The sequence below is a fragment of the Pungitius pungitius genome, chromosome 15, assembly GCF_949316345.1.
Source record: "Pungitius pungitius chromosome 15, fPunPun2.1, whole genome shotgun sequence".
NCBI lineage: Eukaryota > Metazoa > Chordata > Actinopteri > Perciformes > Gasterosteidae > Pungitius > Pungitius pungitius.
In genome coordinates this window covers 4,681,638-4,925,430 of record NC_084914.1, presented here as the reverse complement: position 1 = coordinate 4,925,430, position 243,793 = coordinate 4,681,638, and the positions used below count along the sequence as shown (strand labels likewise).

The window sequence follows — 243,793 nt, the reverse complement described above, 5'->3', positions numbered from 1 at the left end:
GAATATTCCCAAAATGTAAAGTTATTACTTTACATTTCAATAAGTGTAGCAGCCTAAAGCTGGAAGTTCACAGGATGCTGTTGTTGAGCTTCTTGCCACCAAAGGTCTCATTTATAGTCAATTAAACAACAGATTTTAACCCACTTGGGAGGAGAAAACTGTGATCACAAAAAAAAACAATCAAGAGAAATGTAATTTATTGACTAGGTGTCATGACCCGGCCTGGGCAGCCGTTACAAAATAAGGGCGACGCAGACGGTTCCCCCAAAAGAAAGTATTTTTTTAGCCCTTTGGCAAAGGGCCGTCCACACATGGGGCGACTAGGCTCCGAGTTGTGATCAGCAGACACACATGTGGCAAGAAGGCGGGGCTTTAAAAGGCGTCTCCAGTCAGCACTCTCAGGGCACCTGCCATTAAAGAGACATACACGCGAGTAATGCAGCACAGAACTAAATGTGTGAGAAGGTGAAGGATCGTCTGTCCATCACTGTTTCCTCTCTGCAGCTGTGAGCAACAACGGCTTTTGACCATAAACACAAATCAACTTTACAAGCGTTTCAATAGCAGTGCCATTTTATTGCAGATGATCAAATGAAAGCAGTGCACATGTGACGGAGCAGTGACATCACCAGGACTCAAATCCCTGGAAGTAGCTGATAAGGAGAATATCCACCGTAATCAATCAAATCACAGAACGGAGACCTCTGTCCATCTCTCTCGATGAGAGATTTCCACAAAACCGTTATGATCTGCAGACAGAAAGAAACACAGAGAAGAAGGAGTCCAGAAGAGCAGAGGACGAGCCCATCGGGGTCCTGGGAGGAGCCTTAAAGACACATTACAGAGGGGGGCTGTGCTTCTACTTACTCTGGGGGAGGAGGAGGAGAAGGGGAAGGAGGACGGACCTGTAATTAAGACATTTGAAACATTTCAGACTCATCTCTTTACTCAAAGAAATCAAAATCCCCCTTCCCCAAAAAACAATAAATTAAACTGTTTCTTTATAAAAGTATAAAGAAACAGATGGAAAGGTTTGAATTCTCAATAAATGTGGTCTTACAATGCCTCCAATCACACTATTGAATCCTGGTCTCCATCTGCGGTTGGAAGGTTTCTTCTGTTTTTTTCCAGATGTTTCCACGTTGCCCTCCTTCTCGTTCACCACATATACAAAAATGTTCATTTGTCATCTCCAAACTGAACTAAATCTTTGAATAATGCAGTCATTTAGATCACATCATGCATAGTTGGTAGTTAATATAACAGGTCTACTTACTGAGTACCTAAGGGGAAATATGTAAAGAAAGCTAAGTGAGCCTAAAGGGAAGAGAAGTTAGAGGCTGAGTTGTTAAACTACATGTTTGTTTTTACTTGACTTATAATAGAACATATACATTATTGCGCGTGATTTGGAAAACATTTATAGTTATGTCTATACCTTTATTAAGTTGATGAAATACTTCTTTAAAATGACTTTGTAATAATGTTATTGAATAAGAAGGAGGCTTCTTTTTTCTGAAGGCTAAACCTGAGACAAACTGTGATTGATCCACCTGGTGATCAAAACTTAATAAAAACTTAATTTCTCACATCATTTGACTCATTCTCATGCAGCACTTGTTTGCTTATTTGTCACGTTGCAGGAAAGTTGATCCTGAACCGTGAATGCAGTGAAATGATCAATAAGCCGAGTGTGAGAATCAAGGACCTGTTGACACACAAGAAGCTTATTGGAGTCGATGTTCTCACCTGAGCAGCAGGCTGCTGAGGATCGATCCCTGTGGAGCCTGTGACCAGCGGCACACCTTTGTCCATGGCGCGTGTGATGAAGAGCTCTGAACACGACGACCTTGAAATACTCGCTGGTGTTTGATCACTTCCACGTGAACAAAGGACGATTTGAGATCATTTCACAAGTCCAGTTTCATCATGTCAGACACACCCTGAAGTTCTTGTTTTCCTTCTGTCGTAATCTCTCTGCTGGACGTGTCACATTTTAGTCATAAAACTGTGAGCCTATTTTACAAAAAGCAGGTTTGTATTGATCCCCTGTGGTTGCATATAAACTAGGGCTGTCAAATGATTCAAAATTTTAATCAAATTAATCAGAATTTTCAGTGGATTAATCATGATTAATCACACCTGAATCCTAACCATTTTTTCTTTCTGAAATGCATACTAAAGATAAATAACAGGACACAGATACATAATTATCATTATTATCATCATTATTATTTTTTACATAAATACATGTTATTGATATTTGATTTTTTTTTTTAAATAATCAAAAAAAGAATGCACAGATTATTATCAAATAATCAAAGCAATGTTATTTGATAAGTTACAGACTGATTTCCCTGCATGGCTCTAGAAGGGTCTCGAGCCTCTGCAGTTTATCCCACTCTGCTGTGAGTTTGTGCTCCTGATGGTCCAGGGCTGCGATGACCAGACATGACCAGACATGTCAACCCTCCCAATGTTTCAAAGCCCCTCCCGAAAATCTCCCGGACCGACCTTTCTCCCGATTTCCACCCGAACAACAATGTTGCTGCACCACCCGTCACTGGGCGCGCCGTTTCAGACCGAACAATAATAAAGGTTACACCTTTAAGTCGAGCGCGGCGATTAGAACGACTGGCGCTGCAAAGAAATCCGCCAGCACCCCCCATTTCAGTGTGAAATATTCCCATACCTGGGAGGATTTAGGTCGCATTGGCTTCTCTTCCTCCGCATGTTTCAGAACAGTATTACGGGTGGTTAAAAACGTGACTTGAAATGGCATCATGTCGGCTTCTAGTAACGCGTAACGGGGGGGGCTTCTACTTACTCTGGGGGAGGAGGAGGAGGTGTAGTAGGAGGAGGTGTACTAGGAGGAGGAGGTGTAGAAGGAGGACCCTGTAATAAAGACTATGGAAACATTTCAGACTCACCTATTTGCTCAGAAATTTGGCCAATGAAAGTTTTGAAGACGAACTTCGTCCCAGAAATCTTACATGGGCTCAGAAAAAACTCCTTCCCCAAAACACATTCAACAAGGAGAAAACAATCAATGATCAAAAATCATTTGAAACATTTCAGACTCACTAATTAGCTTGAGAAAAAGAAGAAAATAATATAAAATCAGAGGAAAGGTTCAAATTCTCTTACCATGCCTGCAATCACGCTACGGGATCCTGATCTCTCTCTCCATTTGGAACGTGTCTGTTTGTGCAAAATCTTTCAGTAATGCAGTCATTTAGATCACATCATGCATAGTTATATGCATGATGTGCATTTGATATGCAGTTGATACAGGAGAAGCTCATTAGAGTCGATGTTCTCACCTGAGCAGCAGGCTGCTGAGGACCGATCCCTGTGGAGGCTCCATCAGCAGACGAGAAGGCTGTGATGAGCAGGAAGACCTGCAGAGACAACAGGACCAGCAGCACGCTCTTCTTCATGGTGAGTGAAGTGGAGAGTTGGATCCACACAGGTCTTTATAGACTCTCTGCCCACCAGCCTTCCATGAGGAGAAAGGGAAAGTCATTAAGAGAGTGTGGATACAATAACGCATCCACACAAACACAAACAATTTGAACGGGAAGTTTAGCTGATATATATCGGCTTCCTTCCCTTGGAGTCCCTCCCAGAACGTCTCCTGATTATGTCCTCAGGACAATGTGAGGAAATGTCCCTCCTGAGACGCCGTAGGTTCAGGCCCCTCCTACTTCCTTGTTTACTTATTTTTATGGGTATAAAGGCTGCGCATAACGACACTAAGGAGAATGCCGTGTCGGAGTCCAGTTGGACAACCCCTTGACCCAGTACCCCAGGGAGGCCCAAACCAGGGGTCTGTTTTAAGTAGGATGTTCAACAAACTCTGACTCAAACCCTAAACTCTGCCTTGATTTACCCTGAAAATAAATCATAAAGAAATATTGATTCAAGTGTCCGGCAAGTATGAACCGTAATTAGTAACAAAAGCAACACACTACTGCAGCAAAAGACAGAGAAACTGGGGAGAAAACGCTGCTCGGGGCAACGCTTAAGTTCCTCTATAGTGTTGTCAGTTAATATTTCATGTACACACTAGTCATAATCCATAAGTTTTACTAATTCCCAGTGGGAAAATTACATTTTTCACACTCTGTTAGAATGCACTACACACAGGCTTAAAATACACACCATGCTCATATTTATTCACAAGAATAATATTGCTAGTAAAAACTGGTACGATGGTATTGAACCTATAATGTATTTCATTCAGGTGCATCCTGTGGAACTCCTCTTCAATGGCTCTCACTGCTTTGTTCAAACGACGTTTCTCACGGCTCTGCATGCAGGAGCTTTGCAATTATTCTCCACATCACCGATGTTGTAAAGGAAACTGCCCTTTGAAAAAAAACGCTACATACAGAATGTGCTCTGATGTGAGAGCGTGTCCATGATGGGGGACGTTAGTTAGATGAGGACAGTCAGGTTATGGACATAAGACTAAACTTGCTTATTGAAACCCTTTGTTTCATTACATCCCTGGAATTGTTTTCTATGGTTGATATTTCAAGACTCTTTCAAATTCTGACTATCAAAGAGAAATGTGATGGTCTACTACCCCCAACCGGAGCCGAGCCATCCTCGGATGTAGGAACCTTGGATGCAGCCGTGGGCCCTGAACACTTGATTGGCATCAAAGGAACTGCACTCAGCTGGTTTAAATCTTATTTATCGAATCGATCCCAGTTTGTGTTTGTTAACGGTGAATCATCGAGGACCACCAATGTTGGTCACGGAGTCCCACAAGGTTCTGTGTATGTCCTTCAACTCTCATATAAAGAAGACTTCAAGGACCGCCTTTTTTCATCTACGTAATATATTGAAAATCAGGAACTTCTTGTCTCAAAGTGATGCAGAAAAACTAGTTCATGCATGTTACTTCTAGACTGGATTACTGTAATTCTTTGTTATCAGGCTGCTCTTGTAAATCGCTTAAACCTCTCCAGCTGATTCAGAATGCTGCAGCACGTGTATTAACAAGAACTAAGAAATGGGATCATATAACTCCTGTATTAACTTCTCTGCACTGGCTTCCTGTTAAATCAAGAATAGAATTTAAGGTACTTCTCCTCACCTACAAGGCACTTGCTGGTGAGGCACCGTCTTATCTTAAAGAGCTTGTTACACCGTATTGCCCTACAAGGCATCTGCGCTCCGTAGATGCTGGGCTACTTGTGGTTCCTAGAGTTTTAAAAAGTAGGATGGGGGCCAGAGCCTTCAGTTATCAAGCTCCTCTTTTGTGGAACCAGCTTCCACTTTCAGTCCGGGGGGCAGACTCGGTCAGTTCATTTAAGATAAAGCTTCCTCTTTGATATTGCTTATAGTTAGGGCTGGCTCAGGTTAGCCTGGACCAGCCCTTAGTTAAGCTGCTCTAGGCTTAGACTGCCGGGGGACTTCTTAGGACACACCGAGCCCCTCTTTCACGCTCACACTCTCAATCTCTCCTCCCATAATCATCCATGTTTTATTAATGTACATCACTAATTAAGCTTCTTCTGAATCCTTAGAATGAGAAATGCACAGGACCAAATTCATGTGCCTGTTTGTTTGTGACAATTAAAGTGTGTTTTTCCTTCTTCAATTTTGTTCTCTTTCTGTGTTACCTACCTTCCCTCCGGTCACTTCTGATTGTAATCCTCCACCTAATTATACATCATCACCAAGAGATTTAGTGACACACATTGCATCACTTTGTTTTTTTGTAAACGGAAATGTCACAAAGGTTACTTTAATGGAAAGTTTTAGGCTATAACATCTTTAGTATTCAGACGCTCCAATGAAATATTATTATATCATTATGCTGGTGTAAGGGGTAAGTAGAACGGGAGAAGGAGGCAAACCACTGTAAGAACAGCTTTCAAATAGCAATGTTACACTTTGCTCATTCAAAAACCTGATGCAGCAGTGGACATACAGCACATCAACCGGACAAAGGAATTATGGTGTGAATACATTCCTGCAAACTTGTTATAAATGTCATCAGCTGTAGTTTCAATCAACAGAATAAGTAGGGCTGGATAATGAGTCCACTAGATGGAGTCAATCAGTGTTCACTGTCTCCAGAAAAACAATGTGAAAAAATACAACTACAATCTATTTTGCTGACATATTAGGGGAAAATTTCTACTCTTTAGAGGATTTCAAAAACTTGTTACAACACTTTGTAACCCAAGTTGTCAACAAATCACATGAATTAGTAATTAGTTGGGTGGTCTATGCAACCACAGGGGATTAATACACACCTGTTTATAATGAATAGGTGCACGGTTTTATTGCTGACACGACAGATTACGACAGAAGGAAAACAAGAACTTCAGGGTGTGGCTGACGTGATGAAACTGGACTTGTGAAATCATGTGAAATGGTCCTTTGTTCACGTGGAAGTGAGTATTTAAAGGTCGTCGTCCTCAGAGCTCTTCATCTCATCCACCATGGACAAAGGCGTGCTGCTGGTCCTGTTGTGTCTGCAGGTCTTCCTGCTCATCTCAGCCTTCTCTTCTGCTGATGCAGCCGTTCTGAGGAGAGATGATCAGGAACAGCTGCTTTCTGCTCAGGTGAGAAGAACTATGCAGCAGCTGTCACACCTTTGATTCAGTTGGTTTTGGTCTAAATGCCAAACATGTTGTGAGAGAGTTCAGTTTGTTTTGGTGGTTTTGCGTCACGGCACAGATTAATATCAGTGACTCTGAGCAGCATGAGAGATGTTTCCTGCTTTTGTTGTACGTGAAGGAGGTGTTGCTGCCAAAGGGAGGAAAGGTCGGACAAAAAGGGACACCCAGCCCATCCGGCTGCTGGAGGAGGATCGGTGGATGCTCCGTGTTTCGAAAGGTAAAACAGATATATTTTTACATCTAATTTACAATGAAAAATATTCTTGAACCGGACAGAACCGTTTAGGAGACTTTTTCTCTTTGTTCAAAGGGTTCTCGACCAACCCCTCTTCCGTTTGATAAGGACGAATTAATGTAAGTGAACCAAATATAAATAGAACAGTTTTGATCCCTGTATTCAACAAACAGATTGATCAATAGATTGATGTGAACAGAAACAAAAGTTGATATGTTTTTTCAGCTTTACATCTCACTGACTTTTCTCTTTTTTTATTTCTAAGAAAGAAGATTAAAATCCAACCAGTCTTCCATCAAAACTGAAGCAGCACATGAAGAGCATGAATCTTCTCTTCAATAAAGCTGTTCTCTTTTGCTTTGCCATTTATCTATTTGGTGACAATAATCAATCATTACGTGATCAATACTCCCCCATACTTTCATGCAGAAAGAAATGGCAGCAATCCCTTTATTGTTACAGACGTTATTGAATTATTACATGTTGTCAATTGTTTTTATATAAAATACTTTTTGGGAAGTTAGATTTTTTTTAAACTAAATTACAATTCAAATTGTTATTTTGTACTTTAGTTTTGTTAAAAAATCAAGTGTTTAAAAAAAATGAATGCCTACCCTCAATCAATCAATTATATTTATACAGAGCAGGACAGAGATATTAGAGAAGAAAATTAAACTCACATTAATTGAGACTAGAAGTTTTCTTATTATTGAAAATCTGCTCAGTAAATGTTATAATTCTAGAAAATGCTTACAAATGTCTTCTGTTATTAGGATGGACAACGTGATTTTACTCTAAATGTTGTTAAGTGCATCAAATTGTTGCAAACAAAATAAAGTTCTTTAAATAAAAATTTGTATGTTTATTACTTCTTGTAAAACTGGGTAAACATTTGAACCTCTTTTGTGTCTGTGGGGGTGAAGAGGAACCTTTGCCATCACTTTATGCCGATACTGAATACAACTAAAGGCATTTCAGCTTTGTTGATTGACTGAACGACTACATTTTGTATGCTAAGCTAAACCTGTCCTGTTTGTGACTCAATGTGCAACAAACCGACTTATTATCTAACCGTCAACTAGTAAATAGAATATTCCCAAAATGTAAAGTTATTACGGTACATTTCAATAAGTGTATCAGCCTAAAGCTGAAAGTTCACAGGATACTGTTGTTAAATGTTGAGCTTATTGCCACCAAAGGTCTCATTTAGAGTGAATTAAACAGATTTCAACTCACGTGGGAGCAGAAAACTGATGACAAAAAAATACAATCAAGTTCTATAACGTTCTAGTCGGCCTTTGCTTCCTTGCAGAGACGGAGGGACCAAGCTGTTCATTTGAAACAAAGACGCTTCACAGGGAGCAACGTTTTGATCATTGTCGTCACTCAGGGACCAGCTGGGAAAACTTGTAGTGGAACAAAATGTGTGAGAAGGTGAAGGATCATCTGTCCATCACTGTTTCCTCTCTGCAGCTGTGAGCAACAACGGCTTTTGACCATAAACACAAATCAACTTTACAAGCGTTTCAATAGCAGTGCCATTTTATTACAGATGATCAAATGAAAGCAGTGCACATGTGACATCACCAGGACTCATATCCCTGGAAGTAGCTGATGAGGAGAATATCCACCGTAATCAATCAAATCACAGAACGGAGATCTCTGTCCATCTCTCTCGGTGAGGGATTTCCACAAAACCGTTATGATCTGCAGACAGAAAGAAACACAGAGAAGAAGGAGACGTGTCACCAAATGGCTTCAACCGACTAACTGAGAGAATTGTGGGACTAAACGTGACTTGAAATGGCATCTTGTCGGCTTCTAGTGACGCGTTAGTGTCCAGAAGAGCAGAGGACGAGCCCATCGGGGTCCTGGGAGGAGCCTCGAAGACACATTACAGGGGGGGGGGGGGGGGGGGGGGCGCTGTGCTTCTTCTTACTCTGGGGGAGGTCTTGTTGAAGGAGGAGGAGGTGTAGTAGAAGGAGGAGGTGTAGTAGAGGGAGGAGGTGTAGAAGAATAATCCTGTAATAAAGACAATTAAAACATTTCAGACTGACCTATTGGCTCAAAGAAATTTGGCCAATGAACGTTTTGAAGATGAACATCGTCACTCAAATTTGACATGGGTTCAGAAAAAACTCCCTCCCCAAAACACATTCAACAAGGAGAAAAGAATAAAAAAAAGATGAAAAGTTTTAAATTAATTCCGGTAGAGCAGAGGGTCTACTGGGGGGTCCTGTGATGAGCCTCAAAGACACAACGTAGAGGGGGGGGGGGGGGGGGGGGGTGTGCTTCTTCTTACCGTGTAGAAGGAGGACGAGATACGAAATAAAATGCATTTGAAACATATCAGAATCACTTATTAGCTCGAGAAAAAGAAGAAAAGAAAAAAAATCGGAGGAAAAGGTTTAAATTCTCTTACCTTCTCTCCAAGTACGCCACAGGATCCTGGTCTCCCTCTGCAGTTGGAACCTGTCTGTTTGTGAAAAAAAAGTAGTTAATATAACAGGTCTACTTACGGAGTACCTAAGGGGAAATATGTAAAGAAAGCTAAGTGAGCCTAAAGGGAAGAGGAGTTAGAGGCTGAGTTGTTAATAATTTCTAATAATTGTAAACAATTCATAATTGAACGTATCCATTATTGCAGAAGATTTTGAAAGAGCAGGTAGTAGTGTCTATAGCTTTATTAAGATGATGAAATACTTTAAATTACTTTTAAAAATAGGAATGAATAAGAAAGCTACTTTCCACCCGGTGATCAAAGCTGAATAAAAACTTAAAGCAACTTAATTTCTCACATCATTTGACTCATTCTCAGCCAAGTCACACAATGGTTGATACTGAACAGTGAAATACTAAGCAGTGAAATGATCACCGAGCAGAGACTGAGAATCGAGGACCTGTTTAAGCTCATCAGAGTCGATGTTCTCACCTCAGCAGCAGAAAGAACGATCTCTCTGGAGGCTCCATTATCAAAAAAAGGAGTCTGTAATGAAGACAATGGAAACATTTCAGACTCACCTATTTGCTCAAAGAAATTTGTTTTGAAGATGAACTTCGTCCCGCAAATTTGACATGGGCTCAGAAAAAAATCCCTCCCCAAAACACATTTAACGAGGAGGAAATAATCAAAAAAACAGAAGAAAAGTTATAAATTCACTCCAGTAGATCAGAGGGTCTACTGGAGGGTCCTGTGAGGAGCCTGGAAGACACAACATAGAGAGGGGGGGGCTGTGCTTCTTCTTACCACGGACCCCTTCAACAAAAATCATCTGAAACATTTCAAGCTCATCAGAGTCGATGTTCTCACCACAGCAGCAGGAAGATCGATCTCTACGAAGGCTGCCTCATCAAAATAATCCTGTAATGAAGACAATGGAAACATTTCAGACTCACTTATTTGCTCAAAGAAATTCGGCCAATAGACGTTTGAAGATGAACTTCGTCCCGCAAATTTTACATGGGCTCAGAAAAAACTCTCTTCCCAAAACACATTTAACAGGGGGGAAAACAATAGTAAAACAGATGAAAGGTTTTAAATTCACTCCAGTAGAGCAGAGGGTCTACTGGGGGGTCCTGTGAGGATCCTCAAAGACACAACATAGAGGGGGGGGGGGGGGGGGGGGGCTGTGCTTCTCCTTACCGGGCGCTTCTGAAACATAAAACACATTATGTTTCAGACTCACTTATTAGCTCGAGAAGAAGAAGAAAATAGAATAAAATCAGAGGAAACGTTTAAATTCTCTTACAAGGCCTGAAATTGTGCTGAGGAATCCTGGTCTCTTATTGCAGTTGGACAATGGAATCCCTTTTTTTTTCATGTTGCACTCCTTCTCGTTCACCACATATATAAAAATGTTCATTTGTCATCTCCAAACTGAACAAAATCTTTGAGTAATGCAGTCATTTAGATCACATCATGCATAGTTAGTAGTTAATATAACAGGGTACTTACTGAGTACCTAAGGGGAAATATGTAAAGAAAGCTAAGTGAGCCTAAAGGGAAGAGGAGTTAGAGGCAGAGTTGTTAATAATTTCTAATAATTGTAAATAATTCATAATTGAACGTATCCAATATTGCAGGAGATTTTGAAAAAAACAGGTAGTAGTGTCTATAGCTATATTAAGATGATGAAATACTTAAAATTACTTTTATTAATAGGAATGAATAAGAAAGCCACATCATTCTCAGCCAAGTCACACAATGGTTGATACTGAACAGTGAAAAACTAAGCAGTGAAATGATCAGCGAGCAGAGACTGAGAATCGAGGACCTGTTGATACAGGAGAAGCTCATCAGAGTCGATGTTCTCACCTCAGCAGCAGGCTGCTGAAGACCGATCCCTGTGGAGGCTCCATCAGCAGACGAGAAGGCTGTGATGAGCAGGAAGACCTGCAGAGACAACAGGACCAGCAGCACGCTCTTCTTCATGGTGAGTGAAGTGGAGAGTTGGATCCACACAGGTCTTTATAGACTCTCTGCCCACCAGAGAAAGGGAACGTCATAAAGAGGGTGTGGATACAAGAACACATCCACACCAACACAAACAATGTGAAATTATTTGGAACCTTGACATCAACTTCTGGGAAGTTTCGCTGATTTATCTGCTTCCTTCCCTTGGAGTCCTTCCCAGAACGTCTCCTGAAGGAAATGAAATGAGATTGTAGCAGATTGACTGGTCGCAGGTGGTTTCAATCACTTCATTCTCTTTGGACCAATCATGAAGTCACTGCATGCTATATAGGCGGGGGGTTTGACATCTTGACCCGTTACTCTTTGTTGCTGGAGGTACATTCCGCTCTGGGTCCTCTCGCGTTCGCGGCGCGCTCACGGTTGTGCAACAGGTAATGTAGTGTGCTTAATTGCTCTTTTACTTTGGCCTTGGTTGCGTTGGGATGACCATTAGAGTGTATTGTCCCTTTGCAGTGTCTCCCTGTCACCAACCCAGGCTTTCCTTTAATGGAATCGGGTTGAGCGGTGCCGCTGGTAGGTCGGACAAACCTTTCTCCTCTCATGTATTTTAATGAGTTGTTAAGTAATCTGCCGTTTTATTGTAGGCTGTGTGTAGCTGTATGAGGGCGGCAGGTGTACGTGTGCGACACTCCCTGACTGGTATGTATGTATACCAGTGGCGCTGTAGTGTTTATGTTTTGAAATCTAAAACAGTAAATTTGGTTTTGTGCACACCAGGGTCGTAAAATTGCTTCGCCGTGCGCTGGTATCTGCACCAACCCCTCCCTTCCCTGCCACGCTGCTGTTTTGTCTCCGTTTTATTTGATTCCAACTACAACTTGTAGTTGAAGCGCCCGGATTTGTCGCTCAAAGTGTCGGGCAGGGCTGTCTGATTGCGACCAGAATGATAGTTTGCCTTCTTTTTGGGTCGCCTGTGTTTTGCTACTATGTATATGGAGTTTGTTATGTTTATGGGTTTATTTGTTAAACTATGATTTAAGTGATTTTGGTTTATATTTCTTTTGTCTACGTTCTAATGAAAAGACTAATTTTGTTGATTATATTGTCTATTGTCATAACTGGTTGGTAGGCTCTAGGCAGCCATTTAAGACACCTTTGCTGCCTAGATTTGCCTTGAAGTAGTTTTTGTTTATTTTTTGGTTTATTGATTTACTTTCCCTCCCAATAACTGCATGCTCTCTTCCATAGTTGCTGAGTGCCGAAGGTGGTGGTGTCGGTGTCCCAGGTGGTGGTGTCTCCCTCGCGTGTGCTGTGTTTTCCCCCGTTTGGTTTAATTTGAGTTTTGCTTGCTGTAGTGTGTGTTTGTGTGTGCACGTGTGATTGGGGTGATCCTTCCCTGAGACCCCACACCCCGTTGGCCCTGTCCCTCCACCGGTAAGGCCTCAGTACCTATTTTCCATATTTAGTAGGTCGGGTATTTTAAATGGTATTTTATATTTGATGTTTTAGTAATTGTAGTAAATAAAATTATTTTTATAACGGAACTACGTCTCTGGCTTCACGCATAAATCGAACCTGTGTGCTTTCTGCATTTAAATTAATTATAGTACGATCCCATTCTCGGGGTGAAATTCCCCGGGTGGCGTTGCCGGTGTCATCGGTGTCGAGCGGGCCAAAAAGGCGCTCCACACCCACAGAGTTCCACTCGCCACAATCTGGCGTTGCTGGCAGGATATGCACTTTTGAAAGCCATAGACGTTTGTACCTGTTTTACTGTATTTGGATAGTGTAACTATTGTATTGTGGGTTACTGTGTTTAACCTTGTTTTCTTGTGTTTTATTTATTTTTGAGACAAAACAGCAGCTGGCTTCTTCCCACTTCTGTGGCTCTCGACGAATTGCTGTTAATTTCCTGTTCGGCCCCATTGTATCAGTAGGGCTTCGTTATGGGCGAGGAGTTACAGGAGTTGAGAGATTTAGTTGCACAGTTACGAGCGGATAATGAGAGGATGCGCCAGGAGCAGAATGTCAATACTCCTGGTCCCAGTTCTGCGGCCCCTACGATTCCCACAGTTAATGCCCCCGTAACTGAGCGACTGATTGTTGTACCTCGAGATAGAAAATGTCCCACGTTTCGGGGTAGATCAGGTATAGGGCTCACAGAGTGGCTTGATGAGGTGCAGGCCTGCATGAGGGCGCGCCATCTGTCTGTTGCCGATCAGGCCTTTTTCTTGTTTGACCATTTGGAGGGGGAAGCACGCGAAGAAATAAAGCATCGGCCTAGTACAGAGCGAGGTGACCCAACCAAAATTATAGAGGCATTACAGGAGTTGTATGGTTGTTATGAGTCATACGTAGCCCTCCAGGAAGCTTTCTTTTCTAGACGGCAGCAGGACGGAGAGACACTGCAAGAGTTTTCCCTTGCCCTAATGAGTCTTATGGCAGCCGTGAAACAGAGTGCCCCTAATGGCATGCCAAATTCTGAAGTATTGTTGCGCGACCAGTTTGTAGAGCACGTGTTTGAAGGTGCTCTCCGCCGTGAGCTAAAACAGTTGGTGCGCCGGAAGCCTACTATGGTTCTACTTGAGGTCAGGGGCGAGGCCATCCGGTGGGAGCGTGAGGGTTTGCCTGGGGGTGTTAGGGGCCGAAGTCATTCCGTCCCCTCCGCCTTGGGCATGCAGTTTGGAGTACAGTGTGGTCCTCAGGGTTTGAATACTTCGCAAGCGTCTGATCTGAGTGAGATGAGAGAAATGTTGAAGCTGCAGCAAGAGCAGTTAAACCAGCTTACTCAAAGCATTGCTCTCCTACAAAGCTCACAGCCACGCAATCGTCCACCTTATAAGGGCCCTGTTATATGTCGGCGTTGTCAGCAACCAGGTCACTTTGCTAGGGAGTGTGAGGGGATACGTGCCCCACCTCACACTGAGCCTGTTCTGTCTGCTCACCAACAGTCAAGTAGGCAATTGCGTCACCTTTCGGAAAACTAGCGCCCGCCGTATTGCAGAGTCACAATGCGGAGGGGGCAGCCACTGGCTCGGAGGTTATCCCAAGTGTTTTGGAGGAAGTTCCTAAATTGATTTCCTCTTGTCCACATCTGGACGTGACTATGGGAGGGGTTGATATTCCGTGCTTGGTGGACACTGGATCCATGGTGTCTACAATTACAGAGCGCTTTTTCCTCCAGCAGTTTAAGCCGTGGGGTAGAGAGAAACTCCAATCTTGCCACTGGCTACAGCTCCGAGCAGCAAATGGGCTAGCTATCCCTTATATTGGCTACCTGGAATTGGATGTTAAACTCTGTGGTAAGTCAATAGCAGGGTGTGGTGTACTGGTGGTTAAAGACCCTCCCGGTGATATGTCACTTCACGTCCCAGGTGTGTTGGGAATGAATATTATCCGTAGGTGCTACAGAGAGCTCTTCAGTCAACATGGTTTTGCCTTATTCAACCTTCCCTCTGTATCTAGGGCTCCGGAGCCTGTCGTGAAGGCATTTCAACGGTGTCACCAGGCTAGCGAGCAGTCTCCCCAGGATGTTTCAGGCAAGGTGAAGGTTCGGGGTAGGAAGTCCTGCCGCATTCCTGGTGGCACGATGAAGACCATCGCTGCAACCTGTTCAGAGCAGTATTCCGGTTGTACTGTACTGTTCGAGCCTTTGGACTCTGGTTTGCCTGCTGGACTGCTAGCTTCCCTGGCCCTGGTTCAGGTGGTCGGGGGCACTGCTTCCATACCCATTGTGAATGTTGGGGCCATCGATGTGATCCTGTACCCTCGCACTGTTGTGGGCACCCTGGATAAGGTCAATGTTGTCAGTTTGCCTGCAGGGGTCACCGAAGTGCCATCGGTGGTTGCCACGGTGAGGTCTCAAGCTGTTTCTCCTGGAGTGCATGACCAGATTGAGGCCATGGACTTGTCCTCACTGCCCGCTGAAGAGCAGAGCCAGGTTCGGTCCTTCTTACAGGACTATACCCCTGTCTTCGCCACCCATGATGGTGACCTGGGTTGTACAAACCTGATTGCTCACGACATCCCTCTTTTGGACGATGTCCCTGTTCGGCAACGCCATAGGCGCATCCCTCCTTCAGAGTATGAGCTGGTTAAGGACCACATCAACCAACTCTTGGAGGCACAGGTAATAAGGGAGAGCAGCAGCCCCTATGCCAGTCCCATTGTGTTGGTAAAGAAAAAGGATGGGAGCTTACGTATGTGTGTCGATTACAGGCAACTGAACAACAAAACGAGGAAAGATGCTTTTCCCCTTCCTCGTATTGACGAGTCCCTGGATGCCTTGACGGGTGCCCGCTGGTTTTCCACTTTGGATCTGGCCAGTGGCTATAACCAGGTCCCTGTTTCTGAGGCGGATCGATCCAAAACTGCATTTTGCACCCCATTCGGCCTCTTCGAGTGGAATCGTATGCCGTTTGGGCTTTGCAACGCCCCAGGCACCTTTCAGAGGTTGATGCAGCGTATATTTGGAGATCAGCAGTGCCAGTCATTGCTTTTGTACCTTGACGACATTGTGGTTTTCTCTTCCACAGTGGAACAGCATCTGGAGAGGTTGGGTGTAGTGCTGAAGAGGCTTCAGCAGCAAGGCCTGAAGGCAAAGCTAAGCAAATGTGCATTTTTCCAACAGGAGGTGCGCTACTTGGGTCATGTCATTTCGGACAAAGGTGTCTCCACAGATCCCAGTAAAGTGCAGGTGGTGGCAAACTGGCCCCCACCTACCACCATCCCAGAGTTGCGGTCGTTCCTTGGTTTTGCCAGTTACTATCGCCGCTTTGTGGAGGGGTTTGCCAAGTTGGCGGCCCCGCTGCATAAGCTGGTTGCAGAACTAGGAGGCACAAAGTCAAGGAAAAGAGCAGAGCTCTCTGTGAGGGGACATTGGACGGAGCAGTGCCAGTGTAATTTTGATGCACTTAAGATCAAACTTGTCACAGCACCTGTGCTTGCTTATGCAGACTTCTCTTTGCCATTCATTCTTGAGATTGATGCAAGCTATGGGGGACTTGGGGCAGTGCTCTCCCAGGAGCAATCAGGCAAGGTTAGACCAGTGGCTTATGCCAGCCGAGGTCTGAGGCCCACTGAGCGCAATATGCAAAACTACAGCTCCATGAAGCTAGAGTTTTTGGCACTCAAGTGGGCTATGACCGAGAAATTTAGGGAGTACCTACTAGGCCATAAATGTGTTGTCTTCACAGACAACAACCCGCTTAGCCACTTGTCTTCGGCAAAGCTCGGTGCCACCGAACAACGTTGGGCAGCACAGCTAGCCTCCTTCGATTTTGACATCAAATATCGATCAGGGAGGAGTAATGGAAATGCCGACGCTCTGTCCCGCCAACACCAGCCTAGCAGACGAGAACTAGAGGCCGCGGTCCCTGGTACAGTACTCCCAGATTCCTTACAGCATGCCCAAGTGAACCAAGTTGAAGCAGTTCAATCGGCCATTGCTGCCTTGCCAGAATATACACCTGCAGATCTCAGTGTTTTGCAACAGGCAGATCCCGTCATTAAAGAGGCTCTGGTCTTCTGGCGGAGAGGCAATCGCCCCAATGGTGAGGAGCGAAAGACGGTCTCACAGCCTGCCTTGGCATTGCTGCGCCAATGGGACCGGTTGATGGAAAGGGATGGGGTCTTGTACCGCCAGGCCTTCCGCCCTGATGGCCTGGAGGCAGTGTCCCAGCTAATTCTGCCAGCTTCCTTAAGGGAAGAAGTGTTGACCAAGGTTCACCAAGACCATGGTCATCAGGGTGTGGAAAGAACATCAGAGCTTTTGCGACGGCGGTGTTACTGGCCAGGTATGTCCTCTGCAGCCGCAGAATGGTGTCGGGCCTGCGAGAGGTGCCAAGTGGCTAAGGACACCCAGCCAGCTGCCCGCAGCTTCATGGGGCATTTGCTGGCTTCACGGCCAAATGAGATTGTAGCTATGGATTTTACAGTGTTAGAACAGACTCATAACGGGTTGGAAAATGTCCTCGTAATGACTGATGTATTTAGCAAGTATACGCTTGCTGTCCCCACCCGTGACCAAAGAGCTTCCACTGTGGCTCAGGTTTTGGTGACAGAATGGTTCTCAAAGTTTGGTGTTCCTGCTCGTATACACTCGGACCAGGGCCGCAACTTTGAGAGTTCTCTGATCCAGCAGCTCTGTAGGCTCTACGGCATTGAGAAGTCTCGTACCACTCCATACCATCCGAGTGGTAATGGTCAGTGTGAACGCTTTAATCGAACCTTGCACAACTTGTTGCGCACTTTTCCGGTGTCCCGGAAACGTGACTGGAGTTCCTGTTTGCCACAGGTGCTGTATTCCTATAACACCACCCCTCATCAGGCCACTGGGGAGTCCCCTTTTCTGTTGATGTTTGGGCAGGAGCCCAGGCTCCCGGTTGATTTCCTGCTAGGTAGAGTAAAAGATCCTCTGTGTGGCAGTACCCATGAGTGGATCCAGGAACACCAGACACGCTTACGGATTGCTTTTGAGGGAGCTGGGGAAAGGTTAAGGTGTGCGGCAGAGCGTCGTAAAAGGAACTATGACCAGCACGTTCGAGACCACCCTCTGGATGTAGGCCAGCTGGTGTGGTTGCGGAACCTCAGTACACGAGGTCGTCATAAGATCCAGGATCTGTATGAGCCTGTGTCATACAGAGTTCTGAGGGCACCAGCCGAGGGTGGGGCAGTGTACACCATAGCGCCTGTAGACAATCCGACTAAGTCCCGGCATGTTAATCGTGCCCTGCTGAAGGCTGCTGTCGGGCTAGACCCTTCTGGTGGCCCTGCTGCCGTCCTGTCACCCTCCTTAGATCATTCCAAATCAGAGGAGGAATACTTTGGTGACGGGGATCTGCTGGTCCTCCGGGAAGAGCCTCCCTTGGTAGAACAGACTCAAACCAACCCAGTATACCCGGTTTTGGACCTTGTCAGGGTTCCCAGCACTGCGAACGCAGCCTCCCCAACCATCCATTCAGATACCAGTGAAGTTGCAGTCCGTCGGACAGCCCGGTCAACAGCAGGCCACCATTCTAACATCAATCGCCTCCCGAGGGCCGTGGGGTTACCGGCAGGCGGTGCAGTACACCGGCCGGACCCGCTGGTTAATTCTGTCTCTGCCCTCTTTAGACCATGGGATTAGAGAATTGTTGGGTTTGCTCGATCGTCGGGGCGACGATCCAAAAGTTGGGGTAGATTGTAGCAGATTGACTGGTCGCAGGTGGTTTCAATCACTTCATTCTCTTTGGACCAATCATGAAGTCACTGCATGCTATATAGGCGGGGGGTTTGACATCTTGACCCGTTACTCTTTGTTGCTGGAGGTACATTCCGCTCTGGGTCCTCTCGCGTTCGCGGCGCGCTCACGGTTGTGCAACAGGTAATGTAGTGTGCTTAATTGCTCTTTTACTTTGGCCTTGGTTGCGTTGGGATGACCATTAGAGTGTATTGTCCCTTTGCAGTGTCTCCCTGTCACCAACCCAGGCTTTCCTTTAATGGAATCGGGTTGAGCGGTGCCGCTGGTAGGTCGGACAAACCTTTCTCCTCTCATGTATTTTAATGAGTTGTTAAGTAATCTGCCGTTTTATTGTAGGCTGTGTGTAGCTGTATGAGGGCGGCAGGTGTACGTGTGCGACACTCCCTGACTGGTATGTATGTATACCAGTGGCGCTGTAGTGTTTATGTTTTGAAATCTAAAACAGTAAATTTGGTTTTGTGCACACCAGGGTCGTAAAATTGCTTCGCCGTGCGCTGGTATCTGCACCAACCCCTCCCTTCCCTGCCACGCTGCTGTTTTGTCTCCGTTTTATTTGATTCCAACTACAACTTGTAGTTGAAGCGCCCGGATTTGTCGCTCAAAGTGTCGGGCAGGGCTGTCTGATTGCGACCAGAATGATAGTTTGCCTTCTTTTTGGGTCGCCTGTGTTTTGCTACTATGTATATGGAGTTTGTTATGTTTATGGGTTTATTTGTTAAACTATGATTTAAGTGATTTTGGTTTATATTTCTTTTGTCTACGTTCTAATGAAAAGACTAATTTTGTTGATTATATTGTCTATTGTCATAACTGGTTGGTAGGCTCTAGGCAGCCATTTAAGACACCTTTGCTGCCTAGATTTGCCTTGAAGTAGTTTTTGTTTATTTTTTGGTTTATTGATTTACTTTCCCTCCCAATAACTGCATGCTCTCTTCCATAGTTGCTGAGTGCCGAAGGTGGTGGTGTCGGTGTCCCAGGTGGTGGTGTCTCCCTCGCGTGTGCTGTGTTTTCCCCCGTTTGGTTTAATTTGAGTTTTGCTTGCTGTAGTGTGTGTTTGTGTGTGCACGTGTGATTGGGGTGATCCTTCCCTGAGACCCCACACCCCGTTGGCCCTGTCCCTCCACCGGTAAGGCCTCAGTACCTATTTTCCATATTTAGTAGGTCGGGTATTTTAAATGGTATTTTATATTTGATGTTTTAGTAATTGTAGTAAATAAAATTATTTTTATAACGGAACTACGTCTCTGGCTTCACGCATAAATCGAACCTGTGTGCTTTCTGCATTTAAATTAATTATAGTACGATCCCATTCTCGGGGTGAAATTCCCCGGGTGGCGTTGCCGGTGTCATCGGTGTCGAGCGGGCCAAAAAGGCGCTCCACACCCACAGAGTTCCACTCGCCACAAAAACAACGGAGTTTAAAGATTCCAACTGCACGTTTTGTGCAACAGCAGATGTTTTTTTTTCTTTTATTGAAAATAACGCTTTTTTCTTTATTTATCATTAAAAACAGTGACAAAATCATTTTTGTATAATTAATTAAGGATTCATGTTAAAAAGAGATCTCTCTTTTTAGTAGTATGTCAGTAGTACAACTAAAGGCATTTCGTTCTTGGTGTCTGGTGTTGAAGTTGTGCCTCTCCATTATCACGTTCGTTTCAAGGTTGCATATTTCCTTAAACTTTCTTGTCAGACACTCGGGGTCCTCTCTGGATTCTTCTGGAACAGCCACGTTGTTGCCCTTCTCCTAGTACCGCGAGCGCATACGTGAAGGACGGCTCCCTCTCTATGTCACATTTTTGTCAAAAACGAGAGGGTCCGGACGTCTGAATCCATCGGCCATTTCTAGTACGCTGTCGCTCACTGCGGTCGAGAATTCAAAGTTGACGTAGGCTACTTCCTAGAGACGAAGTCATCCGAGAGATGTCTTCTGGATGGACATACCACTTCTGACACCATGTTGCCTCGAGTAATGAAGCATCGGAATGGGAGTTGGAACCTTCTTTATTTGTGACCACAGTTCAACGCCACAAAGCTCTGAGTCGCGTTTCCGCCAAACACCTAACAATCAACACAAAGATAATCCCACGAGAACCACTTCTACTACGGCAACCCCTTAGGGTCAAACAGTACTGCTATCTACAGTAAGGGAGGCTATTTTTTTGTTTCTTTCCCAGAGGTAGTTAGCTAGGCCTTGTTTTGTTGTCTTAGTTTCTGTTTGTTTGGCACAACTGCAACTTTCCCAATCTCTCCCACTTAATAGAACCTTTGTAGTTATTGTTAACAATGGTTAAATCTAATTTATACTGTTTCTCCTACTTTGAAGATTACCAAAATCACTAAAACCTGCATTAAGGCTCCAACAGCATCTGTGGATGTCACTGAGGGCTCAACTGTGTTGCTTTAAATGTTGCTGCTGTGAATCCTTAGAATGAGATAAATGCACAGGACCAAATTCATCTGCCTGTTTGTTTGTGTTTTTCCTCCTTAAATTGTTCTCTTTCTGTGTTACATATTGTCCCTCCTGTCACTTCTGACTGTGATGCTCCACATCATTTTACATCATCACCAACAGGTTTAGTGACACACATTGCATCACATAGCGTTGTTTTGAAACAGAAATGTCACAAAGCTTACTTTTTTATCCTTTGTGGAAAGTTTTAAGGCGGACTGACGCAGAATAAACTTCTTATTTAGATGCTCCAATTATACTTTTCTGGTGTGTATAACTACATTAAAATGTTCAATTGGGCTGGTTGATTTTAAATAATCTGAACATGCAGATGTTTTGGAAGGGGTTAGTAGAACGAGAGAAGGAGGCAAACCACTGTAAGAACAGCTTTCAAATAGCAATGTTACACTTTGCTCATTCAAAAACCTGATGCAGCAGTGGACATACAGCACATCAACCGGACAAAGGAATTATGGAGTGAATACATTCCTGCAAACTTGTTATAGATGTCATCAGCTGTAGTTTCAATCAACAGAATAAGTAGGGCTGCATAATGAGTCCACTAGATGGAGTCAATCAGTGTTCACTGTCTCCAGAAATACAAAGTGGAAAAATACAACTGTGCAACTATTTTGCTGACATATGTTACTCATATAAATGTTACTACTCTTTAGAGGATTTCAAAAGCGTGTTACAACACTCTGTAACCCCAGTTGTCATCAACAGATCGCATGAATTATACCTTTGTGTAGACATGTTTTTTCCTGTCATGACTTATGTTGATTCCAATCATATCTAGGGTGGTCTATGCAACCACAGGGGATCAATACACAGCTGTTCATAATGAATAGGGGCACGGTTTTATCACTGACACGAGAGATTACGACAGAAGGAAAACAAGAACTTCAGGGTTTCTTTGACATGATGAAACTGGACTTGTGAAATCATCTCACATTCTCCTTTGTTTACGTGAACTGTAAACCAGCGAGTATTTAAAGGCTGTCTTCTTCACGGCTCTTCATCTCATCCGCCATGAACACAAATGAACATTACAAGCGTTTCACTAACAGTGCCATTTTATTACAGATGATCAAATGAAAGCCGTGCACATGTGACGGAGCAGTGACATCACCAGGACTCATATCCCTGGGCTTCTAGTGCAGCGTTCATGTCCAGTAGAGCAGAGGACGGGAGATCGGGGTCCTGTGCCTTTAAGACACAACACACATAGGGGGGGCTGTGCTTCTTCTTATTCTGGGAGAAGAGTAGGAGGAGGAGAAGGAGGTTGGACCTGTAAGAGACATTTGAAACATTTCAGACTCACCCTTTAGATCAAAGAGCGTTGGCAATTGGCCAGTTTAAGTTTTGAATATGAGCTCCGTCCTGCAACCGTCAGAGCTCAGAAAAAACTCCCTGCCCAGAAAACATTTAACAAGGAGAAAACAAATAAACCGATGGAAAGATTTAAATTCTCAATGAGTTTGATCTTACCTTCCCTGCAATCACGCTACAGGCTCCTGGTCTCCCTTTGCAGTTGGGAGGTTTATTCCCTTTGTTTCCAGATATTTTCTTGTCATCCTTCTCATTCACCACATATATAAAAATGTTCATTTGTCATCTCCAAACTGAACAAAATCTTTGAGTAATGCCGTCATTTAGATCACATTATGCATAGTTAATAGTTAATATTACAGGCCTACTTACTGAGTACCTAAGGGGAAATGTGTGTTTTCTTAAAAATTAACTGATGATCTTAATATGAGAAGCTCATCAGAGTCGATGTTCTCACCTCAGCAGCAGGAAGATCGATCTCTATGAAGGCTGCATCATCAAAATGATGATCCTGTAATAAAGAGAATGGGAACTTTTCAGACTCACCTATTTGCTCAAAGAAATTTGGCCAATGAAAGTTTTGAAGATGAACTTCGTCCCGCAAATTTTACATGGGATCAGAAAAATATCCCTCCCCAAAACACATTTAACGAGGAGAAAACCATCAAAAAACAGATGAAAGGTTTTAAATTTACTCCAGTAGATCAGAGGGTCTACTGGGGGGTCCTGTGAGGATCCTCAAAGACACAACATAGAAAGGGGGGGGCTGTGCTTCTCCTTACCGGGTGCTTCTGAAACATAAAACATTTGAAACATTTCAGACTCGCTTATTAGCTCAAGAAAAAGAAGAAGAAAAAAAATCAGATCAGTTTAAATTCTCTTACAAGGCCTGAAATCCCGCTAAGGCCTCCTGGTCTCCCTCTCCAGTTGGACAATGGAACCCGTTTCTTTTCAGTTTCTTCCACGTTGCCCTCCTTCTCGTTCACCACATGTATAAAAATGTGCAATTGTCATCTCCAAACTGAACTAAATCTTTGAGTAATGCAGTCATTTAGATCACATCATGCATAGTTAGTAGTTAATATAACAGGTCTACTTACTGAGTACCTAAGGGGAAATATGTAAAGAAAGCTAAGTGAGTCTAAAGGGAAGAGAAGTTAGAGGCTGAGTTGTTAAACTACATGTGTGTTTTTAATTAACTTATCGTATCCATTTTCGCAGGAGATATGGAAAAAAATATAGTAATGTCTACAGCTATATTAGGATGATGAAATACTATAAATAAAAATTATTTTGTAACTAAGTTATTGAATAAGAAGGCGGCTTCTTCTTGTCAAGAGACAAACTGTGATTGATCCACCTGGTGATCAAAACTTAATAAAAACTTAAATTCTCACATCATTGGACTCATTCTCATGCAGCACTTGTTTGCTTATTCGTCAAGTTACACGAAAGTTGATACTGAACCGTGAATGCAGTGAAATGATCAATAAGCCGAGTGTGAGAATCAAGGACCTGTTGACACACAAGAAGCTTATTGGAGTCGATGTTCTCACCTGAGCAGCAGGCTGCTGAGGATCGATCCCTGTGGAGCCTGTGACCAGCGGCACACCTTTGTCCATGGCGCGTGTGAAGAGCTCTGAACACGACGACCTTGAAATACTCGCTGGTGTTTGATCACTTCCACGTAAACAAAGGACGATTTGAGATGATTTCACAAGTCCAGTTTCATCATGTCAGAGACACCCGGAAGTTCTTGTTTTCCTTCTGTCGTAATCTCTCATGTCGGCCCGTCATAAAACCGTGCGCCTATCAAACAGGTTTGTATTAATCGCCTTTGGTTGCAACACCCTGGATATGATTCAAATCAACACAAGTCACAACAGGAACAATCAGGTGTACACATATTTACTCATTTTTAAAACCAGCCCAATTGAACCTCATAATGTAGTTATACAGCCCAAGAGGAAAAGTATTTCATTGCAGTGTCTGAATACTAAATGTGTTGTTTATTCTGCATAAAGTGACCTAAAAACTTTTCACTAAGGAACAAATAAAATAAGCTTTGTGACATTTCAACTTCTTTCGGTGGTAAAACCCACAATGTGATGCAATGTGTGTCACTAAACCAGTCAGTGACGATGTAAAATTACCAAGAAATAGTTACACGAGACACCCTGAAGTTCTTGTTTTCCTTCTGTCGTAATCTGTCGTGTCATAAACACAAATGAACTTTACAAGCGTTTCAATAGCAGTGCCATTTTATTACAGATGATCAAATGAAAGCAGTGCACATGTGACATCACCAGGACTCATATCCCTGGAAGTAGCTGATAAGGAGAATCATAATAAACCAAATCACAGAACGGAGATCTCTGTCCATCTCTCTCGATGAGGGATTTCCACAAAACCGTTATGATCTGCAGACAGAAAGAAACACAGAAGAAGGAGACGTGTCACCAAATGGCTTCAACCGACTAACTGAGAGAAATGTGGGACTAAACGTGACTTGAAATGGCATCTTGTCGGCTTCTAGTGACGCGTTAGTGTCCAGAAGAGCAGAGGACGAGCCCATCGGGGTCCTGGGAGGAGCCTCGAAGACACATTACAGAGGGGGGGGCTGTGCTTCTACTTACTCTGGGGGAGAAGGAGGTGTAGTTAGAGGAGGTGTACTAGGAGGAGGAGGTGTAGAAGGAGGACCCTGTAATAAAAACAATGGAAACATTTCAGACTCACCTATTTGCTCAGAAATTTGGCCAATCAAAGTTTTGAACACGAGCTTCGTCCCAGAAATCTTACATGGGCTCAGAAAAAACTCCTTCCTCAAAACACATTCAACAAGGAGAAAACAATCAAAAAACAGATGGAAAGGTTTAAGTTCTCAAAAATGTTGGTCTTACAATGCCTGAAATTGCGCTATTGCATCCTGGTCTCCCTCTGCAGTCGCAAGGTTTCTCATTTAGACTTTCCACGCCGTCCTCCTTCACGATCACATGTATAACAATGTGTTATTGTCATCTCCAAACTGAACAAAATCTTTGAGTAATGCAGTCATTTAGATCACATCATGCATAGTTAGTAGTTAATATAACAGGTCAACTTACTGAGTACCTAAGGTGAAATATGTAAAGAAAGCTAAGTGAGCCTAAAGGGAAGAGGAGTTAGAGGCTGAGTTGGGAATAATTCATAATAATTCTAAATATTTCATAATTGAACGTATCCAATATTGCAGGAGATTTTGAAAAAACAGGTAGTAGTGTCTATAGCTATATTAAGATGATGAAATACTTAAAATTACTTTTATTAATAGGAATGAATAAGAAAGCTACTTTCCACCCGGTGATCAAAGCTGAATAAAAACTTAAAGCAACTTAATTTCTCACATCATTTGACTCATTCTCAGCCAAGTCACACAATGGTTGATGCTGAACAGTGAAAAACTAAGCAGTGAAATGATCACCGAGCAGAGACTGAGAATCGAGGACCTGTTGATACAGGAGAAGCTCATCAGAGTCGATGTTCTCACCTCAGCAGCAGAAAGAACGATATCTCTGGAAGCTCCATCATCAGAAGGACGAACCTGTAATAAAGACAATTGAAACTTTTCAGACTCAACTGTTTGCTCAAAGAAATTTGGCCAATGAAAGTTTTGAAGATGAACTTCGTCCCGCAAATTTTACATGCGCTCAGAAAAAACTCCTTCCCCAAAACACATTTAACGAGGAGAAAACAATCAAAAAACAGATGTAAAGTTTTAAATTCACTCCAGTAGATCAGAGGGTCTACTGGGGGGTCCTGTGATGAGCCTCAAAGACACAAAATAGAGAGGGGGGGGGGGGGGGGGGGGGGGGGGGGGCTTTGCTTCTCCTTATTACGGACCCCTTCAAATAAATATCATTTTGAAACATTTCAGACTCACCTATAAGCTCAAGAAAAAGAATAAAATAAAATAAAATCAGAGTAAAGGTTTAAATTCTCTTACCTTCCCTGAAATCATGCTGAGGAATCCTGTTCTCACTCTGGATTTGGAACGTGTCTGTTTGTGCAAAATCTTTGAGTAATGCAGTCATTCAGATCACATCATGCATAGTTAGTAGTTAATATAACAGGTCTACTTACTGAGTACCTATGAGGAAATATGTAAATAAAGCTAAGTGAGTCTAAAGGGAAGAGGAGTTAGAGGCTGAGTTGTTAATAATTCATAATTGAACGTTTCCATTATTGCAGGAGAATTTGAAAAAACGGGTAGTAGTGTCTATAGCTATTTTAAGATGATGAAATACTTAAAATTACTTTTATTAATAGGAATGAATAAGAAAGCTACTTTCCACCCGGTGATCAAAGCTGAATAAAAACTTAAAGCATCTTAATTTCTCACATCATTTGACTCATTCTCATCCAAGTGACACAATGGTTGATACTGAACAGTGAAATACTAAGCAGTGAAATGATCACCGAGCAGAGACTGAGCATCGAGGACCTGTTGATACAGGAGAAGCTCATCAGAGTCGATGTTCTCACCTCAGCAGCAGGCTGCTGGGGACGGATCCCTGTGGAGGCTCCATCAGCAGACGAGAAGGCTGTGATGAGCAGAAGGACCTGCAGAGACAACAGGACCAGCAGCACGCTCTTCTTCATGGTGAGTAAAGTGGAGAGTTGGATCCACACAGGTCTTTATAGACTCTCTGCCCACCAGAGAAAGGGAACGTCATAAAGAGGGTGTGGATACAAGAACACATTCACACCAACACAAACAATGTGAAATTATTTGGAACCTTGACATCAACTTCTGGGAAGTTTAGCGGATTTATCTGCTTCCTTCCCTTGGAGTCCTTCCCAGAACGTCTCCTGAAGGAAATGAAATGAAAACAACGGAGCTCAAAGATTCCAACTGCACATGTTGTGCAACAGCAGATGCTTTTTTTCTTTTATTGAAAATAGTGACAAACTAATTTCTGTATAATTGAATTAAGGATTCACATTCAAAATAAATGCACAGGACCAAATTCATGTACTTGTTTGAGAAAACACAAGTTAAGCTTTTCCTCGGTACGTTTTATTCCCCTATTCTGCGTTAACGTCCCTCCTGTCGCTTCTGACTCTTCTGATGCTGCAGCTGTGCACGAGCCCATCTGCTCCTTATCCTCCAATCAGACACCCCCCATGCTGTGTGGAGCGCTACCCAAACTCACAGTTTTAGACCCCCCCCCCCCCCCCCCCCCCCCCAGCACAAAACAAGTCGTGTTTCCGCAGCAGAGGTGGACCCGGATCAGGTCTTATCCGGACTGCGCACAGAGGGCGCGTTTTGGAGACGCGCCACGCTGCTTGTGATGGATATTTCGTTTTAGGCGCGCGGACGGTTCATAACTCGGGACGAGAGGAGTGAATGATTTCCTGTCGGACCCCCCCCCCCCCTCGCTCCACGTGTCCGTGGTCAGGGTCCCTCAGCCGGAGACCCGCTGAGGCATCGGTGAGTCCTCGGGATCTTTGTGCGACTCTTTTACGCTTTGTTGTCAGCAGCTTTAATCCACACAATCCTTGTAATCACGAGGACCTTCTGTCATCGGGAACGAGGAAAAGTGGCCCTTTTATTTTCTGTCATTCATCCGTTTAATTTTATGTTTGCACAACATATCTCAAAATCCTCGAGGTGCAAAGCGCATAACTCGTGACTGCTGATCGAAACATAAAACCGTATTTTATTTTTCTGGCCCGTTCACTTGAATCTCAAACGGGTCTCGACAGCAGATCATTGATCTTCTGTCATGTCGGCGTCAGCGGTGGAAACGTTAGCCTCAACTCGTCCGACGCAGAGAGATTATCCTCCTCGGGAATGTTAATGCAGCAAATCCAACCTCCTGCTCGGTGTTAATGCCCCTGATTTACCGGGTAAGTGGCTCGTAGGACGTCAAAGGAGTTTGAAGCGCTTATGGACGCAGTTTTGTGCTCCATTATGCAAACCAGGAGGTTTTAGTATGGAATAAACGCCTGTATTGGTGCTGATGCTGCAGCAACAGAACTCCCTGTCATACGTGGACGTTCTGGACGCTTTGTAATTGGTCAGCAGGACTCTGAAAGGTCACATTACCACCACAATGGCACGAATTCAACATGGTGATCTGATCGTGTTTTTAAAATGCAAACATGATCATTTAATGTTTAATGGCTCTACGCTGTAGTAAATAGTACTTTTAAGGGTCTAAATGCATTTACCTATAGCTAAAACTAATAGTCCAATACCAAAATGATGTTTGAGTAACATAACTGCAGTCAAAAAAATCTTGTCTTTAAATATTCATTACTTTTTTCATTATATGTTTTATTATTTATCTTTATCTAAAAATAAAGTCATGTAGTAGAGTAAAGAAATTGCAAATATCCCTCTGCCTTGAAGTAGAATTGTATCAGTAAAGAAAATACTGAAAATAAGCAACTCAATGTTTAACTCACCTGCAGATCTTAAGGAGATTCTTTTCTTTCTTCCATTTCACTTCTTCAGAGGACCACACCGAGCAGAAGGATCAAAGCGGGGGGGGGGGGGTTGGGTGGAGGTTAGCTATGGGCAAGAAGTTGGATCTGTCGGGGCTGACGGCGGACGAGGCGGAGCATGTGCTGCAGGTGGTGCAGAGGGACATGAAGCTACGGGAGAAGGAGGAGCAGCGCCTCAGGTCAGTTCTGAGTAGCAACCATCACACCGACCGAGGGACGGGGCAGATGAACAAAGAGCAGAAACTCACTATGAAGGGGATTCGGGGAGAAAAGCAATCAAAGATATCACTGTAAAAGCACCATTCGTTCACATTGGGAACGTTCAGGGTGCATTGGGAAGCTTTTTAAAGCCTGTGTGCGTGCTTCCACCTTCCTGCCTTTGTGGACAGGAAGCGTCTGCCCTTTCCTCTTTGCACTCAGACTGCCTTCTTCAAACCCTCCTCCCTGCAGGGCCCGACCACAACACGTATGGACTTAAAGACAGGGTTGACAGTAACTCACCCGGGTGGGTTTGATCTGCGTCTTCGTGACCTTTGACCCAAGAGAGGCCGAGAGCGGGATGCACATCGTTGTTGAAAGTGATTGTTCACTTTTTTTTTCTTCTCATGGCTCCGTTGTTCTTTGTACTTCCTTTTGCTTACGTGATCTTGTTCCTCATCGTCAAGGCCATCAGGGAGCCAAGCAAAACAATAACAGATTGGACCGCTCATGCGAGATAAACATAATGTCATTTCCTCGAATCGCACACGGTGCAAGTTGTTGCAAGCCGACGGATTCTCTCAACAATGCTGGTAAAATGTTTTTGGCAGTGTTGTGTAGCGTTTATCTCGTGCTTGGTCTCACACTTACCAGCAGGTGGCAGTAACGGGTCAATAAAATAAAACCCGATGCAAGCCAGTAAACAATGTGCAGGATTTAACATCAACATTCGACAGCTTTGACCTGAAGCTTTTTACTGTTTCAAATAACTCTGGCTAGTTTATTATTTTATATAGTCCTCACACAAAAATACAATAAATATAAACTAAATATACATACAATAAAATGGTAATTTACAGAATCCGTGGCTCACATTTCTCCTCAAAGACACAGAGAGAAACTAAAATAACATTAAAACCTGGTTGGATTCAACTGACAAACAAAAGACACAAAATGAATGTCAGTCCACAATCATCAAAACGTTCACGTCCTTCTCACTTATCCCTTTAATAAAAAGTTCTTGTCTACACTCGAATAACAACATTTTAAAGCATTAAACATCAAAAGTCACCAGCGTCCTCGCTTCGATTGTTCAGCAGCAGCACATTAGGTGCCTTTTCTACAAAATGTAAAAAAAACGTCACAATCACACAAATGCAAGCACGCATTATTGGAGGCTTCTTCTTCTTCAGCGAGGATGGTTGCACCTGGTGGAACTAAACACTGTCCCTATTTATAAAATGATGCCTTGCGTCTTCTCCTGTTTGCTGTGTTTTCACTTGTGAGAAACACCATCGCGTTGACACGTTCTCGCCGGGAGCCGAGTTTATTCATGCCGCCCAGTGAGGGAGCTCAACGTGGTCTGAAGTTACAGAACATGATGTTCAAAAAAAAAAAAAAAAAAAAAAAGTAGCTCTCTGTAAACTGGAGTGGTAAAGAGCCGATAAATCGATTTAGTCAACAAAATGAACAATTTTGATAATGGGTCAATTGTTCCAACCACGTTTTTAAGCAGATTATGGAAAAGCTAATATACGTCACACATCTCTGACACTGCATATCATGATGCAGCATGTGTTTATGGGGATTTAATAAGAATGTTTGTGTGAATAAAATATATTTTATCAAATGTAAAATTAAAATTCAACATGTACTTATCCATATTTAATCATTTTTCTATACAGCATGCACACATTCACTTTAAGTAAGTAATAATGCATCTATGAATGATTCAGTAATGGCGGATGCTCCTGCAGTTCATGATGGGACCATGATGTCTTTTTGGTCTCAACCAAAAACACATCATCCTCCTAATCAATTCTTCTCAGCTTTTCAGAATATGAAAATCCATGTGATTTCATATTTTGTATCTTACTATACTTTTGTACCTTTTTTTAATATCACATTACTTTTCTTAAAACCTTTAAACCAGTCCTTGACATGCTCCAAAAACAAAACAAATATTTGAATGCCGTAACAACTGGGCAGTCGGTCATATTTCGTATGATGGAAAGCTTCAGCCGCTTCATGGACCATGTGGGCAGAAAAGCTGCTGCTGTGGAGAACACACTGATGTATTATTCATCGTGACTCCCGCGTTGGCCTTTACGCGAGCACAGCAGGCGAAGCTCAAATATTCAATCAAGACATTTACGAATGAGGTTAACTTTTAACAAGAGCGCTGCTTCAATTTCAACGCCCTAGAATGAACAGCGCGCATAAAGGGTTAAGCTTATTTCAATCATTATGTACCTCCAATGCTTTCTAGAACATTACTAAAATGACAGACGTTGTGAAGCCACTTTAATTTCTGCTCCATTTTCATTAAAAAAAGAGGCAAAGGATCAGTTTGACCGTCTGTTTGTGTGCTTCATGTCCTCATTTTGATAATCATCCTGTTTGTCTAAAAAAACACACACAAAAAAAACCCCCAACTAACATAATGAATATTCTGCCCCTCCCCTCCCCAGTGAGCTGAAGCAGGAGCTGGAGGAGGAGGGCAGTCGCTGCCTCCTGCTGTCACGGCGGAGTTGCTTCAACCGGCGCTGCTGCATCCGCTGCTGCTCGCCCTTCACCTTCCTGCTGAACCCCGGGAGGCGCTGCCGCGACTGCGGCTACAACGTGTGCAAGGCCTGCAGCGTCTACCACCAGCGGGACAAAGCCTGGCTCTGCTCCGCCTGCCAGAAGAGCAGGTGAGTCTCCATCAGAGTGTGTGTGTGTGTGTGTGTGTGTCTGAAATCCACGAGGCTGAGCTAAGTGATGAGCGGCTGGCGGTGACGTCACAGGTTAGTGAGGTCTTGCACTAGTAAAGGACTCTGTACATTTTTTTTATTAGTTAAAGTTGTCCTTTTCAGTGTCTCTTTGTGTAGCAGCTCAGACGTTATCGCTGTGGCGTCATGTCGGGTCGAGCCCGGTTGATCCGGTCCCGATGTGACATGAACTTCTCGTGGATGCTGGCGCGCTTCATGGCGGGGAGATGACTCTTTTTGCTCCCTCGTTGTTTGTTGCATGAACTCATTTGCAAACGTCTCGTTGGCTCATCAACATATAATTATATAATGATAATATCCCCAAAACGACAACGTCTGCAGCCCGTGACACGTGTTACACATCGATCAATAGTAATAGTGTCTCTCTGTGTGTGTGTGTGTGTCTCAGGTTGTTGAAGACACAGTCTCTGGAGTGGTTCTACACTAACGTGAAGACGCGCTTCAAGAGGTTCGGCAGCGCCAAGGTGCTGAAGACGTTGTACCGGAAGCACCTGGCGGAGCGCCGCGCGCTTCCGGAGCTCACCGGCACAGGTGAAGAGGGGGAGGAGGAGGAGGAAGAGGTAGTCATAGGGACGTCACGATGGATTAGATCTGCCGTTTCAGATCATTAGACCATAATGTCCAGCGAGAAGTAGGGTCACTTTGTCACTGCGGTTTACTGTTTTCATCCTGGTCTCACCGCATCACGCGGTTCACCATGTGACTCCGCCGTGTGGACGAGGCAAAAAGGAACCGGAATGAAATCAAGCTGACATTTGGAAAACGAGCGGCTCTGAGCGGAGGTCTTATCGCCACGTGTCAGATCGGTGACTCGTTCCCCCCCCCCGATGAGGCGCTTTGCTCGATGAGACATTCCCGTCTCTGAAATAGCAAGGTTGCACACACACTAGGACGTAGTCACATTATTTGATGCTTATTTTACATTCCGTGTATAAACTCGTACATCAAGAGAAATCTAGTAGGCTGTAATGATGCAAATCATATGAAACCATTAATACACATTATTAGGTATTCATCAAATTGTCACAGTATGGGGGTAGTTTTACATGGTCTGAACCAAATGAACTACAGTGGAACCTTCATGGTGGCTGATGGAGGAGTCTGAGGAGGTCGGAGGGGTTAAACCTCTCGGGGCCATCGATGTCCATAATGTAACACCGTTGTAAAGTTTGACGCATAATGTTCCAAAGAGGTGCATTTGGATTGTTGTACCGCTGAGATTACGTGGTACATTATTTGCTTTTGCCCCAAATATGATCCCCAAATTTGAGTCATCTTTGGGGTTGGAATTTAAATATCCAGTAGCAAGACTGACTTTTTTTTTATAAATGTATGATTCACGTTGGTATGTTTTTCAATGTGTAAACATGATACAGTGGAGCCAAAGAGCATCAGCTACCTTCAGGGTTTCTGTGACCTCGCCTGCTCACTGGAGTCTTTTTTCATGTCTGTGTGCCAAATGTGTCCCATCTCATTAGGGGATTCTACTAAGATATCTGCACCCACATGCATATATATATAGATATATATTTATATATATACACATGCCACATAAAAAAATCCAATACTTCAGCTCCTAAAATACATAATTTTGTCTTGCTTTACATGGTTCATCACCTCAGTGAACTCATGCTTTTGGTCAGAGTGGCCACCGCATCTAAGAGAAATGATCTGTAGTCTGTTTTCCTCTTAAAATGATTGGACGGGACCCCGTGTACTCGACTGCATCACCTCACCAGCGCCACAGGTCAGGTAGCCTGGTGACAGCACACGTGAGGTCGCTCTGGTGCACTTATGTAACCACGTCGTGGAAGGTCACGCAGCTCGTAGATGGAGGGAGACGCTGAAATCAAGTCAAATAAGTCTGGTTTTCATCCAAAGGGTTTGGGATGAATAACGATTTATGGTAAAACACAGCACGTGCATTGAGGAAATTCCTCACCTGTATCTACACTAACAATAAATCCAAAGCAAGTATCATTTCTTTAACAGTTTTTTTTTATATTAGTCACCACAAAAAAACAATTTATTCATCTGTTTTGCTTAATGTCCAAAATCAACAAATGTCAGTATTACAACATAATGACATGTGAATCTCCAGTATCTGTATTTTCATGTACATATTGTGTGTGTGTGTGTGTGTGTGTGTGTGTGTGTGTGTGTGTGTGTGTGTGTGTTTTCATGTGCACATGTAGAGAGCAGCGCCTACGAGGACAGTCTCTGCAACGAGGGCAGCTTCTGTGGGAGTGACTCGACCTTCTACAGACAAACTAAAGGTGCAGACATGAGTCGTAATGATTTCCCCTATCGTGCTCTTCACCTTTTCATGGAGGTCATTTCCCACGTGACCGTGTCGTTGTTTGCATTGACCGCATAGTGCGGCTGCAGAGAGAACAAGCAGCACACAGCCACAGGCTCACACAGCAGTGGTACAGCTTATACTCTTAGGTACCAGGAGCGGATTGACCCCCGTAAGGCATCCCGAGCTACACGTTTGATCACCCTCCTTTTTTGTTTGGGGGGGGGAGAGAGTTGATTATTAAAGGATCCCAACATGGAGTGCTACATTAAAGCATTGGAGTAGCTTTCCTGCCGAGGGCTGCATCACCTGAGCGACGTGCTCCTGTGCACAGTGGACACGAGGTCACCGCCGGGAGAAGATAGAAGATGGGCGGCTTAGTTTGGCATGAAGATTGGAAACAAACTGTCAGTTGGCATTAAATGATTCAGTGAACCTTTTATCTCCAGGGGTCCCGGGGCAGTTGCCCTACTTGGCAGGTCGTTAATTCAGCCTCGTAATGGCAAGAGCTTACTTCAATCTCCAAAAGAAAAGTCCCTGCAACTGACCCTCTGAGGCCACATTATCCAGTTCATAGGGGGGGGGGGGGGGGGCGTGTTTTTTTTGTGGTCATTCATTGTGATCCCCTCAGGAATCCCCAAACTCATATTTTGTTGCTGCCGTGTACATAATTCCTCATAAAAGGGGTCTTGATTATTGTTCCAATCCTTGTTCCCCGCGCTCACAGGCCAAGTGGCGTTAAAGTGGCGCCCAAAGCCCCTCATTCTTTTGTTCCTTTTTGTGTTCAGAGCACAGCGTGGCGGAGACCATCACCGTGGCCCTGCGGGTGGCGGAGGAGGCCATCGATGAGGCCATCTCAAAGGCCGAGTTTGATTCTGCCAGTCAGGTTATTTATGTTGTTCATCTGTCATTCTATCGAGGAGCCACTAGAACTGCCTTGGTGTGTAAATGATGGTGATGATGATGACGGCGGCCTGTTGCAGATGATGCTTTGGTCTGCAGTCTCTTGCACTTTGATAAGTGTCCTCTGCGGACCACCTTAATCTCAATTTTATTTTCTATTTTGGGAGATGGAGTTTAAATCAGATTATGAAGAAAAAAAAACAAAAAAACATCAAGATTATGCTGCAATCCAAAAGACAGTTTAATACTGCAGTATCCGGGTCATTGTTAGGCCAACAATAAAAATGCGGACGTGTAATGTTGCTCGTTGGTCGTAATGAACAGAAATAAGTACTGTACTTCAGGGTCACTCTTGTAACAAACTCTGCCTCTAAAATAACCCGTTAATCCATATGTAATGAATGAACGGGCCTCATGTGCACAAAGGGATCCAGAGTCTTTGTTTTAATGGGCTATTCCTCGTTAATAGTAAAAGCCCCCAAAAGGTGCATTTCATTAAGATGCAGTGAAATTAGAACTCGAGCTTTTTAAATCCAAACAGCAGATTAACTCGATTTGATGAAAACTGAAGGTGCGTATAAAATATTTGCATACTGTGCAAAAGCATTAAGTATACTATTGTAGTATATTGTAATAAAGGAATGTGTTGCTTCTCACTGACCTGCTAAAGTCACTGTGAACTGGGACCAGTAAAGATTTTGTGTTTGTTTACCAGGTGAAGCAGAATGAGGCTCACTATCTGCGGGAGCACAGAGAAGAGCTCATCGAGGAGCTGTCAAAGACCATTGTGCAAAAAGTAAGGACGCCGCATGGTGTGTGTGTGTGTGTGTGTTGATTCACTGTGTGTGATGCTTGGATGCGAGTCCGCTGTTCTGATAGTTCAATGAATATCTCCCGCTCCCTTTTGTGTCCCGTTTGTGCGCAGCACTAAAGGTTGACTCTGTCTCTCTCAGATTATCAGCAGGAGGAAGACTTTGACCGAGATGAGGGCGGAATACGACCAGGATTGGCCACTTGAAGACCACACTGACCTTCATCATCATCATCATCAGTCGGACTGTAGTCAAGCATCCGGCTCCCTTAAACATGGTCCAGATCTCTGGGTAAAATGCTCAAGAACTACACCATCATTTGAAAAAAAAGAGATGTGCTGACATCAACATGACCCAACCAACCATACGAGGGTGTCACCTCTCTTCTCTCAGAGGTCCCACAGTGCCTTCTCTCTGTTGGACAACGACCCCTCGGGTCTGATGAAGGACGCCTCACAGACGGCCGCCTGGAGGAGCGTCGAGCGGCTGGACAACACCGGTGAGGCCTGTAAATGTATTGAAACCATCCACAAAGGAAGCGGTAGTGAAATTGAGGCGATTGATGGGGATGGTCGTCCACCGTTAGTCGTTGGTTCCCCGCCTGTCTGCTTGAATGTCTGCCGCCTGTGTGCCAAGGTGCGTACGGCGGCGCGTCCTCGGTGCTGAAGAGCCCGGACGGAAACTGGATCGCCCTGCAGAGCGCCCAGCTGTCACGGCCCAGCCTGCTGAGCAAGAGGAAGAGCCTGGTCTTCAGCGCCCTGGAGAGGGAGTCCGAGGTGGTGTCCGCCTACGAGGGCATGGACTCCGACAGCGGGCCGGAAGCGCGGCGCGGCGCCCGGCCCGGGACGCCGCCCCCGCTGGAGGGCCGCGGGGGGGAGCGGTTCCTGGGCCCCGACGGGAGCTGGAGGCCTAGCAGAGCCCCGCTGGCTCGTTTTAAGAGGAAGGTGGCCCCGGAGGGCGGGCGCCCCTCACCCTCCTGCAGGACCAGCATCATCGACGTGAACTTCAACGTGGAAGGAGCCAAAGAGGAGAGGACGGGGGCCGGCAGGCCCGACGCGGGCAGAGTCCGGAGATCCCGGAAGAAGCGGAGGAGCAAAAGAGGGTCGTCTTCTTCGACGCTGGTGAGCAATAACCAAAATAAAGACTGATGAGATAAGATGAAAAGATCTCTGATGCACACAGCTGAAAATCATTTACCAAATGATATTAAATAGCAGCAGCGTAGGTCAAATGGCTCAACATTATTAATAAATGAAATGCTTGTTGACGCTTAATCGCGCAGAAATAGACTAACAATTATATACTGCTTCCAGTAAAATAACAGTAAGGTTAGATGAAGACAAATGACACCAACATTAAAGAAAGCCATACTTCACTATGCTAATTTGTTTTGGAATACTCTTAAATCTATTCTTTCTTACCTTCAAAGGAGTGCAGGGAGAAAGACGGTGATTCCCAACATTCGTCTGATGCTGCCACACCGGCCACTGTGACCTCAGGAGCTACGACCCCTGAACCTGACCTCACGGGGCGTGAAGCCAAGCAGCAGCAGCAGCCGCAGGGGGAGGAGGTCACGTTAAAGCTGCACCAGCTAGCAGGCGGAACGTCCGACTCCTCAACGGGAGGCGGAGCAGCTGCCGAAGTGGGAGACGTCGATGAAGACGGACAGGGGGGGGAAAGCGGCCAAGGACGCGAGGACAGCGGGGAAGGAGATGAGAGGCCGTGGGGGATGGAGATCGACTTGAATGAAGGAAGAGCGGCGGAAGAGGAAGTGGATGAGGAAATGAAACACCGGTTATACAGGCTCATCGAACATTCCAGACTCGCCTACCTGTCGACGGATGACGACTTGGACAGAGATGACCCGAGTGAAGGAGAGTGGGAAGGAGACGAGGAGGCAGATACGGAGGTGGAGAAGACGGGCGGACTTGCTTCTAAACTCTGCCGGCTGGAAGAAGAAGTGAGGGCAAACCTGTTCTCCTCCACAGAGGACGAGTTGGACAAGGTTGGCGTCACTGATGAAGAGAAGACTGGTCAAGAAGAAGAGGAGGAGGAGGAGGAGGCGCTAGCGTCAAAAGTGTGCCGATTAGCCAACCAAGCCAACGCCACGCAGTTTTCGTCCACGGAGGACGAGTTGGACCGAGCGGGTGGAGGTGAAGAGGAAGCGATGGAGGAGAAGCTGTGGGAGCAGGCGGAGGAACACGTCGAGGTCGATTTGGCCGGTCTCATTGGTGCTTCTCAGCTGCTCTCCTCCACTGAGGAGGAGCCGGATACAGTTGGCGAGAAGGAGGTGGACGAGGAAATGAATGAAGGAGGAAGTGAGACGGAGGAAGCAGGGGGAAAGGTTCGGGGTAGGAGAGAATCATTTGGAGACTTGGATGAAAATATGTTTTATTTAAGGGAGGAAATAAAGACCGAGAGCTGCGATGGAGTCGTCCTGCAGGATGAATCGGAGGCGGAAGAAAAGCGAGCTTGCCTGGAGGAGAGATCCCCGAACGAGGATGGAAGGATGCCAGAGGTGCAGAAATGTGATGAAGTCTTGAAAAAAGATGTGACTAAAGCGAAAGGACAAGCGACGCAGTTAGAAACGGTGGTCCAAGCCAAGAGAACCGAGGAGTCAATGTCTTCAGACGAGACAAAAGTCCCTCAAGAAAGTGGGCCAGACGAGCAAGAAGGAGAGAGACGAGAAGAAAGAACGGGTAGAGGAGGCGAAGAGGGTCCGCAAACGGAAGGAGACAGCGAGGAGGAGGATGCAGAGTTTGACCGAATAATCCGCAGTATGTTGTCGATGACGCTGGAGGACATGCAGATGGACGCGTTTAAGGATGAAGGTGCAGAAAACGGGAGCACGAGTAGAGAACCAGAAGAATCGCAGGCGAGCGAACTGGAACTCGTAGAGGTTGACAACGGCGAAAGCACAAACGCGTCAGAGGAGACAGGAAGTGGGGAGAAGTCTTCGTCGGAGTCGGCTGTGGGAGGAAGACCGGGGGGGATTGTGGGAGAGCGGATAGGAGCAGAGATCCACGAGAATAAGGACACGAAGGAAGTAGATCGAGATGCGCCAGAGAGAATGCAGGTAGAAATGCACCAGACTCTCGCGGCGAAACAGCTTGAAAGACTGGAAATGGATGACGAAGAACAGGAGGAGAGGAAAGTCAATGAGTGGAAACTGGGCAAAGAAACCAAAGAAGAGGACCCGGACGACGTGGCTCCGCGGGGCGGTTTGCTGTCGCCTGAGGAGATTCAAAATGTAAGAGCGTGGCGATTTAATCTCACTACGGACAGGGATTCATAATAAATATATCACACTAAATATATCACACTATCTTCAGATAGTCTTCAGACACAGATATATTCTCTATCATGCTCACCTTCCCCAATTAAACATACATCCTCTAACAAATTCAACTTCCTATAGCAGTAAAATGCACCATTGCATTTTAATTCAATAGATTTAGTCTAATGTCCTTTTTTATAGATTTTTAAATTGGCTCCAGCTGGATAGTTTGGGGTTTAGCGTCTCCGTGCTGCACCTTCTGTTCTTCACACAAATATAATAGAAAAAGGCATGATGTAGTATTTAATAATAAATAAGTGAAACGGCTATCACAGAATCCTACACACCTCCTTTTTAGTCCTAATGTCTTGATCATTCGATAATGGTGAGCAACAGGGCTTAATGATGGATAAGACAAAAATAAACAATTAAAAACTGCTTTTTTTAAACATAAATGTGTTCAAATGAAATGTACATTTCATCATGAACATAAATGGTGGGTGTGACGGAGGTGTTTGTCTTCCGTAGAGATACTCGGTGGTGTCTCTGCGCAGCATCACCACGGAGGTCCTGAAGGTGCTGAACGCCACTGAAGAGCTGCTGCAGGAGGGGGGGGGAGGAGACGGCCCCCGACTCCACAGTAACCTGCTGCCCCCCCACACGGATCCAAAGAAACTGGATCGACAGTTCTGTCGACTGGAGGAAAGCGTAAGTTTAACTTTCTGTTTAAATCGCAGAACGCTAAGTCAGTGTTTGATGTTTTAATTACACGATGCTGCTGCAGTACAGCAGTACTACCAGTATTCCTACTACTGGTCTGTAGTACACTCGTATTATACTACAGACCAGTTCTACATTTAAAAAAAAAAATTGTTAAAATATATATTTAGTCATAGTGTGGTATGTCAAAGAAAAGTCATTGTATAGCAGCATTGTACTGTAAAATCTTTTGAAATGTTTATGTAGTATAGCATGTTATAGAAAGTCATTGTAAAAATGTCGAACGCAGTCATGGCTTAGTCATACTATAAAACACACTTTAAATATCGCAGTATATCTTCAAATTTGCTTTAATGCAAATGTTAGATTGGGGCATAATACTATATTCACAAAAAAGTCTGTGTAAGTTCATAATTGAGTCAGTTTCCTTTTATTCAAACGTAACCAGGTCCTGGTACAGTATGTCATAAGAAAGTACAGAGAAAGTTATAATTTACTTCCCTAAATTCAAAGGTGTGACAATCTAGTGGTAACATCCGTGCAAACATCTTCTTATGCAAAGAAATATACACAGAAAACCAAGCTAGTAAATTGATTAATCAACTTTTTATACATTAAGACCCTGCAGAGAGAAAATAACCCATTACTGGGTCTGTGTAAGTGATTGTCAGGTTTCAATGTAAATGGCCGAGTACGACAGGTTGAAGTGGTGAAGTCATTCAGGTGTTGAACCCGCCCTGCTGCAGGTGTACGTGGCAGCAGGGGAGGTGTACGGTCTGGAGGCGGAGCTCGGCGACCTGGAGGAATGTGCTCGGGACATCTGCAGCGCCACGTCGGACATGGAGCTGTCCTACCTGGAGGAGCAGGTCGCGTCGGCGGCCGCTAAGGTTCAACAGTCTGAGCTGCAGGTGAGCTGAAGCTAGACGCACACGTTTAGAAAAGGGCCACGCTGCTGTATGTGAACACAAAAAACCACAGATGTGCGCCTTAAAATCCTGATCCACCTTGTGCCGCCGCTGGTTTGCGCTCTAGATCGGCGACATCTCGGCCAGAATCGCCGCTTTGAAGAGTGCGGGCCTCAATGTGGACACACAACGCTCACGCTTCACCAAGTCCAAGAACATTCCAGCTCTGGTACCTGTGTACATTGATGTCGCTTCTACCACAACCGTGTGTCTAGGAACCATGAGAATAACCTGAGTTTGACGCGTCTTCTTGCAGCCCGTCACTGTGGAGTCATCAAGGCAGTTGAGGAGGCGATTACCTGCACCACCAGTGAACGGTGAGCACATACGTGTGCAATTACATGCAACATACCATTTGTATGTACAGCATTAGACTGTTTTAGCAGAAAGTACAACCATTAACTTTTGTAAACTATACAAAAAATCCAGAATTTAACTAGTTTTTAAAGCACGTATCACCTCCTCTATGTTTGCAAATCGACTTTTTTGGTGATCTTTGGAGGTTCTCACCAATTTATGCAATTCACTCATTAAAAAGTGCTATTTGGTTCTCTTTCAGAAGACACAATATAAAGAATCAAACCAGGACCATTGAAGACTTTTCACCATGGAAGTGCCTTGACCATGAAACTCTGCACCTACAGACCAGTATTAAAATGATCCATTGGTTTGCCTGTATTAAAATCACAAACTGCCTTAAATAATACTGGACCCTTGCACCAAACCTGAATGAGTGATTCTCATGTTTTCTTGTGTGCAGTAGATAAAACTACTTTGAATCAGGTCAAATTTCTCACTTAAAAATCTGTAACATTAAGTAAAATATTAAAGATGAAGCTGGTGAAACTATTATAGTATTTTAGCTTTTATGACTTGCCTGTAGTTCATTTAACTTGAACTGTTTTTACCTTTAGATCTAAACGTGACGAAACCATATCAAACATTTTTCTAAGTTTGTAATGTCAAAAAATGTACAGCAATCCAACCATTACATTGTATGTCTGCTCATATTTAGGTTGGAAAATAAAAATCCAAGAGGTCCCAGACATTTGATTCACTGTGGACCCTGTCTGCCCTCGGATGAAGGTGGGTACGACGGTGAGGAATTTAGTTTGTATTCTTCAGATGAGGAAATGACACCCGGATACGACATTCCTGTTTGAGTGAAGGAGGTGTGGGAACAACACTGGAGCCTGGAAAATAACGGCCCTCTTTGAGAGAAAATGGTCTCAAAACAAACATCCAGCTTTCACCCTTTTGCTTTTGGGTGACCTGAAAATGTCATTACATTATTCCTCAACTAAAGTAAATATATATCCAGCAGTTGTGTTTCCTCCCAACGGTTTGGTGTTTTTACTCTGAATGGTAAAATAAAGTCCCCCTGGAACAGAGATCCAATTGTGTCCCCGAACCTCCTGGAATTTTGGTCATCTCTCCGAGACGAGGAAGCTCTCCCTCTGATCAAGAACTATGAATCCTTCGTTCTGTTCGCTCTCTCTTCTGTCCGACATGACAAAAGCCTGTTTGGGGTCGATGACGGCCATGGCGTCCTGACTCGGAGCCTCCACCTCGGTGTAAGAAGGCCGACCGGAGCCTCGCCTGAACTTCACGATTGGCCAGCGAGTCGGCCGCCGCTGAAGGAAGCACGACAGGAAATGATCACAAGGACAATTTGTGTTCTGCGGAATATGCTTGTTACCTTGCACAGGGTGAATTGTACTGGTTATAAAATGGGCAGAATAAAGTGGCACTCACCGAAAGCATTAAAATCCTTTAAATAAACATGATTACAAGGACAAACAGAACAAAAGTGTTGGAAGAAATTGGAAATGATTGCTTTGAAAAAGGGGGCTCTCAAGCGGATGGACTGATGATTCACTGACCTCCATGAAGAAGAGGCTAGCGCTGGAGGTGGGGTGTTTGTACATGTAGACGGACGTCAGGACGGCTGCGCCCACGATGACCATCGCCATGACGATGCCTGCGAGTAGACCAGTCTGCGGCCAATCGGCGCTCACTGCCGCCGGCTTCTCGTTTCCTGCTGAAGAGAGTCGGGATGAGTGATGCCACTTGAAGCCACAGTGAGGAATGTGCTTCTCTTTCTCGGATACAGCTATAGAATTAAAAACAGCACGTGCATGGAGACGTTGGCACTTGAACGATGTAGTGGATACGTTTTTTTGGCATCCAGCGTGGAGGGTTCAGATGCTTCATTTATGTGCAAAGAGATCTTTGTCATCTAGGAAGCGAAAGACTGACATGATAGCAAATTCAGTAAGGTGGTTTGAATTTTTGAGAATTGGTTGTCCAAGGAATTTTAATAAAACTACGGACCAGTACGGACCGTCCGGGTTGAAGTTCTAACCCATTAAAAAAAAAAAAAAAAAAACATGGCGTAGTCAGGGTGGAGGACTAGGTATTTATGTAGATACAAACCTCTCAATCTAAAAGGCACTGACAACTAAGTAGTAGCCATAAATAATATATTACTTTACTGGTACTCCCCCTAAATCCTATGCAAGGATGTCATTTCATGTCTTTATGCACATTAGACTTTTGTGCATTCGTAATGAAGGGATTAAAATACATCCTTTGTGGACAATGAGATTAAGCATTGTGTAATTTAATCCGGGGCAGTATTTCTGTGATTGTCAAATGAATCTCAAACATTTTGAGACTAGCAAAAAAACTAAAATGATTTTATTGAAACTAACATAACAATATCCATAACAGCCTTTCTGACACAGAGTGCATTGAGTCGTCATCCTCCAGCAAATGAGGATACTATGTAGTATTTAACATGGCGCTGGATACACTCAGCTAGGAGCTAACGGAAGGCTGGGAAATAGCTGACCTCTTGACCCTGTCACACTTAACAAAACACACTGGGCGTGGAAACAATGCAACAAGTATTAATTCATGAGATGGTAATGACGCCCTCCCAGTGATCCTCCAAAAACAGATATTGAGTGACATGAAGCTTTCAAAGAAGATGATTCTATTGCTGAGAAGTCAACCCTTAATCTGGATGAATCAACATCCAACCCAAAAGTAATAAATATCTTATGATGATACAATAACTCTGGAATTGAACTGTGTGACAGGCGCTCCGCCATGGGGGAACGGTTCCACCGCTAACGAGTTAATTAAATGTCCCCAAACTAAAAACCACGTTGGTTTGTGTTACTCCAGACAACCTGAAAGCCTCTAGTCAGCTCACCGTCTGCAGGTTTGCCGGTTGGAGGCGGTGGAGAGGACCCTCCTCTGCTGCTGTGGGGGGGGGAGGGTTTGTTGACGGAGGACGTTTTGCGGGGGGGTTTGGAGGTCATGCTGGAGGACCTGTGCTGCTTTGTGGTCATTGGGACCAGGGTGGTCGTCTGTGCGGGGTGGCGAGATGTGCCGGTCGTTCCGAGACACCCGAGATCTCTTCTCTGGGGAGACAAACATCGGTAAACTCTCTTTTGTGAAGACCGACAAAAGTTCTAACACGGCTCAACTTTCTATAATTGACTTAAATGCCCAAATGGTGACAACCTCCTCCGGGCAGCCGAAGTCGACCCAATCTTGCCGGTTACGATCAAAGCCACTGGAGCATCTAAGAAAAGGACGGAAATACTTTTCATTTTTACCCTCACGAACATTAGAGATACTATATTGACAAAATGTTTGAAGGGTAGGTCGACAATGCGGCTTTTCCACAACTAAATGGTATTAAAGACTTTTGCAAGAAGTTGGCGATTTGTATGGTTTCCTCGGTGGTTTAAATACTTATGCATGAAGTCACGTAGAATGTAGTACTAACACTGAGTACTTCAGGGCAGCATGTGGAAAAGTAACAGGGATAATAGGGCTTAAAAGTGTTTTTTACCATCTCGACACAATCCCTATACCATAATGAAAATCCATTCAGCCAAATTAAAATGAGGTTTTAGAAATATCCACTCAATATACAGAACAAAAACATTTTGCAACAAGACTTTTTGCAGCAAGACTCACATTCATCTAGGATCTAACATTCGTATTCTTTAATGCCGCCCTGGGTTTAGATTAGGATTGAATAACATTATTTTTGTTTTTTAAAGTAATAAAACGGGTCGGCATGTGCTGCGAGTGCTCCCCGGTTTACCTTCGCAACCGGCTGCACCAGCTGCAGTTAAAGCCGATCTGAGAGGTGACGCAGGGACCACAGCTGGAGAACTGCAGACATGCTGAGAAGAAAGAAACATGAAACAGTGAGGCGGAAGAGAAGGCCTTGGCTTCTGTGAATTCAACCGAAAAGCATTTGGACAGGCCGCACTGCAGCGTAGAGCCAACGTGATACATACTTGGGAGAGGCAGCATCTCCACGGCTGTACAATTTGCAATTTTGGACTTGAGGATGTCGACTTTGTGATACTCATAAATGGTTCTCCTCCGAACATCTGGAGTACATCAGGAAAGATATAATGTTGTTAATTACTAGTGCGATCCAATGTATTGCTTTGCTTAAGGAAAATGATATATAAGAAAATACATTTTATTAAATACACCAAATGTGTCACTCACTGGGGATCTGCTGTATCTCATGAAGAACCACAAAAGCATCCGACAAGCCCACCTTAACGGGGTGATTGTGTGTGCTGATGTCGTTGATGTCTAAAGGAATCTATCAAATAAAATACAAATGAAGTATCATTTCACAGGTTGTGCATTGACAGAAGACCCAAGACAAAACGAGAGGTCACCTCTTTGTATGCAAAGACGATACGTCCATCGCTGTGCAGAACGGCCTGGAAGGTGAAACTACCGAGACTCGTGTTGTCCTGGAGGTAAACCCGGTTCCACTGAACCACCAGTGCGGTGCCTACATAAAAACAACCATCACAGACATGTTGTATGAATACTACACAGGAGACCCAACAGACAAAAGATAGATTGGCCTCTCTTACCGTTGTCAAAGTAAAACACAGTAGAGTTACTGGACAGGCTCGGGTCAAGATTGGCCATCAGAGGAGCGATGTACTGAGTCGCTGTGAGCATTCTGTGAAGCACATCTCCAGTGTAAATGAAACCTGTTGAGAGCCAAACATTCTGGAGTTACTGCAGTCATTCATGTGGGACGAGAAACCAGACAAAGGGCCCCTCCCTCCAACAGTAAGAACCCAATAAAAGAAACTGCATGTAGTCCGTTTTTGAAGTGATCCACGCTACTGAAATAACACCATTGACAATTCGAATTTAACTGAACATCAGAAGGAAACCTGAAGCAGGTTACAGGTTATACGTTATTTTAAAGACTTACCTCCAGTTGCCACTGTGATTTCTTTTAGTAAATGTCCATAGAAAGGGAAGTTGAAGGACAGATTCACTCTCTGGATAAGACAAAGGGATTATAAACTGTGTTTAAGATGTACATATACACTGAGAAGTAGAGATGCACTAGCTGTAGCTGAACTGTGTGCATGTCGTTTGTGTCTCTGTAGGAGTTGTGCAAAGTCTGAATTGTGAACACAAAAAAACCCTTTGATTTAATGATGTAAAATAGATTATAAAACCTGTTACTGCGACTAAGAGAGGGTTGATTGTGTTTGTGGTAATACAGTGTGATGCACTCATCAACAATTCATTGATACAATGAAATAAATTATTTGGAATTCAAGATCTTAAAAAATGTTCACATTTTCATTTGGGAAACGCAAAATAAATAAATGAATTATTTTCAATGAGAATTTACATTTAAACTGTGATGTCTTACCTCAGCTTGTCGATAGGTGCTGGAGAGAAAGCCACAGACTTTCCACTCATCCTTTTCCATCTCATTGATGTTCACCCACAGCGCTTTACTGGCTGCGTCTCCAGAACCGTAGATTTTAGATGTATAGTAAGCATGATCAATGTCCTGTCCAAAGTGTAGGGATTGAAATCACTGTTAAGTGTCATGTTAGGTAAAATTTTCCAAAGGAACAAAAAGGCTTCAAAACATCTGGTCTCTGTGAAAACAAATCCTTTATAGTGTGAAATTTATAGTGGAGAACTTCTTCATAAATCTCACCCAATTGTTACCTAAATGTCCCAAACTAGCATCCCATATCCAAAAAAAACTAAATACACCAACTACCACAAACATCGTTGGGATATTATTTTCAGATATAACAGTAGTTCTCCACAATTTTCTTCATTTGCAAAATATCTTAACGGAAAATAACTTTACCACAATCTGTGTGGAATTGTTGTGGCCCTCGGCCAACAGCAGGTGTGGATCGGACTCCTGTGGCCTGTGTTGGTCTCTGTAGTGGCCCCTCTTATCTGCAGCCCAGCCCGGGGCCCCAGACCTCCGCTCCCCGGGCTTATTGTTCCCTGCGACGACATATGGCCGTACGTCTGGGGGAGACGGCCCCTCTGTGTCCGTACGGTAGACTCCTGACGGATCAAATAGATGGAAGTCGTTATTTTTAGCTTTATATGATTATCTTTTGCATTTTTTTTACTTTACATCCCTTTATCAGCTAAATTGCTGACTAGGGCTGCAATTTTACGATGGTTCTCACAAATCAACGAGAGCGATTCCCTCATTAGAGTGCTCATCTTCATCAGGTGTGTCAGAAAGACTACAGCTGGACCATGTGGCCTATAACTACATTAGACGGAACCCCATTATTAACCATTATAAGCGGCGACGAGTGCATGCTATCAGGTCGAAGTCGTTGTCTAAGACATGTTATAGCATTTTCCCGGAAACTACATTTAACTCACCAAGCTCCTGAAGCTCAGAGGAAATTGAACGTTGCCGTGACAACCGCGTGTGAACTGGCAACGTCATTTCCGTTAGCTGTTAGCCAAACATACTATCTATTCCGCTAGCTGTTAACCAAACATACTAACTTAGCGTTACATGTTTCGTTTGCCGAAACATAATCTATTCCGATAGATGTTAGCCAAACATACTAATTTAACGTTACATGTTTCGTTTGCCGAAACATAATCTATTCCGCTAGCTGTTAGCCAAACATACCGCAAAATGCTATCCAGTGGGGGAGTGGGCTGTGTTGTCAACAGTGGCCCCTACTGGCAGCAGAATGCTAACGCACGAGCAATGGACAAACAAATGTTTATCATGTATGCTTCCAAGAAAAGAAACATTTTTTAAGTTGCCTTAATTCCAACACACCGAACTTAAATTTAAAGGGATGATTCAACGTTTTAATGTTTCCAAAGATACTAAATATTTCAGGCTGAATTGTTTAGAATTTTTATAGAATTCACATGGTACCTAGAATATTTTTGGTTCGAATATTTCACCAGAAAATCCCAGTGGCGCACAACATTGAGGCTACGATACTGAAACAATAAGGGAACCTCCCTGTAATGGGAATGTCATAAGTGCACACTGCATCTCTGGTTCAGCATCTTCTCACATGCGACAGGACATAAACAACCCCCCCAGCGTCATCCCGTCATTCGACCCCTTCCAGTGAATAACTGTGCGTCCGACTTTTTCTTTTCACATCGGAGGGCGAAAGCATGCTTCACATTCTTCACACCAGCAGGTCCAGGAGCAGGCATGTGAGGGGCAGCGTGTTGATGCTCCCTGTGCTACTATATCAACCAACGCCCGGGTATTGGCATAGATCAGAGTATAAAATCAATAATAACATGCGTGAGTGTTATATTTTCATTACACTGAAACCCTATCGTGATATGTGTACGCACATTTACATTTTATGGTTAGCTTTAACAATAGGTTCAGGTCAAAATAATATTTTACTTCTATGAGGCATTGCAGCACTTACTGTATTGGGACAGCTTTAACTGTACAGGGCAAACTGACCTTCTGTTAACCCTCCACCGCATTTGAGCAGAATCAAGAATAGACACATTTTGTAAACTTACCATAAGCGGATTTAAACTTCGTGAAGCTTATTTGCAACTGAAAAACGAAAACCAGTGCAGTGATGAGGTTAGCGGTGTTCGTCAGGGTCGTCGGCATCCTTCCTCTCGGCTCGCTACGCATCGTCAAGCGCAACGTAAAAATGTTAAATAACGTATGAATAATAATAATAATAATAATTAAAAAAAAGTAACCCACTTGTCTAATTAGGAAAACAAAAAAACAGAGACGAGACAAACGTAACGTTTCTCATCATGTTGATGGTCTTTTTAAAACTTTCAGATTGTAGGTCCGTGCATCATTTCGACACCTCTACAGGTATAGAACTTTCTTCTTTGAGTTTAGTCCCAATGCTGCCTTCACGTACCGTCGTAATTGCTATTAACATGAGCGCAGGGATAGTGGTGCAGGAAGTAGAACCGATCACTTATATAAGCGCTGCATTAGAGGTGAATAGTATTATAACTACTCGTTAGGCAGAAAAGTGGATTCTGTAACTGTTACTTTTTGCTCTCAGAAATGTCATTTTTAATTCTTATCTTTAAATAATAATTTACTGATATACTTTACACTTAACAGTGTTATATAAGACTGCAACTACTGATTATTTGTTTTATGGATTAATGTGCTGATAGTTTTCTCAATTAATTGAAAGTGAAGCGTTAGAATTACAAAGAGCAAGTGAAGGCACCATTTGTTCGTCCCTAACGTTGTAATACAATGACGTCCCCACTAGGTGGTCCCAATCAAAACAAAACACACGTGAAGGCCCTGTGTTACTGTACTGAATCAAATTTAAATGGGTTATTAAGAAACTACGGAACCAGATATATACGTTATACGGTACTCTTCACACGTTTGAACCCCACATTTACTTAAGTATAACTACTCATAGTTACAAAACACATTTAAAAATGTATGTTCATTATGTTGGAAATGTATCAAGTCCTGTTCATATGTCTACATTTAGTTTTACTTTTTAGTAGTATCTTTGATGCATTACTTTTTCTTAACAGTATCTCTAGGTACTTCTTCGTCTTGCGAGAGGCATGAAGTACGGTATTTTGATTCTGATTTACCTGCTAGCTGACATTTTTTTATTATCAAACTGGTGAAACTTGTTTGCAACAATGAAACACAAACACTACACACAGCAAAATCCAGTTCTAAACTAATATGGTTTTTGTAAGAACATTTCTGAAGCCTTACATCACAATCCTTCCCAGGCAAATAATTAAAGGTGTATTCTGGGTAACAATACAGCATAAAAACTCTAAATGTATCCACATTTAAACTAAAGGGAAATTAATCTGAACCAAAGGCAGGAAAGACAGGTTTGGTTATTGTAAATATATCTAGAATTGAATTCTCCCGAGCATGATTTGTATCAAAAGCAATTACTTGCCAGAGTTGAACTAAACAAGGGTTTATCAGAACTACTCGTTAATGGTATAAATCATGTGAATGTCAATAAATGCCACGTTTATATTGTATATTTGATGATTTTAATGCAGTGTGCACTGAAAAGACCCCTTGTAAATTACACTTCAGAGATAAAACATTACCAAGAATTATAATATGCATGACAACAAGACACCTGAGGCCTTTAACTTGTTATGGCAAAACGACAAGAATAAAGGTATGCCAATATTCAAAATCGAATGCGACAAAAGGCAATGTTGTAGGGATGGAAAAAGCTGTTTATGTCTTCAAGCAATATTTTACATTGCATTAAAGTTCCAAGTCATCAACTCAATACATCAGTTGAAGGGACACGTGAATGTATGAAAAACAAACAAGCTCTTCATTAAAAAGGCGCAGTTCCAAAATATAATCACTACCTCACTTTTCCTGGGATGCTGGAATAAATAGTTGTGAACAAATTATGTTCAAATTTTAAGTACATTTTTTAGACTAGGTGGGCATTCGGTTAACAAAAGCACAACACTCTAATTATTCCATAATTTAAATCAGGCGAATGTAGAAATGGAGGCCACGTGAATACAGGGGAAAATTTAGTTTAATGATCTCGGTGACAATAACATTAGCACCGGCATGTGTCAAATTTGTCGCAATCATTCCACGGTATCAAAATTCTTTCTACAATTTATTCATGTGTACAAATGCTAGTGACGGCACCTTGAAATAAACAGATATTTGTGTCAAGAGATGTTGATGGCATGAGAAATTGTGAAGGGCAACCTTCAACTTCAAGAAAAACCCAGCAGCTCCACTTCAAAGATGAGAGTGGAATTTCCTGGAATGACGGGTGGGTATCCTGCAGCGCCGTACGCATAGTCCGGCGAGCAGGTCAACCTGGCCACCTCGCCAATGCTCATCTGTGGAGGTGAAGAGCAACATACATAAAAAGGCTATACTGGTTCAATATCAATTCAGGAATCAGGAAACATTTATTACCAAAATATGTCAAGACATACAAGGAATTTGGCGGTTGCCGCATAACAGCAGAAAATTACCATACAATAATAGAAGACGGCACCCCAGCTTTGGTTGCATATGCAAATAATTAGCTGTTCAAATGTCTTTCGCCTGAGGAGCTACGAAAATGTTATGGCACTTCACAAACGTTCACGGCAGGTATTTCAGAGGGAATTAATATGAATTGAAATCAACCAGATGTGCAAATGTAATCCCTAAACCAAAAAGCTGCAGGAGTAGCAAAATGCTCAGGATCTACATAATCTTTAGTGGTTAGGCTTACCTTCGCCACACCCTCATCCCACGCACGAATGACTTGCCCCTGTCCAATGTTGAATTTGAAGGCCTGTCCTCGATCCCTGGAGGAGTCAAACTTATTTCCATTTGTCAGCGTGCCTGTCCAACAACCAACAAGGAAAATACATTTTAAACATGTATACACCACGTTGAGACAAATTGTCTGGATTATGTTGAATTAACAGTCACGACTTCAGGAAAGACCTATTGCTCAGTGGCTTTTCTTACCGCGTTACCGTGGCGCTTTGACCACAAGCCGAGTGCCAAATAATCCCATTATATTCGAGAAAAGACGACATATTTATGGTCCGCCTTTACATATTCCAAACTAGACAAAAGTCCGTGCACCAAACGCGTAGTAACTCGCAGTGTACAACACATTTAACGTTAGCTTAGCACATACATGGGAAACAAGTGAGGGCGGCTAACGTTAGCAGAGCAAAATATTACGCTGTATAAGATGGCGAGCCTTTGGGAGCTGGGACGCATGTTCTGATGAACTGGTACGGAGATAGCCTGGTCGTAGCTCCCGTTCCCAGCACTTGTGCTAAGCTAAGCTAACGTCACCGTAAACATTAGTGTAGCATCGATTCCCTCATCTAACGTTACCTTTCGACCAAAGGTTAATTCAATTAAATATGTGTTTAGTCGAGTGGGTAGCAATTTCTATTTAAAATTGAAATAAATGGAGCAATGAAACCACGTTAGCTAACGTTAGATATTACCAACGTAGTGCACGGAAACCTTCTGTCCCTTCTTCGGGTAAGACCGTCCTGCAATGAAAAAAAACGTAGATTGAGAACCGGCAATGTATATAAAAAGGAAATATACGTCAGGCATAGCGTGTTAGGAATAAACTGTATATATTTTTACCGTCTCCTGGTCTAATGGTTTCGACTTCTACGCCCATTGTTCTTTCCGTGTAGTCTTCCCTGCCTTTAAATGCAGATTATACTCGCTGTAGAAGTGAAGCATGCGCGAGGAGAGCGCGTCAGAACGTGACGTAGGGACGGACGCCTGCGGCGCGGAACCCCCGCACCTCTTCCGGAAGAGTTCACGTAAAAAAAACATTTTGGGATTCATTTATATAAAGTCCATTGAAGTTATTAATACCTTAGAAACGGAATGTCTTAACACTTTTCATTTGAGTAATGGTTTGGCATTACATGGAATAGTATGATTGATGTTTAACCTTGGTTCTCGTTGTAAAGCTTCTCTACCGTAATACAAAGGCAATACAGTACAGTACAGTAGACACATGAGTTCACAAATATTTACATCAGATATTTGCATGCATATTCACGGGTTACACTTGTTTTTGATTCTTTACATTTTGTTTGTTCATGCTCGAAGTATAAATCGGGCCGTAAACGTAGCTTCACACTTCCCGCTCAATGACGTCACCCTGTTCAGTGACATGCGACGTGATTGGTTGATTCAGTTGAGCCGTTGGACCGTACCATGTCAGTCTCACGAGAGAACAGGTTGAGTCTCATTTTGCACGTCTATGGGTTAAAAGGCGATGCGAGTTTAAAGTGTTTTGTTTCTGTTCGTGTGGGTGCTGGTCTGGACGAGAAACATGTACTTTTAAAAAACAGTCTACTTGCGCACAGGAGTATAGCAAAACTAAAGTCGCCAGGATGGGATATTGCAGTATGGGTTAAACAATGTATTTATTATATACACGTGGTTTGGTCCACTCCTTGTAGGCAGAACTGTTTTTTTCTTACTGCTCACTTCAATCTGTATTAGTTTTATGAATCATAAAATCAGACTAGTCCCTAAATACAGTCAAATGTACTTTTAAGTCTATAAACTACTCATTCTGCAGAAAAATGCGTCCTGTCACTGGTAACTTTCATTGATGATTAGATTTAAAATATTAATGTATAGATTAAGGAGCAGTTTATTATCATAATTGGTTAAGTGGAGCTGGTTGTAACCAGTTTTTATAGTTAATCAAAGGGAATAGTAAATATGTATAACTTGCCAGTTCCCTTTTAATAGAGATGTGTATTTTGTTTATCCCAAATATTTCTGTGAACGAGAGAAATGTAAATAAAAGGAAAAAGAACAATCCAACGATGAAAAAAAAGGATAAAGGACAGGAAGCTTCATCTGTACATTTTCATTATTGCAAATTAAATAATGCGGTAAATAAAAAGAACATTATCAAACATTTATTAATAAATTGTTTCGTATCAGAAAGCCAAACAGAAAGACCAACATCGTTGTCATTTATGCATACTAAACAAAAACATAAACAAGCTACACCAGGTGTATGTATAATTCTATCTAAAAATGAGTTAACATTTTCAGCATTTGCAAATACTCAAGGTAGGTAAGTAATACATCTGCTCATGTAATCCAGTTGTTATTATTCAAACTAATGAGTCACTAATACTTTCTCATCCTGTGATCCAATCTTGTCCCAGCAAAATTCCCCAGTAAAATCAATATTTAATATTCTAAACAACATTTACAATTGGCATCAAATATCGCCGAGAGCACAGGATAAATTCACAAATTGTTAAATGTATTATTTGTTTTTAATCAGAGTTATTAATCTTCACTAGGCATCAGTTGAAGCTACCGCGGTGTCAGTCACGGGTGGAGAAGGATTATACAGACGGTTGAAGAAGGAGAAGTGTGATTCTGCTCCACGTTGAGGTACCTGGGAGGAAACAAATATTTTCTTTATCATCGACCTTCTGTGGACCAAATGCATGTCCATAACTCCGGCTCACTTACATCTGTCCCGCCGTCAACGAGGTCAAACGCAGAGTTGTCTTCACCCGCGTCGTTGGTTATAATTGTCGTCTGTTCCCTGAGACACAACAAGCAGCGTGAACGTGAACTACCGTTCCTCTGTGTTCTCCTCCACATCATGTGTGTGTGTGTGTGTGTGTGTGTGTGTGTGCGTTCATGAACGAGAGTGTACATTTTACTGAACTTCCTGTTCAGCATGAAGAGGAAGATGGAGATGATGAGTCCAGCCAGCAGAGTCAGACCAACAGCCAGACCCACGGACAACGTGTCTGCAGACACACAAAAAACACTTTGTGCATCACATTATTTCATTGGGATGTTCTTATTTTAACTTTTTTTTTTAATAAGGCTGGTCATATTCTATATATTTTACTTACTGTCAACATAAAAAGACACAATGAACAATTCATTTATCCCAATTAGGAAGTGTAGCTTGATGCAGCCTATTATTCTACACATCGTTGTTAATAACTAAAGCGCATATTACTCCACAGCTGAAAGCAGCGCCTTACTAATATTTTGTCCTCTTTGATTAATGTTTGCTACAAACTGCAGTGATCAGAAAATTGCAGAATTTTTTATAATACATTTTTGAATTTGTGACTATGATAAAGTGTCTTGTTCAACCATTATCAGTGTAAAATGCTTCATACAAGTGGTTGTTCAAACTACTGTTTGGACCTGGGTCAACGATGTCTGGATATTTTGTGTTCTTTCAAATCCACTGACAATCAATTCATAAGAAGGAAAAAAAAATAATGCATCACAACCGTCTCCTCGGTTGAAGAAGCTGAAGAAGGTCTCAATTTACCGTTACTGTCGTCAGGTGGGCCGATGGGGGGCTCGGAGTAGCAGCCTCCTGGGAGGACAGTGATGTCGTCAAGAGAAACATCCCCACCTGTATTGATCCCCCGCTGATAAACAAACACAAACTGCAACAAAAACAAGAGTTCAAAGTCAAATACAGCAATCCGAAAAATTCAGAAAACACATTAGGAAAACACTGCTCTTATTGTAGTGTGTGATGATGAAAGTCATCCCCATAAAAGTTACACTGAATTTACTGGACACTTATATTTAAGTTGTATTTAGTTTTTTTTATCACTTTATATTCAGCCAGCTTGTTTAATCCAGTTTTTCCTTCTCAGATGAAACAAATCAAGGTGAATGAAAGATGAATGGGCTATTACCCAGAATGCTTCTCTGTGTTTAACAGTCACACTGGCTTCCTGCCACTTGTCCCCTTTGTTTCCCGTCTCAATCCACTTTAGGATCCCTTCTTCGTTGTCACCAGCGTGGGTTTTTCTACCAGACAGTGAAGCACAAACTGTTATCGCCGTACACTTTGCGTTTGCAGCTCACTCCGCGTCGAACGTCTGGTTCACCTGTCGTTCATGTAAACCCTGAGAGTCCCGACGTGGCTGCCGTACATGTGGTACCAGAAGGTCAGACAGTGACCTCTGGCGGACGGCTGGAACACCTCGCTGACCAGGAAGGTCAAGTCCCCCCACTCGCCCACGGAGCTGTCCACATACAGATAGAACCCTGGTGGGAAGATGGGATGGTACCTCAAAAATAACAAAAATAACATTAATACAAAAATAATTAAAAAGTATGTTGTTGTTTTTTTACCGCGTGTGGAGTTGGTGGTGTGGTCGACACTGGCCCCCGTGTTGGGGTTCGGGGAGGCTCCCCGACCACGCAGCCAGTCCCCCTGGTCCACCCCGGCCCCCAGGTTGCTCCAGCTGCACCAGTTGCTCTCAAAGTCACAGCGCCCCGGGGGGGGGCATTGAGCGTCTGTGAGCTGCACGTCGTCGAAAGCCATGTCCCCCTCCTGGGTCGGGCCGGCCTTCACGCCTTCAACCAGGATCTGGGGCACGGAGCGTTTAACGGTGCAGACTGAGCGACATCGCTAGGCTTGTTTTAAGAAATACTCTCCGTGGATTCTTGTGAGATTCTCGTAAGATTCGCTAATGAATAAGGAGCCGTTGATCTTTATTATCAGATCATTCAGATTATTATCGGAAAAAAGCATCAAAGTTGAAGTTTTCCTCTGAAATATAGTGTAGTTAAAGTGAAAAAAAGAACCACCGTGGTCCATGCATAACGCTTCTCATGGACAAGGGTATCGAGCAGGGCCCAGTGACTCACCCTGTAAGGCCCAACCCGGGGCAGAAGCGACGCCTGAGCGGACCTCCACAGCCGACCCTGGTCTCCTGTCTGAGAGAAGATCAGAGCGGGCTTCCCTCCTTCACTCTGCTGGTAGACGTTCAGCAGCCCCGTTCCTTTGCCGTACATGTGGTACCAAAGCTGCAAACAAGCTCCTTTGCCTGAGAGGCCCGAAGAATGGAAAAGCGGAAAAATCACCTTTTACTCAATATGTCCAGATATCTGTTCTAATGCAATACATCTAGCAGTGATAGTGGACATATTGCACTCTGTCCACTACATTTGGTAGAGACCATTTTGAGTCATTATATATTATTCAAAAATGCATTGACCTTGACTTAACCTGATTAAGCCAATCTCTATAACTTTTATTGAACTATGCTGTTGTAAAAAAAGATAAAATAAGGTAATTATTGACCAGAAGGTAAAAATGCAAATAAATTGTTTCCACCTATAGTTAGTGAGGACATTGAAGGGCTTCGATGAACTGTATCTGAAATTATTAGCTAAATAAACAATTAAACAATTTTAATGCACCAATGACTCTTTTCTTTTCTTTTCTTTGTCTTGGGCCGCAAGACATCTCTCAGTATTTTCTGAAGTTGTACAAACCCAAGAATAAATTGGTTTTAGGGGAAAACATCAACATCTGAATCCATAATTAAATAATCTTAAATTGCAGCCTCATATACAATAATGGAAAATACTACTTCAACATGTGTAACAATTATCATGGCATTGAGGTATTTAGCAAATAATCCTCGTCATTATACATTATTGATATTAATACTAAAAGGCACGTTGACCCAGGGTCCAATTCTCCATCTAAATGTCTCAAATCATCTGCGTCATCGTGACTATCGTGACATTCCACTAAATGTTTGGTTCTGCCTGGAACTGGTGGGGGGGGGGGTCACAGAGCGTCACACATCAGTCACGACTGACTAACAGCCTGCGGAGGAGCGTCGGCATAAAAAACCCCAAAAAACAAGGCCTCACCCGGCGGGTACAGCGGAGACGACATTCTGGCCGTCTGTCCCGCGCCGTCCTCAGCGGAGGAGGGCAGGTAGTAGTAGTGGCCCGCGGGGGTGTTGGTGGTGTGGTCGCTCTCCGGCCCCGTGTTGGGGTTGTGGGTGGCGCCCGACCACCTGACCCAGTCGAGGTCATCGGCGGTCTCCTGCTGCCAGCCGCAGCTCCCCTCCTCAAAGTCACACTCGTCTGCAGGGGGGGGGGGGGGGGGACGTTTGGGAGGCGCTGGGTAACGTAACTCAAAGCTTACTGCTGTTCCACTGTGTGTGGCTATCTGTCTATCACCCGAGATACCATCACACAAATGTGCTGACAATGACTACATCAACGAGAGATAAGGCGCCTTCATTATCGCCTTTTATTTTGAGGGGAGAATTAAAGCCTTAACTGCACCACAACGTTAAACGTTTTGTTACCAGAGGGAGGACATGGTCCACTGAGGAGGGAGATATCATCCATTGCAATGTCTCCCGCTTCTCCCCCAACAGTAGCTTCCAGAATCACTTGGTGGACATTCTGCAAGGTCACATGGCTCTGCACTCGCAGCCACTCGTCCCCTTGGTTTCCTGAGTTTTGCCACACCTACAGGAAAGACAGGAAGGAGGCTGATTCACTCGTCACAATGAGGATGTGAGGAGATATTTTGCAACATCTCGATATGGGCTGAAACTGTGCAGCTTGCACCCCGTAATACGATGCATTCATGCTGTTTCGCAACGAGCATTTCACAACTACATGAAAAGTATAATAACAGAGACAAAACCCGGTGGGGGGGGGGGGTCACAAATATTTCTCAATTGACTGTTTTTTTTTACGACGTAGTAAAAGGAAGTGAAGTGATTGTGCAAAGTGAACTTATCTGCACTGTGTTGTCTCTCTGCTTGTTGAAAAATACAAAAAAATGAAGAGAAAACCACGCATTTGGCGGATCTTTTTTTACCAATGTTTTCTTCCAGGGTTCGGCCGTTAGGAGAAGCATCCTCAAGGAGCCCGCAGTGGCTCCGAACATGTGGTACCAAAATGTAAAGCAGTACCCTTGCTCCCCAGCAGGCGGCAGCAGCGTGGACTTCAGCTGGGCCACACTTCCCTTCACGCTCGGTCGGGAACTTTTGATGTAAATGTATTTACCTGTGAAAGAATCTGAGTCATTAATACTAAACCTTTCACGGGCTTTTGGGCCTTAGCACAAAGATCCTCGTCCTAAGTTGTGCAAATCTGTGATGAAAGAAATATTCAGAAAAAAACCCAACTTCTTTCTGACTTGGGTAATCATCTTTACAATCAACTCATTGTCATCACTTTCAATCCTGATTGTTACCAGAAGTCGTGATGTCATCTTTCTCCTTTAAACAAAAACATGAATTTGCACAAAATAGTATTGACTCACTGACTTTTTCTTTCTTAATGACTCTTCTTTTTTTGGTGACTAGCTGTGCAAAGACGTCAATGTTGTTTTTGCATCGCATAAGCGCAAAAACACTACTAATTACGTTACTTCAATAATGTTTTAGAACACTAACATCTGGAAAGTTAGTGTGGAGTAAAAGTGACCTTTGCCGGTGGTGTGGTCTCCTGCAGGCCCGGTGTTGGGCGTTTCTGTCGGTCCGGAATTGCTGAGCCAGTCCAGCTCATCTTCGGCCCCCTGGACCCAAACACACAGCCCGTCTTCGAAGGTGCAGTCACAGGCCGACAGGGCTGAGGAGGGGAGCGCCGTTTAAATGGGGGGCCACTCGATTGAATCCACTAGACACCCGCGCGCCACTTACCCGGCGGCCGGTAGGATGTTTCGCAGTTGACAAAAGAGACGTCGTCCACGGCAACGGCGCTGCGTGCGCTGAACCGAACCTGGCGATGGAAAATAGTCACATCCACGCTGAGTGAAAGATCAGTGTCCCCCCCCCAACGGCAAACTAAACCCACATCAGAGTATGGGATGTGAGGAGTGAGCCAGTAATATATTAAAACGATTGTAAATGTCTATACACAGCATTTCCAATCATGTTATATATTGTATGTATTCATTTTCACAAACCACCAGAACAGTCAAACATCTTCCTTTAGTTATTCAAAGGGGATTATAACTTATAATTATGTAACCTTTGCACTTCTCAGCAGTTGCACGAGCCCCCCCCCCCCCCCCCCACCTGATACGGCTGCTGGTGGCGCCCTACGGGCAAATGCTCCGGGGTCCAATCGGAGCCAGTGTTGTGACTGCGTGTCCAGAGGGTTGCTTCACTCCCGTCAGCTTGCTGCATAAGCACTCTGAGTGACCCAGAACTCGCTTCGCTTACGTGGAAGTGAAACCTGCGTTTTTTTTTTTTTTTTGGAAAGAAGGAAGGAAGAAGTGGAGCGTTGGATTGGGGAGAGAATTGCGAGGTAGAAAGTAGAGGCTGGTGCCGGCGGAGCGTTGTGCAATTCATGCTTCCAAAGTCCAAGCGTGGATTAAAACAAATATTTCACTCATTAGGGGTGATGGTGATAGAAATGTGGCCTTTAATGTCAAATCGCTTACAGAATCTGGCAGTAGAGGGACGAAGGGGCGAGTGGGGGACTCTGCAGTCGGGCCTCAGTCTGTGTGGACTCCTGACTCAGATTCACTCTCATGTAGTAGCCTGAGAAGGAAAAAAAGATTTGACCCTTCAACATGCTGGTAGTGGAGTGAAGTTGTGCTTATTTGCACGTCATCGGACACGTTGTCCTATCATGAGTGAATAGGCCTCAAGTCACCGGTGTGCGTGGTGTGATCAGTGGGAGGCTCGGTGTCATTGCTGGCTCTCTGTCTCTGCCACCGGCCGGGTCCATCACTGGTGTTCGTCCAACTACACTGGTCCTTCTCAAACGTGCACCCACCTGGAGGTTTGAGACAAGCCGTGAGAAAGGTCGCTGGGAAAAAAAAGGAATCTGCAAATCTGCTTTTGTGACATTTTGTGCAAAAGAGAAAAACTCAGTTGCTCGTAATATAAAAGTATGCAATTAAAATAGGTTGATTCCTCCCTGTGAGTGTCCAGAATTCTCCTTTTTCTTTTTTATATTCATCTTTTCTTTCAAAAAAGAAACATAAAAAATGACTGTGGAACCCACAGGTTATTGAACAGACAAAAGGTCGAAGGTCAAAGTGCAATGTAATGTAATAAAAGTCCTATAAATACACATTTCACCTGGCAACGTCAGTGATCACATGATTAGTCTCCTACACATTCACTTTAACCTGCGTGCTCAATTGATCCCATTCTCCACACTGAAAAGAATTGGCGCCTTACTTTCAATCTAGCAGCCTGGTAATTACCAACCAAAAAAAACCCCACAATTGTTATACTGTTCGATATTGTGTTGTTCGGGCTGACATCAGATGGTAAGACACACGCAGCTCACCGCAACCGTCCTCGTCCTCCCCCTGCGGGCAGTCCGGATGGTAATCGCAGCGCAGCGCCGCCGGGATGCACACTCCGTAATCCGCCCGCCAACAGAGAAACTCCTCATCCTGCAGCACCAGAGGGAGGCCGCCAGGCGCATTAATCACCACGTCTCACCGAGGTCAGCTCTACGGGGCACGGGGGCCCCCGCGTCGCGAGTCGAAGTTCACCTGACAGGGGAGGGGCGGCGGCGGGGCGGAGGTGGGGGGCGCGCCCGGCAGCCTGTCGTTGTCGGGGTCGAAGCGGCACTCCCTTGAGAAGGAGACGTCGTCCAGCGCCACCATCCCCCGGAGGCCGTCCCCGCGCTCGTACCTGAACACAACCTGAGGAGGGGGACACAATCTCGTCTGAAATCAATGGACTCCACCTGTATTCGTGATATTATCAAGTTAACAAATCAGATCTCGGCGGTCTAAACTGACCTTGCTGTTGACTGAGGAGGAGAACGTGACCTCTGCCCTCTGCCAGCTGAAGCTCCGGGAGTTTTCCCTGAGCCACAACAAAGCGTCCCCACCACCCGAGTGCAGCGTTCTGGACCGCGCCGTCAGCGTGGCCGTGGCGTCGTCCAGGCTGAAGTAGAAGAATCTCACCTGCGTGGGCACGATGGAAGTCACCAGGTACAGAAAAGAGGGTCAAATGAATGCAAATTTCCGTGATGAAAAGCCCGTGAACACATAGCGCAGGTGTTGTGATGCGAACTCACCGTGCAGTTGTGGCTGGGTAGTAAAGTTTTGGACAGAGTCTCTGATGTTTGGCTCTTCTCAATCAGATTCCCCGGCACGGCGTAGTGACCTGAAAGAGTCACGGAACAGTTACGGCACCAGTCAAAAGTTTTATTATTATTGGCTTATGATGTTTACTGGGGTGAGATTCCTTAAGTGAGCCATAACAGGTTTTTTATTGCTCTCAAACCTGTACAATAAAAAAGCGTAACTGATTACAAAGAAAAATGAAATGAGGACATCAACCCTCTGACCCTCTGAACCACGGGGGGCTCTCTCGATGCCGTCGCAGAGTTGAATACCTGCGTCGGAGTTGTAGGTGTGATCCCTGGGAGGCCCGTGCCACGCTTCCCGTCCTCTGCGGTGCGTCCACTCAACTCCAGCTGTGTCCACGTCGCTTTCCTCCCAGAAACAAAGGCCTTGTTCAAAGCTGCAGCGCTCAGCCACACCATGTCGCTCTGCATCGTTTAAATCGCCATGGAAAAGGGAGATGAGTCGTGTTTTGATTGACTGGCAGTCCTAAAACCCTGAGATGTCCTATTTACTCTTTTCGATGGAAGACCAAGACATCAAAAGCTGTGACACGAGACAAGCTGTAAACAGTAGATTAAAATAATACTCAAACAATTATAAAAACAGCTTCCATTAGATTCCCTCCATAAATCAATTGTCTTATCGTTGCAGCTCTATTAATGTGTAATACAATTTCATAAAGCCACAGAAACATACATTAATACTAATGTAAATTATTCAGGAAGGATACTAAAAATGGATGACTAATGTTTAAAAACTTTAAAGATATCTAAAAAATATGAATAAATTATGCAGCTGTCTAATAAATCCGTAATCAAACATTAATCTTTTAGGGAAACACAACCCCATTAAAATATACTATTCATCTCACTTGAGATTTAGGTCTTTAATGGAAATGATGAAACAGTGTTTTTCATATTCATATAAGTATTTCATAATAATTCAGGCAGTATTTCTAACGTATATGACAGTGACGTCTCACCACAGTTCCTCTCATCAGACCAGTCCCCGCAGTCATCGCTGAAGTCACACACCCGGTTGTGGTCCACGCACGCACCGTTGCTGCACACAAACATGTTCTCCGGACACAAGGGTTCGGGCCCTGAGAAGGAAACACCCAAAACATTTAATAAATCATCTTAAAAACTTTTTTTTTTTTAAAGTTCCACAGAGAGAGCCGGTCGCCCACCAGGCAGGCTGCAGTTGGTGAAATGGATGTCGTCGATGGAAACGTGTCCAGGCCCGTCGAAGGACCTGCGGGCCTCAAACAGGACTCTGAAGTCCTGGGGAATTCGACCGACCGTTACCTCAGCGTGATGCCACAAATCTCCGTGGTTACCAGATAGCCACCACAGTGCAGTGGTCCTGGAGCCCTCGTGGAGAAACACATCCAGCGTCTCTTCGTCTGGAACAAATGCACCGATTAAGGACTGCATTGGGAGTAAGAAACGAGTGACAATAGTGTGTTCACAAATCACACTTATTAACAATAACACAAACACACCCTCTCCATTCATGTTGTAGTAGAAGTGCAGTGTGCAGGTGGCGCTGGCCTGTTTCATGGTGGGACTGTGCACAGTGGCAGGACTCACATTATCTCCTCGGTTAGGCGCCACAGCCAAATACCACCCTGGAACAACCAAAAAATATGCTTTGCAGATCGAGTCCCACCTTTTTTCATAATCTTTTTTATGAAGTTCAGGCAGTATTTGCAACATTTTGATTTGCAGTACATTTCTGGGTGTGATGACAGTGGACCAAAGAAGCATAATTTGGTCCAAAAAAGCTGGGACGGTGTAGATTTGAGCTTTAGCATTAAAATCAACAAATCCAAGCCAGAACCGAAGGAGGATGAGGATGCAGCGATACTACGGGCACATTGCAACGATACAAACTGTAAAAGGGGAAACGGTTTCGGCCTGTTCAGCACATCTGCTTTCAAAGCTTCCTTTAACTTTAACCGTTTTTACTTTTCACTATAATAAACAAAACAATCATTAAAAAAGCCCGGCGCTTCTCTCTCTGGGGGGGGGGGGGGGGGGGGATTGTTGAGCATGAAGGGTAGTTGTCTGTCCAGTCCGTGTGGGGGGCGGGGGGGGGGGGGGTGTGGAGCGTACCCAGTTCAGTGCTCAATGTGTTGTCCACAGAGGGTCCATTGTTCCCAGTGGCATTTCTGCCTCTCGTCCACCGACACTGGCCCGAACTGAGGTCGTCCCAGCCGCAGGTTCCGTTTTCAAACGAGCAACCCACAAACCCCAAATCCGTCTCATTTACTTAAAGAAAAAAAAAAGGGAAAGGGTCAAATTGTTCGCATGAGCCTTGTCAATCATACGTCAGTGATTAGCGATAGACATTAAGGCATCAGCACCTTGACAAGGGCCCGGCGCCACGCTGACGTCATCTATGGCGATGAATCCTGCGCTGTTGCTCTCCGCTTCGATCAGCAGCTGAGCGTTGGGATGTCGAGGGAATCGGTAAACATCGTCGATAAAATATCTTTTCTTTCTCTTCTTAGTGATGTTATTTCATTTTTGACCACTGAGCCTTTTTGCTGAATTACCTGGAAGGGTTTCATCGTCTCCGCGGTGTGGGAGAACCTGGTCCAGCCGCCGGCGCTGCTGGTCCTGTTCAACACCAGGTGGTCCTCCGGTGAGCGCATGTGCACCTTTAACGTCCCAGAGTCCCTGGCACCAACGACACACACGCACATTTGATATGGCAACACATCTCGTGGTCACATTAACGGTATTCTACATGCAGCCTTGATGGGTGGAAAGCATTTGTTTTGTCTCAGAGGTCTGCACGTGGTCTTTATTGATGAAACAGTCGTGTGGTCAGAGCGAACTCTGCCACAGAAGATTGTCGGTCTTGCTCAAAGGGGAAGAGGCAGGTGATTCACCACTGAAATGACTTTTGTGCACATTTCAGAGGAAGTGAATGAGGAAACCAGGACGAGGGGCATCCGCTGCATGGTCACACGCTGCATGGTGTGAAGGCGGCGGTGGTCGGTGACTTTGCTGACCTGCCGTCCATATGGTACCACAAGGTAATACAGGAGGTGACGTCTCTCAGGTGGATCCATTCGGACAACACCTGCGCTTTGCTGCTGTGGCTCTGGTGCACTGATGGGCTCAACAAGAACCAGCCTGAATTCAAAGATGTAAATGGAAAAATATAAATAAGAATAGTGCAAGAAGACCGTGCAACACCAGGTTATTACACTGCTATTATTTAGCTGTTTAAATGTGAAAGGTGCATGTCCATGTGTCTCTTACGAGACTTGTATTTTAGGGAAAAACAACAAACTTCTGCTTATTTTTCCAGTTGGCACTCTGAGTGCAGCAGGATCATTGATAGTAAGAAAGCGTTGATCATTTCCAATGATTTTGAAGCCTTCTCAGGCTATTTTGGAGAACAGAAATTGTTTTATGTGGCAACAGGACAAAAGTCAAGGAAAAAACAAGAAGTTGATAAGTAACAGAATGTGCTTGTTAAACAGCTGCTGGTCATAATTAACATAGATTGCAACATTGCCAGTTGTGATTTACTTGATCTTATATTATTAAACTGGAGTCACCAACATACTCACAGCATTAATTCCTGAGGTTTTAGCAGGTAGAATCTAAAGGTGATTTGGTTAAACGTAAATATGTTCCACTTTTACTGAGATCTCTCTTTGGGTCTGCATGTGCTTGTTTAATTTACCATATTGAGGTGTATTTAAAGAGCTCACCCTCTGGGGTCTGAGTGGTGTGGTCCGTCAGTGGACCCTGGAAGCCTCCGCTAGCCAGCACCCAGGAATGTCCATCTTCTGTGGGGATGTTGACCCAAGCACACTGTCCCGACTCAAAGTCACAGCTGCCTGGAGGCCTGCAGGCCCCATCCCTCACGGAAATATCATCCAATTTCACCGTGGAGTTGGTACCTGGCACGTGGAACGCTTCAAACACGACCTGGGGGGAGGGACACAAAACACTTTTTAGGAATGACTGACATATAAAAAACACAGGTTTGCAGTTTAGGAAATCGCCACAAAGGCAAAAGGGTGAGTGGAGCGTGAGAAAATGGTTCATTCTTTAAAAAAAAAAAGACCCCTTACATGGAAGTTTCCAGGCGAGGACACAGTGACCTCTGCCAGCTCCCAGTTCAAAGTGGTCGCTCCGGATCGCTGCCAAACTTCACGCACGTCCCCGCCGAGCAGCACATGCACGCCAAGGGTGTTAGAGGACCCTTCAGGTATCCAGTACCTAAACGAGCACAGTGGAAACACAAAGAGTACAATCCACAGCAGGGGACAAGTGTGTGTGTGTGTGTGTGTGTGTGATGGCAAGAAGGGACTCACCAGAAGCGCACACATATCTCTGCAGCCGAGGGGAAATTGGGTGTTCGCAGCTCAGCTACTTCCACCTGTGTGGAGTCTGATGTCATCACAGTCATGTAGAAACCTGAGCAAAGAGAGAAATCAAATCAGTTACAGCCAGACGGGGATATCTTTGACAATTTTGCTGACTGTTTTGTAGTGGTAGAATTAGCATGTTTCTCCCTTCAGCTCCACAGCCAACAACTACTACACATGTACATGTATTATTAATCAAATGGCTACAAGGGACCTGTAAAAACAAGGTACAAATAAAATGTTCAAATGAGTGAAAAGCTGCTTCGCTGTACTTTCGCACAAAGATGCTATGAGCTAAATGCTAATGACAGCACGCTAAAATTGGATAAATGTCAATAGCACCAAATCACTGATAATCCTGATGTACATGTCATTATTTTTGCAGGTACCTGAATAATAAACAAACCAGCTGATGGTGATATTGTTTGAAAGGTGAAGGAGTAATCATCTCGTAACCCCTTCAGAGTTAGATTAGAACCAAACCTCCAACAGTGTCGGGACCCGATTCCCTGTTTTATACTAACACCGTTTTTAACATACAATCATATATTCTGACCCTTATAGGTGCAGGTGAATCATCCATCCACCATCCACTTGGTGTGAGAATGAGATTGCTTTCAGTTGGCAGTTCTCTTCTCACCATTTTCAGTTTCATAGGTGTGATCCACCTGATATTCGGAGCCTCTTTCTCGACCCCAGCGACCCTTGCGGTTGACAGCGTTCTCGAAGCCACACCAGCCGGAATCGAACCCACAGACATCTGAAAGGGGGTTAAAAAGGGCAGAGTGGTAAAAATCTCTCTGCGTTAGATTCCCGGTGAGCATCAAGCGAAGGTGTCTGTGTTTCCGTACGCTCGTCACTGCAGGCCCCCTCCTTCACTCCAATGTCATCCACAGCGATGAATCCTCGACTGTTGGTGTTCCTGCGGCCAGTGAACGTCACCTGACCAGCATTCAATACAAAAAACAAAGATGTGTTTTCTTTTTTAAATACAAAGCTGGTAATGTTCTGTAAAACTGCTTCTGTTCGGACCTTCTGTCTTGATGAAACTAACGAGGAGCCTAAAAAAATGAAGGAATTTCTTGTGCAGATTTGAGCCCGACTGAGCTGCCAAAATTAGCTTAATATATATATATATATATATATATATTGTATAACATCATATATCAAAGGATAATTAACAAGCCCCTGCAGAGCAGAAATACCAAAGATGCTTTTTAGTCTGGCTTTTTTACTCTGAGCGTTGTTAAACAATTTATATTCCTTTATTGTAATGGTATAGTCACATGAGACCTTCATAAGCGTGACATTGTTTAAAAACTGTTTATTATCTAACTGTAAAAGTTCCTGTTTTGTATCCATATTGTCAAAATTAACTTAAAATCAAATGTCTGTTCTATTTTACGGGTTAGTGTAATACGATATGTGTTTTAACTGATAGATGGGCTCTATTGCAAACATTAAGACGTGCTTGAGTTCATTTTTACCCGTGTGATATTGCTCATGTTGACGGTGACTTGTGCGTTGATCCACTCTGGATCCTGAGTCCCCCGACGAGTCCACACTAACAGTTCAGAGGAGCTCTGGAACAAAGCAAGTCATTACAGCTCAGAAGCAAAGGAGCCCGTGACTGAAGGTCTGGAGTAACGTGAACACACACGAACACACACACACACACACACACACACACACACCGTCTCGACCAGCAGGTCCAAGGCGGACACCGACGGCCCGAGCATGTAGAACCAGAAACCCACACAGATGTTTGACGTCAGACCAACGGCAGGAACGGAGACGGCTGCTGTCTCCCCGTCCTTCGATCCAGATCCGTTCAACAGCAAGAAAAAACCTGGGTGGGGAAAGGAAACACGAACTGAGGGCTACCAAACTGTGAGGAACATCACTAGATAGAGCATTATATTATTAGGTTGTTTTAAGCTTTGACCAATCAGCGCCTCCGTTGAATCTGTCATCAAATAAACATGAACTGACATCTAGCAATAAAAGGCTTCATGTTTCCACGTCAGGTTAATTTCCTAATCCTCTGTTCCAAGTTCATGTCCAGTGTTGATCAAATACTGCAGGTGTTGGTGCTCATGTTATTTCCATTAGTCAATACCTTGATCGTTTTCAACAGTGTGATCATAACGAGGTCCGTCCCATGGCTGGTCCACCATGAGTCCACTACTGAGAGTCCAGTTCAAATCATCAGTGACCTCCTGAACCCAACTGCATAGACCTGTGTACCAAAGCGTGATTTGAAATGTTAAAATACGTTGTTTGTGACAAAGGTAATGGGGAATGTAGACAATAGAATATTTAATTGAAGCTATACAAATATAAAAAGTAAAATGTTCCGCAAACGAAGAGATGCAAAGTTTGGAATTAGCCCACTTAGGCCAAACATCTGTTGGTCTCTTCCATTACAATTTGTTTGACCTTCACAACAATAAGAGACGATTTAAAGGTCACCGCGTTCGAAGGTGCAGTCCATGTCGGAGGCAGGAGCAGTGGGGGTTGGGGTGGGAGGGTTTGGAGTGGTCGTCGGGACAACGTCATCACAAGAACGCTCCCTGATGATGTGGATGTCGTCCAGAGAAAAGCCACCACCCAAAGATGTAGAAGAATTGGCTTGTAGTATTATCTGTGATGACATTTGTTGTTTCAGTTTATTTCCTCGAGAAACGTTGTCAGGTTTTGTCATGAAATTTTAATATGTGTCTTGCCTGGTGAGGTCCTGATGCATTGTAGTCCACTCGGTCCCGGATCCACATATTTATTAATCCATTTGTAGCCCAAACAGGGCGCAGTCCAGTAGTGTCATTCACAAACACCCTTAGTGTAATGTCTGAGGGCTCTGGAAATACCAAAATACATCATTAATAGAACAACATTAGTGTTTACTGTTCACCCTGTTGCAGCCTTCACTGAGGTTAAGAACATAATTATACTCAGAATTGTCTAAAAGCACAATATCTATAATGTTCATACAGAATTTAATGTAGAAATGTACGACTCTGAAAATGTTAGTACACTGTATTGGGATTATTGCTGTTTTACCCTTCAGGGTTTTGAATTCCTTCATTTCATTTTAAACAACTCCATATATCCCACTAATTGCTGTTTATAGGATTGTCTATTTCTGTTCATCTTGTTAATTTGAAGTCTTGTTCAATATTGATAATTCAATACAGGTGCGTCTGTAAGTGCAGCTGCTTACTTGTAAAACAATTCCTCTGTTATAAAAGCTATTTTGGTGACTGGTGAATAGATCAGCAAGTGAATAGATGAGATTGTCATCTAAGGTGAAACAAAACCTGGCTAAATTAGGAGACGTTTTCCTTTCTGTGTTAAATTTGGCTGCAGTTTGAACAGATTTACAGTTAATTGCAGACCACCAGAAGTGACTTCAACGCATTTATAAATATTCACTCAAAATTTAATTGTTTAGTGATTGTGGCATATATGCTATCAAACCAATGCTTTCTGACACAGTGGAAAACCCCTTTACTTACTACCAGCTGCCATCCACCCATCGGATTGGTGCCAGATCTCCAGGCAAGCTCGGTCCACTGCCCCCATGGTCTCACTCTTCAGTTGTGCGACTTCCCCAGGAGACGAAGTTAAGAAGGTGACAAAGTGGCCTGTGGAGTAAAAAAACGGGGGAGAGAGAGAAGTGTCAGCAGCATCTTCACCAGTCTTCACCAGTCACTTCCAACCCTTGCAGTTTTTGCGAGCTACTGTCATCCCTCCTCTTGTTTATACGAGCTGTGAAGAGATCTCTCCCTTTGTGGGAGATGTGTAACAGAATCTGCACTCTTTAGTCAATCTGAGCCTTTAACGGTCCGAGGTCACGATTCAAGTTGGTACCTTACAAAGTTACAGTAACTTAGACTTGAAAAATCTTCTACAGTATGTGTTACCCTAACCCTAACCCTAACCCTTATTTGAAGAATTATAAGAGTTTGCACAAACTGTCTCAGTCTTCACATTGTTCCTTTATACAGACTTGAAGCATTTTGGATCTTTCCCTTTTCAGTGCGTCTGAAGTGCAAGATTCACGTTTTTCTCTCTATTTTGTGGACCTGTAAATGCCACACGCAATGGGATGCAGGAAGTCAAAGAATGTGAGGTGCCTAACCCAGAGCAGAATTTGTCGTGTGGTCCTTATTTGGAATTAATTGACCCTCGCTGTCCCCTGAGAGCCAGTCCCAGTCCACGTGGGACTCTGCTGCAGGATTGTTCACCCAACCACAGAAGTCCATTTCAAAGTCACAAAATCCTGCAAAGAGTAGCACACATTCATATTCACACTATTTGTAATTTCTCATCCATCTTCATTTTTTTGCCTTAGAGGTTGAAGTTGGCGGCAGCCACTGACCTGGCGGAGGACAGGCGCCATTCAGGACAGTGAGGTCATCGATGGCGATATCTCTCCTGGGTCCATCTCCAACCACAGCCTCAAAGACCACCTGTCACTCACAATGACAATTTATGCCACCACAACTCATACTGTATTTCCATTTGTTAAAATCTGTGCTGATGTCACAATCCACACATCCTTAAAGGAATCTTTACTAAATACCCTCTTTACGGTGCAGAATAATGTTTAAAAAATGAAAAAAATGTATTAATGGCCATGAGATTATTGTCTTGGGATTTGATGGAGCTATTTTCAGTCTTTGCCACTGCATAACATTGATTTGTGAAGTGATAAAACAACTATTATTTAAAAGTACATTTGAGTGAATGCATGTACTATAAGTTGTTGTAATGTTGCTTTATTCAGAAGGAGCGACGGACAACAAAATGTATCAAACATGCAACGCCTGAACAAAGCACACAAGATGTTTTTCAAAATGTGCACCGATTGTGTATCATTCATTCACCAATTATCATGTGATGAGTAACTACCAAGTACCTGATACGGGTCACTGGGGCTCAGCAGAGTCACTCTCCCGTGCCTCCAGTGCCGTCCCTGGTCTCCACTTCTGCTCCAGAGCTGCACACTGTTCCTGCTGGAGGTCTGAAGGGAAACACTGAGTTCTCCCACCTCACCTCCCTCCATGTAGTACCAGAACATTAGGCATTCCCCGTTAGCGGCAGTGGGCTCCATCATCTCAGTCATCACTACGCCCCTGGACCCCGCAGGGTGACTCCACAGCTGGGCACTCAGGTAGTAACCTGCGCAGAAGAAAGAGTTGTGAAACATGCCGAGTTATTTCTCCTATCTCGGATAAATACCGAGTGAAGATCACATCAGCCACCGGGGGGGGGGGTCGTATCTCCAGGGGCCCGCGTACCTTGCTCAGTCCCCAGCGTGTGATCGGCGGCCGGGCCGGAGGAGTTGGCCGGCCGGGACGCCCCCGTGATCCGGCTCCAGCTGAAGTCGGCGGACGGCCGGGGCAGCAGACCGCAGAGGGAGCCCTGGAAGGTGCACTCTCTCTCGGCCGGGCAAGAGCCCGTTTCACTGCGGTGCACCGTCACGTCGTCAATGGCGATGCTGCCCTGCGTGCCACCCACCACAGCCTCTATAATGAACTGGAGCACACATGGGCAGAGACAGAAAGAGGCTTGGGTCTGAGAAGGCCACCAATGGCTTTCTATGAGGGAGTCTTCATGGAAAACGCACATGTTGAATCATTTTAAATTGGAAATCTGACAGCACGAGAATGACACAGAGTCCACGCACAAAGCCACATTAAATACTGTCACATCTCTTAAAGGTAACTTTATACTCCTCTAAAAACCTTCACTGGTATATATCAGTAGAGGACTTAACACAGAAAAGAGTAATATGAATACCTGTATTGGTTTGTCACTTCTGAAGGTGAGATCTGCAAATCTCCATTTGTTTCCCTGGGTGCCACTTCTCATCCATACAACCGTCTCCGTTTCCCCAGAATGCTTTGCTTTAAACTTCAATGAACCTAATAGTAAGGATAAGAGCATCAACCAAGCTTCTGCATTGAAGGGCTGCAGTGAAAGTGTTACAAATGCATCTCAATGGTATGGATCTTGGAGGTAGCTCTTTTTTTTGTGTACACATCAGTTTAAGCTATTTTATTATCTAATACGTTTTGAATGTGTAGTTACGGCCAGTGAGGCACCTACCTATGCTGTTGCCAAATATGTGGTACCAGAAGCTCACACAAAGGACTTGACCTGCAGGTTGAGGGAAGCTGATGAGTCTGGCTGTTGATGAAATGGGGTTGGATCTGGCATTTATGATCATGAAGTAGCCTGCAGGGAAGAAGAAGAAAAGTTAGTGAGTATGAGTATGTACTTTAAAATCAAATCCTTCCATTCTTCAAAGTTACTCACCCTCCGCTGTTGGGACTTCACCGAAGGATTGTTTAGTCCTTTTCCACAAAAGGCTGGCATTGTAGTCGTGGTTCCATGAACAGGTGTCTTCTTCAAAATCACAGGAGAGTTGGTCCGATCCTGTGGGGAAATCTCCGTCTCTACAGTAGTCAAATCTGACATCATCCAACATAACGTCGCTGGGCACTGAAAATGCTGGCCTGAAGGTAAATCGCAGCTGTAGAAAGAGAATTGTTTCATTATTTATTCTGAAAATCAATCAATCTACCAAGAAGGTAGGAAACTGCAGTTCCCATAATGCTTTGGGGTGCAGAGATGAAATGAAGTGTTGCCATGAGGTACGCTGTGGGTTACAACTGGAGCACTTCTTATTTTATATATCTGCAATTAGCAGTGATAAAAGTCTTAGTAGAAGAAGAATTCTCCCATGTTTTCCCCGCAGATTAATGGACGATGGTTTCATGGGTCTATATGTCTGTGAACAACATGAACTGCATGGAGTAAAGGACAATTCACTCACCTTATATCCTCCCGGCTGATTTCCAATGAAAACTGTGGCATTCTCCCAACCGTTTGTCTTTACTTTAGAAAGCTTCAGCAGCTGTAACTCATTGTAGCCTCTGATCATTGTTACCTCAAAGGACGGTGGAGTTGGGGATGATGACTTATTGTAAATGTGGTACCAAAAGCTGAAAAATAGTCAAATCAGAATCAGGAAATGCAACAAATTCAAAATAGATTCTACTGAACTAATTCAAACGTTTTGTCAATTAAGAACATATTTCAAAAGTCATTGCAAAAAAGTATTGTTTATTGTACCTCATCTGGCATCCCAGGGCTGCCAGGTTGTCAACTGAATACTCCAATGTAGCCAAAGAAAGAACACTGCTTTGGGTGCTATTTATGTGCATGACATGTCCTGTGTCCAGCAGACAAACATCCAATGATTACCATTAAAGGCTTGATCTTGTAATTTAATAAATCATTTTCAGCACAGATTTGAAATGTGACCGAATCCCCTTTCGAAATAAGTAATTTCACAAATGAAACATGGCAGGAGGTTAATATTCACCGAACGGATTTCCTGTGGTGTGGTCCAGTCCAGGTACCCGGGTGATGTTTGCCATCTCCCGCCTCCAGCGGTAGGAGGTGTCACTGACGTCTTTCCAACCGCAGCTGTGATTCTCAAAGTCACACGGCCCTTAACAAAGGAGCGGTGCCACACAGCACAAATGGTGTCAAAAAGCATCCGCGGATTTTGGGAAATTTTCGTTTCATGTCATTATTGGGTTTTTTTTAACGTATTCTTCCCAACTTTAAAAGCCACATATCACAGATTGGTCATCGGTTGCTCAGTGGAGGAGCTCTGCTAGTCCACGTGGATGTGTCCTTGGGAAAGACACTTAACTCCTAATTGCTCCCTCAGGCCGTGCCAGCTGTTTATGAATGGCTGTAAATGCTCTGATAGTCCTGATGGGCAGGCAGCACCTTGCATGGCAAGGTATATATGTATGAATATCTATGGTTAAATAAGTAGGCTCTAAAAGTACACTTAATTTACCGTTGAAATAGCTAAAATACTGATTTGAGATCAACACAATTATTAACATACTGGTGTCCTACGGGGAGAATAATTTTTTTTAAAGTTCAATCAGACTTGTTTGAAGAAGTTTTGCCTGTCAGCATACCACAAATCTCCTCGTCTGAGCCATCCGTACAGTCTTCCTTAAAGTCACAGACGAGTCCAGGGGGGAGACATGCAGGGGTGCAGTTGAAAGACCCATCAGGACAAGAAGACACGAGGACCGAGAACACTGCAAAGACATTTTTGTCACCAAGAGATGACGAGAATGAATTTAAAGGGGGAAATGCATAAACACTATTGACACACAACTTTGGTGGATTTCATTCACGTTAACACTTAAATTCACATTAACTTAGATAATATCTACTTATGAAGACACTTACCTGAGAGCAGAAAAGCGACTCGATTCATGTCTGCAGAAACATTGCACGTGGCAAACAAATCCAAAGAAAAGGTAAAGCTCCTTAAAGTGTGACCTCTACACTTGGCAACCCTCACGTTTACAAGTGGTAAACTGACTGTGTTACTGGAGAGCAACTTTTACCACAACAATTCTGCCACGGCTGTGATTCCTTATCGGTGAACCCGGTAACTTAAAGTCCAGAGTGTTGTCAGTGACCTGCTTAACGTTTCCGCTGCTTGTCTTTATGATGCCATCTGCATGCTCCTTGGGTAATATCAGCGACACGTTTTAAAGACTACCTAATGTTACTGTGGATGTTTCAGATGGCCTTAGAGACTAGGTTTTTGTATTCAACCACATTCATATGTCTTTGTAAATATGAATGTGGTTGAACTTTTACACGGAACCCTCGTACAATGAATGGACGGACACATTCAAACAAATAACATAAACTAAAGATTGCTGATGAATTTTGTACAAATAATTTGAGGATGAAGCTTTATTAAATCTTAACCCAATTTGAAACTCAGATATAAAAATTCCAGGATTATGAGGTACTCAAGGTTCTAGTTGCCATGCATGAGATCCACAAATCTATTAATAATAATAATAATAACGTTGTTCATTAACAGTCAAATAACTCTGGATATCAGAGTAGTACAACATCAATGTGCTCAAACACCCCAAAACCCATCTGTGTGCAGCTTGATGGTTAAACGGCCTTTTAATATGGTAATGCATTATTAATATTGTGCTCAGAAAAGCTTCTGGAGCACCAAACTAATAACATTGCAGCTTGGTGTGAACATCACCGGGGGCTAGCTGGTTCCAATTTACGTCCCAAAGGGGAAAGCTGCAGATCAAATTTGATGTTAATATCATTTAAGAGACAACACACATGAATTAACCCTCAGCGGCTGCAGGACCTGGCCGGTGGATGTCATCAAAGAAAACTTGCAAAAGCACGTCGTCTTTTTCTCTTCACCATTGGTGACCCTAAACATGTTTTTAAAGATATAAAATTTGCCAGGAGCATGTGAAAACAATGCTTGTTGCAATCTCTGTGGTCACAAAAGTTCATATTTCTGCACAGCCTTCTGTGTCAGAAAGGAGAATAACCAAAGAGGAAGTGAAAATACAAAATGCTATGATAGATGCTGGAGAACCAAACTCAACATGTGAATGCATCTGCCCCCAAACAGGATGTTGTGTTGCTACACTCAGGATGCACAACGTTTTCTCTTTATCAGCAACAGGGCAACATCTCTTTGCCCTAATAACCTTGCAAGTGTGTTCTTGTGCCTCCATACAGGTACCGCAGCATTTCTAGACCATTAAGTGTGGCATACGGCCACCTTTTCATAGGATGTATAGGAAGGCTGAACTTATTGCTTATTCCTTACAGGGCGGTTTTATCAATGTGGTTGCACAACGGTTGCTAAGGTGTTAGGGATGGTTCAAAGATCATTTATTGCCTTTCTGCAACACAGGATTGCGTAACCAAACGCAGCTGTAGTTGAAGCCTAATTCCAATCATGCAAAACCCGGAATAGAATGTTACTAAAGAGAAGTTTTGGGCTGTTTATGTCTCTCAAAAGTCAAGTTTTTTTGAGTTGGGAAAATAGGCAGCTCTGAGTAACTTTCTTCTCAGGCCTTATTGCACAAGAAAAAGAACAGAGCACTTTCTCAGATATAATGGCTCAACAATCTTAAGAATATTGAAGAGATGAATGAATGAAGCCATAGACTGAGATACATTGATCCATGCTTAGTGTCATGAATACAAATGCAGGGGGTTTAGTGAATGAGATCTTGTGTCCACAAGAACATGTCATCACTTAACAGGGCGCAGTTTGCTGTACGTGTCCATTTCAATGATGATTTTTTTTTTCACAATAACCACGTTTCTACATCCGAATGAGTGTCTTGTCAGCGAACCAATGTGCAATGTATATGACTATGTGACTGTGGATCCGCCACTGGACCAAAAACTCATGAATCATGCTGAGAATGAATCTCACACTCAGCATTCCGTTTCAGGACAGGAAGTCAATGGGGGCTTTTCTGCCATTCTGGGGATGTGACTTCCTTGCGAGCAGAACAGTTTGTGTCTGTGGGTTTGTGTGTCCCACCCCCATTTTTGACCATTCAAGAAATGTTGAAATTAGCCAATCTGAAACATGACACATCCTCAATGAGACGAAGGTATTAAGATTCCCTCCTTTTCATGTTCAGGCCCATTAGTCCTCTGCTTGCAATGCGTGGACAATGTCTCCTGCTCTGAGGCTTATCACAAGAATGCTCTCCCAGAGGATAACCCTAGCAGCCTTTGTGCTCTTCATCCCAACCTGTTCAACAGCAAATGGTACAGTATGCACCAAAGCTTTCCTATGTGTATCAATCGAATATTTCTTGGTACAGATGCAAAGATCAGCTAATCTGCATACATTTTATTTAGATTTAGATATTTTGACTTCACCAGAGGACTGAAGTCAAATCTTTGTTTATACTGTTTGGTGAGTTATGGTTGTAGGTTGATGTCTTTAAAAAAAAAAAAAAAAAAAGCTTTTTAAAAGAGCACATTTAGGCTCCAGGCTCCACAAGAGCAACAGCCTGATGGAAGGATGCTGCGAGTCCAGTCGGTCACAGTTTTAAAGATATCACCTAATTTCATATTTATTTTGTGACTGCATATGGTCCCCAACGACTTTGAGGACCATATATAATATATATACATTTATTCTTACGTCGTTTTACTCTCCTCAGATGATCCATTCATAATCACCAACAAAGCCACAGGTTTCTGTTTGGCGAGGAGGTCCAGCCGCTGCCTCGACATGCGCTGGACCACCGGGGACCGCCTCTTCGTGACCTCGACCAAAAAGTGCCTCGGAGCTCAGGGCAAAAGTGTGGGCAGCGAGGTCAGCTTCTACGACTGCGACGACAGCACCGCGCTCCAGAAGTGGGAATGCAAGAACGAAACGCTGCTCGCCCTCAAGGGCCAAACGCTCTACGTCGAGGTCAGACCCGACCAGTCGATTGCCCTCACCAAAAGCCCCGGGCCGAACAGCGAGCTCACCGTCACCGGGACGTCCAGCGGCGCGTGTTCCAGGACCTACCGAGGTACAGTATTGCAACGCATGAGACACGGTGCGCGCGGTTGGGAGGGAGGGGGGGGGGGGGGACTTAAAGTGATTAACCCCATCTTCTTCTTTTTTTTCTTCTTTTAGAACTTTATGCCATTGGTGGCAACGCCGCTGGTAAGATCTGCGCGTTTCCCTTCCAGTACAAGGACCGCTGGTACGCAGACTGCACGGCGTTCGATTCCTCCACGAGGCGCCTGTGGTGTGCGATCAATTCAAAGTACGAGCACGAGCTGTGGGGATACTGCCCGACCGGTTGTGAGTATGGACTATTTGCGTCCCTGCGAGTAATTGGACCATTTGTTTAGTCCTTGATGCGCACGAATTACGCACGGCTTTGCACGAACGACACTGTTGCCTTTTTCATGCACAGCCACCGAGCACTGGTCCAAGAACCCCGTGACGGGAGCCTACTACCAGACCAACCCGCAGTCGGCTCTGACGTGGGCTCAGGCCTACACCAGCTGCAGACAGCAGGGGGCCGAGCTGCTCAGCATCACCGACCCTCACCAGCAGGCGTTCGTCTCAGGTAACGTGACCTTGCGCCGCACCTCAGGCGGAACCATCACGCTGGGGGTTGGTTGGATGAAGATATGAAAAAGGGCACGTGCGGCACGAGTTAACTGTGTTGATCGGAACACGGAAATACTTATTATGTTGTACTGTTGTTTTATTTTTTTTTTTAAATCAATTGAAGTTTAGCTTGAAGTTTAATGCCCCGTATGAAGAAATAATACCCAAAGAACGCTTTACAATGACAGACAAGAAAAAAACAGACATGCAGGCAAAAATAAAGAAAAAAGAAGCAGACAAAAGAAACGGACAGAACACTAAGTTAAAACAATATGATAAAGATGGATACTTGGAAAAAAATGAAAATTAAATGTTTAAGGATACAATAGACCTTCACAACTGACAAGGATTGTGACTCTATAAAGCAGGAAATTAGGGATACACGATGATTACCAAAACTTAGCGCACCTATGGACCAAACCAGTATCATTGATGTTATTTGGTGGTTTATGCATTGAAATGTCCCTTCTGTTTTTTTTTTGTGGAATTGTTTTTATCCTTTGTGTATCCTTTGTGAGATGAATTCTGTCTTTCTGCTGACTGGATTTAAATCAATGAAAAAGAGGAACAATGTGGAAAAGAGGAACAATTTCTTTACTCTGTCCTTTTCCTTGTTCTTTGCCCCTGTCAACCAAATCAACACTCATCAACACAGCTCCATTGGGAGCAGGGAAGCATAAACTCTGGTTGGGGCTGGTCCTGGACTCAGAACATGGTTGGCATTGGTCCGATAGGAAGCCCTTCCGCTATCTGAGATGGGGCCCAGGTAAGAAGCTTCAAAGTGCTCTGTTGCACATTGCTGTAAGCAATGAGCGTATAAGATGAGAGTTAAACAGATTGTTACTAAACCGCTAAAGAAACAGAAAAAGATCCCAGTCTTCAACTGTGTTAATTCACCTTAATTTTTTTTCTTTCAGCCTAGATTTATTTCTGCCAGAACTAAACATATAATGTGTCTGCTGAGGGAAGTGGAGCATTAAGCAGCTAATGGGATAGGAAAAGACTTGTAAACCTTTTTAACCAGACAAAGCGGCATAAAAAACATTTTCTTTTGATCTATCATGATTACTTCTTCCATCTGTGTCATTTTTAGCTTCAGACAGAGATCTAGATTGTGTCAAATGTCCTTTTAAACATTCAATGAGATGTAATCTAAGTTGAGGTAAATAGGGTAATGTATCTGTTTTCCATTCATTTTCCATCATTAAAACAAGCATGTGCTACAACTGATGTTAAATCTCTCCAGGGCGCGGTGTATGTGTCTGCACTAGAAAAGGAGAAATCTCAATTTAAATCATCATCATCTCGTTTCAGGAAATCCGGCTCCTGATCCTGGCCACAACTGTGCATTCCTTGACGCTGCTGGGGAGCAAACTTGGCAAAGCTCAACTTGCGGCAAGCGACAGGGCTACGTATGCTACAAAGACGGAGCCCCACCGACTCCTCCCCAAAGTACAGAAACATACCCTACTCTATTGTGTTCTAGCCTCCTCTAGTCTCCTTTTGACACAGTCAGTCAAAAAAAATAGGGATTCATCCATCTTTTGTTTTTTCCGTCATCAGTCGAGCAGGGGTTTTGTGCAGCCCCGTGGATCCCTTACAACGGTCACTGCTTTCACCTCCAGCGCGTCATTCAAACGTGGGCTAATGCTCAGAAAGAGTGCCGCAAAGAGGGCGGGGACTTAGTGAGCATCCGCCACGTGGAGGACCAGAGCTTCGTCATCTCGCAACTTGGATTCGGTACGTGATGGACCGCCAGTCTGTTTCCCATGTAGACTGTTTTATCTTTTACATAAAGTGTGAGAATCCAAACAGCACAACAAGTAAAAAAAGTATATACGTGGAAGATGGAAAAGAGCAGTCATCTGAATAAACAAAAACATAAGCGCTATGTTCCTCAACCAAGTAGAACTTGAACAACACCTCTTACAATTGCCCATGTTTGCCAACGTTGGCATGTTACCAATAGCTCCAAAAACGTTGACATTGTCAGGTTGTATCCCATGGCCGTGTCCGCAGCATCCACCGATGAGCTTTGGATCGGACTGAACGACATAAAGACGGAGGGGCTGTTTGACTGGAGTGACCACTCCACCGTCAGCTTCACCAGCTGGGAGTACGGGAGGCCCTTCACCTCCACTGATGAAGACGACTGCGTGCTCATCAGGGGAGAGGTGAGGAGCGGCATGTTTTTCTATTGAATGTCACAGTGTTTGCAAAACAGAAAGCATGGCGAGTTCAAGTAATATCTAGTCCAGCCGTCCAATACATTCAATCTACAGGTAAACATGTGTTTTCTTCTCACAGAACGGGAACTGGGCCGATCGTTCGTGCAGCGAGAAACATGGGTTCATCTGCATGAAGCAGAGCAGCACTGAAAGCACCGGGGTTGAAGTGCATATGGATGTAGGCTGTAAATCTGTGAGTACACAAACAGCATTTGAGCATTTGGGCGCAACAAAAACCCTGAAATTTACTTTGAAAAGCAACTGTTTCACTATCGCGTTCGTTTGGACATGGGCTAAGCATCTACACCACGCGCTGCAGATAAATTGTCTTTTAAGAATAAAACGCATGTGTTGCATTTAAAATGACCAAACTACTCGGATCTGATCCGTGCCCGGCTTCCCACAGGGGTGGAAAAGACACGGCTCCTACTGCTACTTTGTTGGAGCAGAGACAAAGACGTTCGATGAAGCTAAAGAAGACTGCAAGATCTCAGGCTCCTATTTGGTTGATGTTTCAAATGGGTAATAGCATCTCGTGTTTTCATCAGCTGTCATTTAACCGAGTGTGGAAGCGGCGTACACGGTGAATCACACGATGAGACAAAAACATCTGTTAACATTTCCAGGGTGGACAACGCCTTCCTTGCCAGCATGGTGGGTTTAAGATCAGAAAAGTACTTCTGGTTGGGCCTCTCAAATCAGAAAAACCTTGATCAGTTTGTGTGGACCAACACGGATTCAGTGAAGTTTACCCACTGGAACGTAGCCATGCCAGGTAAGAGAGATGCAACCCCATCTTTAAAAAAGAACACATAAACAGAAGTCGCATCATTTACTCTTGACTGTTTTTTAAAATTCTTATCTTCAACAACACAAGGCTACCGACAGGGATGCGCTGCCATGACAACTGGCGTTTTGGCTGGACTCTGGGATCTGCTGCCCTGCAGCAACAAGGAGAAATACATCTGCAAACACCTGGCAGAGGGTTCAGTTGTAACCATCCCGCCACCGACTCAAAGCCAGCCCCAATGCGAGGAGGACTGGGTTCGAATGGGAACAAGAAGAGTCTGCGCTAAGGTACAACTAGAGGTCGACCTCAGATAAACACAATCACGTGTTACCTGCAAATACCACCGAAACAAGACCAGCGTCCTGTCACAATCCCCATAAACATTTTATGCATGCTGTTATGCATGCATTCTACATAAATGGTCATAGTTTTTTTATTGGGACTCCTTTTACTTGAGCTACATTCAACAGCAAAAAGATATAGTTATTGAAAAGCTAGTGAGGCGTTAGCAGCCAAAGAAAGATGGTAGGGACCAAAACAGAGTTAAAACAGAGCAAATTTTTAATTTACTTTACCAGGTAGTCTGGTACCTGCTTCATCTCAAATTAATGATTGGTCCATAACTGCCGGATGAGTACATAACAAAAATACCTTAATAACGTAAGTCAGTTTTCTATTCACAGCTTGTTAATGCTCCCCCCAAATGGCCAAAACACACTTTACGTGATTAGAAGTAGGTCAGTTTCTCTCATTGTGATTCACAAATCTAGGCACAGTTTTAGAAAGTCAGTAATCTACTCCACTGCTGTACTTTAATGAGACATTCCCTCTTGTCTTAAAGCTTTTCACAGGGCCTCGGTCCTCTGAGAAGACCTGGTTCGAGGCCAGGGATTACTGCAGGGCCATCGGAGGAGACCTGCTCAGCATTCACAGCATTTCAGAGCTGCATGTGGGCAGGTTGGTCATTTACTATTGGAAGTATTAAAAATCAAAATGATATAGTAGAAATATGGGCATGCTGGATTAAAGAAAATCAGGTTACATTTTTACACAGTTACACAGTAAAATATTTACTGTACTATTGAGGAATAAAATGAGCACTGCTTACTGTTACGTCTCGTCTCTACAGTAGATTTGCCAAAGCCTGGATAGGACTTCATATTCCTGACGCGGGCACTGGCTACGCATGGAGTGATGGAACCCCGGTGAGTTAGCTGTGCTCTTCTTTTTACGTCGGATCCGATCATCGCAAACCATCCCATCCTTTTGTTCCATAATCACATGTGTAACACTCTTGTTGTTTCCTCCTGTTCAAAGGTAAACTACCAGCACTGGCAGGAGGGAGAGCCAAACAATCATAATAATGATGAAAATTGTGTTGAATTCAGAACGTATTACGTGAATGATCACGGGTCTTGGAACGATGTAAACTGTGACAGTTACAATGACTGGATCTGTCAAATCCTTGCAGGTACAGCTCAGAAATGTGCAATGCTGTGAATGCTCATTTTTTTTTGTGTGTTCTAAAGAAAAAATATATGAATGTTTATCCAGGAATAATAGACTTGGATGCATCGTAGTTCATCCTCAACGATGCAAAACTCAAATTATCACCAACACATCTCCAAAAGTGGCAACACTATAGTGTTGATATGATAGGAATGATTAGATCTGTATCTATCTTTGCTTCATCTTTCCACTGACTAATTAAAATAGTAAAGCTAGTTGAGATTGGAGATGTTTAGTTTAGACATTATCCCACAGTACGAGATTCGACTCAAAAGAGACGACAAAGTGGAAGATGTGTTTGTGTCCTCTCTGCATGAGATTGACACCTGTTTGTGGTCTTACAGGAGTGACTCCAAAAATACCTCCAAATAATACTGTGGGTAAGTAAATAAACGCACACACACGCACACACCCTACCAAGTAATTTGACAGCTTCAATATTGAACACAAATTGTCATCACAATTCCAAAACCTTTGCAGAATATAACACCACTTCGGATGGTTGGCTTGTGTGGAGAGGGAGTCAGTACTTCATTAACGAGAACCCCATGCCCATGGAGGATGCTCGTCACTTCTGTCAGCGGAGGCACGGCGACTTGGTGTCCATCAACAGTAAAGACGAATATACCTTCCTATGGAAACAAGTAGGTGTTTATTTAATTTTGCTGCCCAACAATTCAACCTTAATTCATATTGAAAGGCCGTTTACCAAACCTAAATATTTGTGCTGTCGCGCAATTAAAATATTTAAACATGATTGTCATAGTTAACTAAAGATTAATCACAATTAATTGCATTCATTTCTATTCTGAATGTCCCTTAATTTAATTTTTCCATAATGTTTTCTTCATTTTAATGCTCATATAAACATGGAAAAGTGGATTGACTTGCTTTATGCAAATGTTTTATTTTACTGAAAAACAACATTTCCAACATTGCGGTACAAAATAAAATGATAAAGTGCACATTTCAGGTAAACAAGGACTCAGCCTATAGTTCAGTTAAACCATGGCTTAATATTTTCTTTTTTTCAAGTTTGCTGTGAACAAAGCAGTCAGGCCTTTTATTTCAGAAACAATGAACCGTAACAGTTACCAATAAAAGCTAAGCCAACTACTTCTTTGTTTCAGCCAGCTACTCAAACAGACAAGCCTGTTGACATTTTCAGACAACAGTCATCCATCCCTGCCTGTGGCGGCCTTTCTATCTTTCCAAGTTTTTTCCTTCCCAGATCCAGTCAAGGCCGTGGGTCTGGTCAGCAGGCAGTGGATTACGCACACTCTGTACTTTAAAGAATATATCCATTTATTTTGGCTTTACAAAAAGGGTGAACATAAACGAGTTGTAAGATTAAGCTATAAAGCAAAGTTAACCTCCGTAAACAAAAAGGTCTAAACTTGTACCGAGCCGTGGTCAAAAAACTGTATCCTTTTACCTGCCTATACACCCAACATTTGATTCCAGTTCCACTCAACCCTTTGTGGCTGGCCAGGTGACACCACTTTTAATTCATCCAGGTGAGACTAAACGAGCGGTCCAGGTGCTATGCATTAATGGGCTGTTCAGGTGACAAATCATCCTTAAGTGCAAGGAAATGACACTCAAATAATCAAATAAGGAAACAAATACAATTATGTAACACAAAAATGTTAAATCTGAAAGAATGTCCAAAACGGCTACAACACTGCCCAAAAGAAAACGTTAACTTGCGATAAAAATGTGTTTGCGTTAACATCGTTAATAACGTTTAACTGACAGCACTAGTAAATATAGGTCCTAACACTTGTGTGTATTTGTGTTTGTTTTCACAGATTTCAAGATCCTACGGGCTATATTACATAGGCTTGTCAGTGGATCTCGATGGGTCACTTTGGTGAGTATCAATGAATGTCCTGTTTTATTGTACCATTACTGCAGAATGGCAACACCTAGAGTGTTGTTCACACTATTTAATGTCATAATTCTGCTGCACTGTGCGTGCTTGAAGGTGGATGGATGGTTCTACAGTGGGGTTACAAAAATGGGATGTGGATCAACCCAGCTCTAATGCCTTTGATGAGAACTGCGTTACTATGATCTACTTCACTGGTGAGTAAATGCAAACTGACAAATGACACATTAAAGTAACAACCCCAGACATGTTGTTCTGGAAAAGATTCATCTGCTGCTCTGAATGAAAGCAGTTCTTGGTGAGATGATCTTTATTGTGTCTCCACTCTTCTTACAGGCTTGTGGCGTAATTGTAATTGCGGCAAAGAGCACAGGTTCATTTGTAAACGAGGAATCTCAGCACCCGTCAACACCACGGCGGCCCCAACGGTTCCGCCCAAAGGGGGCTGCCCACTCAAGTGGACTAAGTTTGACTCAAAGGTCAGAATTCTGTTTGACCATTTCCACTTCCACTCCTAAAATGTCAGTTCTCGACCAGTTATTCTGCCTGACGAGTGGACGTCGGCTCTCAATAAAGAGTGTTTGGGACTAAATGGATGTGTCCAAGGGGGATTTACCAAACTCTTACTCCATTACCGAGTGGTTAAAAAATTAAATTACAACTTGCACATATAACATGCCCTTTTTTAACCTGTTGTTGCAGCTATTCTTTTGCTACAACATCATTTTATAAATGTCTTGTGCTCTCTAATATGGACACTTAACTGGTCCCATCATCCAAATACTTTTTCTTTCTATTTATACACATTGCTATCTCCAATAACCAGAAGATATTGAAATAATATTGAATTAATCGCATTTATGTCATAGTTAACTCAAAATTAATTACAATTAATTGCACATTGGTATCTATTCTAAATGTCCCTTCATTTATTTTTTTCCCATAATTTATTCTTCATTTTATTGTTCTTATCATCATGGAAAAGTGGCTTGCTTTAAGCAAATGTTTTATTTTACTGAAAAGTAAAGCACACAGACAAATTTCTTAAGACCAAATAAGATGGTTTCAAAGCTTATAGTAAGAAGGTCAGTGTTAGGTTGTAGAGCAAAAATGACATTTGAATTTCTCATTTGCAGTGTTACAGTATCATCATTAACCGCCGGGTCTTCTGGGAAGAAGCGAGATCACAGTGCAGCAGCATGGGCGGATCCTTTGTCTCAATTCCCACACGGCGTGTGCAAAGTTTGTCCAACTGCTTTTTTAAACATTTGTATTCATTTGATTTTGAAAAACTTACATGAAAAAAAAATAAAAAATGAACTTAATTTCTACATTTAAAACTTGCAGCATTTCTGACCACAAAAATGTCTGAAATGGCAACCTCGGATCTGTGGATTGGTTTGAGTGCTTTGAAACAAGATGGATTTTACTGGAGTGATGGGAAATCAAGGAAATACGCCAACTGGAATTATTCTGTAAGTACACAAATCTTAGCTTAGTGTAGAGTTACTGTTAAACAGACATACAAACGTTTCAATTTTTGTTTCTCTTGTTCTGCTTGTTAGAAATTTCGACGTCCTAATGGAGACTTTTACAAAAGATGGAATGAGGTAATATATCCATTTTAAAGTAAAACAAACTCCTTTTTAGTTAATTAGGAAATACATACATTTTTGAGGAAAGCATCCGGCTAATCGTTCAGTTAATTAATTATTAATAGTTCATTATTAATTAATTAAGTCACTCAAACCGTCAAAATACTTGAGACCACTTCAAGTTTAAGCAGGTCAGCTATTTTTATATCTCATTGAAAAGATTTTGATATGTCCCTCCCCAGGAAGAATGTGTTATACTGAACAGCAACCCTTCCATTGGCGTCGGTAAATGGTCAATTAGGTCCTGCAATGAGACAAATGGATTCATCTGCATTCGAGATGTTGGTGAGTTCATTTCCTTTCTCTCTCTCTTTCTCTCTCTGTCTTAAAGAAATTATCTGCGGTGAAACCAAAAAAAGAATCGTTCAATTTGACCGCCACTGAAGAACGGCTCCACACTGCCCAAACCTGAAAACAATTGAAAGCCATCGATTTGTCCTGAATTTCTCTTAAACAATTATTTAAAAAAACACACAAAAAACATCCATGTATCTCTTCTCTCCACAGACCCAAACCTCCAGCCTCAACCAGAGCCAGCAGTCAGTGACCTCTACGTACCGCTGGGAAACGACAGTATCAAGTTTGTGAATAAAAATCTGACGTGGGATGATGCCAGGAAACACTGTCAGGGTGATAAGACCGACCTGGCTAGCCTGACAAACGATTGGACGCGAGCCTACGTGGAGCTGCTGGCCATGAAGCTCAAGGCTCCTCTTTGGATCGGACTGAACAAACAGGTGCCGGCTGACACAGACCGGGAGGACCGTACCAAGGGGGGGAAAATGAAATGAAAAATGTTGATCTGATCCATTCTTCCTTTCAGACAAGCGGTTATTTTAGGTATGTTGATAGCTTTCACCTGGGCTCTGTCAACTGGGCCGAGGGTGAACCAAGCCGAGACCGACCTTGTGTGTACGTGGACGAGGAGGGAATGTGGAGGACGGCTCTCTGCAACCGGACCATGAACAGTGTTTGCAAGCAGTCGACAGGTACGTCGTTAGTGGGAGACACGAAACCATCCAAGCATCTGAAGGTTCAAGAGATCACACTTTGCATTCTATAATTTACACTATTTTGCTCATGTCCTTGGCATGCTGGGGGGGGGGGGGCGCAATAGTGCTAAAATGACTTTGTGAATGGATCCAGGATGTGTCACAGCGCCAGTTACCCCCGCTTTAAGCAGGGTGAATAATAAGTAAGCGTCTGATCTCCTCACAGACGTGCCGCCACCAGAGTCAACAACCTTTCCGGGGATCTGTCCTGCAGAGATGTACGAGGAGTACATCCAGGATAACAACTGGGTGCCGTTTCGGGGTCACTGCTATTTGTTTGTCGCCGATGAGATTGAATGGGCGGATGCAGCGAGCAGCTGTGTCAGGCATGGTGAGTGTGTGGTGTGACAAACAGGGACCGGCGACAAGCGGCTAGTGCTCGTTAAAACCAGACTGCTTATCTCGTTGCTAAAGGTGGATCCCTGGCCAGCATTGAAGATCCTGCTGAGCAAGAATTCATCCAAAAGAGCGTGGACGTATTTCAGGATAGCATCAGCTCTTTCTGGGTTGGCCTGTTCAAAACTCATCAAGGTAGGATTACGCCCTTTTCCATAATAGTAATTAGAGTAATAGGAGTAAATGACTCATATTCGATTGCATGAAATTAAGTTTGCCGGATGACATCCTCTTAGTTTTGGTTCTTTGAGCAACACACAGGGCACATCTTGTAAAAGTGAAAATAGTATTACTTAACGTTTCTGTTTGGCCACAGGGGATTGGAAGTGGTTGGACAAAACCGTCATGGAATACATTAACTGGGGTGAAGACGAGCCGGAAAAAGATTTTGGACATATTGGAACCTCAAATGGGTTCTGGGGGACAGGAAGCAGATGGCACGACAAAGCCTATATCTGTAAAGCAGCCAAAGGTAAGTTCTCTAGCTTACGTGGAGTGAAAGGGAGTCATAGTCAAGCCTGTGTTCACTTTTTCTAAAAATATACAACTGTTTGTTACATAAACTCAACTTCCAGCCGCAGTTTTATGACCACTTTCCCTTCTTTTTTATTCTCTTCAAACAGTTATTCCCGTGGATCAAGGATCAGGAAACTCTGGTAAGTTACACCTTTTGAAACTCCTTGAATTGAGCAGAATTTGAATTATTCATTAATAAACATCAATAAACAAAAATGCAAAATTGACAGTTATTATAAAAAAAAGATGTAGTTTAAGGTAATTAAAAGGAATCTGAATCCTATTTAAAGCTCAACTGAATTTTAAATTGCCTTGACTGTGCTTGTGCAGAAGCGCACGGAGGTCAGAATCCCCGCCCACGCGTCCACACCAGTTTGATTGTTGTGCTCGTCATCACCCTCGTTTCCACGCTGGCGGTTGTCGCATTCTTCATCTACAAGAAGGCTCCTCGTACTTTGCCCACCTTCGACAACCCGCTCTACTTCGACAGAGAGCGATCCCAACCCGATGTGGTCGATACCAATAAACTGATAGAGAACGCAGAAGAAGAAAACCCCGAGCCTATCATATCGCTGTGATTCACCATCTATCGGGACACTGTACCGGTGCCCAAAACTGATGTATCACACGGGGATGCTTCGTTAGTGTTTTAGCTTTGTGTTGTTTTTTACTACAGTACATAGAAAATATATACTCAGTTATTTAACAATATGTCACACTCAAGTGTGAGTTTCAATGGAGTTGGCGATGTCTTACCTCATAGAAGAGAACAACTTAGGATGTGCCCGTAGGAATGAATGGTATTTGATTTTGTCTTTATATCTGACGGAATGTATAGAATTGATAATTGTTACATGTTATGCTTATGCTCACAAGATGCTGTTGATCGTCTTAGAAAATAAACCCACCGCCTGTCATTGGTAAATGAACATTAAACTTGGCACTAAAGGATATTTAAAATTGATTTGTATGTTAAGAAATTAACTAACACGAGGGATCAATTCACCATATTGGGGATCCCCACTATAACATATTAGCACAATACCTAAATATAGTATTGCAATTTTAGAATTTGGCAAAATGCAGAGTATTGTGTTATCAAACATTGTGAAAGATTGCATTTCTTTTAATAAAATTTTTTTTTTTTAATAAAGAAGATCTTGGCTTGTAATTTTAATGATGTTTTATAAGCTGCTTAGAGTTGTGTTAGAAAACTGTGCACAGGAAGGGATCCCCAAGTGTGACTTAAGTGACTTAAAAAGACAAAATAAAACAGAATCTGATAGGACACAAACTCTATCGTGGGCTTCTTCCAGTCCGTTAGGAAGGACCTCACTTCTGGTTCTGATGACTGAAGCCAATGCAGAAGAATCTCAGGTTGCAAAAAGAAGTCTGTAAGAAAATGACCTTACTTTTCACTTGCTTCATTACAGTAAAACTAGTTAGAATGTATTCAATGTCTCAATCACTCAGTCAAAGTCTTCTTCAATGCAGCATGATTGTACGCCATCTGCAAACGTTTCGTGTGGCAACCAAGGCGAAGTGAGCTCAGATTCAAGGCTAAAATAGGAGGCTCAGAGACAGCAATCACTCTCAACAAAACAAAGGGTTCTTTCGCTCTGGGTCCGTGACTCCGGTGTACTCCACTCAACGGATCCTTCTGTCCTTTTGGGGTAGAGCAGACGAGAGAGATGAGTCAAGGCTTCATCAAGATCTGTTTGATATCGAAGCAAACCCAAGTTTTGTTTTAAACAAAATCAAGTAAGGCATAAATAAAAGGTTATGATGTGGGTGGTGTTCCTTTAAATCAGTGGTCACTAAATGGCGGGCCGCGGTCCGTATCCCCTATGGAAAGGACTGGTTTCTGTTCCCACTGCAGCACTAAACCAGGAACCTGTTAAAACAACACCATGAGGCTCAATGAGCTCGGCCCTGATGCATTCAGGTACAGGTTTAACATCCCGGCAGGACAAACTAGAGCTTAATTCTCCCACTTAACAAAAAATATTTGTATATTTGCAGTCCCACATATATGTCCTTTGTTACAATACATTATGTGTTTTAGAATTGTATTGAATTCATTTGATTTGTTACTTGTATTGATTAAATGCAAATGTTGATACAACTCTATTTCTCTACTTAATCACACTAAGAAAGTGATCATCCGGTCCTTTGCTTCTATAACTTTTCTCTAACTGAACCTCTAACTCGATTTAGTTTGAATACTCCTGCTTCAAATGATAATAGAAGTCAATCTGACTCTTTAGTCTCTAATCTAACACATTCTATCCTTTGTGATCATGTACGAGGGACTTCTTCCTCTGCTGCTTGTGCAAGCCAAAGGTTAAGGATGTGACTCATCAACGGACCCTGCAGCAGCGTACAAAGACAGAGCCATAACCAGGTCACCTCCACTTGTCAGAGCAGGTTTACAGAAGAAACTAAAACATCAAGAAACAAATTAATTGTTTTGCCAAATGCAGCAGATGAAAAACAATTGCATCCTGAATTATTTGTCCTTGTACATTACAGTAATGTTGTCAATACTGGAGGTCTTACGGTCGCGGGATCACCGCACGTCTTGTTTTCCACGACGCCTGCTGTTAATTATGCAATGACTTATGTTGTGAATGATGCACAGTCAGGTAACGTGTAGACTAACAGTGCAACTCAAGTATGGAGAATAATGTAAACATACACAGGCAGGAATCGACAGGGGGAGCGTGCTGACGTCTCGCATAAGAGTTCATGGAATAATCCGACGGCAAGACGGGGCTAGAAGGATGGAATAAGAAGCTGACAAAATCAGGTGGAAAAGGTTTCAGGTGAGACGATGATAATAAAGAAAGGGGAATCAGCTGTGGGAGATAATGAGGGGAGGAGAGAATGGACAGAAAGTGTTGCATGAGGATGACCACAAGAGGGAAACAGGGGACAGGGAAGGATGAGGGACCCAGGATCATGACAATGACAAATGACACATCCACGCACGTAGGTCAATGAAACAGTCAAATGTGCAATCATCGGCTTTGAGGTTTCCGGTTATAAATAAATAATAAAGTCTGATACGAGGGAATAAAAAGTCATTTTTTTATTTTGATTTGATTTGATTTTGATAAAAAATTTCAGATTTCTGAATTCTGTTCTATTTCAAAAGGGGTGGGGAGCACAGATCGAAGATTTTTGATAGTGGCAAACTAGATAATGTGGAGATAGGGGACCTCATCATGTGCATCAGGAACATAGCCACCATTGGCAAAGCATTGACTTAAACAGCCCAGTCAATAATGGAACACCAGACTGTTGTACATACATCACATGGGATAGTGGCGTTTTTACAGTCAAACGCGTTGACACTTTCAAGGCAAAAAGCTCTAGACCAAAACACACATACAATATGAGGCCACAACCATAAACAGGACGACTCAGATGCAAAAAAAGGGAAGAATGTGTGCTATGTTTGGCCAAGTGTGCTGCACTTTAACTCCAATAACACCGCCCCTTATGGATCCTTTACTCAAGCATTAAGTGGACTAACCACTGCAGTAGATGCTAGAATGCCCCCCCACCATACCAGATGGCTATGTTACATGAAAGGATCAGATTGTTAGAGTTGGAGGAGATTGCAGAGTTTTCAGTACTCCAGCAAGTTTTTAAGCCAGTTCCACAAATTGTGAATTTTAACAGGTTTAATGAACTGAATACTGTGAGTTATTATGATGGTTGTGTCTACTCAGCAATTTTTCCCAGCACTCCCAACCTGTTGACTATGATTTCTTACGCAACACGGATGCTACCAAGGCTCACTTCCCAAATTCACAGGAGCCACTTCCTCTTTGAACATACAAGGAATTCTTTATCAAAAAGTCCCACATCCAATTATTTTGAATTCATTTTTACTTTTTAAAACTATTGCATGTGCATTCAGATATGTGTGATTAAAGGAGCGTTTCAGGCTGAAATGCTCAAATCGTTACACAGCAAAGCAACCGTTTTCATGACAGCTACTCGGTGTGCTGACTACTCTGTTTTATTTATAAAGGAATACCTCCCCCCTCAAAATGACCATTTGTAAATCTCATCCTCACCCACGTTGACTTGATTTCATGAAGAACTTTAAAAAAAAGAAGAGTTTTAGTGAAGATGTATGTGATTGGAAGTAAATGAAACTATTAGGCTAAACAGTTTATAAAAGAGTTTGAGGATTAAATATAGTTTTGCCTGAATTAATCAAGATCTGTTTGCTATTGAATTATTGCATTTATCTTTGTCCATCTAAATGTTTTGCTGTGGTCTATGTGGACTAAAGAGTTCAGTTACTGAAGCGGGATCACCGGACTTCTTGTTTTCCACTGCGCCTGCTGTTAATTATGCAATGACAAATGACACATGCACACACCAACGTGTTCTGGGAATGCGTACGTCAATGAAACGGCCAAATGTGCAAACATCCGCTTTCAGGTTCCGGTTTTAAAAAACGGTCTAAAAAAAAGATTTATAACGAAAAAAAGTCTGATACTAGAGAAATAAAAGGCATTACGACATTTCCAGACGGGATCCGTCAGATCGAGATGGACTTTCGACGATCATTCACACAGCTCTTGCGTTCCTCGTGAGAAATGCATGGATAAAGATTTCTATAACTGACACTAGCAATGAAGATTACCTGCACAGCCTTGGTGCTCCTCTTCCAGGCCTTACCATGTTTGGCATCGGATGGTACGGTATTTCAACTGTGAGGTGTTTTTGAGACTCTTTGTCCGAGGCTATTGTGTCTGTGTGTTAGTGTGGGTCCGCTTGGTTCAATTCATCCCTTGTTTCTTGCTACAGTTCAACTACAGTTGTTGATATTGTTGATAATTCGCAGGTAGTGGTTGTCAAAATACATTTTTGTTTGTGTATTTCTGTCTTTCTCAACAGATTTACCATTTCAACTCACCAACAAGGACACTGGTTTTTGTTTGGTTAAAACAAACAACATCTGCAACGGCATACGCTGGACAACCGATGACCGACTTCTGCTTCCACTGAGGAAAAGGTGCCTCGCCGCGCAGGGCAAAACTGTGGGAAGTGAAATTAACCTCGGCGAATGTGACGAAAAGAGCGACCTCCAAAAGTGGGAATGCAAGAACGGAACGTTGCTCGCCCTCAAGGACCAAGAGCTTTACATCGAGCTCAATGCGGACTCCACGGCAGTTCTCTCCAAAACTGTCGGGCCCAATAACCACCTCACCATTTCAGGGACGTCCAGCGGCGCTTGTTTGAGAACATACAGAGGTACGGTGTAAAAACGGGGTTGATTAAAAGCAATTGTGTACTTAAAAAAAAAAAAAATCTTTGTAATCTCTGCTCACCACGTCTTAGAGCTCTTTGCAATCGGTGGAAATGCTGCTGGACTGCCGTGCATGTTTCCCTTCCAGTACCAGGACCAGTGGTACACAGACTGCACCACGGTCGACTCGCCAGAAAAGAGGCCGTGGTGTGCAGTCGAGACCAAATACCAAAGTGAACGCTGGGGTTACTGCCCGAGGACTTGTGAGTACTTCCTGGGAAAGTGGACATTCCATTTAACCCTACACAGGGATTGGGCCATATTTACAATTACAATATATTTTCCTTTAAAATTAGCATAGAAAATCTAAAGTCAAACTTATCTTAATGGACTCAACTAGCCTCACTGTAAATGTACCATTTTTCAAGCTGCTGAGACATAATGCTCTCCATGGAAGAGGGGTTAAGGTCCATCCTAATAGTTTCCATTTTTGAAATCATGGTAGCTGATCCGTGTAAAGTTAATCAACCGCATCCTTTAAGACAAAAACACGTACGGGCATAACGTGTTAAACTTTGAAGCAAACAATACATTTCCAGATTTTGCTGTTCACAGCCAAAGAAGGCTGGACCATCCACCCAACAACAGGAGCCTACTACCAGCTCAACACCCAGTCGGCGCTGATGTGGTCACAGGCCGAGGCCAGCTGCAAACAGCAGGGTGCCTCCCTGCTCAGTATCACTGATCCTCACCAGCAGGCTTACGTCACAGGTGAGAGCACACTGACTACGATGGACGTTTTGATAAAGGGGAAATTTTAAGCTCTCTTCGACACTATTAGCATTTCTGGTGATGATATATTTTCATGGAAACTATTGTGTCCAGAACTTTGAGCCTTACTGAAAAGGTTGTGTTGCGAAAGACCAAACTGCTGACAAGTGGCTAAAACATGTCATCAGCTAGCTAGCTGACCTTTGTGGCTAGCCTTCACTTGCCTGCGTGGCTGATTCGTGCACGTACATAAACAGATGACTTGAGGTGACGCGGTTGTTTCCCCTCCTCTCTGTCAGTGTGTCTCTCTGTTATGTCACATATCTGCTGTTAGAAAAAAGCTAGTTCATCACCTGTGTAGAGTATGCTCACAAATCTGTACTTCTCATTCTGTAAAAAACGTGTTTAAATCTATGAGACGGTATTTTTTTATTTTCTCTTGGATATTTTTACTTGGAGTGATTGATGCTTATACAATGTGTGCTCAGAGCTGCAATGCCATCAGTGTACAACTTGGGCATTTTAAAATCCTTTAGATTAGAAATAACTGCTGGATTTACTTATTTTTTAGGTGTTAGTGGGTTTATCATTGCGTTTCAAAGAGCTAGAAATCCCAATGCTTTGAATTTTATATTGCATTACATTTCATTTTGCTGAACCTTTTATCCAACGAGTTATGCGTCTATATTGCAACATCTGCGGGCAGTCTAGGCCACACTCTTAAAATTTCGGTGGAATTTTCTAGTATTTGTTTATCATTGCCCCAACAGCACTATTAGGTACAAGTGGCAGTAAGATGTGGACTGGGCTGATCCTGGATCCAGAACATAGCTGGATGTGGTCCAATGGGAGACCTTTCCGCTACATGAAATGGGACTCAGGTACATTTTTCCCCCTTTTTTTCCAATTATGTTAAACTAAAGTAATATGTTAAAAATATGCCTGAAAAATGTTTTAATTAACATATATGGTCCAGTGTAGAGTTACATCTGTAAATAAACTGTAAAGTGAAGATTGAAGCTTTGTGGTTAAACAGAGCTGCAAGTGTACAACATCTAGACAAATATGGCCGCTGATACGAGGATGTTTGCAAAACCAACAATGACAAGTCCAACCGTTATCTTGTTCAAGGACATCCACTTCCTAGTCCGGGACACAGCTGTGGAACAGTTGATCCTGCTGTCCAGTACTCCTGGCAAAGTTCGCCTTGCAGCAAGAAACTTGGGTACATTTGCTACAGTAAAGCGGCCGAAATACTGCCTGCACAAGGTAAAGACCAATATCTATTCTATTCGACAGTACACATCCCCTCAGAACAGCATTTCTACACTTCATAGAGTCTCTGTACCTCAGTCCGTATTTCTTTGTTGTTTTTATGATCGGCAGGTGTGAGAGGATTTTGTTCCAGACCTTGGATTTTTTACAATGGTCACTGCTTCCATCTCAATCGTACTCAGCAGACATGGACTGATGCTCAGAGAGAGTGTGATAATGAAAGAGGGAACCTGGTCAGCATCCGCAATGTGGAGGACCAAAGCTTTGTCATCTCTCAACTTGGATATGGTACGTTCAGATAGAATGAAAGGAGAACGTACAATCGAATGTCATTCGTTGTCGTGCGTTGAAAGATGACCGATCCCATCACGTTTATTGATCAGCTACAGGTGGTGGTCTAAAACGGCTGCTTATCACATGAATACAGCTAATGCTAATGCCGCTAACAGTACAAACAGCTCTACCACACCTCACTATTGTACAGAGGACGAACCTATGTGTGTTCTGTCTTTGGTACATGAGATTAAAATCAAGCCTAACAAAGGAAAATCCACACTCTATTTACAGTTATTGTCACAACGCATCATTATTTTGTCCATCTCTGCAGAATCCACTGATGAGCTGTGGATTGGACTTAATGACAGGAAGACAGAGGGGCTGTTTGACTGGAGCGACCACTCCACCGTCAGTTTCACTAGCTGGGAATATGTAAACCCTGCGCCCTCCAGTTACATAACTGACTGTGTTCTCATCAGGGGAGAGGTGAGAATCCCCTTTGTGATTGTCCACAATACATTTATTAACTGTGCATGTGTTAAATTACATTGTCAGTTTTACATGTCTGAAGTGGTTTAAAGAGTTGAGTTTATGTTCCATTACGTAGCGTCTCCACACATTTGACTTTGCAGAACGGGAACTGGGCGGACCGTTCGTGTGAGGAGAGACACGGCTCCATCTGTATGAAGAAGAGTTCTTCAAAACCCACTGGAGATGAAGTGCAGCAGGATGCCGGCTGCAAAACGGTGTGTTGAGTGTATTTATTTTTCACCTAGTGAAAAACTGTTTATTTAGTTCCTGAAATGATCACCAGAGTTGGACTTTTGTGTAAAGCTGAACTTCAACCAAACTTTGTCATTTCTTATTGGTCAAAAGAGATTTTTGCCCTTTCCTTTCTTTGTATTAGTCTTCAGCACAGTAAAGATCATTTCTCAAAACTTATTTTAACAGCCTCCAATGAGAGTTCATGTTCCTAATTATTCTGTATGGGTTTCAGCATGTTGTAAAGTAGAGTTCCCTGGTCGAAAAAGTTTGCATTAACGCTGTATCAAACAAAATGTCAAACTTTATGATGCTCTGTAATTTTCTCTGGCTGTGATTTTTTGACCAAGATGTAATGCATACTGTTTGGGATTCTAGTGATAATAAGATATTATTAGTGCTGTCAAACTATTAAAATATTTGATTGTGATTAATCACATCCATGTCATAGTTAACTCAAAATGAATCACAATTAATCGCAAAATTTGTATCTATGTTAAATGTCCCTTCATTTATTTTGTTCCATTACTTTAAATTCATTTTAATGCTCTTTTCATCATGGAAAAGTGCCTGGCTTTATCCAAAAAAGTGACGTTGTTAAAATGGGTTTGCAATAACCTCACTGTTAATGTGTTTAACTGACAGCACTAGATATTATCATATGAAATATGATATGGCATAGTATAGCAAGGTTTGAAAACGTTTTAAGCAATTGGATACCCATGCTTATGTTTACTTGTCGCTTATTACCGTTTTTAAAAATGAACTAACTACTAATTAGGAAATATCATGTCTGCAATCAATAAACTTTCTTTACTTTTCTTCCCAATAATCCAGGGGTGGAAAAGACATGGCTCTTACTGCTACTTTATTGGAATGCAGACCAAAACCTTTGATGAAGCCAAGGATGAGTGCAAAAGTTCACATTCTTACTTAGCAGATGTCTCAAATAGGTAAAAACATATTTTCCTTGAAAAGTTTTGAGCAACGCTCGTTGACATGTACGTACGTAGAACAAGAAAAAGAGATCTAATGCTCATTAACATGTAAACATTTCCAGGGTGGACAATGCTTTCCTTGTCAGCCTGGTGGGATTGAGATCAGAGAAATACTTCTGGATAGGACTTTCAAATCAGGAAAACATCGATCAGTTTATGTGGACCAACAGAGGTTCAGTGAAGTTTACTCACTGGAACGCTGAAATGCCCGGTAAGGAGAAAAGTTTAACTCCATCAGTGAGATTTGTACAAAAGTGGTGCCGTGACTGACGTTTCCTCACTTCTCCTTTAACGATGCAAGGTCATAGCCAGGGATGTGTTGCCATGGCAACCGGTTATTCTGCCGGCCTCTGGGATGTGCTTCCCTGTATCAATAAGCAGAAATACATCTGTAAACACCTGGCGGAGGGGGCCGTCTTAACTCCCGCACCACCCACTGCTGCCCCTCCCAGGTGTGCAGAGGACTGGAATCGAATTGGATTAAGAAACTATTGCTATAAGGTGACCCATGTCCCAAAACCTTTTTTAAAAATTAATTTTCCTACTGCAAAAATGCACATATAGCCCACAAAAAAAATGAAATGTGTTGATGGATAGCTCTGTTTTGTGTAGAGATAGTGTGTGTGTGTGTCTACTTTAATGGCACACACACATCAAATGTAAAGAAATGAAAATACTGTTTGCTTGTGAAAAGCTGCCAACCATCTTTTTCCTCTGGTCAAGTTGTTTAGAACCCCAAGGATGACTTGGTTTGAGGCCAGAGATTACTGCCGGGCCATCGGAGGAGACCTGCTCAGCATCCACAGCGCTGACGAGCAACAGGCACTACCCCCCCGGTACAGTATGACCTCTTACATATCCAATAAAATAGAATCATTACCCCTGTTTGCAGCTGAGGATGAAGGTCGAGCAGAGGACAGTGCTTTACGTACAGTATATATCATCAATAGAATAATCATACACTATAATAATTGTCCGCCATAGCTCCGCTGTAGCCTGGATTGGGCTGAGCGCCCCCGACTCCGTCACCGGTTACGTGTGGAGCGATGGGTCCCCTGTGAGTTAACATTTTCCTACTCAAAAATGTCTGCAGTTTTCATTTTGACCCTCTGGTTCCCTCGTTTCAAAGGCAATGTTTGTTTTATTGAGATTAATTGAAAAAAATGTTTTTATACTAGTGTTGCCCAGAGAGCCTATATTCTTATATTGCATTTTAAACTATATTGCATACATCCAATTGGCTTTTTGTGCAGGTAACCAGTGCGATGCGAACTTCTTCGATTGGCCTAAAAAAATCATTTTTCCCGGAATTTTAAAAAAAAACTACTAATTGAATTTTGTTTTGTTTTACTTACAGCTGCAGTTCCAACACTGGGAAGATGGCGAGCCAAACAATAAAAACAACGTGGAATCTTGCGCTTCAGTGAATACGGATAAGCGGAGCGAAAGTGGGTCTTGGAACGACCTGCACTGTGAGACGTACCTTGATTGGCTGTGCCAGATACCTGCAGGTGAAAGGAGCTTTGGATGGTTACTCATGCAACCAAGCCCTGTCCACTATCGGCTCGTTTTGGGAGTATGATTTAATCTTAATTTTTTTTGTCTTTTCAGGAGTCACTCCAGATCCGCCTCCAGACCCAGTTACTCCTGGTAAGTTGGCAGTAAAAAGCATAGGAAATACCCACTCAGCCCAAACCTATAGGTATGCTTTTTTGTATGCTGCTATTACATCTCTGTGGGTTAATTCTCCTTTTAGTATTTGTGGCTACACAGTCACACATTTAAATATCAAACGTCACACTGCAAGAGCACGCACAGAGCCAATGCAAGCGGCATTGTGGGAACTAAATAAATACTTAAAATACATTAAAATGCATTTTGAAAAATCCAATTCATGGTGAGCCTTACAGTTGCTGAGATATTTTATTCAAAGCCACAACGGTGAACCTCATTGGTGTACCAGAAGGCTAGTATGGAGATCCCCGGGGTCAATAGGTCATCAGCTGCAACTTACAGTATGTTGCAATGTGCAAAGTAGAAACAGAAATATTTCACTTGATGAGGGAAACCTCAAGTCGTGGGATGGCCAAAGTCAGTTCAAACCCTGTTCAGTCAATAGAACTGCACGTGTACTGCGACACGTTCCAAAATTCTTCTGAATGTTTCCAGACTACAACAAGACAGGTGACGGGTGGCTCGAGTGGAATGGGGCTCAGTATTTTTTATACAGAAACCCGATGGCCATGGAAGACGCTCGTAGCTTTTGCCAACAGAAGCACGCAGATTTGGTCACCATCGACAGTGAAGCCGAAAGTGTCTTTTTGTGGAAACAGGTGAGGCGTGACGTGTATTCTTCATTGCTGACATCACTCATTGGCTCGTTGGTAATTACTGCGAGGTTGGGTGCTGCTAAGCTGTGTGCACCTGTCTGTTTAGATGCAGTTATATGGCTCATCCTCTTACTGGATCGGATTGAACGTGGATCTTGATAAAACATACAGGTGAGTAGGACTTCATTCATAATTAATGGATTAAAGATCGCCATGACTTGGTCAGTGTGGGCATCCCTGTTCTAGATGTTGCAGTATAATGATTTATAACATAAAAAATACAAAATTGACAAAATGCATAATATATGTAATGGGATAATAAGTGTCTTTCCTGACTGCTTAAAATATAATTTGACTGTGTGCTTTAACAATGCTGGAAAACAATCATGATGTGCTGATTGGAGAGTGCCTGCCTGTAATCCATAATGTAGAATATCTGTATGAACAAAAAATAACAAAAGCAAAACAATATGGAAAAGAAAGTAGGAGTTTGTAATGGATGTGCTTTTACATTGTTTAAGTGATTCTATTGTCTTCTCAAGTTGGATGGACAGTTCTTCGGTGGTGTTTCAAAGGTGGGATGAAGATCAACCTCTTTTCAAACGCAATGATGAGAATTGTGCTGTCATAACCCGCAGTATGGGTGAGTACTGAACAGACGACTCCACACTTTTATTATAATTACTTTAATGAAGTAATCTGAGATCAGACTGTAAACGTGGGAGTAATCTTTTTTTTCCTCATCTACTCATAAGTATTTTGAATTTATCTACAGGCTTCTGGCACGTTTATAATTGTGGAGATGAGCACATGTTCATTTGCAAACGCAGTGCCACGCCATCCGCCAACGCCACTGTTGCACCAACAGTTCCCCCAAAAGGTGGCTGTCCACAAAACTGGAAACAGTATGAATCAAAGGTCAGAGGTCACATATTTTTTTTTATAATAGTTGGCCTGTGTCATTCGACTGAGGTGCATTCAATCGACCCTCAAACGGAAAAAGCTTTGATCCATTTGTGGATAAAACAATCGGCTGCTCGTTTGAGATTTCACATTTTGCTCCCGGTGTAGTGTTACATCATCGTTAACGACCAAAAGGAGACGTGGCATGGAGCAAAGGCACAATGCCAAGAAATCGGAGGAAATCTGGCTTCAATCATGTCGAGACAAGTGCAAGGTTAGTTTTACTATTTATTTTTTACAGAAATCAAAGGGTAAGAGCAATGTGAGGTACTAAGTCTTAAAAGGTAAACCTGTGGCCATTCAGCAGAGGGTTTCTTCTTTCTTTGTTTTTTGTTGTGGTTGTAGACCTAAAAATTGACCAAGAGCTTTCCACCCATTTTTTAAAGCTTTAATCATACGAATGACATGTGTTACATTTTCAGTGTTTCTGACTGCTCAATTGGCTGAGGCCCCTGCAACGAACCTCTGGATCGGTATGTACAATGTACGTGGCGGTTCATTTCTCTGGACGGACGGCCGACCAAAACGATACTACAATTGGGGATCTACTGTAAGTCGACACTACGCTTTTACTTCATCATAATGATTGTACAAGAGGAAACCTGCTGCATTGAACCAAAATGAACCACACATTTTTGTACATTTTCTAAATCACTGTCTTACATTTTAACTTGACTCCTTCTCTACAGCTGCAGCGCCCCCAGAACATCCATAGAGTTTTCAGCCATATGGTACAACCAACCTCAGACATATTCTGAAGCATCGTCGATTGTTTGTCACATAAGAGCCACGCTAAAAGCACACCCTGCTTTATCTTCTGTTTAGCATGAAATGAACATCGTAGTGTACTGAAGACTTGGAATGAAACCTTTTAACGACTTATTTTAACGATTTATCGACCTTGTGTTAGACCAAGCAGGATCATTTTGATTTAGACTTCTTAACATTCAGAGTTCTTTAAATAACCAGGGGAGTCTCCTGCTGATTCAGTTGTCAATTTTCAGGATGATTATGTTATAGCCTGTGAATTGTTTATAATTAATATTAATATTATATTAATATTTCTAATTATATTTCTAAATTCCTTGCTCTTCATTTCCAGCCTCCTCATTTCTATCATCACTCGGATGTTTTCATGCGCTATCATTCACTATTGCGCGCTGAGGTAAAACCATTTGACCTCACTTTCATTTTTGGTTATTTTATAACGATAATTATGGATGACTAAAGGAAGAAAAAAAAATCGAGAATTTTGTGCTGTGCTATCCCATTGGTTTTGCATCATATTATGATATATTATTCAGTTTCAGTTAAGTCCCTGCACTCTTTACCTGATCCACGCTTTGTATTTTAACAGCAAGAATGTGCTGTAATGACCACGGATCACACCATTGGTATTGGGAAATGGATAAAAAAGTCCTGCAATGACACCAACGGATACGTCTGTCTACGAAACGTTGGTGAGCTTAACCTCTTTATTGCATTTCCAAGAATGATTCACATTATACTAACTTTAGCAAATGTTGTATATATTGCATAGTCCCCCAATTTATCAAACATAGCATATTATGTATGACAAGTGCATGGCAAAGAAACCTTTGGTGTATTTTAGAGCAAATAGAAAACAAGATATGATTCCAATTACTATATCTTTTGCAGGGATTATTATTTAATTCTGTTTTTAATTTTATAGTAAGGGTTAGGGTTAGGGTTAGGTCAATACTAAAGGTACCGAGACGTGTTGGAAGACTGCTTTAAAACATGTTTAAAATTGTATTTTAAATGCAGACCTATTCAAACAGGATGTTGTTGATTTTTTGGGGGGGTAGAGTGAGATATTTCATTCGTTTCAGAAAAATGAAAAGATTAACTGTACATGACGTAACCTATAAGAAAGAGTTCAAAGATGAAATTAAACTTGTCTATCTTCTCACCCTTGACAGATCCTTCTCTCCCAGACTCCTCTCAACCAACACCCGTGGACTATGTCAACGTTTTTAATGACTCTTTCAAGCTTGTTCCACAAAAAATGACCTGGGATGCTGCCAAAAAGAACTGTGAAAGGGACGGTGCCCAACTGGCCGGCCCGCGCAACCAGTGGTCACAGAACTTTGTTGAGCTTCTGGCTTTGCAGGTCAAAGGTGCCGTGTGGATTGGATTGAACAAATTGGAGGTACAGGACGCAACGCCGGTCAAATTGAAGATCCTAAAAATATGTTGGGGATAGATGTGGACACTTTTAGGTCTATGATGTAGCACACAGTCCTAATTGCATGAAAAGGGAAGAAGTTTTCAATTTAATTAAAAAGTTAATTAAAAAGACCACTGGTTTCTAAACTATGCAAATTACAGTTTGATCTTTGCTTTCAGACTGGCGGATATTTCCGATTCATTGGAGGCTGGCGCATCACCGCAACCTATTGGGGAAGAATGGAACCAAGTCCACACCTCCCTTGTGTGTACATGGCTGAAGACGGAAAATGGAACACTGGCTCCTGCAACAGGTCCGAGTCCAGTATCTGCATGAAGACTAAAGGTGAGGCACCCTGGATGTAACCTCGACCCGCATCCCGCCTTCACCTGTTCCCGTCATTGTTTGTGAGCTATTGATCGCTTGCTTACGTCGGCGCGTTGATTTAACTCACGTGAATACATCGCTTATTCACAGACGTGGCACCAACAGAGTCAAGTGATTTTCCGGGATATTGCCCCGACAACCTAGAAGGACCAAGTTATTCACAGAGGACTGGAGGCTGGCTTCCATTTAAGGGTTATTGTTACCTCACTCGTACAGAGGAAATTGAGTGGCCGGATGCATCTGCTAGCTGTATAAAACAAGGTAAGTCATTTCTATGACTGATTTATATTTTTAAATCACTCGGGAGTGTTATGTTCAATCAAAAAACAAACTGCTTTTTATTTGGTTGTTTCGAAGGTGGAAATCTTGCCAGCATTGAAGATCCTTCTGAGCAAGAATTTATTCAAAACACTATTAAACAATTTAAAGATAGCCATACCTCGTTCTGGATCGGCCTGTACAAAACCCACGCAGGTAAAGTCCAGTTGTCTTATCTTTCATAAAAACATCATGAAACAATATTGTGACAACAAGAATAAAATTGATCTTTGTAAAGCTCTGAAAACCGCAAAGTTACAAATTACCGCAGCTTGATCTTTTATGCCTGTTAATATATCAACGCATCAACATCTCTTTGATCTATTTCAAATATGAGTGTTTAATATTAAAGGCAGTGCTCATAGTACAAAAAACACAGGTATTTTTTCTCTTGATTTTAGGGCCCTACTGCTATCTTTAATCAACCTCAATAGAACCTATTATGCGATAATAGGTCTTTACATTTTCCTCTGCTGGCCCTCAGGTGCTAATGACTGTGGCTTTGGGGTCAGTCACAGTTAATATATTCAGCATAGTAAAGGAAATGTTAGCTTATACAACAACATTTGTAAAACGTATTATTCAAATTGTAAAAAAGAATTGTACAGTCAATTCAGGGAATGCTTTACCTGTTAAAAATAAATAAAAAGGCTCATTTGTGCCCAGGCATTTGGCGCTGGTTGGATAGAGCTGCCATGGACTACACCAACTGGAGCCAAGGACCGAACACGAGAAACAGTTACGGATCGATTCTAGCTTCAGATGGCGGATGGACGACCGGGTCCGGCTACCACGACAGAGGATACATTTGCAAAACAACGAAAAGTGAGATCATCGTACTCTTGGAATTAAATGAGCAGGGATGTGTGACACATTCCCCGCATTGATTCGAACGTTTAGAGTTTAATGTAATCACACGTCTTTGGTCATGTGTTTGTCATCTTTTTAGCACTGCGACAGGCGCCACAGACAACGGGTAAGTCGCATCTCCTTGACTCATAATAACTGACTGAATTGCTCCTTCTGGCTCATCATCTGTGGGTTGAATCCATTGCAGCGAACCCTACGGTGCCTCCTAAAAGCCGCAGGCGCAACATTTTGGCCGCGGCGCTGGTCCTCGCTGGGATCGCCGCAGGAACAGTCGTCGCCTTGGTCCTCTTCAAGAAGTCCGGGCGCCGCTTAGCGATCCCTGAAAGGCTGTCCACCTTTGACAACCCGCTCTTCTTCAACAACGAGCGGGTCGGGGATGATTCGGTGGACACCAGTAAACTGGTGGCCGACGCCGAGGAGGAGAACCCCCCCGGGCCGGGTCTGGTGGGAACGCCGACGCATTCTGTTTGATGGGATTCAGTGACGCTTTACTTAAATAACTCATGTTTGTATTCAATTTTTAGTCCGCAGCTTCTCGGACAAAATGATTTTGCTTTTATATCCTTTTTTACATTTATCTGCTGGTTGCTAATAGTCCCTCAAAAACATTGAACCTTGATTAAACTATTTCATGTATTCATCATCATGTTTAACTTACCAAGAGGCTTCTATGGTGATGTTATTGATTAGACACCGTTAATGCAGTTTGGTCTCCTCATCCCTAAGATGAGGATGTTTCTAAATGAAGACCATGAGTATACTTACATTACATTATGAGTATACTTGTTCTGTATATTGGGCCAATTATGTGGCTGCTGCAAACGCATCTGAGTGGCAAGTAGGATAAACAAAAGGTTTTGGCTATAAGAAATAATTTAGCAGCTACAAGAGCGAGAAAAACCCTTTAACGTCTTGGTCGATGTATTTTAACATCATTGAGTATGCCTATGAATTTAGTCAAATATTACATGCCAATTTCAAATTAGTGCAAAATGTTGAAAATGTGATCAATAAAATGAATAATGATCTCTTATACTGGATTAAGACTTATGGGGGAATGGGGGGGGGGGTTAGAAGTAGCTAACATGAGGTAATTCAAAAAGCCGCACAGCAAATTTTTCTGAACAAACTGTTGACGCCTCGTTATAAAATTGAAATGAACACACTCCTTGTTTTACATTTTAATGATTTTAGAATGCATATTTGTCAAAACGAAACTCCTGAAAGCTGTACAAAACACAAATAACCAGAAGAAACTCATTTTGAACGGACCGGAGTCGTCTCAGTCTTTGGTAAACTCCGAGCCAACATGAACAGTAGGTCAGTAGGTCAAATCGCCCACTTAACAAGGCAATCATGAATATGTACAAATGCATAGAGATTCAAGCAACATATTTCCTCACAAGAAGATGCATAGAGTATCCAGCACATAGCCAGGGTCACCAAAAGATTTCCCAACGCTTCCAGACAGAGCAAATGCAAATCAACAGATATGCTCCAACACCATTTAGAAAAGTAGGAAGCAACATATGACTTCCCTTCAGAACTGTGTAGAAAAATAGTTTGACTCTTCTTTCGAATGTTTGAAATAACTTGTTGGCCTTTGAAGATTTAAACTGATTGCAACACGTGGGGGCCGTGTCAGATCCTCTCGTATAACTTTAAGAAAACAAAATGATATAATAATCCTAATGTGCATTAGCTGTACACAAGCGGATAGCTAGAAGAAGAACGGCTGTTTTTAACCATTGTATTTCATCCTGTTGTTTTGAGATCACAGCTATTTAATTGTGTAAAACTATTTTGGGGCGAGAAGCTATGATTACTGTCATTATCAATAAATCTGCAGATTACAGTCTTGCTTTATCAAGTCAGCAAAAACAGTTAAAAAATGTCAGAAGCCACATTTCCATCTTTAAATGCTTGTTTACAAGTCTCGCATTCTATCTTAACAATAATGCCCATTCATTTATGCTAATAAAAGTTAAGATTCAATGATGAATCATTTATTTATCAGTCAATAAATTTACATACATACATACATTTTAATTGTTGGGATTTTTTAAATCCTATTTTGACCAATGATGGTAGACTAAAAAAATACTTAAACCTACCATTAAACACTATTCAGCAGCTTCACAATGTACATCATCCAGAATTATCATAAAGCCGAATCAACACGATAAAATATGAAACACTGTAACCATTAGATTGCATTAGTTTTAGCTCGGTGAACCCAATCAACCAGAAAGTCGTTGTCATTATTCTAACGTGGGATCTTGAGATAATGAATGAAATAAATTCATAGCAACTTTTTCGAATACGTTGTGCACAAGCACAACGCCACCTTCACCTTGACTAACAAAATCGATTTGTCTTATGGAAGGACGAGGTCCGGGCGAGTGGCCCGAGGTTAAAAATAAACCAAGATAAAAATGCGGAGAAACATCGCCCACAAAGAAGCAGAACGCGTCCCGCCGCTCTATCAGTGCGGAGGAAACAACAGTCGCTAGTGAATGCAGGAGTCTCTGTGCCACTGTCGCGTCCCTCTACCTCCACCCCTGTCCCTGTCTCTGTCCCCCTCTCTGTCCCTCTCTCTGTCCCTGTCCTTGTGTCTGTCCCTGGCGTGGTGGTTGTGATGACTGTGCGCGGGGTAGTGGTCCGTCGGCTGTGTCCGCGGCGGGATGTGCTGCTGATGCCTGCGCTGGCGGCTGCGTTCGTTGTGCTCCTGCTCGCCGTTGCCACGGCGATGTTGCTGCTGCTGCTGCTGCTGCTGCTGTTGCTGCTGTTGTTGTTGGCGGTGATGGTGGTGGTTGCTGTTGTGATGGTGGTGGTCGTGGCCTCGGTGGTTATAGCGCGTCCCATCCTCGTCCTCCCCAACATCCCCCGCCTGCTCCTCCTCCTCCACCTCCTCCTCCTCCTGCTCCTCCCCCCTCTCCTCAGGTGGCCTCCTGCGGGGAGGCCCGTGTCTTTTATCGCTGCTCGAGCGCTCTTCCACGCCGCCGGAAGACTGCTTGTGCTGGATGTGGCCGTGGCGCTCCACCCGCCGGTGGTGGTGGTGGTGGCGGTGGCGGGTGTGCTGGGGTCTCTTTGGTTCCTCCTCCTCTCTCCGGGCCTCCTCGGCCCTCTGCTCCTGTGCCGGGGCGGTCGGTTGCTCCCGGTCTACGTGGTTCTCCCGGGAGCTCCTCCTCTTCGGGGCGGCGGACTTCCTGTTTTTGGGGTCGTCCTGGGAGGTGTGAAATAGACGTACATCAACGAAGTTGCTATTTGGTAGAATGTGATTTTAAAACTGTCTTTTTTGTTGTGTTGTGTTTCCGATCGCACAAACTCAAACATACACTCGCTATTGAGTCGCCCCAATTTGCATATTTTTGGATGATAATTTTCTCTTTGGACGTCGGGACGCTCTCTCGTGGAGGCGGACAGATCTGCTGCCTCGGGGCTTCTCTACAGCTGCTGCAGCAACTGTTTATTCGCTCTTAAGTGAATTAAGTGGTTTTGACTTTGACCTTTCTTGATTACCTGATCAATGCCATTAAACGGCAGTTAACACCAAGCTACAATTTACTAAACTAATGATCAGGTTGTTTTTTTTCGAGGTTTCCTAGAGGCATGAGTCGGAGATGGGACGTAAACCAACTGGTACAGTTTGGAATCCGCAGAAATTTCATGCAAGCATGAAATGAATGTTAGAAAGAAAGTCCGTCATAATTAAAATCTATTTTAGACAGTATTTACAATAGTGTTGCATAAACATGATTTCTAGCTAGTTTCTAGTTTCTAGACGCTTCAGTGACGTATCTCTATGACTAGGCTGAAAGCTCGGATCATTTGAAGGCATCTCACTCACCAGAGGCAGACCTATCTCAATTCTTCAACTTCCCAGTGGAGCAGGATGAGGAAAAATGAAATGAAAATGTTAAATGAAAAAAATGAAAACAAGTACGCAAGACGCAGCACACCGTGCATTTTTTTCTGCTTAGAACAATCATTCCCAAAAGTTCCCAATAATTCACTATGCAAACCTTTTTATACACATTCAACAGACTGTTTGAGCGGATGGGATGACATGAGATGAGATGGGATGAGATGAGTGGGGTGAGATATTTAGCAGCGATGATGAATCCCATCCCCCTTATTGTCTACATGGTCGTTCTACATGTGCGCCGTGCGTCTGGGTTTCAGGTACCGGTAGCGCTGAAGGACTGCTGGGCAGCGTGTTCACGGCCAGCTGGGCCACCAGTGCGTTGCCGGGCTCCGTCTCTGGTGGATGGGTGGCTCTCCAGTACGACTCCAGGTAATCAGCAATGTGCTCACAGGCGTCGATCAGCTGGTTCTCGTCCAAGATGACGTCAAACATTTCCTACGGGGAGATGAAGAATGAAGACAGGAATAAATAAAAGAAAATTCCAGTAAGCAGCTGTAGGTGACACTAATTGGGATATCTGTAGAATGCATAAAAGCAAAGCCTTAGCTATGATTTAATAAATACCAACGAAACATTCATTCACTCTGTTAAACACTTAACAGCCGATCTAAATGCGGTTTCTTTTATATTGTGCATGAGGAGATGATATCATCGCCGGTTAGGTCCTGCATAAAAGATACAGGGCTGCAGGTGTATTTCCATTTTGCACCAAACCATCCTGTCATTACCAATGCGCTTCAACTCCAGAGCAATTCATAAGCAACCTTTTAATTATCGAATACATAATCGGCGCGATAACAATCCATCCTGTCATGAATGTAACATGAAGTGCAGTGTTGCCGCAGCGATAGGTGACACATAGGTGACACTCACCGGAGGGCACTGGGCGAGTTTGTCCGCGGCCACCATCTGGACGTTGAGATGCTTGGTCTGCGACTTCCCTCTGGTCTTGATCAGTCTCGCCAACACCTGCAGCGAGGAGAAGGAGTGAGAAGAAAAAGAGGCAAAAAGCGGATTATGGCTTTTGTCCACTTACAGGACGGTGTTTGTTTGGTTTACGACATGTTGAGGGAACCGAGGGGGGGGGGGGGGGGGGGGGGGGCGAAACACGGCGCAGCTCACCTTCGGGGAGGAGATCTTGACGTAGACGAGTATCGGCGCCAGGGAGGTCTTGGACACCTGGATGGGGTGGTTGATTGTGTCTGCATCTAGAACCACCAGCTGCAGGCTGCGGGCCAGCTCGAAGATGCGCTCCACCTCCCCCTGGATCTGGGCTGTGACCGCGCAGAGAGGCAGGAAACAAAATCAGCCGTGCACTTTGTACCCTTCATAACCTTTAACTCGTCAACTTACAGGTGTATATTTTTATATCACTGAGCCATAGCTTATAGATTGTATAGGTTATAATGATAATTTGCCCTCAAATACATGGAATTGTTCCAAACGTCATGTATTTGCGTTTTTTTCTGTTTAAATGTAATCCAGATGCAGAAATTAGCAAGTTCTGAAATATCTTATTTTGAAGGTTAGACTTGCCAAACCCAAGGTAAATCTGGAAATAAGTTATATTATATTTCTATGTTTTTTTTAACCAAACAAACCCTTTTCTGATTCTCAATTCAAGTGAAAAAAAAGAATAGGACTAAAAACATGACAGTTCACACGACCCTTGAACAGATAAAAATAAGTCTAAACGCGACCAATGACGAAACGCTGCTTCTACTTTATTACAGTTAGTGATGTATTTTTATTTCATTTTTAGAGAAACAGGATGTGTTGCCATCGCGCGATGGACTACTTTAAAGGACGCCCACTAGAGGGATCACAAGTCGCTACGGTAACAGTGCATTACACCTTAAACAAGCCTACGCACACTACGACACAAACAGACACAGCGGCTAATGGTGCTGATGAGGCAGTGAAGGACAAACCGAGCAGACGGACACCTGTCAGTCATACATACCGGCAGTATCTGGGATGAGAGAGCAAGGAGAAAGACAAGAGGAGAGAAAACCAGGTAAATCTCATCCCCCCTCTGTTGGTTTTTTTTTTTTGAGGGGGGGGGGGGGGTAAACTTATGGGGTGGTATGGATTCTGCTTGTACTCTTGATTCGTGTGCACACAGTGATCCCTGTCAGCACCATCCTCTGAATAAAAGATCAGCTATGCAGTACAAAAAGAAAGAAGAAAATCACATCACACACACAGTGTTGACATCAAACAAAGAAAAGGGGGAAAAGGGAGGGAATGAGAGGGGGGTGGAGGGGGGGGGGTCTGACACATTCATTTCAGAGCTTGCTGAAATAGAGTCAATAGCTTGTTTTGACCTAGTCGGGGTTGCGAGGGAGTGAGGGGAAACACGATAAGGGGCCGGAGAGGCTAAGGCGCTTACAAGAGGTTCTTTTAGAAGTTAATTCAGTGCACTTTTTCCCGAGGAGGAAAAACCCGAGCAGATAATAGTGGGGCCACAGATAGTTGGCCACGACAATGGCTGCAGGTTGGGTTGAAGGGGCCACGTACCTAAATTGTGGCGAGTGTTCGACCGATCCATCAATGCCTTTTTGCCCGGGTTGTTGAGAATGGAGCGTTTAGCCAGAGAGATGTCCGCCGTGACCCGTGTAATAGTGATTCTGGAGAGGACACGGAGGAACGGGGATTGTTACACAGTTGAGTCTCGTTTAAAACGCGAATGAGAGGTGCGACGCCTGCAGGATTAAATCAGAACTTACCTGCCTTCAAATCGATGTTTTAAAAAGTCAAAGAGTGCTTTTTGCATCATGTCTGTGACCTGCAAGTACACGTGGAATTTAAATAAAGTTCTACTCAGGCCAGCAAGCTTGAATCAAGTACCAAAAAAGAGACCCTCAACGGGTCCGAAGTGACCGGAGACCACAGAGCGCGTGCGGCTCACCTCTAAGCCCTTCAGTGACGGCCCCATCAGAACCACAGGACGCATGGTGGGCACCACGTCGTACATCGACACCTGCTCCCCCTGCAGCCACAGAGAAGCCCCCGCTTCATTCAGACTATGAGACACTGCGCCAACGCGCAAACGGGCTGAACGCGCACAAAATCAGATTTTCCGTTTTTTTTCTAAATGCTATTTTTGGTAATTAAAAGTTAGATGGTTAAAGGTGTCTGACTTTCTGTTGGCCAATAGAACAGCAGAGACTGTTGGTTGCTTACCGGTTTCTTTTTCACCTGCTGGTTGGCTGTTTGCGTGGAAGGATAAGAGACGTTACTATTGTTAACTCACCAAACACCACCAATGGACAGACAAAATCATCACTGTGTTTTTTTTTTTTAAGCGTTAAACACACACTGACCTTGGGATGGGGGAGTATATTTCTTTGCGTTCATATCTTGAGCTACTTGAGTGGCTTTGCTGAAATGAGAGAATTGACTTATATTAAAAAAAGGCCTTTCCTCATATATATATATACATATTTTTACTTTTCTTTCATGCTTCTTTGACTTCTTTGAGCTGCTGTAATATTTGAATTCCCCCAAAGAGCGATCAATGGAGCTTTTGCTGTTGTCTACTTCTAAAAATAGAGCGCTAGTTATTTAAGCTATTTAAAAATCTTTGCCTGCAGACTCCATAAAAGACAAAGCCATAAAAAGCGTGGAGGGAAAATCCCTGGAAGTTATCTGGAACACAGTTGGCACCACATCCACATGTGCAACAAGAATCATCCTCTAGATGATTTTCTTTCAGCCTAAGTGGGTCAAGTCAAAATCCTTCAGTCCACAGTGGATCTTAATGCCTGAAGAGACTCATTAGAGTAAGAAAACCTCCTCGCTCAACAAAAGGCAAACGTCCGTACTTCTGAAAATAGCTCTGCATCATTGAACCGCCTTTATTGACCTGCTCCTCTGTTCCCCGCCGCTCTCCCGATGACCACGGACGCGGCGTCACGTGAGCTGTGTGAGGCCCCCCCGAGGACCGTTGTGTGCGAAAGGGAAACGCGCCGCACTTACTTGGCTAAGGCCTTGGCGGCTTTCCTCGCCTGCACTTCCCTCCGGATGAGAATGGTCTCCAGGTTGACCGGACTGGGGACGAAGCCCACCACGCCGTCCTCCTTCACCGGCCGGCCGATCCACCACTCATTGTTGAACTTCTGCTCAGCAAACAGGTTTAAAAAGGGGCCATTTAAGGCCTTGCCTCACATTTACACTAATGGTTAACGACACTATTCAACCTTTGCGTTATTACGTCTGTTATCATTGTCACCTCCCACCGGTATCTGATCCTGCACAATGTGTGTGTGTTTGTGTGATTGTGATTCCGACCTCCTTGACGTGGATGAACTCTCTGGCCTCGAAGGTGACGGCCTGCCCCGGCACGGGAACGTTGTCGTCGTCTGCTGGCGTGTAGGAGAAGTTGCAACGCACCGCGAATGCCACAGGCTTGTACTGCGGACACGGGACACGTGTTCACGTCGACGTTGTACAGGAGCCCAAAACGTGTGTGTATCTGCGCGCGTTTTACGTGGGTCCTTTGTGTGCGAACTTGCAAATTGTACCATTTGACCGTGCACTACATATTTGAGAGGGATAATATCTAATATCTATTTGTGTAATGACCCTTCGTGACTATTATGGCTCTGCAGTCTGCCGCAATTGGGACTCTGGTCTCTGCAAAACGCAGTGCACAGATGCCCTTTGTGCTTTATATTGTGCATAACACATCATGCTGTCAGGTGGCTGAGGGAGCGCAATGTTTTGCCACTTAACGACTCGAGCAAATTGAACTTTTTCGGATTTTTTACAAAACACATCACGAATGACCTCTAACAAAAAGGTTTGCCACAAATTTGAATGAAATTGTGTTTTCTGCACTGCACTGTTTGTTTCCTTGCTGCATGTGTATGCTCAAATTAGCCAGAGCATTCCTTAGTTGGGTTGTTTTGATGTGTTTTAGTCCTAAATGACCTTTGAGTTTTTAAGGATTTAAGGTAGAGCAAAAACATTTACTACATTGGAATTTAATTAATTGTCCTGTTGTATTTCTGTTTTTAGAAATGTAGTTTCTACTATATTTTGTTTGCCATATTGCCTCAAAGCAATCAGCTGAATTATTGAATTATTTACAACTGGATCAGCAGCAATCAATATCCTTCATTATTATCCTTCACAGGGCATCAAGCGTGTAAAAGGGAAGACAAGCAGAATGTTGCCTGACTAATCTGATGTCCTGGTGTCTTCTGATGTAATGGTGTCCTCGCAGAGCGGGACGCTACCACGATGAAACGGTTTGAAAGTACCTTGGCCTTTTCCAGCTGCACCTGGGCGTTTCTTTCCTCGACAACGTCTGAGTCCTGACGCTCTCCCTGCAGGAGAAACACAGAGTAACAGTTACTTTGATCCGTGTCCCTGCAATGATGATGACTGTTGCACATTGAACTGTGCGAATGGGCTTTTGTGAAGTACACAAAGAAGCACAAACGACATTCTTTCTAGTGGAATATGTGTGTAAGTAAAGCACATCATTCTTATGAAATACTGGGATTGAAAATCTATTTATCAAGTGTTCTGTCCAGCAGAGGCGGAGATACACACTTACGTAAAAGAGATGACGCACAATATGTCACAAGGTGGGATAAAAACAATATATCTGTGTCAAAGATCATCACATCTTTGAAACAACCTTTGTTACCTAAAATGCGAGTCTAATTCAAGATAAATACAAAGACTGATCCTTCTAATTATAAAAACCTACAATGCGACATCTCGTCATAAATTCTTCATCAATAAGAACAAATATTTGGGCAAAAAATTTCATGGCAAAAAAGTCAAAATATTGGGCTGAAAAAAGTCAAAAAGCATTAAGTCAAAATATCTCAGGGCAAAAAATATAAAGGGGAAAAAGGAAAACATTTTATTTATGAATATTTGTAAAAAAATATATATATTAGGTCAAAAAATGTTTTTGAAAAAAAAGTCAAAGAATTTCTTGAAAAAAAAGTAGGAAAATCTTGAATGGAAAAAAGAAGTAAAAGTAAAGTAATAGAAGAAAGTTGCATGGTTTGGTTCCATCGTGATCTCTTCAGAGATCAACTACAAGTGCAACATCCTCTTAAAGCATACTGTCTTCTTTACATTTACTTTTCCTGCAGCCTAAACAACGTCCAGATGGTGCAGACATCGAGCAGGGAGCGGCGTGAGGCGACACCCACCTGTCACTTAAAGCTTCTGCGCCCTCCAACAACTTCACCTGAACCCTCAATATACTCTAAACATTCATTCCCCCTTAAGTTGTCGTCAGCAGGATCACCTCATCATTTTGACGCTTTTACCCAAAGAGACTTACGTTGTATTTTGAACCCATGTTTTTTTACATGTTTTTTTTGTAAAGTTATTTGTTAGTTAGCATTGTTCTGTCTAGATGTTACTCTTCCTGGACTGTTTACTTCCAGGTATCAATAATATTTAAATCATTAGCTATTAAGAGCATGAATGTATTTTGTAGGACCCAGAGCCCTTATTTTGTGTTTTAAAAAGACTCTGTTTTAATTAAGAGCTTAGATTATAAGAAGGAGATTATGGGGCGGGAGGAAAGACCTTGGTTGTCTGTTCATGGCAATCCAGAAAGGGACATAAAAGAGCAGCCTGTGTGGTGTCTAAATTCATCTCAATCACCTTATGAAATCAAGTTAAATGCACCATTAGAACTTGTATAAATTGAACCAAAGGTGTTCAAATGAACAGATATAGTCGCCAGCTCAGAAAGGAGGCAGAAGGAAGGAAATCTCCCCCCCACCCCATGCGCAGGCACGGCTCTCTGTTCACCCACGGCTGGTGTGGACATCTGCTCGCACAGCGACCCGCCTCCCCAATGTCAGCCAGCCAAACAATGTTCAGCTCCACTGAGGCTGAGTTGCAAAGAATCTTTTACTGTTCTGCATTTAGTCAATGCCCCCCCCCCCCCCCCCACCCTCCTCCCCCGCTGTCTCCTCAGCCCCTCCCAGTTGCAAACCGACCCCCGGCCCATTAGCGTGATTACGTGGCTTGGGAGGCAAAGGAATACGGAGAACAAGGAGGATGGGGAGGGGAGGAGGAGTGTGTGTGGGGGGGGGGGCAACTAAAATCACTTTCTCTCTCGTGCTACCTGAAGGTGACTCCTTTCCTGCGAGAGAAAACGTTTACACAGCTCTTTACTCACCCGCCGGAGGGGAGTACATTAGGGAGACCAATATCTGATTGGGGAGATGGACTCCATCCCTGAAACTGAAATAATCAGAACCAGCAGGAGCCAGCTGGCTGGCCACGAGAGGACTGAACTGTGCACCTGAAGGAAAACGCTGAGATACGCCCGGCTGGTTGGAGCAGCTGAGAGGAATGTTAAAAGTTAAACTCACAGAATTCACTCTGACCATCAGGTTTAATTGAGCAAGATGACGTGCAACTGAGTCCAATAAAATAAGACACACACGGCAGCTGTCTTTAACAGAAAGAGGAGATTCTTGGATGCAGAAGTACAATAAAGTGGACTTGATACCGTTGAACCCTTATGAGCCCTTTTATGACCATTAGAAACACAGATGCAAAGGAAAAGTATTCAAGTGATGCTCCAGGCCCCCCAGCCCCCCCCCCCCGTCCAATCAGCTGCTCCGCATCGTCTGCCTGAAGGAGCCTGGCTCCGTGCCCTCTGCCTCCGTGCCACCACAGATACGGTCGGTTTGGCAGCGCCGCCTCGACCTTTGGCGCCCGCCCTCCGCCGCAGAGTTAAAGTCTGCATGGCGGCCCTTTGGATCCCCAATTATAGATGGGGAGGGTCGGCGGATCTGTGCTGCACTGAGAGTGATTCATGTGGGTACAGTATGTTAATACGGGATGCCTTATTACTGATGTCGCCAGTTTGTGGTCATTTTTTAAAAGAAAGACTTCAGACGGAGGTGAAAAAAAGCAAATTCACGGACGAGGATGTTGACGACACTTCTTTTATAACTGCCTGTAAATGTAGTTACACAAGTATCCATCAAATAAAATTTATATATTATTTTGCTGTCGACTACTTATCAAAATATTTTTCTACAAAGACAATTTCGCGGCACCAAATACCAAAATGAAAGGAAAAAAAAGAAAACATTGCATGGGGAGGAGGGGGGGAGGTAGCGTATTCTGGCTCTCCACACTCTGGGTCATGGTTGTCTCTGAGTAAGGAGATTAAGATAGCATGCGTCAATCCAGGGTTTAGAGCGAGAGGGAGAGAGAGAGAGAGAGACAAATGCCACCTCCTCGCTGCCAACGGACCGCATGGCCTCAGGCTCCCTGACAGAGAGAGATTCAAGAGCATCATCCATCCTTCTCGTTCATCGTTCAGACTGACATGCCTGCTGCTGGAAGGAGGGTGTGTGTGTGTGTGTGTGTGTGGGGGGGGGGGGCATCACTGTTATCACCATCGCTCACTTACCGCACTGAGGAACGAGTCCTCTCTCTCTCTCTCTCTCTCTCGTCGTCTACAGTATAAAACCCATTGAGAACACACAAAAAAAAAAGATAAGACAATATAGAGAGGAAGAAGAAACGCGCTGTAATCAACTTGCAAACCATCCCAACCTCAAAGGGAAGAGGTCTACTCGCCTTGTGGCTCCACTTCCTGCCCGGACGGACACTAAGAGGCTTTTCCCTGCTCTGGGTTAACGAGCGGCAGCACACTGGGATGCCGGATGGGAAGGCCGTCCGCTCAGCGACGCTAACCGCGTGTTAGCGCTATACATTTCAGCTCATCGTCACTTGTTTCAATAGAGACCAGTAGTTCTTTAAACGACACAACGTTGCGTGACGACCGGTGCTGTTGTGAAAGTATTTAATGATTCCTTGAGTTACATTGCATGAGTTACGTAAAGCTCATGCAAAGTACGAATGTTGTCCAAATAGTTCGAAAAATGTCAGCATTTTAAGAAATATTTAACATTCTCAACCTGTTTGACTATCTCCAGTTACTGTCACACTCTCCGCTCGTGCCGATCGGTACTGTAGATGTGCATTCATATCATGTCCATAAAAGGTTATTGGTATACAAAAATATACACATTTTTCTTTTTTCAACGCACTTGAGTAGAATTGTTTCTCTGTCTCCTGAAGAGGGAAAAAGCGTTACGCCCCATTCTGTCAGTAGCTTTGTCTGTCTTCTGTGTGGTGATGGGCAGAAAAAGTAATGTGGCTTTTCAGAGCCATTTCAAAGGAAACTGCTTCCGGCTGCAGCAACAAGCGAGAGACGTGTGAGTTAAGTTAATAGTTAAAAGTTGCAGGGCTGATAAAAAAAAAAAAAATGTTGTTTTGTTTTTGTTTGTTGTTGTTGAGTTCCTCTTCAAATTGCCGGCGGGACACAAGCTCCTTCAGGTTTTGAACAGCCTAATTTGAAAATATATATATATATAGAGATAATACACTGATAATAAAACACTATTACTTTTGGTTCACGGCTCGTTGAGTAAGAAAATACAAAATGTTATTTCCAAGTCTTTGTTTTCATTAAGCACAAACAAAAATACCAATAAAATTGTGCAGCAGACAGAATATTAATTTCCCCAGATGGCTACAAGAGTCCATAAGGATTCTGGTTGCAGCTTCATGACAGCAGAAAGAGTTTTTAAACAACCTTCTGACTTTTTCAAAGATTGACAGACGCATCGTTTTTGTGACTTGAACGCAACGGTGATGGATGAGAAGCACAAAGAGGTCGTTTCTATCTAGAGGAGAACACTCTCTGCACAAAGCGAAAAAAAAAGACGTTTTCAGGCAAGAAAGACGAAGGTTACTAAAAAAAAAAGAGAACATTTGTAAAATGTTAACGTAAGTGAGATGCATTTCACCAGATCACTGTGTGAGTTGGCGACATGTGCAGCGTGAGGAAGAGGAACGGGATGCTGCTGCTACTACAAGTACTGTGCACGGTTACAGTTTCTAAATCGAAGGTAGGCAATATATTGAATCCACCCTATCTACACAGGCCATTGCTTATGCAACTCCCCCTTGAAGCCCGTGGTCACGTGACATAATGCACGCAGCACGTGGAGGTGAGTCTCTCTCTCTCCTCGTTGAGTGCACTGATGGGGAAAGGCCTCACACAAGGATTAACGCCCAGTGCAACAGATGGTGCATTCTCCTACCCATCCTGTTCACGTACACGCACGCGCACACGCACACACACACACACACACACACACACAAAAAGAGTGCTTCAAATTTTACCTTTTTCTTTGGTGGCATGGCGTTCCTTTAGTGTTATCCAACGGTTGTAAGGCGCGGATCAGATTATAGCTCAAGTGGCTCCTGTAAATGAGGCACGGAGAAGTCTGCCATGAGGCGGTTTACCTGTCAAGCAGGTGAACGTGTACTGAGATGCAGTTAAATGCAACAAAACGACGTCCTTCAACCGCCGCGTTGTGCGCAAAAGAAGAAAAATTTCCAAACTAAACCGCGACGCGCAGGAGGACACCGCCGGGACGCCGATGAGTTGCGTGAGGGTTTTTTTTTTTCTCACTTGAGTCTGTATTGTGAGTTGCGTGTAGTTACCCTCTCCTGAGTCCTCGAGGTATTAAAGGCTTATTTCCCTGTGCGGATCTGTTCGCTGACCTCGAGCGCCGCGCAGACCAAGAAGGTGCCCGACCGCGCGCGCCGCGTCCACAAGTTACATAACGCAAAGTGTCGAGGGTCTCTTCGTGGTCGTGGAGCGGAGTCGTCCCCCCCGCGCTGCGTGGATCTCCGGGGATTTTAGTCGGAGTGCGTCCGTGCGTGCGTGCGCGCGCGCGTGCGTGTCCAAATAACTTCCTGTGGCTTTGCTGTAACAAAACAACGTCCTGGCTCCAAAATAGAACGATGAGATTTTAAAAAAAAAGCATCTCGTGACATAAGTCATCATCACCCCCCCCCCCCCCCCCACCATGAGATACACAGGTAAATCTGCAACAGCGACAGTTGGACCTATATTTTCAAAAAACTACTTTCATCTCTTTAAGCCAAACCTTTCAAATAGTATTTGTGGAGGATCATTTACGCTTTAGATAAACTCAAAGCATAATCTGTAACAGTGATCCATTTCACTGGGTCACAAGACTGGAACACTGCTAATAAAAAAAGAACTGAATTACTGACCACTACTGTTTGTCTTACAATTTGACTGATGGACAGACCAGGAATTGGTGACCCAGCCATATGGTGAAGTGATAGAATCTCAAGGGGGGAGCATCGGGAGGCTCTGAAAAGACAGAAGGCTGTGACACTGTGGACACTGACCTGTGCATCTCACACACACCTGGACCTGCAACACACACGCAGTCGCACACATGTCCTCATCAATTTCTCTAGACATCTGTGATCACGGAGAGGAGGACTGAGCACTGAAGGCCCCGGCACTTAGCCTGTGACCTGGGATTGAGCAGGATGCTGCGTTTTTTTTTACAAAATCTGCTCTGTGACACCCGAAATCCCCTGCAGAGTGAGCCGGCTCTTCTCCAGCGGCAACGAAACACTCACACCGAGTCCCCGCTTACTTTGACTTTGAAGCCGTTGCATAAGGCGGTCTGAGGCTAAAATATTCTTCACACCCACTGAAGCGTTTATACACTCTGTACTTTAGTGTCATGCACTGCCCGAGAATGTGAGCATTACCTTGTGAATCTGAAAGCGAATGCCACATATCTAAAAAATAATGAAAAACACACAAAAACAGTTGACGGGAAATAACTTGAGAACCAATCAACGGAAGCTTATCATAAACTGTTGTGCGTGTGGCGAACAGAGCCGAGCCGCTCGCGCATCCTTATTATAATATTACAGTATTGAATGATGATCGCAAACCAGACTGGAAAAGAGTTCTGTGTGAAATGTCCCCTTCAAGTGTGTGTCACAGTGATTTAAATATTCACAGTCTTTGTGATTTGTGATTGGTATTTAGTAGGGCTGTCAATAGATTAAACAAAAATTAACTAATTAATTGCACATTTTGAAATACATTAATCATGAGTGAATCTTTAGACAAAGTAATGAGTAATCAAGTGTATTTTAGAAACTGTTGTTTAATTGCCATTGTTATTTGTAACACAAAACTACACACATTGGATCATCTTGGAGGCAGAATTCCACTCGGTGGAACATGTTGAACTAGCAACTCTTAGCCTAGCAGCTAATTTAGCCTAGCAGCTAATTTAGCCCAGCAGCTGATTTAGCCGAGCAGCTAGTTTAGCAGCTAATTTAGCCGAGCAGCTAGCTTAGCATAGCAGCCGACTCAGCACAGCGGTGCTTTAAGTGGTCCGTTTGCCACTTCTGTTTGACACATAGAGGAATTCCTCCGCCCAGTTCTTCGCTGTTTGTATTATTTCTAATGCAAAAAGCTCTCTCTCCATCTCAACGCTACCGTCTGGCTTTCTCCGTAACTGACTGCGGCTAGCGGCCATTTCGTTTTTGCGGCTCAAGTAAACAAAGGTTCGTTGACTACGTTAATATATTTTGTCGCATTGATCTAGTATTTAGATATCAGCTTGTGACAGATTAAACACCTTATAGTCAGAAACAACATCCTGACCGGGAGCAAAGCACAAGAGGCCGAGGTGCTTTTGTTTTTCTGCCACAATGTGAAAGCGGCTTCGGAATGAACATGGTCGTGTACTTGGTTGCTATTGAATCATAACAAACATTGCATCCCGCCGATCACGAAACAAAAAGTTTGTGTTACGAGCAGAGCCACGATGTGCGTCTGCACACGAGCTCTCACACATACATGAACAAACATCTGTGCCTAAGCTTCTTACAACACCAGACGTGTGTGTGAGCTGTCAAGCTGGGTACTGGGCCTCTGAGGAAGGGATGGTTGGCGCGCAACATTTCAGGCAGAGGTCCAGACCCAGGCCTTCCGCTCTGCACACAGCTAGAAACCACACATCTGCCCTCAACTGAATAAAGAATTCATCATTGCCTGAAATTGGACACGACCAAAAAGTAATTTCTCGCTGATTTAAGCCTGATCATCCACGTTCCTATTTTGTCATTACCCTTTCAATTCTCAGCTGGCCGGGCAGGATGGGGTAAAGCGTGCAGGTGATGAGCACCGACAGCTTTTGCACAGCTGTTTGTTGGACACATGAAGGCAGATGTGCAAAAAGACACATCATTCTTCTCTATTTTCTATCTGGTGTTCTTTTAATAAGAAACATGCTTCTTATTTGGTCCAAAACTGCCACATGCAGGAGTTCCTGAATATGTAGTGTTCGTCATCATAAATCAATGCATATAACAAATATGAAAGCAGATGAGGCTGGCTGACATTTTTCTAAATGCACTCAATCTGAACTCCTATAATCCCCCTCCACCCCCTCTCTGCTCCTCCCCCCCCCCCCCCCCCCCCCCCACCCGGCAGCCAGACAGGCAGTACTCACCCACGAGACATTTTTGTTCTTGGGCTCTTTTGACATGGCTTGCAGTCGGGTGGGTCAAGGGCCCGACTCCTGAAACGCTCAGCGTCCTCACACACACACACACACACACACACACACACACGCGCACACACGCACGCACACACACACAGGCACACACAGATCCAAGTCCACCTTCAGCAGCACGCTCGGAGACAGGCTTTTCATTTGACGTCCTCCACTGCTTCGCCTCCCTGTGCCAACACCACTCACCAGATCTACATCTGCCTGGAGCGTCGCCCTCCAATCACACCCGGCTGAACATGATCCAAAACTGACTTACGGAGGAGGAGGAGGAGGAGGAGGAGGAGGAGGAGGAGTGGGAGTGAGAGGAAGATACAAAGATAGGATGCCTCCAAAAGGGCCCTTCACATGCAGAGATAGAACACTCTGAAAAGTTCCTTCAGTTTTTCACCTGGAACCTGCCAATTCTTAAAGGCTGTCTTCTGTTTCACAATTAAAACCCTCTTTTTTTTGGATACGCAACCAAACATCTGGCTGATGCCCCTCCTCCGTAACGCCAGGAGGCTGCGGCCAGCAAACGGCCAATGCTGCCCTCCTACCATACGGGAGAGGGGAGATTGAGACGGGAACAGGGAAGTGTAACGGAGAGGGTGAGATGTTGAATGGTGATTGATGTGAGCGTTGAGGAGATGGAGGAATGGGGAGTGCATCAGAACGCCGACAGGGTGAGTGAGGATGGATGTCTTCAATACAGTCGTTCAACAATTCGGGAATTAAGTCGTCACCTCTCACAAGACACAAGACGGTCGATACTGCACCACTCTCATGTCAGCACTTAGAGTACGGCACAAAAGAGTTGATCATCATAGTGTAACACGACTGACTTTGCTTACTTTGTATATTTAATACAAGAATTGAAAACCAACAGACCCCTTTACTTCCCTCAATTGCCTATGTAGGAATAAATAAACAGACATTTAAATAGGTGAGACAACCCTGAGGGGCTTTTTTGGACCCGCAAAGGTGCTCGTCTGTGATCTACAGTCCCAGATGCTGGAGTGAAGTAGAAAATAGCAGCGTGAGTGTCGAGTGTCGTACTTCCCTTCTCAAGAACATGTCTTATGCTGCTTCTTAGAGGCTGAATTGCAGCTCTATTCTCTGCCAGCAAAAGGCTACGCCCAGAGGAGCCTTTCCACACAAAAAAATGTCTAAGTTCAGTTATTTTCCCTAAAAAAGACTATGCATGATGTTCCATGATAGAAAAAAGCAAACATAAAGGAAAAGTTGGACAAAACAAATAAAATTGTGAATTTAAATGTGTTAATTTTCTTCTTATTGATTATTCATTCATCACATTTAAATACACTTGCTGGTTCCGGGTTTGTACTCCGTGTCACTTTCCCCCCCGACTCGTTGCTGAGGCAAACCGGCGCGCGTTAATCTGCGAGGCTTTGCGCTCACGGCCTACTGAGTGCAGGGGGGGCGGGGGGGGGGGCTGACAGTAAGCCTATTTCACGTAGGAACGCGGGAGCCAAAGGGTCCTGTGCCGTCAGCGCCGTCCCACAATGCACAGCTCCGAGGGTATCAGCGGCGACGGGACTCTACCGTGGACACGCGACAGGAAAAAGCAACAGCGGCCGCGTGGCGACGAGAGGTGTAAAGTAAGATGAGTGGAAACACAAGGAAGAAAGGAAGAGAGGAGAGTGGTCCTCTCTGTCATTGGGAGGACAGTGAAAAACTGCCCACGTAATGAGACAACTGCCCCTGTCTGTCCTTCTCTCGCCCCGAAGGAACCCTGCGGACACCTCAGCCAAGACAGATGTGACGAGAACAGCTGCTCCGAGTATTAAACACAACGCACTCGCCTGTTATCACGAGACGGACGGGTGGACACTTACATCGGTGGACTGCACTCTCCGCCAGTGTCCCAGACCACAGCAATACATCGAGACATCCAGCTGCAGGGGGAGAGGAGGCGGTTACGGGGGGTGGGGGGGGGGGCAGGTCGTCTCAGGCCAGGGTAACGCGCAGGATCCTCGTGGCACAGGTGGTCCACCTGATCGACATCGCTCCTGAAAAGGGGCTCCACAGGTCCACAGGTTGGTCCCTCTCGGGAGTCCTCAGGTGAGTTCAGGTGATCCGGACAGCCAACGTCTCACAGCGTCTGGAGTCCCATGTGCAGACAAGTGAGAGGTCTTCTTGTGTAGCCGCTCGTGTGCTCATGTCAGGAGGACGGGTGGTTCTCTGTTCCGACTAACCCGGTCCATAAACCCCCCTCCCCCCTCTTAAATCCAAAAAACAAATGCCATTTTCTGTCCCGTAGGTTTCTCTCAGTGCTCGGTAGTCTGTCCCATTCGTCCAATCAGAGTCCTCGCATCACTCCACATCCCACTTGCCTGTGTCCAGCCCGTTTCCCGTGCAGTGATTCCACGCCGGGAGTCTTCAGATCTTCAGTTTCTTTCGAAGATTTCCTTTTTTTTTCCGCAGCTCTACGGCTCCTCCTGCGCCTCCTCTCCCTCCACCACGCTGCTTTCCTCTTTCAAGGAGGGGGGGGGGGGGGGGGGGGGGGGTCTTCTCTCACCGGGAGCGTTCCTGCTTACCTGAGTCACTCTTTGCACTCCTGTTGTGACTGTGCGTGTGTGTGTGTGTGTGTGTGTGTGTGTGTGTGTGTGTGTGGAGGCTGCAGCTGAAGCTGCTCTCCCTCTCCCTCTGTTGCCATGCTGGAGCAGGTAACATTCGGCTAGCGCAGGAGACACACAGCCTGAATTCAAATGCGCCTCCAGCCTCTCAGATTTACAAAGCCTCCACCCCTCCTGACATCACACCCCACCCACCCCCCCCCCCCCCCCCTCTCCTCCTCCTTCTCTATTCCCCCTTCTCTTCCACAATCACTCTCTGCGTATCTCTCTTTTTCTCCGCATCTCTGTCCACAATGTCTGCCCCCCCCCCCCCCCCCCATCCCCTCCACCCCCCCACGTGGGCTAATTTGGTGTAATCCTCCTCTTTGTTGCTGCACCCTCGTTAGTTCTTCACGTTATTTTAGAAGGCAGCGGAAGGATGAAGACATTCCTTCTGTCCAAGCTATTTCTGTCCATAATTGAGTTAAAAGACCTCTTGGTACCAGTGAAGAAGGTCTATGTGAATTACCTAAAATAAATCAACTTGTTTCTAAAAGTAGAGATGAGAGACTGTATTTTAAAACTCGTTTTCTTTCGGGAGACGGCCACATTTTTGGCTCAATGCTCGCTCTGATATATTCGGAGAATATAAGTTTCCCAGCGTGGAGGCAAGCGTTAAGCAAAGTTAAAGTGTCACCTGTGGTCTCAGTCCAACAGGTGTTTGAAGTCGAATGCGCCCGAGGTGGCTCAAAAAAACGTTACACATTAGATTAAAAAGGAAATTCCATCTCAGAAAAAGCAGATCACCTCAATGTATCACTCAGGGAATTATGATATCTGGTTTGATTTTGAAGATTAAAACCTTTTATAACTCTTCAAATCTGTTGACCACAGGCAACATAGTTGAACGCATCATGTGACCTACCACTAAATACTAAAAATAATGTAAAAGAATGTTTTCTACCCAGTCATTTTACTTTTATTATTTACATTTTATTTCTGTTTTCCAGTTAAATGACACTAACAACTCAAAATGCATGAATGCTTTCTTCCTGAACCATTGCTTTGGGAAATGAGTATATTAGTCTTTTAATCTCAGGAAATGATTGCAGGCCAGATCTGTCAGGTGTGTCCCGGAGGAGGACGAACCAATCATCCGGTAGCACCTCTCTGTGGCATTCCGCGCTGATGCATCCATCCCACACACAGAGACTACATCTTGTTGCTGGGACGGCTGAGGATGAACACTGCACCCGCACGAGTGGAGGACGGATTTAAAGGGAAACCCCTCAGATGCTCCACCGAAACGAAGAAATGTTATTCATGATGTGAGTGAGGGTCCTTATCCTGTAAAGGAGTGGATTTGTTCTTTCTTTTGTCTGATCCAGCCCTCAACGAAGTTGAAACCGAACCCGGTTTGTTTGTTTGTTTGGTGCAAGCTGATAAAAGCAAACCAATAACGTTCCTCCAGCAGCTGTTATTTGCAGCCGGGAGGGTTTTAAATGCTTTAAATACCCCCATGAGCACCTTGGTGGGGTTTTTAATGTATTTCTACACACAGCTATTCTGCATTGGCAGAAGCCCTGAGAGGAAAATCTAAATCTATCAAGATCTAAGTAGTTTTCTCTTCTGTGTTTATCACTTAAGACCAAGCGAAGAGAAATCATTTGCCAACCTTTTTTTTTTTTTTACTTCTTTGTGTTTTCTTCCAGGGAAGTAAACATTTCTACATTTAATGTGTTTTCACAAGTTAGGGAAATAAATCTCATCGGCATAATTGATGTAATAAAGTATGCAAAATGGTTTCAAAGTAGTAGTAATATTAATGAAACAATACTAATATAAATACATTCTTGGGACAAATCAAAGGTTAGTTGAAAGTTTTCCATTTCCCTATCGAGCGTAAAACTTTCCCTTCTGAGGAGTACTTCATTTCACTCAATGTTGTTATCGAGATGTTGTTATATGTTTAAAACAAAGGATATTTATTAAACATAATTACAGTTGATTGAAACAATTCAGAAGCTTTTGTTCCCTGATGTGTGGTTTTCATCACTTTTTATAGTATAAAATGTAGGGATAAAAAACATTAGCAGATAAACTAAGTATCAAGTGTCACATTTGGATTTAAAAAATGTAAAAGTAAATGTAAAAGTAAAATCACAGATGAAATAGACTGTACACGGTTTAAAAAAAAAAAAAAAGTTGAGAGTAATTTCTGCACGTTTCGGCATAAACATCCTTACGACAAGCTCGTTGTTGTCGATCATCTGTACCCTCCGTTTCTGTCACACCGTCAGAGACGACAGAAGGTGCCCTATCCCTCCTCAAAACATGCTCTGCCTCCTGAAAATCCTCAGCCTGGCCAGGAAGGTGAAGTAGAAAAAAGCCAGGCTCACCAGCACATTTTTCAAAGGGTACAACACGGGAGTCACGAAACCAAACGCGGCGATCAGAGCGACCCGGAGGACGCAGAAGGGAACCTCCTGCAGGGCGACGCCGGCCGAGGCCGACAGCGGGTTGTGGGGGGCAACGACCACGCGCAGGGCGGACAGGAAGGCCAGCGCGTAGACGGGGAACACCCAGGCGGAGTAGAAGACCGCCGGCTCGCCCGCCACTCGCACCATCTCCGCCGCGTCGAGCCAGAACAGGAAGCCGTCGGCCAACGCCTCGGACCGGCCGTCCCGCCGCCACAGGAAGCCCAGGGGGCCCGAGCGGGATCGCCGGCGCAGGGGCGAGGAGTACAGGTAGGCGGCGCCGGCACCGGCGCCGGGCGGGGCGGCGAGGTCCCGCCGTCTGCCCGGGGCGCCGCCGTTCCTGGCCTGCGGCGGGGTTTGGGTCGGGCCTTTGGGGCCTTCGTCGGCGGCGGGCAGCTGGCCCGTCACGGTGGTCACCCGCTCCAGTTGGGTGAGGACGGGGCCCGGCGGGTCAAAGTCAGAATCCAAGCTGTCGGCTGCAAGACATCACAAGTTAAGGTTGTTCTACAGCCAGAAAACAAGCCCATCGGTTACTGTCCCAGCACAAAGCCGTTCAACGAAACCATAAACGGCACCAAACGGCCATTAAGTCAAAGGTCGAGAATGAGATGAAGAGAGCCAAAAGGACACGTATGTTGTTAAAAAAAGAGTTTTCATATTGTCTGAGTCATTTCTTTGATGCACCTCCTCAAGGTCCGATCGGCCTGCGACCGGCTGCTGGGTCCCAGAGAAAAAGTGATCCCACCCCCCCCCTCCCCCCCCTCCCCATCTTATTCCAAAATGAAATGATCCACAGGGCCCCCGAAGTCAACACTTGTTAATTAATCTGATTAAACCCAGATTTGTTTAGGGATATGCATCACACGAGCATAATATTAACTTCAATATTCAAGGTGTTACAGGCAAACTCGCTTCTCCTACTGTGACGAAATATCTACGGCAGAAAGGCCCTTTTCCATTTTTTTTTTTTTTTTTTTTAACCACACCAAAATCTTTGGGGCTTACATGGTCCGATGAGCCTGCAGGGGCGAATCCTCTCCGTGAGATCCACGCAGATGAGGCCGAGCAGCACCAAGGACACGGGCAGCTCGGCGAAGCGGTCCAGCCGGAGTCCTCGGTCCACCTGCACCTGCACGGCGCCACCAGCAAGCGCACCAGGACGTGGGCGTTTAGTAGTAGATACCAACCGACGCGTGACCCCACCCCCGAATCACGAGGGCAGGGAAGTGAACCGAAGCTCTTTATTACGTCGTTTGGCTGCACGAGGAGACGGGTTTTATGAAGCCATCAAGGTTTTTATCACCTCGTCATTGTGCTCATTGAAATGGATGCCCCTTAAAAAACGGGATTCACGTCCCTCGCTCGTCTCTGAGGTTTCTGAGTGGGTTTGTGTGGGTGTGTGTGTGTGTGTGTGTGCGGGTTAATGTCCAACCAGTCCTCATGGGTTACTGAACACCCCCGACAGAGACTACGGTCACAAGACAGTGGGCACGTTTTCTTATTATTGCCACGGTGCCAAAGTCCCCCCTCAGTGTTCTGTGGGAATATATATATATATATATTGAAGGAAAATGAGGCGTGACGTCTTCTTTTTTTTTTTTTTTAAGAGACGTGCTGGAAAATAACAATTATTAGAATAATTAGATGACATTACCTTGGAGCTGGCAGCGAAGATGGCGAAGCACGGTAACGTACACAGGATGAGATAAGCCAGCGCTGTTGGCCTCCTGAGAGACAAATCAATACCACCTTTTCACTCGGGTCATTTATCTGATTAAAGTGAAACTTTTTGAACAAAAGGCCAAGAGACGCAACACTGGGACGAAGTAAATAAGGCGAGCGCAACGGCACCGAACTCACTCAGTGATTTAAATGAAAATATGAAGCTGCAGCGCATGAGGAGGAGCGCGGCTGCGTTTTATCTCTCGTGAACACAGAAGATTGTGAGTAAATAAATATAAAAAAAAGATGAGGAATCAAAGAACAACAAAGCTGAAGTCAAGATGCACACCAACAAGCTACAGGGCCGTTATCATAATTCCAGATGTTTCCTCCGCACTGAACCCCGTGACCTTGTTCTCCAGGTGTACTCACCACTGCGTGACCTCTGAGATGAACCCGCGCCTCCTCAGGATCAGATACTTCAGAGGGACCCACACCAGCAGGACCGCCGAGGTCACGTAGGCCACGGACGCCGCCACCACCAGCCAATAGGCCGTCAGATCCCGCCCTCGCACGTCGCGCATCAGGCCGGCGAACCTCTCCATCACCACGAAGACGGGCACGGCGAGGGCCGCCAGCTGCAGCGCCTCGTACAGGACGAGCTTGAGCGTCTTCCCCGACGGCATCGTGCCCGAGCAGCTGCTGGCGTGAGAACGGGGGGGGCAGACTTCGACCATCAGAGAGCCGGCGGTGGAGCCGGTGGACTCTGCTCCCCGAACACTGCTTACACTGCAGCAGGAGGGGGGGGGGGGCTGTATTTTTTTTTATTGCTGAGGTAACGAGGCGGTCACGCTCACCTTTTTATGGGCTAACAACAAAAACTCGCTGAACAGAACCTCAGGTTCAACAACTGCAACTTTCTGTAGAAGTGCGAACAAATGTAAAGAGAATTAAAGCGATTCCTAGAGAAGTTATTTTTGAAAATCGTAAGATATTGCTGTTCTCAGTTCCTCAGTTGCAGAAGATTTCCAAATGTGTCTCGTTAGGCCTGGTTGGGCCTCAGATGCACGCATGTCTCCATCTAGTGGCGAGGCTGAAAACCTTTTATTTGTTCCACGTATTTTTAAACATCCACACGCAACCGGTTTCATTGACTAATCAATCAGTTGATTTATCTCATCAAAGATGTGCTCAGAACTTCCATTGTAAATTTTCATTGAGCATAAAAAAATAAATAAAAAAAAACTTCCTTTGAAATCCTCAGAAAACGCATCTCATCAGCAGTGAAACTCTTTGCAGTTAAAAACTAAAGACGCTAAACCAGTGAATGTACGTCACGGTGCTCTAAAACAAGAGAACGAGCCCATTCGTAGGATCCTGTACATTTGGCCTGGTTTTATTGTGAATACCAATTAATAAGGATGGTTAAAAGAATACATACAAACCGCAGGATACAAGTTCTGACGGAAACCTTTACTATAACGTTTAAAACTTAAAAACAGGCAGCATCTGGATCCTGTGCAGTAACAGTTACATCGTGGCTGCAGTCCAGATGTTACGTTTGGATGATTCGGGACGATCAAGTGGCTTCTGGAGCGCAGCTGCTGTCGTTTGTACGTTTGATATCGTCAGCCCTCTTTGATCAAACGCATTAATACTACTTGACTCCTGTATTTAATTGAAAGCAGCAGAAGCCGGCCAGATGAATGCAGGGCTCACGACTGATAGCGTCTCGTGAGAAAAATCCAAAACACACAGCCATCAAATCAACACACCAATCAGTGGGAAACGTAGTGCATCATATGTAAAGACAGCTTTATAATTCCTTCATGTAGCATCATTCGATATTAAAGAAATAAATAACGTTGCTTGTTTTGTCGTCAGTCAGTGTGCGTGGACGTCGACTCTTTGCCAAAGAAGCTGCGCACGCAGAGGAGAGCTGAAAAGTTACGGTGTGGTCGGGTACATTCGTACAATACTTGATACTAAAGTGACTCTTTCACTGAGAGCACATAAAAAGGAGCTGTGCATTAATCCTGACTGTGCGTTTCCAGAATCACAAGAGCTCCCTTGAGTCCAGCTTCAGGTAGGGTTTGTTTTAGCGTCAGAGGGGGGGGGGGGAGGAAAAGGAGCTGTTGGATCAGTTCTTCACATTACCGTTTGACCCTACAGTACAACGAGCATGTATAAAACACTGAGTAATGTCCGCGTCCTGGTGTGAGCTATTTAAATATACAACCAAGTAAGGTGGAGCATCACACAGTCCGCTTTCATCTGAATACATACGCTGCTTCTCCAGTTAAAACATCATAGCATAAATTAAAATGCACTACAAACAAAAGAGAAACGAGTAAGAGATGTTTTTAAAAAGGCGGTCCAGAGAGCTCGCCTCTTAGTAGCCGAGGCTGTCGCTACAGCCCCCCGAATGCAGACGGAGCGAACCCTGAACCCACCAACAAGGACCAACAGCTGCTCCCCTTGGAAAGGAAAACTCTGCAGAACGTGCCGAGTCAACGACATCTTCTTCTTTCACACCTTCGGTTCGGCGGGCACATCATGACCGAGTTCACCTGCGAGGTCGTCCTGTGGCTCCACTACTGCTTGACTCTAAACAAGAGTCATGTGCATGCTTCAATTCCTCACAACAACAAAAAAAAGTGGCGTCAGTTTTCAGTACTTCTAAAATTGAGTAAGTAAAAGTAAACTTTGAAACTTAGTTAGAAAATGTAGCTTCACTAAAAGTCCTCTTTAAGATTACGGGGAAAAAAAAGTGTGTTGACGCCCGTTTTCTGTGACACGGTTTGCAATAAGGTCGCATTAAGTGCGTGGCAAACGGTAAATGACCAGATTCCCAAGGATGTGTGTCTGCTACTGTACACCTGCCTGTAGTGTGTGTGTGCGCCTGTTTCACATGGTAATAGAACACTCATGTGTTTGCACACTATTTACAGTATGGACAATAGATTCAAACGCTAAATGACAAACAAATGACTATTCAGTCTCATTTCCCCTAAAACTGGTACCAAATGATCGGACTCGGGCTCGTAAAATACAACATGATCACAACTTCTCAATGGTCCCAATGATTAAAACTTGAGGCAATACATGTCAGGCCCGGTACGTTAAACTGGACAATGCATGTATCGCTATCAGATCTGCACTTGGAAGTGATCAGGCGTGAATGACGACTTAAACGTAACCAAGTGCAGCTGTAGATGAAAGTAAACTGAGAGCTCCTCCATGTCGTCACATGCGAGTCATGTGGAAGGGATTTAAGAAGATTGAAAATGCAGGGACATAAGTAATTGAAAGAACACAGTGTGTCTCTTTTTTTCAGACCATGTGCGTCTGCAAAATCGATCAAAGCCGAACCCTGCAGTGAGAGGTGCGACTGTATAGTAAAGCTGAGCCTTCTCTACTCTCTTTGAATGTTTTCCTCCACACAAATCAAAAACACATAAACAAGTGAAAACGATTCTACCACCACTATCTGATGGGGCCCGGGTGCACGTGTGTGCGTGAGGAGAGCTGGGAGCTCGGGGGGGGGGGGGGGGCCCTATAGCAAGGCTTTCTCCGGGTAAGGGGCGTCACACGAAGGTGCTATACTCGGGCCGGAGGCGGCGCTGTAGCTTGGAGTCTGCGTGAGGCCCGGGCCGCCGGCCGGGTTCTGGTAGGGGTGCGGGTCGGCCGGGCCCATGCTGCCCGGAGCGGTGGTGTAGACCGGCTGCTGGCCCAGGTACATGTGAACGTCACTAGGAGACACAACGAAGAAACCTCGATGACACCACGGCAGCGAGAAGTGGGGGGGGACCTGTGATGTGCAGAGAGAACCAGAAGACGATCTGTGGATCTCACCTGGGAGCTGGCTGACCAGGCATGGGGGCTCCAGGCGGGAGCTGCTCCATGGGAACAGTGTAACCCGGCACCACGGTGCCGCTCGGGGCATACGGGCCTGACGCCGGCTGACCGGGGTACACCTGAGGTCACAAATGACAAACGCTGAGTGTTAAATGTGAGATGGAAAGCACCTGGGGAGGGAACATTTGCCTGATGTCACATAGACACCCGGACGTTCTAAAATTAAATTCTCCTCCCATATTGAAGTTCAGAGTTCTGACAAGTATCACAAACAAAGAGCAGGTATCTAATCAAGGTCTAGATAGAACAAAATAGTATCTTAATCCTGGTTTAGACAGTATGCATCCAGTCATATTTAAACTTCCTGTAAACAGACAGTGCATCTAAAACCACATTTATTACCCAGAGTGCAAATGGAATTTCTTCGAGGTGGTTCAAGTATAATTTATGAGGTTTGGAGATGCCGACTGAGGTACCAATTCAAAGACCTCATTATGAAAAGTTTCCATTTTTTTTGTAAACAAAAACATGTGACACTGCCCCTTTAAGATTAAGACGATTGTGCACATTCAAAATTTAGCTAGAAACCATCTCCTGGTTACCTTGTTAGGCATCCTGATCCATGATCCATTTAATATCTTTGGGGTGTTTCTTTGTCTCTATACTGAATTGACCTCACATGGTCGTCTTTTTGTTTTGTCTGTGTGCAGGTATACTGGATAGCAAGAGAAAATGAGAATCCCTTAAATACATGATGAGCACATGATTGGGCGAGGAGCTGGCTGACAGTGCACTTAGGATTTCAGTTTTGGAACACAAGAGCAAGGTTGAGGAAAAGAAGATGTGAGTCACTACACCTGTTGTGCTACGTTCGCAGGTTGCTGCATGTAGTACTGTTGACTCTGTAGCTTGGCATACATGGCGTAGACTGGATCTTCATTCATTAGCTTGGCATACAAGGACAGAGCTTCCATCAACTTCACATTCAGGTCCGACAGCTCTGAGTGCTTCCTGAAGATACAAAGAATTTACAGGTTGCTTAAATCATTTACGTTTGAACCCTTGAAAACATTCTGTTAGCAAAATGCAACGTACCGGTCTATATCCTCCAACTTCTGGTCAATGAGGGGCCCCATTTGATTGCAGGCACCTGATTTAAATACAACAAATGGTTACAGATTTTGTCTGGATCTGACTTACAGTCACTTGACACCCAGCGTCAACCAGGGGTTCAGTTTACCTTCCAACTGGAGCAACTCCACGCTGTCCGACTGGTTGTCCGTGGGATCTGCACTCTGGATCATCTGCAGTAGCTGGTCCATCTTGTCCTGGAGGATTTCAACAATCATGTGATGACACTTTCAAAGATACGCGTGATGAGAAAATATTTTCTATTTTCTTACATAGACAATCTAGTCCATCTCTTACAGTAATGATGAGAAAAAGCTTAGTAAACAAGCGTCAACACGACGGAACTTACTTCGTCGATGAATACAGGCTCTTGTTCGGGTTCTATTGTCTCCACCTGGATGTCCTCACTGAACTGCACCGTCTTCTTCTCGGTTTTCACTGTAGATTTCACAGCAAGACAAGGAAACAACAATGTAACAACACGACAGACCTGCAGTGAAGCGGTTCTGTAACATCAAGTAGGTGAATTCCTTCCAAAGCGTTTTTTAGAACTGAAATAAGTAGCTCAATTGTCCTGTGGAACCACACACAGGCAGCAGTGATGGAGATGTGAATTAAAAAGAGCACGAGGCACATTATTAGACGTAGTAGTAGTAAATGAATGGCTCACTAAAGAAGAAACAATTGCGTATAAAAAAAAGGCAGACCCTGTAAATATCAAGGAAAGAAATTTAGAGTCATAAAAAGATTTCATTAAAAAGGAAATGTGACCAAAAGACAATTGGAGAACGTCCCCTATGCCGCTGCGTATGAAAACTGCGTAATATAACCTATGTATCTCCCACTCTAGGATCAATAAAGAAATATTAACAATGGACTAAATGCCCTATTAAAGAACCAGGGACACAATGTACTCACTCATCTCAGGCTCTGCGGTGAGGTCCGCTGTCACAAAGTTGGAAGGGAACAACCCCACTCCCTGGTATGTTTCGCCTTTCCACCAGTTGGGATCACTGAAAAAAAAAAAAAAAAAAAAAAAAAAAAAATCAAACAACAGATTTGAATTGTTGTGAATTTACACCTTAGTGGCTTAGTTTGTAGTTTCCAGATTTTGTTAAACAGGCTATTTTCCCGCAGCTCAGAATAACTCGTGCACCCTCTGAGTCACGTGACAAACCTCCCCACTCACGGACTGCGTGACTAAAAATTCACCTATCGTCCAGGATAGTGATGATTTCCCCCGACTTGAAGGTGAGCTCGTTGTCCTCCGCAGCCTCAAAGTCGTAGATGGCGCGGACTTTCCTGCCGTCGGACTTGTGCGAGGAGAGCAGGCCCGAGGTGTTCGGGTAAAGGCCCGACAGGGAGGTCTGCGGCTGCTGGCGCTGCTCCTTCAGAGACAGCTCGATAGCTGCACAGAAACACAACGGGAAAATCAGGCCTCTGCCCGAAATGACATGGTATCAAACCTCTTCAAATACTTTCCTCTAAAACCTTCTCAGTATTGCAAGTTCAGAACAAGGCTGAATACCCAAAAAAAAGCATTTCAGTTTAATTGTGTGGCCTTTGATGTGTCCTTACCTTTGGCCAAATCTTCTTCTTCTTTTTTGTTTGTTGAGGTGGCGGGATCCTTCGCCACTAAAGCTGGGCTTGCTTTTGCTTGCTCTGCAGCCTGTGAAAAAGAGAAACGATAATTACATGTTTATGCGAATCAACAACTAGAAGAATAAAAGGATACGCGCGTGTGTCTCAATGTTTAAGCCAATCAAACAGGAATTGTCCAATTATATAAAACCCTTTTTGTTGGATCATTTTATAGCATTTTTTTAATATGGTAAGCAAGAGAGGAGTACTACCTGCCACAGAAACGTTTGAAAATAACAATGTTGCAGCTGTATGGTATGGATCTGACTCACCACCGTGAATAAAGACATTTAAATATGTACCTTTTGCATAGAAGATGCTAAAATGAGACTCAACAGACCTACCTGGGACCCCACAGCTGGGAAAGTAACACCCTGCTCTCGTAGATTCTTGATCATTGCTGAGATCAGACTGAGTTGGGGATCGTTGCGGAAGTCCTCAGCCCACTCCACCATCAGGGCTTTCAGCTTCTCACACACCTTGGGGTGGCCCTGGGGACAGTTATGCAAAAGGCACCTCATGAGAACGAGAGAAGTGGATGCAGCAAGCCCTAATATCAAGTTATCAAAAATAATTAATGTGGACAACAGACAAAAAACAAAAAGAATCACATCACAAACCTTGTTGAGGACGTTACTGACTTCACTGGCAAACTCCCTGGAGCACACCTCCAAGTGGAATATCTTCCCACAGTTTGAGACACAAGCACCAAGCAGCTGTGAGGAGGACGGCGCAAACGGTTCATCAAACTCATTATTTAATCCATGCAGCACTTATCAGGATACAACTTAGAGAGAAGTATGTTGCTAACTGTCTGTTGTAACTATGTGTTGAGTCTGCTTACAGTCAGGGCCTGCATGGCCACATGAGGATCCTTATGGTTCACTCTTCTCATTATCGAGCGGAGACATTCTTTAGGCCTGCAAAACAAGTGTTCAAGTCAAAAGGTTGTGGAGATTGACCTAAGGTATCGAAACATATGTAATATCTCCACCTCTGGGATTCTTGTGTTATGGGATGGAAAAAACTTCAAGCAATGTCTGCTAATACAAATTTGTGTGTCGCGTTCAGTATCAAGACGGTAAACTCACCCAGTGCGTGACTGCCCTATCTTATCACAAATATCCAGAATGAGGCCCCAGTCCTCAGCAGTGTTCATCTCACTGGTTGCTTTCTCTGCAGGAAAGAAGCAAAATAACCAACATAACACTTTTCAGGATTTTCTCGCTGTAGAGGCAGAGAGGAGACGCGGGGATCCTCCTAAGATCAGAGATAACAAAGCTTCTTAAAACAACTAAACAAAACATTGAAAAGAATACAGGTTGGGTTAGATGAAATAATAAATAAATAAAATATAAAGTTGCTATACAATTAGCAATCCTGTTGTTGCTATTGGATTAGAATATATATTTTCTTTTCTTTCAGACGGTATTTCATGCGCTGAATGAGCTCCTCATGAATCAGGTTATCAATTCACATATTATCACTTCTGTTCGATAGGTTGTCTTTCTATTTTGTTGCATTGCAACCCATGCAGATATCTGGGTGCTTTCTTTGATAATAAACAGCGACATCTTTTTTATCTGATGAGCATATAGAAAAGGTTCCATCCTATTTAGACTATTTTAACCTGCTCTATTCCTTTCTGACTCAATTTATCCAAACTCCAACTTGATGACAATGCTGCAAAAAGAGTACTCACGAGTCATTATAATATAGACACAGCGGCATTGATGAACAAATACGGTAATAGGATGATATAATTAACTCCTGCTTTGTTGTATACACAAAGAACAAGGTGCCTAATAATAAACTCTCAAGCTGAAATACCACCCGAGAGTCCAAACATAACCATCATAAGCTTTACCAATTTAGCGTTTACTGCTAGTTTTGAGAGATACTGTATTCAAACTGTACGGTTTTATCTGGCTACTGCCATGGGTGTGTGTGCACTCTAAACATGCAAATGACGCGTTTAACCACGTCACTAGCATGATAGATGGCTCACCACCCCGTGTAGCCTACATGGGACAGGGCACAGTGATGGTGAGGAGGAGGCAGATGACTAACGTTAGCTAACGCTCCTCCAGCCATCGGATGACTGCCCCATGATCCCCAACAATTACCCTGAACAAAATACAATCTCAACTTAAAACAAGTACACGCATATTAGAGGGCAATGGGTCACTTCTAAAAAAAAAAAGAAAGACCGTGAACGTTACCAACATGTATGTTGCTTCTAGCCAACAGCTAAATCTCCACATAACGACAATATGAGGGTGCAAGCTAGTTAGCCACCTGTGCTCCTCGGCTAACAGAGCTAATAACAACAAACCAAACAGACACGGATAGACATGGACTGCAGCGTGTCAGTTGATGCAAACAAGACAGCAGATTAGCACACTTACAAAAGGCACTGAGGGTTTAATCTTAAATAACATTCGGGTGTTAGAACAAATAAAACAGAGCTGTATTGGGGAAGCTAACTTAGCTAGCCTGCTACAAACAGCCTCCAGTTTACTCACCAACATCTTGGTCGAATGGGTTCGTCGTGAAGAGAGGCATTGCTGGGGTATTGACGCAGATGTTCGCCTTCCCCTGGTATTCCCGTTCCCCTTTTTTGTGTTACTTCAGACAATTAACACGCATAGTAACGACAACATCAATGTCAAATGCAGCTGGCTGTTTCTATTCTACACAGTCACTCCTTCGCCAGACGGCAACAAGCGAGGCATTCTGGGTAATCGAGGGAGGCGAGTGGCGTGTTGAATTGATTGTTGTCACCAACTCTAATTGATCGAAATACTCACACAGATGTTAACGTGCGCGCACTCGCGGTGAATTAGACGAAATGGAGCATAAGATTCGGATTGCTCTAAAAAAAAAAAGAAAAAACATTTCGCCGTCAGGTGATGCTGATCACGTGACGGCGGCTCATCGTGTTGACCCCGCACTGACCACAAAATCTTCTTAACCAAATGTACTCTAATTAGGTTTAATCTTTTGTTACGATGCAACTACAACGTGTGCGTTTATGTATATGTATAAATTGCATTTGTGTATATATTTGTATGAAGTAGATTATTTAAAAATAATTTGTCACCAGCCAGAAATGAAATGCCTTTGTTCTTAAAACAAATATGGACATCTTAACATGAATATACTGTACATAACCTCATTGCGTGTGTGTGTGTGTGTGTGTATATCAAACTTACTTTAATTTTATATTACTTCTTCCCCAAATCAATGTTTATTCCGTAACTTCCCCAATTATAAAGTAACTTAAAAATATATGGAAATTGTTTTTTAATCTTGTTCTATGTCAGATGTGCAGGAGTGATATACGTGATGTAAAAGGTTTTCTTTCTTGTTAAGTATTTTGAAATACATTTTTTAAACAAATAATTTAATCTTGGTGCCATATTATCTAAATGCATGTATTATCATAGTTCGTAGGAGAAAAACCACTGACTCCACACACAGTTTCTTTACCATTTTATTGCGACCCATAGTAACCTGTTGTCTTAACGCAAAATGGGCCTTGAGCAGATTACAAAATGATACTTGGTCCTTAAGGATTATATTAATTGGAAAGGATTAATCACTCAACAACAACAAATTATGCAAACAATAAACATGTAACAACTTTCACACATTTTAATTGGCATAATGACTAAATCTGCATATGATGGTAACATTACAATTGACACATTATTAATGTTTGCATCGCTGAATACGTACATCATACTGGCAGTGTAAAGAAATACTGTCCTTAAAACAGCAGCACTGCTATCTTCTATTTAAAAAAGTCCAAAAAAGACATTTGTAGAAAAGTGACATTTAATTTAGTCATTTGCTGATAATGAGCGATTCCTCAAACTTATTTCTAATCACAGTTTTGAAGTATTTGACGGTATAAAAATAGTTTACTTTGTTAACAACATGATCCTCCAATATAGATTTTTTGGAAGAATGAAAGGCAATATGAAATTCAATCCCAACAAACTATGTATCCTACGTGAAATATTATTTACAGATGCACCTGTACAACGGCGGCTGACTTAGTAGACTTTCGTAAATGAATGTATTCTTCAGTACAAATACCAAAACCAATCAATACAACAGGGGGCCGGGTCTGTGTTGTCTTTTTTTTTGTTGCATACTTGCAAAGTGCTTTAAGACAAAGACCAGTCCAAGTCTCAGTGATGCTGACGGTGTCCTCTAGTCATCTAGAGCTCCTCTTCATGTTCTTCAGTATCCTCACACCTTCCATCTCAACATCAGCCTCTTCATCATCCCCCCCAGACACAGCTCGGACTGTCATTGGCGGATGCTATAAAACTGGAACTTTCACTGTGAAGAGAACACATATGGTACATTTTAGCATCTTCATGATGTGCTTCGAGGCTGTTATTCTTAAATGTAGCAAAAGCTACGACTAAACGTGGTGTTTCCGGCCAAGTACACGCGGGTAAAAAAGTTTCACCATAGAAAGATTCAGACAAACTGAATCCCGAAGGGCATCCGAACAATGGAAAGTTTCATCATTTGCGGTTCCACGGCAACTGAGTAGACGCTACAAATGATTCGCTAAGATCTACAGCGCTCAGCTGGTTTCATGATATCTAGAGTCAAATTTTAGATCTTGAGAAGGAATGAAGAAAGTCAAACTAAGACATCGATTGCTGGACTTCACTTAGGATTGTTGGCGGTAAGAAAAATATAGAAAACTGCTAATGCTTTTCTTCAAAAGATACACAGAACAAGAATCAATCACAAAGTTCTCGTATATTGAAGGAACTGACAGTTCGAGGCACGTTCACAGATGTAACCGATGCGGTCAGTGCAGTAGAAGTCATTCCAGCTGGCGTTGTGGACGAGGCCGGCACAGTCCTCGCCGTCTTCGTGGCCATGTTCCCAGTTATCAGGCTGGCCAGGCCGCCACATCCTAGGAGCATCAACATGAACAATATGAAGCCTCGTGCAAGGCGTTTCTTAATTACATTCATAGAGACCTGTTAACAAGATTCAAGGCAGGAATCGAGTCAGAAATGTTTAAAAAGCATCCAGTCTATCTGCTTTTTGCAGGTTTACTCACTTGAAAACGGGCAAAGTTCCATCCACCCACTTCCAGACATTTTCCTCCTCTTTGTCAGTAAGGCCGAGCCAGAAATAGCCTTTCCCTGCAATCTCATCTCTCACAAATTTCTATGGATACAGGATCAAAAGATGATTGAGTGGAACATCTGTTCACAAAAAAACACAATCTACGATTTTAAAATGAGGTGTGTTTCGGTTTTCAAGGAACTATCCGGGTCAAATCTCGCTTACCTGTTCCTCTTTGTCGTTGATAATGAGCATTAGCGATGACAAGTCACGACAATTTTGGTTGGACTCATCAAAGTTGAACCTCTGAGGACCAGAGGAGAAGTAATAGCAGCTGTCTCCAAACCTTCTGAACTCAGCTGGGCAACCTGGAGTTAATTATTTCCGGAATAATATTACAAATTGAAAGTAAAACCATACAATGTTGAATCTGAATTTGTAACTCAAGCGTAGTCCCCCTTAATGTAATCATTTTACACACCAGTCTCTGGAGCATTGTTGACAGGAGGCTGGATTTGCGGGGACCTGGAGCCTTGGGGGGCCCCTGTTGGTTTGGGGGCCTGAGTCTGTTTCGGGGGTTGGGACGGTTTGAGGGGTTTGGGTGGCAGCACTTTGGCGGGTTTTGGTGGTTTGGGGGTTTCTGGGATTGTTTCCTTAGGAAGTGGAGGTGTAGGTGCGGGTATCCCTGGTAGCCCTGGTGGACCAGCAGGGCCGATGGGTCCAACGGGCCCACGAGGCCCATCAGGACCTGCAGGTCCCGCTGCACCTGGGGGCCCCTGTGGCCCCTGTGGTCCTGTTATGCCTGACATTCCATCCCTACCAGGAATTCCCGGAGCCCCAGGGTCGCCTTTACCCCCAGAGTCCCCAGGTCGACCTCCAGGCCCTCTCGATCCTTTAGCCCCGAGAAGACCACGAGCCCCGACTGAACCCTTTGGACCCGTCGCACCTGTTGGTCCAGCAGCACCTTTCTCTCCTTGAGGTCCAACCAGCCCTGGCATCCCTTTCTCTCCCTTATCACCCTTTTGTCCTGGCTGACCCATTGCTCCCTGTGGACCCTTGTCCCCCCTGAGGCCCCTTGGACCCGGTGGACCTGAAACATAAAACAAACATCCACTGACTTTGTCGAAATATACCGGGGTCTTAACATGTTTCAACCAGATCTACTTTGGTATTTGTACTTTAACACGGGAAAAGAAGAGATGTGTGTAAACGTAATAGTTGTCTTCAAATCAAACACGCCTCGTGTTCTCACCCTGCAGGATGGTGAAGTTGGTGATGAGCTGCGAGTGCTTGCTGTCCACCAGCTTCATCTCCTCCATCACCCCGGAGAGATTGCTGACCTCCTTGTCCAGCCGGCCCGACAGTTCGTCTTGCTGCGCGCGCAGCTTTTTGCTATCCGCCACGGCCTCCGTCACGCTGACATTCAGCCCGAGGAGCAGGTCTGAGTGCCGCATCACCGTCTCAGCGCACGTCCTCAGGCCGCTCAGGTCGGAGCTGATGGCACCGAGGAGCTGCGAGGCGAAGCTCATGTTTCCCGTCACACGGTCCATCTCATTCTCGTGGCCGTCGAGCCGCGATTCCATTTCATCAAACTTGGACGAGGTGGCGTTATCGTGGTCCCGCTGATGGTCCATCAGCTCGTGCAGACTCTGGCCGCGCTCCTCGCTGAGAGCGGAGGTGTTCTGGATCTGGCTGACTAGTGTGCTGAGCTGAGACCCCAAGTCATCCAGGGCCTCTCCATTGGAACGGACCTGGGCTGAGTTATTGGCTGCCAAGACCTGGAGGTTCTGGACCTTTTCCTTAAGCCACTGTGTGTCAGCTCGGGTCTGACTGGCCGTCTGATGCAGACCCTGGTAGTCATTTTGTAGTCTCTGCACCGCCTGGCCGGCGCCTTCCACCGTCTTCTGCAGCGTGCCGAGCAGATTGCGCTGCTGGGATTGGGTGATGTTTAGCGCGCCGATACTAACCTGGGTCTGGCTCTGCACTTTGACCTGGCCCTGTAACTCTGACTGGAGCCACGCAGTGTCAGTCTGGAGGTCGTCAATCATGCCGCTGTAGGAGACCAAGGTCTGGTTGACCCCGCGCAATGAGGCCTGGTTGCCTTGCAAAAAGCTCTGCAGAGACACGTGGCCGTTCTGCGTGTCATCCCCTGTGATCTGAAGCCCGTCCAGTAAATCCCTGTTCCTGGTTGCCCTGAGGGCAATATCGTTCAGTTGCTTCTGTAATGCCTCCAGATCTGACTTGAAGGTCTTGATGTTACTTGTGGCATTTACTGACTTATCCCCTGCTTCATCATCTAAAAAAGGTAACCCACACAAAAATATGTAACGGTAAAGAAAGCTAAAATACAGTGAAATTTAGTCAAAAAGCACCATGTGTATTTCTAATGTTTTAATTGATAGTTAATTTGAAGGCTGATGTTATGGCTTTGAGACTTACCTAATTTCTTTAAGTCTGTCTCCACAGCATTGATCTTTCCTCCAAATTTCTCCATGCCTTCTGAGACATTGTCCATTCTCTGGACCACTGACAAAAGAGGAACAAAGAGGTGTGAATAGGTATTTACAGTAGTTATGTTATACAAACACATACAGTATATTTCTGAGTCAAACTGATTGCGGACCACAGAGGGTGCTGCGGTATTCTTTTCTCTCCACTAAATAACTGGAAACTCAAATAACGGTTTTGACAGCACGATGTTGAACTGCGTGAAGCTTCCCCAGTTTTTTTTGCAATCGTGCAACTGTGTACATTCACGATTTCACCTTCAAGAGCATAGCCAATGTCAAACACAGGAGTAACAGCACACCAGTACTCTGACTCTGTTTCCACTTTCTACGCCCACCCCACATCTGCAACGAGTCCATCTCAAGTCAAGGGTTGTCTTCATCGTGAAATGCTGATGTGTTCATCTTTTTCAGTACAGTGACTAAATGCTGAGCTATTTACCACCTGCGTTATAAAAGGTATATACGGTGTGCTCATTTGTCAGTGCTGCAGGAGCGCACACACTCGGTGACGTTAGCGGCGCCGATGTTAACGAGGGCAGAAAGCTGCCTTCATGTTTGCTGGTAAACTGCTGTGCTGAATGTGCCGTTTAAACAACGCAGAAACCAGCCATCACCGGATGTTTTGCAAACTATTTTGGACACTTGTGGGTTATTTGTGAGTCGAGCTGCGGTTCACGAGACAAACAAATTGCTACCAAGCCATAAAAATCTCCTGTAAGTTGTTAAGCCGGGGCCGTCCCCGCGCGGCCATCTGGTCGACATTAGAGCGAAAACCACCAGAATCACACGGGCTTCACGCAAACACAGACCCAACACTCCAAACAATCCTCAGAGCACTTAAAGGACACCCGTTCAGATTCAGCTCTTGGTGCGTGGACCATACATCGATCAAAAGCTTTCATCACTGGATAAATGACTCTCAGCAAATCTCAAAGAAATAGAAAAAAAAATAGAGAAAGATGGGGACAATCACCATTAAGAGTAGGAACACTTTCATTGGTCACCGTGGCCTTGAAGTTGGGCTGTTGTTATTGTTTTTTTTTCTCATTTATCAATCAAAAGAGACTAATGTTTGACAACCAGGCTGGAAACTCTGTAGGCATTGTAGCCTGAAGGCCTTATTAAGGTCAGTAATGCTGTGAGCTACATGCCAGAGTCACATGCTAAAAAGAAAATGATAGGTATCCATGATAGGTTGGATTTGACAATCCTACTTTGGCATGACAGCATGACACTTTTTTCATGTAGGATTTGAGCCTCAAACCAAAGTATTGGTCTAATTAAAGATTTCGAACTAATTATGGTGATAGATGAAAAGTCAGGAGATCACAAAAAAGTCAGTAGGATACAGCCTCTGGGGACCTTGAAAACATATATATACAAACTTATATGTACAAATATGTAAAACCTTAGGCTAAAACATCAAAACATAGGCATAGAATAACATATGCTTGGATTGATGTATAAACTCAATTCAAGATTTTCTGTTTTTTTAAGGAAAAAGAATTTAGAAAAAATGGTTGTGAAACAGTCATTATTGATTTATTTTTCTGTGTACCGTAGTTGGATTTCTGTCCTTTGAGGCCTGCTTTGGAGGTGAAGTGAAGCTGCCTTGGACTTACCTTTGTATCCGAGGACGGCCACTGCTATGGTGAGCAGCGCACAGAGCACGTAGAGCAGCGCAATCGCCGCCCTCAGCGCCCAGTCATTTTTGCACTTGGTGCACTCCGAACCCTCCTGGATTCCTACAACGCACAACAGAATTTGAGTTAGCAACTGGGAGTACTGGAATAACGATTATTGCGATAATTACTATTAGAATAACTGGAGTATTCAAGCAGTTATGAGAAGAAAGTGTTGTGCAGCATGGAGATAATGAAAATAAATCCCCAAAATGGGATATTGTGGGATAAGTGTAGTACTGCGTGTCTAAAGTGGGACAGCCTGTGCCTCTTTATCCAAGAATCAATTGAAAACGTTTGCCCCCATGAATAAATGACTCAATATGAAACTTTAAAGCGGCCGCACATGTGTGTGCCATACGACACAGAAAGCCAGACGAAAGCAGTGCGACTCCACTTTGTGCGTCGTTCCCTCGTTGCCATCCAACCCTGTAGCACAGTGCAGAGACATCTCTGTCCCAAGAAGAACCAGCAGCACGTGATGCAATGCTGAGCACTGTACTATAGGCAGGATGTTGACTTGACTTCATTAGGAACGCAGTATGTGGCCTGTGGCCAGCAACGGGAGAACTGCAGCTGGGGCTTCACAACACGCAACAAAGGGCTTTGGGTTGATGCAACACAACTTAAAATCAGGTTATAGAGGAACATGTAACACTTTATCAGACACAAAAGTTGGAAAAATAAAATAAAATGTCACTTTGGGAGCGACCGATCCGTCCGATCACTTGACGGCTTTACGTTGATTTTATGGCTTTTTTTTTTTTTTTTGCTAAGTCAACTCTTTCCGCAAGAGGAAGCTACGCATGACTTCAGAGGACCACGTGGTCTGCCTCTGTCGCTTTGAGTCACGCCCCCCCCCCACCCCCCCCTGTGATGGGACCCCCCTGTGAATGTTAAACCCCAAGAGGCCCCGTCCTTCCCTTGTTTGGGGGGGGGGGTAGACCCGGACAACCAGAGGGGCGCTGGACCCGCACACCTGTGCAAACATCACGTGGTACCACCCCCTGAGGGGGTCCCAGCTTTGGATCGTGACCCAACATGCCGCCTTAAGAAGGACAAGATCAAACCATGTAAACAAGCAGCGGACCGTCTACGGGTTCTGGGTCTACAGTAAGGCGGGCGGGGGGGGGCTCTCGTGCTTTACAGTATGACACGGATGGTTCAATAATGAGCTTGTCACTACCAACATAAAACAAGAAGCTTTTACAATGTACGTCAGATTCTATCGAGGACTGGACTCGTTTTGATGTTCCATGTTTTTCAAGGAAAACATAAATATCTGGTTCTGCTGCGTCAGTTTAAAAAAACATCTCATTTTAAATCTGACATTTTCTAGGAATGAAAATGTCTGTGGTGAGGTTGGCAGCATTGGAAAACAGCTCCAAAGCCTTTTTTCTGACTTGGAACATTTGAGTGTGAAGCTATTTGGTAATGACAGGAAAGCTTTGTGTATAATAGTCAAATCAAAACCAGGACTTTAAAGTTTCCAGCGTAAACAACATCACGCAGTGTTTGGGACAGGTTTTCCGGCCTAGACTAGTCTCTTCTTCTCAGAGCCAGGACACGCATTCTGGGCAGCTCCATCCGGGGTCCTAACATTTTCCCACTGGAGAGGTTTCTGTTCCACTATTGGAGAATTTGCTCAAGAGATGCGGCACGCTGTGAAGTTGTAAGTAAGTGGCTGCACTGCTTTGTCGTAATTGTATCATCACAGAATGATAAATGTATGTTAATGAAATGATCAAAGTAAACTATAGCAAACATTTATGAGACAGATTATATCCTGATTAGTATAAACTAGAATGCTACCAAAAAGTCAAAAAGCATCATCGACAATCATGAGATGGAGTCTTCTTTGCGTGTGCCGCTTCGTGCCGTGATGTTCCTCGCTAGCGCGCCGAGTTTCACGTCCAAAGGGCCATCGGGACGGCCACAGCGCACAAACACGGTGACACACAGACGGCACGGCTGAAAACACCTTTGTTTAGCTGCAGAACACGTGGGGACTCCACGCCAGAGTCGAACAGCTGGATGGAAGCCAGAACGTCCCAATCGACGAGCTGGAATCCAGGCGGATTTTCCCCAAGACGGACATAAATACCTCAAGAGCGCAGAAAGGCCCCGAGGCAACATGGAGACCACTGTGCACCTCATGAGCTACGGGTGTTAAAGTGAGAAACTGGTGGCTCAAGTTTTGGTCTTCTGTACGCAATCGAGACCAAGACTACTTTTTCAGCCATTCTTCCAATAAAGGGTTGACTTTGTCCATTTGATCCATTCATCAACGATCGAATAGAAATTCACAAGTCCAATGATGAACCCTAACGACTGTGGTGTTTCCCCCCATTTACTCTAAAGGTCCACGAGATCGATTACCATGAAGGTTTGTCAACAGCAACACCATCAGGTCAATTTAATTTATAAAATACTTTCATATTTAGTGATAGCAAATATTCAAATGCAAAACTCAAATGTGCACACGGTAACATGAGAAAAAATGAGCATGTTGTCATGCTTATAGAAGTATTTAACTCAAGGGAGCATCGCGGTGAAGTACACAGACTCAATGGTCTTGATGGAATAAAACACCAAGACACTATTTTGAGGCAACAGCACCAACAGTGATGTCTCTGGAGCACCCCGTAATGTATGTGACCAGCTTGTGAGTTGCACAAATGACTTTAAAATACTGAGTTAGAGCCAGTTGTGCTTAATCAGCTCCCCGTTGGGAAACTGGTGAACAGAGGCAGAGAAACAGCTTCAACGAAAAAAAAAGAGGCAGTGGGAGAAAGATGGAGGCCGTCCAGAACCGGTGTCTGTGAAACAGCTGTATTTCGTTTGGCCGGGCCGAGTCAGTCAGAGAAAATAAAAACCCTCCAACACTTCTTCCCTTATTTGCGTGTAGCTGCCATGAGACTGGCCTGCATGCCCAGCTTCACTGGAAAGTTCCACGGGAAACACAAAGGAGGCCTGTCGGGGACTAGAGCCTTTTCTGTGTGGAGGAGACCCGTTGTGTTATCGCCGTGTTGCGTGCAGTGGATGTGGTCACACACACCCACACACACACACACACACGCCGAGCAACTCTCCTCCGCCCGGATGCAGTCTGACGGATTGCAATGCTGAAAATGCTGCACTTTCGACTCCCATTTCCAAAGGGAACACACTGTCCAACTGTCACAGCTGAAATGATATCAATTGTGGCTCCACTCACAGTTTGAAATGTCTAAAATGAGCCTTACTGAAGCCATTGTGTTTATTATTGGGGTCCCTGAATCGCTGAGCTCGCTCGGTTCACAGGTTCATGACACTCTCAATCAGGCCCTTGTCCTTCGTCAACATCTGGACCTTGTTACAGTGGAGCCAAATCAAAGGACGCAGGCACACAGTATGTACATTAACCCCCACCGCGTCGTGATAATAAAACGTACTTTTCACAGGCTATTTCAGGTGGTTTTACGTGAGCGCTTTTCTCCGCTCGCGATGAGTGGCGGAGGAGAAAAATAACATTTGGATTAGAAAAGGTCTGAGCGGGAAGAGATGCCCTCATTGCACGCACTCACACACGCAGCATGCAAGGTGACTTTGAAGGTCCAACCCGCACAATTAAAAACCAGTCCGGGATATGCAGCACAAAGTGGGCCTGCGTCTCTGGAAGACACCCCCCCCCCCCCCTGCATGTCGTACACCATGTAGCCTACTATAAAACATGCTTTGGCATTGTAGGGAAATGATGAGGACATTTGCCAAAAAGACAGAACACAGGACTGTGGTGGAATGAGAGGAGGCCGAACTCTGTGTTTACATCCAAGAGGCTCGATGGATGGCGTTTGCTTTAGTTTGTATTACTCCTGATGCAAATGTTAATAAGGAAAAGCACTCAAGTAGTGCATAACTAATAATAAGTAATAATTTTTGTGTTGCAAATGGGCTACAGCTGCATTTTGTTGTGCATCTCCGGGCTGCATAATTAAAATAAATGACCCATATGCAACTGATCTTTTTTTAAACGTAAAATATTCAACCACCTTCCCCACCCCAAACATTTTCATTCCGTCCCTTAATTTATATATTTTTTTACTACTCAAGAGCCACCGCAATGGTGCCTGTTATCACCTGCTGTGTCTTTAAACTTTCAAAGGTTACATTTGTCCTGTGCAGTTTATGTAACTGCAAGGAACCCGGCATGAATATTGATGGTTGGGAGTTTCATGGACGACCTTTGGAAATAATGAGCAGAGGTATATATATATATCCGCAAAGGGAGAAAAATGGCATCATTCAGTGATTTAGTTCCCTGTTGAGGGAAAACTTCAATGTGCATTTCTGACTGCCGTTTTTCAAAGTGCTAAAAGGCACAAACAGCCGTTAGATGGACAATAAAACAGGGATTCGGATCCAACGAAGCGGTGAACTGATTAGATCAGGTTTCCCCCCCCCCCCATCTGTGCTTGGTTAGATGAAGGCGATCTGAAGAGACAGACTGTGGAGCATGATGCAGGCAAACGAAGCTGTATCAGCAGGATTGGATGTCAAAAAGTCTCGTCTGCAGAGTCAGCAGTTTCCATCAAAGACTTAAACCTCTGGTCTCGCTGTGGACGGGGAACATCTGGAGATGAATAGTTGGAGTCACGTCTTTGATTACGTTTTCAGAGATGTGATGTTGGTTTAGGGTTCGCCGGCACGCCAGTGTCGGCGAGGGGGGGGGGGGGGTTTCTTTTAATTTAATTGAAAATGAATACTCCCAGTGAAAGCTGTAAAATGCAACTCAAATATCACCTGCATCTGCAGAAATAAAAAGCAATGCTATTAAAGCAGCCGCATGTTGTGCCAGAACAGTCCTTTTAAATGAAATGTTAGCTTTATTTCCAGGTCAAAATGAACATTCTCTCATCGCTTGTCTTCCTAAAGAATGATTATGCACCTAGATGGTTTTACTAGTCATGAAGATGCCGCGGTTCTACTAATGACGGTCCAGGTACCTCAGTTAAACCCGATGATCTCACGTTGTTTTTAAATCATCACATTTCTTTCTCTGGAGGAGAAAAATAGTACACATAGAAAATAGCTCCTTGCAGCCCTCAAAGCTTTCATTCAAAAGGTAAGACATTTACAGTAAGAACATGCGCTCCTTTTAAACAGACCTTTAAATTACTATTGTTCACATCCATGAATTCATAAAGACATGGAAGCCATAAACAGACTTTAACAGCCTATGAGGAGAACTAGAGACCCCCTGACTCCTCCTGCTCGGGATCCAGGGCCGGCACGCCGAAATGAGGTAATCTAAAGTAAGACAGCACCGTGTGAACCCGAGAGAGGAGGAGGAGGAGGAGGAGAAGAGGAGGAGGAAAGGGGGAGTTGATGCTCACTTTCACCGTGTCAGTGACACCACTGGAGCAGCATCCTCTGGTCTTTGACGTGAATTTTTTTTTCTCGCCTCTCGAAGCATCTTTGTAAACTGGAAATGAAAAGGTTGCTACCGTAGACAACAGTTGGACTAAAGCTGCCTTCCGATGGCGACACGCCATGAAGTTCGCTCACTGCGAGGTGGTTTGGGTGCGGATCACAGCGCTGGTACACTTCATCGGGGGGACGACTATGTCCCCATAGGCTGTCATCTCATTGGTGGTGCTTTGAAAGGTCAACTGAGGTCAAGCTGTTGCACCATTTGGGCACCACCGGTCTCCTCGGAGGGAAACAAAGACACATTCAGCGGCGCAGAGTGGTCTTACTTCTCACCCTGTTTGGGGCGGCTATGAATAAGTACACAAACAAGCAAAAGTAGACGCTAAGTGTGCAGTTGTATTTTGATGTTGTATCAGTAGGACATGAGTTCTAATCACTTTGCATATGGCAGTGTTCTTGTCTCTAATCTGACAGAGACAGTACTTAGAGACAATGCTCCAACAAGGACATTCGGCCTGTCAGTCACAGGAATGCTGCAAGTGATCTTGCTTGATCTCATAATATCTCAAGAACCGATCTTTTCCCACTGCCGGGAAAACGTGTTGCGCTTTGTTTGTGGACTCTTTGGACCCTCTATAATTGCAACCATGTTGGTCTAAAAAGATCTTATTTATGATCACAGAGAACCATCGGTGACATTTTACATTGGTACACGGTGAGAATAATCAAAAAAGACAGAGACCCCCATAATCTCTACCTCGCCACAATAACATGAGCACGGATAAACTGCGGCACACTGAGAATATGCCACGACGCGTTCACTGCCAACCCAAAACCGCTGCTGAGGGGGCCGAGTGGAACACCGGAGACGACAGGCCAGCTGTGCAAGGTTTTTTTTTCTTCTTTTTTTCGTGTGGTCACGCCTGCCGGGTGGCCCTCCCCGAGGAGGCCCTCGAGGTACTGGATCAGCGACTATGATCAACCCGCCCCCCCCCGATGGTCAGCAGACATTATGAAGTGGTTTTCATTTTAAAAGTTGTGATACAGTGGTTAAAAGATGCGGGTGTCTGATTTCTTAAGAGTTATTAAACAAAAACAAATGTCGTAAATGAACATTTTACCAATAAATGCTATATTCTTGTCCAGCGTTGTTGTTGGTGGAGTCTAGACGTGAAGACAGCTTTACTTAAAACCTGCTGAGGTTTCCGATCTGGCTCTTTTTTTTCAAATGTTGTTGCCAACCAGTACAAAACATTGTGTTCTCAAAGCCGCAAAGTTTCTTAATTCTGGCTCCGATTTCCAATCGTTAAGTCAATGGAAAAGGTCTGTTGTGCTCACTGAAAGCGGCTTCATTATGCATCATGATCTGAAGCCCATTTTTATTCCTCTGCAAGAGCTGGAAAGATGTTTCTGACACCATTTGCAGTTTATTGGGAATCAATGAAGAATATCAGCATCTCTTGATTTTTAGGACAAATTCAAAGACAACTACTTCGGCCCATCGCCAACCGCTTTATTGTTGCCCCCCTAAAGATTCTAAATCACCCTGAGCCTGAATGCACCAGCAGCATCCCATTCCAGGAACAATAGTCTAGTTAATCCAAGCAACGTTCTCACTAACATTTTCAGATGTAGAAGTGCCGACAAAAGCCTGGAAAGACATGTTAGTTGTATTTTGGAAAATGAATAATACTTTGCGTAGTACTTCAAGCCCTACGGACACAATTTTATTTGACCTCCATTTAACTCGCATTGAACTGTTGTGCTGAACTACTGACGTTGATGCTGAGAAAGGTCCAGTCAGGCGGTTCTGATGTTTTTCCTTCGCAGCAGATGAACAGATACGAAAACGCACGCCTGACCAACAACGAAAAAAAAACTCCACAAAGCTGGCTCCACTCAGACATTTTTCTGTATCTCCAGAAAAGTGCATTAAAGCAACGACGCGAAAAAAACAAAACAGGAAACACACCGTGCGCGGTGCGCTCTGTGTGTGTGTGTGTGTGTGTGAACCGGGGCCAGAGCAACAAACGCAGGACACAAGAGTCCGAGGGAGAGACGACTCACAGCACAAAGAGAAAAACACATTCCTCATTCCAGCTTTCTGCTGTTATTCAAAGGGAAGAAACAGAGAGGTTGATACTGCCCCCCCCCCAGAAGAACTCCATTAAGAGCAAAACCCAAGCTGCACCACGTGCAGAACTTGTGGGGTATTTTGTGTCAAATCAAAGACAAAGCCAAATCCGGGCATTTATTGCATTTGAAAGACAACTAGAAAATGCATTTCCTGCTGAAAATGCGTTGGAATGCAAAAAGCTGAAGTTAATTTCAAAAAGTTGCTTAAAGTACAGAAATGAAACAAGCTGAAATTATTCTAAATATTGCTGAAAGAATAGAAAAAGCTGAAATACATTTTAAAATGGCTGAAAATACAGAAATGAGTAAAGCTGAAATGAACTTGAAACAATTGCAAAAAAACTGAAATGGGAGAAGCTTCTATGAATTTGAAATCACAGAAATAATAAAAGCTGGAATTAATTTCAAAAAGTTGCTTAAAATGCAACAAGCTGAAATTATTTTAAACATTGCTGAAAGAATAGAAAAAGCTGAAATACATGAATGAGAAAAGCTGAAATGAACTTGAAAGAATATCAAAAAAACAGAAATGGGAGAAGCTTCTATGAATTTGATATCACAGAAATAATAAAAGCTGAAATTATTCTAAACATTGCTGAAATAAAAAAGGCTGAAATACATTTAAAAATTGCTAAAAATACAGAAATGAGAAAAGCTGAAACGAACTTGAAAGAATTGGAAAAAACAGAAATGGGGGAAGCTTCTATGAATTTGACAAAATACAGAACTAATAAAAGCTTAAATTACTTCTAAACATTGCTGAATCTTTTTCATTCAAACTTAATGAACTTGTACACCGCTTTGCTAGTCTTCTGACAACTCAAAGAGCTTTAATACTAGATGACATCTCTCACTCATTAATACACTGATGACACAACCTACCATACACAGTGGCACCTGCCCATGTGCACAGAATAAACAAGACAGGAGAAGATCCTGGCAACAAGTCAAAATAAAATATAAAAACATTTTGCATGGTTGGTGAGTGCCTCAAAAGTTTGCAAATAGTGTAGAAATTACTGAAAGCTTCGTGGCGGTCCCATCAGAAACGCCCCTGGATACTTCCGGATAAGTTAACCGTCATGTCTTGATGACGTCATAAAGATGCGCGGTTTTGTGAAATAAACATGGACGCATACAGCGCCAATGACTAATACAAGTACTACGTGTTTCACTTGGACAATTAAATGTTAGTGGACACACACAAATACTACAGCCCCCATCTCGATTACAATTGTTCACTCCTCAGTGCGCAGTTTCGCCCACCAGCGAACCCCCTCCTCCCCCCTAACCCCGGCTGGTCCACCGTAACTTTTGACGTGCTTATTAACTGACGGACCTTCTTGCGGTCCGATGAAGGTTATTAATAGTATATTAAGTTGACGCTCTGTTGTGTAAAATAAAGACCAAACGATCTCCTGTCATTCGCGTAAGAAAACAAACTCACGTATCTGCAGCTCAATCCCCGAAGGAACAACGTCACGCCACTCCCCGTAACTTTTGACGTGCTTATTAACCTACGGACCTTCTTGCGGTCCGCGAAAAGGTTATTAATAGTATCACTCGCGTAAGAAAATAAACTCACGTGCCTGCAGCTTAATGACAACACCGAAGGAACAACGTCACACCCACGGTTTATGTCTCCAGCGGGGAGTAGCCTTGTTAGCAGTATAGCTAGCTAGCAATCTAGTACTTATGGCTCTCACATGTCTCAAATATCTTACGGTCCAGCCTCCACATTACTTACTGTCTGCTCATCCCGGGTCTCCGTCCCAACTCACGACACGCACGTCCATACGTACCGTTATCTAACCACGGTTAAACCTGCACGTCCATACGTACAGTTATCTAACCACGGTTAAACCTGCACGTCCATACGTACCGTTATCTAACCACGGTTAAACCTGCACGTCCCTGAGCTACGTCTTTATGGCCATAGATCAACAGCTGGTCGCTAATTAGCTCACGGCGAAGAGAGTGAAGAGATTTAGACAAAATCCACACCTCAAACAAATGCTTCCTGGAGCAAAACTATATGGGGTAGCCAAAAAATAATGACATTTTGAGAGACCCAAGACCCTATCAAACGTATGAGTGTAGTTTTTATGTCTCTGTGTGTTTTAAAACTGCTCAAACAGCCGTTTACAAAAAGTGTACCGGCTGTGTTTATTTTTTTTAAATGTCGCCAGATTTGTATGGAAGCTTATGGGGCTCGGGGCAGACTTTGTCTCACAATCGGGCTCCTCACGCAAAAAGTAAATGACTCTGAGATTTCAAACTTATACGAGTCCAACCAGCACAAGCACGGCTAATGTTTTCTTTTTAAATGAAGGCTGAAAAGTGAATATTGTGGCCGTAAAGATAAAAGTGCCTCTTTTTTTTTTACTGAATCCTGACAAGGCGCTCACTCTAAATCGCGGGACCATCCGGAAAACTCCACTCTAAATTCGAAAGAAACCCCAAAACTACTGAAACATAATTAGTGGTTATGAAAAAAGTATAATAGATATCAACAAGCTGTTTTTTTAATAAAATTGTTAAGACTTGTGTCAACATTTTAAAGTTTAAATGGTGTCTCTAGCTGAAAGATTGGAAAAGCTGAAAAAGTTGAAAGTTGAAGAAGTTTTGAAAGGATTTGAAAATTTAATCCATTAGGAAACCATGTTAAAAAGGTTGAAGATATTAATTTATATTAATTCAATTATAAGAGCTAAAAAGCTGAAAAGTCATAGCACCCCTCCCCTGAATGAGCTGAACATTTTAATATTTGAATGGTCTTAATAGCTGAAAGCGTGAAGGAGTTGAAAGGTGCGGCGGAAGAAATAGAATAATAATATGGCGGAACTAGAAAATGCATTTCCTGCTGAAAATGCGTTGGAATGCAAAAAGCTGAATTTAATTTCAAAAAGTTGCTTAAAGTACAGAAATGAAACAAGCTGAAATTATTCTAAACATTGCTGAAAGAATAGAAAAGGCTGAAATACATTTAAAAATGGCTGAAAATACAGAAATGAGAAAAGCTGAAATGAACTTGAAACAATTGCAAAAAAACTGAAATGGGAGAAGCTTCTATGAATTTGAAATCACAGAAATAATAAAAGCTGAAATTAATTTCAAAAAGTTGCTTAAAATGCAACACACTGAAATTATTCTAAACATTGCTGAAATAGAAAAGGCTGAAATACATTTAAAAATTGCTGAAAATACAGAAATGAGAAAAGCTGAAATGAACTTGAAAGAATTGGAAAAAACAGAAATGGGGGAAGCTTCTATGAATTTGACAAAATACAGAACTAATAAATGCTTAAATTACTTCTAAACATTGCTGAATCTTTTTCATTCAAACTTAATAATGAACTTGGTAAATGGACTTGTACACCGCTTTGCTAGTCTTCTGACTACTCAAATCCCTTTAATACTAGATGACATCTCTCACCCATTAATACACTGATGACACAACCTACCATACACATTGGCACCTGCCCATGTGCACAGAATAAACAAGACAGGAGAAGATCCTGGCAACAAGTCAAAATAAACCATTTTGCATGGTTGGTGAGTGCCTCAAAAGTTTGCAAATAGTGTAGAAATTACTGAGAGCTTCGTGGCGGTCGGTCCCATCAAAAACGCCCCTGGATACTTCCGGATAAGTTAACCGTCATGTTTTGATGACGTCATAGAGATGCGCGGTTTTGTGAAATAAAGATGGACGCATACAGCGCCAATGACTAATACAAGTACTACGTGTTTCACTTGGACAATTAAATGTTAGTGGACACACACAAATACTACAGCCCCCATCTCGATTACAATTGTTCACTCCTCAGTGCGCAGTTTCGCCCACCAGCGGACCCCCTCCTCCCCCCTAACCCCGGCTGGTCCACCGTAACTTTTGACGTGCTTTTTAACCGACGGACCTTCTTGCGGTCCGATGAAGGTTATTAATAGTATATTAAGTTGACGCTTTGTTGCGTAAAATAAAGACCAAACGATCTCCTGTCATTCGCGTAAGAAAACAAACTCACGTGTCTGCAGCTCAATCACCGAAAGAACAACGTCACGCCCCTCCCCCGTAACTTTTGACGTGCTAACGGACCTTCTTGCGGTCCGCGAAAAGGTTATTAATAGTATCACTCGCGTAAGAAAATAAACTCACGTGCCTGCAGCTTAATGACAACACCGAATGAACAACGTCACACCCCCGCTTTAAGTTTCCAGCGGGGAGTAGCCTCGTTAGCAGTTTAGCTAGCTAGCACTCTATCACTTATCGCTCTCACATGTTTGAAATATCTTACGGTCCAGCCTCCACATTACTTACGGTCTGCTCGTCCCGGGTCTCCGTCCCAACTCACGACACGCACGTCCATACGTACGGTTAGCTAAACACGGTTAAACCTACACGTCCATGTACGGTTAGCTAAACACGGTTAAACCTACACGTCCATGTACGGTTAGCTAAACACGGTTAAACCTACACGTCCATGTACGGTTAGCTAAACACGGTTAAACCTACACGTCCCTGCGCAGTGGATGACTCCTGAGCTACGTCTTTATGTCCATCGATCACCAGCTGGTCGCTAATGAGCTCAAAGTGAAGAGAGTGAAGAGATTTAGACAAAATCCACACCTCAAACAAATGCTTCCTGGAGCAAAACTATTTGTGGTAGCCAAAAAATAATGGCATTTTGAGGGACCCAAGACTCTACCGAACGCATGAGTGTAGTTTTTATGTCTCTATGTGTTTTAAAACTGCTCAAACAGCCGTTTACAAACAGTGTACCGTCTGTGTGTTTTTTTTAAAAATGTCGGCAGATTTGTATGGAAGCTTATGGGGCTCGGGGCAGACTTTGTCTCACAATCGGGCTCCTCACGCAAAAAGTAAATAACTCTGAGATTCCAAACTTATACGAGTCCAACCAGCACAAGCACAGCTAATGTTTTCTTTTTAAATGAAGGCTGAAAAGTGAATATTGTGGCCGTAAAGATAAAAGTGCCTCTTTTTTTTTTACTGAATCCTGACACGGCGCTCACTCTAAATCCCGGGACAATCTGGAAAACTCCACTCTAAATTCGAAAGAAACCCCAAAACTAATGAAACATAATTAGTGATTATGAAAAAACTAAAATAGATATCAACAAGCTGTTTTTTTAATGAAATTGTTAAGACTTGTGGCAACATTTTAAAGTTTAAATGGTGTCTCTAGCTGAAAGATTGGAAAAGCTGAAAAAGTTGAAAGTTGAACAAGTTTTGAGAGGATTTGAAAATTTAATCCATTGGAAACCATGTTAAAAAGTTTGATGTTTTTAATTTATATTAATTCAATTATAAGAGCTAAAAAGCTGAAAAGTCATAGCACCCCTCCCCTGAAGGAGCTGAACATTTTAATATTTGAATGGTCTTAATAGCTGAAAGTGTGAAGGAGTTGAAAGGTGCGGCGGAAGAAATAGAATAAAAAAAAGGCGGAATAAAGAAAAGAAGAACAATACTTGGAATGCTTGAAGCATTCCAACTAATAAAGAAAAGAAGAACAATACTTGGAATGCTTGAAGCATTCCAACTAAAAATTCCTAAAATGTCCACTGGGGGTCGCACTCTGAGTAGTGAGCCAATGCGTTAGACCGCTCTTACCGCTACTGCTCGTATTTATTATTTGGGCGAACTGCCCCCCCTCCCTAGGATTGCAATGGTCTGGCCCACTTTGAATCAAAGTGAGTAGAATCTGGCCCAAAACTGATCCCTGATCTACATTAACTAAGGCCGAGCGCTGCTTGCTGCTTCCTGAAGGTTTTACCGCACTTTAGTATTTTGATTTGTGTGAACTTTTTCGTCAGTATGTGTTCATGCTGCTTAAGTGTGGTTGACTTTAGGTCTTTAGGTGTTGTGGTCCAACAACAAGGAACAAGGTACAATCGTGAGCTCGGATAATCCAACCTATCTTCATATAACAATTTGTATGATATCTTGCAAAGAGTTATTCCTTATTTTTCAAGCATGTTCCTGAGGATGTGAAGCAACACGCAAGTCACGCTTGTTACATGCATTCAAACCAGCAAAGCTACCAAAGCTTTATGGAACTGTTCCAGGGTTCATCCGTGAGGATACTGAGATGGGGAAAAAAAGCTGCTATTCTGCTTCTCTAACACTTAAAAGTACAAGTTAGTGCCTCTTTCAACCCTTTCCATCTTTTGGCTGACCTGCAGCTGACGTACGCCCCCCCCCTCGACCCCGACTCCTCTTCCACATGCCGACGCTCTCAGTAGAAATCCTCACGGCGAGAGATTTGTGTGGTGCCCTGCGACGCATCCCCCCGCCTGCCTGTCATTGGTCAATCCAGGATTGACCCACCGTCCTTTTCGAACCCGTCATTGGGCCGCCCCCGCGGGACGAGTCGCCCCAGCTTTATCTTTATCTCTTTTCTTTACCCCGTCATCGTCCTTCTTCTCTGCAATCCTCTAATGTCCTCCTCCGCCGACTCACCGCGGTCTTTATTGGAAACATGAGCGGGTGATCTTTCATTAGGACGACAGAACACCAACTGCATCCATGCGTGCCCCGGAGGGGTCTGTGGGTAACAGGCAGGAATTTCCCAGACATTCTTTTCTGGTAATAAAGTCCCCGTAAATTAAAACCACTTGCTGTTGTGCTCCCAAAAATAAGGTGAGCAAGGGATGCGACTCCTCGGGCCGAAAATAAAACCGTTACATACAAATAGTTCCCCCCTTCAATTAGAAAGAAATAAAGCATATTCAAAAAACGGCAGAAGTAACCACTGAGCCAGAAATTAACGCTCAAATGAAGAAAGCAGCAGTAAAATCATCTTTTGGGAAATCATCTCAACTCGAGGTTGTATTTTTTTTCTCCACTTTTTCCACCCCCCTCTTCCCCCCCAGACACGTTGCTGACACAGCGCAGCCCAAACATGGACCCTTGAAGGCCCACGGTGCCTATTCTCCCTCCCCGGGTGCACATGTTTGGACTGAATAAACTCCCAGTGTGGATACAGGAAGTGGCTCAGCTACTTCTCAGGTTTGGGCCTGCTCTCGGTGGGATAATCGACCACTTGTGGAAAGCAGATGTCAAAATGAGCCACGGACTTCATCCCGCTCCTGACTGAGGACACGCGAGAAGCGTAGGACACATTTCTCTGCGTTTAGTTTTTTTTCCCAAAGAGCCAAGAGACAAAAACATCGACATCCCTCTCAAGTTTTTGCGCTGAAATGTGGAGCAAGAAGGGTCATTAGCTTAGCTTAGCATTTAGACCGGAAGCAGGGGGGGGGGGGGGGGAGGCGGCTAATTGCCTAGCTTAGCTGATGCTAAACGTAGCTTGCGCTAAGCTAGGCTAATTGCCTCGTAGGGGCAGCTTCATACTTCACAGACAGACATCGGAGTTGTATCCATTTTCTAGTCCAGGCTAAAAAAGTATAATTCCTAAAATGTCAACAACAAAAAAAACATGAATAGAAGAGCGGGGAAATGCAGACGCTTCAGAAGACAGGAGGATTGTTCGACAGCAACAGAATGTTGTTGGTGTGTTAATGGAGACATTCCTGTAATTGTTTGACATGTCTAAGTATTTGATAATAGGCAGCTAAATTTTTGGTGGAGTGTTCCTTTAACCTTTGCTCCCGTGCATCTGCTTATAAGCCAGAGGTCAAGTAGGGAGAGTGAAAGGGGCAGATGTTCAATCATTCTGGTCCAATTCACACAGATTCATTTTAAAAAAACAGAAGAAGAAAAAAAAAAACGTCTCTTCTCGCGAAGAACGTTAAATAAGCACACCTGTACCCTGTCTTGGATTCATTGTGATGACACACAACGTGGACTCCTGCGGCGCACACGCTTACTGACACACAACTGCCCCTAAATCAGAGCAGCCGCTGTGACCGAGTCACCTTCCAAGTGTTGAAACCTGATCTCTGCCGTGGGGCGACGAACAGGTTGAAAGTTACCGAGAGACACAAAAATACAGCGCCCTGGGATTCTTGTTCTTTGCCAGCCGTGATGTCACGGAGAGAAAAGCTACGCATGCAACAGCATCAAGTAACAGTGACGGCGTGTGGCCGCAGTGGGACATAGTGAATCCCCCCCCCCGGCTGGCCAGAAAGGACCATGTGACACATTTTAAACAACTATCGATGCTGAAGTGTAACATGAAGTTTTGCACACTTTGCTAAAAAAAAAAACTTCTACTGGTGCAAATGACTGCGGCTTGAGTCAGGAGATCCACTGGAACTCAAAGAATTTGCTGGAGAAGGTACCAACATCTGGTCTATGGGTATAATTCTTATTGCCTGATGACAGAGTGAGATTACAAACCTGTCTGGGAAAAAAAAAATTGGATCTAAGAGCCAGATCCACTTGAAGAAAGGGGTAATCAGCGAGACATATTTTGGCTGTTTTTAGATCAAGTTTATTCTTATTGTGTAGTTTTGTGCTGAGTGAAGCTAAAGCGCACTGGGATGCCGATAAGGTTGCAGAGTCGGGATGCGGGTCAGGAACACCCGGGATGCTGTCGTTTCCCTTTTCCATCTGCAAAAGTGGACTAAAAGCGAACGCAGGAGCCAAAAATAAGTTTAACCTCGTTAAATACTGCAGCCAAGCCAAAAAACTTGTTTTATGCAATCATCCGGAGGGATGGACATCACTGCCGTGTCAGTGAAGGTTCACAGCTGGAAGTAAAGAAGTCACTTGATACTCACCGAACCTCTTATAACCGAAGGACTGCACCTCCTCCTCATCGGCAAAATCGTCTGGAGAAAGACCGGGGAGAAAAAAAGGAATTCATTTAATCCAAGATATGATGAGCTACACACACTGTGAAGAGTTTAAACTTGCAGGCCAACTTCAAGTCAATATTTGCTTGTTAAATATATTTTAAATAGGGTTTTTTTTTTTCTTTAAATTGGATATTTGTTTTCATGCGTTGACAACAATGCACAAACATCTTTGTTGTTTCAATTGACCACATGTGTATATTGCTGTTTTTGCAGAGCTTTCGTCTCCCCGATGCACAAAAAGCTTTTTATCCGGAGCGCTAAAGACGGGAGTGAAAATGCTGTTGAACGCTCCAGGAAAGGCTGCTAAGTGGCAAAATGGACTATTTTCTCTCCAAATACCGTTTCCATGGTCAAGGAGGAACTGACTCAATCAATTCCAATCCTTTTTAAATAGACATTCTTCACCTCTCCGTCCGATTTTGAAGTCCACTGAAGGCATTCTTTGTGCGGGGCTTAATGTGGAAGGGGACAGATGTGAGATTTAGAGCCTTTTCAATTGCCTCTCAACAGAGCCAACAGTGTTTACCTGAGGGGGAACCTGAGGGGGAACCAGAGTTTGGCCGTTACTCTTCTGCACCATGTGACCGCCATATGAGGGCGTTGCAGAGCGCCGGCAGTGAGCAGTGGGGCACAATCACATGCAATTCTGCCTTTTCTCTTTACTTGGTGGGATTACTCTGATGACCCCGACGGGCCTTAACAGTCCCAACGCTCTCAAGCAGCTGTTAGGTCTGCGGGAAAGTACCTGGCGACACCCGAGCCGTTTTCTCCTCCTTCCTCCTCCAGTAAGATGTGGCAGCGTAAATAGTCTCAAAACCACATCTTGGTGAATTTGTCTTTCCCAGCAACCCCAGTGGTTTCCTGTATATGACTGTGCCCTGTTGCCATGAGTATGCTTGTCACTCCAGGAGCCAATCGGGGGAAATGGGGGTCATCGCTTTGGCCTTAAGGTTTGAACATGTAGTGGATTTGTTAATAGATAATGAGTCAAATTCAACAACTAAAGGGTTATTTGGGTGGAATATATCTGCGGCGGGGCCATAAATCCTAAGAAGGGATTGAGCAATGTCCCCAGAAGGGATCGCAGCGGGCAGTGAATTGGTGGATCGGTGAATTGATTTTGTTGAAAAGTGATCAAGCGACAAGTAACCACCGTTGTGGTGTATCTGAGAATCAAGTCAATAAAATAAAGAAAGTTTGGTTTGAAAAAGGATAAAAGTAGACGCTGAAGGTGGATGTTGGACCTACAAAATACCCCCCCCCCCCCAAAAAAAAACCAGTGCTGTTTTCCAACTACAAAACAAGAAAACCCTTAGCGAAAACACATCTAGAATAAATGAAGTACCCAAAAGAAAAGTAGTTCCAACCCTACAATAAGAAGCCTCGTTGCCCTTTCACTGTACATTAGCAACAGAAAGTCACATTAAAAGGTTTACTGGGAGAGAAGAAACTTGTTCATAATCATGCCCACGATGCCAAGCTGATAGTTATCCTAAATTAGGCCACCAGGTGGCAGGAGTCTTGTGGACAGACCAACAGCCTGTTGTGAAAGATTGATGTTCATTTAGCAAGTTCCAAAACGTCAGGGCAGAATGTGAGCATCACATCTGGCGAACGTAAATAAACCTCCTTTAGTGAAATGCGTGGGTTGGTAACCAGTGGCCACCGTGACTCACGCGCGCGTGGGTCTGTTGCATCCAGTAATAGGATAAAAGACACAAATTCACTGGAATAAAAGTCCGGTTGGCGGGTGAGCATGCCCGCGCGCGCGCAGTCTTGACATACAATTAAATGCGTGTTTCCTTGAGCCGCTTCTTATTCCATTAAAGACAAACTACCGATCCAACGTTGGAAGAAAACGAAGAAACCGCTCTTTAAATACCCAAAGGAGGCTGCGTTTGACCAGGAGACATTAAGAGCCGCCGTCTTGGTGAGGTTGACGTCGTTACGTGAGCGTTTGATGCCGAGCGCAGTCCCCTAATTGAAACCAGATGTTTCTGACGAGAGATGGAGCTCGCGCATTCCTCACTTCTCAGGAGGAAACAAAAAGTGCGAAACAAAAGTGCGACACGAGCAGAACGAAGCTGCAGCCAGTGTTTTGACCTCCCCGCGCCTATACCTTTCATTGTGGCTCGCGGGGCTCCACCGTCGAGAAGCTGTTGTTGTTGTTGTTGTTGAAGTCACATCCACAGCATCGCGACGGCATTCGTCCAGAAGCGCACGGCGCCTTGGATCTGCGTGTATCCAAGGATCCAGAGGTGTGTTTGGAGTGGAGAGAAATGAGAACTCAGAGCTCCATCTGTTAGTCCCGCGGAGACGATCTCCTGCTGCTGCGCACCGCCGGGTCACTGAGGAGCGGCCTCTCCTGCGAGAAGGAGTCACAAAGGGGCAGATGGAAAACGATCTGCTTATTTCTCAGGCCGTCTGGAGTGATGCTGAGGTGGGGGCTGGGTGGGAGAGAGGGGGGGCCGGGGTGGGGTGGGGTGGGGGCGGGAGGCATCTAGTCCGGCTCAGCACTCCGCTGGTACCCGCAGCAGTTAACGGCAGAAACTCCAAAAGTGAAGGAGTCCCAACGTGAGAGGAATCGGTGCCGCGCCGAGAAACCACGTGACGTGGTCCCTCATCTGCGCGCACCTTCTGCACCGTGGTGTGCGTGCGTGCACACGCATCTTTGTTAGGGTCTTTTTTTTTAAAATAACGCGCACTGCTGAGACTGGTTGGAGTTGGAGCAGAGCGTGCACGTGTGCAACATCTGGGGCTGCAGATGTTAAAAGGAAAGCAGCCCTGTTGAGCTCTGATATATATTCTTGTAAAAAGAACATATTCAATCAAGGTCACGGTCTAATCAATAAAGAATTCATTTTGATTGCAACAATTTGTATATTGAAACGAGGAAAAAAATGTTCTTTAAGTGGATAACTACGCACATTTTCAAAATTCATGTTAAATGGACTTAAACAGTCCACAAATGAAAGTACTGCGAAGCAACTTTCTCCCAAATTCCCAAACTGAAGCCATTATACGACTAGTCGTAGAGGAACCTGCTGTATGTTGTTACGGTTCTGAAGGCCCCTTGAGGGAGTTCACACCACGATGAATCAAAAGAGTCACGTGGCTTGAATTTTAAAAATCAAAAAGTATTTAATAACTAACCAAAGGGATAAGGAATACAATTCACTGTGAGGTCTCAACCCCAGCGTGACGGCAGGAGGCCGCAAGGGGGCGCCGAAGGACGCGTCCTCCGGAGCCAATCACCGGGATTCAGAACACCTGCGAGAGAGGAGGCGTCCTCCGGAGCCAATCACCGGGATTCAGAACACCTGCGAGAGAGAGAGAGAGAACCCAATAAGAAGAGCCCGACTCAGCGGGCCAGTTGTGAGGTATTGCAAGTACGCTTCTCTGCGGAACCCCTTTGTTTCGCTGCCCCTGAGGTCCCGTAGAACCAGTCGGCTCATTTTGGGGGAACCAGTGTAACATTGAAGCATCTGTAATCAGCATCAATACACAAGTTATTGAAAATGAGCTGAATTGAAGCTGAGCTGAACAAAAAACGCAACTGTTTTAATTGTACCAATTGATTAGTTATAATATCATGATTAAATAGCAGCTTTAAACAAGTGACCCAAGTGATCAGTTTGTGTAGAAGTTAATTACACAAAACCCAAAGCGTAGTTATTCCACACATCTGCTATTTGTTAAACATGAAGTTGGCTGAAAGGCCAAATCGCCCTGATGCGATAACTGTTATTATTTTTAATTGGAGTTTCCGTGCCTAACTCATTATTTCTTTCCAGCCTGAGGAGGTATGCGCTCCCCATTTCCCTTTGAGCCTGAACGTAGTTAACAAAACGTTTCATCCGTTCCTTCAGGTCTCTGCACCTGTTCATCTCTTCTGTTCAGGACCGGATGCTTTGATCATCAACACAAAACCAAGACCCCATCCCCACCGAGCCGCTCATACGGACGGACCTGCTGCTACACCCTGAAGTTTCCTACAGTGCACCATCAGATCAACAAACCCTTCGACACCCCCCCCAAAAGAAAAAGAAAATCAATTACTAAAGTTCAACAAGCGTGAAACACTTTGCTGATTTACGTCCCTCCGGTTGCGTGCACGAGGGTGCGGACCTTTCTCTGTTGCCAACCGTTTTATGTTTGGGGGGGTAGGGGGGGGGGCATGGGAAGAAGGTCTCCTCCTGCGGTGTTATAGGAACCAGGTGTCGAAGGTGTCAGCGAGGGGGCTGCAGACCGAGCTGGTTTCGATTATCATCCGGGGAGGACCCGGTTGGTCTGGGTCACAGCCCGCCCCCATAAGGGCACACATTTCTGAGAGGGAGGGGGACTGGGGGGGGGGGGGGGGGCACCAGTGAAGGGATGTGGACAGAGGAGCCCTTTCACCCCAAATACAGTCACCTCGCATTCCACGACTGGAGATGGCAAACAGCCGCCTTCCGGGCCGGATTAAAAAAAATAAAGACGCTCCGGATTCACACATTGGTGAAGATCTAAGAGGAGCTGGTGGTCATTTATACACACGGCAGACTGCAGGTACCCCGTCGCCTCAAAAAGAATCACGGGGGGGTCGTACAGCTCTCCTCTCACGAGGTCAACAGAAGGTCAACAGAAGGCTCTGGTGCCAACACTCGATTCGTTGCAAAGTGGACAAAGTGGTTTAAATGGATCACCCCCCCCCCCCCCCCCTAAGCAGTTGGTTGACATGAGCAAGCATCCTCTTGTGCTACACAGACCTCGGCGTTGAATGCTGGATTAACAGACATCCCGGCCCGTAATCGGATGAAGCTGCAGTTGAACGAGCACAAATAGATCCAAAACTTCCCGAGCTCCGTGTTTATTCCTTCCAGTGGAGGAGCTGCTTCGGTCATCTGCTGGTGAGTTCCTCCGATGCTCCCCGGGGGGCCCCTCTGTTGACTCTTCAGCGTGACCGTGTAGTTTGTATTTCACGTGTTGTTGTTTTTTTTGGTTACCAAGATGAATGTTTGATAAGTTCATGTTCTTAAAAGTTGATTGTTTCATGCTACTTTAACTGCAACATCAGGCTCTCGAATGTGTGTCTCTTTACATGTAGTTTCTAATTCACAATTACACTTGTGTGTATATGTCACACAACCCTTGTGCTCGCCTTAGGAACAACAGCTTGTTATATTTACAGTAGGATACAATAGAGCTGATTGAGAGAGCAGCTTAAACCCTTAATGACATAAGAGAGTACATCCTCCTTTACTGTAAATCCCTCCTGCATCTCTTCTTGTGTAACTCCTCCTAACGGGGGCAGGTGGGGTTACCACATTTACTGGTTAGCCCCCTGCTGTAAAAAAAAAAAAAACAAGAACAAAGCTGTAGTCAGCTTAATAAATGACGAGGGTATTCCCTGGAAGAGGCGATCCTTCACAGTGTTCATGCGGTCCAAATGTTACAAATTATAAAAACAATCCAGTAAAGTAAAGTCAAACTCACGCTAGTCCAAATATTCTATCCTTTCACACCGATTCAAAGTTCAAAATCAGATGAAATGTTGACAACTTTACTGCAGGACAACTGACTAAGACAAAGTCATTCTCTGGCATGAGAGTGTTGGACTGCAGACAGATGTGCAGCACCACCAGGTGGCGGATGTACTTAGGACCATGTCCCGTCCAGATGTTTAATCACATTGAGGCTCCTGGAGGAGACTACAAAGCACCTTTTGCCTTCGTTTCCTCCATTCGTGTACGTGACATGTTCTTCACTGGTCTTCTCCAGCTCAAAGATGAGGCTGCTGCTCGGTTGGCTTGTTCTGGTGGGGACCCTGGGGGTCCTCCATTCTGCCCCAGAGGACCAAGCCACTGGCGTCTCAGAGGACACCTTGAAACGTGAGTCGCCTCAAGTTCCATTGCAGTAATGGTGATGTCCTCACCGGTCACTACGTGTTTATTAAAACACCTCACACAGGTTTAATCTTCTTCTTCCCCCGCGTCTCTCAGAGTTGTCCCTGAACGGAGAGAAACTGGTGGACGAGGAAGTGAGGAGAGCTCTCTACGGGGTGAAGCAGATGAGGGAGGTGATGTGGAGGAACGAGCAGAAGCACCGACACCTCATGAAGTCCCTCCGGAACACCATTGACAAGAAGAAGGCAAGACCGGCGGCAAACGTTCCTCGGTAAGAGCGAAAGGCGAACCGAGGCCAAGAAAAGAACGTCTTCCCTTTTTGCGGCACCAGGGGGCCACCCAACTGGCTCAGGAGGTGACGGAGAAGCTGGAGGAGGCGGAGGAGCAGTGCAGGGACTCCCTGCAGTCCGAGTGGGTGGAGTGCAGACCCTGCCTGGAGGATGCCTGCAAGACCTTCTACACCTCCACCTGCCGCAGAGGATTTGGCCTTTTCAAGGCCAAGGTATGAAAACCACGAGGGACATGAAGGGAGGGAAGTTGGCCTTTTTTAGTCCCCCTTTTCGAAGTGTGTCCCCTTGACTCCTCGCCTGGACGCAGAACGGTGTCCTTTTCCTCATCCCAGATGCACTGACCACCCACGTGCTTCTCACGCTGCAGGTGGACAGCTTCTTCCGCAGGGTCTCCAGGCGCTTCGGCCCCCGGGAGCCCCGCGAGGACGCCGAGGACATCCTGGTGAACCAGGGGCCCGACGACCCCGACCCCGAGGTGGACCGCATCGAGGACTCCTTCAGGCGCCTGACCGGCCGGGTCGCCCTGCTGGTGAGCCGCAGCGTGGCCCTGGTCTCCGGGATGAGCGGCAGGCTGGACGGCGTCCTCCGGGACGCCTTCCTGAACGACAGCGCCGTCCCGACGGAGGCGGAGACCGCCGGCGCCGGCGAGCTCTACGACGCCGGCCGGGACTCCGGCTTCCTGCAGGGCGTGGGCCTGGAGGAGGTGCTGGACTCCTTCTTTGACTTCGGCAAGAGCGTGGTGGAGGAGTTCGGCGCCGTCGTGACCCAGGCGCTAGACGACGTCCACGCGGCAGTGGAGGAGAAGAAGAAGAAAGGTAGCCAGGGCGCAGCAGGGAGGCCCAGACTGGTTTGAAAAATGTCTCCCGCCACGAAGGACGTCCCCCCTTTGTAATCAGTAGCTTTGATCTTAGTCGACCACAGTTCCTGCCTCTGATTTGTCCTTTTTTGACCTATTTCACCCAATTTAAAGCGGTCCTTTTGTTCAGTACTTTATTATTGGAAGGCAGTTTTTTTCTTCTTTTTTTCTAATATTTGGATGTCAAAAACTCGACCTTTCCGTTTGGTGCAGGGATGGAAACGTTCACGCGCTTCCTGCAGAACAGGAAGTTGTGCAGGGACCTTCGCAAGCAGACCTCAGAGTGTTGGCAGCTCCAGAGCCAGTGTGAGGCCTGCCAGGGACCTCTGCTCACAGGTGAAGCACACAACCCCCCCACCCCCCCATTCCAGTAGTGTTTTACCTCAGCAGCGCCCCTGACCCCCCCCCCCCCCTCTCCCTCCCTCCAGAGTGCCCCAGCGTTGGGGAGCTGCACGTGGAGCTGGCCGAGGTCTCCCAGGTGCTGGATGCGTCCAAGGAGCAGTACGAGGAGGTCTTGTCCATCGCCCAGCGCCACACCGACGAATCCGTCGACTGGCTCGGCAACATGGCGGCTCAGTTCGGCTGGGTGGCTCGGGCGGGGGTCGACGGCAGCGGCCGCGGGAAGATGTTCCGCATCACCGCGGTGAGAGGGGAGCCAGTTAAAAAGGGAGTCACGCGGTCCATTATTTAAGAAGAAAATGTACAAAAATAAATGCAACAAACATGTAAAATACAGGATGGAGCGTTTGGAGAGCGTTTAATAAAGGGGCCCGGATGGAGGGTGGTGTAACAGGGGACCTCTTTCCCTCTCCAGGTGGCGCCAAAGAGCCGCGACGGACAGAACGCAACGGAGATCCGAGTGGAGGTGAACATCCTGAACTCTCCCCCACTCCTCCTCTCCGTTCCCGGGGAGCTGGAGCCGCGGGAGCCGTCCTTCATCCAGTACGTGGCCCGGGAGGCCCTCAACAAGTACAAGGAGATGGTCAGGTGAGAACTTGGGACGAGGTCCACTCCAGCACAGCGGACTCGTTAAAAGTCCAGTTTTATTTACTTATTATTCAAGTGAAACATCAGACAAGGATGCACTTTTCTTTTTTTTCCCTCTCCAGGGACAAGGATGAATAGAACCAGCGTCTCCTCTCATGAACCTCTGCCAGGGTTTCCTTTTGTGCAAGAATCTAGCCGGTTGTCCTTTATAGTGTGAATCATCTTTGTTGAAATTTAAATACACAGCAATGATTACTATTTATCAAATGTAAAATATAAGAATGTGATACCTGTTGAATAGTGTAAGCAAGACAAATAAAAGGAGGGTGAAATGCAGATGTGTTTGAGTGATTGCGCAACGTCGTACTTCAAGAACCAGAGAGCGCAGGGGGAACCTTTGAGTAAAACTTTATTTTATTTGTTCTGTACAAAAATCATATTAATAGTTACCACTCAGTTATTTCATTGGTGATCTGCCCACTAGCTTAAGTCCCATCTTTAGGGAACAATCACATATTAAAGTTCTAGTGAGTGACGCTCAGAAAAAGAAAATACAAAAAGAAAAAAAAAAGTTCACATCCTCGTCCAATCGTTAAGCTTCCTTATTGAAGGACAATAAGACTCCTCATCCCGTACTGCTGGACAGACAGTGAAAGTACCTCTAGAAAGTCATTATTAGACTTTAGTCTCCACATACAAACGCTTTAAAATCCCTGACGAGGCCTCCGTGTGTGCAAGTTGTTGTTGTTGTTGTTGTTGTTGTTGTACTCACTTCGCTGCAGAAGTGATCCATCATGTCTACAACCGGGAATCGAGGAAAGTAAACCAGAAAGGGGAACTCGACGCGGCGAACACGTCACACTCACTTCACGCTTGGTTTTGCATAGTAGCATTTACAAATTAAAAGGATGGGTTGTTGTTGTTGTTGTTGTTTTTTTAAACTAAGGATGCTGAACCAGCGTTACTTCATGGCTTGCTGTGATAACAGAAAGACAACTACGACTATGATTTACACAACGTCATGTGTACACAATTTAACTCATCAGGTTCTGCAATGTTAAAACGGTGTAGATGTGTGTGACATGAGGGAAAAAATGTGTTACAGCATTCAGAAATGTGCACCAAACAAAAAGACAAGATGCTAAGTTCTCTTTTTCACAGCTGAAATGTCAAAACATTTATAAAATGTTAAACAGGAAAACGTTTTTTTTTTTTTGCATGATCAAAATACCTCTCAATGATTTCAAGTCCCTGTTTAAATAAAACAAAAAAATATATATAATAAAATCGTCGTAGTTTGCCATTCAAGTGACCGTGTTAAATATAATTTGTACAATTGTTTAACGCGGCCTTCCCAATTTTTATCCATTCACCCACCTGATCGCAAAAATACACCTTTCTGCACATACGTTCTGTACATCTGCATCGACCTCTCGGTACATTCACCTCACACCTTCTCCATCAAACGCCTCACCATTCCACCTCTTCTGAAGCACAACCTGTCGAACCTACACTCGCACATACGAAAGATAGCGAAGAGCTGCGTGTGAAACAAAATGAAAGAAGGGGAAATGGAGTAAAAAGGGGAAATGTATCATTTAAAAAAAAAAAAAAAATGTAAATGTGGAAATCAAAATCTGTAAGAAGCCACTGATTTTAAATCAGAAGACGATCCTGCTTATTTTCATCACAGTGTTCATACGAGATATCTGGGTTCCCAGAGTTGACCACACCAGCATTAATCTGAACAGTTGGACACATTTGTCCCCGGGGGACGAAGACATGTTCTTTCCTTCTCTAGGAACAACATGTCCACACTGGTGTGTCTGCAGACTTGCTTGTAGCATAAAAACCTCTTTATCTCCCCACCCCCCCTCCAATGTTGAAGTTCTCCGTTGTCCCAAGCTCTCCACTGATGCTCCCCTGCTCCCCCCCCCCACCCTAGAGGTTGTCTCCTGGCTGGTACAATGGCTCCGTGGCTGTGAAGTAGTCTTCCAAAAACGACTGGATGTATTCGAAGGTCGGCCTTTCGTCCGGCTCCTTCTTCCAGCACAGCCTCATCATCTCGTGGAGGGACTCGGGGCACCCCTGGGGGCCCGGCATGCGGTAGCCCCGTTCGACCTGCTCCAGCACCTCTCGGTTCACCATACCTGCAAGAGACAAACAGGGAAATGTGCTTCAAAAGGACTGCAATCGGACAGCATTTTACTCAAAAAGGGAGTCTTTCTAAAAGCAAAATAACCTTTTTTTTGAAAGAACAAAGGTAGAATGTTAATTATAAGAGCTGAGGAGGTAAAAAAAAGCCTCACAATGCACTGTTTTAAGGAAAAAAGATGACGAGACGTAGCAAAAAACGAGTAGGTAATTGAACTAAAATGTCATTAAGTTAAAAATACTTCAAAGTACTTTGGCTACAGCACTCTATAGATCACACAACATTTTGAAAAACGTCATCTTGTGCCCTGTTCCTTCCCTCCTAGTCGTGGACTCCCTCCCAAGACAGAGCGGCTGAACCCTCTGACACGGCCCTGAAGCCCCCCCCGGGGAGCTCGACTGCAGCTAAAAAGAGGTTATGACACAGAGCACGCGGAATGGTCACAACTGCATCCCCCCACCCCCCCCCCCAGGCCCCCTCCCCGTGCATCTCTCTGTGGAAGAGTGGGGGATCAGATTATCACACACTCGGGGGGGGGGGGAAGGACCCGGGAGCAACTGCTGAGACCCAGGAAGCGGCGGCATGTTGGATGCTGAGGTGTTAGTGTGATTTATACCTCTAATAACATGCCTGTCATTTAGTCTTCTGAACACAGGCTAAAATAGAAGAAAAGATGATGCGTCCCTGTGCACTGCAGGTGGTCCTGGTATACCTGTATCACACTGCTTTTACGTCTTAAAAGAAGAGAACGGAAATAGAGTTCCCCAAAAAAAGACTGCAGCACAGCGGGACGAGAGGAGCAAAAGGGTCTGATGACTCATTGAGCAATTTCTAGGAAAGAGGGGGGGGGGGGAAAAGGGCTCCAGGGGTGAAAAATCTGAGCAAAAGGTTTACACTGAAACCAAGAAAGGCCCACGAGATCCAGATGGTGCCAGGCAAGCGACAGCAGACCCGGTGCAGCGCTGCCCTCAACCAGGAGGGGGCAGAAACGAGGCGGCAGGCGAGATCGAGTGTGAGAGAGCGAGAGCTTCTTTTTCCCATGCCCTGACAGCCCTGTTGACTCATCTTAAAGCTATTTATAGCCATACATTCGCTTTTTCTGTGTTACAACGATGCCATTCAAATGTTATGAGCAAATATGAGCGACTTTAAAACCCAGAAATGGAGAAAACCAGACTGAAAGAGCAATGAAAGAATGCACATCTCTGGGTACCTGGGTACGGCACTCGGCCCTTGGTCACCAGTTCGGTCAGCAGGATACCGAACGACCAGACGTCCGATTTGATGGTGAAGCGGCCGTACAGAGCCGCCTCGGGCGCCGTCCACTTGATGGGAAATTTAGCACCTGGGAAAAAAAAAAAAAAAAGAGCGGAAGGAAAAATCAAATTGGGTCACAATTTTTCTGATCAGTGATTGAACTGCAACCGTCTCACTTTAAACACTACGCTGATTGTCGTGAGTGTTTACGCTGTGGTCAGTCCAAACTACATCCTGTATAAAACAAGAAGGTTATCGAGTTCAATTTGTCCAATCTTCTGTCGATCCACTAACTGATTGATAAATGAAAAAAAACGCGGCCCGCGTTGTTGCACCTCAGTTCAAATACGGTATTGTAAACGTAAACAGCAGAACAAACGGCAGTCAACAGCATGCTGAAACATTCAAGTGCCCGTTTCTCAGAGTAACACACACACACACACACACACACACACACACACACACACACACACACACACACACACACACACACACACACACACACACACACACACACACACACACACACACACACACACACACACACACACCTTGTCTGGCGGTGTACTCGTTGTCCTCGATGAGCCGCGCCAGGCCGAAGTCGGCGATCTTGCACACCAGGTTATCAGCCACCAGGATGTTGGCAGCTCTCAGGTCCCTGTGGATGTAGTTCATCCTCTCGATGAAGGCCATGCCATCTGCGATCTGACGGCAGATTGGAGCAAACCGATGGACAGACGGGGGGGTGGGGGGATGGGATGGGGGGGGGGGGGGGGGGGTAAATAGCATCAGACAAATTATTTGAGAATTTAGCAAATGGAGATGATTGAGATCAAATACTACTTTTTTCAGTATAAACTACAAAAGGAATTAGTCATCTTACAAAATATACAATTTGACCCAGATATTAATGCGGGAAGAAATAATATGTCATTCAAAAGAGATCAAGTGGATTTACAACCACAACTATTTCCCTGGCTGTCAACCCCCTCCAAGGCGTCTGCAGGGGACTTCGACTCGGTTCGAGTTCTCAAGCTGAGTGAGGAGGAGAGGGAGCCCCCCCGGGGGAGGCAAAATTAAGAGGAGATGAGGGCAGGTGACTGAACCGGGGCGCTTAAGTGTCCTCTGATGATAACGGTTTAAGTGCTACAGTGCCAGTTAGGCAGCGGAGAACGAGTGGAGGCACCCACAGGAGAAATGTCTGCGAAGATATTAAATAAAGACGACAGACGGAGAGCATCATCGACCGATGCAGGGGAATCCTCCCATCGTGAAACCGGGTCAGGGGCCAAGGGCCCGCGGTGTGTATTCGATCCTACCTGTGCAGCCATGTCCACCAGCTGGGGCAGCTTCAGATATCGACCATCTCCCTCCTTCAGGAAGTCCAGGAGACTACCTGTCGAGAGGAATCCACACGTCGTTTCACACATCACCGGACAGCGCTGCGGAGCGCGCGTTTCCTCGGGTCGCCTCTCCTTACCTTTGCCCATGAACTCGGTCACGATGTAGATGGGCTCCTCCGACACCACGGCATAGAGAGGCACCAGTTTGTCGTGTCGCAGTTTCTTCATGATCTGGGCCTCCTGCAGGAAGGCCTCCGGAGACATGGTGCCCGGCTTCAGGGTCTTGATCGCTACCTTGGTGGTGCCGTTCCACGTGCCTGCATCAGCCCACGGGGAAGACGAAACCATGGATCCAGTTTATTAAGCGACTAAAAACCCCCGAAGGCCATTTGAACCGCTTTAAGTGAAAGACGGTCCTACAATCAGGGCCAGACATCTGTGTGGGAAGAGCAGCTCGGGGGGGGGGGGGGGGGAGAAAGAACGCGGCGCTGAAATGCTCAGGCACTTCCTGGAGGAGAGCCACTTACTCACGCCCTGCCTGCGTACAATGTGCCACCCCCTCACGCGGCTGACCTTGATGAATGAGTCGCACCGAGCAAACAAGCACCGGCCCGAGAGGACAAAGAAGAGCGATGATACCGCGTAGTGGGCAGGAGGCCTCAGGAAGTGACGTCACGTACAAAAGGCATCTACAGCACGTGGCGGTGTGTGTGTGTGTGTGTGTGCGTGCGTGTGTGCGTGACGCAGAGGGGGAGGACGGCGGGTCGAGGCTTGCTGCGGGGCCAGGCTCGATGAAAGAAGGGAGTGGAAGAGGCCGCCGCCTCACACGCGGGCCCGAGGAGCTGGAGCGTGGGAGGCGACCTGTGATTAGTGAACGCAGCGCCAGCTGAGGGAACTTTGGTTGTCTTCTGTCGGTATACATTCACTGGTTTTCTTTTACATTCGTTCTGAATAATGTACAGCGGACGCGGTGGTCTCTGAGCGAGCCCTAACGGCGGTGCGAGCACACTTTACCGAATCGTTTGGATTCGGATCGTCAACAATTCTGTACGTGGGCATTCAAAACGTTGAAGAAAAATAGCTTCAATTGCAAAGGCAAAAGAGGTCCCTACTGGAAAGTCTCTTACCCATCCAGACTTCTCCGAAGCAGCCCTGGCCAAGTTTGAGTTCGAGTCGGAGTGACTCTCGGGGGATCTCCCAGGCATCTTTAGCCAGTCCCTGAGTCTGAGGCTTCACCGTGGGGCACACGCTGGTCAGCCGGTAGCACAGGCCGTCTGAATGCTCTGCACGGGGGAAACACAACAGAGTCAACGTCTACTGTGGTCCCCTTGAGGCCAGTTAAGAGTGGAACTTGAGATTTAGGGGTAAATTATCTTTCTTGCATTCATTTAAACTGTAAGTGAATCCACATTGCCACAAGACAACAGCAACGCATTAACAATCGGACCAAAATACAGCGAACACACACAGAACCAGTCACATTCACACAGTCGCTCCTCGCACAAAAATGGCTGCATACCTGTGTAGTGTTTCACCAGCTTCTGCAGGGCCTCAAACTGGGCCCGAGTGGTGATGTAATAACCGCCGCTGTCCAGCTTTCGGATCTTGTAGTGTTTGACGTTGTCTCCCTTCACCTCGTCCCAGTCCCGGATGGACAGCGAGTAGGCACCTTAGGGCAGCAATTTAGAAGTTATCAGAATGTGAAAAAACACTTTTGGATTTTAACCTACACAAAGAAACTCTAAAGAGTGAAATATAGCCGTGATAAAAGTTCCCACAAGCATGAATAAGGGGAGAAGGAGAGGGAGAAACCTCTGACCTTTGGTGGTCTCGCTCTCTCTTGCCAGGAAAGTCCCCCGCTGGTTCCCAGGAAGCAGCAGGAGCCGCTCAGCGTCTTTGCGGCCCATTTTACCAAAGTACCATCTGCACAAAGAGAGAGAGACAGGCCGTCGGACACGGAGACGCAGGACGAGACCTCGGGAGCGATGCGTCGCACAGCCAGGACTTCAATGCAATGTCAATAAGGCGCAAGATTTAGTTCCGGCCTGTAAGACGCTCATTCTCAGCATCAAAAACAGTGGGGCGGGAAAAAGAAAACGTATTTCAGGTTACATTGAATGTCCTCGTCATATAATTTTCGCATTTGTGGTTAACTTCAGTCTGACGGAGGATTAAAAAGCTTGAAATGAAGTCTAAATATCTAAATGTTTACCATGCAACACTAACAAATGCTTCAACTTTGCTCCAGGCGATATGTCTTTAGCTTATAAACAAGCTACTATTGCAAATAAATAAAACATGAGCCCAAAGCTGTAAACAATAAGAAATCTCGCTTCTCTTCTCATCATCCCCCGATTTTTTAGATTGAGAGTAAATCACGCGTTGATCAGTTTCCTTTGACTCCGTCGGACAGGCTAAACAACTGCTGTTACTAAAATGGCCGTCGGCCAATGAGAAACTAGTGCAGTTCCCGTCACACCGGACGAACCACAGCGCCAACGTCCTCGACTCCCTTTGTTTGGACTCCTCCGCCTGTCGCTACACGACGGGTTTGTCACGACGCCAGAACGCATCAGCGTTCCCTCTCCATCGGAAGGAGAAGCGACGGAGCTGCAGGATCAACAGCAGCCCCCCGGACGCCAAGAAGGGAAACGGGAGCGAAAGGAACCCCGTCGGGAGGGGAGAGAGGGGGGGTGACGAGCTCTCACTCTTCGGCCTGTATGGAGTCGGCTGGAGCCACGTAGTTGCTGGGGATGTAGCCCTTCTCCCCGGTGTTGATGGAGCGAGCCTCCCACCAGTCGCCCTCCCTGCAGGAGAGGATTACAAGTCAGACCCTCGCGGAGGCTACATAAGCCGGTCGTGTGTGTATTTCAAAGTTAAATATTGCATATTCATATAGTTTCCGGTGGCTGCAGCTTTCGGACATAAACCAACATGAAAAGTACAACATTTCCTCCCAACACTCCCAGTAGCACTCTAGTACAGTTCTTATAAACTAAATAAACTCTTCTTAGGACAGCAGTCAGAAATACATGACTTATGAGTTATAAACAGTGTGATGAAGCATCATGAAGCATTTCATAACAACTCACGAGGTTCAAGGATCGGCTACGCAGAGTTTATCTTTTGTTATAGCGTGCGACAGTTCCCACGGCTGTAATACATTATAATCTTAATCTATACAAGCATTTATCTTTGATGCATTTGTATTCTGAGTAACAGCAGGAGCAGGATTCTGTCCTCCTGCCACCTCCTCCCTGAAAGCACGTTTCCATCAACGCAAACGCTGAGGAGCGTTTCGGAGCTCTGCCCGATTTGAGCTCCTTGTACAGTAGGGATGTGGCACCCCATGAATACCATTTAGTAAATCAGTGAGTTCGCCCTTCGGGCATGTTATCGATGCTTTGTCGAGGTCAAATTGTGTCAAATTCATCTATTTAAATACGTGCATCGACCTCATTCTAATAAATGAGGGCGTTTTTTATGCCCAAAACCCAAGCGTCAAAGGCCCTAACCTGAGAGGAATGCTCTGTGGCGACTTTAGCAGATGGGCCATTAGAGGAACACATTAACCCGGAGAGATTTCTGGCCCCTTTCAGACCAGAGTACAATGAGGGATTAAAGCGCGCACACACACACACACACACACACACACACACACAGCAGGAGTCGGCCCCGCACAGCAGATGCACTCACGTGTTGTTGATAATCTGGAAGCGGTCCCCTTTTTTGAACGACAGATCGTCCGATGTCCTCGCTTCGTAGTCGTACAGCGCCACGAAAAATGTGACGCCGCCTGAAACAAGAGTGCTCGGATGGTTGGTTAATCCCACAGGTTCCTTTAATCCCACCCTGCTCCGTCCTGAAATGTTGCACTTCAAATGAAAACGCATCAGCAAAATATGACTTTTACGATATTTCCTATTTAAACATGTTTTTCAGAAACACATGAATTTACCAACAAATCCATCATCCATAGGCCCTTCAGATTAGGAGTGCTGATGCAAACATGAATGACTTCTCTCTGACCGACTCATCTCCAACGTCTATATTTACGTAACATCTCGCTGCTCGTCACACAAAAGGTTCGGCAGAGTTTATTCTAAAGTTGCTCACTGATTCATACATTATAAGAGAATAACCCGAGTCTGACCTGTGATGACCCCGGGGAAGGGGCTGCTCACGGCCACGGAGGTGAAGGAGGTGGAGGCCCCGCCAAACGGCGTCATGATTGAAGACGCCCCGCCGAAGGGCGTGAGGGCGGCGGCGGCGGCGTGGCTGTTGTAGCTGTTGTTGTGCGTCTTCATGGCGGGCGAGTGGCCCATCAGGGTGGGGTCGGGCCCGTAGAGGCCCAGGTGGGAGTTGACCGGCGTGGAGTTGTCGGGCCGGTACTTGAGCGCCGGGCCCTTGTCCTCTTTACTCCTGACACAACCCATCGTCAAGCCTGCAGGGGGGGGGGGAGGGGGGGGGGGGGAAGAACCATAGAGTCAGGAGTCCATGCTTTGCAGTGGAAAGGCGGAGTCACCAGCGTGGAGAGAAACGATCACGCCCTGGTACGTGCTGGTCGGGGGGGGGGGAGTGGGGGGGGGGTTCTGCTCTGGGTGGTCTCGGCACAAACCCGCCCATGCAGAAAAGACTGCATGCAACAAAAAAAAAAACGCATGACCTCACAAGTCCGAACAAAAGCCCGTCAAGCCAGCAGGGCTAGAAACTGGATCCTGATCGAGCCCGTGGCCATGTCAGCTCCCCCCCCTGTGATCACACGTTCACTGGCGCGGATCTGTGAGGGGCCAAAAAAGCCCCCCCCCCCAGAGCTCACCCATCAACGAGTCCCACTGTACAGGAGACTGAAAGCACGTCACTTAAAGCGTGTGTAACAGGGTCCGTGTCCTCCGTTAATTTGTTTGTTCTTTCCTGTGACCTTTGGCCTCTTTGTATCTTTCCGAGTGCAGAGACTCGGCGTCTGATCCGCGGCCGATGACTCATCCCGGCATCAGTAAAATGTCACGTCACGGCTCCAAATGGCCATCAGTGGTATTTCGCAGGCCTGGTTTAGTACAGTAAATGTGAGCTGTTGGACTGAAGCTCTCCATATTTTAAAAAAATTATAAAAGTCTCATTACAGGCAGAGTTTAGGTTTTTACCTTTTAAATACTGATTAAGGTTTGACGCATTTAAATATTTTAGCATTTTGATTTAGTACAATATTGTGATTGATGAACACATTTACATATATCTTTGCTTTACATGACTCAAAGCCGGGAGTTTTTTTTTTCTGAACCAACAGTCCCCCAAAAAAATTGGCCGTTTGAGGCAAAGTTTTGCTTTGCAGCAAACTATGAATTGTAAAGCACGCATTGATCAAGTAGTTCAATAGACCTAAACCCCGTGGTAATGAAAACCATTCATTGAATCTCTGCTGAAAGAATGGCGGCAGCTTGCACAGGTCAGGGCTGCAGCTAAACCTCATCAGGGTCAAAGGTCAATGTATGGATATATATACACAGACTGGGGACGGATGGTGTATTGACTCATTCGCATGAACAAACCCTCCGGGGCTGAAAGCAAGTGCAGAGGCAGCACAAAATGGGCAGCAGAGCGAGAGGAATGGATGAAGATGATTTATTATAAAAGGAAACCGGGACATTTAAAGAGCTGAAAGGAGAGACGGATGTACGCTGCACAGAAAAGTGGGTTTTTATGGTTTAAAAACAGCAGATGAAGGATTTTCTCAGTTATTATTATTATTCTATTTTGAGGTAAAGATTGAATGTAGTTTAATAACATGGTAAACATGCGTTTGTTGGCTGAGGTGCGGGTCAAGTGTTTCAAAACCTGCGAGCAGGAGACAACATAAACACCAACGCTGACCTTTGACCTCTTCCCGTCGCTACAGGCCAACCGCTACCTTTCCACATGTCCAGAACACTTAGCGTCTGACCCTGAAGTCGGGTTTAAAAGAAACACTGTGTGAGCGGGTCAGAGTAGTTTAAAAAAAAAAAAAAAAAAAAAAAAAGGGCGCATCGGGGATTCAAATCCCGGAAACAAAACGCTCCTGACGGCTAATCCCGATAAAGCTCCTGCTGATGACCACGCCGACGGTAAGCACACACGGCCGGGCCTCCTGACACTGGAGCAAAATCTGCTTTATAAAAAAAAAAAAATGGAGCAAAGCCATCGGGATCAGCGCTGGCAGCTTTTATATGTCTTTTAATACCTTTTTTTTTCTCCTCAGGCGACGGTAGTTTTTTGATTTAATGTTTCCAAATGCAGTCATGTAAATATAGCCTGGCATAATGTATTGAAAAAAAATCAAAAATGATTTGCAAACGGTTCCTTGGCACCGGAAGGCTCCCGAAAGAGAGTCTAAACCCAGGATCGAACTGAGGACGTCACGTGATTTGTTGAAAGATTTAAAATGAACGCCACCAATACAAAGCAACAAGGAGGTGGTGTTTTTAACAAGATAAAACCACTTTTCTTGCTGCTACGCAGAATATATTTTAGGACAGCTAACAAGAATATAATTTAAACATTTCAATTTAAAAAGTTTGGTCCCTGCGAGATTACAATTAAATTGTACTTATAATGGCTCTAACAAGTTGTAAATCGGCTAATTTGATGACTTTCTTGTTCTTGTTCGTATCCCCACGGTTGAAATGCACTTATTGCAAGTCGCTTTGGATAAAAGCGCCAGCTAAATGGCGTGCACTAACGTAACGTACATTGAATCACGTTTTAGCAGACCTCGGGGGGGGGGGAGCACAATGAGGTCCGGAGCATCATCTGGCCCCGCTTTAAAAATGATAAGATTCTGTGGTCTAGCACACAAAAAAAGGAAGGAAAAAGGAGTTCACCACCTGCTCCGCTATCAACCAGCCGCCTCGCAGGGCTTCCCTTGCTCAACGGGGTTTAGGTAACGCGGGACTTTCTTTGCGGCTCCTCCAGACGCACGAGCTGCACCACGAGTGCAGCGGCAAACAGCCGAACGGCTCTTTGGCACGTCGTCTTCTTCTGGCGTTTATACTTGGTGGGGATTTCCGCCGGGGGCCCAAACTATTCTAAAGAGGGAGACACTGGGGAGTAGTCTTTAACTAAAAGACATTTTATGCAACCAATGTATTATCCAGGCTCGAAACCACCCACCAACAATTGTACCCCGAGAAGAAGAAGAAGAACAACAACAACAACAACAACAAGGCATCGTCCCCCGGGAAGTCTTTTGGGTTCATTCTTTTGTGCGTCTCGTCTACCTTTTGTTATGGACTTAAGAGAAAGCACCTTGTGCCCCCCCGCCCCCCCCCCAACAGTGCTCAGCCGCCCTCACAACCCCCCCCGAGCCATTGAGTCCCATACACATGCTAACACAGAGCAGCACAAATGCTAATAGGGGCACCGACACGCTGCCCCCCGGGGGGGGGGGGGGGGGGGGAGGGGGGTGTTTGGTGGAGCCAAAAGGCCTGACCGTCAATCAGGGAGCTACAATTCAACCTGCAGGAGAACCGCAGGCCTCGCGAGCCGGGCCCGCACTCACTCTCTCATTCACTCACTCACTCCCTCATTCACTCACTCACTCACGACTCATTTGAGCGGAGCGATGTCATTCCTTGAGCAGGGAAGAGCTGAGAAATAAAGAGCGAGGGGCATTCATGTGGAAGAGAAGGATCATTCTTGAGCGATAAAATTGACCCAAACGAAATGACAGCTCAGATCAACCGTCCTTCCAACACAGCAAATACCGTCCCGAGACGAGGGTTCATAGATGTAATGTTTTTGTACGAGTTCAGACGTAGCGTAGCGACCTCCATGCCGTCCAGAAGGCTGCAAAAGGCGGGGGGGGAGGGGGCGGAAACCCCCAGCATGGCACAAGGGCCAAACTCGAGACCGTTTCAATATACAGTAACGCAGGTGGTACCAAAAGGAGGGGGCCGTTTTCTGGAGACGGCTCTGTAGGATATTAAAAAATAAATTGACAAAACAGAGCCATGATTCTGGGGATATGTATTCAATAAAGTAATGGGAATGTTGTAAAACCACTGTAATTTTGAAACTGTAATCAATAGAATAATGTCAATGTACAGTTATGATTGTATTCAATGTAATGGGATCTACCGAAATGCATTCATGTAACACTTGATAACACCACAACTGATATTGACTGAGAGGCCTTCAAAATCCGAGCTACATTGAACTCACCAGGAGACCACTCCCAGGGGGCGTGGTCTCAGACTATCACACCTTTACTGGTATAAATACTTGTAGGCAGCCATTGTTCTGGAGTTCGCTGGTCGTAGATAGCAGACATGGTCTAGGGATGGTCGTAAGACTGACCTTTGGCCTGTCGGTTTGTGGAGACCAGCGGCTCCTCAGCTGAGATGTTCTTTTTAGCACAACACCCTTTCATTTATTAAATACTTTTTAACGGTCCCTTCCAAGATGTCTCCCGTCCGTCTGGTGTTTCTTCAATTTTTTAACACAAACAGCATGCAGAAATTGGCCAGAGATAGCCAAGTAATGTGCAAATGGTTGCCAAGTGCTTTCAGGTGCAGAAGTAACACGTCAGAAGTCATTTGGATGCAAGTAGGCGACTAAACTTTTTGCAAACCCCCCCCCCACACGCTCTACAGATGTTGTTTGCCTTGAGCGTAAATGTCGCAGTTCAGGCGAGATGTTGCCAATGTTTGGATTGCAACTTTTCCGGCAGCGTATCCGGCTTTTTTACGGCACACGTTCACTGGGGGGGGGGGGGGGGGTGATTTGGTCACTCAACTGAAACGGCCTCCGATTGGCTAAAGTCTCAAGCCCGGGTTTCTTGAGGGGGGGGGGGGGGGGGGTAGAGTAGAACCTTTTCTAGGAACTTTCAAAACTGACATTGTCGTCCTCCTGAAAGGAGCCGGGGGTTTCCGTGAAAGCTTTGTGACGTCTTTGACTACCGTGACGCGCGTGTAATTCATTCATTCATTCATTCATCCAGCCAGCCAGCCAGCGTGACGCCCGCTAAACCATCCTGACTAATCAGATACGATGCATCTCCGGAGTGAACCTTCGACCCTTCGAGCCACTGCCTTGTGTACGCTTTGCGGTCACGTGGAACACACGGCACGCTCCTGAACAGAAAAAGGCGTATATTCATTAACGACAACTCTGGATTTTAGTTTAACGGATACTTCATTATTGATGAAGTAGTTTGAAACTTTTTTTCTTCACCTTTACGTGTCGGCAGAGGGCTTTGTTTGGAAAAGCATTCAGGGGGGAAAACGTTGGGAAAAGAAATACGATCCAGAAAGTCGAGCCACAAATGTGTTTTGAAGGGGGGGGGGCGTCGGGTTCCAAAACACGACACACCCAAGCAGGTCGTCGTGCTTGCGGGGTAAACTGTGGGAAGTTACCAAAGCGGCAACATTTTGAATCCTGGGTCGCGTTCCGACTGTGAGGGGCGACACCCCCCCCCCTCCCCTCCCGCAGGGAGGGGGTGCCGATGCAAGGCGGGTCCAACAAGAACATCACATGTCATTTGGCTGACGCTTTTATCCAAGAGCGACTTACATGGCATTTTAACCCATGGCGTACATTTTGCCTGGGGAGCAACTAGGGGTCAGGTGTCGTTTGCTCAGGGACACTTCGACGTGGCACATGGGGCAGCAGAGGGTTCGAACCGCCAATCACACTACTCCATGTGGGACCATCTCCCACGCCATCAGATCTCCGTTCACCTCACAGTCTGATGGTGACGTGGTCGCGGCGTCTTTGAACCCCCGAGTTCCACGGGGGCTATTTTTTGCTCCCGCTGACCTCTGACCACAGTCAAAAATCACGGATTCACTGTGACCACACCCAGCTGGGGCGCTGTGTGGTACTCCAGTGCCGGGGGGAGGGGAGGGGGGGTGGCCTTGGCACGCTCCCTGAGGCGCAGCTCGGCCTTATCTTCAGGGCAGCCAGCCATCACTGCCAATCACAGCGAAGCCATTCATGCCATTTGGGGCCCACCTGCTGTGCCGGTCAATGGCCAGAGTGATGGCGGGGGAGAGAGAGAGGGAGGGAGAGAAAAGGGGGCCATCTTCAAGCAATAAAAAGGAGAGCTCTTCCTTTTTTCCTCTCCTTGTGGCCACAGCGTTGGACCGAAAAAAAATCATCAAACTGTGACGCCGCGGAGACACGTCGGCGGCGTGAGGACACTTGAGGAGAACCCGAGTGTCTTTAAAGCCTCCAGTAAAAACTCAAGTCCTTGAACCTCGGCCAGGACCACCTGTTAGAGCTCCTCACCCCTCTGCCAACAGCCCTCTCCTCTACAGCTGTGTGTGTGTGTGTGTGAGAACGACATCACTGTCCAGCCAACTGGGTCTGGGATTACCGGTGGAGCGGGATTACTGTGCCACTGGAGCATGTGAGCACCCGACGACGAGGGACAGTGACGACACGAAGACGCGACGCTGCGAGCGGCGTTGCGATCATTTAAGCCTCCTTTAAAATGAATGTGAATGAATGTGCCGATCTGGAAAGTAGACTTGCACCACCACAATAAAAGCACGCAAGAACAGATTTTGGTCGCTTTATTTTTTTAAAAGGTTAGTTGCAACGTAGTATGTCTTATAGACTTAGAATAAAGGCCTTTTAGCGGCTGATGGGAGAAGAGATGGAGGTTTGGGTGAGGCAGAATGAAAGGAGTAGGTGGCTTTCATGGGGTTGGAAAGGAGAGTAATCAGGGATCAGGATTTTTTTTTTAATTAAGTTCCAGACGTCAGAGAGATTATTTGATTTAAAGCGCGAATGTCATGACTGAAACGGGGCATTTACACCCAGCGACGCAGCGAATGCGACCAGGAGGGAAGCGTTTCACTCGTTGGTTTCCTTTCTCTCTTCAAAAGGATAGAAGAAGTCAAAGAGACCTTTTTTTGTTTTTATAACAAAAGCCACCACGCCGAGGAAACCCTCCTGCGCGCTTTCCTCAACTTTCTCCAAAGTGTCACAGGAACTAACCAGGCCCTGCTCACGCGCTTCAGAGACCAAATAACACTTTCCCCCCCCCGCCGCCGCCTCAATTCATTTTTTTTTTTAAATGTGTTGTTGTTGTCGAGGCGCTTCTTACCTGTTAAATGCGACGTGTGCCCGGTTTCACCTCGCCTACATGCGCCCGGTGATCTTTTGTCTTTACTCCCACGTTTTTTTTGTTTTTTTTTTTGGCGAGTTTCACGTCGACAATCCACACGGGGAGTGGAAACGGGCCGAGAGGAGCACTTCCGATCGAAGGAGACCTCAGTCTTCCGTCCGTCCCATTCCGATTAACTTCTCCACGAAGTCCTCCGCTGGGCTGCTTTATATTCCTTTTAAACAAAACAAAACAAAACCCCCCCCCAAAAAAAGCGAAAGACGCGCCGCCGAGCGGACAGAAGGCTGCTTAACGTGGCCGAGCGAGAGGCGAGGAGACCGGTTACAATATCCACAAATCACCGCCCGCCGACTGGTCAGGGATCCTCCGAAAGACGCACAACAATAGCCGGACCAGAGCCGAGGAACCGACGAGGCCAAAGAGGGAATGACGCCGCGTTCAGGGTCTCACGTTAGGCTCGTAAATCCGGGTTTCCCTAGCGCCTCTTCTTTTTTCTTCTTCAGTAAATGTTATTTTTTTAACGTTCACACGTTTGTTGTGATTCACAAACTATTGCAAGAAAGTCTGAAATTATGCGTATTTAAAGTCCTTGGTTTCTTAACCTGAATATACGTTAATTTTGTTAAATGAACAATGACTAATATTTGAATAATAATATGAATGTTATATTTATGTTGTTATCTATTAATTAGACATGACATTTAATACTTTAATGTTAGTCAGCTAATGGCACTTTAAAAAAAAACAGTTTGTTTGATGAAATGTCATTTTTTACAATTATTATCATACTTATTTTGCATCAACGGTCTGAAATACAAAAGACATTCAGCAGATTAAAAGAGAAGATATCTCAATTAAATATGTAAAAGATTATGCTGATTTTTTAAAATTAATTTAAAACCTTACGGGTCATACAACTGTTTACAAATCAATGAACAGATCATTTCAGCCCTTTCCATTAACATGTTTACTTTGTAACAAAATAGTGAACAGCGACATTGGTCCTATTCATTGTAATTTGTATTATGCTCTGTAGTTTCTTCACACCGGCAGGTTGTATAATTTCCGATGACAGTGAACGTCACATCCTCTCCCATTGAATGCTTTTCCCTTGTGACCAATATGGCCGACCTCACCGGCTCAGATTGAGGACAAAATCCACCATCTGGATTTTTACCAAATATTTAAAACTGTTCTGTTTTTGTAGTTTTGCTTTGCTGAATTAATTAAGGTTGCGGTTAATTAAAGTTAGACATAAATAACGATGTTCTATCGTGCCGTTTGACCTTTGAACCGTATTCGCAGTGTGCCGGCATCCTCTAGGTTGTATACAAGGATGAATGGGACTAAGAGTTATATTCAATTTGAATATAGGCTAAGTCACATGACATTTCCAAAAGGACATAGAGTGAGCCTCATTGTACTGTTATATCATCATAAAAGTAAGAAGCTGACATAAAGCGGTTTTCGGGAGGTGACGGTGTTCTTTAAAATGCATTTGAAACCTTCAATACTTCCTCAGTATGGGATTCGTTGTAGGTGTATAGTTTGAAGTGATTTGCTGACCCCTACTGACTCAAACTGCACTGTGCGCCTGCGGCTCTAGAATGAGTCCCTGTGGGAGATGTCTCCAAAGCGGCCCCTGTGGGTAACAAGATGCACTAACACACACACACACACACACACAGACAGACACACATACCCACGTAGACACACATATACACACAGGGCTAAAACTCAGACTGTATTTCTGGAACTCGCTCGGGTTTCAGGTCAGATCATCTCCTGGCAGATTAAATACACACGCTCAAATAAAACAACGCTGTGTGTAATTGTTTGTATGAATTAGACTATTTAAGATTCTTGGTGGAAAGTGGAGCTGCAGCCTCAATGTGTCACATTTAAGGTTTGAACCCCCGCCAAGGAGTCTCAAGAGAGGCCGTTTTAACAAGCCCCAATGAAGATTTATCAAGAAATTTCAAATAGAAATACAATACACATTGTTGCATTAGTTTTCTGTACAACGTTGTGGATTTGAGATGACTTAAACCCCTCGCCCCTGCGTTCTCAGAGGTACTGCACACTCACTAACTGCACTTCCTGGAGAAATATCATCAAATTCTATCAACTGAAAAGCCATTTTAGACAGAGGTGTTGATAGCCGTGTGCGGGTGTCATACTGATTTGGCAAGATACAAAAAAAAAACGATTGATCAAAAAATGTATTTAAAAACAAAATATCTAGTAAATGTTCTCCTCTGAGAAGACAGATTTTGGTTGATATTGAGAGGAGAGAACGGCCTCCTCTCCCATCTCACCCGGCGATGTCTCTTCTTGTCCTCGTGGTGGCGCCGTTTGGCCACCGAGCTGCGTCCCTGTCTGCTGAAACAACGGGCCGAGCGTCACTCTGCTCCATTTCTAAAAAACATATGAGCTTTTAAGTTGTGCTCTCCGTGGGAATCCCCCCCCCCACCCTCCCAAGACCCCTCCCGAGGCAATGGCTGCCTCCCCAGCTCGTCATACCTGTCAGAGTAAACAAGCCTCTGACGTAATTCTCTCTCCACCGAGGCCCAACCCTTCCATTGGTCGTTGAGTTTAAGGTCTGAATCACTGTTGATCGGAGCTCAATCCAAAGGCGCAGCAACCTGAGTCGGTGATTCAACTCAAATTACAGTTTGACTTTGTCCACGTGCACAAGAGAACCCTTCAAACCCAAAGCCCCACAACTTGCTTCCTTCACACTCTGACGTACACGCCGTCAATTGTATCCGGCGTGTGGGGACTGTTAATGTCAAGTTCATACTTGATTGACTTTCTTATAAGCAAACATTAAGTGCAGCATATAATCGACAAGCAGGGACAGAGAGATTCGCCTTGTTGCTCAGTTTCAACAGGGTGGAAAATACATATATACGCTTTGTATATATAAATAAAAATATTTATTTATGTATATTTTATTTATTAATGGAGATACACATAGTTATGTGTAGTTATGTGAATAGTACGCGGCTAATGTACCGTATTCTTCTTGTTTTAGAGTATCACTCAGCGCGTTGTAACGCCACAGACGTTTTCAGATCAACATTGGGGAGGGGGAAACAATGGACCGTTTTTTGAAAACTACGTAGATCGAAAGCGCCCTGCGTCACCGGCTTCCAATCACATTACGTGCCTCGCTCACTGCAACGATCTAACGCGTAAAGCAAGGCCTCGGCGCCATCACCGCACGGCCATTAACACCATCTCCTCACTCCCCAGAGGCCTTGGACGTTGTCAGCGGAAGTCTGATCACCCCCCCCCCCCCCCCCCTATCAAATCCTTTCAGTCACACGACACCACCACACACAAACAAGATCATTTCCCAGCTTTGTCCCAATCATGAAAATAATAATTGGACTTATTGATGACGCGTGGGAAGTGACCCGTCGCGGTGGCCGTGAGGGGGCCAATCGATTTGTATCGGCTGTCACGTGACCCGGTGTAAAGTTCATGTATTTATATGTTTCTTTTCTGGTGTTTTGTAAGGAAAAAGTCTGAAAGCAAACTTCCATGGTGATGGTGGTGGTAGAAGAGAGAGAGAGAGGGAGGGAGGGGGGGGGGGGGGGGTGACGGATGCATCGATGAGGAAGGAACTGTACTTTTTTTTATTCCGGGAGGTAAACTTGATGACGTCTATAGCATTCTTAATGTGACATACAGGAGCGGGGAGGAGGGAGGGAGAAGGAGTGAGGGTGGGGGAGTGTGTGTGGGGGGAGGGGGGGGGGGGCTTAGGACACATAAGGATAAAAATCCAAGGCAATCACAGCACAGCACTAAAGTTTCAGAGCAGCGACATGCAGACGGGCGGACAGCGCACTTTGCCACCGAGTTTGCGTTCACCTGTGCGACGGGCTGAGTCCTGCTAACTGAGTCCGGAGGTGAGCTCGGCCGTTCTGAGGGGAACGCAAGGAGACGACGGACCGTCTCTCTCTCTCTCTCTCTCCCTCACACACACACACACACACACACACACACACACACAGGCTCACACGCGCACAGACGCACGCTCACTCAATACCACAGCCGCGCCCGGATCGCATCCCACAGCACAGCGCTCTCCCCGCTCTCCTGCTATAGGTATGTTCTTTATCCGCGGATTGTCTTTTAAACACTTGGATAAATGCTTTGAGATGGAGAGCAAGAGAAAGTAATGGAAATTATTATTTCCCCCCCCCCCCTTCCTACTCTGCATGGAGATCTGCTGTTTTCTTCTTCTTCTTCTTCTTTCGTATCACTTCTTTGGCACCGCATGCAGAGGATTCCATGCCAGTACCACAGTTAAACTTTTAGCAAACGGAATGAATCAAACAGACAGAAATTTGTTTTTGTTTTTGGGGTGGGAGATGGGCTTGAGACAGTGTGTCCTGCACATTTTAAACCGGCTTGCCTCCCATCCAGCGGTGTAGTTTTGTGACAGGAGAAGTAGCGCAGCATGTGATATCAGGAGGAACAAAGGCATCATGTTATTTCCATGCGAGTGACTAACCTGTTTAACGTGTAACGTCTGCTTTCTCGTTTTCTAACAGCATGGCCAGTTCGAGTAAATCGACTTTAATCTTGCTCGTCTACGGAATCTTAATGCACTACAGCGTCTTCTGCACACCTATCGGACTAAGTTACCCTAAGATTAGGTAGGTGTACGCGCTTCGATCACCCCGATTTACCGTCCGTTCTTGTGACTCCTCCATGCCAAACACCAACGAGGACATTTGCATAGTCATCAGTGTAGTTTTGGTTTTATTTTAAAATCTCATTTAAAGATTTCGATTCGACCACTTTTATGCCCATTAATGACGGGTAATCGCTTGGAAGAAAACTATAGACACGCGATGTCAAACCGCAGACTTGAAAGTGCATAAAAACAAGGAAAACGCAGTGATTTCAATGCACGCGAATGGAAAGTCCCGCGTAGACGAGCGCAATGGAAATTGCGTGGAGGCATCTGCCCCGTGGGACGGTTCTCAGAACTCCCCCTTATTAAACACGAGAGTGCAGTGAACGCAACAGAAAGCCTTCGGGATGACGGCGGACTGGCGTCACCAAGGAGAGGAGAGGCGAGGCGAATAGGAAGGCTCCATGCATTTAAGATGTATTATTTATTTTTCTCCCCTCCCCCCCCCCCGCCCCGTGGAAAGCTTATCCATAATTTGGGCGTGGTTCTTATTGATTCTAATATTTCACTGCTAATTGCGGCATTCTTTTTCGTTATAAAAAAAAAGAAAGAAATAAATTGGCCACGCGCCTTGGTGATGTGTGATCCTGCTCACGTCCTTTGTTTCAACGCTTAAATTATTAATGAAGCTTCCACCTACGTTAAAAGGAAGCAGCATCAAGTTGGAATTAAACGCAGATTTCCTCCCCCCCCCCCCGCAATAAATAAACTAAACGTAGAACCAAAAAAAAAAAACGAAGCAGCACACGTTTAGAACAACACAATTATTTAAATTGTTCGTTTTCTGGGTTGAACATCTCAAAATGTTGAATTTGTTTTCGTTTGCTCTCGAATGTATTTAACCACCCGGTGATATTGAAGAAGAAAAAAAAAAAGAAGGACGCAAACCTTTCGGCATTCTTTCAGCGCCGGAGCCGCACTTTGTGCACATGAACACATTTGTGATGATGAACGCTCTCCGTCTTTCTTTCTTTCTTTCTTTCTCTTTCTTTCTCTTTTTTTTTCTTCTTCCAGACTCGACAACGACGCCTTCGATGAGGACGGGAATTCGTTGTCCGACATGGGTTTCGGTAGCGATCAGATTGCCATCCGGAGCCCCCCATCCCTAAACGACGACGCGTACACGTTGTACTACCCGCCGGAGCAGAGGTAAATGTGCCTTCACACCGCCGCCCAGAGCCTCGAGCCGGATTCCATGTTTTTTACCCCCCCCCCCCCCCCCACACACACACTCCTCCCCGTAATGACTTCTTCGCGATAATGTTTGCTTGCTTTGTTTGTTTTTTTTCCTCCAGAGTTTCACATGTTATTTGTTCAGTGTTATTTTCACGCCGAGTAGCCTAAAATGTTGGTTTCAAATTCTGTTAATAACCACGATTAATTGGGCACAAGCAAGAGGTGATCTGTGTGCGGAAAAAAATAATTTAAAAAAAAGAGTGAAAAAAAAAAGATTTAATAGCAGCTGATGAGATTTTGGCCCCCGCGTGTGGGTGGGTGCATTTTAGGCTACTTTTGATCATTTTGTCTGCGCTTTTTTTAGTCACTGACGATCTATGTGTTTTGGCGTTTTATCATCTCAGACCAGAAAGGCATGCTGAGGAAGAATTAGATAGAGCCTTGAGGGAGATCCTGGGTCAGTTAACAGCGAGACATTATCTGCATTCTCTGATGACAATTCGTGCAGGGTAAGGGCACCTCACGTTCACCTGCAGTCATTACTTTGTATGTAAGTCGAGGCTGCTGCATCATTGTCTTGTCATTTAATTGTGTTTTGTTTCCAAATATCATTTTTTTTTGTGTGTCTCTCTCTCTCTATGGAAAAGAAAAAGAAACTCGTCTCGTCATTTTGCATTTGTTTGTGTTTTGTTGTTGTTGTTGTTGTGGCGGAGCGTCTTGATTGAGGGTCAGCTTTCTGAGACCAACAAAAAAAAATCATTTGGTTTTCCCACGCTCTGATGAAAAAAAAAAAAACATGCGTCAGAATATGTAAGAGCTGATATTAATAATTTATAACTTTTCTTAAAACGCTTAAAATCACGTTTTTTCCACTGTTTTGCTTGGCGCCGCTTTAAAAAAAGAAAGAAAAAATAATCCCCTAAAGGCCTCAAAATGAATTATTAATAATCAGAGGCCACTTTACATCACGGCAAGATCAAATAATATATATATATATATATATATATTTTAAATGAGCAGCAATGTGTCTCGGAAGTGGAAGGCTTGCAGCGACGACTCATGTGATTCCCTTTGGTTGTTGTGTTCTCTTTCAGCGAAGACAACAGCATGGAGGAAGAGTCCGAGCCCCTGTCCAAACGACACTCGGACGGCATCTTCACCGACAGCTACAGTCGCTACAGAAAGCAGATGGCCGTGCAGAAATACCTGGCCGCGGTTCTGGGGAGAAGGTACAGACAGAGAGTTAGGAACAAAGGACGCCGACTTGCCTATTTGTAGCCTTCCCAAAGCGCCCAAAACTGCCCTCCTGTGTATATACATCCAGTCGTTAAATCAAAGTCATTCAGATATATCTGACCAACCAGTGGATTGCGCCTGTGTTCTTTCAACATGTATTTATGTATGAAGTAAAGCCATTAAAATCAATATTTTAATAATAATATCGTTTTTTTTCTTTTCTTTTTGTACAAAAGCACTTGATGCCGCACAGTTATACTTTGTGGACCAATATTTTATTTTTCATGTTGAGATGTTGAAAACAAAACAAAATGGCTAAAAAAAAAAAGAAGAAGAAATTAGAAGAAGAAGAAAAAAAAGAAAAAAAAGAAAAATTGTGCACCTTCAACATTATGCGCTTGAAACTTTAAAGGTCATCTACATATGCAGAAAATAAATAGATTTTAAAAAGACAATCAAAGTATTGAATGTTATACTTATTTTTGTAACCAACGTTCTATTTTTTTAGTGTTGTTTGTTTTTCCAAACAGGCCCAAAGAAGCAGTGAGCATGCGATGTGAGGCATATATGGGGGGGCTTATCCTAAATGATAGATGTGGCCCTTGCCCACCCTCCTCCTCGCTCCCTTAATGGGAGCCCTGTGGGTCCGCGTAGCTTGCTGCCCCCTCCGGGGGAATTCACATGGCCTTTGTTGAGCAGCCTCTCACGTGATGGAAAAGCTGATTGACTCGCGGCGGCCATTCGTGTAACCGGTGGTAAAAAACCCGTCCGTCCTTTGAAGCAGACATTAAATCGCAGGCTTTTGCAAGGGCACAATTGCCTTTGATAGAGATTAAAAAAAAAAAAAAGAATAAATAAATAAATAAAAAACGCACTGGAGTTGCTGTTGACCGTATGCGGCAAACACTGCTTGCTCACTTGCCTCAAAGTAATTTACTGTGGGAAGATAAATCGTGCCGTGTTAAGACTGTCCCCCTTACGTGTGTGTGTGTGTGTGTGTGTGTGTGTTATGTACAGTATAGAAGTCACACAGTGCACATTTCCATCTCAATGTCGTCTGTGTCCGGTCAACGCAAATGACTTGGTGAGAAGCTGCTTCTGCTGCTGACCTGTCTTTGGGCAGCACGGAGCAGAGGCAGGAAATCCAAGCATTTCTTTGTGTTGTGACCAGAGGAAAGGCAGCATCTGCGTTACGGTTTGGAGGGTAGTTAACTATGTTTCTTATTTATTGGTGCATGTGGAAACAAACACCTTGCTGATTTTGCTTAGAAACTGCATGCCTTTTTTCGGATTGTGCTAGGTGGGTTGTGCTAAGCCTATTTCAGCACCCTTTACCCCCCCCTCCCCTCCCTCCCCTTTAGGATGTGTTGGAAATGTGAACGAGGAGGGTTAGAAGTGGTGCAAAGTGGTACTGCACCGACTTGTTGAATCCTTTACCTCCCCCGCTGCTTGTCATTGTGGATATGAGACGAGACACTGGACCCCCGCTTCTTTTGTCGATTGCCTTCGTCCTGGTTGTGGTTTTTGAAAGATTTTTTTTTTTCTTTTTCTGCTAAGATCGCCGTGTAAAATAGCCGATTCGACAGTGCTGTGATTCTTTGTTTGAGACTTGTATGATCCGTGTTAGATGTCGTGTGAGGTTTGTGCAGTGAGAATGTGACGAAGAGATGAGCAGAGTGTTGGGTGTGTGAGAGAGAGAGAGAGAGGTGTGCATGGAGAGGAAGACAGAGCTGGAGACAAAGAGACAACAAGTGTGAGAGAGAGAGAGAGAGAGAGAGAAGTGAAGATGGGTCACAGCCTGAGAGAGGTTGTCTGGATACAGAGAAGAACAAGAGGCCTCACTTCACCTGCAAAAGTAACTTTGAGGTCAACTAGTCCCAATGTCAGATGTTAAAACTTCCCCTTTGGTTTCGGCGTTGAGGATGAACAGAAAAGGGGCCCCTCTATCGCCCCGGAAACGGAGGAGAGGAGGCGGAGGAGAGGAGGCGGATCCACCGTTTGTTAGGGAGACATCTTATGAATTTCTTCAATGTTCTGCAAATGCGACTTTAGGCACCTCTGCAAGCCAATCAGGGGCCTGTGCCAACCCCCCCCCCCCCCCCCCCCCCCACCACCCCCCCTCCTCCATAGAAACTATCAGTGCACTCCTACTCCAAATTCGACTTTATCCAAACAGGCTCTTGTGCGAATGCGAGCGTGCGACGTAGATGTTTGAATACTGTTTCCCGTGTGAGTGTTTGAGCGCGCGTCCGATGTGTGTGTGTGTGTGCGTGTGTGCGTGCGTGTGTGTGTGAACGGGTGACTGAACGTACAAGTGAAGGTGGAAACAGCTTTACGGCTTTGGTGCCTTGCTTTGACGTGAGAAAAAAAAATTAAAAAAATGAAAAATGAAATAAAGAAATTTGCCACAAGTGACAGATGGCATTTTAAGTGGCCCTACAATGCTGCAGTCCATAAGCTTACATTGAAAGTTCCTTTCACTCTGTTTAATTGCCCAGCTTAGTCGGCCCTGAGAGTAGTGGTAGAATTAGGCTTTCTTTTAAAGCATGGCCAATGATTTATTGAGTAGAAATATATAAAGAGAACAGAATGTTTATGTTGATGGAACAGGCAACGTGTGTGTGTGTGTGTGTGTGTGTGTGTGTGTGTGTGTTTGCGTGTCTGTGTGCATGACTTCGGGGCGTTCAGTGTCTGCAAGAGTCGTGAACAATGACCAGTTTGCTGCCGTCGATTATCAGGTGTTGTTGGTTATTTTGATATTGGTCAGTAATCTATTTAATCGGAAAATAGCCCCAACATAGTAGTTTTAACCATGTGCATCACCCATTGGAGGAAAAGAGTTTCGACACGTGACAGATATGTTGTTCGCATCAAAGAAAAAATGCCTGTTGTTGATATTTCTGAAAGCGCCAAACGCCTTACTTCAATGTTTTAATCTCTTATCTATCTGAAGACAATGTGTTTTAAAAGTGAACCTTAGTACAAGTTGCATCATTATACACACAGGAGTCCTTATATGGGGTTTTACGTTTCTCAATGTTATGAACGTGTTGTAAGATTTGTATGAATAAATTTTTGTAAAACAACAACATTTTCTAATGAACGTCTAATCTTTGAAATACACCATCTCGAAGGCGATGCATCACGATGAAACAAACCGCCGCGGCGTCCTCGACGACAATCTTGTGTCGCAAAAAAAAAAAAAAAAAAAAAAAGCCTTTCAAAAGTTCACCAATTGCCACAGGTTGAGATCTTCTCCTGAAACCAACACAGGCCTGGAGCCACACTCACAGGAGATGAAGTGGAACCTCCTGCGGCGGGCTGAGGCCATGTCAAGTTACGCCAGCGACAATCCAGCCAGACGGCGGCGACACCTGAGGAACAGACACGCAAAGCACGGCTGCCTTCTGTGCAGATCTGGTCCAGCGGATCCGGACGGGAAGGAGTTAAAAGGCCCGATTTCAACTCACTTACACGTGAAGCGTCTTCTTCGGTGTGTGTGTGTGTCTTATTGATCGCTTCGAAAGGTGGTTTTAAAAAAATTAACAAAACAACAAAAAAAACAATTTCAAGTTGCAGCCGTTCGGCTCAATGCGTAAAAACGTAGCTTCACCCGCAGTTGCAACCCTGCAGACGTCGCCTGATGAAGTCCCCCCCCCCCCCCCCCCCCCGAGGAGCCGGTGGAGGGGTGAGCTGCGACCCTCGACTGAGCTGCACGGCTCCCCTCTCTGGCCTTGGCGAGTGCAGCTGTGTCCCGTGGGAGAGGAGGATGGGTGTGGCACCGTGTGTGTGTGTGTGTCTGTGTGTGTGTGTGTGTGTGCACATGCACCAGAGCCCAACTAACCCAATCAGAGAAATGTTGCATGGCAACGGTCCACAAAGGGACATCGTTATGTATAAGTGTCAAGTGGGTTTGTATGTGTGTGGAAATGGAGTTTGCGTTAGCGTGTGCTTGTGTGTTGTCGTGTCTTTGCTCAACAAAAGCAGACCTTGAGCAAGCGCTGCACTGCACTTTTCATATTTGAACACACACACACACACACACACACACACACACACACACACACACACACACCCACACATCCTGAAGAACAGAGGACAGAAGCTGTAATAACCCCTGCAGTTACTGGCACAGTTGAGCCCAGGTGGTGAATTGATGAAATTCAACGAAAAGGAATGAGCCACCAGAAAGCGCCACGTCGTTGTCCCGTCCCCCGAGGACGCCGGTTCGTGGCGGCGGCCCCCCGTTGTTGAGAAAAGGCTGACGGATCGTCGATTGTCTGGTTTTGAGCTACCTGTGCGATATTCTTTATTTACGCCCCCCTTCCCCTCTTTATTTTTCCTCAGCTGTCAGTTCACCAAAGCAGACTTTAGATCCCCCCCCCCTCCCCCCTGACAAGACAAGATGATTAGATTCCCCCCGTGACAGCTTTTGGCTTCACAACAGATACATGGAGTCGGGGGGGGGGAGAAATGAGCAGAAGAAGAGTGTGTTCATCATAAGTCGGGGTTTCAGATTTACGTGACACAAACGTCCCAATTTGTTTTGCCTGGTGGGCTTCATGCGAGGGGGGGGGGGGGGGGCACCCTGAGCCAAACGGTAGATCATTGATGCCTGGATCAATAAAAGAAGGCTCCTCTTCCCTCGTAGCCTATCGCTCCTTCACTGTTCGCATCCTTCCGCTCCTTATTTGTCCCTGGCTTGTTTGGCCCTCCGGGACTTTGCAGGGGGAGACGAGACGGGGCGGGAGGGGGGGGGGGGGGAGGTGGGAGGGATGCTAACTGCAAGCGTATAGTTCCTCTGTCCCACAACGCCTCCAGAGACGCGTCTTAATCATGTAAACAGTATAAGAGGGGGAGGGTGAGGTTGTGTTCAGGACTTTTCCAGTGGGAATACCCATACCCGCCTCTTCCCCTCCCCCCCCCACCACCACCACCACCGACCTCACCCCCCTAGCACCGCAGCCACACAGCCCTCTTTGTGTGCATGAGTGTGCTTAGTTGGACGAGTGTCGGCTCACCTGCAGCACAAACACAGCCTCCTCCTCCTCCTCCTCCTCCTCCTCCTCCTCAAGGTCAACAACAGCCACCGCGATGATGCAATCACACGCTCCTCACCCTCTCTCCGCCTCATCAATTATTCAGGCGGGTCAGGTTTTGGGGAGGGGGGGGGGGGGGGGGGTGACGGTGACGCTCTGGTTATTGCTGCGTTGGAACCCTGCAACCTCGAAGCCCACCCTCCCCCCCTCCCCCCGAGTAGCCCTCTCCCTGAAATTGCATCTGCTGGTGGGCTCTGTCACAGCAACTGTTAGGCGGCAGGCACTCTGCGGTGAGCAGCAGCCCCTCTGGGAGCACTGAAGGAGAGGGGAGGTGTGTGTGTGTGTGTGTGTTGGGGGGGGGGGGGGGGGGGGGTTGCAGACACGGACCACTGATCAGCTTCTTGTTTTGGAGGAAGACACTTTACCTGCGCTGCTTGAGTGATCAGGGGGCGGCCCGGGTGGCGGTCCGTCATTCATCGGGATGCGATGCGGTCGTCTCAAAAATGACATTTTCTGTGTGCGTGCGTGCGTGTGCGTTTACTGTCTAGCGTCTCTATGCAAAGTTTGAATGAAACGTGCAGCCGAGAATAACTTTAAGCAGTTGCCAAAGTTACGCGATTGTGAAATATGGCAGAACAAGGACTCTGTTCAACGGGCTGCCAACGAATGCATTCACACCAGAAGTGTTTTATGGGACCTGTGTGTGCACAAAGATGCAACGTACAAAACTACTGTTCGCTGGCAATTCAAATCCCAAAACACTGAGGGTCGCAACCCGGTGAGGCCCGGTGGCCCTGTGTCGCATTGACGGTGACAAAGTGAACTTCTTTAAAAGAACTCTTCTCCCAGGATTCATCTCTGGAGAAGTGACGCGCTTCTCAAAGAAAAAAAACACCTCCGCGGAGAACAATGGCGGCGCAGGTGGGCCGCAGCGGGGGGTGTTTCTCGACTCCCTTGTTGTGTCGGTGGGACGTGACTTTTCCAGCGAGTTCTGAGTTTTTCAAAAGAAGAAAAAAACCCGAAAAAGCCAAGCGCCGCGGCTCTGTCTCTTCGTTTCAGGTTAACGGCGGCGCTAAAGGCTCCGGGCTCAAAACAGCGGAGGCCAACGGAGGCTTCGCCGTCTTTCAGGCTTTTATTCCTCCCGCCCCGCGGCTCGCGCCGGCTCACTCCGCCCCGGGATTGGCCGAGAAAACAAAAAAACACTGAATAATGTATCATGCTGGAGCAGAAGGTGTGAAGATCTCAGCGTGACATTTGTGAGAATAAGCATGTTCCAAGGCTCTCCGCCCTGTTTCTCAAAAGGAAAAGAGAACAAAGTGAAGACCCTCCACCTCACCTCCCATCCTTAATCCATCATTCAACCACACCTCTCTAAGGGTGTGACAAATTTCCTAAAAAAAGGGGTGATAATGAATGGGGAACATTCAAGAGGGGGGGGGGAGAGTTGCTTGTCAGGTTTCAGGCTTCGTGGGTTCTGTGCTCACCAGAGACGCGTTTACACGCCGCCACGCGGCTTCTGCCTTTGTCATCGTACTCTCTTTCTTTTAATGAGCACAACATGTGCCAGCTTCAGTGTGTGTGTGTGTGTGGGTGGGGGGGGGGGGGATGTTTTAATGATAGAATATGGCAGGAGACACGTATGACACGCGGGGCTGAGGCATTGCCTCCTAACGGCTCCGGGCGCAACAACAACAAAGAGAAAAAGTTCCCTCCCCCCTCTCAGGGAAACAATGGAATCTCACGTTAACGATGGGGCACAATCTTTTGTGTTTATACATTCGTGGCTTTTTAGCAAAACGCATCGTCCCCGTTCCCTTTCCTCACACTCCTCAGATGGCTTCATCCCGGGGCTCACGTGCACACCCCGAGGGGGTCGAGCGTGCTCTCGGAGCGGGCCATAAGCTTTTCCCGCCTCTTAACACACGAAGACGAAGCTAAAATGCGCCACCTGTCACCGAGCGACACATAACTCTCGGGGAATGGTCCAAACCGCGGTGATCTGTGGGAGAAAGAGTGAGGTGTGAGTGGGAAACGCAGGGAGGAGCGACACGTTCACACCTGTGAGGGGACATTCTGGTCTCCATGGGTTACAGCCTCCCGCATCTTCCATTTCATGTTTGTGCTGCTGAATGGATCGGAACCGGTCTTCATCCATCCAATCAGAAATGGTGTTTCCTTGGTTCTATTTTCAAAGTAACCTAATTATATTTTGATTTAAGTTGTGTGACATCCCCCTTACTTTTAAACTGTTTCAACAAATAAATTGTATGATGATGCCCTTTAATTTTGAAAATACAATATATATTTATATAGCATTTTGTGACTACCCTAATTACAATTTGGTCATGTTTAAGTGCAACAATTTCTCAGCCGGGTTCAGGGAAAGACTGAGGTTCATTTTAGAAAAAGTACTATGTCAAGGTTTGGGAGATCTTTGTCAGCTTAGTTACAATTTAAGTTCTTTGTTGAACCGTTCATTCCTCCCTCCAGGGACTAGTAAAGGATCAATAAAGGATACTTTCCTTTACCTTCTTCTTCTTCCTCTTCTTTGTCTTCTTCTCTTTGATATACACTGATTACATGTATCGAGTTGGATCAGGATATATATTGCGTCTCGTTAAATCAATTGAAAAATACTCAGGCAGGCTTAGTTTTATAGGGCCCGAAGATACGGCAAGTAGTCACTGCCAATACAGTGAAAATCAATATCCTGAATTAGCCCACAATGAAGTCTAATAGATTGGATGTTACACAACGCATATAAGAAGTGGACGTCGCCCAATAAATCAAGAAGGAAGTAAAGGCATTTTCTCCGATTCCTGTACTATCGGACTTCTTTTTGCAGCCGGAGGAGTTGCCCCCCGAGGAGAGCACAAGTTTAAGGGACTTCCACACTGGGGGGGGGTCACCGGCCTGATTAGTCTCCATATCACATGGGTTCGTTCTTGTGTTATTTCTGCTATTTGTCCACGTCGAGCAGCTAATGGCTGTTTGCTTGGGAGTTTGGCAGCTGCTGTCAAGTCCAGTGACGTAGAGGCTTATTGGCACGGCGAGGGCCGAAAAATGCAGCGAAAAAACAACACCGCAAACGACTGTCACTGCTTAGCACCAAGATGTCTCCAAATGAAAACAAACACAGAGCAGATTTTAAGCTCATTTCGTCGACTGACGTGATGCACATTGGAGGCACAAATCCTGTTTAATGCATCGTACACAAAGTTAAACCATTAAACCAACCAAAGACTATTTCAGATTTTTTCAGATACTGTTGAGATTCCCGATCATATTCATAGCTCAGTTCACACTGTTATATTTTTGAATAGCGGGCTTTAGAAAATAATGACTAAAATAAATTGAAACGATGCGGGAAGAATATATTAAGTGAATGAAACAAAACACACAATCTGCATTAAATCATATAATTAAATTCATTCCCGAAAGCCTCAAAAATAGAATCCGTCATTGCATGAATCCAAGTGACAAACGGGATGAAATTCAAACATCCGGGACTTTTGGGCGAAACCCTCGCTGTGCAGTTCGCCTGCAGGTCGTCAGGTTTCATCTGAGAGCAGATTGGAATTCATGCAGGTGAGACGGATGCTGCTAATAAATTCACCGTTATTAGCTTGAAAGCTAACGGCCCAGATGCGGTGGGAAATCAAATCAACCACACAACTTTGTAGCCATGGCTACGATCTATAATTAGACTGCTTTGAAAACGTCTTGTACTGTATGAACATCTATTTTGAGGAGCAATTATAAAGTCTGCAGAAAAACAGCTGAACCCAATAGATCTAATTTTAGTGATTGTACCTGAAACATTCTTTCCTTCATTTAAGAAAAATAAAAACCGCAGGCTACATTTCATGTCCACCCGTGTTTGCTGACTCTGACCTCGCCGTCGCCGGCGGCACATCTGGGATTGAGCTGTTCTCCGCCGATCCACCCTCCCGGGGGGGGCCACACCCACGACCCTCAGCTTACCCGAGGCGTCCGCCACTAAAAAGGATCCAGAATACTCGCCATCTGCCCGCTGGTTTCAGCTGAAAAGGCGCGGCGTAGGCCCGTATCACGTCCACCGTTTGGCGTGGGAGGCTCAACCCGTGGTCACTGGCTGACAGCAGCTTGTCGGCGCCATATGGGGGAGAGACTGACCGGGCCGCATGCCGGCGGGCGAGTGTCGGCGAAAACGGTCGGCATCCAGCGGTGAGGGCGGCGCAGGACAGCGGGTGCCGTTCTGATCCGTCCGGTCCATTTTGGGGCCTTCACTCGTAGCCCCCAAAACCGACGCTGCAGAGGCAGCACCCCCAAAAAACCCCGTCTTTTGTCCACTCCACCCATGGGCGAGGTATGGGATGCCAGGCTGCAGGACGCCCGCTCATCCGCTTCAATGGAAATTGCTCAGCGAGCACATGAGCCAGACATGCTTTTGCGAGCTTCCTGGTTGGCGCCGACATGGCGAGCTCCACTGCACCCGCGCTCCTTTCCTTCCCCCTCCGTCACACACGCGTGCAGGAACAGTAGCTTTTCTAGACTCCAGGGAAGTTGTGAAAATACATAAAAACCTAACCATTTTTTTTTTCTTTTTCCCCCCCCCTCTCCAATTCCCCGACCGTCGGGTCATTTTTGACAGACAGCTCTCATTCGTATCTAATGTTATTAAAATGGGCCGAGATCTCGTTCTTTCATTATCGCAATAATTCAACCTTGCGTCTACATTACATTTTCAATTCTCACATGCACCTCCCCATATCAACGTGGAAGCCCAATCTCACTTCATCTGCTGCGGACTGCCGGGTTCATTCATCGTGTCTGTGGGACTTGGACACACAGCGAGTCGAGTCGAGAAAAAGCCTTGTGAGCATCTCTGGGTTTCAGAAGGACGTGTTAATTTACCGGTACAGTCGCTAGCAGGAGACCCTGTGTACCAGATGCGCTCGTGCTGCGTGAAAAAACAGGTCTTGGTTATTACTCGCTGCCAAATAGTGTTTGAAATATTCGACGTTATTAATGGCTGGAAACCTTTTTAATTAAAAATGTTCTTATTACGGCGCTGTTGCGTGTGTGTGTGTATCACGCTGTCTGTACCTGCATTGTCCATGCAACACTAAAGATGAAGCTGTGATGGACCTAGCATTTAGTCTTTGGCTTATTACGAGAATGAAAAACAAGGAATCGTGAAACAGGCCCATAACCCATAATGGAGAAGTTAAATTACAGATAAGATCACTGTTTGGATTGGCTAATTAGTTAAAATGTCTTTACAGAAAGGGAGAGGATACATTTTTAAATATGATTGCTTCTAAAATGCAAGATAAATATTTTGATGGGGTTAAAACCCTCAATAGAGAATTTGTGTTAACTATTTCCTGTTGCCGGTTGTCCACTGTGACACGTTGGCACTGAGGCAGCATGGTGGTGCTTCATGAACTCTCTCCCTCCCCCCGACACATCCACCGTCCAGAGCCAAGTTCATGGGCTAAACCGATTGATTAAAAGTGTTCCAAACCGATTGTTTCCTAACGCAAAGCCCTCCATAATTCTGAAGCAACGCTGACATTGCAAGCGCAGCAAGCTCCGCAAGAGTCAAAACTCTTTAAGTCGGGGGGGGGCAGATAGGAACACGGCAAACAAAAAATGCAACGCTCAGAAAAATGCCTCAGTTGAAAGTGTGGAGGCGAGTGAGTGTATTTATCGATCTTTGGTCGCAACAACTTCCTGTGTCAGCAAAATTCTATTTCTGGCTCCCAACCGTATCGCAGGAAGCCGACGAGACCTGATTTGCGGGGCGAATGACATTACATTACCGCGTCCCTCCTCCGGTCCCCCGGTGATCCATTTCCATCCGAGCACTCCGAGCCACGTTGTCATCTCCGTTCAATTCGGTTTCAGGCGCGGGAAAGACAAAACCCGCATGTCATTGTGGTTTTGGTGGCCGCTCTTGCGCGCCCGTTAATTAGCTCGTTCCAACATTCCCACAGCGAGCAGCCTGATCAACCCCTACGACTCGTTACCTACCTGGCGTGAAGGAAACCTGAAGGTAACGAGCAACACTTTCCCACATGTCAGTAGGCCGCAGTGATGGGGGGGGGGGAATAAAAAAAACGTGACTGCACGCCGACACACTTTTGGATGGCTTCTACAGACAAAACTATGGCGCAAAAGGAAGTGTCGAAGCTGGTGGAGCAGTCGGTGCGGTACTGGAGACACCCCCCCCCCCCTTCCCCTTCCCCTTCCCCTTCCCCGTCCCCGTCCCCCTCGAGAGCCCCCCTGTGCGTTGGCGGTGACAGGTGAGTCTCACGAGAGGCAGGGTGTCACGTTGGTGTGCACGTTGGATACGTGGCGTGGGCTGCTCTAACAAAGGCGCTCTATTAACGAGCGAAACGCAAGAATCCTCCAAAGGGGAGAGAAGCTCCGGGCGATCAATGGACACCGGCACGTGGGTCCGGTTGGTCTGGCGGGTGACGCGGGGCGCGCTTGACTCGTGACAGTCATTCATCCCCACCCCCACCCCACCCACATCAGGCAGTCGCCGCAACCCGCAAACCTCGGGGTCAGCCCCGCGATAAATAAAGATGTCGACACGCGGATTCTACCAGTCACGGGAGCAGACGATCCGTGTTGTGGGCGGAATGAATCCGGCCCCCGCGTTCTGCACCTGACACCCTCCAATTATATGTGACAGATGCCTGGCGCGTGCACACGCACATCAATACTCCGTGGCAGGGGATGAAAATCTCCATATCTGACACCGGGCTTCTCCCCTCCCCCTTCTGGCCCCTCCCCAACCAGACTCTCTCCCCCCCCCCCCCCCTCCCCTTTTGTTCTCCGGGTGTATGTGACCAGATGTGGCCCTACTACCAAATTTAATAAAGATGAGCGGATGCACTTGTTTATTTTCTTGTCCGTGTGCAAGTGTGCGTGTGTGTGTGTGGGTGTGTGTGTGTGTGTGTGTGTGTGATAAACTGTTTGAGAAACACTGCTACAGCACGACGCTCTCATGGTAAAATATGCGAATGTTTGTGCGAGTGTGTTGCACAAACATTCACATGCATGGTCTTATTCTTAAGGCTCTCCAAATCGCCTTATTAGCAGGCTCCATGTGTCACTGGTTAATCCCCCTGCCCCCCCCCAAGGGACTGGCCAGCCCCCTCCACCCGTGCACCCCCACCTCTCCCTTGCACCCGTCCTCCTGTCACCGACCCCCCCCACCCCCCCTCATCACCACCTCCACAGATGGGCCCTTTTTATTTCCCCACAGAATGCCAATAATGGCCTTTGAGGGATTGCAAAAGGGGGGCTGGTTCCCCCCCCCCACCCCCTTTTTTACACCGGCAAATGATGCAAGTGGTGGCCGAGGGAGGAGAAGGGGAGGATCCTACGAGCAAACAGACAACAGCTTATGAAAACAAAGATTTTCTCTCCGCGGATGTTTTAAGTGGCTCCTTCTGAATTCATGAAGTGTTTTGTTGTGTGTCGACCGCGGACGTCACCGAAATGCTGGTGATTCACCGCAAGGACAAAACAAAACGTCTCCTTTCGGGAATCATGGGGGAAATCAAGAGGGCTGTAATAAAACCGCGGATAATGGAGTTAACTTATACGTCTGGTAGCCATACAGTTGAAAAATGTAACTCATGGCATTAAACCTGGAACACCAGCCAACGGCAAACCAGAAAGTAATAAAGAGGGGAAATGAGTGAGCTACTACAGCTTCTAATTATAGAAAAGCATTAATGAACGTCTCAGTGATGCTGCAGCGTACAGCAAACACAGCCCGGATTCAAGGAAGGGAGAGGAGGAGGAGGAGGAGGAGGAGGAGGAAGAGGAGAAGAGAGATGGAGAGATGGAGAGAATGAGGGAGACGTTATTTTAAGCGCTCATGTGTCCCACAGCCAAATCACCTGCTTTAACTCTCAGCTGGACACAGCGCACAATCCTCCGTAACAACACACCAGGCCAACTTTACCAAAAGTAAAGACAGATGAACGTCCTCTGGGGAAAATGTAGGGAAACAATGGAAGCTGCTCAGAGTGACTTTGCAGGAGGCATCAATAAAGGTCAATACGGAGACGCAGCCAACAGATGCATGACATTTTATCAGAGAGAAATGAGGGGGGGGGGAAAAAACATCTGTCCTCCACCGAGTGAAGGAAGTGGCAACAAAACGTATTAAAACATATTACTGATTCATATTGAACTCGAAGGCAGCATAAAGATGCAGGGATACGTTTGTCAGACGCTCCCCCCCCCCTGGACGACATGCACAGCGTTGCACTTGGTTGATCGCCTCAAACGGAAATTGATGTCTCCAAGAAATGGAAATAAGACAAGCCAGAGAGAGGAGTCGAATCTCCTCGTCTCCGCACAGCTGGACAGCACCGCGTTAAGTGGGGGGGGGGGGCGTTAGGGTCAGGGAGGGGGAACGTTTTCCAAACTTATATCTACGAGTTCATTATTTGTTAAAAACATAATGGGAGAAAAAAATACAAAACGTACTGATGTACAGCAATGGGTTCAACCAACTTTAGCGTCAACATCACATTTTCCTCTTTTTCACGTTGCCAGTGAGTTCGTTTTTGGAATCGACTTTGAAACCGTTTGAAACCCAACTCACGAGGCACAGGTGTCAGAGTAAAACATCTTACTCCCTGAAGGCCTCTTAGATCTGCTTGCTTTGGCCTTTTAGGTGCACTCTAACTTTTACCTAAAGCTTATGCTTTTTTATGCTGTTTTTCTCTTTAGTGTGGTGTGTATACATATACATTTCTTACTTTTAGTAGCTTTCTGGAAGGAGAGCATAGCGAAATAAGAATGTCCTGTGTAGAGAGTAACCTGTTAAACTGTAGGCATGACAATAAGAATGCTAAATCTTCTTTTTACAGTCCTTCTCTCACCCGTCACTGGAAAGCACTTCAGCCTAGAAAAGGGCGGTACAAATGAAAACATTGATTGTATCATTGTTAAACAACATTCAGTTCATTTTAAACGCCCCACAGGAGCAGTTCCTCCCAGGAGCACAGTCCTCAGCGTCTTTGCAATACAATTGTCTTGAAGGTCCATAAAAGGACGTCTCAAGGATGATGAAAAGCAACAGTATAATCTACCCAACAAAGCAAGTCGCCCCGATGACTCGTAACACTCATTTTGTGGGTCTTATTTCTATATTCTTCATAAAGTCTTTCCCTCCAGGTGCAATTTGTCCCCTTGATTTCACGCATTTGTCTTTAAACATCAACTCTAATGTGTTATTTTTCAGGGGGGGGGGGGGGGGACCTAAATGTAAAACTTGTCGTCATGTCTCACATCTGTGAGGATCATGTCCTGTTGAGGTCCCTTTGGGCGAGTCCTTTAAAAAGGATACATTCGGCCACGAGGCGTCTAAGTGGACGACAGGTGACATCTCGTCTCCGTGTAGTCTTGTGTCTCGTGGTCGGGGGGGGGAGGGTTGTGTGGCGTCCTAACGGGCCTTAAAGGAACAGCGTGGGACATTTGTCTGCATGAATATTACATTTTTGACTGCAGTCCAACGCTAAATTATTGAACTGAATGCACTTTGGAAACACAGTCCTTCGGGGGAGGTGCTTCGCGGGAAATTGCGAGTTCCATCGGCGCGGTTCCCGTTGCTTCTCCTTGGGCTGTGGAAGAAACTTGTGTCGTGAGCTGGGGAGATGGAAAGCGCGGTGGAATTCCTCCCTGCTGGCTGCAGACTCGTCTGGCTGCAGAAGCAACAGATGGCCGCGGTTCTCGGGTTGCTAGGAAACTGGTAATCAAATACTTTAATTCAGAAAGATTTAAGATTCTTTTTTTTTTTTTTTTCAAAAGCAGGCTAAAGTCTTTTGTTATTCAGATGGAAAGATGTCCGATTTCTCCTCCTTATTTTCGGCTGGTAAATATTTGATTGCCCTTCGGAGTTGGATGTAGACTTGGCACTGAGCTGTGGACAGTCTGTGTGTTTGCAAGGCTGCGAATACAAATGATTGACAATGCCTGACTAATACTCACACTGGTATGAAAGGAACGACAATAAACACACAACTATCCAACGTTTGTGTTGGTGACTTCACACCTAAGGTGATGGTTGCTTTGTGTGCTACTGCCGCCTCTTTCTTGCATTTAACGGAGCAGCGGAGTATGAAGAAAATATCGCCTTGGAAATGTGGAAACAGTTTTAGCGACTTTCGGTACTTTGCAAAAACGCAAATGATTAAGTCAAAAAATGAAATATACAAGCTTTAACGCAGGACAGACAGTTTTGCAGTATCCCGTTTCAACAACAGCCCAAAAGTCTCTTTGGTGATGGAAAGCAAAAACACCAGAAAACCTACTCTCTGTGTGGCCACCGCAGTGGTTTTTCCAGATGCGGATTGCTTTCGCAAACCGCATTGTCAATCAAAGAGCAGATTTGTTGTTTTCGCCAGCACTGGTGCAGGAACAGTTAAGCCTCCTGCGATGCTGCAGTGCTGCAGCCCTTTCCCTCAGTTAGTGGGACAGATCAGAGCCGAGGAAACATTTCCCTGGTGAGCTTCTCAAATAGATCCAAACAGACGAACCCAGAAGAAAAATAAACCCGATGTGTTGTTTTCTCTTTCATCTAAAAATAACCAAATAAGATGGTTTTTTCTTTTTTTTTAACCCGCCGTTCCTCTTTTTATTTAGATTTCCTGAAAGAACAGAAGACGGATGAATCATTAGCGAGGAGGAAGGAGAGGAGGCTCATGTGAACCCCGCGAGTAGGTGCATGTCCACACTCAAACACAGACACGTCAGGGACCACACACACACACCACCGAAGAGAGGCACATTTGCAACCAGTCCAATGAAATAGAGCCGCAATCAACGCTAAATAAACAACGCAATTCCACGGGCCCCGACGTACGTAACAAGGAGAAACTCAACAGAGTGGTCGCAGAGGCTCCAGGAGCCGAGGGAACGCCCTCAGAGGCCCGGTGCCGGAGTGAGTGTGTCTCTTGTTTTTTTTGTTTTTTTCACCTTGAGTTACGACAACAAAGCAGCGCCGAGCGCGGATAAATAACCAGAGAGGCACACTTTTGCATCCTCGAGACAGCGGCAGAGATTCAACGCCTCGTCATGGCCCCAAAACTGTCTCTCCCAAACCACTCCAGGAAACCTTGTCCAATCACCAGCCCCCGACGCTCCACGTGGTCCGCCTCAACAGCCGTCTGTCCCGGTTCGGGGCGGCGGCATCGTCCCTTCGGGGCGCGTTCAGTCTGAGCAACGCGGGTAGCCAGCAAGACACTCCGCTTTGGAGCTCCGTCCTCGAAGCCGGGAACTAACCCCCGGCGGGGGGCCCCCGGAAGGAGCCGGATGCCGCCGAGGCGTCACACGTCTACACTGCCAGGAGGTTTGGACAGCCAGCTCGGGCTCGAGAGGCTCACTCACTAAAACTGTGCACTATTTAGCTTTTAGCTGGTTTTAGATGGTTTGTGGGTAAGAACAAGGTACGACCCCCCCCATCCGAAATAGTGAGAGCCTTTGGCGTGAATACATTTTGCCTGAAGTTATATGCGGAGTTGTTCTTTTTCAGGCCACAGCAAGCTGGAAGTGAGAAATGTGTTTTTGCATTACATCCTGTGTGTCACTATCTCTTGTTTCCTAATTCCATTGATTTTGTTTTCGGAACCAAACTACAAGGAAACCACCGGCAGAGGGGAATAGGGTCGTGACCTGCAATAAGACAGACAACTTCATTTATTTATTTACAGGGGTAACCATTTAAAATATCTTATTTGGATGCGCTGAGATTATATGTTAGATAACAGGGCTGCTGCTTTTTTTCTATTTGACCACATGTGCAGCAGCAAAAATACATTTTGAAGTGACTAAAGCATATTTGAGATCTTCTTTTTTAATGGTAAAATAAATTGAGAGAATACTTGAGGTTGAACCATTTCGAACATCCCTAATTTTAGAATTCCACCGGCACAGCTGGAGTTTTTAATAAATTCGATTTGGTTTTATTCCCTCTGATAAAAAAAGTGGAGAGTTCTGTCTCGGGATGATTTCATTCTCATCAGAAACCATTAGACAGTATCAAACCCACATGTCTGACGTGTGTGTGTGTGTGTGTGTGCAGACGTGTTTCCCAGTGGCAGATCGTCATCAACCTGCTGACACATCCAGTCCCCGTGCACCCTGTCCATGGACCAGTAGTTTCAAACCGCACTGAAGCTCCAGGATCCATCACGTCAAATAAAACAGCGCAGGGCCTCTGTTGTAAATAGAGGGTAAACTCTCTCTCTTTCTCTCTCTCTCTCTCTCTCTCTCTCTCTCTCTCTCTCTCTCTCTCTCTTCCAGCCCGGGATATTGCACATCTTTTTTTCCAGAGTTAAATTTGAAAGAAAAACAGGGGTGTTCAATATGATGCCTTTTTTTTCTGAAGCTCGCATTAAAGTGTCTCCGGCCCTGTAATAAAAATAAATCAAATTAAATAAAATAAGATAAATCCGGCACGATGCAAAGGCAGGATGGCTACTCTGCTGCAGGCGTCTCATGGCAGCTGGCAGAAAGCAGTCTGAGAGGATGCTGGCTGACAGAGGAGGATACATTCATACTATATATATTCATAAGGGAATATGGAAACGGGAGGATCACTCATACTGTACGAGTGTTAGTGGGAAAATGTTCCATTCTCTTATGAATAAGTTAAAGAAAATACGAAATCCTTATTTCTGTCAAACAAATCCCATCAAAGTTCTGTTTACATGTGCTTTTTGAAGCCTCGGGCTTGTTTAGGCCAGCGAGCTAACATGCTACACCTGAACGATTCCCTCTCAATGCCTTTCCTTAATTCATATTTCACCTCTTCAAAGGGTGGGGGGGGGGCGGTAATCTGATTGTATTTTTCATCAGTGAGTAACACAACGTCCACAGAGACGGGCTGTCAGCGTGACGCTGCAGCCTCTATTCATTTAGACACAAAGCTGTTTCATTTGCCCGTCTGTTCGGGCCCCCGAGCTGCAGACGGGGCCCCATTGTGCTGGTCGAGTCCGACTCCTTGTTCTCCCCCCCCCCCACGTGAAAAAACCGCGGCACCCGCCGTCAGTTCTCCGCGGCCACGGAGTCCCCCCCCCCCCCCCCGGTCCTCTTTGAAGTGTGCTCCAGCTGCCTCTTACGGGTCGCTAAAGATGTACGCGATTGAGAGGCGAGACGAGTCGGGCCCCCGCTTTTTTCGACGAGGCCTCCGTGGCAGTCAGTTGGCACTTCCGCCGCACGAGGCTCTGCGAAAACCCACCGCGAGGGGTGAAGTGTGCTGGAGCGGGAGGAGGAGGGGGGGGGGGGGGGCGCAACAATAGAAGGGGCGCGTCAGCTGTGAAACAAAGCGTTGCGTCTTTTTTTGTGTGTTTGTGTCGAGCCCCTCTGGGGATTCTCCGGTCGGGTTAAAGGCCCGTGTTTTATTACTTTATCTTGTGTTATTACGTGACACGGGGGCCCCTCCCCACATCCATCCATGCGTTTCACACGCCACTCACCCCACTCTTGTAGGCTGCTTTTCATTTTGTTCTTTCCCATCTTGGCCTGGTTTTAATTAGAACCCGATAGATGCCTGATTTATGATAAAAATACATCAAATACATGGATACATCAATCCAATCGTGAGTTGAAAAAATGAGCTTGTCTTAAGATTAACTATGTAAACACACCCATGTTTTTTTTTTCTTGTGAAGAATCCGCTGAGATACATATCCATATATCTGTGATGCGCTAAATTAATCCTGGCCGACATCAGTGGAAAAACCCCAAAAGCTCATTTTCAAAATGAAACTTCAAGAAACGATTTCCAGTAGACTGGAGTTTTAAAAAACAACAACAACAACCTTCTCTTCCATCTAGTTTTTTGGGGGGGGGCGTAGGGTGGGACCCAATAAAAGCCTGACAACCTGTCAATAGTTATGAATCAACGCACCGGTGGATGGTGCCAGCGAGTGTCCGAACAACAACAGATGGCAGACGTGCACCTCCTCAAAGACGGATGACCAGAGGGAACAGCATGAGCCTGACTGGGTTCTGCACAACGCTGATTCACTGCTGCCTTAGTCATACCGCTGGACCCAGGCAACAGCACCAAAATATTGTTTTCTCTTTTTTTCCTGAAATAAACAACAAATAACCGGAGGAGTTTATCGTTGCTGTGAGTCTTGTCGGTTAACTTTTTTTTTAGGGGGGGTGGAAGAATTGCTTCTTATTTTTTATTTTTTGTTGTTGCCAGGAGCTTATTTGCATTGTTGCAACCAAGACAGACCTCGGAGAAAGTGAAAGGCGATAACGAGGTCCGCACTGCCGAGGTCCGTGCCGATGATGATGTGATGTAGCGGGGAAGAAAGTGAGCCACGAAGCCATCATCATCACGCCTCATTTTGATTACTGTGCAACGCCTGTGAAATATCTTCTAACCTCTCAGGCCTTGTTTGCTCTGATGTCCTCCGCCGTCTCACCGTGGGCTTTTTCGCCCATTGCATTGCGTCTGCGCATTGTCCACGCGTGTAGGCGCGTTAAAGTCCCTGTATTTCATTAACTGGAATCCGGGAGCAGGTCGATACGGCTTGCTGCCCACCAGCGTCCCCCCCAGAAGCTCTTCCCTCCTATAGGGGCGTCTATGGTAATCGCTGGGATCACATCACAGCGCATCCTTAATCACACTGGAGGCGGTTTTCCGAGAAGACAAGTGCACAGCAAGTGAAGCACAGACCTCAGCGGACTAACCAACTTCTTTTCATCTTGAAAAAACAACAGTTTGCTCTTTCCCCCCCCCGGAAAGTCAAATTTAGGACGCAGTGTTCACGTCGTCTAGTTTCCAATGAGTGGGTGCTGATATGGACGGTGGATCGTACAAGGATAACTTTAGTAAACTCACACCGTAAACTTACTTTACGGTGTGCGTCGACCCCGAAAATAAAGTGACTGCTCATTACTTGTAAGATTTAGCCTTGAGCAGAAAAAAATGCAACTTATAATCATGATTAATCGCGATTAATACATTTCAAAATGTGCGATTAATTGGGACTTTTTAAAATCTGTTGACAGCCCTACTTTAAAGTGCACAATCATCTCGTCTTTTCTTGCGGAAAAGGAGTGTGATTATTAAAATAACAATCTGTACACCAGCACTTTTATTTATTCCAAAAGAACGACAAAATTCCTGTATATACCATGTACATATATAATTGAGTTAGTATCTGCCTGACGTCCAATATCAGTCCACATCCCTTTCGTACCCACTAGCTGGTGCATCTGCAGCCATATTGACAAGTGGAAATGAGACAAACATCCGTGCTGATGAAGAGATCCCGATAAGCCTCGACCAGCCCGCCGATGTGTGTGGTCACTCAAACTCCTCTCGCTCTTAAGCCCCCCCGAGCTGGGACTCGACGTGTATTGCTTTCATCATCAGAGCTTGGTCTTTAAATTTTCAAAGAAACTCAAAACGCAGGGGGGGGGGGAGATGACTCATTTCATGCTGCAGCCGCGCGAACCCGCAACGAGACAAGCAGGGAAAGCGTGAACACAAAGGTGATTGTAACCAATAACAGCTCTGAGCTCCTGATGTATGCAAAACAGGGAGATAGGAGATAATGAAAGATTAATGAGTAAATCTCCGCCCATGAATATTTGACGAGGGGAAGTCTGTTTAATACATGATCACCCTGCGAAGGGCTTCCTGTACATGCCGCCGCCTCATTCGCTGATTCAGGGAGGATGCTTATTAGATTTTCAGGCGGATGGCATTTTCATTGATTCCCTTTCATGAACCATTTAATTTCACTTCATATTTGGCTTTTATTCGGTGACAGGGGACGGGAGGCTGCGAATGGGGCTTTCCTGGTGGCTTTCTTGCACAGTCTTTCGTCATGGACGAATACGTATCGCCAAATTAATACGTAATCGCACGAGTTATGTGCAATTTTGCAAGTTGGTGCCGAACCGCAACCGCAAAAGCACCTGTGTCTTCAGGCGTTCCTTTCGCCGCACACACGGGCCGTCCTCGGACCGCTTCGCATGGCAAATGACTTTCTCTCACCATCCATCCCCGGGCTTCGAGGGCCACACTTGACACAGCATAGCTCCGCAGCTCATTGCTCTAACTGCTTTTGTGACTGACGCGCGGAGAGGGATCAATGGATTAGTTTCCGCCAGACGTGTGTTCTCGTGTGGGCCTCGGACGTGCCTGCACATGCTAAGAATGGGATTACAGCAAAAAAAAAAAAAAAAAAAGGCAGACGGGGGGGGGGGGGGGGGGGAGCCGCGCCGGCAGGCCCCAGCCCCGCGGCGCCCGCCCCGTCCGGCGCCTCACGGACGGTGACAAATGGAGACCAGACGCAAGCGGAGTGCACTCACATCTCCAGCTCAATCACGGCGAGTCAACACGGGGCGTCGGACTGTCCATCAGGCAAACACGCGCTCCCACTGTTAATGACTTCTTCTGCATCTGCGTTCCCGTACATGCCTTTTTTTTTTTTTACATTTAATCTCAAAGCATCGTCTTTGTATGTTTTTTTTGTTACATTAGACTGACAAAACCAATCTCTGTGATGGAGGGTCGGCCATTTTCCTCGCAGCAACAGTCTCCATCACACCGAAGAGAGGAATGGGATGTGTGAGGGACACACGTTTTTTTTCATTTTTCCATCACATCTGCTTTGTCAGGATGTTCCGGTTATGTAATAACCCAATAATGTAAGAAAGACATATTCTATCCAAGCTGGTGGTGAGATTTGTCTGAGCCTTATGAGGGTGTTTCACCATGAAAGATATTTATAGCACCAAGGGGAGCCGTGTTTTCTTTTTGTTGGCTGTACGAGGGAAACCCACAGAATGATGAACGGCTTTAATGAACGCATTGCATAAATGTAACACCGGGGGGACAGCTGGGTGGAAATAGCATTGAGCTAAATTTGATCATTCTGGCACATGCAAGAGGGAGATTTAGCGCACGCATCCATGCATGAATTCAAGCGCGCGCGCGCGCACACACACTCGTTAGCGACCCCGCATAAACTAAACAGTTCCACATGCGAATCCTGTATTCAAGTCGAAGATCACAGCAGCCCGGGAAAGCACAGGTGACAGCGGAGGTAAAGCGGCGCAGAGAGTCGCTCCCGCTCTTCTTTGCATGTCATCAAAGTGGCGGAGGGGACTTCCGATTCCCCCCCCCTCCCCCGTCTCAATAGCAGAGCATGAATAATGCAGCAGTGCGGGCCTGCCTGCCTGACGGAGTGACTTGATATAAAAACAGCTGGGGGAGGCCGATCGGGGGGGGGGGGGGGGGGGGGGGTGGAGACGTCGACACACACAGAAAAGAAGGGGGCCGCAGCGGCGGCTAAATATAAGTCTCAAAAGCCTCTCTTCTCGTTCAGAGTCAAGGAGGGAAGGAACACAGGAACACAGAGGGATGGTGTGCGTGTGGGCCTCGTGCAGTGGCGTGTGCGTGCCTGCGTGCGTGTTGGCAGCGTGTCTCTCCACCCCTGTGCCAATGCACACACCCGGAGTGCAGGATTGCGTGTAGCTGCACCAACCGGAAAAGAGATCTGGAGAGAAGGGTCTCCTCGTAGAGGGGAGACAAAAGGGGGGTCGTTGCACGAGCCAAAAAAGGGGAGAAGAGGAAACTACAACAGCACATTTAGCAATTAGAAAACAGTGAGTGATTCATTTGATAACCCTTGTCATAGTAAGCAATAACAGGCATTTTCTAGAGTTTCTCTCTGATGGATTTGACACTACTTGGGGGTAACCCATGGCAACGGTCTTTCAGAGTATTGATCCGAGACGTATTTAGCAGTCGCGACGAAATGTGTGACCTTTTGACAGTTTGACATCTTTTGCTCTCTCTCTATCTCAAAGAAGAATACCAATAATAAGCACCTGCCCCTTTGCACACGCGGCTTCTCGTTAGATTTGCCTCATTGTCGAATGAAAACATTTAATGTTAACTCAGTCTTGACAGGTGGGATCATGGGCCAACGCTCCATTTAAGTTGCAAAATCTCACAAATGTCAAGAAAAGCACTTAACTGGAGACCAACAGATGTCCGCGATACTCTGAGTCTCACAACTAGCTTTGCAAGCTGGTGTTAACTGTTTCGTCACTCAGTCCAAACCGCAAAGAGCGACGTTTGCTCCGACGCCTCGTCAGCCCCCAGCGCTTCAGGACGTGATGCAAACAACTGGCTGCTAGTTATGAGGGGCCGTTTAGGACTTAACTACTGAGACACTCTCACACACACTACTGAGACACTCTCACACACACTACTGAGACACTCTCACACACACTACTGAGACACTCTCACACACACTACTGAGACACTCTCACACACACTACTGAGACACTCTCACACACACTATTGAGACACTCTCATACACACTACTGAGACACTCTCATACACACTATTGAGACACTCTCACACACACTACTGAGACACTCTCATACACACTATTGAGACACTCTCATACACACTATTGAGACACTCAGACAGCATCTCACTATACAATGTGAGAGAATCGCAGTATACAGTGTGAGAGAATCTCAGTATACAGTGTGAGAGAATCTCAGTATACAGTGTGAGAGCATCTCAGTATACAGTGTGAGAGAATCTCAGTATACAGTGTGAGAGCATCTCAGTATACAGTGTGAGAGAATCTCAGTTACACCGGAAGGCATCTCAGTTACACCGGAAGGCGGAAGCAAAGAGCGCTGATTTTGAACAGCGCAATGCGCCAATCATACGCGCCCTTCCTTCAAATGCCTTGAAGTCTGCGGTCGCCCGTCCAAGTTTATAAATACTACCATATTTAAGGGATGGAATGTCATTTTAGGACGTTTTCAGGCGAGAAATTAGGTGTTTAAGCAACATTTCTGCGGTCGGTTTGTTAACATTCAGCCATCGTAAAAACATCCATGGAGGACGTCGGAGACGTCAGGCGTAGTTAACGGGACCACCTGATGCCCTCAGCACGGGGCGGTCAGCCTCATCTCACGCCGCAGACAGCAGCCTGTTCTCGGCCAGACATCCGTGAAATGCTCCGCTTCGATCCACTTTTCCGTAGCGGTTATATATACGATAGTAATACTAGGATGAGTGTTCATAACCTCTAATCTGAGACTGGTGTTTGTTTAATGGCTATTTTGCGAGCAGAGTTTAAATTCATAACCTTAATAAACTATACGTAAACTAGACTGTATCCATAGTGTGCGCGCTTATTGTACTGTCTATCATTGTGGAATAAAACTAATCGTGTCTTTTATTAAAGGTCTTGTGGGGAGACCGTCATGGAAACCGGCAGCAGGGCATCAGCTTCAAAGCGAAGGATAATAATCGATTAAATAATACATTAAAATCCAAATATTAATTAATGAATATTTCTATTGTAAGATCCACTCGTGTCTCCGCTACGGAAAAGTAGATACAATGTAGGGTGACCATATCCATAACACCATAAAAAAGGACAATATTTCGTGAGGCTCTAAATCAGGGGTGTCAAAGTCGTTTCAGGTTAGCAGGGGTGGCGCGGACTTTACGGCCAGAGAGGGGGGGGGGCGACAGTTTTCACAGCGCAACTCCAAAAAAAGGAGGACAAATACGCGTCAGGGCATTGCAAATCAGGACGGTCCAACATCCCCCTAGTAGTAGGTGTCAATTTAAGTCAATTTCACAGAAGTCTGGCCGAGAACAGGCTGCTGTCTGCGGCGTGAGATGAGGCTGACCGCCCGGTGCTGAGGGCATCAGGTGGTCCCGTTAACTACACCTCACGTCTCCGACATCCTCCATGGATTTTTTTACGATGGCTGAATGTTAACAAACCGACCGCCGAAATGTTGCTTAAACACCTAATTTCTCGCCTGAAAACGTCCTAAAATGACATTCCGTCCCTTGATTATGGTAGTATTTATAAACTTGGACGGGCAAGCTCGGACTTTAAGGCATTTGAAGGAAGGGCGCGTATGATTGGCGCATTGCGCTGTTCAAAATCAGCGCTCTTTGCTTCCGCCTTCCGGTGTAACTGAGATGCCTTCCGGTGTAACTGAGATTCTCTCACACTGTATACTGAGATTCTCTGACACTGTATACTGAGATGCTCTCACACTGTATACTGAGATTCTCTCACACTGTATAGTGAGATGCTCTCATGTTGTATAGTGAGATGCTGTCTGAGGGTCTCAATAGTGTGTATGAGAGTGTCTCAATAGTGTGTATGAGAGTGTCTCAATAGTGTGTATGAGAGTGTCTCAATAGTGTGTGTGAGAGTGTCTCAATAGTGTGTATGAGAGTGTCTCAATAGTGTATATGAGAGTGTCTCAATAGTGTGTGTGAGAGTGTCTCAGTAGTGTGTATGAGAGTGTCTCAGTAGTGTGTGTGAGAGTGTCTCAGTAGTGTGTGTGAGAGTGTCTCAGTAGTGTGTGTGAGAGTGTCTCAGTAGTGTGTGTGAGAGTGTCTCAGTAGTGTGTGTGAGTGTTGAGTGTCTCAGTAGAGTGTGTGAGAGTGTCTCAGTAGTGTGTGTGAGTGTGTCTCAGTAGTGTGTGTGAGTGTTGAGTGTCTCAGTAGAGTGTGTGAGAGTGTCTCAGTAGTGTGTGTGAGAGTGTCTCAGTAGTGTGTGTGAGAGTGTTGAGTGTCTCAGTAGTGTGTGTGAGAGTGTCAGTAGTCAAGTAGTTAAGTCCTAAACGGCCCCTCATAGCTAGTCACACGTTCTCAGAGGAAAAAAAAAAAAGAACTTTCTAAAATCGCCAGGAGCATATTTTACTCACTTGAGCGTGAGGTATTTTCAACGGCCCCACTGGGACAGTTTATTGGTCAATCCGGTGTCAGTGGAAGTGACTGCGAGGAGCGGTTTCAGAGGTTTCAGAGCTGCAACTGTGTCAGGACAAACTGGACTGACGTTGACTGTTTTGATTGAACCGCTTCATAAAGATATGAAGCTATAAAGGCCATTCCTTCTGATTTCTAAATGCATCTGTCGTCTGCCATTAGCCCACCGGTGCTTTCGGTTTCTCAGCCCACACCGACTGTACGGGTTCATCGCTCTCAACGCGAGGTGCGTTCAGAAGCTCCGAGAAGCCCAGTGAAAGCTACGGACACTCGGGTAAAGCAAAGCAAAAGAACAGGAACGTGCATCTCACACGTTCAGGCGATCAGAGAGGGAAACCCAGTCGCCCGTTTGAACAACACAAGACATTTGTAGTGGAATTTGCTGTTAACCAAAGCGGTTTTTAACCAAAAAGTCCACATTTCACTCACATTTCATTTCGCTATCTGGACTGAAAGATCTCCAGCTAACTTAATTTGTGAATTTCGAGAACTTGGTGAAATTTGCACCTGACGCACCTAATACAATGATACATAATGTCCCTCCTCCGAGACGGGTCTGCCAAATGTATGAATATTGGATGAGTGGGATTGAGCAAGTGAGAACTCCACCACACAGGGTCACACGAGGGTGAACAATGCTGCAGCTCTATTCTGGGACGACGTCTTATTCCGGGGTACAAGGGCTGCTTATAATAGCAGGACATCACGACCCGCCACCCTCTTCTCATGGCATCTGCGATCAATAGAAAGAGAGCAGAGCCAATACTAGAACCACCGCGGTTGAAAACCGAAGATCTGTCATTCTTGACTCAGATACACAAATGTCTTTTGTGGGTTTTTGTTGAAGTGGATGTTGGTGCCAAATCTGAGGAAATTCCCCAAGCTGTTATCTCCTGAGATATCACGTGCAAAGGAACGGGTGGGTGGGAGGGCGAGGTCCCGGTGACCTTTGACCCGATCCAGATTCTAATCAGTTCCTCATCGCTTCCAGGTGGACGTTCTTTCCAAATGTGGGTCGACGGACGACCCGAAAAACATCCTCCGAGTCCACCGAGAAAGGGAAACACAGCTTTCTGAATACACTCTTTAGTTTTCAATCCATCTATTTCTGACTCTATTTTTACAACTCGCTGATGCGTTGGAGCACGTGTTTGCCTTCTCTTTGTAAAGAGGTTTTTTTTTTTTTATCTTCATGCATAAATAAGACGTAGAGGGAAGGGTCGTTGCTCTCCTCTCGGCTGAAATGACTCAAGGGGGAAATAATTTGAGTAAAACTCAACCTCCAGATTACTTTGGGGCCACTTCTGGTCTCTCCAGTAGAATCCAACGCATGAAGGTTATAGTCGTTTGTCTATTTGTATACAATTTACAGGCTCTCCAGTGTACCAGAGGTATCGTAACCAAAAAAACAGTTATGATGTACTGTCAGTATGATGTTCCTGTACAAACCTTAGCAACTACGAGGCTCGGAGAATATAAATACACTACACATGAGTCAGCACATATCCCGGTATTGCAATATAAAGGTTTATAAACAGCTACACTTTTCTAAAAATGGAGTAGTCCCATTGACCATGAGTGCTGGTTTCCCTTTACTTTAAAATGTCAAAATACCCCCCGTAGTAATCAGCTCCGGCGGGTTCAGATCCGTATGTGCATTAACCGAGGAAAGAGTTGCAATTGATGTAGAAGCTTTTTTTTTTAACCCGGATCTTTTCTAATCTTAGGCACTGAATACATTGTGAGAGTGTGGGCCATGTTGACGTTGACGTACTCTGATGTTTCCGTCTACGAGGCTCTGTAAAATTTGATTACATTTTTCAGTAGGTATTGCGGAGGATTAGCGATTCACTTCTTTCTCATGCCCGTGTTTCAAACTGCATTGAGCAGCTGTGATGAACAGGAAGCGCAGCAGCTGCTGCCGCTCCTCAGATTTACACTGCGATTGTCTACCAGACTTCAGTGAGCACCAAACAAGACTCCCTCAGAAGTCCAGCCCTAAAGGTCTAAAGGGTGCGTTGACAAAACAGTTCTGATGTCATGATTAACGTCTAATTGTATTTTCTCTGCTTTGGAGTGAAATTGAAAATGTTTGACAAGGTGCTGAAACATCCTTTGGACTCCTTTCCCATTTAGATCTCTCATATAGTGTCATATGTTACTGCACTAAAGTATCCATATTTCTGAACTTTAATCTAACACAGATAATCTCCAAACTCCACAGATAATGCACCTGTGTGAGCGTTACTGACCACGTCTCAGAGTCAGCGTGGGACTTTTCTGCAACATTTCAATGAATGCAATCCACTTTTGGTAATCCTAAAACTCTTCCAGTCAATTGAAAATATGCAATAAAAGATGAGCCGCTTGGATTGTTCAGTCACTTAACTCTTCTGTGATCGCATCCTCGACTCTGCGCTGTGTCGATGAAAAGTGCCTTTTGGTTCAGTTTTATTTATTTTTCCCCCTATAGGCCTATTTTACTTGTTATTTTCAAGTCCACAATTCTTCTGATTGTTGTAGGCCTACTACTGAATCTACAAGTCTGTATTTTGAAGCCGAACCGCCCTAAAAGCCTCTTAAAGGTTCCTGCTTAAATGTATAGTGCGTGAACACAGAGGTGGTTAATGTAGTGCAGTACACACGGACCCGCTTTGTCCCACATTGTTGCATAATCCCGTCTACTTCCCACCACCACCATGCTGTGCAAATCAGACCACTGTATTCTCCGAGTCATTTCATTTTTTGCTAAGCATCAGTTTAATATTTGCACATTCATACTTCATAACGTCGTTCGCCTCGGATGAGGTGAAAGGGGGCCCTGGGGTTAAATTCGTTCTGGTTCATTTGACTCCTTCGCTTGACGCTGAACTCTTCTCAGAGCGCGTCAGTGCCATCGAGACCGATGGCAAAGAAAGGAGACAACAACAAACGCCGCTGTCACACGACCCCCCCCCCCCCCGCCCCCCCCGCCCCCCTAGCGTGCGGTCGCGCTACTCTTGTTATCCATACACGATGATCCACGTGTTAACTCTCGCCCGCAGGCTGTTCCCCGAGCTTCCTTTCCGTCAGCGCCAGGCCCATCTCGCTCGCTGACGCGCAAACATCATTCGTTTTATTGCAACCTCTCAATTATTCAGGAGCGTCGTCAGCCGAATCCATTTGTGCCCGTGCGCGCGCGCACGTGAGATTCTTGTGTGCGTGAGAAAAAAGTGGGAGATTGAAATGTTGAGGCACACCGGGGTCACATTTCCACTCCTTGCCTTGCATTTGCAGTAAAAAATTGGATTTTCCAACTTTCGCTCCGTGAACCCCACCAACAACACCCCCCCCACCCCCCCCCCCCCCCCCTCCATCCTCCACCCTCCACGCGCCAGCCTCACATGAGAAACCAGCCGCCAGACCGTATCTGGGTAAAACCCAACGCTCCCAGTACAGCTAGGCCTCCCCCCCCCCCCCCTCCCCCGTTTTCCAATCAACCGCAGAGAGGGCGAGCGCGCTGGGGGCCGCTCACAGGATCCAGCTCCAGTTTCTGAACCAGTTAAGAGTCTGGGAAGCAAACGGCAAGGAGGAACGCTTCTTTTCATCCATCCAAGTGCCCTTGAGAAATAAGTTGGGAGGAGGAATAATTATTCAGAGTAGTAGTAGTATCCCTCTAAAAGTATTATGAGCATAACACATTATCGAAATGAATTATTTCAGGGTTTTCAGGGTCACTTTGACACTCTGTGTCTCACCTCCTGTAAATATAGAAGCTAACGTTGAGCCATGCAATTAGCTCATAGCAGCAAATGCATCGACTTAATGATAAATCTGATGTTGTAAATCAATGAGTAGCTCTATGTCAACATTGTCAATGTTGATCTAAGAAGATGATCTACTAAGTAGTAAATTAGCCCAACAGACATGAAACTCCCCGGTGAATATTCATTATTAGTCATTTATTGGATGTCTGATTTTTTTTTTTTTTTTTTTTTGTCCAAACAAATCTCCTCCTGCAAACCTAATGAGAAATTTGTGAGCACATTGTTTGCCAAATGTCTGCCTGCCGTGTTGACGGAAAACCGGTACGTGGACAAAACATCTGCACGGCGCGCTCGTACCTCGCCGTCAAACACAGCGCACATCTGGCCGCACATTCACGTCTTTTCAAGCAAACGCTTCAATTATTTATTCCCAGCGCTATTTGTGGTCCAAATGCCATCTTCAAATATGCATGATGCGTCTATTAAGGATTTGACGTCTCCTCGCCTCTGTTTGAGTGGGAGAATCATGTGACAGCGGGTCGCAACCGCCAAGAAAACACAAATAGTACAAGACGAGGGTGAGGTCTGTGTTGTCGGGGCCTTGGTTTGTTTCGGGAAAGAAAGGTCTCGGCTTCGCGTGGAGAGAAAAAGTTGCGAGGGCACCAAAGAGGAACCTGAAGTGAAGCAGCTGAGTGACACCGATGCATTCCATGCGGAGAGTCAGGAGATCATCTGTTGAGATGAAACCATCGCGACATCAATGCGCTCTTTAAACCTTTACCAATGGACCTCTGTATGGCGCTCCGTGTAGTCTGATCACCCGTCCTCAAGTCGTTTCGTCATTTCATTTTCGATTAGAATCTAGAGTCGTGTGGACAAACGTCAAAAGTCAAGCAGCCGCGGGAGGAAACGATAGTGAAAAATGTTGAATCTGATAAATAAAACCTAAAAAAAACACATGCAGTTTAGTTTTAACATGTCTGCCCTACCACACAGGACCATGGTTTCACAGTGCATTTCACAAACGAATGGAAAGTGATCTGCTGCAAGTGTGGTGCAAGAAAAAAAAAAAAAAACCCGACAGAAATGACCACTTACCACCACTTGGGATGTGAAGATCAATTTAACATCTCCCCGATTCCCATTTCACTGTAACGCTTTTCTCACTTCCTCAGCAGTAATACCTCCTCGGTGTGTGCAGTTAACTCACACCCGGCTCCAATATGTATTAGAATCCAGATTTATTCGCCACGAATGGGAAACCCAGTGCTAGTCTTTCTTACATTTGTCCTCAATTACTGACCTCGACTTTTGATTTAGATAAACATTGAGGATGTAATGATCTGATATGTTGAGAAAAAAAACGGTATTTTTCATCCGAGTAGACTGAAGACTTTGTCTAAGTGCTTCTCCGCATCCTAACAACCCTAAAACGTGAAATGACACAACGCTTTCATAATGTTTTGGACGGCCTGGATCAGCAGACATGAGACAAGGGTGGAGCAGACATGAGAAAACCACAGTGCTGCTGAACAGAATCCCCTAGTTTTTGTTTTTTTTCTTCGTTGCAGGCCCCCTCCACTGAGCTCACCAGTGAGGCGTCCAACATCTAACCCGGCGTGGGTCGGCAAGGCCAAAGGAAGGCTGCGACTTCATCCTCGGCTCAGGTAGAAGGACACGCACCTGTCCCACTCTGTGCACCTGGTGGTGACAGCGCGAAAGGAAGGGAAGGAGACACAACGGGCTTCTGCTTGGAGCTGCTAAAGGGGAAACGAAGCAAGCTTCTTTTCTTTCTTTTTTTTTAGCTCTGCAGCCATATCACACTAGCATGTGAACACATTGCATAAGGTTGCGTGCTCATTAAGAGCTAAAAATAAGCCCCAGGGAGAAGCAACTTTAAACGCTACGCAGCGCTTGCATTTGAATGTTTAGGTCTCAGGTCTTTAGGTTTAGAGTTCTTGGTTATTATTGGTATGCTTTCTCTGCAATGGGTTCAAGATGAGCTCCAAACTACATAAAAATGCCAATTTTATGCCAATTTTAGCTCCCCACGTGTATCGTTTGTGGATGTGGTACGCAAATGTGCAGAACAGAACTGCTAAGGATATGTTTGATATGTATATTTACATTTCCCTTTTCACTTCGGTCCAGCATCTCATTTCATCAGGAGGTGCAGGAGCTGACCGGCTTGGCCTGCTTCGACTCCAGCAGCAAAACCCCCGGTTTCGCCGCGGCCCATTGATTTTGAAAGGCGTGCGGATGGGTCAGAGCGGGAGGTTCTCCCGAGGCCGAGTCAGCGTGGTCCAGGCACGGAATCGATACCTGAAAACGACACCGCAGGCCGCGTCTGGTGATTTGCGGGCCGGCTCCCGGGTTGTGTCCGTGTATCTGCCCCGGGGGATCAAGAATGTAATTTCACGTGCGTTTTGATGGGTTAACTCCTCATCAAGGGCGATCTTCTTTTTTCGCGGGGGGGGGGGCGGATGGTTTGCCCCGTTTTAGCTATTTTAGTAATTCATCAGTGACATGTCCCCAGGAAATGAGTCTTTTTTTAATAAAATCCTAATGGCCCACTTAAAGGTTATGTCTATCGGATGGCTCTAGCCCAAGACACTCTGGCATTTCAATCAGCAGAAAGAGACTGGTCCTCTTTTTTTTATTTGTCTATCTTTTGTTCCATTGATTACATGGACAATTTGCCACAGAGCTGTTTTAAGTGAAGATGAACTGCTCCCAAGTCTTTTGGCGATCGCCGCAGTCCGAAAACAATTTGTCTGCGGGGGCGGGGGCGTTCCTTACGTTGCTCGTGAGGGGAAATCCAGCAGGACACAAGGATTCTATTGGTGGTCCCGGCGAAGGCTTCCTGTGAACAATGATACACCTTAAGGGGAGAAACGTTCCACTCCAGATGAATTGGGGAAGCGGTGTTTGCGCCGGTGGGGATGGGGGGGCGCGAAGCAGTTTGTTATTTCCCATGACTCTCGACATCACCCCCGTGATCGTTATCGGCGTTAGCATCATCGTCATCATCGTCATCATCATCATCATCCACTTTCTCCTCCCCAAATTCTAGACCTCCTGAAGTCTTGTTGTGTAGTTGGGTTTTCTGAGCATGCTCAGTGTCTGCAGGGGGGGGGGTTGTTTTGATGAGGGGACCAAAGTCAATATGAATTTGTAATGTAACGGTCGTTTGACGCCAGGGTTATAGACATATATATATATATATATATATATATATAGGTTAGAGATGTATCAGGGAGTGGTGGTGGGGTACATAGGAGCCTTGTAACTGATGACTTCTTGGCTTGAAAGCGGACATTTCCATTTGCATCCTGGTCGAGATGGCACAGGTGCACATTATGAGACAAGTGCCTGCGCCTCATAATCGGGATTGCTTGTTACGCATACTGTAAGAAGAGAGGAAACCAATGCACTTTGTATGAAAAGCCTCCTTTTGTAGCGCGGAGAAACAAAAGGGGAGAGAAATCCCAGCCCCCCCCCCCCCCAAGACTCGAGTATGTTTCAGCTCTGTCGCCAGCTGGGACTTCCGGGCGGGTAAAGGTGGAAGCATATGGCGCCCGGCGTGAGGAGGACTCTGCATTTGAATTGTTAATGACGGCGCGCTGTCCTGCTCTTGTGTGTTGGTTGTTTGAGGGCCCTCCTCCAGGGCATATCGATGAACCCTCGGAGCTCATGAATGCATTGGATGCCGGGAGCAGCCTTGAGAAAAACAACGGCAAAACCAGTGGGTTTTTTAATGCACTAGTCCATTATTGGAGATTTGTCTACTTTGCATTAATCGTCTTCTTCTAGATGGTAAAAAAACAAACATTTTACTTTGTGTATGTAACCCACTTGGGAGATTTCATGGTGATATATATTAGTAGAATTACTACTTTAGTATCCTGTGCATTTTCCTAGATGGATTTTTTCCTAAATCATTCGTAGCCTTTAATAAGTAGCGTTTTTAAACATTGATTATTTTGATGACTGTGGACAGTATATTGTCTGACATGTAGTGAAAAACAAAGTCAACAAAACAAAAATGCAAAATTCAATTCTAATATCTTTATCTTTATCTTCACCAAGATGTAGAACTTTTCCTGGTTATATATCCTAAGGGAAATCTTCACTCTGTTCACCTGCAGTGTCTTAAAAAAAAACAAGGAAAATAAACCTAGCTGAGGTGAGATTTAATCTAAAAGGAGTCACAGCAACGGCGTGTTAAAAGGTCATGTGCGCTTCTACTTCCTTTCCCAAGAGCCACACTGACATGGACAAAGCATCTCATCCCTTCACGTGGTGACAAATCAATGGATGTCAGCGGTTTTTCCACCAGTGAGATGTTTCCCCCTCTCGGCCCGGCACGTATTAAAGTATTGATGCACACAACCCGACCTCCAACTCGCAAACCGAGCAGACGTAACGCGCGGTATATTAAGAAACCAAACATAAGAATCTGCCATTTCCCAAAAGGCTCCCGTGAAGGTAAACACCATGAATCTGATGGTAGAGTCCTGACTGAACTTAAATGGCCAATATGAGCATTGTGGGTAATGTGTTCCGTAGAGTTTTATTAGCAACAGAAGCTATTTCGTGCATGTCCTTCCTCATTGAAAAATGTCCGCATTCAAATTGAAACGAGTTAACGAGACAGTCGGCTTTTTCTGCTTTTTTTATTCCGCTTTGATTTTGTTTGTTTTTTATTTTCTCTTTGAAAATGAATGACTTGTTGACTAGTTACTCACACGATATATATATCTGTATAGTTTGCTCATCTAGTGGATTGTACACATCCTACTCGCAAGCAGTCTTCTCCATCCCTGTCTCCGTTGCCAGCGGCAACGATCCTCTATAAAATAACATGAAACAAATGGCAGTGCGCCATTCGCACAAGAAAAAGGTCTCCTCGGTCTCATTGTGTCCTGATCGTCAGACACACATTCTGTGAAACAACAACCCAAAAAAGTGTTTGGATGCCGGCACATTTATCCGGTAAAAGCATGTTGTGTGACTGACAATCATCACAACCCCTGGCGAACCATTTTGTTCTGCTATTAGAATGGAAATGATATGCAGTCATTATTTCAGCACCCTGGCTCATGAAATGCTAATACAATGTTGAACTATTAACGCTGCGATCTGTTCAAATGTCACAACACACACACACACACACACACACACACACACACACCGCTTTTGGATGCCTAAAAAACTGTTAATGCCAGGCAGAATTGTGAGGACACACTACACCGTCACATGACTCAGGCACTAGCAGCCATCGTTATTCAAATGAGAAACTAGGGGGGGGGGGGGGGTCAAATTGAGGTGAGACGTCCCACCTGCTTTGTAAAATGTATGAAGGGCACCCTCGGACGAACAGTGCACGTAACAGTGTGTCTCCAGCCGAGTTTCACCAGAATCGCCCGAAGGGGAGCGCGGCCTGCGCACCGAGCTAACCTGCTTTTGAGAGGATGGCAATATCGGAACATGAAGCGGGGCGTAGGGGAAGGGGGGGGGGCAATCCCAATAGACGATGTTTTTTTGTTTGTGTGTGTGTGTGTATAGCGAGACAGCACGGCCAGATCTGTCTTCATTTAAAAGTTGTCTCCAGCTGTGATTGTGTCGGGGCGGGCGGCCACAGGGTAAAGGTTACGGTAGCTGCCCCCCCCCCCCCCTCCCCGTGGGAGGAGCTGATGGAAGGGGAGTCTCGTTGCAGGTCACGCTAGAAGGAGGAGGCGGGTTCCCTCCCTCTTTGAGCAACTTTATTCGCGGTATTTGAGGGTGCGAGGTTCCCTCGGGGTGTGTGATAAAGGTGTTGATCACATATAGGTTGAGCTCTGTGGAGTAGAAATCCTCAATTGTTTATTTATTTAAATAAAATGCATTCCTGCTCAACCCTCATCAAACTGTATAGGTTTATCCACACATGTATCACACTGGAGTGCACTTTCAGATTCATTTTAATCATTATTTATTTTATTGAGTAAACTAAACTGTTTAACAATTCGCTTTCTCAAAAGCTTTTCGTTGTTTTACATGCTCGTAAGTCAAACGTGTTGTGATTTTAGAACATTATTTAGATAATGAAAATTGCTCCAAGACCTTTTTAAGGCCTTTTCACAGACAAAATGATCCATGGATTGAGAATACAATCAGCAGAATAACCCTTAACTGCAGTCTCAGCGATGTGTGTGTGTGGCTTGTGAAAATAAGTGTATGCATTCGTCACTCCGGGAGGTGCACAGAGCTGCAGTTTAGGATTTACGGGGACGTCTTTATATCAACGTCTCACTTTCTCGCGTCGGGGAAGAAGCAATAACCAGGAAAGTAAAACCTGTTGACGAAGGGCGGCTCGTTTGGTCCTTGGAGAGTTCTTTTGTTTCTGAGGCACTGAGTTCTCTGTGTGGCAGGCAATTGTCATGCGAGAGTGTTATGTGTGTGTTTAGCCTTGAGTCGAGTGCCTTAGGGTGTGTGTGTGTGTGTGTGTGTGTGTGTGTGTGTGAGAACACCCTCAAAATAAAAAATGGTTTTAATAGAAGTGGTGGAAAATGTGAGGAACGTGACCGTATACTGTCTGTACTTGTTGCCGTCCTTTTAGATCAATCTGACTCTATCGCGACGTTCCAAACACAATAACATAAATCCTGTTCTGTTGTGAGAAAATAAAGAAGAAGAAAAAAAAAAAAGCATCTTCACACTCATCCTCGCTCCCTTTCTCCCTCGCTAAATCTTGTCCTCTTCAACGTGACAGCGTGCTGCAAAGGTGTGCGACTGTGCACTGCAGCAGGGCGGAAGCGTGACTCACAGCCGCGCTGCGTCTCCGGTGAGGACCAGAGGACGAGCGTCCGTCCGCCTTCCCCCTCCGTCCCCAGCAGCAAAGGGCACGTTTCCATTAGCTAATCAATGGGCTTCCTCGTTGCTTTACTCATTTTCTTAATTGGCAAATGAGGGAATACATTTTGATTTCATATCGACGCCACCACGGATATTATTGGGGGGCGGGGGGGGGGGGGGGGGTTATCTAAAGAATTCATTGTGTATTTCAAGCATAAACCTTTGCACCTTAGCATTAGCAAGTATAATTGCGCTGGTGTTTAGTATTCGTGTCCATTTGTACATGAATTAATGTTCACAATGCGGCCCCCGAAACGGTTCACAACACAACACCCGTTTGGCTCCATTAGGACGGAGGCTTATTGGCATATCTTGTGAATTAAAAACCTTACTGGCAAGCAAAATTGAGCGACGAGTTAGCGTCGGGCGTCGTGGTGGCAACCGAGGCGACGCTTAGACGCGGGAAAGCCGAGGTGATCAAACGTGGAGAGGGGACATCCAGATGCAGAAGGGAAGCTGTGAGAGTCACTCCGCTTTCGTCGGGTTCGTTTGTACTGAAATCTTTGCACTAGCGGAGTCAATATTTAAAATGTGGGTTTTTCTTATTGTTAGAATGCGAGCACCATTGTGGGTGATGGTGTGGGTTCGCGGTCGCGTCTGCCGTCTCCGCTGAAGGTCGGCGGCTCTCCACTCAGCACATTTGCTGGCAAACTTCAGATCAAACGACGCAAGCATCAAAGAGACGATGACTTTCGGGGGAGGAATGTTCCCGACAGTGAAAGCGAATGGCCACCAGCACAGCCACCGTCAGAGTGTGTGTGTGTGTGTGTAATTAATGCTGAACCACACACATCAGTCGCAGAGAGTGTGACACAGGAGAGGCTGTGACGTGCCCTGTGAGACAGTAGTCAGACCGGATCAGTGCGCGTCCGGGCTCCGCTGGGATCGGACACGAGAAGGTCAAAGGCCTGCGCTCCATGCCGATTTATTCAGCCATCGATCGCAGGGACCAAGGATCGCAATGATCTTTTCTTTATATATATATATATATACACATATATATAATCCTGGAGCACATTCAGTCCAAGTAATGAAATCGACAAAACAACCAACATACAGATTCCAGCTCCATGCGTTGGATGAGATGAAGGCACATTTCTTCAAATGAGTCCTCCCACGGGTTTGTGTCTACGATGCCTCAAGGCCACAAAGACGCTGTGCTCTCAGGACTAAGACTACGCGCTGGATAAAACGTTATAAAATCTTTGTTCACACTTTCATACCTTCCCGCTGACCTCGCCGACAATCGCCTTGTGGCCCGAGAGACCAAAGCCGAGGTGTAACTTTTATGTTGTTATGGTTAGCCAAGGATATCCTTTTTAACAATGGATGCAGTAGCTTGAATTAAATTGGACAGGCCGACCCTCTGTTTCTTTCATACTCACTCGTGGATTAAAATTGCATTTTTTTTCTTCTTCTTTTTTTCCCCCATTTCTCCCATTTTAGGGTCCGAGGCCACGTTAGCGACGCTGACCTCCCAGATGCACGCGCACGCCCGCCCGCCTCTGGCGTCGTCCGTCTGTTTAAAACAGAAGAATAGAGAATATTGAGGGTACTGAGCAGCGAGGAGCAGCAAGCGATAAGACGTTATCATGCAGCCCGTCAGTCATGTGCGCCGCCCCCCCTACGCTGCTAATGTATTCACCCAGTTCAAATATTCATATCAAGCAGGCATTTGTCTCTTTCAAATCCTTATTAGGTCTGCTCTGCAGAGTATTCCGTTCCAAATATCTAAATCTAATTTAGCTTTCCAATTAATCACTTAAGCTATGGACTCTGATGACTTTTACACTGCGTAACTCTGAGCTCATACCAACGCAGTTCATGCGATTTTTAACTTTGCCTGAGCTTTGGCAGCGGTTTTTACTCGGGGCTCTCGCCGACCTTGGCGACGCCACTGGCGCCGCATCCGAGGCCCTCCCCGCTGGCACCGGATGACCAGACCGCGGGCCAGATACCGGCCGTGGCTGAACACCACTGCAGCCAAACTGCTACGCCGGCCAAAAGGGGCATGAATTCGCCCAGCGGTGGTTAGAAGAGGGGTTATTTTATCTCACGTTTCGGTCATTGAAGCGAGGCGGGGATGGGAAGCGGAAGCAAGGCAACCGAGTGTGTCGGATACACAATGAGAGAACCGTGATTGTATTAGGGCGTGTTCAGCAGTGATGGAATGCAATTAGGTGCATTAAGTACCTTAATTTATTGAAGAAAATGGGATATACTTTAATTACTTATGTCTATTCTTTCCATGGCAAGGAAGGTCAATGCAAGTTTATTTATCCATCACATATAATTTCCAGTGGTTTATTTTAGCACAGAGATGCGTAATAAATAATACAATTGAATGCCACTTTTTACTGTTCACGGTTCAATTAACAGAAATGTTAATTAAGTTGCATTTCCCTTAGCATGCTCTAGTGATCGTGAATGAAACAAAATACATTGCAATCAATATGGTTCTTGTGGGACTTGTTCTCCATTTTGTGCTAAATGACCCTTTCGCTAACTCCCGCCCCCTGAATGCAGATGGGCCAATCACATCGGCCAGCCCTGCTCCAAACATTCTCTTGATTTATAGGCATTAGCATCCTTAACTAGCGGTGGCGCTGTGCTATGCTAAGTCTCTACCTTCATCTTTCTAAACCTGTTTGTAGCTGCCGAATCACTTTGACGTCCTGATACATCCCTCGACAGTGTACAGTGGACACTTCTGTCCAGTGCCGGCGCTCCGCACACGCACATCACGCGCTGCGCGTAGGGCACCAAGTGCCTGGGGGGGCACCAAAAAATCTGGGACGTGAAAAATCATCACAGTAGGCTACTAGTATAAATAACAAATAAAATATGTCTAAAGCATGCTAATATGCAAAATCAATACAAAGTCAAAAAGTAATAGGCCTAGACCAAATTAGTGGAGAAAAAGGGGAACCTCCTGTGCGGCCCCCCCTCCCCCCACCTCCCAGTGGTCTGTTCCATTATGCCTCAAATCTCAAATGTGACAGACAGCTTTGAAACGGCTTCGAAAAGGCATCAAGAGTCGGGGGCGGAAAAAAGACAGCCGGATGATGCTCGCGCGTCGCTCTCAGCTAAGACAATGTTTTAAATCAGGGGTCCCCAAACTTTGTCTCGTGAGGACCGTTGCTAGCGGTCAGCGGGCGGCCGGCTGCCCGCATGTACTCGCCTCATAATGTCCGCACGGACCGCCGTGGGTCGTATTCGGTACTCGTCCGCGGGCCGCCTGAAGTTTCTGTTACCGTTACCGTTTCTGTTATCATTTGTTTTTCATGTTATCATTTACGTTTTTGCATAACAATCGGCTTCAAGAGGCATATCCCAATCTGTGGATTGCTCTTCGTATTGCACTGACTCTCCCTGTCACAGTTGCCTCTGCTGAGCGAAGCTTTTCAAAGCTCAAACTAATCAAAACGTACCTGCGCTCATCAATGGGGCAGGAACGTTTAAGTGGTCTGGCTGTCATCAGCATCAATGGGGACGTGGCTCAGAAACTGTCATATGACCTGAGAGCTGATTTTGCAGCTAGGAAATGCAGGCGTGTGCCTCTGTAGGGCCTTTGACAACTGATGGTAGTGAAAATGTTTGTAATATTGTTCTATCGGATAGCAGAATGGTCTCTTTTATAGAGATGGTAAAGTAAATTCTACTGTGCAGTTTGCACTTTATTATTATTATTTGTACTTACTGAAGAAATGTGCACATTATTACTTACACGGTTATATACTTGAATACTTTCTGCATTTACAATGTTCAGTTCCAAATCTGTGTTTTTAGTAATTGTGGTGGTATTTGGTAATTAGAATTTATAATTTTATCTTTTATATAATTTATTTCTTTTCATGTTTGTTTATGTAAATTATTTATGTTTAGAAGTTATTTGGGGAATAAAGAGAACCTAACTAAGACCTAACTACGATTCTGAATGGTTGTTATTCCTTTGGTGGTGGTGGTGGTTGGTTGGTTCGTTGGTTGGGGGGGGGCACCACCAAGCATTTGTGCTTAGGGCACCCAAATGGCTAGCGCCGGCCCTGCTTCTGTCTGCTTATATATTGCAAAATCCCTTTTTTCTTAGCTGTTAAAATGAGAAAGTATCAATTCAGATGGTGCAGTTAGCGAAGGCGTGGGCTTCGTTGTGAGAAACAGCGTCAATTCTAGAATAAAGAAAAGTAGCACACATCAAAAGGTCAATTCAAACCGTGTAATTGGATTCAGCGCTTCGCACCGGAGCCGGCAGATGTTAACATGACACAGCGGATCTTTTCCTCACGTCAACTGTGAAGAAATGAACTAAAATATTCATTAAAGCAGCCCGACTGTCAGCATAACTGAGCAGGTTGAGATCACACAGATCTCTTTGAGGACAACCTGAAACTACTAAGACACCTGTGTGTTCACTGTCAGACACTTCAAGGGAAGCTAATAGACGCCGGAGTGACTGCGACCGGGTGTACTACGCTCCCATCTTTTTTTTTTTTTTTACCCCCTAAAAGTTTCAAGTTAAGCTGATCAAAGACTCGGAAAACTTGCGCCTAGACGCGCGTCACAGCCGTAACGGAGCTCACGGGAAGGCCGCGGCCTCCCGCTGGTCGCTGCGCGTTGCAACCTTCTCTCTCTCTACGCTCGCTTTTTTTTTTCCACGCCGCCGGGTAATTAGACATCAGCGGGCGCTCGGAGCTGATGCGCCCGGACGGGACGCCGGTGGGCCTTTGAACCGCAGACGGTAAACACCGGGAGCAAATTGGCGTTCTGCTGGGCAGATATCGCCGTAAACGTTCGTCTACGCGGCGGCTGAATGAAGTCACAAAACGAATAACTCTGCCGCCTCTAATTTTGTCCAGAGGGGGGTGGGGGGGGGGGGGGGTGGGGGTGTTCAGCTGCGAGCAGACATTCGTCTTCTGGATGGTGCCGGCTGACCCGAGACCTCTTGCGGTCCTTCATCTACGGGGCCTAACGAGGCCCGGGCGTATTTACTTAAGCGGAGGCGGCAGCGATGACACTTATGCAGAGAACGCTGGCAATTTTCAATTTTATCGCATGCAAGACTGAATAAACACACACACACACACACACACACAGTGTCCCCAATAAAACTCCACTGCTCAATTATGCTCACAAATGGCCCCGGCGTGGGCCTATAAATCATGCTCCTTTCTAACAACTGGTCTTGAAGATGAGCAGATCGGCCTATGGGGCAATTGAGGAAAAGGGGGTGAAGGGGGGAGGGGGGGGGGGTGGAGAGTTGGAGGCGAGACGTTATAAGTGCAAACAGACATTTGTCTCCATCTGGCCTGTCAGCCCGGGCCCAATGTTCTAAGCAAGATTAATCTCTGGTTGGGGGGGGGAGGTGGGGGGGGAAGAAGAAGGAGAAGCCGCTTCCCCCCCCCCCCCACAAACGCCACTCCGGAGCGGCAGAATGCACGAGTACGCCGTCTTACCTTCTACCTTCGGGCAGCGTCTGCTCCCTGGAATCTGATCCGCTGAGCCTCGAATCGATTCCCTTTTCAGACGACAATATGACGACAACATCCGTCGTTTGACAAGTAAATTCCTCCTTTCACATAACCCCCCCCCCCCCCTTTAATGGGCAATGGGTTTTGTGAATGGTACATCTCCTCATTAGAGGTGTGGTGTGTAACGTTGCTGCAAAGCCCGACAGGATAACCGCGCCAACCGCGGCGTTTGCGTGGCGTGCAAGTCCCCAGCTAGTGGCCCGACTTGCCCCCCCCACCCCCACCCCCCCGAGGACAAGATAAAGCCACGGAATAATGAGCGGGTCAGCGAGACGAGTAGCCGGCAGCCCGCGAAAAACCCGTCGAGCGGGAGGAGCCCGCCAAGATAGGACGCCTCCGCTAGACAGCCATTTAGCGTTAATTAGGTGCTGGAGCAGCGCCGCGACGAGGGGGGGGGGGGGGGGGGGGGGGGGGGGGCGATTGTTTGAGACCGCGTCGGCGTGGAGGAGGATGCGAGGGCTGGCAGCGCAAGTGAGGGACGTTTCTAATTTTCGGCCTTAATTTCACACATCATTGCTGTGGTGGAATGCGTTTAGCGTGTCTCGCGTTGCGGCCCTTAGCACCTTTTAAGCGTGATGACGAACCACTTCATCTTGGAGCGCTGTGTTGATCTGCAGCAGCACATAAATGCAAGAGTGTCACCTGCAAATGTTTGTGGACAACAAAATGGCCTTTTCTTCATCAACCATCACGGTGGGCTACTGAAAACAGAGTCGATGTTGCCTTGCGGTTTCGCATCGTGGGACATGGAGTCCATTTCGAAGCCCATCAAAGACTAACACCGCTCAACAGGTCAGCATGAACATGCTGGGGGTTAAAGGTTTGCAATGGGACGGGCTCGTGTCAGGTGAAAGTTGAGCGATGAGCCATCCGCACATGGATGTTCTGCTTTAGAATGCGTTGTAGAGAAATCCCCAAATATCCGTTGGACCGTTGGACCATTGGACCGACCATTAAGTGAGACATATTCTCTAGAAGACAAAATGTCGAGGTGAGGAGACATGAGTTTGGTTTCCAATGATTCAATGATTACACCGATTTTTTTTTACATCTGCAGAATACTAACAACATCTTTTCCACGCTGACACTTTGATGCTTTTTTTGTGTTGTGTTGACTTTGTGGGGGCTTCAAACCAGAGAGTTTTCTGGACATCGCAGAGCCTAATGCTGTTATGTTGCAACAGGAAAGATAAGTTATCCTCAATTGAGTTAAGACCCATTAAATGCCTGACAAAACCAATATCACTTCTGTGTGGGTTTTGTGGCAATAAATGGACCATCATTTCTTGGGAGAATATTTTAAAGTGAGGATTTGTCGGCTGAGCTGCTGTACAGAATGTTTGCAGTGTAAAAGAAATGCTTTGAACTCACCGTGTTTGGATGGATTATAACAGCCGGAGTGATGCTATTTCAGAACACTAACAATGAGAATTTGGCCTTGAAGCCTTTCAGTGATTTAGCTACTTTCAGGTGGGGGGGGGGGGGGGGAAGAAAAACACAAGGAAAGTCCGGAGCAACAACACTGAGGGAAAGAGAAATAATTAAGAGAGGTACATAAGTTTGAAGAGACAGCTGGAGAGGGGGATTCTAATTAGCTTCAAGTTTGTTTGTGGTTTTTCTTCTTCTTCTTTCGCTCTCATTCAATTTCTGGTGACATCTGCACTTTTCTCCCTCCCCCCCCCCATCTCCCCCTCCCTCCTTTCCGAGTAATGAGTCATCCCGAGCGAAATCCCTGCATTACCAAACAATTAGATCAGAAGCCTCCGGTAATGCAGCAGGGATCCAGCGCTCCCCACCTTACTGCCGCGGTGAGAAATGGAGGAGGGGGGGGGGGAAGGGAGGGGCGACGGATCGGGGGAGGGCGGGAGAGGAGGGAGGACTGCGGGAACTGAAGTATGACTCACAGATCAACGCAGCCACTTTGCAGATACACAAAGTTGTTCTTTCATGCTGAAAAATGAACCTTTTTCATCTTTTATTGATTTTGATCATGTTTTGCTCCAATAGCGGTTCAAGGGGGGGAGTGGGGGGGGGGGGGGGGGCTTTTTGTATTTCTTCTGACGCTCGATAATCTGATGCATCAAAGCGTGTTAACTCTAAATCAATGATGTTTTCCTATTACACATTTTTTTTTGTTGCTAATTTTATTTCCCTGGTGGATTTTCTTCGCAAAGCCTCTTAAAAAAAAGAAAAAGAAAAAGAAATAAATAAAACCACGGCGAGATGATGAAGCTCATTAGTGCGTCTCCGTATTCCGGTCCGCTTCGCCCTCTTGCAGCTTACTCAGACCTGACAAGCAACACTAACAAGCAGCTGCGGGTCTCATCCAACGCCCAGGTTGTTTTGTCGTTTTTTGTTTTGTTTTTGCGTAGAAAAACAAACCAAAGTGGAGCTTGTTATCTTCAGAGCGCTGGAAGGAAAGAGGTTAGAACTGTTGATCATTTCGGTTTTACTCTTCGCTGGGATGTGGTCAAGGCCCTGTCGAGTGTTTTTTTTTTGTTTTTTTTTAAATCCACGTTAATCGTTCAATCGGTCTCTTTGATTTGACGGCCTCCCGCGCGTTTAAAGCCACGCCGTCACGCTAAAAGGGGGGGGGGGGGGGGGGGCGGGGATCGGAAGACGCGGGATGCTTTGATTGAAGCACGAATCCACCCCACTGGTGGAGATCACGTCTCGTCAGCTGGCAGCTAATGAATTCCCGCGGCATACTGCTGCTAATGAATGTCGATGTGTGGCGACTTCCAAGTGGCGAGCAGGTGCGAAATCTAATGAAATCTCGGAGAAACACTCCCCTAAAAATGTTACAACGTTAAGTTTCCCGCGAAACAGAAGTGCCAATTACGCGTGCTTTATGTCTCTAATTTCCCATTTTCATTACGCAGATGCAAGATGTGATATGGATCTCCTGTCGTATCTGCGCGTTTAGCCCCTTCCAGATCCGCCATACCGAGAGTAGCATTATTTTGAATGGTCAATCACTCCCTCCGCCGTGATTCGATTTAGCCTGAGTTTTGGCCGACATTCTCCCCCAGCTTGATACCGGGCATTTGTCTGCGGTAATAATATCAAAAACAATTCTATGGCAGCTGAAATTGAGTTTATGCCTTTCTCATTTTTAGTGAAAGAGAGCGGCGGTAACAGAATCAATCCTATCATTTAAAGCCATTTCTGAGATTGTGTAATATTACATAACAGTGGATACGACCAATATCTTCAGACAAAGGAGCAGCGATGTGCTCCCCCCCCCCCCCCCCCCCCCCCCCTGAGCTGAAGGCTGCTGGTTAGTTTTTGTCTCCTCGTGTTTTCCTCCCTCGTGTGAAACTTGCTTTCACGAACGTTTGCTTTCAGGTGACTTCCCCCCCCCCCCCCCCCCACTCTGCGTTTGCATTTCCACACGCAACAACCGCACACGTTGCATTTTCCTTTTTCTCCCCAAACTAACAGGAGGAAGAGGACGACACGCAGTAAAAAAACCTATTTATGGCGTTTCTGCAGAGGGACGTGGGTGTGGAAAATGTGGCGACTTGCCTTTTTTTTCCTTTTTTTTATGGCCGTGCGGGCATCTGAAGTGCTGGGAGTCACTTATTGATGTTTGTGCATCGGCTTGGAGTGAAATGCTAATAATCCGCCCTGATGCGTTTGTTTAGGGGTTAAAGCAACAGGCGTCGTTGTTATTAGATCGGATGAGATCGACTTTTATCGATCCGTAGGCCTGGAGGGGGGGGGGAAAGTTACAGCGAGAACAAAGGCAGAAATGAATACAGATGGTATGAAAAAGACAAAGAGATATAATACAAATAGAAATTATACAAGAGCATGTGGAGAGCAATTGAGAGTGGTGAGATTAATGCTAAAAGTAAAAGCGGAGTGAACAGGTCTGTGTAAACACCAGACTAATAAATGATTAAGCACTGATTGCCATTACTTAATCCTATCATCAGTCGGCTTTAAACTGTTTACAGGGACTTGTTGACTCTGCTGCTACAGTTATTTTAACAGTCCTCGGAGGGCACAGATGATATACCCGCCATAGCACGTTTAAAGGCAGCCATTTCTCTGGCTTCACACAGAATTGCTGCTTCTTTGAGACTGAAGATATTAAAAAAAACGCCCCCGCCCTCCGATAATAAGAAATCCATCTGATGTTTAAGACTGTTGACATTTGGAGTTTTTCCTGCGAGAATTTGTGTGTTTCAGGGATCCAGCAGCGAGACCTTTAGTTCTGGAAAATGCTCAGAAACCCCCCCCCCCCCCCCCCCTCCCCCCACCACCCCTTTATTGCCAACAGGCCCAGTCACTCATCCTCTGAAAGTCTCTAGTCTGTATTTGTTAAGCTCCGCGAGGCCGCGATCACACTAGAGGTCACAAGAGGTCACCTCATACAGGGGGACTTCGTGTTTCCAACGTATTTCGCCCGGGTGAGTTACAGCGATGCGACCTCCTTTCTTTCTTTTCCTGAAGGCGGCTCGCTCTGCCACACGACACACCTGTGTGATGCAACGAAGGGTCGCGGATCATTTGTGGACACTTCCAGCGCCGCGAATCACGCATCGACGTGTGTGAAACAGTTGTCTTTCACAACAGGAATCACGGGGAGAGCAGAAGGACAACAACTCATCCCGCCGTCCTTTAAGGGGAGACGAGCAAAGGGTGTGTGTGTGTGTGTGTGTGTGTGTGGGAGAGAAGGTGCAAAATGTAGAAGATTTATCTCAAAAGATTCGCTTTTCATCTGCAAGTCGTTGGATTTGTGCGAAGCCACCCGAGCGTCTGGGTGAGGAACGCAGAGGGTTTTCTCCCTGCGTTGCCCGACTACAAACGGCTCCTGGGGGGGGGGGGGGGGCGGGGAAGGGGGGTAACCAAGGAAGCCCGGATCCCCTTAGCTACGGATGTGCACGCATCGGATAATGAGTGGAGGAGAGCATCCGTGCTAGTAAATCTATTTCGGGCCGCGACAAAATTCAGGCGTTTTGAGACGGCTGCAGTCATTGAGGAACTTGGACGGAACCCGCCGCGCTTTCCGTTCCGTGTTCATTAAAGTAATAAAAATTTTTTTTTAAAAAGCCTCCTTTTCCGGAGATGTCGGCCTTCATCACCTGAGTCCTGATCCAAATTTGGAAGGAATTTCCCCAATTCATTACCGCCTTTGATCTGTTCCGCAAGAAAGAAAAAAAAAAAAAAACACATGAATTGGTTGCAGCAGCAGAGATAGAATCATCAAAGGTAGAACACCCCTACAGCCCAGGCCCATCCAAAGACACACACACACACACACACACACACACGCGCGGCTGTTGCACAGAGGACAGGATCCGTCAGCGAGCACCAGTGGGTGCTCCTCATTAACGCGCATTCCCGTGTCTCTTTGATGCATCTGCCCTGTTATTCTTCCCGACACCTCCCCGAAGGCAACCAGAACAATATTGGAGTGACAAACACTATATTTCCCTCTGTCCGTCAGCCAGGTGAGATAATGGAGAGTAATGGGCAACTCCCCAGGTAACTTATTGACTTTTGAATTAACGCTAATCAATTCGATTAAAAGTTGTGAGTGAGCCGCGTGTATATGAACTCCGCTCCTCGTTTCTCGGGGTGGGGGAGGGGGGGGGGGGGGGGCGCCGCAGCCGAGCCACACAAGAGGCGGGTTTTAATCAGCCGCGGCTTGCAGAGAGCAATTTAGGCATGCCTATAGAAATTATTTGTACAAGGCGAGGCGCTCGCCGAAAACGATCAATAGCAATTAGAGGCAGGAGAAGGCGTCTCTCATTTGGCCCGTAGTTGACAGGGATATGAGAGGACTTCAGATTTAAAGCACGCGCACCTCCTCCTGAATCCGGGGGGGGTGGAGGAGGGGGGTGGGGGGGGGGGGAGCGCCTGCCGTCTCCGTCTGGGGAGTTTGAGGAAAGTCGTTAGTGTTGTTAGTGACTCCGGGCCGACAGAGCGGAGGGAAGGGAACCGGAGGCCGTGTTTTTGAAGGATTTGTCCTTCTGGGGTTCACCTGACAGGGAGCCGGAGGGATCCCTTTTTCTACCCGCCTCCAAATGACGCCAGGTGCAATGAGGGGGGGCGGGGGGGGGCTACTCTCCATCTGTTGGGGTGAAAAGCATCCCATCGCGTTGTTCGCGGTGGACGGTCGGCAAGGTCGAGGACACACACACACGTGCGGTGAGATTGAACATCTAGTATCACCACATTTAGTTTAAACCCCCCCGGACAGAACGCAGGGGAAACAGAAGAGGTGTTTTCACCTCACACAATGGGGCATTGTTTATTCCTGAAGTCGGGCTCCGCTCCGTGGGGCCTCCAGCTCGCACGTCCTCCTCAGCGACCTCGAGGCAGGCTGGTTGGGAGCTAATGCACACAACGCTTCTCACTACAGGTTCTGCAGGAGGTTCCCCCCCCGAAAACTGGAGGGAATTAAGGATAGCATTTAGTTTTCAAACAATCATGTGAAGAAAACACACTCGCTCACCTTTTGATTCATCATTTTGATGTGTGCAGATTTCTTTTTTTTTATGAAAGCAACTACTAGCCGAGCATTCTGTAGACGCCCAAACCTCTCGTTAATCGCATTTGCACTAAATACTTACTAGTATTTCTGGTATTCTAGTTTTTCTCAACTGATTATAATGAGTGTGGTGTGTATATATAAAGGGAAGCTTTGTATCTCCTAAATGAAAGCAAACACCCCGTTAGGCTGAGTGACCTGTGAGTGTGGATCCACTAAGAGCCCCTAAAAAGCTCTTGATATTATATATTAGAGGATGCAATAGGACACAATATTTCACTAAAGCATTTACAAATTTGACTATGCAGAGACATAGATGGACATAAATAGACATCACGAGCATCATCACTGAATGTAGGAATCCTCCTTTCATGCCCGCCCCCCCCCCCCCCCCCCCCCCCCCACAAGCTTCACAATCCACTACTTTGTGGCCCATTGGGCGGTTTGGTTTACACCTCAAAGTAAACCAGTGGGATCTGCTCTGCTGTGTGTTTGTTTTACAGTATTTAGTCATGTTATATTTTGTGACTCATGTTGTCATTACATCACATGTCATTTAGCTGACGCTTTTATCCAGAGCGACTTACAATAAGTGCGTTTCAGACAGAATCGCCAGGTTGTTAAGAAGCTGCTGATACTGTAAACTGTTAAGTGTTCTTTAGATGCAGCAAATCTTGCCTTTTCAAGTCTTTTTTTTTTCATAACCTGAACAAACTATCCGTAGCAACGGTATATTTTCACTAAGCTATCAAAATGTTTGACAAGAAAGAAAAAGAGAGGGCGGTTTCATTCTGAAGCTCTCGTCCAGCAGGGCTCAGACGGCTATTAATGGAAAAGAACCAGGAAGAGATCCGGCCTCGGAGGATGAGTCACACGAGACAGCGGCCAATCCCCGGAAGGCCTCCGCTGGGCGGCTCTCCATCATCTGCCTTCCGCGGGATCTGAAGAGCCGCCACAAGACAGGCTTCGCTGCCTCCTGCTTCCCAGCTACTCAACGGCTCAACACGCCAATAGCCTGTTTGCACAGGAGGCGCAGTTATAAATAAAGGCGCCTGGTGGAGGTGGCTGGAGCGGGAGACGTGGAGGAATCAGTGGGGGAAGGCAACGAGTAGGAAAGGGGTCATCTATTTTGAATGCTTTGTCAAAGGAAATGTAAAACAGGAGGAGATTTATTGTTGTCTCCTTTTGGGGAAACATCACATAGAAGATTTGCATTTGGTTGATGCTTCCTGTAAATCTATTAATATGTATTGTTTTCTAAATGAAACCATTAATTCAGATGGGTCTTTCATATTAGGGAAAACAGTGCCGGCTTCAAGGACAAAAAAGAAATAAAAAAAAAATAAAGGTCTAGCATATTCATGTCTCCTGTGGTTATACAACAGTTACTTTAAAAAAGAGATTGTTACTAGACTCAAGAAATGAAAAAGCTCGGGCAGAGTCATTCTGGGACACGGCAGAAATACAAGAAATAACGCTCTTTTTAATGTAGAGATGAACTACACGTCTTAAAATAGCTACGGCACTGTCTGGGTTGACCCAGAGGATCACACACTCTGTCGTGGTCTGGCATGAAAGGAGATCTTGTGTGTGAACATAAAACACCAGCTTCGCGGTACTCGAAAATAGCTTTCTTTCGCGTGATTCGTTATTTATAGAGTGAAGGGGGGGGGGGGGGGGGTCAAAGGTCACGTTGGAAGGTTGGCGAAGCCGACTCGTGAAACCTGTCCCCCGTCTGTTCCTCCGACGTCCCCCCCCCATTGAGTCAAAGTTTCCTTCTGAATCCTTTTAAAGGAAAACCCGGAGGAAACATCATCGGCTGCTGTGTTGCCATTAAGGTCCATTGTGGTCGACGCGTTGTCTCTGCAGGGTTGTCCGTGCCATCTTTCCCTCACTCCCTTTATTACATCTTCTGACCGCTTTCACCTGAATTCAATTTATGGGGCTGACTCTAAAAGCTTCTCTCAATTCAGAACAAAAACAGAAGGAAAAAAAAGTCTGTTGTTGTGGACGCCGTTCTCTCAGGGTGAATATTGCGAAAACTCTCCACCTCCCCCTGTGAGCGTTAAAGTCTTGCGAGCGACGTCAACATTCCCGGAAACGCTTCGCCTCAGCTTCAAAAATCAACTTCATGCACTTAAACTTTGTGTCAAGTCACCCCTTTTTTTAGCTGATCTCTGGATCATGATCGATGTCAATCACTCTGTAATCAACAGTGTGTGTGTGGGGGGGGGGTAGGGGGGGGGGGGCGACATCTTTCCTCCTCGAGCACGAGGCGTCGGGTTGTTCGAGGTCTGCGGCGTGGGGGAGGGGCGGCGGCGGCGGCGTGTTCTCCGGAGAACCGGCCAGAGAGAAAAAAACAAACAAAAAAAACGAACAAATAGGCTAACGAGGCATAAATAAAACATGAGTGAAATTACCTGGAAGCAGCAGCAGCAGCAGCTTCAGAACAATAGGGTCACTCTCGGGGTTGTGTAACGCAAGACGACATCCGAGGCACCGCTGCACGTTTGCGCAAAGTTTGCGTAGTTACACGTCGAGTTGTGTGCCTCATTTTTACAGAACAATGTGTGGTTTTCTCTTGAAAAGCTGCTGGAAGGCCTTTTTGAACCCAGGATGCCTCTTCACCAGCATCACCGTAGGAGGCAGAAATGATGCTGCGACATGTCAGACGTCTCCGTGCCCCCCCCATTTGGCAAGTCCCGAAAGCAGATGTTAATGCGCTAAAACCAGATGTCAACTCCAATTTGCTCTCACAAAACACGGCGTGGAATTGTTCCCCCCCCCCCCCCCCCCCGAAGACAAAAGAGCTTTGATAACTTTCTGTGGATGATACGTTTGATAAAACAAGACATGTTTTATTCAATGTAGAAAGAAAGAGAAGCAGCCAGGAGGAAAATCATCATTTTTGCATTTTTGTCCCGTCAGTGGAAAAACTGCTGTTAACACAACGCAACACAGTTTTCCCATCGGGGTTTGAACATATCTTTGGATTTTGCCTTTTGTTGGTATCTGAACCTGCAAGTGTAAATTAGCCTTTCTAAGTGACATTTCATTCACTTTTTGCAACTCTCGTTCATGCTTGAGTTCTCAGTGATCCATGTGATACCACTAAACACAGCGGAGACGAGTTGAAATACACCAGTGGAGATCCGAGGGGGGGGGCGGGGGGGGGGGTCTCCTGCGGGGAAATCAAAAACCATGGAAACAAATCCACACGGGGCCATCGAACGCCATGGAAACAAATCCACAGAGCCACGCCGGGTTTAGACGTTTTCTTCTTTCTTTTTTTTTTTTTTCAAGCAGGCGAAGTGAGATCCTCCCCAAAGGGAGGAATGCAACACGCTTCATCCTCAGCTACACACACACACACACACACACACACACACACACACACACACACACCGCTCTCTCTCCCTCTGCTTCACCCAAAGACTCCGAATGCATCGCTGCCACTCAGAGAAATTCAGTTTTACCAACAGCGATGCCATCACTGGCAGGAGAGAGGCCATCGCTGCTGCTGCTGCTGATTCTTGTGCGCTTGCCAAATATCCCACGTAGAGGTCAGAGAGGTCA

At 45.2% G+C, this 243,793-nt stretch overlaps 13 protein-coding genes and 1 long non-coding RNA gene across 23 annotated transcripts; 6 read left to right on the top strand and 8 right to left on the bottom strand.

Moving 5' to 3' along the window:
- Positions 1-8,206: 8,206 nt before the first annotated feature.
- Positions 8,207-29,357, bottom strand: LOC119209317 (zinc finger homeobox protein 4-like). Of its 5 annotated transcripts, XR_009942437.1 has the most exons (13): positions 29,308-29,357; positions 28,768-28,956; positions 27,093-27,165; positions 26,839-27,002; positions 26,300-26,353; positions 25,844-25,897; positions 25,218-25,298; positions 24,954-25,018; positions 23,874-24,737; positions 23,202-23,291; positions 22,775-23,108; positions 22,477-22,563; positions 21,186-22,276 (listed from the first exon to the last, which is right to left on the bottom strand). XR_009942437.1 is itself a non-coding variant. In XM_062557575.1 (7 exons), exons 2-7 carry the CDS (start codon positions 11,309-11,311, stop codon positions 8,580-8,582), a joined length of 366 nt encoding a protein of 121 aa, XP_062413559.1. In that variant the 5' UTR covers positions 11,312-11,358; positions 11,449-11,510; the 3' UTR covers positions 8,207-8,579. The 5 variants fall into 5 exon arrangements, 3 of the variants coding, with proteins under 3 accessions (XP_062413559.1, XP_062413558.1, XP_062413557.1); XM_062557575.1 differs by lacking the exons at positions 21,186-22,276; positions 22,477-22,563; positions 22,775-23,108; ... (8 more) ...; positions 28,768-28,956; positions 29,308-29,357 and adding exons at positions 8,207-8,586; positions 8,819-8,901; positions 9,302-9,355; ... (2 more) ...; positions 11,195-11,358; positions 11,449-11,510; XR_009942436.1 differs by lacking the exons at positions 21,186-22,276; positions 22,477-22,563; positions 22,775-23,108; ... (1 more) ...; positions 28,768-28,956; positions 29,308-29,357.
- Positions 11,546-19,930, top strand: LOC134105098 (uncharacterized). Its single transcript, XR_009942438.1, has 4 exons — positions 11,546-11,724; positions 11,807-11,866; positions 12,542-12,727; positions 19,474-19,930. It is a non-coding gene; the product is annotated as an uncharacterized LOC134105098 (long non-coding RNA).
- LOC119209315 (rab effector MyRIP) lies at positions 28,855-41,795 on the top strand. Its single transcript, XM_062557572.1, has 15 exons — positions 28,855-28,985; positions 31,476-31,697; positions 32,164-32,306; positions 33,971-34,051; positions 34,863-34,960; positions 35,693-35,773; positions 35,931-36,080; positions 36,183-36,288; positions 36,426-36,910; positions 37,219-39,039; positions 39,595-39,774; positions 40,533-40,694; positions 40,819-40,920; positions 41,008-41,068; positions 41,311-41,795. Exons 1-15 carry the CDS (start codon positions 28,876-28,878, stop codon positions 41,322-41,324), a joined length of 3,816 nt encoding a protein of 1,271 aa, XP_062413556.1. The 5' UTR covers positions 28,855-28,875; the 3' UTR covers positions 41,325-41,795.
- A 383-nt stretch (positions 41,796-42,178) lies between these two features.
- On the bottom strand, positions 42,179-47,550 carry LOC119209316 (plexin domain-containing protein 2-like). The gene is made up of 13 exons (XM_037458558.2): positions 47,484-47,550; positions 46,942-47,150; positions 46,486-46,629; positions 46,033-46,102; positions 45,680-45,802; positions 45,476-45,594; positions 45,297-45,396; positions 45,077-45,172; positions 44,878-44,959; positions 44,286-44,346; positions 43,972-44,182; positions 42,635-42,792; positions 42,179-42,385 (listed from the first exon to the last, which is right to left on the bottom strand). Exons 1-13 carry the CDS (start codon positions 47,548-47,550, stop codon positions 42,179-42,181), a joined length of 1,647 nt encoding a protein of 548 aa, XP_037314455.2.
- A 2,747-nt stretch (positions 47,551-50,297) lies between these two features.
- Positions 50,298-52,384, bottom strand: LOC119209480 (peptidyl-prolyl cis-trans isomerase FKBP1A-like). Its single transcript, XM_037458868.2, has 4 exons — positions 52,228-52,384; positions 52,080-52,127; positions 51,341-51,453; positions 50,298-50,957 (listed from the first exon to the last, which is right to left on the bottom strand). Exons 1-4 carry the CDS (start codon positions 52,262-52,264, stop codon positions 50,829-50,831), a joined length of 327 nt encoding a protein of 108 aa, XP_037314765.1. The 5' UTR covers positions 52,265-52,384; the 3' UTR covers positions 50,298-50,828.
- Positions 52,385-53,335: 951 nt separating this feature from the next.
- Positions 53,336-72,888, bottom strand: si:ch211-106h4.4 (MAM and LDL-receptor class A domain-containing protein 2). The gene is made up of 47 exons (XM_037458867.2): positions 72,730-72,888; positions 72,210-72,426; positions 72,000-72,128; positions 71,691-71,815; positions 71,189-71,426; positions 70,807-71,069; positions 70,267-70,357; positions 70,027-70,167; positions 69,401-69,529; positions 68,612-68,742; positions 68,358-68,529; positions 68,005-68,124; positions 67,580-67,734; positions 67,373-67,468; positions 66,737-66,827; positions 66,526-66,645; positions 65,832-65,934; positions 65,589-65,736; positions 65,223-65,442; positions 64,512-64,635; positions 64,050-64,173; positions 63,858-63,936; positions 63,607-63,762; positions 62,994-63,119; positions 62,679-62,894; positions 62,472-62,591; positions 61,759-61,914; positions 61,438-61,526; positions 61,157-61,324; positions 60,905-61,057; positions 60,694-60,802; positions 60,049-60,171; positions 59,834-59,933; positions 59,466-59,625; positions 59,088-59,166; positions 58,873-59,016; positions 58,262-58,449; positions 57,738-57,903; positions 57,292-57,510; positions 56,275-56,453; positions 55,756-55,993; positions 55,509-55,668; positions 55,314-55,428; positions 54,935-55,055; positions 54,296-54,392; positions 54,106-54,181; positions 53,336-54,028 (listed from the first exon to the last, which is right to left on the bottom strand). The coding sequence occupies exons 1-47, from the start codon at positions 72,835-72,837 to the stop codon at positions 53,927-53,929; spliced, it is 6,684 nt and encodes a 2,227-aa protein (XP_037314764.2). The 5' UTR covers positions 72,838-72,888; the 3' UTR covers positions 53,336-53,926.
- A 3,486-nt stretch (positions 72,889-76,374) lies between these two features.
- On the top strand, positions 76,375-89,077 carry LOC119209696 (macrophage mannose receptor 1-like). Its single transcript, XM_037459186.2, has 31 exons — positions 76,375-76,562; positions 76,964-77,320; positions 77,428-77,598; positions 77,714-77,869; positions 78,569-78,679; positions 79,228-79,365; positions 79,477-79,653; positions 79,933-80,087; positions 80,221-80,334; positions 80,548-80,663; positions 80,768-80,916; positions 81,019-81,218; positions 81,773-81,888; positions 82,061-82,136; positions 82,249-82,402; positions 82,785-82,820; positions 82,921-83,084; positions 84,252-84,313; positions 84,428-84,528; positions 84,668-84,810; positions 85,468-85,573; positions 85,679-85,806; positions 85,897-85,941; positions 86,169-86,271; positions 86,494-86,723; positions 86,810-86,975; positions 87,205-87,369; positions 87,453-87,569; positions 87,751-87,906; positions 88,058-88,090; positions 88,281-89,077. The coding sequence occupies exons 1-31, from the start codon at positions 76,466-76,468 to the stop codon at positions 88,526-88,528; spliced, it is 4,290 nt and encodes a 1,429-aa protein (XP_037315083.2). The 5' UTR covers positions 76,375-76,465; the 3' UTR covers positions 88,529-89,077.
- Positions 89,078-92,410: 3,333 nt separating this feature from the next.
- LOC119209095 (macrophage mannose receptor 1-like) lies at positions 92,411-106,016 on the top strand. The gene is made up of 32 exons (XM_037458105.2): positions 92,411-92,669; positions 92,871-93,227; positions 93,315-93,485; positions 93,838-93,993; positions 94,764-94,874; positions 95,125-95,262; positions 95,380-95,556; positions 95,876-96,030; positions 96,177-96,290; positions 97,144-97,259; positions 97,367-97,515; positions 97,606-97,805; positions 98,028-98,140; positions 98,289-98,361; positions 98,662-98,815; positions 98,916-98,954; positions 99,474-99,637; positions 99,741-99,805; positions 100,177-100,277; positions 100,410-100,552; positions 100,706-100,811; positions 101,020-101,147; positions 101,287-101,328; positions 101,700-101,762; positions 101,955-102,057; positions 102,541-102,770; positions 102,968-103,133; positions 103,266-103,436; positions 103,533-103,649; positions 104,160-104,318; positions 104,443-104,469; positions 104,551-106,016. Exons 1-32 carry the CDS (start codon positions 92,606-92,608, stop codon positions 104,832-104,834), a joined length of 4,356 nt encoding a protein of 1,451 aa, XP_037314002.2. The 5' UTR covers positions 92,411-92,605; the 3' UTR covers positions 104,835-106,016.
- On the bottom strand, positions 106,002-124,204 carry cacnb2b (calcium channel, voltage-dependent, beta 2b). Of its 5 annotated transcripts, XM_037458110.2 has the most exons (15): positions 118,816-119,110; positions 118,492-118,572; positions 113,559-113,624; positions 112,585-112,707; positions 112,273-112,412; positions 111,618-111,676; positions 111,478-111,503; positions 111,203-111,283; positions 111,021-111,079; positions 110,812-110,921; positions 110,255-110,263; positions 109,414-109,565; positions 109,165-109,260; positions 108,553-108,726; positions 106,002-107,589 (listed from the first exon to the last, which is right to left on the bottom strand). In XM_037458110.2, exons 2-15 carry the CDS (start codon positions 118,507-118,509, stop codon positions 106,873-106,875), a joined length of 1,830 nt encoding a protein of 609 aa, XP_037314007.2. In that variant the 5' UTR covers positions 118,510-118,572; positions 118,816-119,110; the 3' UTR covers positions 106,002-106,872. The 5 variants fall into 5 exon arrangements, with proteins under 5 accessions (XP_037314007.2, XP_037314003.2, XP_037314006.2 ...); XM_037458106.2 differs by lacking the exons at positions 118,492-118,572; positions 118,816-119,110 and adding an exon at positions 123,572-124,204; XM_037458109.2 differs by having other exon boundaries at positions 118,492-119,110.
- A 1,861-nt stretch (positions 124,205-126,065) lies between these two features.
- tmem236 (transmembrane protein 236) lies at positions 126,066-129,116 on the bottom strand. Its single transcript, XM_037458903.2, has 4 exons — positions 128,863-129,116; positions 128,423-128,495; positions 127,774-127,897; positions 126,066-127,244 (listed from the first exon to the last, which is right to left on the bottom strand). Exons 1-4 carry the CDS (start codon positions 129,114-129,116, stop codon positions 126,619-126,621), a joined length of 1,077 nt encoding a protein of 358 aa, XP_037314800.1. The 3' UTR covers positions 126,066-126,618.
- Positions 129,117-129,800: 684 nt separating this feature from the next.
- On the bottom strand, positions 129,801-163,077 carry LOC119203339 (collectin-12-like). Its single transcript, XM_037457158.2, has 24 exons — positions 162,804-163,077; positions 160,607-160,657; positions 144,299-144,421; positions 142,606-142,692; positions 141,419-142,462; positions 140,648-141,256; positions 140,392-140,534; positions 140,159-140,268; positions 139,939-140,008; positions 138,828-138,831; positions 137,586-137,675; positions 136,152-136,236; positions 135,905-135,980; positions 135,681-135,776; positions 135,405-135,551; positions 134,998-135,088; positions 134,632-134,827; positions 134,338-134,432; positions 133,769-133,857; positions 133,529-133,616; positions 133,384-133,438; positions 133,146-133,299; positions 132,286-132,407; positions 129,801-132,182 (listed from the first exon to the last, which is right to left on the bottom strand). Exons 1-24 carry the CDS (start codon positions 162,808-162,810, stop codon positions 131,987-131,989), a joined length of 3,828 nt encoding a protein of 1,275 aa, XP_037313055.2. The 5' UTR covers positions 162,811-163,077; the 3' UTR covers positions 129,801-131,986.
- clul1 (clusterin-like 1 (retinal)) lies at positions 162,428-169,023 on the top strand. Its single transcript, XM_037457157.2, has 10 exons — positions 162,428-162,614; positions 165,431-165,573; positions 166,445-166,554; positions 166,666-166,814; positions 166,901-167,071; positions 167,227-167,674; positions 167,929-168,051; positions 168,144-168,358; positions 168,530-168,702; positions 168,825-169,023. The coding sequence occupies exons 3-10, from the start codon at positions 166,452-166,454 to the stop codon at positions 168,838-168,840; spliced, it is 1,398 nt and encodes a 465-aa protein (XP_037313054.2). The 5' UTR covers positions 162,428-162,614; positions 165,431-165,573; positions 166,445-166,451; the 3' UTR covers positions 168,841-169,023.
- Positions 169,024-169,617: 594 nt separating this feature from the next.
- yes1 (YES proto-oncogene 1, Src family tyrosine kinase) lies at positions 169,618-185,000 on the bottom strand. The gene is made up of 12 exons (XM_037457156.2): positions 184,544-185,000; positions 177,611-177,901; positions 177,154-177,253; positions 176,166-176,264; positions 175,277-175,380; positions 174,977-175,126; positions 174,585-174,740; positions 173,595-173,774; positions 173,434-173,510; positions 172,666-172,819; positions 172,071-172,202; positions 169,618-170,852 (listed from the first exon to the last, which is right to left on the bottom strand). Exons 2-12 carry the CDS (start codon positions 177,891-177,893, stop codon positions 170,644-170,646), a joined length of 1,644 nt encoding a protein of 547 aa, XP_037313053.2. The 5' UTR covers positions 177,894-177,901; positions 184,544-185,000; the 3' UTR covers positions 169,618-170,643.
- Positions 185,001-188,680: 3,680 nt separating this feature from the next.
- adcyap1b (adenylate cyclase activating polypeptide 1b) lies at positions 188,681-192,591 on the top strand. 2 transcript variants are annotated; one of them, XM_037458990.2, is made up of 5 exons: positions 188,681-188,750; positions 189,130-189,234; positions 190,290-190,424; positions 190,856-190,960; positions 191,546-192,591. In XM_037458990.2, the coding sequence occupies exons 1-5, from the start codon at positions 188,683-188,685 to the stop codon at positions 191,727-191,729; spliced, it is 597 nt and encodes a 198-aa protein (XP_037314887.1). In that variant the 5' UTR covers positions 188,681-188,682; the 3' UTR covers positions 191,730-192,591. The 2 variants fall into 2 exon arrangements, with proteins under 2 accessions (XP_037314887.1, XP_037314888.1); XM_037458991.2 differs by lacking the exon at positions 190,856-190,960 and having other exon boundaries at positions 188,686-188,750.
- The last annotated feature ends 51,202 nt before the right edge of the window (positions 192,592-243,793 follow it).

Excerpts from the sequence above, each read along its gene's own strand:
- LOC119209317 (XM_062557573.1), bottom strand. The coding sequence starts at position 26,955 with ATGAAGAAGAGCGTGCTGCTGGTCCTGTTGTCTCTGCAGGTCCTTCTG. Across the intron at positions 25,898-26,299 it reads TCAGCATGATTTCAGGGAAG|GTTCGTCCTTCTGATGATGG; the intron begins GTAAGAGAATTT and ends TCTTTATTACAG. Across the intron at positions 25,019-25,217 it reads ATAGCGCAATTTCAGGCATT|GGTCCTCCTTCTACACCTCC; the intron begins GTAAGACCAACA and ends TTTTTATTACAG.
- LOC119209315 (XM_062557572.1), top strand. The coding sequence starts at position 28,876 with ATGGGCAAGAAGTTGGATCTGTCGGGGCTGACGGCGGACGAGGCGGAG. Across the intron at positions 34,052-34,862 it reads CTTCTACAGACAAACTAAAG|AGCACAGCGTGGCGGAGACC; the intron begins GTGCAGACATGA and ends TTTTGTGTTCAG. Across the intron at positions 35,774-35,930 it reads CAAAGACCATTGTGCAAAAA|ATTATCAGCAGGAGGAAGAC; the intron begins GTAAGGACGCCG and ends TGTCTCTCTCAG.
- LOC119209316 (XM_037458558.2), bottom strand. The coding sequence starts at position 47,550 with ATGACGTTGCCAGTTCACACGCGGTTGTCACGGCAACGTTCAATTTCC. Across the intron at positions 47,151-47,483 it reads CTCTGAGCTTCAGGAGCTTG|GAGTCTACCGTACGGACACA; the intron begins GTGAGTTAAATG and ends TTGATCCGTCAG. Across the intron at positions 42,793-43,971 it reads AACCGGCAAACCTGCAGACG|CAGGAAACGAGAAGCCGGCG; the intron begins GTGAGCTGACTA and ends GACTCTCTTCAG.
- LOC119209480 (XM_037458868.2), bottom strand. The coding sequence starts at position 52,264 with ATGGGCGTAGAAGTCGAAACCATTAGACCAGGAGACG. Across the intron at positions 52,128-52,227 it reads AACCATTAGACCAGGAGACG|GACGGTCTTACCCGAAGAAG; the intron begins GTAAAAATATAT and ends TTTTCATTGCAG. Across the intron at positions 50,958-51,340 it reads GGGATGAGGGTGTGGCGAAG|ATGAGCATTGGCGAGGTGGC; the intron begins GTAAGCCTAACC and ends TCACCTCCACAG.
- si:ch211-106h4.4 (XM_037458867.2), bottom strand. The coding sequence starts at position 72,837 with ATGATCAGAGGCTACAATGAGTTACAGCTGCTGAAGCTTTCTAAAGTA. Across the intron at positions 63,937-64,049 it reads AGACGATGAAACCCTTCCAG|CTGCTGATCGAAGCGGAGAG; the intron begins GTAATTCAGCAA and ends CCCAACGCTCAG. Across the intron at positions 59,626-59,833 it reads TCCCTCTACTGCCAGATTCT|GTTTCACTTCCACGTAAGCG; the intron begins GTAAGCGATTTG and ends AAAAAAACGCAG.
- LOC119209696 (XM_037459186.2), top strand. The coding sequence starts at position 76,466 with ATGTCTCCTGCTCTGAGGCTTATCACAAGAATGCTCTCCCAGAGGATA. Across the intron at positions 81,219-81,772 it reads CAAGAAGAGTCTGCGCTAAG|CTTTTCACAGGGCCTCGGTC; the intron begins GTACAACTAGAG and ends CTTGTCTTAAAG. Across the intron at positions 82,403-82,784 it reads GATCTGTCAAATCCTTGCAG|GAGTGACTCCAAAAATACCT; the intron begins GTACAGCTCAGA and ends GTGGTCTTACAG.
- LOC119209095 (XM_037458105.2), top strand. The coding sequence starts at position 92,606 with ATGAAGATTACCTGCACAGCCTTGGTGCTCCTCTTCCAGGCCTTACCA. Across the intron at positions 97,516-97,605 it reads CTGGAACGCTGAAATGCCCG|GTCATAGCCAGGGATGTGTT; the intron begins GTAAGGAGAAAA and ends TAACGATGCAAG. Across the intron at positions 98,816-98,915 it reads GCTGTGCCAGATACCTGCAG|GAGTCACTCCAGATCCGCCT; the intron begins GTGAAAGGAGCT and ends TTGTCTTTTCAG.
- cacnb2b (XM_062557581.1), bottom strand. The coding sequence starts at position 113,693 with ATGTGCAACAGTCATCATCATTGCAGGGACACGGATCAAAGTAACTGT. Across the intron at positions 111,284-111,477 it reads AGCAGGTGAAAAAGAAACCG|GGGGAGCAGGTGTCGATGTA; the intron begins GTAAGCAACCAA and ends CTGTGGCTGCAG. Across the intron at positions 109,261-109,413 it reads TCAAGATCTCCTCCCCGAAG|GTGTTGGCGAGACTGATCAA; the intron begins GTGAGCTGCGCC and ends TCCTCGCTGCAG.
- tmem236 (XM_037458903.2), bottom strand. The coding sequence starts at position 129,116 with ATGCCGTCGGGGAAGACGCTCAAGCTCGTCCTGTACGAGGCGCTGCAG. Across the intron at positions 128,496-128,862 it reads ATCTCAGAGGTCACGCAGTG|GAGGCCAACAGCGCTGGCTT; the intron begins GTGAGTACACCT and ends TTTGTCTCTCAG. Across the intron at positions 127,245-127,773 it reads CTGCAGGCTCATCGGACCAT|CCGACAGCTTGGATTCTGAC; the intron begins GTAAGCCCCAAA and ends GATGTCTTGCAG.
- LOC119203339 (XM_037457158.2), bottom strand. Across the intron at positions 140,535-140,647 it reads CAACAATGCTCCAGAGACTG|GTTGCCCAGCTGAGTTCAGA; the intron begins GTGTGTAAAATG and ends AATTAACTCCAG. Across the intron at positions 135,981-136,151 it reads ATAGGGCAGTCACGCACTGG|GCCTAAAGAATGTCTCCGCT; the intron begins GTGAGTTTACCG and ends CTTGTTTTGCAG.
- clul1 (XM_037457157.2), top strand. The coding sequence starts at position 166,452 with ATGAGGCTGCTGCTCGGTTGGCTTGTTCTGGTGGGGACCCTGGGGGTC. Across the intron at positions 166,815-166,900 it reads ACACCATTGACAAGAAGAAG|GGGGCCACCCAACTGGCTCA; the intron begins GCAAGACCGGCG and ends TTGCGGCACCAG. Across the intron at positions 168,052-168,143 it reads CCAGGGACCTCTGCTCACAG|AGTGCCCCAGCGTTGGGGAG; the intron begins GTGAAGCACACA and ends CCCTCCCTCCAG.
- yes1 (XM_037457156.2), bottom strand. The coding sequence starts at position 177,893 with ATGGGTTGTGTCAGGAGTAAAGAGGACAAGGGCCCGGCGCTCAAGTAC. Across the intron at positions 175,381-176,165 it reads GACTCCATACAGGCCGAAGA|ATGGTACTTTGGTAAAATGG; the intron begins GTGAGAGCTCGT and ends CTCTTTGTGCAG. Across the intron at positions 175,127-175,276 it reads AGAGAGCGAGACCACCAAAG|GTGCCTACTCGCTGTCCATC; the intron begins GTCAGAGGTTTC and ends TGCTGCCCTAAG.
- adcyap1b (XM_037458990.2), top strand. The coding sequence starts at position 188,683 with ATGTTCTTTATCCGCGGATTGTCTTTTAAACACTTGGATAAATGCTTT. Across the intron at positions 189,235-190,289 it reads CTAAGTTACCCTAAGATTAG|ACTCGACAACGACGCCTTCG; the intron begins GTAGGTGTACGC and ends TTCTTCTTCCAG. Across the intron at positions 190,425-190,855 it reads TACTACCCGCCGGAGCAGAG|ACCAGAAAGGCATGCTGAGG; the intron begins GTAAATGTGCCT and ends TTATCATCTCAG.